The sequence below is a fragment of the Mauremys reevesii genome, linkage group 3 (genome assembly GCF_016161935.1).
Source record: "Mauremys reevesii isolate NIE-2019 linkage group 3, ASM1616193v1, whole genome shotgun sequence".
NCBI lineage: Eukaryota > Metazoa > Chordata > Testudines > Geoemydidae > Mauremys > Mauremys reevesii.
In genome coordinates this window covers 164,076,341-164,350,006 of record NC_052625.1, presented here as the reverse complement: position 1 = coordinate 164,350,006, position 273,666 = coordinate 164,076,341, and the positions used below count along the sequence as shown (strand labels likewise).

At 42.0% G+C, this 273,666-nt stretch overlaps 2 protein-coding genes across 14 annotated transcripts; both read left to right on the top strand.

Moving 5' to 3' along the window:
• Positions 1 to 7,178: 7,178 nt before the first annotated feature.
• On the top strand, positions 7,179 to 47,450 carry LOC120401172. Its single transcript, XM_039530829.1, has 7 exons — positions 7,179 to 7,259; positions 17,806 to 18,012; positions 20,810 to 21,061; positions 24,416 to 24,505; positions 25,194 to 25,271; positions 27,758 to 27,853; positions 47,255 to 47,450. Exons 1-7 carry the CDS (start codon positions 7,179 to 7,181, stop codon positions 47,405 to 47,407), a joined length of 957 nt encoding a protein of 318 aa, XP_039386763.1. The 3' UTR covers positions 47,408 to 47,450.
• A 13,599-nt stretch (positions 47,451 to 61,049) lies between these two features.
• On the top strand, positions 61,050 to 221,411 carry LOC120402303 (muscular LMNA interacting protein). 13 transcript variants are annotated; one of them, XR_005597125.1, is made up of 17 exons: positions 61,050 to 61,246; positions 105,976 to 106,056; positions 122,628 to 122,783; positions 125,576 to 125,962; positions 131,867 to 133,504; positions 145,175 to 145,246; positions 155,535 to 155,600; positions 155,690 to 155,773; positions 155,871 to 155,930; positions 159,720 to 159,764; positions 164,157 to 164,201; positions 179,865 to 179,990; positions 192,233 to 192,421; positions 210,490 to 210,543; positions 215,255 to 215,403; positions 220,083 to 220,117; positions 221,134 to 221,411. XR_005597125.1 is itself a non-coding variant. In XM_039532831.1 (17 exons), the coding sequence occupies exons 1-15, from the start codon at positions 61,184 to 61,186 to the stop codon at positions 215,398 to 215,400; spliced, it is 3,225 nt and encodes a 1,074-aa protein (XP_039388765.1). In that variant the 5' UTR covers positions 61,050 to 61,183; the 3' UTR covers positions 215,401 to 215,403; positions 220,083 to 220,117; positions 221,134 to 221,411. The 13 variants fall into 13 exon arrangements, 9 of the variants coding, with proteins under 9 accessions (XP_039388765.1, XP_039388768.1, XP_039388772.1 ...); XM_039532831.1 differs by having other exon boundaries at positions 215,242 to 215,403; XM_039532832.1 differs by lacking the exon at positions 61,050 to 61,246 and adding an exon at positions 70,199 to 70,387 and having other exon boundaries at positions 215,242 to 215,403.
• Positions 221,412 to 273,666: the final 52,255 nt, after the last annotated feature.

The window sequence follows — 273,666 nt, the reverse complement described above, 5'->3', positions numbered from 1 at the left end:
TGGTACCACTGGTGCCAATCCCCCCATTCCTCTTCAGCACCAATGCTGCCCCATATTGGGCATCAGAAGAGTCTGACCATTTGTTTGCTCCATTGGGGCGGACTCCCTCATTGGCAGCAGAGAGAAACTTTGGCTCACCATTGGTACTGAGATTTGGCATCTGTCTCACAGTCAGGGCATGGGCTTTTGGCCTGGTGCCTATTGGCCACCAATGGCTTATCTGTATGCCCAGTGGCCTTCTTGGAATCTTTGGGACATTGCTTGGTCTATGAGGTCCTACTCCTTGACTTGCTCCAAAATGAGATCACTGATGGTGGCTCCTGCTCCCAAACCATGTCAGCTGCAAGTGACTGCTGAGCCCTTTCACCCTTGACTTGTGGGGCTCTTCCCACTGGATCCTGTGGTGCAAGAATAGGATGCAAGAATAGGATCCATCACCAAACCATCTCCTCATCCTACCTGGACAACTCTACTGTGCCAGAATTTTCCTCTTCCTTTGTGCTAGAGGACTTTAAGCCATATTGGGACCTCCAGAGGTGTATGGCTAATACCTTGGGTATCCAGGAAGATTCCTTCAGGAGAATTACTCATAAGCTGCTGAATAGCCTCTAATCATCCGCTCCAGGGAGAGTAACCCTCTCAATAAATGAGGCTCCTTTGGAGTCTGCAAAGGCCTTCTGGAATTATCCAGCTTCATTGCCTCCTGCACTAAAGCATTTGGAGAAGCGATACTTTTTCCCCCATAAAGGGTTTTGAGGGTTTCTACTCCCACCTGGCCCCTAACTCTCTGGTGCTAACTGCAGCCAATGGCAGGGCACAATATAGTCCACGCCTAAGGTATGAGTCCATGCCTAAGGATGAAGAACCAAAAAGGATGGACTTGATGGAAAGGAAGATTTATCCCTCCTGTTCTCTTCAAATGCACATCACAGACTAGCAGGCGTTGCTCTCTAAATATGATTTTGTCAATTGGGTGGTCATGTTTAAGATCACAGACAAGTTGCCAGAACCTTCCACAGAAGAGTTTAATGTCTTAGCCAGAATTATGGCTATGATGGGTTGGATCACAGAAACCCCCTGTGAGCTGCCACCTGATATGCCAAGACTACCTCTGCTCCTGTTTTCCCTGCCAGCTCAGGACTTCAGCACCCTGTCTTGCTGAGCCAGACACTCCTGTCTGCTCCAACAAAGACCCAGAGTCTGAATTACCTGCCCCAACGCTGCAGGTTTACCTGAAAACAGCTTTACAGGGTAAACTCATAAATTGTTCACCCTCCATAACACTGATAGAGAGAGATACACAGTTGTTTGCTCCCCCAGGTATTAATATATACTCTGAGGTAATAAGTAAAAAGTGATTTTATTAAATACACAAAGTAGGATTTAAGTGGTTCCAAGTAGTAACAGACAGAACAAAGTAAGTCACCAAGCAAAATAAAATAAAATGTGCAAATCTGTCTAATCAAACTGAATACAGATAACATCCTCACCAGTTCCAGAATGCTCCTTTTTACAGACTAATCTTTTAGCCTGGGTCCAGCAATCACTCACACCCTCTGTAGTTACTGTCCTTTGTTCCAGTTTCCTTCAAATATCCTGGGGGGGCTGGAGAAGCTCCTTCTTTAGCCAGCTGAAGACAAAATGGAGGGGTCTCTCTTGGGTTTAAATAGACTTTCTCTTCTAGGTGGAGACCCGCCTCCTCACTCCTATGCAAATCCAGCTCGGAGATGAAATTCTGAAGTCACCTGGGCAAGTCACATGTCCATACATGACTCAGTCTTTACAGGCAGAAGACTATGTCCACATGGTATCTTATGTCTCCAGGAAGACTACTTATGTGGATTGGAGCATTCCTAGATGCATTGTCCCCCAAGTGCTTTCTGATCAGGTACTTAACCTTGCAAATTCCTTCCTAAAGAAGCTGACCAAATGCCTCACAAAGCTTACTTAGAAATCAAGCAAGTATACAGCCAATATTCTTAACCTCAAGTACAAAATGATGTGTACAAATAGGATGAATAAATATAGTAGACCATAACCTTTACAGAGATATGTTACATTGCACCGGCAGCACAAAACCTATTCCAGTTATGTCATACTCCCATAAAGCCTTATGGGAGCTACCGTCACAATGGCATTGACTGTGACCATGAGGAGGACCTCATGGCTGCAGAATTTGGTAATTTACACCCAGTGTTCAGCAGACCCTGGGGGGGATTTACCGTTTGATGCCTGGGTTTTGTTTTTAGAGAAAACTGACAAAATCTTGCAGTCTTGAAAAACTACTTTGTTCTTTAGGAGCGTATACTCCAGCTTTGGAGAGACGCCACTATAGCAGTCAGCAACAGCAGCAATACCACCTGCGGATTTTTTATTTTATTTATTTATTTAGGGACAGTCCTACCTTCCTGTAAGGCAGCAGAACTATTCCTGGAAGGGCCACAGATCGCAGAGGAGAAGAAGATCTTCTGGTTCTGGGCTAACCAACCAGCTCTCCCTGTCCCTCCATCCCCCGGCATCCTGCAACTGCCCATTTTGACTTGTGTGTCCAGGACTGAGCCATTGGACTGAACCATTCCTCTCCATCCCCTCTGTTCAGGGACATGTTGCCTTGTTTTTATGGTGTTTGGGAACTGATTACCATGGACAACTGGGTCCTAAGCACTGTCATATCCGGTTATTCCAGATAGTTCCTCTCCATCCCTCCTCCCCACCCCATCCATCTTCAGGGATCTGTCTTACATGAAACTGTTCCTTTAGCAGGTTCAGTCTCTACTGGCTCTGAGGTCTGTGAAGGAGGTTCCCCTGCAGCACTGGGGGCAGGTTCTAAGCATTGGTATTTCCTGGTCCGCACGACCAACGAAGGGATGAGACCTGTCCTGGACCTCCACAGTTTCAATATGTATGGCTAACTTAACAACTATCCTCCCTAGTTTAAATCACAACTAGTTAGCTGCCCTGAACCTGCAGGACACTTATTTTCTTGTTAGTAATCCTTCCAAGCCATAGGAGGTTCCTCAGGTTTGTCATAGGTGGCCAGCACTACCAGTATACCATGCTGACTTTCAGACTGTCTTTTGGTCCCTGGGTTTTTACCAAATGCCACGACTGTGGTAACATCGTACCTCAGGAAAAGGGGAATTCATATCTTCCTGTATCAGGACTATTGGTTACTGAGCGGCAAGTCCAGAGAGGAAGTCCTCCGGCATGTCCATTTCACATTACTACTCAGTCATTCAGGTCTCATCCTAAACAGCAAGAAGTCAACATTGGTTCCAACTCCAAGAATCAAGTCCATTGGGGCCCTGAGAGCATTTGAGAGCTGTAGTGAGGTGCACTCACCAGCACAGCGACTCCGCTGGTTGCCCTGGGAATTAGCTTGATTCCATCTCGGAGCGACCTCTGCTGGCTGGGAGCTCACCTGTCTCAGGCCCCCATGTCCCTTCTGGACCCCAGTACCCCTTACCCTGGAGTTCTGCCCCAGCAGTGCCCCCACTCTCTGGGTCTCTCCTCCCAGGGAAACCTCCAATCCTCTAAGCCCACCTCGCCTCAGTGGCTGCTGCCAGTCGTCATCTAGCCCCTGTTCACTGGGGCAGACTGCAGTGTAATGACCACTCATCATTAGCAACGGGGGGTTTGGACCTGCTGCCTTTTCCTATTCCCCAGCAGTATCTCTGCAGCCCCAGTACCTCTTCGTAGGCCTTCACTAAGGCCTGTGGCCTGGGGGTTTACCAGGCTGGAGTTCCCCAGTTCCCTTTGCCCTTCCCAGCACTGCTCTGCTTCAGGTACCTTGCTCCCAGGCAGCCAACCCTTCCCACTCCAGGGCTAGAGTGAGACTCCTCCAGTTCCTGGCCCCCAGCCTTCTTATCAGGGCCAGCTGGGCCCTGATTGAGCTGGCCACAGCTATGGCTGCTTCCCCAATCAGCCTAGATTGGCTGTTTTTAACCTCTGTTCTCCAGAAGTGGGGCAGCTGCTCCGCTACAAGGGCATTTCTGTTGACTAAGTAATTCCACCTATGTCTGGAGAGGCACTCTCAATTCTCAACCACAGTCCAAGTATCTCTGAGGTTGCTAGGACATATAGCTGCATTCACACAGCTAGACCAATATGCCAGGCTGCACCTGCATCCTCTTCAGATGTGGCTGAAGTTGGTCTATCACAGGGATCGGCAACCTTTGGCACACGTACCACCAGGGTAAGCACCCTGGCAGGCTGGGCAGGTTTGGCTGATCGCAGTTCCCACTGGCCGCGGTTCACCACTCCAGGCCAATGGGGGCTGCGGGAAGCAGCAGCTGGTACATCCCTTGGCCTGCGCTGCTTCACACAGCCCCCATTGTCCCAGAGCAGCGAACCGCAGCCAGTGGGAGCCATGATCAGCTGAACATGTGGATGCGGCAGGTAAACAAACTGGCCCGCCAGGGTACTTGCTCTGGTGGGGGGAGGGATAGCTCAGTGGTTTGAGCATTGGCCTGCTAAACCCAGGGTTGTGAGCTCAATCCTTGAGGAGGCCACTTAGGGATCTGGGGCAAAAATTGGTCCTGCTAGTGAAGGCAGGGGGCTGGACTCAATGACCTTTCAAGGTCCCTTCCAGTTCTAGGAGATTGGTATATCTCCAATTATTATTATTATTTTATTTATTATGTTGCCGATCCCTGGTCTATCATCTGAATTCTCAACCTTTTGGACAAAGTGGTCCAACTTCCTCAGCCAATCCTGGGCTGGACTGGACAGGTTGGGGAGTGCATTTGGGGTCACTGAAAGTTCAAGGCCTATGGTCTGAACAGGAAGCTTCTCTGCATATCAATATCCTGGAGCCTCCTGCCATCTACGTTGCCTATCAGGCCCTTTGAAATCATATCAGAGACTTGGCAGTGCACATCCTTATGGCGTATATTTATGTGAACAGACAGGAGAGCATGCTCCAGCATGTTGTGTTAGGAGGTGATCAGGCTCTGGCAGTTTTGCATTGGGGAAGATGGTACTCTCATGGCTGATCACTTACCTTGGATCCAGAATCACCTGGCAGATTACCTCAACATAAATTTCTCCCTGAATCACAAAAGGTTGCTAAAGCCCAGTCTCCTGCAGTCCATTTTCGCAATTTGGGGCATCCCAACAATCAACCTGTTCATCACAAGAGACAACAAGACATGTCAGCAGTTTTGCACCCGAAGGGCTCCATGAACAGTGCTTTTCACTTGAGGTGGGAATCGGCACTCCTATATGTATTTGCTCCAATTCCAATCATCCTGCAGGTCATTCTAAAGCTGAAATTGGCCCATGTCAAGCTCATTCTCATTACTCCAGCATGGGTGGGACAATGTTGGTTCTCCAACCTCCTCACATTATTGGTTCAGCCTCTCATATCCCTTCCTCCTCATCCTGATCTCCTGACTCTCTATCTTGGTGTGTTCAGTTCCCTGCATCTCACACCATAGTTGCTGCATAGTTAGATGAGGAGGAGGAGCAATTTTGGAGGTGGTCCGGCAATAGAAGAGAGCCCTCCACCAGAGCAACCTATTTGGCCAAGTGGAAGCAGTTCTCAATATGGTCATTAGCCTAGCAAGTTCATTCATGACATCTTGGGTATGTGTGACATCTTGGAGTATGTGATACACCTTCAGTCTTCTGGTCTTGCGCTTAGTTCATTGAGAGCCCACCTGGTGGCAGTTTCAGCCTTTCATCTGCCCATCCACGGGAAGTTGGTATTTTCAAACCCCATGGCAGTGAGGTTCTTGAAAAGAGTCACTTGTTTCCACTTCCCAGTTAAAGAAACAATTCCTTTGCGTGACCTTTATGCTGTCCTAGAGGCTCCTATAGGACCTCTGAGCCTCTGCAACTTCTTCTTTCTCCCTTCTGTGTTTAGAAAACTGCCTTCCTTGTGGCAATAACATGTGCAAGGAGGGTGGGTGAGTTGCAGGCTTTGACAGTGGAACCCCCCGTATGCAGTTTTCTAAAGACAAAGCAATTCTGCATCTACACCATGTTTTTATCCAAAGTGGTTTCCCATTTGCACTTGGTTCAAGTGCCACATTCAACCCCAAAGGAACAATGTCTTCACACATTGGATGTCTGACGATGTTTAGCTTTTTATCTAGATATGACCAAACTTTTCCACTCCTCATCTTGTTTGTTTATATGAAAACCAAATGAAGGGTCAGGGGATCTCTTCACAGATTATCTCCAGGCATATAACTTCCTGTATCATGCATACAGCATGTGAAATAGCCCAGGCTATGTCTCCTCAAAGGGTGTGAGCTCATTCCAACAGATCCCAGGCAATGTTAATGGTGTTTGAGTGACATTCCTATATTGGATGCGTGCAGGGCTGCCACTTGGTCCTCAGTTCATAGTTTTACAAACCACTATGCTGCATCAAGATTATACTCCTCCCTAGTCATCTGTCCAAGTTTCCACTTCTTGTAAACTTCCTTTCTGTGTTTAAGCTCACCGAAGATTTCTCTGTTAAGCCAAGCTGATCGCCTGTCATATTTGCTATTCTTTCTGCACATCGGGATGGTTTGTTCCTGCACCCTCAATAAAGCTTCTTTAAAATACAGTCAGCTTTCCTGGTCTCCTTTCCCCCTCATATTAGCCTCCCAGGGGATCCTGCCCATCAGTTCCCATAGAGAGTCAAAGCCTGCTTTTCTGAAGTCCAGCGTCTGTATTCTGCTGCTCTCCTTTCTTCCTTTTGTCAGGATCCTGAACTCGACCATCTCATGCCCAGGTTGCCACCCACTTCTACTTCCCCAACTGATTCGCCCCTGTTTGTGAGCAGCAAGTCCAGAGGAGCACGGACCCTTGTTGGTTCCTCCAGCACTTGCACCAGGAAGTTGTCCCCAGCACTCTCCAAAACCTTCCTGGATTGTCTGTGCACTGCTGCATTGCTTTCCAAGCAGGGTAAAAGAAAATGGTCTGGAAGTTGGGTCTTGCCCAACACATCTTCGAAGATTCAGGCTCAATCGACTCCTAGGAAACAGAAGCAACCTTAGTGATTCAAGTACAGCTGCTTGATGCTTAACCCTTCCATTTTATTCTGACCACTGAACTACAAACAGAATGAACCATCTCCTGCATTAGCTATCGCCACAAACAAGAAGTCCTTTGCCAAGCATGCTGCTACCTGAGCATGGGACCACAGTCGGGTTCTGATAAATCTCTGGTATGAGGCAAGCAAGATGTTTAACGTCAGTAAGCATACCAAAAATTACCATGTGTATCGAGAAATAGTGGATAAACTTGCAGCATTGGGGACCAGAGTAAGTGGCTCAAGAGTGGCTATTAGAAAGCCAGGGATGAGAACTGCACTTCTAGCTTTATCCATTATTTTAATAAAGATACCTAAGGTTTTACTTTGCCCTCTGTGTAAGTCTCTGTCATCCACCCCAAAACTCCCCACAAAATATTGAACTCCATAGTGTGTGTTCTGTGTAGCCCAATTCTGGAGGAAGAACCTTATCACAGTCAGATCAACTGGCCATTAAGTCAAACATTATAAACCTTAAAAAGGGTTGGGCAACATATTCTGTAAGTGGAATACTGTGGATGTACATGTTCAGTTAAGGCTCCTCTTGCCTACAACATGAGAATACAACAGCTGTTATTTTGAATCTGTCCTTCAAATACTCACCACAGTATTTGAACAGTCACGGGAAGTGTTCTCTACTAGTAAAGCAGAAGACTAGGTATCTGCACTTTCCTGTTCTGTTCCCATCTCTACCATTAACTTGTTTTGTCCCTAAGGGCAAAGCATTGAACTTCTGTGCCTCCATTCTTCCATCTCAAAAAGGGGGGTATTAATGCTTATCAGAGTTCAGTGAATCATTTTTAACTAATTATTTATTCAACCAACTTCACCTCTTGCTGCTCACAGATCCTGTGTGTGGGGGGAAATTGCTGAATTTTTGAATGAAAAATTCAAGGTCATATATAGATTTTTTCAGTGAATAAATAGTTCTTAGACTGCAGCTTGTTCAGACATTTGATTATAAATATTTGAAATGTGTTTCTGGTGTTGCTTAGTTAATTTCTATGTTATGGTTTCTAGTCCCTTATTGTGTGATGAGTAACCAACAACAGTGAAAATTTCAAACAGCATATTTTAGTGGAAAATTAATTTTCAGTGAACATTTGGGTATTTAAGCTTAAAAATTTACTTAACCTTTGTTAATGGCAAATACAGATATTTCCTATATTCTTTGAAAACACACCAAAAAGGCATGTGTGCACACTGTTGAAACAAGATTATTCTTTAAAATGTGAAGGATTATTTTGGGAATTTTTTCTTTTTACAGTATTTGCCCAGCTTTAGTACTTACGGTACTTGCTTCACAGAAATAATGTGGGAGGCCTGATAGGTTAAGATCACGCCACTTTCAGAACTTTAGATGTAAGAGATGTAAGCGCTGGTTATCAAAGTATTATTAATTCATTTGGCTGCTAAGAACTACTCTGTGCAAAGACAGCATACATTAATGTCAATGGGAGAAAACCAAACAAAATCAGCACTGTTGTCTGGAAGTTTGAAAAGATTGAATCCCTCCTCACCATGAGAATATAGTGAAATGTATTTGAAAATAAAGACTAAGATTTTTAGTGCCTCACCTTAACGTGTCTTGAATTGAGCACCCATAAAACCTCCTAGTATTCAGAAAGCTCTGAGCACCCATCCTTTATAAATCAGATTTGTTAATGGTGTCAAGTTAGAGACCCAGAAAACATTTTACACTCTTGAAAATCTTGGCCAAAGATCTTAGGCTCAAGCACTTCAGTTGTAATTAACCGTGAGAGTGTCAACTGGCCACATGAAGGGAAGCCCCTACATTGGTTTATTTTTTAAAAAATTCAGAATTCCAAAATTGATGAGAGAATCAACCTTTTACTGGTAGTTTTAGAATGGTATTAAAGTATCTGTTTGTATATATGTACTCTGATATGCCTCCCTGAATATGGCAATGTTTCAAAACAGAATTGCTTCAGACATTAGCATAGTGGTGCGGTACCAAAGTTTATCTTGCTGGTTCATATTACTTGTCACTAAAATGCAAGCATTCAGTATTTATAAACATTGTGCTAAATGTCTAGACAATTAGGGGGATTGTTACTAAATTCCATTCTTGTGATTGTTAAAATGCTACCATGTCTTACAAGATATTTAAACACTTGACATGTCTACAGCATCAGAGCAGACTGTCTAGCTTATGATAGCTTTCATCCTATATTATTCTGTCTCTTGAGTCATCTGGTCCATCCCTCTGCATAAAGGCAAGATTTATGTAACTATTTCTAAATCAATCCTGATCTGTTGCTAAGATATTCTTCACTCGGCCAATTTTTTTGTTCCATTGTCTAACCATTTTCATACATATAAAGTTTTCTTCATATTTAACAAATTTGTCCTGCTGCAGCTTAAGCTTCGTACTGCTTGTTCTGTCTTTGACTAGAACTGCTAATCGATCTAGGTCCTTTCTGTAACATTTCTTCACGTGTTTTACAGAGAGTCTATTCTAGTCTTGTATTGTGCAGTTTGGGCCAAAAAAGGCTTGTTTGGGCCAAGTTTTCTAAATCTTTCCTCAAAGTTCTTACTTTCTAAAAGCCCTTTGACTTTGAGGGCACTCGGCATCTTCATGGATTGAAGTCCGTATCATTTCATCGTTTTTCAGTTGAAGCCTCTGATCTCTTGCTAGTGTTTGTATTATTTTTAAAAAATGTGTTAGGCCTCAGTGTAGCATTCTGCATTCCGTTTAACGTGTACAATGTAGAGTGGAATAATTGCCTCTTGTTTTAGCCATAAAACGTATTATTAGATGCAACATTTGCTGGTTTTTCCCCCCAACTGCCATTGTTGATTCATTTCAGTTTCTTACTAACTGTAACCTTGAGACTCTTCTCTGTGATACTGTCTAAAAAACAGACACCTGTTCTTGGGCCAAATTCTGAGAGGGACTCCATGCTTGCCCTTTGTGTTGACTCAAATAGGAGTGTCCAGTGCTCACCACCTTTCTGGATTTGGCATGATTTGTGCAATGGATCATTCTTTCTTGTGTGGACCACTTTACATTTGTCTCTTACTCATTTTCTGGATTTCAGACCATTGCCTCCAGTTTGTCAAACCTGCACTGCATTCTATTCCCATCTGTTGTCACAGTTTCAGAGTAACTGCCCCTGTATCCTCACCCTGTGTGATCCACTCTGAGTTCCAGTCAGGTCACCAGTTTTCACTTGTCTCTGGGTAGGAACCCTTGTTCCACTCCTTTCTGACAGAGGGTTTTAAGGGTGCACAGCTCTCTGCCTTACACTGTGTTAACCCCAGCAAGCCAGTCTGCCTAAAACAGCCAACAGCTGCACTTCATTTTCTTTCCAAGGGCTATGAGCAGCGTATTGCCAGCAGCTATAAGTTACCAAACAGCTCTTTCTAAACAAGCACCTTTATTCTTAAGGTAAGAGGATTACAGAGAAAACATATTAAAAACAAGAAGTTCCTGTACGCATGTTAACAGATTGCCACAGGTCACCCACCAGTCTTATGGGGCCTCAGTAGGCCAAAGCCTTTCCAACCCTTCTGCTGGGTCCCCTGTTGGGCAGAAGATCCTGTCTGTTTGCTGGATCACAAAGAAGACCCTGAGTCAGTTTAAACTCAGGGTATTTAACCAAAAGTCCTTTCTTTGTCTATTGGTCTCTGGAGAATCCAGTTTGAATTAGTACATGGGAGCCTGTCAGGGGCTCTCTAGAGGTGTTACAGCCTGAGTGAATTTGCCTAATCACCCCTCGCAGTTCTTAATTCTTGGAGGAGCTGTGGTCACCCTTCCGCATGGAATTACATACAATCCCTGGCCCATAAATGATGCACAAACTTAATACAGTAATGATGTTGCAGGAAATTGCCATATCTGTCACACATGATGCATGTGTATTGGTGGAGATAGTTTTTAAGTTGCAATTTTATGAGTTTTATTTTTGTTATGGACAATGCTATTGTGGCAGGTTATTCTTTTATTTATTTAATTCATTCATTCATTTCAGTGTGTTTGGGATCAGCACACTTCCTGCAGTTCTTAGTGTGACTGGTTGATGTGAATCAATCCAATAAACATACCATCTTGTGCTATGATTCTTTCACATCTCACAACCTAGGTCTGATTAGGCTGCATTGCCACTTGGATAGGAGGGCACTGAGAGAACCCTATGGGCTTGAGTAATCACAGAACTCTGTTCCAGCCTTTTTTGCATTCCAGCTTCTGGTACTTTCGGTTCTGTTGCCTATGAGTAACTACTGGAAGTGTGTTCCAGCACTTTTTATTTTTTAGGATCTGATCCCTGGTTTACATATAGCTTTTGCACCGATTTAACTAAATCAGGGCAACTCTAGTCTTGAATGTGGACTCAATTAGACTGGTATAAACGTCTTTAGGATAAACACCACCTTTATGCTGTATAACTGCATCCACAATAGGAGATTTTCAGTTCATCTATTCGTTTACTTAAATAGGTGCAATAACGGAGTCAATAAGCTCTAAGGTACTGGTAGAATTGGTGTGACTGTCGCCTTAATCAGAACTGAAGGTTGTTCTGATGCTGGGAGTTGAGCCATGGGGTAGAGAGCAGTACACGGTTGATGTTTGCCAACCTGGATGTCCTGATCATCTGTGGTGATTAGTGATCCTGTGGCCATTTTTGGTGGGGGTGTGTGTGTGTGTAACTGTAGGAGCATTAACTCTGTGAGCCTAACCAAAATTCCAGTTTGAGTGATTACATTCTGCCCACCTCCCAGAAACTTCAGTATCTGTTGGAAATAGTATCTTCCTGTTCCCGAGAATATTGGTGGATTTAGTAATGTTGGTGTGTGTGCTGTTCAGACTAAGTGATTTGTACACTTGTAAAAAATATCTGTTTGATTGTAAAGCACTTTGAAATCTTTCTCTCGTTAAAAGAGCTACAGTATATAAATGTACAATCCTTTTTGGTTCGTAGAATGCTACATGCACTGTATACATAAAAGGGCAAGGGAGTCTACTCTAGGAAAACACCATGCAAAATTAAAACCAGTACCATATTTTCACAATTTTTAACTATTTTAAAATATAAATAAACTTATTTTAAAAATAGGAAACAAGCAGTTTGGAATGTGAAATTTGGGTTTTATGAGATAAGTTATGGATAACAATGTGCTTCATTCCGCATGTACTACGCATCTGAAAATTCTGCCATGTTAACATTCCTTCTGCAAGTCAAAATACAATGTAATCAGCCTACTGCTATGAAGATTTTCTCTTTTAATCTTAAAATGTAAATGAGTCGATCAGCCATTCATTTCTTTTGAGTAATGGATTAGGATTTTTTGTTGGTTTGCACAGATGATTTATAGCAATATGTAGAACTTGCAAATCTTTTTGCTTGTGGAAAACTCATTCCTATAGAGGATTTATTAGAGAGGTTTTTTTTTTAATATCTGCATTTTATTTGTGCCTTGTGAGGATAGCTTGTCCTCTTAACACACAAGGGTTTGACAAAAAAGACTGTTCCATATGGATTGCTAAGGTTAAGATTTTGACAGTTATTTTTAGTAAAAGTCAAGGATAGGTCATGGGCAATAAATAAAAATTCACAAAAGCCAGTGATCTGTCTGTGACTTTTACTAAAACTGGGGTGTGGGGGCTGATGGAGGATGACTGAAGCCCATGCGGGGGCCACGGGGGAGGACAGCACCCACTACCCACAGTGGCTCAGAACTCCGGGGCTGCTAGCTGGGAGTGCCAGGTCCCACCCCCCGATGCCCACGGCAGCTCGGTGCTCTGGGACCCCCCCACACCGCCCGCAGCGACAGAGGCAAAAAATGTCATGGAAATCTCTGGAAGTCACGGAATCTGTGATTTCTGTGACCCCAGTGACATCCTATCCTTAGGTATTGCATCTGAAGACAGCACAGGGTAGGAGGCAGAGATGAAAAGCCTCTGCAGGGGAAAGGAGGATCACCAACCTGTTTCTTGTTCATTAAGTAGAACAGCAGTTTTGTAAGTCAATGTAGTGTGCACCTGCTGATGGAGGGCATGCAATGGAAACTGTATTTATGTGCATCATAATGAAATAAACTATGATGGATATGAGAAAAATGTTTGTTTCAATAATTTATTTTAAATTTCCTGAATGGAACTATATTCCATAAGCAAAATATCTTTGCTATTTTTTAAAAAAGATTTCATTGGCTATGTTTTTCTTTGTGGCTTGGTAGATGTGCTCTTTGCTAAGCATTCTGGTTCTATATAGTGGAGGAACATTGCACACTCCTAATAGAATGGTGAGCTCTTCTTGTCTGGAATTACCTGTGTATCTCTACCTCATCGATCCTAAATGTGAGTAGATAGATAATAACTGCTTAAGGTGGAATTAAATTATTTATGCATATTTTGCATATGCAGAAGATCCCCAGTGATGAAAAAGCTTATGGATGTGAAAAAGATCCTGGATTGCTAATGTGCTCTTGCCCCCAATTCCCTTATTTATCAGCTATTTAAGGCCTGAGCATAAAGTCCAACCTAAAAAACTGATGCTGTGAAACTTATTCTACCAAAGAAGAAAATACCAATAGGGAATGCAGACTACGCTGCAGTTGCACCCTCCAGGCTTATCTTCCCTTCCAAGTTAAAGATTGAAATTTAAACTGTACCGAGGACAAACCTACTCGCTCTCCATGTGTGTGTGACAGGAGCACCACCAGCAGTGAGGGATACTATGAAATGAAGCTCTCTTTTTGTAACTGACTGAGACCTATCCACATTCAGTCATAATATTCTCCGTTTACATCTTTCAACTTGCAGTCATTTGGGAAAGTGAACTTTTTCTGGTCCTACTGGAAAAGTGTTTGCAACATTGTGTGTGTGTTTAAGGAGCTGTCGTTCAGCTTTTAAATGGGGTCAGAGACACTACACCTTTGTTTATTTTTACTATCAACACTGTCGGCTTGCTTTCTAAGGGTCTCAGATGCAAAGCAGACAGAGGTCCAGTCCCTATGTCCTAACACCCTAACTGTTGGGGAAGTTCAAATCTGTAATTAAACTGTGGCTGAGTCCCATCTCTAATGTTTTTAAAAATAATCTCTCTCTAATCTCCTCTACTAGTGGTACCCTACCTGCAGCTCTAGAATCTCATGGTGGCTCTGTCATGTAATCCATTTGTCTAATCAGAGTTCTGATCTTCCTACCCAATCTCAAAAAGAATGAGCAGAGTGGTGATCACAGGAGCACTCTCCATGCTGTCTGGCATCCAAGGAGAGTGATGGATAAATGCAACAGAGAGTCCTTTCTGCTACCTGCCAACCTGTCAGGAATGGGAGCCACTAATGCAAACATGATTGTTTGTGGCTCTTTCAAACTCCATTCATTGGTGAACTGGCTCGACAGCTCTGCAAAGCAGAATGCTCTGACCTTACATAATTTAGAATATCCAGAAATCCTCGCTCTTTTACTAGTAAAGGGTCGGGGTGGGGGAGTTTCTAAGCATAAAATTATTTTGAGTGCACCCTTTAACAGCTAATTTCTTTTAGAGGCAAAGTGACCATACTGGAGTATAGTAATGGAAAATGTATGTTTAAGTTTTATTGTACTATGATCTATTAGAAAAGTCTGTGAATGAGTTCTGTAACTTTGTCATACACCTTGCACTGAACAACTGTTGTTGCATGGTACCTAGAAACAACAAGCAGACAAAATCCCAAGAGGACTACAAACATATTGCATGATCTTCCAGCATGGTAATCCTTGTCTTCCTATGTTCCCTCCCTAGGCCTTTTATTGTCATCAGTTGCTTTATTATGTATAATACAGATTGTAATATCTGTTGTGCTGACACCAGTAATGTGTGTATGTGCAAAGCCTCATGTACTAATGATGTTGAATTAAAAAACAAAAAAGCAATATGAAGAAAACCATTTGTTAAACCAACATCCAGTTAAACAGCGTGAGTGCAACCATGTGTTGATGGACTGTTCTTGAGGTAGCCTTTCCTGAAGCTTCCCTTGTCTAGAACTGTCCTCCATCTCTTTGCCTCATTGGCGTGTATATATGTGTGAGCATCTTCAAGTTGGCAGGACCTGACAAAATTCCTATGAGGATACTTTCAGAGCTTGTGGAGGATGGGAGAGATCCCAGAGGCCTGGAAAAAGGCAAATATATTACTTATCTATAACAGGGGAATAAGGACAACACAGGGAATTACAGATCAGTCAGCTTAATTTCAGTACCCAGAAAGATAATGACGCAAATAATCAAACAATCAGTTTGTAGATAACAAGATGATAAGTAACAGTCAACATGGATTTGTCAAGAATAAATCACGTCAAACCAACCTAATATCCTTTTTTGACAGGTTAACAAGCTTTGTGGATGGGGGAAGAAATAGATGTGCTATATCTCGACTTTAGTAAGGCTTTTGATACTGTCGCTCATGATCTTCTCATAAGCAAATTAGGAAAATATAGCCTAGAGGAACCTAGTGAATGGTGGATACTCAACTGGTTGAAAAACCGTACACAGAGAGCAGTTATCAATGGTTCACAGTCAAGCTTGAAGGCCATGTCAAGTGGGGTTCTGCATTTATCTGTCCTGGGTCCAGTTTTATTGAGTATCTTCATAAATGATTTAGATAATGGCATAGAGAGTATACTTATAAAGTTTGTGGACAATACCAAGCTGGGAGGGGTTGCAAGCACTTTGGAAGATGTGATTAGAATTCCAGTTCTGGGCACCACTCTTTGGGAAAGATGTGGACAAATTGGAGAAGGTTCAAAGGAGAGCAACAAAAATGATTAAAAGTCTAGAAAACATGACCTATGAGGAAAAATTGAAAAAAATTGTGTGTGTGGTTTTTTTTTTCAGCCTGGAGAAGAGAAGACGGGGTGGGAAGGTGGGAGAGGAGATGGGGGCATAAGTTTTCAAGTATGTAAAAGGTTGTTATAAAGAGGACAGTGATAAATTGTTCTCCTTAACCACTGAGGACAAGACAAAAAATAACAGGAGATTTAGGTTAGCCATTCAAAAAAATTTCCTAACTGTAAGGGTAGTTAAGTTCTGGAACAACTTACCTAGGGAGGTTGTGGAATCTCTGTCACTGGAGATATTTGAGAACAGGTTAGACATACAGCTGTCAAGGATGGTCTAGATAATACTTAGTTCTGTCTCAGTGCAGGGGACTGGTCTAGATGACCTATCAAGGTCCTTTCCAACCCTACATTTCTATGATTCTATGTGAGGCATCTACCTGTGTGCCTCAGTTTCTCCATCTGTAAAATGGGAATAATACCTACCAATTATAGAAATGTTGTTAGCCTTTAAAATGCCTTTGAGATCCTAAGATGGAAGCTGTTGTAGAAGTGCAATGTAAAAGAACTGATGCTTTCCAAACACCAACCTCCCAAGCTGCTGCCTCATTTCCAGGGCCAATACTGTAACTTTAAGGAGTTTGTTCAAAGAGAACATATGCACATTTTATGATGTGTGGCCACTACCACTCATCTTTACATGCAGCTTTTCTAGGTCCACACATTGTGTAACTGCAAAGCTCTCTGAAATGTGTACGTTTGCATGGGGAAATAGATGACTATTTTTGTATAGCTTTAAAGAGAGGCCCCGATGTTGTGAAAACTGGACTAAATTACCACAAAGTAAATTATAATAGCATGCTATGTGGCTCTCAAAGTTCCCCCTTTCCTTTGCTCCTTGGTTTTTTCACAGTGCTTTAGATATCTGAACTTTAAAAAAAAATACTAATGTAACGTCGTCTTATCTTTTGTTGGCAATGTTTTCAAAATAAAACACTTTATTCCCATGGCAGTGAAAGCGAACATTTAACTATTGCTGGGATTCTAAGTCAAGAGATGGGGAGAAACAGCAGGTGAAGCTCTAGCTGCTCTGTCATACCATTTGTTTTAACAGAGCAGTATAGAAGCCACTACATCGTGCTATCACAGACAATATTGCAAATTGTGTTTATCTGTGGCCTGGTCTACACTAGCCAGAGGGAATCGATCTAAGTTACACAACTTCAGCTATGTGAATAACGTAGCTGAAGTCGACGTACTTAAATCTACTTACCGTGGAGTCTTCACTGCGGTAAGTCAACGGCTGATGCTCTCCCGTCGAATCCACCTGCATCTCTCGCCCTGGTGGAGTACTGGAGTTGATGGGAGAGTGCTCAGCAGTCGATTTATCGTATCTAGACTAGATGCGATAAATCAACCCCTTCTGGATTGATCGCTGCTCATCGATCCAGCGGGTAATGTAGACAAGCCCTGGGTGCATGAGCAGTGAGCTCCTCCTTTAAGATGCTGAATGTGGGCTTGATTCAATTCCGGCTGATTTCAACAGACTTCAGATCATGCCACATGCCACCATTAAAGCCTGTTTACTCCTTAAGGGTACATCTACGCTGCAATTGAAGGTATGAGTTGTAGCTCAGGTATGTGTGTTCGTGCTAGCTCTAATCTAGATAGCACAGATAAAAACAGCGTGTAGATGGGCGTAATCTTTTAGTGTATTAGTGAGATTAAAAGTAGTGTGTTAGCTAGATTAAAGCTAATGCAAATCATACCTTCAGTTGCAGCTTAGGCAAACCTTAAGTGTCTCTGTTGGATTAAATTCACTTTCCTAGGTGCAGTGCTCACTTCCATGTAAGCCAACAAAGAATTATGTGATGTTGAAACACTCGACCATACTTGCCAGGCCATCTCCTTGCTAGGTAGCTATTGACTGTTACACAGTCACATTTTTTAAATCTATTCATTGCCTTTTGTCTTGTTTTATTCTTCTTCACCAGGACTCTGTTAAGTGGCTTCCCAAGTCTCCTAAACTCTACAGTGGCCATAACTGGAGCTCGCAGAGCTCTCGCTGGTCCTCATTAAAGGGAAGAGAGAGTTTTCATGATGGCAATGTGTATAAATTCAGCTCCGGCAATGACAAATGGAAGGAAGGGAGAGTCAGTCCTGAGCAAGAAGCAGAGGAACTGGAGGATCCTGATGAGGATGTGAGTAGCTTCCTTTACAATCTCAAAGAGACAATCTAGTAGATTAAAAATATATTCAACCCATTCAATTTTTGATTCAATGAACATCTGATACTCCTGGTTAGAAAGGAGCTATAGCTTCCTGAACTGGCCTGGTCGCTGTTCTAATCCATAGTTTCAATGTTCCTGTTTGTGTTTTGTGGCGGAGGAGATAGAATCACCTTCAGTCCTTTATTTATTTTGATTGAAATACATTTAAGCAGATGCCTCTCCCAGATTCTAGGAGACTTAACAGTTGTCTAAAACAAAACCACTTGGGGCAGAGCCCCAAACCCACACTTAATAAATAAATAAATCTGTCCAGCAATGGAAAATAGAAATATCCTCTCTTTCCCTAGAAATCCCTAACCTTCCATGTTGACATCCCTCCCCCAGCTCTAGTGAAGTGGGCTATTCAGCATACCTTGATGATCAGTGGGTTCGGACTATTGGGGAATAAGGAGGGGAATGGAGAGAATTCCAGAGACACAGGGCCTCATGTTAATTAATTATATCTTTACAAATGCTAGTGTGGAGAAGTTATAGAAGTCTGAATGTTCTGAATTAAGTAAATGCAAGTTATTTGGATAACACTGGCTTCAGTACAGTCCTTACAGAGATCAGTATATAAACCCTTGATCAGTGCTGTCTAAAAGCTAGGTTGGGACTTGGTGTACTCACTCATGTAAGAGCTCCCCTTATGTCCCACATGGTGCCCAAGCTACTCCTACCCCTGCAGCATGTAGACAGAGTCTTGGTTCTTCCTCCCCTTAAATCACTGACCAGCAGAGCTGAGCTGGCCTGAGGTGGTTGTAAATTGCTTGTGGTACAAGCCAGCAGCAAATTTATACCCCTTGGATCACGGGGGGAGGAAGTAGTGAGGAAATTGTTTCTCAGAGCCAGAGTCCGTGACCTGTTCTGCCCCAAGCTGGTGCCACTACTCAGTACCCCATGCATAGGGTTTGTAGCAAAGCCACAATCTAACCTGAAAAATCAATGGCCTGATAAGGACCAGGAGTTTTACTCTAGGAAGGCTGGCAGGATTAGGCCTATTGTCTTTCTTTGTATTAAGCATTGCAACTTTAGAAAGAGAGGCTGAAATCCTGGCCCAGTCATTCATGCACGTGTGTATGTTAAATAATTTTATTTCCAACTAGGGCTGTCAATTAAATGCAGTTAACTCAAGTGATTAACAAAAAACATATTATCTAGGTTAAAAAAATAGTTGAAATTAATCACAGTTTTAAACACACAGTTAATAATAGAATACCAATTTAAATGTATTATAAGTATTTTTGGATGTTTTTCTACATTTTAAAATATATTGATTTCAATTACAATACAGAATGCAAAGTATACAGTGCTCACTTTATATAATCTTTTACTGCAAATATTTGCACTGTAAAAAGATGAAAAAAGAAATAGAATTTTTCAGTTCACCTCATACAAGTACTGTGGTGCAATCTCTTTATCGTGAAAGTGCAATTTACAAATTTAGAATTATTTTTTATGTAACAGTGCTCAAAAACAACACAACATAAAACAAAACATCAGTTCTACTTCTTGTTCAGCCAATTGCTAAGGCACATAGATTTATTTACATCTATGGAGATAATTCTGTCCGCTTCTTATTTACAATGTCACCTGAAAGCGAGAACAGGCATTCTCATGGCATTGCTGTAGCTGGTGTTGCAAGGTATTTACGTGCCAGATATGCTAAACATTCATATGCCCCTTTGTGCCTCGACTTGTAGCTTCCACTTGTTTTATCTTTTAATCGTTTGACAGCCCTACTTCCAACTAAAGGAGTAAAGGATAAGGTAGTCAAAAGATTTGGTCCAAACCTTTAGCTGCCAAGTTAGAAAGAAAAAAACAGCCATATACAAATATGGAAACCCTGTACCCATGAAGCCAATTTAGAAGAGAGGGGCTGAGACTTGTTTAGCCAGCTTGCTAACTCCTCTCTAATACAAATAGCATCAAGAAACACAAAATTGCATATGGAAAACCTACTGTGTTTTTTGAAACCAGAGTTGTTGTCTGAAGGAACTGCCCAGCCTGAATTAATTATTGGGGGTGTTTTATGTGGATGGTTCATACGTACATTCTGCTTCACTACCTCTTGAAGCCTGAGCTAAAAGCAGTGGGTTGGATCACCACCTTCTCATGGATGCTGGGGTTACTGCACGGATCTCTGGGGATCCACAGAAGACATAAGGTCATCTGAAAGGAGGACCTATGCTGCCTCTGCACCATGTATGTGCCTCCATTGGCCCATTCACACTTCCTGGCAGCATGGTTCCAATGTAGCTGTTGTACTAGAGATTCCAGCTGGCCCCCGACTCCCTTAATGGAGGATTCCCACTGCAGAGGAGCTCCCGCATATTAGGTAATCCAGTCCCAGGCTGCATTACCTTATCTCCATGGGTTCGGAGGAGGCGGAGGCCTCAACCCTGCTAAGGAGAGGCCACCCACTGTCCACGTTCACCATTACCCAGTCCCCTACCATTGCTTGTGAATCCCAAACCTGCGTCACATGCTCCACAGGGCGCTGAGAAGTGGGAGGTGGTGCCACAGAGGCAGCTGCATGGAGGATCCCTTCTGCACATGAATTTTGGGGGCACAGTTAGGTCTAGTGTCTTCAGTGGTGTTACCCCAATCTACACTCATGTGATAGAGAAAAACACTAATTTACTGAATATAATGTCCAGACTCCTAAACAGTAATTAGGCATTGACATTTCTGTTGTTCTGTCTTTCTCTCTTTCTCTAACAAACAGGAGCCGATATCCAAGTTTTCTGGCAGTCTTTTTGATACTGATGACAACATTAAAGATCAAAGAAACCCTAGAGCAGCTCTTCAGGAAAAGCACAGGGCAGCGGTGAAAGTGAAGCCTTTTCCAGAGGCTAACAACAAGCCTCAGGCTCCTGCCTCCACAGCAGGCAGCTTTCCAGCAGAGAGCAACAGGTTTCCAGAGGAAACGAAAGAGCAAGTTTCAAGAGCTGCAGAGGTGACACAGCCACCATTAAAGGTAATGCAACATCTCCCTGAAGAGCCTTTCACTTCCAGCCAGTTCTGTGACTTTTGGTTTATCTGAGAAACTTTGAATTTAAAGGAGACAGTTTTAAGTGTGATTACATAAAGACAAGAAGTACAATATAGTCATATAATGCTCTCCGGGATCCATTCCTGTTCCCATTGGCTTTAGTGGAAATAGGGGTTGGCCCATATTCTTAGTTATTTGCAGCCAAACTTTTGAAAATAAGCCCCTGTTTTTGGGTACCTACGTTTTTGAATGCCTAGCTTCAGACACTTCGGGATTATTTCTCAGAAGGGCTGAACATTCACAAGTCCAAGTCCATGGGAGTTGTGGATGCGCCACATCTATGGAGATCCCTCCCAAGGTGTCTCTAGTTGGGCACTCAAAACCAGTGGATACTTGTGGATATTTGGGCCTTAGTGACTCACAATTAAAGACACAGCCTTACAGACCCTTACCTGTTTGTACAGACCTTGCTTACTTGAATATCTCTTTGCAGTTGGTGGGAATGCTCAGATGAGCATGGACTACTGTTATGAGTGGGAATTGCAAAACTGGGCCTTGGATTTATGGCAAAAACACGTGTGTGTGTGTGTGTGTGCGCGTGTGTGTGTGTGTGCGCGCGCGTGTGTGAGAGAGAGAGAGAGAGAAGTAGGAGGAAGGGGAGACTAGATCATGGTTTGACCATAGGCATGGCATGGCCTAGGTGCACCTCCGCTGGAGCAGCACAGAGAAGGAACTGCATGCCTCAGGGCCTTGCTCTAGAACAGTGGTTCCCAAACTTTTCGGTATCACTCCCCCATCTTAATTTTCGAGAAACCCTCACACTCCCCCACCTCTCTTTTACCATCATCCAGCTCCCCTGATCCTAGTCCCCTGACTGCCTCCTCCTAGGACCCCCCACCCCTAACCGCCCCCCAGGGACTCCACCCCCTATCCAACCCCCCCTGCTCCTTGTCTCCTGACCACCCCCTCCCGGGACCCCATCCCCTGTCCAACCGCCCCTGCTCCCTGACTGCCCTGACCCCCATCCACACTCTCACCCCGACAGGCCCCTGGGGCTCCATGCCTATCCAACCCCTATCCCCGCTCCCTGACCGCCCCCCCGAATCACCTCCTCCCCATCCAACCACTCTCTGTCCCCTGACTGCCCCCGGGGACCTCCTGCCCCTTATCCAACCTGCCCTCCCCCCCCCCGGTCAGTTTAGGGCCAATAGCAGCTACACGGTGCACGCTTACAGCACTGGGGTCTGGGGAGGCTGCACAGGAATGTAAGGGACAGTCTTACTCCCCTACGTGGATGCACAGGCCAGGCTATAGTCTAGCCTGACAAGATCAATGAAGCATTGTGGAAAATGATGGTCTTGTGAACTTTGGTGCATGTGACTAACTTTACTCTCATGAATGGTCCTATTGAATTCAGTGGGACTACTCAGGCTGAGAATAAATAGTGGTTGGACTCCATGGTAAATGGAGCATAATCTAAGTGTTGTAGGTGTTTTAATCAGTATAATAAGGTATTTTCTTGCACATTTAAAAATAATTAGTTAGAAATCAACACACCATGTTAGAATTGTAATATTAACTAAATACACTGTCTGAGTGGTTTAAAACCCCAGATGTATTGAAAAGCCCTGAATGTAAAATTTTAACAAATCCATGTTCTTATCACTTTAGAGGCGTGAGCTAAAGCAGCAAAAGTAAGAGCATCTCAGCTACACACAAGACTGATGGATGAAACCCTATTTATTTTCCATCTCAATTTCAATTTTAAATGGTTTTCCTTAACTCTAATACAGTGAATATTAGGTATGTTTGCAAGCTATTTCTGCTTTTCAATATCAATGACATTATTTATTAAAAAGAACAGGAGCACTTGTGGCACCTTAAAGACTGACACATTTATTTGAGCATAAGCTTTCGTGGCTACAGCCCACTTCATCGGATGCATGTAGTAAAATCCACTGCATGCATCCGATGAAGTGGGCTGTAGCCCATGAAAGCTTATGCTCAAATAAATTTGTTAGTCTCTAAGGTGCCACAAGTGCTCCTGTTCTTTTTGCAGATGCAGACTAACATGGCTGCTACTCTGAAATCTATTTATTAAACGCATCAAATAGAACTTGCACAAGTAATTGTTAATTTAAGTTGCCACTGTGACCTAAACTAATTCCATTCGGCCTGTGTTGTAGGGACTAGAGATGCAGAATATAGTACAAAGGTGTCGCCCAGATGTACTAAAATTTCTGGGCATGTGAGAATGCAATAAGAGTCCAGTGGTAGCTTTAACTCTGAATTCCCTTGCTTTTTTAAAATCAAAAGGCCTTTACCATTTAATGAGCTAGTAGTCTGAAAAATGTTGATTTAAAAAAACAAATACAGTGAATATTACATTACAGTAGCACTAAAAAGAGCAGTCTAAATCTAATTTAATGCTGATCAACTTTAATTACCTGGTCCAGAAAATAAATATGTATGGGATGGGAACTTGTGTGAAATTTCAACCCGAAGTGAGTATAAAAACTTTTCCAAAAAAGAGGTTTACAGTTAACTGTGATACATGCATAGAAATAATGTTGTTGCCAAGGCAAATGCTCAATAAATCATTGATTTATGTGAAAGAAATAATTTTATCACCCCACCTGTTCTCTGAAATGGATACCTGATGATCAGAATACAATAGCACTAGCTATTTCACATGGGGTGAAATCCTCTCCTCATTGAAGTCAATGGGAGTTTTGCCATAGCTTTCAATAGGGCTAGGATTTCATCCATTCAGCAGTACCCCTCTACCTCGATATAACGCGACACGATATAACACGAATTCGGATATAACACGGTAAAGCAGTGCTCCGGGGTGGGGTGGAGGGGCAGGGCTGCGCACTCCGGTGGATCAAAACAAGTTCAATATAATGCTGTTTCACCTATAACACAGTAAGATTTTTGGGCTCCTGAGGACAGCGTTGTATCGAGGTGGAGGTGTACCTGACTCCATAATTAGTCCTCTTAAAAGCAATGGGACTCTAACCACTAATATACTGCTCAGTATATAAGGGTGACAAAATCAGGCCCATGATGAGAAAATGTAAGCTTCCAAAATTGTCTCTTTAAAACCTAGATCTGGAAATACTGTGTTTCTTTGTGCTTCTGGGAAAGGTAAAGGCTATACTTCTACATGGTAGTACGTGCAAAGAGGATATTACTACAGCATAAACACTATTTTTCTGTGTGTTGAATTAGATAGATTGTTTACAGAATGGAAGCTACAGTATTGTTGCCTGTGTAATGTACGGGGTGCTGTTTCATTCATCAGGCCACTTGTTATTAACTATAATTCTCTTGCAGATAACCATTACTGTGTGCAGTCAAATGGGGAGTCTTGGTATTAGCATTGCTGGTGGAAAGGGCTCATCTCCATATAAAGAAAATGATGAGGTGCATTTCATTACTCCAACATTTACCAAGTAATCATTCAGAAAGAGATGGGAAAATGCAGTTTTTGAAAGCTAGCCTATTTAGCTGTTTTCTTTTTGAAGTCATCTTCAGTGTAATGCTGTAATCTTAGTAATACAGTTGACATGGAGAACAAAAGGGTATTCTTAGATTTGTCCCCAAGATAGATGTTGAAGATGGTGGTAGCTTTTTAACTGTGATGCCTCCTTGAGGAATGATCTTTGCAAGGAAGCATCATGTGAACGATTAGTTCCTGAAGAAGGCCTTACAGCTGAAATCCCATTGGTTATTTTCCACCTGAATTCAAGGTAACTCCATTTGCAGCCCACACACTAATGCAACTTCAATCCCACTTGTTTGTTCACACTAACCCCTTTTTGAACTAGTACTTGTCTTTTCTCAGTTTCATTCAAATCCTTATTCTCAAATATGTCCCTCATGGCACTGGGTAAACTGTTAATGACTTTTGTTTATTGCTGTTTGTATCAGTCAGCGATGGGTGGTTTTATTTTTCTGTTAATGTGTTAATTAAGACATTTATCTTGTATTCATTTAGAGGCAGCTGAGCAATAGGCTTTGAAAATCAGTTTGCTGCGCATGCACTTTTTAACATCCAAGAGCAATGGGATAAACTCTGTTGGATCTGAAATTTTGTGTTTGATGTTACCAGGCAATCTTAATTGCACGGGTGGCCAAAGAAGGCCCAGCGGACTTGACTGGGGTACAAGGAGGAGACAAAGTGCTGGAGGTAGAAAGCTTTATTTGTTAACGGAGCCCTGTATTTTCTTATGTGAGCAATGGAATTCCCTCCTCCTCCCCCACTGGGTCATATAAACACATGCTTAATCTGATTTTCTATGCACCTGAATCAAAATCCTTAATCTGAATATCCAGATTTTGGAATTTTGGATCCAGATTTGGACTTTGCAGCTTTGGAACCATTTTTAGTTTCAATATTCAAATTATTCATGAAATGACATCCTTGACTTCTGATCTTATTCCCATTATTTACCATATATTTTTCAGATCTTATACTTTCTAAGCGTTTAACAAAATATCTTGATCTTTAATGGCTAATTCATTAAAAAAAAAGAATGCCCTTATTATAAACCTGAAAATTCTGTGCCTTTATTAGTTCAATGACTAATTCTGAGATGGTTTCTTATTTACGTCAGTTAGATTTATTACTCCAGATTCACCAAAGCTTGGTGCAGGAAGTACAAACTACACTTCCTTATGCCCTCAAGAGGATGCTCACACTGGGGAGGTCAGCCCATAATTACTCCACTGATACAGGCTTCAAATGAGATGTGCTAAATAATAAGTGTCGGAGAAAAACTCAGTTCTCGCTTTTTTGTTTGGGTGCAGCAAAATCAAATACTTTATTATTTCTCCAGTAATTACAGTGGAGGGAGAGAGTGCCATAGGACAGGGGTCGCCCCAGTCCCGGACAGGTCTCTCAACTGGTAAACAATTACATCAAGCCTTTATACCTTTGTTACAGACAATTTCTAGCAATCATGGAGACAGTAAAGAGAAAACAATTGCATTTGTTTATACATAAGCCTTTCTGCTATCTTATTTATCTCACTACTAAGAAAAGCAAGCCTGCATATTTGGTTAGACTGTTGCAAGGTCGTAATAACTTTTCACACAGTTCACTCTGTCTCACATTATCTTGCTTCTACAAATCTCACGTCATTAGGGTCACAGCTAGCCTAACTCATGCTAAGTAACTAACATGCATTAAGATCCCTTCAAATCCTTGTTAATTATTTACTGGCTTCCACATAAGTGTGTACATCTGGTTGCTCTACCTTTGGGACCTTTTCTCCACTAGTGCCACCTGTTCTTTTGAATCTTGTAGGTCCCTCAAGTGTCCCCCAGTGAGGAGATTGCAGATGTTTTGTGCCAGGATTTTCCTCTGAACAGCCTTTGCCAGGGCTGTCCTGGGATGAATCCGACCCAGTGGTGCTACTATTCCCAGCTATAGTTTTCAAACTAGTAACCTTTTATTATTGTTGCTAGCACTCTATTATTATTTTTTTCCTAGAGTTAATACTATTTATTCTAACATGTTTCTTGTTGAATCAAGGTAGATACATAATATATATTGTTAGCTGCATTGGAGATATAATACATGATCTACAAAGTCTACTTCTGTAGAAAAGTCCTATAGAATTTATAGGGATAAAAAAACATAAGCATGTATAGAAATTAAACAGGATTCTATAGAAATTACTACAAGAAATTATAGAATTTAACAGAATGATATCCTTTCTCTTGAATGTTTAAAACTACCCTACAGCATTTAATAGAGGATTATATTCCTGTGGTTGAATTCTACAGGTTGGCTGAAAAATTCTTTGGAAAGGTTATAATTCTCTGTTAAACGTTAAAGGACTTTTCCATGGGGGTAAATACAAACTTTTTCTTTGAATAAAGGACTATTATTAGCTGAAAACAGTTGGATTTTGGCAAACTGAAAATTTGAAGGAAACATTGTTATCTGTATGTATTTCATATCAGAAGATTATCTGCAAAAAATAAATCCACTTTTCTACTTATTATTGGCCCTACTGTGCCCTCAGTTTTGAAGTAGAATTCCTGATTGAAATAAGTAGACAGTTCTGCTTAAAAATCAATGGTGCAGTATGGCCTCATGCAGTAATAATCTCTTAGAACCCACAGAGTTATTCAACATGTGTTAGCTATTAAACATTGTTCAGTTGGTAAGCATGTAAAATCAAGAACCAAAAAGGGAAGACATTCCTTCTCAAATATGCGGCTGATTCAACAAGTATCTGCATTTTCTGTGCATGCCACAAGATGGCACTATTAGCAGAACAATTCAGATATTTTAAAATGTAGGGAAAAATTTCACTTTTTTTGTGAGATGAAAAGGAATGAATGCATTCAAATATGTTTAAAAAGGGAGTTTTAATGTTTTGACAACAGGACCAATCTCAGTTCAAGAAACTAAAATTGTCACTTGGCTTTACGTTTTACAAGTTTTTAGTGTTCTGACCTTTTCAACAACTCAGTGAATTCAGGAACAGTGAAAGAGGAATTAGCACACACTGTTTGAATTCACCCTGGTGAAATCCTACATGACAATGGGTCTAGTCACTGTTTAAGCTGATCTGAGTGCAGGGGAGTTAGTTATCCTTTATTTTAGCAGTACCCAGAAAATAAAGATGGTCATTTTATGCTTTTTTTCCCCCCCCTCTCAAGGGATCCATCCTTTTAGAACCAAACACACCTGACTCAGGTCCTGTTGAAGCATCAGCTAAAAGCAGCCCATTCCAGACAGTAAACCACATCATAACAGTAAGTGAAGATGGTGAATTCAGTGAACAAACTAATGCTTACACAAATACTTTCTGAGCTGTGTGTTACCAATGCTGCCCCAGCATTCAGACAGACAGCATTATCCACAATTTTGAATTAATAAAAAGTTGGATAATAAAAGAAACACTGCATTGTGGGCCAGATTATCAAGTACTCAGCAGCCACAATCAGGACCAAATTTCCAAAAGAGCTCAACTCCCATTGAGAAATCAAACTAAGAAATCAGATTTTCACTGTTTTAGGTCTCTTGAAAAATCTGTCCTTAAGCGTCACACTGGGAGATGCTGGGTGCTGAATATTGTTGTAAATCTGACCCTTCCTTAGGTGCTTAAATGGAAACTGAGCTCTTTTGAAAATCTGGGCCCAGCTGGGGATGCTGCTGAGCACTTGAAAGTCTGTCCCATTATCTATTAGGAACATACTGTATAATCCAGGGATACTCAAAGCAAAGAGGCAAGACCATATTGTCTCAAATAGTCTCTCAAATTTTAACTCATTTCAGTCTGAGCCTTCATACTGGAATGCCTGCCTGCCTCCCCTAGAGCTGGTACCAGGTGGCTCCACCTATCAGTAGAATACTTCCTTTCAATTCCCTTTCCTCCAGCCTCTCTCTCAAACCACACCTGCCTGTGACACAGCTAATGTCACTAATTTATATGTATGAACATATGATTCAGTTTTGATTAAACCTCTGGAATTTTTTAAGCAATTTGATTGCAAGTTGGTCACATGAACAAAAATAGATCAGAGCTAGACCAAGCTGGAGGACAGGAAATGATTTTGAATTTGGCTTTGCTTTGAATCGGAAACTTTGAAATTCGCCACAAAGGAAAATTCTCTAAATTGTTTAGTTTTGGAGCAATTGAAATGTTTCATTTCAACAAAATCAAAATATTATGTTAGAATAGAAATGGAATGTCATTTCAAAACAAAACATCAAAACAGAACAGGTCAATGTTGTAGGAACTTTGTTTTTTCATTTTTTGGCCAAAACAAAATGTTGGCAAAATCAACACGATTTCCGGAAGCATTTTGATTTAGAATGAACTGGTTTAAGTTTTTCCGAGCATCTCTAGGCAGAGCTAATAGCCTCTTTAGCAGATATTGGAGGCTAATAGTCTGTTGAACATCATCACTGCGATTCAATGGGAAGATGCTTGAAAAGGCTGGTTAATATGGTGGTTGGCTGATCAAATCTTTTGTAGAAGGAGCTGGCTGGTTTCTGCCTTTGATTTCTGCTGAGGAGAGAAACTGACCACTTCCCATGCTATCTCCTGATGGTAACATAACCCAGCTGGGTTATATATTTCCTTACAGATATGGCCAGCTAGCCAAGAGGAGGGGACAGGTCAGACAATGCTGGCCCCTTTAGAATAGGAGGTCCTTAAGGAGCCAGCTAGCTAGAGCCGTTTCAGGTGATGAGTTGCTTCAGCACATATTTTCTGCAGAAAATTTTTGCATTGAAATCTTTGTAAATGTGTCTCTGCAAGAGACTTACTCACAGACGTCTTTATGCTGACTTGTGCATACTACTGTGCCTTGGCTGAGGGGAATATAAAACACTCTCTGGGACTGTCATCTCTTTGGGAATATTATCCTATTGACTCTAGATTTAGTCAATGCCTCATCTTATATTCTTACTCCATCTTTACTCAGGCACAGCTCCTATTGACTCTCAGTGGGAGTTTTTCCTGAGAAAGGATTGCAACATTGGGTCCAGACATCTGGAGAAAAGACCTATAATATTCAGAGGGATGGACTAGATGGTGCAGAAGGTTCTTACTAAAGCTCTGGTGGGATAGAATCTTCCTCTTATTAAAGATCTAGGACATAACATTATAATGCTCTCTCTGTCCTTGGCAGAGTGTTCTTCTCTCCCTGTATCTCTGATCATGCCTCAAAAACCGACAGGAACATCTTTCTCTACATTTATTAAGTTATATATTCAGAAATAAAACACTTCTTTGTGTGTTTTAATCAGGAAAAACTCTCCCTTTTATTATTAATTATACCTCTGATCTTTCAACAACCTGCATGGCCTCTTTTATCTCCTATCCTTAATGATGTCTCCATAGATGGTATCACTGCTATGACAAAAGATGCTGTCTCCAACAGATTCAATTTCTCCTCTCTGGTCTTCCATTCTTCAAAGAGCTGGTTGCTCCAGATTATTTTGAAAGGCTCATTTGAATTTTAACTAGTCCAAAATCCAAATGCTTAAATGCCAGACTTCAGCTTTAATGCCACTTTGAATTATTAGTAATTAGTTGGACAAACAAGAAAAGCTCTTTCATGCCGCATCACTGTTTTTTTCAAAGTGAAAATTAGGCCAGGTCTACACTACCACTTACTTCGGTATAACTTGCCTTGCTCAGGGATGTGAATATGCTATCCCCTTGAGTGACATAAGTTACACTGACCTACACACCAGTGTGGAGAGCTTCTCCCACCAACATAGCTACTGCCTCTCACAGAGGCGGATTTATTATGCTGATGGAAGAGCTTTCTCCTGTCGGCATAGAGCATCTTCACCAGATGCACTACAATGGCACAGCTGCACCAATGCAGCTGCGCAAATGTAGCACTTCTAGTGTAGATTAGCTCTTAGAAACAAACTAGCTTTTTTAAAATTTGTGATTGACCAGTTTCACTTTTGAAATTTACAATCTCAAAAACTAAAATTACAATGAAATATAGTTTTCATTGACAAACTTTACAAACTTGCCATAGCTATGCAAAAAAATTACTGACACTCACACAGCAAAATAACTGCATCAGTGTTAATTCACATCTTTTGTTATTTGGGGCAACTCTGTGTGGACATTCTTGTTTCAGAATAGAAGTGTCTAGTGAGTTAGCTTAAGTTGATTCCTTTATTCATTTAAACTAATCAAAGTAAGGGTGTGTCTACACTATGGGATTACTCTGATTTTACAGAATTCGATTTTTGGTAACAGATTGTATAAAGTTGAGTGCATGCGACCACACTAAGCACATTAATTTGGCGGTGTGCATCCATAGTACTGAGGCTAGCGTCGACTTCTGGAGTGTTGCACTGTGGGTAGCTATCCCATAGCTATCCCATAGTTCCCACAGTCTCCCCCGCCCATTGGAATTCTGAGTTGAGATCCCAATGCCTGATGGGGCAAAAAACATTGTCACGGTGGTTCTGGGTACATGTCGTCAGGCCCCCCTCGCCCTCCCTCCCTCCCTCCGGGAAAGCAACGGCAGACAACCGTTTCATGCCTTTTTTCCTCGGTTACCTGTGCAGACAGCATACCACGGCAAGCATGGAGCCCACACAGCTCACCATCACTGTACGTCTCCTGGGTGCTAGCAGATGTGGGACTGCATTGCTACACAGCAGCAGCTCATTGCCTTTTGGCAGCAGATGGTGCATTAGGACTGAAAGCCATCATCATCATACAGAGATGGGAGTGACTCAGCCAGGTCATTTCCCATTTTCTGCCGAGCACTCAGGAGATGTTGAGGGCTAGCAGTCATAATGCAGCATCTTCTGGCGAGCAGTCAGGAGATGACGATTGCTTGCAGTCTTAATGCAGCATCTTCTGCTAAGCACCCAGGAGATGACAATGGCTAGCAGTCATACTGCACTGTCTGCTGCCAGCCTAAGATGTAAAAGATAGATGGAGTGGATCAAACAAGAAATAGACCAGATTTGTTTTATATTCATTTGTTCCCTGCTCCCTCCGTGAAATCAACAGCCTGCTAAACCCAGGCTTTTGAGTTCAATCCTTGAGGGGGTCATTCTGTGTGACAGTTGTTTGTGTTTCTCCTTGACGCAAAGCCTCTGCCTTTGTGGATTTTAATTCCCTGTAAGCCATGTCGTCAGTCGCCCCTCCCTCCGTCAGAGCAATGGCAGACAATTGTTTCGCGCCTTTTTTCAATGCAAACACCATACCACGGCAAGCATGGAGCCCGCTCAGCTCAATGCAGCAGTCATGAACATTGTAAACACCTTGTGCATTATCGTGCAGTTTATGCTGAACCAGAACCTGGAAAACCAGGTGAGGAGGAGGCGATGGCAGCGCGGCAGGTTCATGCCTTGGAACGCCGATTCTGGGCCTGGGAAACGAGCATAGATTGGTGGGACCTCATAGTGTTGCAGGTGTGGGACGATTCCCAGTGGCTGCGAAACTTTCACATGCGTAAGGGCACTGTAGCGGGGTGGTTACCCACTCCTGCCCTTCAGGGCTTAAAACAGTCCAGGAGAGGGCTGTAGCTGGGGCAAAAAGCCTGGGCTGATTGGGAGAAAGCAGGCTCAGCTGTGGCCAGGTCCCAATCTGGCCCCTATAAGAGGCAGTGAGCCAGGAGCCCAGTCAGTCTCCCTCTTCCTGTAGAGGGAGAAGGGCCTGGCTGCAGGGAGTTAGAGAAGGTACCTAGAGTGGAGCAGGGCTGGGGAAAGGCAGAGGAGCTGGGGAGCTCCTGCCTGGAAAGCCCCAGGCTGTGGCCTAGCATAAGGCCAAGAGGTACTGGGGGTTGCAAAGGGCAGCCCATGGGTAGGCAAAGGCAGCAGGTCCAAACCCCTTTGCCTATGATGAGTGGCAGATACTGCACTCTGCCCCAGTGAATGGGGGCTAGATGGAGACTAGGCAGTAGCCAATACTGAGGCAAAGTGGGGATAGTGGGTTGGGGGTTCCCCAGGGAGGGGAGACCCAGTAAAAAGAGGCATCGGGGTCCAGGGAGAGACTTGGGGCTAGAGGACAGGCGGATCACTGGCCTGCAGAGGGCGCTCTGGGCTGGAAATTGAGCTAATCAGAAGTCACCAGCAGGAGGTGCCGCAGGGGTGAGTCCAGCCCATCTACAGCACTTTCATGGAACTTTGTGACCTGCTTTCCCGTGCCCTGAAGCGCCAGAATACCAAGCTGAGAGCAGCCCTCACAGTTGAGAAGCGAGTGGTGATAGCCCTGTTGAAGCTTGCAACGACAGACAGACAGACAGTAGGGAATCAATTTGAAGTGGGCAAATCTGCTGTGGGGGCTGCTGTGATGCAAGTAGCCAAAGCAATCGCTGAGCTACTGCTACCAAAGGTAGTGACTCTGGGAAATGTGCAGGTCATAGTAAATGGCTTTGCTGCAATGGGATTCCCGAACTGTGGGGGTGCAATAGACGGAACCCATATCCCTTTCTTGGCACCGGACCACCAGGGCAGCCAGTACATAAACTGCAAGGGGTACTTTTCAATGGTGCTGCAAGCACTGGTGGATCACAAGGGACGTTTCACCAACATCAACGTAGGATGGGCGGGAAGGTTTCATGATGTTTGCGTCTTCAGGAACACTAGTCCGTTTAAATGGCTGCATCTGTTTGCTTCTTTGGTTCTCTGGTATGCTTGTCTGAGCTCCTTAACTTTCAACTTTCAACTGTAGTGAATCCCTATTGTGGCTTCTCTCCATCATGCCCTTGGAGATTTTTTCAAATGTTTTGGCATTTCGTCTTTGGAACGTAGTTCTGCTAGCACGGAATCATCTCCCCATACAGCGATCAGATCCAGTACCTCCCATACGGTCCATGCTGGAGCTCTTTTTCGATTCTCAGACTGCATGGTTACCTGTGCTGATGAGCTCTGCGTGGTCACCTGTGCTGATCAGCTCTCTACGCTGGGCAAACAGGAAATGAAATTCAAGAGTTCGCGGGGCTTTTCCTGTCTACCTGGCCAGTGCATCCGAGTTCAGATTGCTGTCTAGAGTGGTCACAATGGTGCAATGTGGGATATTTCCCGGAGGCCAATATCATTGAATTGCGTCCACACTAACCCTAATTCGAACTGGCAATGTCAATTTCAGCGCTACTCCCCTCGTCAGGGAGGAGTACAGAAATCGATTTTAAGAGCCCTTTATGTCGAAGTAAATGGCTTCGTTGTGTGCGGGGTTAATTCGATTTAATGCTGCTAAATTTGACCTAAACTCGTAGTGTAGACCAGGCCTAAGACATTTTGAATCCACAACAGAGTGTCCACACACAGACTTGCAAAAAGGTTTGAATTAAAACTGATGTAGTTGTGTGTACAAAAGTCCTGAGAAGCCAAAGGATCAAAGGCTGAAAAAATAACCTAATGCCATGGGACTCAAATCACTGCCTGTGGAGCTCTGTGCTTTCAGAGCAAGTCCTGACTTTACCTATTTCCAAAAGGACCGCATCACTCAGGCTTGCCCCCATACTATGCTGTCTTGGATTCTGCCTGCTTTTTATCTGATTCTGTTTCTTTATCTTCCCTGCCTTCCTCTTTTTCCTCCTGGAGTAACAGTTGCTGCTTTGGCATTGATCCTGACCCACCTGCACTGCCTGGTTTTCTCCAAGAACATGATTTTCTATTGTTCTATTCCTCTGTCTTCAGTATCTGCTGCTGTTTCTGGAGACTAGACATCTGATCCTCTGTTTAAAGGAAATCAAACCTTATTCTCCAACTCTGAGTTTGCACTGCCAATGGACTCTCTCCAATACAAATGTTATCAGCATCACCTATCCTTCTCTTCTCTTAGTGTGTCATCATGTCATGCTTCTTTTCTGGTCCATCTTTGTTGCAACTTATGACCTAATGATTCCTTAATATTACCAGACTGTTTGGACTTAGTATCATTTCCAAATCCTGATATTTCACTAGTGTCCATTAAAATTCATTTTCCTTATCTTTCTGCCTTAAACCTGCAAATTTCCCATGCTTCCTCTGTTGTAGTGTTGTATGTCATTTATCAATACAGTCAGCCCTCATTACTAATTATTGCTGATTTTTCAAAGAAGCCTACAAGTATTTCAAGGCGAGTTGGGCATCCATTCTCATAGGTGGCCTTCAGTTTAAAGAAAATCTCCCCTCCCCAAATCATTGAAATAATCAATCACACCTTATTGTTTATGCAAAGCTGGATGAGAATCGTTTTTCCCATCTTGTGAAACTTTTGGAAATTAATTTTTTTCCCCATTCCTCATCCCGATAAAACAGAGACCTGATTCAGACCAGGGACTTGAACCTAGGTCACCTGCATCTCAGGTGAGTGCCTTACCTACTGGACTAGAGAATCAGTCTCTCACTCAATGAATATTTAATTATTTATACAAAGTGGAACAGCTCCAACAGGAGAAACTGTGTAAGACCCACCCTAGAGAACCACATAGTCTGGTGATCAGGACACACCTGAGGTGTAGAAGATGCAGGTTTAAGTTCATGGTCTGAATCAAGCATAACAGGGGCTTGAGCTTGAGTCTCCCACAGCCATGAAAAATGCCCTACCTACCAGGCTATTCTAGAAACTGGCTCATTCTCTCTCAACCTGAAGAAGAATTGTGGTGGTAAAGAATGTTCATAACCACTGCTACACTGGAGGTCCTTGAGTTGGTCAGCACAGCCCTCAAAGTGGGTGGCACTGGCCAATGAGTTTGCAGAGTAAAGCTCTCCTTCTGAAGAGGCAATGCAAAAAAACCCTCTGCTGTGAAAAGCCTTGGCTGTGATAATCTCAATTAGTGTGTCTGCCCCTCAGTTTGCAAGCCCTCCGCTACTTGGGCTGAACCATCTGGGCACTCATCACTTTGCCTTTCATTCACATTACTCAGATATGATCCAAGAAAATCTTTACATCAATCAGAATCAAAATGGACAGATCTTTTTCATCTACAGTCAATCCAGGCCTTGCAAGAAAATGTCCTCCTGACGCAGGACTGATTAAATACTCAGATGTAAGCATCAATAATTTTTATTTCTAGTAGTTTTTGCTATCTCAGGAAAATGTAAACTTTTCACTGAAATGTGATAAACTTTCCTTCTCCATACGTCAGACATCACCTCATCTTTGTCATTTTATTGAAGCAAAAGTAATTGAATGTTCAGCTCAAAGAAAGCAGAAATCAGAAGAGACAATTTAGATGGAATACAGAATGCTTTAATCATCTTCAGTGATAGTCAGACTTTTGTTCCAAAATTGTTTCAAACAACAAACGAAGCTTCTCAGAGTGATTATCTTGACATTACGTGATTTGATATTATTTTCAGACCCCCTAAAGTTTTCTATGAAGAATTGCATTATCATTGATCAAAAACACCTACATGGGCCTTAGTGTTGTCAGATCAGTTTTTTTACCATTCCCTTCTAATTAGTTAGTTTTAGCGATTATAAGATCTGCTTGGCAACAGGCTTGCCTCTTGTCTAGGCATTTACTCCTCTGCAAGTGGGTGCAAGTTGCAAGCATTTTGATTAAATTGCATTTTACATCCACTTTGTATGGACCCATTCCTACGTAGCACTTAGGCACAAATATAGTTTGCTCATGTGAGTAGTCCCCACGAAGTCAGTTGGACAATTCAAGTGAGAGAGCCATGCATGTTCTTAATTGTTTTGAAGGATCATGCCGTAAATGACTACACAAGATGAAAGAGGAGAATCAAGTCCTTCTGTATCTAATTTAGGGCGCAATCACTCAGTATGATTTTTGTCTGATATTTCAACACCGTATCTTGGGGACTTTGATTCTAAGGCTTGTCTATGCGGGAAGTTAGTGAGCAGCAAGTTAGAGTGCCTTAAATTCACACTCTAACTACTATGCACTAATTCCCTATGTGGACAAATATACTGCACACTAAAAGTACACTTTTTAAAGCATATCGAGCTGAGCCACTCAAGGGCATTTCTAGTGTGGACTAAGAATGTCCACATGGGGAATCAGTAGGGCGTAGCTAGTGCACTGTAATTTCACACCCTGTCTTACTGTGCACTAACCTTTGATTCTCAGTGATAAAGTGGGCTTGTCTCCACTTACCGGGGGATTGACGTGTGGTGATCGAACCACTGGGGGTCGATTTAGCAGGTGTAGTAAAGACCTGCTAAATCGACCGCCGATCACTCTCCCGTCAACTCCAGTACTCCACTGGAATGAGAAACATAAGGTAAGTCGATGAGAGAGTTTCTCCCATTGACCTAGCGCGGTATAGACACTGCAATAAGTCGACCTAATGTACAGTAACTCCTCACTTAACATTGTAGTTATGGTTCTGAAAAATGTGACTTTAAGCGAAACAATGTTAAGCAAATCCAATTTCCCCATAAGAATTAATGTAAATGTGGGGGTTAGGTTCCAGGGAAATTTTTTTCACCAGACAAAAAACTATATTTTACACACACACACACACACACACACACACACACACACACACACACACACACACACACACACACACACACACACACACACACACACACACAGTTTTAAACAAACAATTTAATCTGTACACAGCAATGATGATTGTGAAGCTTCATTGAGGTGGTGAAGTTAGAGGGTGGAAGAGGGAGGAATATTTCCCAGGGAATGCCTTGCTGCTAAATAATGAACTAGCACTCGGCTGAGCCCTCAAGGGTTAACACATTGTTGTTAATGTAGCCTCACTCTACAAGGCAGCACAAATGGAGGGAGGGGAGACAGCATGGCAGACAAAGACACACACCCTGTGTGTGTGTTGGGGGAGAGAGAGAGATGCGCATTGCTCCTTTAAGTACGCTGATTCCACTCTAAGTACGTTGCCTTTAAAAAGATCAGGAAGTTGAGATAGCAGGTGCGGCCAGCAAGCTCTCTCCATCCGGAGCCCTGTCCTGTCCCCACTCTGCTCTATATGGAGAAGTGGTAAGTGGGGGGGAGGGGGACACCTTGACATTAGTCCCTCTCTTTCCCCCTTCCCTGCACAGCAAGCAGGAGGCTTCTGGGAGCAGCTCCAAGGCAGAGGGCAGGAGCCACACATGGCAGTGGAGAGAGGGACAGCTGAACTGCCAGCAATTGATAGCCTTCTGGGCAGCTACTGCACAGGGAACTTAGGGGAGTGGGGAGCTGATAAGGGAGCTGATAGAGGGGCTGCCAGTCCACCCTGGTTCCAAGCCTCCACCAGCTAGCTGCATTGGGCTGCTCTTTCTGCAAGCAGTGGACAAAGCAGGCAGCTGCCAAACAATGTTATACCAGAGCATTGGGCAACTTTAAATGAGCATATTCCCTAATTGATCAGCAATGAAACAACGTTAACCAGGGTGACTTTAAGTGAGGAGTTACTGTACATCGACTCCAGCTACAGTATTCACGTAGCTGGAGGTTGACTTAGCTCTGTAGTGTAGATCTGCCCTCAGACCAAACCATATTGAATGATGCATTAGAAGACGAGGGAGATGGAGTGAAGTGTGCTCATCAGCTACTTAAACAACATCTAAACCTGCTGTGGCCGAAGGGGGTTGTGAATGAGGGAACACATTTGTCTTTCTCCATCCTTTTTGCCTTTTGCTAATTCTGAGCCTGTGCATTTTTCTCTAATTTCAGCTTCCTTGTTTTTTCCTTGTTTCTTGGGGGAGCATTATACTAGTACCAACTAAGGAGAAGAATGGGGAGAAAACACAATTCTCTTTTTAGTTTGACTCCTCTGCCCCAACAACACAGGAAATACACAATTTAAAAAAAAGTACAACACAATTGGGAAATATTTAAATGAGATCCATCTCCTCTTACATACCTCATGATTTATTTAAAAAATAACCAAGAGAAACACCAGATCCTTAACCTTGTCTCCAAAAACTCAACACTAGTAGACTCACAGCACAATAGAGAACGAGTCTGCAAGGTTGTTCCCAAGGGCATTGGAAGGGTTTATGCCTCGATCTCCCGGACAACTATGTTTGGAGCTGGGCAATGGACAGACAGCAGCAGATTCCAAAGGACAGAGGAAGGATTTTATAAACTTGCTATCACTGATGTCTGTATTTTGGAGTTGGGTGGCCCCAGCTGCCATGTTAGTGTTTGCTTCTCTTTCATATCTCTTTGGCAGTAATGAAGTCACACTTTTATTTGCATGTCTTGTGGGCTGTCTATTGAAGTTTGATATAATGCCTCAACACACAATCAGTTCATTAAAGCTAAGGCTCTTTCTTTTAATGGAAAAACCAACTGTTACACATGGTGATAAAGTTAAGGCATTTAGGGCTTCTCTGTTTCATTCAACTGGAACATTTTAACTAACGTTTTAAAATTCTAATATAGAGAAAGAAGTCATATTGCATGCATAATTTTAGCAAGGCAGTTTAATATGCATGTTTGTATGCAGTTGTTTGCCTTAGATGTTGTAGATGTCTACCTATTTTATCTTTCTAATCTACTCTGCCAGCCCCTTAGGTGCTCAGGTAACATAGTTATTACCTTTATCCTGATAGGCAAAGCTTCTTTTGAATTATGCAGGTCATGGCAAATGATGCCTCTGCAATTTATCACATGGACATTATGTGTATGTATGAATAATGCACGTGGGTTGCTACATTAAATGTCATCTAAGTTTGTGAAACTTGTTTAGATCATTCTTGTAGCTTTAACTTTCTTTAAGTTTTCTTTGCGAGAAGGTTGTGCCATCTGTCTTGTCTTTATTTAACCATCACCTTATTGCATTAATTTAAAAGCCAGCAGATGTCAGTATTATCTAAGTCTTGGGAAAGTTGACTACTGCAATTCTCAGGCACATTTTTAGACTCTTCCAATAAAAATTATTATTTAAAAAAAGCTATATATAATTAATTTTATCAGGAATGAGTAGAAATGACCTCCTTCACTCAGAGTAAAGAAATTTAACTTAGACAAGATCTGTTATATATATATATAGATAGATAGATAGATAGATACATTATCAAATCCAAACTTTTGCTGGTATTAACACAGTAAAAAATCTGCTTTCATTCTCTGATGAGGAGTCAGGTGTGTAACTCTTTTACTTTTGTTAGTCTAACCATTATTGCCTTTATCAGTGCACATAAAAAAAACATTAATTTAGATTTGAACTTATAAAGTGGTGGTTACATTTCACATGCAACCTGAACGTTCTCATCTAGGGAGGTGTGTCCTGTTTTTAAAACAAATTTCTCAAAAATATATTCCTGTCCAAGGGCAATAGATGATAGCACCACCATTGCACCAGTAGAAAGAAAAGTGGGAAACTGTCCCCCTCTTTGAACAAAACTTTCTTTAAGAAAGTTTTCTTCAAGTAAATTCATCTGAACTAGTTCACGTTTTCCTAAGCATATTAAAAATTAGTTTGTCTGAAGAGGGGATTAACAATTCCCACCTTTCCAACTTCATCTACAACAGGCCAGTCCAAATGCCCCTTTCCCATCCTGTTTACCTGCCATGGCTCTTCCCATCTTCTTTTGGTTACTGATTGCCAGCCTGGCTTTCCTATCACCCACTCAGCCAGTCATGGCTGGCCTGGTTCTCTACCTTCCTTCTTTGACCTTTTGCTTCTGTCTGAGTGTGTCATGGTGCTGGTAGTACTCTCCCAATGCTTCTAGCATGATAATATCAGGAGGTGTGCTCAGCACTGTCATGCAACCTAATCAGCTCTGTTAAGAGACAGGGGAAGGTACTTAAGACCCTATCCAAAGCCCATTGAAATCAATGCAAGTCTTTCCATTGGCTTTAATGGACTTTGGATCAGGCCTCTAGCCAAGTGCTGCAGGGACTGGGGTTAGGTTCAGTCTCATTTAACATCTTCTATGACTTGGAAGAGTAATCAAAGAGCCTATTAATTAAATCTATGGAAGATACTAAATTGGAAAGGGCTTTAATTATGAAAAAGGGCGGAGGTCTATTACAAAGGCTGGGGTGGAGGGTGGCTAAGATGGAACCATGAGCAGGAAATAAAATGAGATTAAAATGGGAAAACTGTGGTACAAAAAGGTCAATGGAATTTTGGGTTATATACACAATGACATCATCAGTCATGATGCCAGGCAAACTGATAACTATTGTTTTCTGTACAGTTCTGATGAGACCAGCACTGGAAAACAGTACTGTATTTAGTTCTGGGTAGCACATCCAAAGGTGATACTGATAAAGAGGAGGCTATTTCCTTTAGGCTCTGTCTGAATCAAATGTATGGACATAGATTTTAGATAGCCTTCATCTCCATATACAAGCCAAGAGCAACATATAAATAGTAGTAAAATGGAACCAGCTGAATATAAGATCTACCTCCCCACAATGTCAAAACTATTTCCAGACTCTTAGCAAAGTTTTGTCCCTCAAATTCAGATCCCCATAGTGAAAAGTATTTGAATATTGTGTCTTGCTTGTGCAATGGATGAACCTCAGAACATACCAATTTTTCTTTAAAAAAAAAAATGTTCCAAACAGAGAGAAATTTAATTTGGTATATGTGGGATCAATGAGTGGATTCTGTTCTCAGTTACACCAGAGTCAATCAGGATCAGCACATTGTCAATAGAGAGACACTTCTGTAAAACGCCTGGTGAGATCAGAATCAGACTTGTGTGGCTTTTCTGGGCTCAGGCCTGGTCTACACGGGGGGGGGGGGGGGTGCGGGATCGACTTCAGCTACGCTATTCTTGTAGCTGAAGTTGCGTATCTTAGATCAAATTTAAATTACTTACTTTGCATCCTCGCGGTGCTGGATCAATGGCCACGGCTCCCCCATTGACTTTGCTTCCGCCTCTCGCACTACTGGAGTGCAGCAGTCAATGGGAGAGCGATCAGGGATCAATTTACCATGTCTACACTAAACGTGATAAATCGATCCCTGATAGATCGATTGCTACCTGCCGATCTGGTGGGTAGTGTAGATGTACTCTCACTTCCATTATCACGCTAAGTTTCTTGTCTATTTTGAGTGCCTGAGGGTACGTCTGCCCTATTTAGTGTTCAGCAGCTTTCACTATAATCTGAGTTCCTTCTGAGTTCTCTGGTTTTGATAAAAGCCGCAGTGCAAGTAGGGTGGTACTCTCCAGTATGCAGTACGGACAAGAGATTTTTAGGGGATACGGGGTACTGAAAAGACTTGGGGCTAGCCCCCCACCTCTGGGGGGTGGGGTACAGGGGGCTGCGCTCTGCTCCTTAAAGGAGCAGAACAGGGCTAGGGAGGGCATTCATTCTTTATATGGCTTTACAACACAATGCATATGTCAACAAACTTAAACAAAAGCTTTGTTTAAGTTTGTTAGCATATGTATTGTGCTGTTAAATTGTTCAGGAGCCCTCAAAAGGGGGATGCGGGGGACAGGACGTGTTTAAACAGTGTTTTTGATTCTGTTTCTGCCCATTGGTCTGAATTATCCATGACATACTACTGCATCACATCAAGTCCAAATCATTAGAGGAATGCCTCTGCTTGCACTGACCAGAGGATGTTTGGATTCTTATGTCAGCCCAGTTCTGCAGCCTGACAGGTATCAGGTGTTGTCCCCAGTGTACAGCGAATTCTTCTTTGCCTCCACACTAGTCTAACAAACTCCTGAAACTCTTACTATTTGCATGTCTATGGACCACTTTTGTGGTAAGAGTTTCTGGAATCTGTTCTGTTCCTATAAAGGAAGTTGAATCTCCCATTGAAATATAATGTTTAGGATACAATTCTACTTAAAATTTGTCTTTTAATAAGTCATATGCTGAAATGGCTCCTCACCCAACTCCTATATTCCATATAAATAGAGAGCTAAATACGACATATTCTGGGGGGAAATGAGTAGTTAAGCTTGTTGATGTTTGTATATACAAACACCCATTTCATCACTGTATTGGAAAATACAGCTGAACTTAATTTTCTATGAAATTTGAAGAAAGTTTAACAGCCTCAATTGTTTTCTGTGTTAATGATAGGCGCCAACTTCTCTTGGAGCCGGTGGGTGCTCGCAACCCCCCCAGCCCCACCCTGACCCCACCCCTGCCCCGCCCCATCCTACCCATGCCCTGCCCCCATTCCAACTCCTTCCCCAAAGTCCCCATCCCAACTCTGCCTCCTCCCTGCCCCTGTTGGACTCCTTCCCCAAAACCCCGCCCCGGTCCTGCCTCTTCCCCGCCTCCTCCCCTGAGCACACTGTGTTCCCACTCCTCTCCCCTCCCTTCCACAGCTTGTTATGCCACAAAACAGCTGGTTCGCAGTGGCAAGCACTGGGAGGAGAAGCGGGGATGGCGCACTCAGGGGAGGAGGTGGAGGTGAGCTGGGGCAGGGCGGGGGGGGGAGAGCTTGGCTGCCGGTGGGTGCAGAGCACCCCCCAATTTTTCCCTGTGGGTTCTCCAGCCCTGGAGCACCCACGGAGTCGGTGCCTATGGTGTTAATCAGTGTGAACCTGAAAAAATTACATGCCTTCTAAGAGAAAAGAATCGATCCACACTTTCTGAAATTTTTTTTCCTTCCAACTGGTATTTAGACGAGTGCTACGAGACACATACATAACCTTGTGAGCAGAGGGCAGAGAGGATACCCTCCCACATTATGACCAGCAGAAAAATAATAATAATAATTAATAATAAAATCTCAAAGAAGCAGAGGTTCACAGATTTGCAAACCTAAAAACCTGTGTTATGCTTTAAACCATCTCAGCACACACCAGGTTTATGAACATTAAAAAGTTAACTGCAAAGGAACACTGAAGCCCATTAAGCTGAATGTGTGCCAGCCAGTGTGCCCTCACTGACGAAAGGTGCAGTCACACCTGAACAGCTAAAAATTTACCTTGCCCTTTTAAGCTAAACGGAGTCATGTCACTGGCTCCACCTCTGTTGTTACATAACAGATGATAAAACTCTAGTGGGGCATGGTGCTGGCACATAGGGTCTCAGGTACGTGGTGTGATTTTTCAGAATCTCTTTTGGGAGTAGTCATGTAGGTGAAATAGCTGGTACTTATGATTATGCTATTTCTATGCATGTATATTCATCTTGGAATCTGAAGTTATGAATATTAGCTCTGTTTACTACATGTTTGCTCCTGTGGTAAAGCCCACAAGGTATTTAGCCGGCACATGAAGGGACAAGTCAAGTTGAATGGCCAATTAAGGAGCACGTAGCTCACAATGGACCCTGGAAAAGGCCTGTCTACACTTCATGGACTTTTTGTGAATGTTCTAACTAGAATATGGGTGGGGGTGATGGACATGTAACTTGCCCATGTGACTCCAAACACCATCTTTCACAATAAGAACAGATTTCCTTTTACTTGGCACTTGGTAGAAGCTAAAAGGCCCTGGCCTGGAAACATCTCCATTTTGCCCCTTTCCTGCTCTGGCCTCTTTCCTGCTCCAGCCTCTGTCTATGAACATATACTAATGGGAGCACTCTAACCAAGGAACTGAGGACTTTAAGGTAATCTGGAGTCTTCATATTTCCTTGATTCTTTGCAGATGAACTTATGAGTTGGATATGGTAGATTGTTCTAGCCTCATTGATTGCTGATTTCTCCCTTGCAATGGACAAAGATCAGATGCCTGCTGACTTTCTCATATGAGTCAGCAGCTTTTGATACCTGTGGTATAAGCAACATAGCCCTTGTTTGGTCTGCAAAGTGATTTCATATAGTCTGTAGAAAGCTGGCTGATCACATCGTGTTGGCTCCTCCTCCTTGTTTCCAGCTGCAAAACTTCATGAAAAGACAGCTAAAAACCACATGAAATAACTTCCTAATGCTACTTTTTCATGGAAGTAATTGTTGTAGTTGCCACAGTGATGAAGTGGAGTCAAGAATGAGAGGCAAGGTGGCCGGTGTAGCAATGAATGTGATGGAAGGGATCTGAGAAATATCTTTCTATTAATAAGTGTGGTACCTGCGTTTTCTCAAAACTGTAGAGGGCTGTGTTTTTCGAACTAAAAGCTCAGTGATCCAACCTCAGCACTGCAGGTGGTTTGTGTTGTTTTATTATGGAGAGGCCATAGTCCTTCCCGAGTTAGAATTGCAACCCCTGTCCACGTCCTTACCTCTCAGCTTGCCAAATCCCAAATGTGTGATGCACTGTGTGACATAGGGTATGCCTAGTTCAAGCTTTGAGCTGGAGGTATAGTTTCCAGCTGGAGGAGACATACCTGTCGTATTTCTGATCAAGCTAGTGCACTAAAAATAATGTACAGCTGCAGCAGCTCAAGCTGTGGGAAGGGTTAGCAGACCTGAGTACATACCCATCCAAGATGCTAGATATGTACTCAGGATGGCTAGTCCCTCCCACTACTTGCACCAACACATCTACGGTCTATTTTCAGTGCTGCACTAGCTCAATCAGAACTAGGGTGGGTATGTCTCCTTGGGCTGCAGTTTACACCTTCCATCTTGAAGTGTACTCATATCTATAGACCTACAAGGAGGGACACAAAAATCTGTTTATGCCAGAAACTTAAAATGCTGTGGTATTCATTCCTCTATTGCAAGTAACTCTTTCTATAACCTCAGTTCCATGATTCTTTCAGATATAAATAATTTTAAAAACAAAAATGAGGGGAAATCAAATTTGTATGGATTGTAGGTAAGTTTAAGACTCTTGAATTGAGGGATGTTTAAGAGTAACTTTTAATTTTTTCATTACATCTCAGTGACAACTAGAATGTTTTGACATTTTTGATTAAATTAAGTAAGTACTTTTTGTGATTGAAAGACCTAAAAATGGCTCCTTCTAGAATTTTTTTCAAAATATTTAATTATTTTTGTTTCTCAACCTGTCCAATGAAATCAAATAACATCGTAATATTTGAAACATAGTTATATTTGACATTGGCTTATGCAAAATACATATTTCAAAAGAAGGGCTACTTAAATGTTTAAGAAATTGCTTTATTTGAAAGTTAGAGATGATTCTGACATCTCCTCCTAGATGTCTAGCCATCAGCTCAAAATCAATGTGGCTAAACAGTTCTTAATCCCCACTCACCCCATCTGTAAGCCTGCCCAGTATTTCTTTTCTTAGTCCCTGGAGACACCACCACCTTCCTGCCTGTCTCTCAGGCATGTAACTTGGGTGTCAGACTTCTCTCGAGATCCTCACATCTAGGCTATGTTTGTCGTACAGAGTCTTTGCATAACGTCTTTAAGATATGGCCTTTCCTATACATCTGCGCAACTAAAACTCAGTCAGGCTCTTATCAACTTGCATCTCAGTTACTCCAACATCTTTCTTTCTGGCCTTGCTAAATGCAGTCTTGTCCTACTCATATTCATTCAGAATGCTGCTGCAAAGATCATTTTTCTAGCCTGTCACTTTTACCATGTCATCCCTCTCCTTGCACCCCTCCACTCGCTCTGTCTTCTCTATTATTATCAACCCTAAGCTACTTGTCTCCACTTTCCAGGCCCTTCACATCCTGTCCCCTCTCTACTTATCCCCTGTCACTCACTATCGAGCTTGCAACTCCTGAATCTGATCAGCCCGTGGTGCCTGCCTCCATTGCTCCTTATTAAAATTTCAGACAAGCACCTTTGTGCTTTCTCCCAGTGCCGCCCCTCATGCCTGACAAGAGCTCCCTGTAAACATCTGCAAACCTAACTCATTATCCTCTTCAAACTTTCCTTTGGTTTGATGAATACAAAAATCTTGCAACAGTTAGGCAGGTGGTAGTTAGTTAGAGAGAGGGGAAAAAACAATGAACCAAAAATTACTTGGGAAATTCCTGAAACTAAAATCTCATTTCAAAAATTAGTTGAAGTTGCTAAGTGACATCTGTGCACTTACCTACCACATTGTTTACAAAAACGAAACCATTAAGAGCAAGGAAATGAATAGTTAAGGATATGATGAATTGCATGCTGCCAACCTAATAAACAAGCATGTCATTCTTATCAAGCATAAAGAAATGCACATTTCAACACAATAGAGCAACCTTAAATCTTATCCGCAATAACTACTACTTTTACCAGTAGTCTCAACATTTAAACATAATGCACACCTTTCTCAAAAAGAAATACAATCCATATATATGCATTAATAATACATTAATCAGCCTCAAATTAAAGCCCATATACCTTCATAATTTTGCCATCAATCTCAGTGTCATGTACTTTATCATCAAAAATTGCTAAATTACTAAATAGAATTAAATCACTCACAATTCTCAAAGCACATCAGTTTTAAGTACTTTACCAAAAATGTCTACAGTCATGAGACTAATATATTAATTGTTATATTGATTAGGTTGCCAATTGTTTCCTTTTTAATGTATTCCTTTAAAGAAAATACAAAGACTTGAAAATCAAAATAATACATTTTTCAAACATCAATAATTAATGTATCAGAGTTAAGTGTTTGTGTTATGATGAAGTGTGCAGTTCTTGATACTTAAATAAGAATATTGCTTTGTTTGGTATGTGGGGAGTGAAAGATTTGAGGTCCTTAGTAACTCATTTCCTTACTTCCAGTGCATGGATTTTGTAAAAGGTGTGATAGGTAAGTACATTGTTCATACTCTTTCATCTGTCACAGATCTCTGCTGTGTTGCTTGCATCTGTTGCACATTTTAATTGCACTAGTTATTTAATTCATCAGCTCTGTTCTCTCTTTTCATTCAATATAATTTTGTTTTCTTGTGCTTTCTTGCTTTTGAACTCTCTCATCCCTTTTCTCTGAAATCCTTTCTATTTTACTCAAGATACCTCGAATCATCCTAACACGCCCTTCCACTTCAGATGAGGACACCGACCAATTAACCCAAGATCCAGATGACTTTGAGCTTGAAGAGATGGATAGTGCAGAAAGCCAGGGCTATTCAGAGTGTTTGAACAATGCTTTTTACCCTCCCTAATAAAGTACTTTGATAGAAGAACTTCATGGTATTCTTTTTTCGCTGTTGTTCTGTTTCTGTTAAGGTAGTACTTGAACCACTATGCCTTATTCATAGTTGAAACCAGTACACGGGCTGAATTTGAATTGAAGAAAAAAAAAACAACAACCTTACATTTATATTTATTTGCCTTGAATTTTACTTCAGTTGGAATTAATACACTTGAAATGGAATGTTTTGTATAAAGTTATATGAATGTCACTAGTCAAGCGTTTCAAATTTCCACTTTAAGTGCATTCTGCAAAAACTCAATGTGATGATAAAGATTTTTATTCATCGGGGGTACTACACCACAACCCATTTGGAAACATAGTAAAAGCAAATGTATATATTTATTTTTTAAACCAAGATATGTATTCCATCTATGTGGCCAACCCCCTGTTTTATCTGCAGGTTCCTTTGGATTGTCCTCTTTTATGTTGTTTTCTATTTGAATAAAATATTACTCTGCAATCTAATGAATGGTTCTCTTTTTTGTAGATGAATGTAATTCACCCTGGAAATGTGCAAGTCATGTCAAAGAATTAAAGAAGAGGCTTCTCTGAGTGCATATTTTATGTGATCCACATGTGAGATTTTTATAAGGGCTTGGAAGTATGGATCCCATCAGATAAAAACTTAGAGAGGCCTCTTCTTCAGCCAGGAGTCAGGGGATGGGTTGAGAAGGAGCTTCTTAACAGAGAGTGGTTTCCATGGTTTGTCTCTTCCTCCCCTTGATTTGCATGTAAACAGAACCCCCCAAAAGTTGCCTTGAAATTTTGGCATATGTTTTTCAGAGTAAACAGAAGCATGTATGATAAACAACATGTTCTTGTGCCTGAGCATTCAACCCTCTTTCTCTTCATCAGAATCGAATGCCTTCCATACTGTTCAGGCCCCTAGCACATTTTTAGGTACTGTGACAGACCCAGGCCAGTGGGGTACAGGAGTCTGGTAGAGGGCAAATATACTGGTCACTGGATGAGTAGTTTTCTGTTCCCTGAGTGACCAGAGCAGGGGCTGCACTAGAGTAATCAAGAACCTGCTAGAACCAATCAAGGCAGACAGGCTGATTAGAACACCTGCAGCCAATCAAGGCAGGCGAATCAGGGCACCTGGGTTTAAAAAGGAGCTCACTCCAGTCAAGGAGGGGGGAGCCAGAGAAGAGGAAGTGCGTGTGAGGAGCTGGGAGCAAGAGGCAAGGAGCTGAGAGTGAGAGGGTGTGCTGCTGGAGGACTAAGGAGTACAAGTGTTATCAGACACCAGGAGGAAGGTCCTGTGGTGAGGATAAAGAAGGTGTTTGGAGGAGGCCATGGGGAAGTAGCCCAGGGAGTTGTAGCTGTCATGCAGCTGTTACAGGAGGCACTATAGACAGCTGCAATCCACAGGGCCCTGGGCTGGAACTTGGAGTAGAGGGCGGGCCCGGGTTCCCCCCAAACCTCCCAACTCTTGATCAGACACAGGAGAAGTTGACCCAGACTGTGGGGAATATCACTGAGGTGAGCAAATCTGCCAAATAAGCACAGGACCCACCAAGGTAGAGGAGGAACTTTGTCACAGTACTCAAAAAAAAAATAATAACCTACCGTTGAAACTGAGTAGAACACATGGTATTGGCTAGTGTGCATATGTACATTGTCCTGTACTTTGTTGGAATCAGATGGCTCAGGTGTCTGATTGTCACCTTCTAGTGGTTGGCCTACAAAGAGGATGGTAAATACCAACTAGTAAGGAAGGTCTCCCTTAGTTAAAGTGGTAAAGACTTCTCCTACTGGAGAAAGATGCACTGAGTTCTATTCCGCATTTACATTAAGCCTGTTTTGCTGGGAACCACCATATCTGTGTATATGTAAATATGGATTCTTTACAATATGTGAATGCAATACAGCCCTCTGACCTGGTGGAGCCTCATTTTCTATTCAAATGGACGATCAGCTGATAAATCTCTCAGAATGACATCATAGTAATTAGCAGGACTTACAACAGGATTGATATCATATTGTTAGCAAATCACCCCTAATAAGTGTGAAGGAAATTTTAATTTGAAATTTAGGATCATAACACTGATAATTTATGATATGGGGATTTCTCTTGCATCGCTTGCTGTTTCCACCATCATTTTCTTGTTATTTTGCACTTAGTTGAAATGAAGATAATTTACCAGTGATATGAGTATTAAACTAATTTTCATTAATTCTGGGATATGAGCATTACTACACAATCTGCTAGTGCTGTAAAATGCCTATATCAGTTCCATAATCTTTCTAGTTTGACTCAGAATAGATAGACATCAGTTGATGAAATTAAATTTAAAAAGTAACATTTGTTCTCTTCCCCTCCTGTGCCACATAGCTTGTTTTGCCACAGAAAGTCATTGTTTCTCCACAGTGACACAGTCATTACTGAATGCACAAAGGAGAAATATTATTAAAGCTGGCTCTCTGAACTAATAAATGGCTTTGCAATCCAGTGTGTGATATGCAATTTTTATTAGTCTTGAATTATGTCTTCCTGGACTGGAGGAATAGGAAAATAAAGATATTACACTATTATAAACCAATAACTGGAGGCAGTGAATGAGCCTCAGCTAATCAAGGGAATCAAGTGCAATGAAGTGGGATGAAATAGAGAACTATATATTTTCACTATCTTGCTCTACTCCAGCCAGTCATACATTTTAGGTTCTTCATTAGATGCAAAACTTTGTTATTGCTTTCCAAAATATTCAAAAAAGGCAGGATAATTGTATGCTAGTGTATATTGTGCACTTCAGCCTATGTTTTCAAAAGTGGCTTCTAATTTTGAGTGCCAGATTTTTAGAGTGTTCCTGTTGTGATCTCTTGAGCCTACACCATCTTCAGCTGGTGTTCTGGGTCTCTGAGAATAAGACTCTTGGTGTTCAAGTTGTTCCCCACAAAACAGAAGCACCCAAATTAGTAGACGTTTTTGAAAATGTAGGCCTTTTATGTTTCTTTTTAATTGAACTTGCAAAATTCAGATTGCAGTGTGGAGACTTTTGCTCCAGATATGAACACAGACATAATTCTCATTCCAACGGATGTACCGATCACAAGTTAACAGGTGGTGTTTTTATGGACTTTGTTGAATAACACCACTATAAAATTACACAACTCTAATGTATTATGAGTTAGACAGCACCATAAATGTGCATGCCCCTTTACAAAACATGAAAGGCCAAACCTTGAAGCCCTTACTCAGTTTTTGCTCAGGCTTTACTCATGCAAAATTTCCAATCACTTCAATGAGCGGTTTGCTTGTATAGGGACTAAATAAAAAGTTAAGAGTCAAATTCTGCCACTCTGGCTCATGCTGTGTTGTGCTCACTCACTTGAACCACTATGGAGAAAGAGTGGGGAGAAATAGCCCTGAATAAAGCCTTCAGTCAATACTGATACAACCATTGCCCAGTTCTTATTAGTTAATGACTGCATAGACCCGTTAGTCTCAAACTGGCTCTCTGTGGAGCACTTGCTAGTTGCCTGTGGACAGCTGACTCCTTGTTTCCAGCTGCAAAATTGCATTAAAAGATAATTAAGAAATACCTCTTTAATGTTATTTTTTCCTTCTAAGCAATTGTTATAGTTGCCACAGGGATGTGATGGTGAGTGAGAGGAGCGATTGCTCAGTACCATTGATGCATGGAAGCGATTTGGGGCAAGGGGACAATCTCCATTTAAATGTGGTTCACACTGTTCAGTAGCTTGAGAACACCTGTTTATGAAAACAGTTACTTCATTAAAGCAACAGATGTCAAATGAAAAAGGGCTTGTTTCTTTCTTAGATGTTCTTTCCCTTTGTCATAGCATATAATGTACACTATGCTGTCATTGACACCACTGTTTGTAGTCGATAAGTCAATAAGCTAACAGTAATCAGAGTGGAGTGCTCTCAATTTCTAATGTCTTCAGTGGAGCAAGAGCAATCTCTAAAGGGACTCTTTAATGTAGTGCAATAAAAAACTTTTGCAACATTCTTCCTAGAATCAATGTATTCAAAAAGGTTCTCTTCTGAGGAAACTTATGGTATGTAATGCTTTTATGTCTATGGTGATGTGCAAAGGGTGAAGATCTTATTTAATCAGAAGGAGAATGCCTTGGTTCCCCTGTACATGAGGTGGGGGTTTATACTGCATGTAATAATTTCCCTCTTTCGTCATGCCTGTTCTCTCTCCCTCCCTGAGTATTTACAGAATAAGCACGTTGCCCAAAGAGTGACAGCAGCAGTTGTTGGTGCTGCTGCAGATATGTGGACTGTGACCTCTCGCAAGGATTAACTTCCCACCCTCAGATTCCATGGCAATTGAAAGGTAAGCCTTCTCAGTACATAACTGCAGGCAACTTCAGCATGCACTTAATTTCTGCTGATATTATGTAAAATACATACCAGAAAAGCATCTGGAATCCTGATGTTTCATACAGGTGCACATGACCTAGCATATGCATACAGATACTTGCTGACTTGTCATAATGCAGGGGAAGAATTGCTGGAGTCAAAAAGAAATTAGAAATCTTAACTTGTAATTTCTTCATGAATTGCAGCCAGATGGGGGTGGATGGATCTATCTGAGTATTTGGGGGGGTTTAACCTTTTGAGTTATTTTAAAAAATAAATGGTCAAAATGTTCCTTCCAAACCTCAAGAAATCTTAAAATGTCAGCCTTAATTTCAGACTACTTAATTGACATAAATGATTTATCATCTGAGTAAGATATGTGTCAGGACTTCATATTGGACCTAATATTCATTAACTTCCAGTAGTGTGTTTCAGCACAATCATAAAGACATTGTCCCTGAAGTTAAGACAAAGACAATACATGTCGGACACACATTCCGCACAGCCTGGGGATCCAGTGTTGCAGCAGCATGGCTGGGTGCATGACAAATGTGAATAATAAAAGAAATATGGGTGTTGTGTGATCAAATAAATATGTGATCCAATGTGATGTGGAAATTGTTACTAACCTATTTTCTTTTCCAAGCATCGCCGACGAACTGAGCACAGAAAATATATCTCATTAAATTGTCAACCTATAAATTGCTGCTATTTGGGGACTACAACAATTTTTGCTTCTCATCCCTCCCCCCCCCCCCCCCGAATATGGATCTCTCTGTTGCCTCCTGCTGTGTTGCTCGCATTTTGGTGCCATGTTCTGAAAAGAAAAGTGACTGTCAGAAGTTCAGTGTTTATAGTTTGTAGAAAGTACTGGAAATAACACAGTAATTTATGGAGAAAAAGCCCATAAAATATATATCACTCAACACCCCAGGAGGAGTATTGTTCTTTGTAAAGAAAAAATAGGAAATATGAAAGTTGCTGACACAGTATATTAGAAAACTCTTAGAATAATGCCTTTACATCATAAGGACCAAGCGCTCCCTTCACCCCCGGATAACCCAGGGAAGAAAGAAAAGTGCTTCTAGACCAGCTCATAGGATCACTGCCACAGTCATAAAATTACAGAGCCATAGAGTTAGAAGGGACCACAAAAGTAAGCCAGTGAAAGTCTAACCTCCTGTCAAAATGCAGGATTTGTTGTGTCTAAACCATCCAGCCTCCTTTTGAAAACCTCCAGTGAAGAAGCTTCCACAACTTCCCTAGGCAGTCTGTTCCGTTGTCCTATTGTTCTTACAGCTAAGAAGTTTTTACTGAGATTTAATCTAAATCCACGATGACGTAGTTTGAGCCCATTGCCTCTTGTCCTGCCCTCTTTGGCAAGAGAGAACAACTTTTCTCCATCTTTTTTATGGCAGCCTTTCAAGTATTTGAAGACCGCTGTCATGTCCCCGCTTAATCTCTTTTCCAAACTAAACATACACAGTTCCTTCAGCATTTGCTTACTTGATCATCTTTGTCACTCACCTCTGGATCCTTTCTAGTTTCTCTACATCCTTTCTATATATTGGTGACTAAAATTGGACACAGAACTCCAGCTGATACCTAACCAGTGCCGAGTGGAGCAGTACTATCACCTCCTGTGACTTGCACACTATGCCTCTGTTAATGCAACCCAAAATTGCATTTGCTGTTTTTTTGCAACAGCATCACATCGCTGACTTGTGTTTGAAGTTGTGATCTACAATAACTCCCAGATCCTCTCATGCCAATTTCCCCCCTTTCTGTATTTGTGCATTTGGTTTTCTTCCCTGAGTGTAGCACCTTACATTTGTCTTTGTTGAATTTCATTTTGTTGTCTACAACCCAGTTCTATAATTTATCAAGATCCCTTTGAATTTTAGCTTTATCCTCCAAAGTGTTTGCAACTCCTCCCCCGCCCCCATCTTTGTGTCATCTGCAAATTTGATATGCGCTCTCTTCCTACATTCAGGTCATTAATAAAGATCTTAGATAACACTAGACCCAGAACAGATCTCTGTGGAAACCCGCTTGAGACCTCCTTCCAATCTGACATCATTCCATTAATAGTTACTCTTTGTTTGTGGTTGTTTAACCAATTATGTATCCACTTACTGGTAGTTCTGCTAAGCCCATGTTGCTCCAGCTTACTTATCAGAATGTCATGTGGGACTCTGTCAAAAGCTCCTTGCTAAAGTCCCGGTATATTATGTCCACTGCATTCCCCCATCCCCCAAACCAGTTACCCTGTCAAAGAAGGAAATCTAAGCCAGTTTGGGCACAGGTGTCCCCATGTGTTTGTCCTCCAAATCACAAGAAACCTGAGGTTCCCTAGGGCATTTTGCTTCCAATCCAGCAGATTTCAGGGTGTGGGAGTCTCTCTGCATTATTTCCTGACACAGTTGCTAACTTTCATGCAGTAAATAAGCACCCCGACTTTCACAATAAGCCCCAAATCAAGCTAATTCCATTTCAAAACAAGGCCAAAACAAGCCAGTCCCTAGGAACCCCAACACTCTATGTGGCTAGATCCGCCCCACCCCGCGTGCAGTCTGGGACTGTGGTGGGCCCACTGTGCATCACTGACTCTCTTGCCCTCCCCCCCTTGCTCCTGCTTGCCAGGAGCAGATCGGAAAAAAGAAGCATCAAGCTGCAATGAGCAGTAAGCTACAAGCCAAACAAGCAACAACCCTCAAGCCAAAAACTAGTCAACAAGCAGCTCACAAGCCAATTACATCAAAACCAAGCCCACTTTCTGCATTTTTTTTTCATGGGTTTGGCATGTCTGTTTCCTGAGTTTCTCTCCCCTACAGGCAGCAGAATCACTCAGGAACCATGATGCTGTTGGTCCTGATGCTGCACCGATGCCCTACTCATCACTTCCAATGTGGGGGTTAGAAGATTGGTGTCAGCTTCTACTGACTTTCCCAGTGTTTTATCCAGCAGATCACCAGGGGAGTTGCTGTTCTCTGGTTCCATCCCTACCTCCAATACAACCTGCTCCCATTCTGTAGCCCATGGAGAGCCAGTTGAATGCAATACATGGGGATGTGATTCTGCATTTTTATAGGGAGTGGGGTAATAACTGCAGCTCCCCATTTTTGCTATTTTTACCCTTTTCAGGGTTTTTGTCACACTTTTTTTTGTATTCCTCTATTCAAGGCATAGTAGATGAACAGTGTGATGAAGACACTTGGACCAATTTTTTTATTGTAAGTGACTTGATGGATAGATCTAATAGGCAACACTATAAGGGTGTTGATGGGAAATCGTTATTGAAATATGAATTGTGTGTAGCCTCTATGTAAGCAGGGTCTGAATGAATGCTTTCCTGACAGCTAGCTGGGAGGCGGAGAGACTTCGGATGTGTTTATGTAAATACAGTTTGCTCCTGCTCTGTTTACATATTCAGCAGATACTGCAGTGTCAAAGTGATCGACTTTGGCAGATGTTGTGTACAAATCACCTTAGTACTGAATGCAGGGGTAGTGAAATACAGTTACCAATGTTGTAATTATTGTAGGAATACAGGAAATCAGGACTGTGCTTAATCTGTCCCAAATGAGGGGGCCACCCTCAGTTGAAAGAACCTCATTAAGCCAGGAGCTCTGTCAGAGCCCCGTGAAAGTAAGAGTGGTGAGTATAGGTATCCACAGCCAGGAGGTTGTACACCCTCACAAAGGATCTTCCCTAGACTGATTTAACCTGTTCCCTCCCTCTCCCACAGTTCAAAGAATAGAGCTAAATAGGCTTCATTAGGAACCTCTTCGTTATTTTAATTGCCCAATCATAGCTGAAACCAGTTGTGATAGGACTGTGCTTCTGCCCTGTGTGCCCTGAGCTGGAAATCAGTGAAAGCTGAAATCACTTGTGGCAGGACTGTGTTTCTGCCCAGCCAGCACAGAGCTAAAATTACTAAGAGATTGACTGGCAGTGGTCATGCTGGGTGCAGCGAGCCGGCGGGGGCAAAGATGGTGGCATTTGCCCCTCCCCCCACTTATGGTGGGAGGAGAATTCACACAGATGTACCTATGAACTCTGGGTCTGCTCTGACTAGGGACAACAGCTGTGAGTGGGGTGTTAACGGGGGGGGGAGCGCACTACAAGAACTTGGGTGTTGGACTCAAGAACCTGAAGCAAAGGACACTGCCCAGCGTACTCTGAGGAGGGTGTCTTGCTCATGCTTTTATGTTTATTAATTGTCTTTGTGCTGTTTTCTCAGATTAATACTAGGTTACATTTATTAAAGAAACTCTTTCTACCTCAGACTCTGTGCTTGTAAGAGGGGAAGAATTGCCTCTTAGATGTGCCCAGAGGGTAGAGTGAAATTTCCCCAGGTTACTGAGTGAGAGCTGGGTTTGGTTGTATTGTTGAAAAGGAACCCCCTAGATATTGAACCTAGCCCTTCTTGCTGCTCACTCCAACTTGCAGATGGGTTACATCTATTTTAAATTGAATTGATAGTTCTGTGTTAAATTATAGTGTCCCTCGGGTGTCAGCTCAGCTCCTGTGGTGCTACATATTTCAGAACAATAGACTGAATGTTATTCTTTACAATTTTCTTAGATTGGGAGGCTCTAGAAACATAAGAAGAATGAAGACAATGATTACAAACACAGTCACAAGTCTGGAACCTTGTCTGTATTGTACATTGTAAGCAAATGATTAAGGTTACAATCACATAGATGCATACAAAACTTGAGAGAGCCCATGCAATAGCTACAGTTGAATTTATATGCGTATGACCAAAGGTGTTACAGAGGCTGGTGGGTCTCTGAAGAATGTGGTCATCGTTAGAGGGGTGATTCCTGCTGAGGTCTTCCCTCCCTATCCATACCATTGAACCTTTGTTATCTTTTTAGTATGATCACACTTAACACCTTATGCATATGCATGAGAATTTCCTTTTCCTTATCTATACTTCCACACACCATATATTTGGGGGTGCCCTATTTCTCATAGGTTGTTCTTGTAGTTCTCCTTATTTTTATTAGCATCTTATTAACATTTATGTAAACATGTTCCCATGGTCACTTGCAGTAAGAGAACTTTTCATGATGTTACAGACATCTAGCCTTGTGGTCTAGATGGGTTCATGGAAGTATGTTTTCCCAGAATATCACTATTGGCACATTCTTTACCGTAATCTTGTAATTTTACTAGCATAGGGTTATTCCTGGGTCACCTACTTATGTCAAACATCCTTAAGCCTGGGGCATAGTAAGGCTAAGCTGAAATCTTACAGGCCTTAGCCTGTAGGCCTTGCATTATGGCCTTATTTTACCTATATACCTAATACACATTCCTTTCTTCAAAAGCTTGTCAATTTTATACTCCTATAATTCTATCCTACTTGTATCTATACCTATATCTACAGCTTAAATCTATTCATCACACATTGATTAGATATGAAATAACACGAGTCTGCCATGATAACTCAATTAATGAACTAATTGGGTACATGTGTCATAAGGATCTTCTCAATCCCTCCCCCTATTGTGGGGGGACCTCTTGATATTAAGGGTGTGGTTGTTACTCAGTAACTTTTCTGCGTGATTCAGAAGCAGCATTGAAAGGTGCTGGGGAGATCCACATCCAGCTCCCCTTGGGTGAGACAAAAGTGGCAACAATATAAGACACTGAAAGTGAATAAAAACTGGGTGGGTTCTTAGAGTCCAAATAAAGATTCAAAGAAGTATCCACCACCACTTAACAGGTGTAAACCATATGCTAGTCTGCCAGTCCGCCCTCTATTGAGCCCTATTCTCCAATAGTCTGAATTTGTGGTCATCAGCATGACCACAGATTAGCCTTTTTTCTCAATGTGCTGTGCCGCTCAGTTGTAATTTTGCACCTCTTCTAAAGTTGATTAAGGTCAATTGAAAGCCTCCCACTGGCCATTCATAATGATTCTGTATTGGGACAGACCACAAGACTCTCAAATACAGGGGACCGAGCTTTCTCAGATGCTGGTTCATGACTATTGCATTTGTTTTCTGCAGAGATTAGGATGATCACAAACCTTGATGCCTGCAGAGCAAGATTCAGACTGACTTTTTACCTTTAGCTTTCCTCTGATAAGTAATATATTAAAATGTACAATTATATCAGTGAGGGAGGGATTGAAAAGAACAATCTCTTTTCAGGTAGAGAAAGTGCTCATATATCATGGTGCAGGTAGATTTGATTAATCATGGGAGTTATGATCATGTGCTAATGCTCAGAAGGAAGCATGTGCTCTTCTTAGTTGTATTTGACAGGGTGCAGCAGACATCCTGACATTGTCTGCAACTGAATTAGATCCCCCTCAGTAATATATAATATTGGCTACATGTATTACTTGTATGTCCTGTGTGAGCAAGTCCTAACTTTTCTAGCATAGGCTGAAGGTCTGTCCTGTAACACACAGCTTAGACCCCTAATAAAGTACATCAGCCTCTAGTCTATGGGCTTGATCTAGAGCCCATCATAGTCAACAGGAAACTTTCCATGAACTTCAATAGGCTTTGGATCAAGGGTAGTCCAGTAATTTATTGTCTCTCTATTTAAACAGCCTGGGCCTTATTCTCCTTTCCCTTTCAGCAAAGGAAATCAGGAGTAACACCACTAAAATCAATGGACTTATACTGGTGTAAAACTAGTGTACGAAATAGGAGACAGAGGCCACCTATATTAAAAATGCAGAGAATAAACACTTAAGAGCCAGATCCTCAGTTTGTGTCAACTGGTGTAGCTCCACTGAAATCTGGCTCCCCCTTTAACCAATGCTATGCAGGTAACTTTCTATTCTGTGCGTCACCACTACCTCATATTGTTTTTTCTTCCACTTTGGCAACTGAAGCAGATTTTCTGTGAATTTTGAGTATTTGACTCCCATCCATCTATGTATAGTGAAAACAATAACTAAGTGACTACGATACCAAGGATGCAGTGATATCAAACTATGGCCCCAAGGTAGAGTTTATATTACATTGCTGCACATTTATTTTCTTTCCAACACAAGGGCAGAATATTTTGACTTGGGACCATTTTTTACTTTCTCTAATCTGAAATTACTTTAAAATGCCACATTAATAGTAATAGAGATTTCAGGTTTTCGTATGTGCTATGGGAATTTTCAGAAAGCAGATGGTACAATTTTCTAATCCACTTGGCTCTGGCATACTCAAATTAGAAAATGCCTGGAAGAGAACAAGGAACATCGTTGTGCTTCTGTGGCATTGCTCCATAGAAGGATTAATGACTTTGGGTGACATTCACCCCTGTGCAACAATGTAATATAAGCTGCTGTTTAAATCCCACTTAAGCACTATTTTGATGGCATAAGTGGTGCATAGGCCTTGTGCTAGTCCCTCGGCCCAGGGAGGAATTTCATCCTCACAGAAGAGAGGTGAGTTGTTTTAGTACTTTTCTCATTCCTGACCAAGAGAGGGGTGATGCTATTTTCCCCCTGTGTTTATGCCACTTCTTTGTGTTTTTTCTGCCCCATCTTTTTCAGAAGGATCAATGAGGGTATTTTTTTTTTTAGCTTCCCAATTTTAAGTAAAATTATATATTTTTTCTACTAGTCCCACCTTGTAAACGTGAGTGGTTCTTTACATTTCCCTTCCTTCACTCCTTCACTCTTCCACCCATGGTCTTGCACTTCTATAAAGCAAAGATAAAAGAGAGAATAAAAGATAACTATAGAAAAAACTTCTTCTTTATTATGAACAAAGAAGGAAAAATGAGTTTTGTCAACTTTCTTTTTTTTTTGCCAGTTTTATTTAATTATCCTCTCATGATTTTTCTCTGCTCTTTCCTTCCCATCTGAAGCTCTGAAGATCATGTGGGTACAGTTTACAACAAAATAACCCCTGGTTTACCCTGTGGGGGGGATCAATCTAAGATATGCAACTTCAGCTACGAGAATAGCGTAGCTGAAGTTGACTTATCTTAGATCGAATTAAAATTACTTATTTTGCATCCTCGTGGCACTGGATCGATGGCTGCGGCTCCCCCGTCACATTTGCTTCCCTCTTTTGCACTGCTGGAGTTCAGCAGTTGATGGGAGAGCGATCAAGGATCGATTTATTGCGTCTACACTACACGCAATATATCGATCCCCAATAGATCGATCGCTACCTGCTGATCCACTTCTACAGTGGCAAACAAGTTAACAATTCCATGAAGCCAAAACTAGGTTTTTACTAGATAAGAACCAGAAGCAGGTTTCAGAGTGCTTCAGGCAAAAGAGGATGGTCCTCTAGTAGTAATTGAAATTCTCTTAATATAATCCCAGCATATGACACCTACAGTGCCAATTTCATGAAGAAAAGTTTAATTTTTCTGATATGTCTCTGAACCATCAAAGAATCTATTCTGATTTGGTAGCAATTTTTTTTTTTTTTTTACACAACTGTGTTTGCAATTGGACTTTTCCCTATTAGTTACTAGGAACTGCAGAACAAACTGTGCATGCGAATCACTCAGAAGATATCAGCATTGGCCTAGTTGATGTAGCAACCAGTGGTTGTGTTGTAAACCTTGGAATCTACAGCACAGCCAAGGAGAGAACCTCCTCCCACCACAGTTTCTAATATTGGACTCCTGACTTTATCATCGTGAATCCAAGCCAGGTTATTCTTCTATAGTTAACTCACTTTAAAAGCCCATCTCCCTTGATATGTAATGGGCTTTAAATACAATGATATTTTATATCTACACTGACCAGTTCTTGAGTGTATTAACCCTTGTAGCACAGATACAATGTTCTGATTTTGTTTTTGCATTTCAGAAGATCAAGACGACATTTAATATAGCATGTCCTATTATTAGAAGGACATGAGGAGAATACATCTCTACATTAAATTCTAGTGGGACTGCTCAACAGCAGACTCTGGTAACTGAGAAAGATCCATAGACAAACGTATGTATCCTTTTTCAAATGTTGCTCTGGTTACTCTGTGTCTATGTAACATCATATCATACAAGCTAATCATATTTGTCATTTTAGTTGGCTAATAAACTGTGCATTCAAGAATAAGTTCTACTGCGATGTAGCTATTGCTTTCCAGGTCCTTTTCAGGGAGTCTTTAAACACAAGCTTATTTTGGGGGGAGGGGTGCAGGTAACAAAAAACCTGCTACAACAGTACTCACATTAAACAGTTTGCTTTGATGCCAAAATAACATTTATTGTTATCTGAGGCCAGCTGCCTGCCTTCTCTCTAGGATTCTATTTGTGAAGTTTCTACGTCTATAAATGGAAGCACTGGCTAACCAGAAATTATCACCAGCACTGCCTGATAGAGCTCTGTCTCACAACTTGAAAAGTACAGTGATATCTAATATGTAGTCAGATTAAATCACTTCTACCCAGGATCTGAGCCTCTTTTTCTGGGACATGGAGTTAGAAAAGCACAGAAAAGAAATCTCAGCAAAACAGACCTTAAAGGAGAAGCTGACGGTAAGACGTGTTGAGGTTTACTCTACAAACATTTTAAACTTAATGGTGAGGAGGAAAGGCAAAGCAACTGTTGAACCTTAGAAAGGTTCCAATAATGTTTCTACGCTTCCTCTAGCCAGTGACCTTGAAGATTAGCAGGCTTAGTGGTGCATGTTGAAATGAATTATGATGATATCTTTCAGTGGAAATGATGGAATTTCATTAGTGACATTTGTGTAGTTGCAGAGTGCAAAACTAAGTCAGTACAATTATATAACCCAAACCCAGGCCTATTACTCAGTTTTCTTCCAGGATTTCTGTATCAGAGTGTTTTTGTGCTCTTGCAGGTTATTTTACATAAATATACTTCAATAAAGGGAAGGTTGATTAGGAAATCTTGTCAGCTCCTTCGCTGGAAACTTGAAAATGAATTTAAACCGAAATAGGTGACCACAAGAAAAAAGAATGGTCAAAAATGCAATTTTATATTTGAGTAACATAGTATTTAAATACATCTCTACATTGCAAAATAGAACTTGTTAATACTAAAGGTCATTTCCCAGACATCACCATAGTGTCATATTATTCTTGACTTTATAAAGTGATACGGTGTAATTAGTGCAAGTGATTGCTGATTTGTTTCTTAAAGAGAGATGACAATGTACTGTGATCCTGAGAGCAAGGTAATGCTATTATTTCATTATCGTCTATTATTTCACTTCACAGTGGGCCAGAGTTTACTCAGGTTTGGCAGTAACTTATTCCTCAAGTAACCCCATTTAAATGAGACTATTTGTGGGGTGATGTGTTACTCAGTGAGAATATGGGTATCAGAATCTGATCCTAAACTGGTAATTACACACAGAGCCTGATTGAGACAGAGGTAGATTGGCTAGTGAGTCTAGGAGATCTTGAAACAAAATGTTAACTAATTTCTCTGTCTCAACTACTATGAATTTTTCAGGTAGAAAATTGTTTTTTTAAACAGTATTACCTGAAGGAGTTTTCAGATAATATTGTTAGTATTTTGTAAGAAAGCTAGTCAATCCTTATTAACACATCAGACTATGCAAGAAATACTGCATCTTTCTCATCTTTATGGCAAGATCCATAAAACGTAAAGAAAAAATATCAAAGGTTAAATCACTTAGATAATTCATACAAGCTGCAGGAAAAAAATATCCCTCGAAGTTTTCATTTTGTATAGATCCTGTGGGAAAAAATAATATAAACATGTAATTAAAGAGTATATCATAATGCATACACACAAGGAGGCCCAATTAAGTTTGCCCAGGCAACTTTAATTCTGGCATTTCCTCACTTTTAAGACTTGATTTTGCAACCTTAATGTTCTTCTAATGTAGTTTTTAAAAAATCTTACTGAGAAAAACAAATTCCCTTATGTGGAATCATGTTGACATCCACATGGGTCAGCCACAGGGTTGGATCCACAATACAGACCTCTGACATTTGAGCTAACAAAGTAACTGATAGAGGACAGCAACCTACTATTTCGATGTGGACCAGACACTAGAGAAGGATGTGAGTGTGGGAGAGATTTTCCCAGTGAGTTTCACAAATATTTGGTGACAGCAGAAGAATGGTGAGACTCAGGAATCTTGGACTCTATTTGAGTTCTGGAGGGAATTGTATTGAAGTTGTCACAGACCCTTCTGCCTATTCCCTCTAAAACTGACTCTTTCTGCTCCTGTCTTCTCATGCCTGTCCCTTCTCTCATCCTCCACCTCTTCATTCATAGGTGCCAACTCCATGGGTGCTGCGGGGCTGGAGCACCCATGGGGAGAAATTAGTGGGTGCTCTTCACCCACCGGCAGCCAAGCTCCCGCCACCTGCACGCCCTCCTTGCCTCTTCCTCCCCTGAGTGTGCTGCATCCCTACTCTTCACTCTCCCAGTACTTCCTACCCACTGTCTAACAGCTGTTTGGCAACGTTTGGGACTTTCTGGGATGGAGGGGGAGGAGTGGGGATGCGGTGTGCTCCAGGGAGGAGGCAGTAAAGTGATGAGTCAGGGACGGGGCCTTGGCGGAAGGGAATGGAATTGGGGTGGGGCGAGGGTGGGGCAGGGCCAGGGCCGGGGGGGGGGGTGAGCACCCACTGGACAGAGGGAAAGTTGGCACCTACGTCTTCATTCCAGTCCCAATCTCCTTGCCCACCCAGTTCCCATCTCCCAGACAGGACACCCCACCTGAGTCCCATTTTTCCCCACACGATGGTTCCCAGTCCAAATCCCCACCTCTCGTAATCCACCCTGGGCTTCTCATCTGATCTGAGTCTCTCCTCTTTGAAACAAGCAGATCAGCTCAATGTTCAAACATAAAAACTGACAGATTCTTAAATTAATCCAGATATCCTGTATAAACATTACTGTTGGTGTTTCCGCGTATTTGTATTCAGTGTTTGTGAATGTGTGAACTAAGATAAATGCTGTATGAGATAACAATCCTATATTTTAAACCCTATGAATTAGATTACACTGCAATATTTTAAATTCTGGTTTAAATTCTGGTATTTGCTGATTGTTCCAAATATTTCCACCCTTTTGTTCATTAGAACAAAGATCTGATCACAGGTTTCTACAGTTCTCAGAAATGTTCAGTGACTACCCAGAGACTAGTTCATACTCAAGATACTGTACGTCTCTGAAGTGGGACAGCCTCACTTTACATAAAGGAGTCATTGCCTTCTGACTCTTTGATAAACAGAAAAAATTGTCCCCCTAAATTTCTGCAATCTGGCTTTGTAGCTCATTCAAACCATACTGTGGACCAGATCCTCAGCTAATGTAAATCAGTTTTTATTGAAAGTGTGGATGATTTACTCTGACCAGTGAGGATCTGGTCCTACATATCCCCACACACCCTGAAAAGTTCTCTTTGTACCAGGGCCGCCCAGAGGTGGGGGGGGGGGGAAGAGGGGCAATTTGCCCCAGGCCCCGAGCCCCACAGGGGCCCCCACCAGAGTTTTTCGGGGCCCCTGGAATGGGGTTCTTCACTTGCTCCGGGGGGCCCGGAAAACTCTTGCGGGGCCGGGCGCAGGAGCTTCTTCTGCTCCCGGTCTTTGCCGGTGGGGGGTCCTTCTGCTCCGGGGCGGAAGGACCCCCCGCTGGTGAATTACCACCGAAGACGGAGCGGGACCCGCCGCCGAAGTTCAGCTCGGTCTTCGGCGGTAATTCGGTGGAGGGGGGCCCTTCCATTCTGGGACCCACCGCCGAAGTGCCCCGAAGACCCACGGCGGGGGCCCCCCTCCGCCGAATTACCGCCGAAGACCGGGCTGCACTTTGGCGGCGGGTCCGGCCGGCGGCGTCGGTCTTGGGGCACTTCGGCGGTCCCGAATTCGAAGTGCCCGCGGGCCCCCTCTGCGCGAAGACCAGGCTGCACTTCGGCGGCGGGTCCCGGAACGGAAGGGCCCCCCGCCACCGAAGACCCTGGGCCCCCGGAATCCTCTGGGCGGCCCTGGAGGGGGGGGGCAAGTGGAGCAATTTGCCCCAGGCCCTGGGCCCTGCAGGGGCCCCCACGAGAGTTTTTCAGAGCCCCTGGAGCGGGGTCCTTCACTCGCTCCGGGGGCCCCGGAAAACTCTCGTGGGGCCCAGGCCCCCAGAGTTGCTTCTGCTACGGGTCTTCGGTGGCGGGGGGTCCTTCCACTCTGGGGCGGAAGGACCCCCTGCTGCCAAATTACAGTCGAAGCGGGACCCGCCGCCGAAGTGTCGGGTCCCGCTTTGGCAGTAATTTGGCGGCGGGGGGGCCCTGCCGCGGGTCTTCAGGGCACTTCGGTGGCGGGTCCTGGAGCGGAAGGACCCCCCCAACCACTGAATTACCGCCGAAGTGGGGGCCCCCCTCCGCCGAAGACCCCAGGCCCCCTGAATCCTCTGGGCGGCCCTGCTTTGTACACACCTCATAAATATACGGCACTCTCTACCATCTCACTTAATAATGTCCAGACTTGACTTTAAAGAGCTTCCCTTATCTTGGCTTGTGGAAGCAAGTATTTCTGTTGTCAGGGTCTCTGGGAGAATTTTTTAAAAGTGACTGTGGAAATGGAAGGTTATACTGGATCTATTTTGTGAACAGTAAAGTCAAATGAGATGGATACAGATATTCTAAAAACCCCTCTATCTCTGTTAATCTTCAATAGATCAGCCTAACCTGACTCATGGAGCTATCCTTTTACACTTGTGACTTTGTTATACACACACAAGGCAGAGGCATTTCTGGAACAGCCCTATTGATATGAAGGTAGATGCTGAGTTCAAAATAATCTTCCTGATTCTATTCCTGATTTCTCACCCACTGATAGAGGAAGAATTCTCCTCCCAGCCACAGGGCCACCCAGAGGATTGAGGGGGTCTGGGGCAAAGCAGGGGAGCTGCGGCACTTGTACTCACCTGGCAGCTGTCCGGGTCTTCGGCGGCATTTCGGCGGCGCGGGGCCCTTCAGTCGCTCCATGTCTTCGGCAGCACTGAAGGCCCCCCCCACCCCGCCGCCGAAATGCTGCCGAAGACCCAGAGTAACTGAAGGGCCCCCGGCCACCGAAATGCCGCCGAAGACCCGGACCGCCGCCGGGCTAGGACTCGTGGGGCATTTTGGTGGTGGGGGGACCTTCGGTTGCTCTGCATCTTCGGCAGCACTGAAGGGCCCCCCGCCGCCAAAGACCTGGACCGCCACCAGGCCAGGGCTCACAGGGCCCCTGCGGGGCCCGGGGCAAATTGCCCCACTTGCCCCCCCCGGGTGGCCCTGCCCAGCCATTTGAAAGGCTTTTATTATATGTCACATTTTATCTATTTCCTATTTGAACAATTGTAGCAAATTGACACTGGCATCCTTAACAGAGAACATTCAATCTTTGCACTACCATTTTTCAGGTTTATAAAACACAATTGACTTTTAGGGTAAATTAAATAATGGTAAAGAAAAGAAAAAAGCCACAGAGGGACAACAAATTAAGCCAAACCAATAAGTAGAGTGGAAAAAAATAGCATGTGTTGCTTGAAGAGGCATTAGGATTATGCTTTGAATGATGACGTGTGCTCTGTATAAGAAAGGACTGAAGGCTTTAGAGTAGAGAATCATTATTTGCTTTTCACAAGTCATATCTGGATCCAGCTAGTCCTGAACCAAATGGTTTAAATCAAATCCCTCAAAGTCAGAAGTTGTTATTCTGTGATGGTGTGAAGTGGAGCTTGTCACAACTCTCTTGTACAGATTTCTACAATTGTCTAAAAGACCATTACATTGCCTGTGCATCTGCCTGAAAAACCAACAGAGTTCCCTGAACTGATAGCTGTGTATGCACCCCCCTATTAGCAAAATGATTTCTCCCACCTGGATGTCTCGGACAGTGGGGATCAGGAAGGTCTGGCTAAGTGTGTGGGAGTGAGAAAACTGGGATATTTTCTTGATAGTCTAATGTGCTGTGGCCTTATTGATGAATCTTTTTATTTCTTCCCTCCAAACAAATTTCATTCACTCCTACTCTTCAAATTGCTTCACTGACTCCTTAGAGCACTGAGCTATCTATTCTGTAAATTGTAATTGAAAATTGACAGGTGAGTACCTAGTGCATAAATCCTCATGAAAACTTGAGGCAAAATGCAAATAAAATAAAATAAAAAGCCGCCATTATTGAATGACCCCGATCCTATTGCCAGTGAACAGAGGACAATCTCCCTATGGAGTGGACCAAAGAAGAGCCAGGGGCCCTCATACATAAAAGCAAGTGCCACACCTACAGGAATAGTGGTTGCAATTCTGTAGCATTTGTCCATTGTTTGCCTCACCCTTCTTCCCTCTCAATACCAAACTCAATCTTCCTGCACTCCCCACTGGTCCCTTCTTCTTCCCTTCAAAATGCCTCTTACCCTCCCTATTCTCTTACACATTCATACTCCCACTGCTGCCATTCCTTTTAACCTTCCTCTACCCCCAGTCAAAACAAACAGCAAAGTAAGTTGAAACTTGTACGAGTAATCATCTGTATATTATATCCCCTCCATCCTCCACTCCTCATCTGTTACTGGGTCCTTGAGACTTCAAAAGCTTCAGGCTGTGGTCTGTCTCTTCCTATGTATTTGTACAGTGCTTAGCACATGAGGCCCTGATTCTGATGGGTCTTTCTTTTGCGGCTACCATCACATAACCAGTAAATGATAAATAATCCTAACCTATGCTACAGGCCTTAGGCTGTGTACTCCATCAGTGCAAGTCCCATCACCTGAACTTCTCTTCCAACGTATCTAAATGTAAATAGTGTAACCGAGTTGCTGTGCTGGCTGGGGCAGTGTGTGTGGCACATCCACAGGCAGCCCCTAAAAGATGTGGTGCTCCTCCCAGATGGGAAGGACTCCTTACTCAGAGAATAACCCTGGGAAGAAGTTCAGGGTGGCGCATGGTTTCTGCCCAGGGAAAGAAGTGTTTTGGAGTCAGGAACAGGAGGGGAGCTGCCTCTGTCCCCTCTTCCAGGATTAAATAGATTCTGTTCTTACTGAGCTCTTGTCTGTGTCTTCATTCTGGGAACTGCCTGTTTATGTTAATCCACCAAGAGGGAGATTGAGGTCATGCAGCAGGGCAGACCTCACCCCAATGGGATATCCTTGTGTCTTTTGGCTGACACAGTTTCCATCTACTAGAATGCTACTGCATCAGTGAGCTGGTACAGCAGGCCAGGGCCGCCCAGAGGGGGAGGCAGGGGCATTCCCCCAGCCCCCCCGCGCGGGCCCCAGGCCCCAGTAGGGCCCTGGAGGGCCCCTGAGGGCAGGGAGGGGGCAAGAGGGGCAATTTTCCCCCAGGCCCGTCCCGCCCAGGGCCCCCCCGGGCCTGGGCAGCCCGGGCCTGAGGCTCTGCGCGGGCGTGGGGCGGGCGGCAGGTCGGCCGGAGCGAGGGACGAGTGGATCTGCCGCAGGCATGACGGGAGGGGTGCTCGTCCGCCTGGTGGACCTCCCGCAGGCATCACTGCCGCGGAGGGTCCCCACACCCCGCGGCACCACCACGGCTGCCTGCTGCCCCAGTCTGCGGGTCCGCTCCCTCGCTCGGTCCCGGCCGGAGGCCGCCGGCCCAGCCAGGGTGGGGTCCCCCAGCCCCCCCCCCGGGCCCCCCCACCGGGACCCCGGCCCCCGGCCCTGCAGCAGGCAGCTTGGGTGGAGGGAATCGTGCTGTGGAATCCTTGTCCTCTGCATTTGTTCTTCTCTCTCCTGCCTGCAGAGGGAGATCACTTTGGTTCAGGAGTGGTGGTGGTGGTGAACTGACAGCTCTGCCAAAAACTCTTATTTGTTCTGTTTTCTGAGCGGGTCTCTCCTTTGACTTTTCTCTCACTCTGTTTTAGTCGGGTGAGACCTAAGCAGGAATTTGTAGAAATATGATGTGTCCCCCCCACACTTTCCAGTCTCTGCTTATCTTTACTAGATTCCCTACTGAGAAGGATACATTGTTTTCAGAGCTGCTAGTGAACGCCCTTCCACAACGAGAACTGCAGCACTCTACTGTCAAAGCACAATGCATATAATGTATTTCCCATTCAGTACCAGGGCATCATTATATTTTTCACCCTTCTTTTAAGGGGCTGCCAAATCAGTATCGAATCAGTTCAGTTCTCCAAACACTCCTTAAGTTTTTATCCAACAAAAATGCACTTGGATTTTGAACTAGACACTTTTGTTGAGGATCATGTTTCCACAACTATTGCAAGTCCCACATGCCTTGAAAGGAGTCCCATTGAAGTCTGTGGAGCTGCTCTGAGGACTAAAGTGAGCAGTGTTTGACCCTTAGAAAATTAGGTTAAACTTCCTATATATCAACTCTCCAGGGTCAAAGTGTGACACTAAGTTACTGTTGCATAACAAAGCATGAGCTCATAAAGGAAATTATGATGCAGAAGAATTTAAACTAAAATAATTTTGGATTTTTTTGGTAACAGTTACGTCTATTGGATTCAACCTAATCCATGGTCAGATACAAAATTGCAAAGAGTATAAAATGCACAATCAATTTTATCGTCAATTTGACAGCTACACTATATAACAAAAGTTGACAGTACCAGTAAGCAAATATGCTCTGGAAAACTGGAGAAAATACAGGTGTCAATTAAGTAGAACATTACATTTAAAGGAGCTTGAAAAAAGATTTTATTTCTATTATAGTTCAAGTCTCTTTGTTCCCCTGACTTTCATTGTCTAGTGGGATAAGAATGGAGTTATTCTCAGCAGTGTATATCAAACACAGTACATCCCAGATGCAGTTAGTGAAGCGTTGTGTGTGTGAATAGATCATCCCAGTTTATCAGAGAGGAATGAGTTACAGCCTGCTCTAACCCTGGTCAGACTCCACCTCAGTCTGACTTCATCCGGGAGCTTGTCAGAGCTGAGTCCCCCTCATTCGGGGATGTGTTATCTGCAGTTCCTATGCACTTTGGGATGTTCTGAGATGCCTCGTCTCAAAGAAGTGCAATTGTCCTGGTGGATCATAAAGGGAGACAGGGTCACTGCAATACCTGGTCCATACCTCTGAATGGCTTTGAAGATCAGGACCAAAGGCTTGACCTGGCAATGGGAGTGGATGGAGAGTCCAGGAGGGAGCTGAGCCACCCAGGTGGCATGTTTTAAATGTCCTGTCTGGCCAGCGGGGTGGGCTGCTGCACTGCATAAACTGGAGCTTCTTCATTGCTGCCCCTTCGAGCCCCAGATATAGTGCGATACAATAATCCTGCCTTGAGGTGTTGAATCTGTGGGTCATCTGAGAGTGAACTTTCCTAGCAAGCTGCAGGTGCCAGAATGCTTGTCACCACTGATACTGATTGCCTAGGATCAGTGATGAATCAAACTGGACCAGCGCTGTGCACCATTTTGACAAATGAGGGGGAGATTCCTTTGATGAAAGGGGAAGGACAGAGTCCTGGCAAGTCCTTGAAGTGTTTCCCCTTTCTAATCAGCATCACTTACTCTTACCTGAGTTGGGTTAAAGCCAGCTGCTCTTCATCCAGGTGCTAGTCACCTGCAGGCATTGTGAAATCCTTTTGGTTGCATCAGTGGGAAAGGAGAGCTAAGGATGGTATCACCAGCACAGTCTTGGCAGCAGGTTCCTTGAATTGTCACCCAGTGGTCTCATGGAGATGTTGAAGAGGAGTGGGAGAGGCCATATCCTAAGGACCCTGCAGGTGAGGCATTTCAGGGATGATCTGCAGTTGTATATTTGTATATTTACTCTCTGGATCTTGGTGAGGAATGACTGGAACCTTTGTAATTCTGCACCATCTACTGTAGCAAAGTCATGCAAGTGGATCAGGGACACATTGTGAGCCACTGTAGTGAAGGCTGCAGAGACCTTGAGTATCATTAGCACTGAAACATAGTCTGGGCTGTGTGCTTGTCTGAAGCCTGATTGTGAAGCATGCAGCATGTTGGCAACTGTCACGTGTTTCCAAAAGATTTCCCCTAGGAATGTGAAATTGGAGATAGGGTGATGTTTTCTGTATGCAGTGCTGGCTTTTTGAGGGTTTGTCCAACAAACAGTTGCATTTTTTTTAAATGGTAGTTTTCATAGATTAATAGATTCCCAGGCTGGAAGAGACTGCTGTGAACATCTAGCCTGGCCTTCTGTATAGCACAGGCCTTAGAACTTCCCCAAAATAATTCCCCGGCAGATCTTTTAGAAAAACATCCAGTCTTGATTTTTAAAATGGCCAGTGTTGAAGTATCTACCATGACGCTTAGTAAGTTGTTCCAGTGGTTAATTACCTTCTTCTGTTCCCAAGCCCTCTTTAGCCATAGCTAATAAAACTGCACCTGTCATAAAGACAACCCCTCAGTATAGCTCCTGCATAAACTGATTTTAAAAGCAATCTACGTTACAGCGGCAGTTGCTGCAAGTCTGTCAGTGATACATGTTGCTGAAATGAACTTTTGGAAATAGCCCTTATGATAGTAAATGACAGAAGAGAGATGATTAATGAGAATGGAAGATGCAATGGGAACTGTCAGAGTACTGTGCTTTCACCATAACATTTATTACATACAGTACATGTGGTAAAAATATTTTCCATATTCTCTTTGCAGCAATTGTCAGATACCTAAATATCGAGTCATTTTGCCAATATTATCCCCACTGGGAGAGGTTTTAAATAGACTGGTATTTAGGATAAAGTTAGTTTTAAAGGTTTTAAACAACTAGCTTTAAAGGTTCTAAACTACTTTAGAAACTTTACAGAACTGTATAGCTATTTTTCACATTTCACTGCCTGTCTCTTGATGTTTGTCCCAAGGTAATATTTAGATAGCAGTGCTCCCAAACTTCCTCCCTAGAAATGGATTGAAACTGACTCAGAAAGATAGGACAGAGATGGACAGAAATGAAGGCATTTTTATTTTTATTTTTGTCAAGATCAATTTTTCCCTCCTCCACATCGGTAACTTTCTTTATCCTCTCTGGATTAGAAAGTATAGCACTGACTGCTGAGGTAAGTACCCTGCTGCCACTCTTGTCTCTCTGGGGGCCCCCGTACCACCAATCCAAGTGGGGAGCAGGACAAAATTAGGAGTAGCATGATGGGCATGGAGCCAACAAGGGTCCCCATGGCTTGGTGTAATCAGGGTCTCAGATTGCCTTAATCCATCTTTGCAAACATCATCACACTGTAACACAACGGCACCCAAACAAATCTGATGACCCTGTGTTTGTTCATCAGACTCAAGCAGGGTTTGTTTGGATCAGAATGAATTTCCACCAGAAGCATTTGTCCAAACTGAATTTTTTATTGTGCTTTATCGTGGTACAACTCAAACTGACATGCTTGTTGTCTGATAACAAGCACTGAAGTATTGGATTTATTATAAACACAGCTGGTTGTGTCAACTCTAAGGATGCCGAAGACTTTCTATGATAAGATCCAGTTTTCAGTTGCTTATAACTTTGCCAAACTTTAACTGTTTGGACTAAAATGTTGCATGCTGATTGTCTGCCTCAGGTTTTTTTTGTTTTTTTTTTTAAAGTTTCAGCCAAAATAATTAAGCCATTTCAGAGAATAAAGTTTAGGGGAAAATACATTGTTTTGGACATGCTATAAAATCCAAAATACTCTGAAAAATGAGTCTTTAGAGCCTGGAATCAAAAGATGCTTAGAAGCCTCTCTGCCTCTTGTGCCTTAGCCTACCATTTAGGCACCACTGTCATTCTCAAAGCCTCTGCTCAGCTGCTGCCTAACCCCCGATGGTGCCTAAGTCTCTATGGTGACTAAGTTTCTGCTGGTCGGCATTTGCAAAGCCACCTAAGCTCTGATGCCACCCCACAGCTAACAAGCGGCTCAGAGCACTAGCTCAAACCAAAGCCCAGAGGCCAGGGGCATCATTTCAGAAAAATTCTATGGGTAGGTGGGGGGGGGGGATGGACACATAGAACATTCTGTATGATTATATTATATCCTGCAGAGTCTGGGGGAAGAGGAGGCAAAAAGTGGAAGACATAATGAAGCATATAGACCTAAGAAAAGTCAGTGGGGGCAACTGCCCTCTGTCCCATAGCAAATGATGCCTCTGCCGGAGGCCTTAAAGCAGGATCCTCAAAGTAGGTGAGGGAATACTATCTTGGCTGTGAGGCCTGTTCCTGTTGGTGTGCTCTTGAGGTACCTTCCAGTTCTATGATTCTATCTTCTTCTGAAGTGGATCAAATCTTTTTGAAGTGATCAAAGCAAATAGTCCTATGAAGCAGTTACATGCAATGAATATTAATAGATTAGTGGGCTGCACACAACATGTCAGCAGCCAGGGGTTGTTTAGTCTTCTAATGAGAGCATAGGTGAAGCAATGGATACAGAATGGAGATACACACCCCCACAATTAAAAAAAACACATGCTAATGTAAAAACATTGGAAGGGGAAAAGAGTGGGAGAGAGATACAGGGATCTAAAAACAACCTAGAGAAAACCAACTCAGAATTATTTTGGGGAAGTTCTATCACCTATAGGCATGTGAGACTATGATTATAGTGGTCCCTTCTGGCCTGGGAATCTCTGAATCTATTAGGAAAGAGATGAAAAGCTTGGCAATACTGAAAACTATAAATGCAATCCTTCAATAAGCCGGAGATTTCAGAAAGATATTGAAGAACAGGGAGGGAAAAGAAAGAACAAAAAGGAAGGGACACGATGGGTTGGACTTTCCATCTTGCACCTTGTGTAGCCATTTATATCTGTGCAAAGTGCTTAGTAAGGTTTTTTGATTGATCTAGTACAGTCACACTTTATTCCATTTATAAATAGTTTACATAGAGTTAATAAATAATTACTAGATTTTTTTTAAAAATGGGAAATCAATTAGACCAATAGATTGCTTATAAATGTGGCGTATACCCATCTATAGCACCTTTTACTGATGTGTTTACATTTACTGATGTATCTGACACACACAGATCATGTCAGTAACATGCATTAACATCTATTAATCATTAACTATTTATAAACCAATCACAAATCCTTATTGTAAAATGCGACCTCCCGCATTGTGTCCTATATTGCATGGGTAGGATGTTTAGATATATGGAGTGAAATCCTGGCCTTATTGGAGTCAATGGAAGTTTTGTCATTGACTTCCTTAGGGCCAGGAGTTGCCTCATCATTGGGAGTGATTCTGGAGAGTTACTCTTTACTTACCATTAACAAGCTTGCTCTTGAGTTCCCACATCACCACTCTGCTCCAAACTGAGTTTTACACAGGACTTACCTCTCTGGCATACCAAACATGGAACTTGGCTGCATTATTTACTCGTCTTTCAGACTCTCTTCAGGTATTAATATATATTTTTCAAAAATGGCACCTCTGTTTGCAGAGATTCTAAGGGTAGCTATGTATCTAGCAATAAAACTGTCCCTCATGCCCTCGAATAACTGTCTGAGTACAACCTTGCTCTGTGTGAAGGAAAAATGTCAGCATAAGAAAGGAGCAAGAGATGTGCTGCAGTAAAGAATCCATTCCAGAAAGGCACTTTGCTCGATTTACTTTACTATTATTATTTCCATGGTTAGTTTCTCTTTAATTTCAGGTTATGTCCATCCTAGGCTACTGTTACTTCAGTGTTGAAGTAGCCTTCTTACACATCAGCACATTGTCCCAAAACAATACATCACATTTTCGTGTGATCTCTCAACCTTCCGTTTCTTCTGAAGTGTTTATAGAAGTTTGTAGCACCATGGTTCACCGCACACCTCCAGAGATGTGAGACAACCGATACATTCCAGCCTGACTTTAGTCTTGGGCATAGGAATGAGATTGCCTTTTGCAGCATGCTGATTCAGGGGTATGTTCTATACTAGTAACCGGTCATTTCAGCATAAATGACCATGGAGAAATACTGGATGATCTAAATATAATGGTGGGGTTGTCTTTGTTTGCAACACGTTGAATTACATCATTGCCAGTTTATTTCCATACTCATTCTGATAAATGTTCGATTGGTTCTCCAGGAGCTAGGCAACTAAGCCAAGTTAATTTCCCCCTCTGCCTGATGAGGAGCAGGGACACAAATTTGGGTCTCTCACCTCTTATGAGAGTGTCCTAACCATTGGACTATGGGGCATTGTGGGGGAGGGCTTTCTCAGCCTCTCTTGTTGAAGCTGTTCCACTGTGTATAAATAACACTGCTCTACAGCCAAAATGCTTCTGAAATAAATGTAGTCTAATTTTACTAATTCTGGGTCACTGAGAACGAAAATGATGCTTAAAATTGTTGATTGGCTCTAGTTTTCAAGTTATGCTATTGGGTCAGTATATACGGCCCTTGACTTGGGAATAGCGGAGGATAAGTGAGTTATAAAAGGAAGGGATCTCAATTTAAACCAGAAATGACTAAAATACATCTTTGACTGGATCTATGAATAAATCTATGACTGGGTTTGGACAGTACTTGCTTTTTAGGCAAAACAATGAATGATGCAATCTGAAGCTGGTATTGCGTCATACATGATATGAATTGCATCATGTTATTCCTAGAAGTCATGGATGATGCAATCATAACGAAGCTTACATCACTCTGCTGAACAAATTGCCCTATATCAGCTCTAGAAATCATACAGTGTCGTGCTCTCTTATTTGTCAGTGTTTGATTTTGCAAAGGGACACATTTCTGTTTAGCCAAAGTGAGCAGAGATGCCTCGTACTTGTGTGAACAGTGCAGATAACTTCTGCTATGTTTGTGGTGAAGTGACTTTTGCATCACAAAAGCACAGTATAACCACTATGGTTAAGAAAGCCTATCACCTTTATTTTGGCTGCAAAATTGGAGCTCAGGATAAGAGGTGGGCCCCACACATATGCTGCAACACTTGTGCAACAAATCTTCGCCAGTGGCTGAACAGGAAAAGGAAATCTATGCCTTTTGCAGCGCCAATGATTTGGAGAGAGCCAACAGATCATACCAGCAATTGTTACTTCTGCATGGTGCCTCCAGTTGGGAAAGGTGTGTCAAAGAAGAAAAAGTGGACTGTGCATTATCCAAACATTCCATCAGCAATACGCCCAGTACCCCACGGAGAAGGACTGCCGGTTCCTGATGCACCAGAATCATTCTCATTTGAGTCAGACGAGGAAGAGGATGAAACTTCTTGTCCTGAACCATCAATGTCACAGGACCCACATTTTCTCCCATCCTCCTCCTCTGAACCACCTCATAACACAAGGTGAACTGAATGACCTTGTCAGGGATTTGGAACTACCCAAGAGTAAGGCAGAGTTGTTGGGCTCCAGACTACAGCAGTGGAATCTCCTGGCAGGTGATGTTAGGGTTTCCATGTTCTGTGACCGTCAAAAGGATCTTGTCCCATTCTTCTTCATGGAAGGTGATCTTGTAGCCTGCAACAACATCGATGGTGTGATGGCAGCCCTCAACATCGTTCACGATCCAGATGAGTGGAGACTGTTCATTGATTCATCGAAGACGAGTCTTAAAGCTGTTTTACTGCATAATGGCAATGTTTTGCCATCAATTCCAGTTGGTCATGCAGTCCATATGAAGGAAACCTATGACAACATGAAACAACTTTTGAGGTGCATAAACTATGACCAACATCAGTGGCAGCTTTGTGGCGATTTGAAGGTTGTTGCTCTCTTGCTTGGTCTGCAGACTGGATACACAAAGTACTGCTGTTTTCTCTGCGAATGGGATAGTCGTGCAAGAGATTCCCACTACATCAAGAAAGATTGGCCACTCTGACAGTCTTTGGAGCCTGGGAGGAAAAGTGTTCGGCATCCACCACTTGTTGAATCAAGGAAGATTTTGTTACCACCCTTACACATCAAGCTGGGTCTGATGAAGAACTTTGTCAAGGCCATTGACAAAACACAAACAGCTTTCAAGTACCTCCGTGGAAAATTTCCAAGGTTAAGTGAAGCTAAGATAAAGGAAGGTGCAGGGACGGCTCTAGCAGTCATGCGTGTGGGAGGTGCACCGGAGCCGGGGGACCAGCGGACCTCCCGCAGGCATGACTGCAGAGGATCCGCTGGTCCCGCGGCTCCAGTGGACCTCCCGCAGCTGCGGAGGGTTCGCTGGTCCGGCGGCTCCGGTGGAGTATCCGCAGGCATGTCTGCGGGAGGTCCACCCGAGCCGCAGGACCAGCACACCCTCCACAGCCATGCCTGCAGGAGGTCCGCTGTCCCGCGGCTCCGGTGGACCTCCCGCAGGCATGACTGCGGAAGGCCCACCGGACCCGCCTGCCGCCCTCCAGGGAAAATGCTGCCCCACGCGCGCGCTTGGCACGCTGGGGTCTGGAGCCAGCCCTGGGAAGGTGTCTTTGTTGGTCCTCAGATTCGTGAACTTCTTCGAGATGATGCATTTGACCATGCACTGCGGGGCAAGGAAAAGACGGCATGGAAAGCCTTCCAGTTAGTGGCAATACATTTTCTCGGAAACAACAAGGCAGACAACTACAGGTTGTTGGTGGAAAACCTCCTCAAGGCATACAAAAGCCTTGGTTGCAACATGTCACTAAGGATACATTTTTTGCACTCTCATCTAGATTTTTTCCCACCGAACTGTGGAGCAGTGAGCGGCGAGTGATTTCACTAGTACATTGCAACAATGGAGAAACGCTATCAGGGCAAATGGAGCCTATCAAGGCTTGCAGACTATTGCTGGACAGTGACAAGAGATGCTCCATTTAATGAATACAAGAGACAAGCCAAGAAGCGCCGAGTAGACACTGAATAGGACTAAACTATGTACATAATAGTTTTTTGTCTTTTGTTTCATAATAAATTTTAGTTATATAACCCTTTTGCTGATTTTTAAAGTGTTACATAAACAGGACAGGTGAAATATTATCATGTAAAGCAACCATAAACACATGAAAAGACCTAGGTTTACAATTTATGATTAAAACTCTACTATCTACACAATATACATAGACATAAAATGTAAAAACTTAAATAACTTAGAAACAGTAGCCAATCAGTTGTTTTAATTGTCATATTTGAATTCAGCACATCAAAATACATAATAAATAGCACATTTTATCTCTGAAGCAGACGACTTCTCCAAAATTGTAGATCAGTGTAATTAAATGTTCTCTGGGTCAGAGAGACTGTTGTAGAATGCCTCTTTAACCTAGTGGTTAGAGCAGTGAGCTAGGAGGTAGAATACCAAAGTTCAAACTCCTGTTTCCCCTCAAGCAGATGGTGTAATTGGACCATGGTCTTTCATGTCCTGTGTGAGTGCTGGTAACCACTGGGCTAAAGGTTGTAAGGGGGGTGGCACCACCTTTTCTTCCTCCTCTTGCCATTTTGTGTTGGTTAAGATGTGCTCAGAGCACGTCTACTGGATCAGACTCCAAAAGCAAGATAGATGGGGAATGTCTAGCTTTGTGAATCCCACTGGGGCTTAGGCGTAAGTTGGGGCCAAAGTACGGCATTAGATGCCTTGGGGACTTTAAAGGTGCATACTTAGGCACCAGCTAAGAAGAGGGTTTGTGAATGCCAGTGACTCCTAAATGTTGAACTTAAAAACCTAAAGTGCCATCACTGAATCCCACCCCTAGTTTTCCCTGCTGCTTTTGTTTTTCAGTCATTAATAGAGCCTCTGTAAGGCTTGGTAAGGTGGAGAGTGAGCAAAAGGGTCCATTTTCAGTCTGTCATAAGAATTCACTCTTATTATACATCTCATGTAACAGATGTTGTAATACAATGGTTCAACTTATGGCTGACATTGTAAATAAGGAGGCTGAGCAAGACATGAAATACTTTTTGACACAAACGGCTCTGAGATGTCCTTCCAAGCTCGAGTGCTGCTTTGGTTGTGCTTAAAGCTGATCTCTGAGCTTCGGTTTAGAAAAAAGATGCTTATACCTATGTTTTAGTGCATGAAAGCAATTAATTCTGATGGAAGCTGCATGGCTAACTGACATCACTGCTTTGAAATGGAGGTGATAGGGCAGGTTTCTAGCACATATTAAAACACTTTAAAGAGCACTTCTTCCCTTACTGTCCCCCTCTTTTCTTAATAGTAGGGCTGCAGCAATTCAGTCACCAGAGTGAGTCACACAAGATTTTAATACACCCCAGCAAAATAGTCAAGTTCTGCCGCTATTCTTAGCAGTTCCACGCCCTGTGCCCAAAAAGAGGAAAGATGAGCCTGTTGATGACAAACAGACTGGATAGTATCAAGTAGATGTTTGGCTTCTACACCAACTACCCTTATGAGTAAACAGCTCGACTGAAATAACGTACAGGGAGCAGAGAACCAGACCAGTGTAAGGGAACACTAAGCCAGATCATGGCTCTTTCTGTGACTACTTTTGTGTCATTCCATCAGACTGCAAAACTGGCTTAGTTTAATCCAGTGATGCCCAACCTTATTACACAGGAGGGCCACATAAACCTAAGCACAACCTTTTGTGGGTCAAACACATTCTACATATTTTACTAAGATTTAAAGTTACCTGTATTGATCTATATTTTAGGTTCAGCTTGTTTTGGTTGTATTTAGATAGGTTGTTTCTATGTACAGTACTGTTTATTTACACATTTGTGTAAACTAAAATGATGTAAACATGATGACAAAATGCTAATGAATCGGCCATTAGTATATTGTGTTGAAGCAGGTCTCGGGCCTTATGAAATGCTCTTGTGGTCTCCAGGTTGGGCTCCCCTGGTTTAATTGATTACCTGAGGATTAACTCAGAATAGGGGAATCCCTGGGTGGACTAGGGCAGACATAGCAGGCTTTATGCTGCTCCATCCTGGACTAATCCCATGTAACCATGTTGTGGGGCTCCTGTGGGACAGCCATCTTTGTTCTCCCTGGGTCCTACACCAAGCCTGTTTTGGACAGATCTGAGTGTTGAGCCCAGTCTCTTTAATGCCGCTGTGTTTTGCATGAGTGTTGCAGCAGGTATAGCCCTGTTTTGGGGAGTTTTGACTCAGACCACTGTGGAATCTTACACACTATGGTCCAAGTTGTGGCGTGTAACCACTGGCCCTCTTTGGGAACTGCATTGCTCCAGGAAGCAATTATGCCTCAGGAAGTCACCCCCTCACCAGGCAGCCTAGAGAGCAGATGGTGCAGCCCACATGAGGAGAAGCCCATTTTATGAAAAAAAGCTTTGGTGTGGCCTGTTCTTCCTTGTTGGTCTCATTTGCAGGTTTCTTGAGCGTGTGGAACTGGTGCTATATATTCTCTCAAAGGCTTAGTCCTCCCATGCAGCAGAGAGAGAGAACTCACAGTGAAAACTCATCCATCTTAAAACAATGCATATGGAACTAGATGGGTTTTACTCCCTGCTTAAAAATATTGTTGCACTTTTTGACCTGAGCAACGGACAGGACCTTCTGTCCCAGAGGAAGACCTCAATCTTTAGGGAAGGGTTGGAAGGACTGATACTGACCAGATCCCTTGTTAGGGACGGGAGAGTGTGATCTTCGGTAAGTGTGCGTATAGATTTTTTTGTTTTTAATATGTTTTCTCTGTAATGCTTTCACTTGAGAATAAATGTGCTTGCTTAGAAAGAGTGGCGTGGTAACTTAAAACCATGGGCAATTACAACTGTTCATAACTTTTGAAGAGAAAGCAAAGCAGAGTTTGGCCTTTTGGTTGGCCTTACTGATAGGAGAATTCACAGTGCAGGCAGGGAACTGTGAAGTCGGGAAATATCATGGCCAGGAGGAAGAGACATGCAGGTTTCCACCCAAGAGGGTGGACATATGAGGAGCCAGAATCATAAAAGCTGGTGTCCCTGTTGGACCATAAAGGGGGAATATAGGTGCAGTTGCCCTGAATTGTGACACCAAGAACAAAAGGAGCAGTTTCTTAGCTTATAGTCCCAAGTCTTTTTTGCTAACAGACCCAAAAGCACATGCTCTAGCTTTTTCCAGGGTCAGATGGTGTATACAGTGCGTGGCTGTCTTCCTGCTTCTTAGACGCCCCTAGTTTCCAGCTTGTCTTTCTCACCCCTCTTCCCCCCACCCCCAGCCTGCTCACAATACCCAGCTGAATGAACATGCACACACAAGCAACTTCTCCCCCATCCCCTACCTGGTCACAATACCCAGTCAAAGGCTATGCCTACACTACGGACCTTACAGCAGCACAGCTCTACTGCTATACCTATAAGGTCTCCCATGTAGCTGCTCTTTGCCAGCGGGAGAGATCTCTCCTGCTGGTGTGTGCTGTCCACAGCAGCACTTGTGTTGGTGAAATTTATGTTGGAAATTTAGTGGTTTTTTTCACACCCCTTACCGACAAAAGTGCTAGAGTAGACAAAGACAAACCCTTGGCCCGCATGGTGCTAGTTTATGGGCAGATGTTATTAGGCCTGGTTTTAGGTGTGGCTCCGTAAATGTTCCTTTCAACTACCTTGAGTGAAGGGTTAACATCCATCTCAACAAAGTTTTCAACTCAACCCATAAGAAGGTTTCACCCAACTCATAACAATACTTTTCAAATGACTGTAAGTTTTTTCCACTAATCACAGACAGCCCATTTTTGGAAAGATTTAAATGTTTAATTAGGAATTTAAAGAAGGTTCTAAGTACAGCTGCTTTAAAGATCACACAGAACTTTTTTGATTAATGCTTCCTCCTTTGTGTGTGTTCTCCCTCCTTCCTTTTAATTTTTCTATTTTTGTCCCTATTGTTGGCAGCTATTCTGCCCCTTATTCTTCAGTGAGATGGCAGGTGAACATTATCCACAGAGGCAGATGCTGCTGATGGATCAGTGAGGAACGGTTACTGTGAGAATAAAAATAAGGCCAGTCTCTGCCTCTGAGAGTGTGAACATTAGCTTGTAAAACCCATAGTGGCATGCTGTTGGCTCTGAGCTTGACAACGCAAATCCATTCCAAAACTTCTCTCTCTAATGGCAGAGGAATTAATTGCTGCAGCGATGGGTTGGCAGAAAGTGCTACTTACTGCTTTGCAAATGAATTTACACTTTGATGTCAAGTCTTTACCGAGCCTGAGCTATTTGATTTATTCTAAGTTATTAGGAATGATATTTTCACTTTAATTAGTTCAAAGTGCAGAATCGGTAGAGGAAAAAAATGATTTAAGTACATAACAAGTCATCCCATGTTCAGCAGAGTCAGTCAGCAAAAGCATCCAAGAATCTCCAGCATTAGAAGCATTCCTGTTTTGCGGAGTGTCATTTTGTGCAGCTATTAGGGCAGGGGTGGGAAAACTTTTTGGCCTGAGGGCCACATCAGGTTTCGGAAATTGTATGGAGGGCTGGGTAGTGGAGACTGTGCCTCCCCAAACAGCCAGGTGTGGCCGAGCCTCCCCCCATCCGACCCCCCCACTTCCTGTCCCCTGACATTCCCCCAGAACCCCTGACCCTGACTGCCCTCTGCCCCACATCTAACCTCTTCTTCCTGAATGCCCCCCTGGGACCCCTGCCCCCATTCAACCCCTGTTCCCCACACTCTGACTGCCCTGACCCCTATCCACACCCCCGCCTCCTGACCACCAACCCAAACTCCCCTAGCCCCTTACCGTGCTGCCTGGAGCACCGGTGGTTGGTGGCGCTACCGCCGCACTGCCCGGCTGGAGCCAGCCACGCCACCATGCAGCACGGAGCACTGAGTCAGGCCAGGCTCTGAAGCTGGGCTGCCCCAGGACCTCACAGCCCCACCACCCAGAGCATTGTGCCGGTGGCGTGATGAGCTGAGGCTGCGGGGAAGGGTTGTGGGCTAGCCCCCTGGGCCAGGAGCTCAGGGGCCAGGCAGGAGGGTCTCACGGGCAGTAGTTTGCCCACTTCTATACTAGGGTGTTGGCAGCCTCTTGAGCAGCTAATGAGGACGTCAGTTTTACTTCTGGTAGAATATTCTGGTGTCCCAAGGATGTCCCTCCTCCAAAAAGAGGAGAGAGAAATTATTTATTCATACTCATTTCTATACAATGAATGTGTCAGAGCATTCACTGCCACAGTAAAGTAGGGTCTGAGTTATGAAGTTCAGATCTAAAACTGTATCCAAACTACCAGAGTTCCTGTTTGGCTCCATCATATAGAGATGGGTCTGTACCATGAAGTCCAGATCTAGATCACAAGTTGAAGATAATTTAGATCTACTGTTCTGGTTTCGAGGCCTTATCTAACTTTTAATAAATCATCATGATACAAGTGTTCTGTGCTTGTTGTCTCAATTATACCACTAATGAGAAGATAATATCTTAAATATACATAGTGCCTTTCCTCTCCAAGGATTCCAAAGTACTTTTCAATTTGTGCTATTTAATGGTCTAGAGCAGTGTTTCCCAAACTGGGGTGGACATTGATCCATAAGAGTTAAAGATAATTTTCGTCAGATTACCAGTTTCAGAGTTGCTGACAAATGTCATTTAGGAAATGGAGTGCCACTCCCCATCTCCTTTTGTCCTCTTGATTTTTTCTAAATAGGTTATAACTGTTGTTTTTACGTTCCTATCACATAAATCTTCCCACCAAGTTTCAGTAATACCAACTGGATCAAATTTGTGCTCATAACTGATCAATTACAGATCCTCTTATTACCCAGGCTCCTAGCATTGGTGCACATGCAACTGAAGAATTTCTTCTCTTCACGTCCTTTAGTGTTGCAATAAAGTTAGTTAACTTTTTGTTTTTTTGCTAAATGAACGTTCATTTCACCCTCCCCTTTTATTATTAGTTTTAATGCTCTCTACCCAGCCTGTCCCCTGGCTTCTCTTTTGCTGAGGTGAAGGCCACCCAAACTATAGAAGGTGGACCAGTGTTTCACAAAACCAAAACCCTGCACCACTTACTTAGCCAGTGGCTCACTTCCAGAATCTTCTGCCCCTTTTCCTTTGCTCATGCGACAAGTAGGATCTCTGAGAAGATCATCTGGACATTTTTCTTCTTCAGAACACTTCTGAGTTCCCTGATGTAATCTGTTATATGTGAGTATCCCGTGGCACTGACGTGCCAAGATGTATCCCATGACAATTTCATCAGTGCCGATATGCACCACTGCCAGCGGATCTTTGCCCACTGACTTCAGAAGCTTGTCCAGTTTTAGACTGATGTCTCATGCCTTGGCTCCAGGAAGACAGCACATCGTCCTGTTGTCTGCCTGTCCCTTGCAGAAGTTTTTTTTTTAAATTCTTCTCAGCAGTGAATCCCCAGCAAGGATTGTGTTCCTTGGAGAATTGTAGATCTTTATGGACACACTTGATTTTCTTGCAGGTTGGGCCAAACAGTCATCCACAGGTGTGTCCCACACACTTCTCCATTTAATTTGGCCAGCTAGATCTTCAGGTGTCTTCCTCATATTCCATTGTGAAGACCTGGTAAGGATTGGAGATTCATCCTGGTGAGAAATTCATCTTTCTGTCTGGTAGTCACAGCCTGTCCATTATCATCTGTCTCCAGCTGTGCAGAATGCAGCCTCATCTTCAGGGGTGGCTCTAGACATTTTGCCGCCCCAAGCACGGAGGGTCGGCTGGTCCTGCGGCTTCGGCGGACCTCTTGCAGGCGTGCCGACGGGAGGTCCACTGAAGCCGTGGGACCAGCGGACCCTCTGCAGGCACGCCGCCGAAGGTACCCTGCCTGCTGCCCTAGCGGCGACCGGCAGAGCGCCCCCCATGGCTTGCCGCCCCAGGCACGCACTTGGAGCACTGGTGCCTGGAGCCGCCTCTACTCATCTTCTTGCCTCTGGTGGCTAGGAATTGCCAAACCTCCTTTCTGATTTCCTCTGATTCCTTCAAGGCCAGTACCTTTCTCTCTGGAATCTGGTGTAGTAGTGCTTCTTAAATCTAGTTGTCTAAGAATTCCTCAGCTTCTATGCAATGCTGTAGAGTCTGTACTTGTCCTTCCAATTTAGAACCTTTTCCTTCAGCTCAGCCACCAGCTTACACTTTAGACACAGGAAGTCTCTCCTAGCTTCAGGCAGGAAAGAAAACATGGCATGTTTGTTGTAGGTCACAACCACTGATCTACCGCTGGCTATCACACTATTGAGGGTATCACTGAACCTAGGAGGAGAGCGTCTCACATGCTGTCCAAAACTTCCAGTTTGCCGCATGAGTTCACCAGGCAAATGACTTATATAGTAAGCTCAGCTCCATTCCCTTGCTAATGGAGAGCAGTTAAGCATGCAGACTTCAAACAGCAGGTATGATCAAAGAGTCATGGTCCTACAGCCCTTACCAAGACACAAAAAGACTGAAAGGGCTGTATCACATGTACTGGTATATCTGACAAATGCACAAGATCCTATTTCTATTCCTCATTAGCATGATAAGGGATACAATGGCCGAGAAGAAGAATAATGTAGGGGTATATATACTGCAGTTTGCAGAGGTAAGCCCTGTGGTCTGAAGTCCTAGAGAGTAGGGAGCTTGTTTTTGGCACTTGTTGGTGAACAGGGAGAAAAACAGCCCAGAGCTGCATCACAACTGCATGCAAAGAGATGTTCCAAGGGAAAGAGCTCACTGATGCCATCTGTTGGTGAGCAAGGGGAAATGACTGAATGGGCCAGTCCTCATTTGCATTTCAGTTATGTGACAGTTTTGGGCATTTCGGTAAAAATTCAGTTCAATTTTAAGCTTGGGCATAATAAAACATTACGATCCCGGTTGGAAAATCAAAGTACAAGAGAACTGCACCAAATATGCCTGGGGTGAGGGTGACTCTACCCGAAAGCACAGTCTGGCATGGTTGGGTACTGCAGTCTGGACATAGTTAAAGAGGGGACTTCATGTAGTGCCCCTCTTCCCAGAAATCAATAAAAGCCGTTATCATTACAGCTGGGATATTTGGTAGAGCACCAGAGCAGACTAGGCAGCACTTCCCTGAGGAGCTGGAGCTGGTCGTGTCCAAACTCTGGAATTTCCAGCCCTGGACAATAAACCGTGAGTGTGGTTGCATGACAGGCAGGGGAGGAAGGAAGTAGCTACTGCAGGAACACATGGCTTTGTTGGTTGCTTATAACCATTATGGAGGACTGAGTTTAAAGCTATTGCGGAGGCACCCTGGGAGTGAGAGGAGCCTCACTTAATAGCTATATACAGACATTGCTGATTAATTATTACTGATTTTTCTCAAGTTTATTCTGGGCCCCTTCCTCTCACTCCAAATTTTTTTTTTCTGTACAACAGACTCAGTACTTGAGCAGGAGAAGTGTAACCTATCAAGGTTTCCAGGGGAGGGTTTATTTTTCCCAGGTTTCTGGGTGGGGACTTGAGCTGCTGTTTAAGTTTGTAGAAGGAACACCTGAATAATTGAACCCAGTTTTTTACTGCTGACAACATCTGGCAGAAGGGTTACACCATGTAATAATTTCCTTCTTCAGAGGCAATTTAGTCATCAGTGTGTCAATCCTGCAAAGGGGTCCATTTGTGCAGTCCCTCCCACCCATATTGTTGTCCCACTGAAGTAAACTAGCTCATCCCTTTGCAAGGCCTAGGCCACGGAATGGTCACTTATGCTAAAATGTTTTGGGTATTCAGGATGTCGAGCACAACTAAATACCAACCTGACAGCAAAGAGAGGAAAAAATTGTGCAGCGAAGAGCTGTACTTTTGAGATTATGCAATCACTTTTTCAACTCTTTTTCCTAAACTTTTCTGTTATGTGGCCAAGGGAGCTATCTGCTGCCTGCTTGGTAGTTGGGAATTACATTCTGTTTTCAGAAGATGGAAAGAGAGATGTAGAGAAGAAATCCTCATGCTCATGACAAGTGTTTCATACAGTTTATATACAATTCTTTCTCAGTAATATTTTTTCATAGGGAATATGTAAGTAGTTAACTACTTATCAAAGTAGTTAACTAAAGTACGGTCCTGTCCTGGATTAGATCAATTACTCTGTTTTCCTTGGAAGTAGACTGTGCATACCAAATACTCCATCAAATATTTCATGTGGGCTACTCTGAAGAATCCAATAGTATCATTCATAAACACGGGGAGCAGAAAGATGTGGTATTTAGAGGCTTCTGGCTCTTAATACTAAATTAAATAATAACTTTATATCTCAAGCCCAACAGTGAAATGAAAAACCCAGGCCCTGGAAGCCAAATTTCAGCTGGAGTCAATGCAATTAAACTAGAAGAAAATCTGGTTTATTATTCTTGGCTTATTTTCCATGTCTGTTATACAAACGGAATGCAGAACAATTCAACAGTTATAGAAAGAAACGTGAAAACAGAAAACATTCTGGTACACAGGATACCTTTGATAAAAACTGTTTTTGTTGCACACAGGGTACTTGGTTTACAAATAATATACAAGAGAGGGAGGGCACCTGGGGCAAATGAGTGGATGTGTTGAATATCTCCTGATGCAGTAATCCAGGATCTCATAAAAGCACCTAGCTAAACAGTGCTGTGCATACACAGCACCTTTCAATATTTCTCAGTGCCATACAAATATTAATTAATTCTCCAAGCACACACACATTATTAAACACATTTTCCTAAGGGATAAATGTGGGTATTGAGTGGGTATGATTTGCCTAAGGTTATACCATGAGTCAGTGACAAAAGCAGGAATAAAATCCAGGAATCTTGACTCCTCGTCTCTTGCTCCAGGATCTGAACCACACACCTTCATATGTTACCAAAGCAGATGAATCCATTTAGCAACAACATAACATACCTACCTCATTCTCTGCATCAGTTCATCTGTCCTAGAACTTGTCTGTTTTGCTCTACAGTTAATTCTGATGTGGGAAAAATCAAGAATCGTTGGTTGTATTCTCTTGGATACTGAGTTTATATATACCCAACTAAACATTGGTTAGTTGGAATTTGCCACTTTTAGTATTTGTGAAATTGAAGCAATTTTTATCTGGTGCTGTTGTGGAGGCATAAGGTCTCTACACTGATGGTCTTATGTCTTCAGTGGATCCACAAGGTCTGCAGGGATCTTGGTAGACCTGTGGGACTCAGATGCTGGACCCCCGGCTTCTTTTGTGGGGAAAGAAGGAGCCCCATTTACCCAATGCAAGAATTTGAAGGGAGCTTCTCCAGAGGAATTGGAGTTTTCTCTTCTCCTCCACTCCCTCCCCAGAGGAGGGCACAATCTGGCCCATTTTTTATTTGGCATATGCAATCCACTCAAGCCAAGACACAGCGTTCTTATCAACAATGTTCAAATCATGAAGACCTCCAGGAAGTTGTCATTTTGCAGTCTTCAATATTGTGTGTTGTGGTTTGTGGCTGCCCACACTGATATAGTGGACTGTCTTTGGCCGTTCAGCCCAGTCTTATAGTCCAAATCTCTCACTGGTTTCATTATGTAATAATGCTCCTGGTTGAAGCTCATCTGCAGGGCTGAACCCCTGACAGCGGCGGCTCCAGGCACCAGTGCTCCAAGGATATGCCTGAGGCGGCAAGCCGGGGCGGGGGCACTCTGCTGGTCCCTGCGAGGGTGGCAGTCAGGCAGCGTTTGGCTGCTTGCCTGCGGGAGGTCCGCTGGTCCCGCGGATTTGGTGGCAATTTGGCGGTGGGTACACTGAAGCGTGGGACCGGCGGACCTCCTGCAGGCATGCCGCTGTAGGCAGCCTGCCTGCCATGCTTGGGGCGGCAAAAAAGCTAGAGCCGCCCCTGACCCCCCCGAGTCCAAAAGCATCAGCCCCTACTGCTCAAGCTAATGCTTCCTTGGCTTGCAGATAGTAACAGACTCAGACTGCTGTATATGTGGTCTAAGCATTTGGAAGAGACAAAGAACCACAATGTGTTAGCATGAATTATAATGAGTTTTATCTGGGTGAGGACAGAGGCCACAGCTGTACAAAAACAAACCAAACCAAATTATAGAAGGAAAGGAACTAAATCACATATAGATCCTGCCCCTTTAGTCTTTATTCAGTGGGCTATGTATCCACACTCTCATCCCATGGGCGTCAATAGGGCTGTTTGTGAGAGTAACTTCTCACCAGTGTGAGTAAGGTGCTCACAGCCTGGCTCTGTGTGAGTAAGGATGACATGATCAGAGCCTTACTAAGTGAAACTTCTCTCATTAAATTCAACACAGATTTCAGAAGTAGAAACAAAATACTCACATGTAAAAGGCAAAGAAAGGGCAGGATATAAAACATGCTGTAGATGGCCACCAGGAACAGTGAGCTCTGCCATCTTTTGTGATGGGAGGCTCATAGGATTGTGATCTGGTCACTGCAGGAGGAAAGTCTCCTGTCGACGTTTTAATGCATCTCCAATGCCATTCATTAGCCTATTTTTTACTACACTATTTCACAGCCTTTATACAGTCTAGTGAGACTAATTAGGTATCAGACAGGGACCTATTATCATTATCTGAATGTGTTTTCCAAAACAATGGGCCCAAGGTTAGAGCTGCTGAAGGCCTTCAATTCCCATTGTTTATTAGCAGATGGGGGTACTCAGTGCCTCTCTCCTCATGCCATATGTTCATAGACTGATTTGCTTAAGGGGATCATGTTAGTTTCCATTTTTTCTATTATGAAACAAGAAGTCCCTGAGAAGATCCCACAAATTATAGGATAAAGTATCAGCAATATATCAAAACATCACACGTAGCATCATGATACACAGAATATTTATTCTAAAATAAATCTAGTTTCTTCCTGTTTATTTTCAAGGTTTATATTACCTTTCTTTAGTTGCAGTGGCAAAATGGCCAGGGACAACAAATAAAACAGCTATAACACATACACAGTAGCAAGCTAGGACTCTGAACAAGGTAACGCCCACTTTAGTCCTAGTGTTAATGGTAGCCATACACAATATACACTGGCTACAAAAAATCTTGCATTTACTCTGCCTTTGCACAGTGTGTAAAACATTACCAAATTGGAATGCTCTATTCACATGAGTGGGACCTATTATCACCCTGCTTTAAAATCACCCTACACAAGGCGATACATGGTGTAAAACAGTGAGAAGTCAAAGTCTAGTCTGAGAATCAAATCCAGGAAGTTGGCATTTCTGCTGTCATGTTCTAGGCAACAGGCTTGCATGTGTGTAATTGTACAGGACTGGCTGTGACGGGTTGCATCGCCTTTGGGGTGCCACCTGATGTACCGGGGATCCCACTGAGCCTGCCTGTTCCACCAGCCTGGGCTCCGTTACACTGTCCTGCTGAGCCAGGCCCTTAAGCCTCCTCCAGCACACACACAGACACACAGGTAGGGACACATCCAGCTGCAGAAAGACACAGGCATTGAAATCAGCACTGTGTGGGAAGACTCAGCTTGGGAATAGCCCAGCACTCAAGTGCACACCCCCTCTGGAGTGTAAACCCAAAATTGTACTGTCTTGCACTGCACAGAAATCTATACAGTATAAGCTCATGAAAATCGCCCCCTCCCTCAATGTGGTGGAAGATATGCACAGCTTTTTGCCCCCCCAATTATGAGTTGGACAATTTGGTTTAAAGAAAACAAAACAAAGTTTATTAACTCTAAGGATAGATTTGAAGTGATTCTAAGGGATAGCACACAGAGCAAAGCAGATTACTGAACAAATAAAACAAACACGCAAACTAAACTTAATACCCTAAAGAAACTGGCTACAAGTAGTAATTTCTTACTCTAAATGTTGTTTTAAGCAGGTCACAGAGATTCTTGAAGACAAACTGCTCTTGCATGCAGCTTAGAACTCCAGATATTCCTTTCAAAGGCCAGACCCCTTCTACCCTGGATTCAGTCCTTTCTTCCCCAGTTCAGTCTTAGGTGTTTTCAGCTGTCATCTTGGGTGGGGATTCAGTGAAGAACCGACCCTGATTAATGCCATTCTCTGCCTTAAATAGGATTTACACATAGCAAGAATCCTTTATTTCCCAGTTTGATCCCCAACCTCTTTGTGGAAAAATACTAGCAGCCCAAGATGAAGTCCAGTACCAGATGACATGATCACATGACCCTGCAGTGTCAAAGCAGCATCCCAGGAAGCTTCTCAGGAAGGTGGGAGATTAGCATCTTCAAAGTCTTATTGTTCTCCTGAATGACCCATTGACTAACCAGCCAGACTGACTGCATTTTGTCTGGTGGGTATTCCCCAGGTGCAAACCCACTTGTAATTGTTACATCAGATACAGAAATGACATATGCATACAAATAGGATAATCACATTCAGTAAATCATGACCTTTCAAGTGATACCTCATATGACCCATCTTGCATAAAATACAACTTAGTTATGCCATATTCCTATCACAGCAATATATCTATGAAGAATATGGGGCATAGTATCACACTGGCCATATAACTTTAATTCAGTGTTGTCAGATGCAAAGTCATTCAGAAATACTGCAAATAAAACAACACTCTGCATTAAACTCCAGCCACACAAAGCAAGAAAATACCAGCTGTATCTGTTGAGCTATGTTATCTTTACCTACCTTTGTACTGAAAACCTCACCACTTGTGGGGCAGAAAGAGTAATTCAGCTCTACAAATGCCTGTAGAATCAAGCCATAAATATTATGCATACTACAATAATGAAATGTGATGGCAAAATCTTAGATACCAGCAGTGTTTAGAAAGGGAATTTTCCTTTAAAAATGTTTAAAGAAAGAAATATAAGCCACAGCTATAGATTTATGGTAATTAGAGATGGAAAAATATCTATTAGGTCCTTATCTACTTTCCTCTGCCACTGAAGGATTGCTCTTGCCTCTGGATTATTGAGTACTCCCTCCAGTTTTAAATGACTCTAGCATAAAGCTTTCATCATGCTCCTTGGCATCTAATAGATTCCACTGTTTGGAAATGTTTCCTGATAGCTAGCATGTAAACACATACTCTCCTCCCCACATTCATTCAGTCATACGGTAAAGTTTTAGTTCTATTAAGCTTCCCCCATAAATTAAGCCCATCAAAGTTAACAATGTTCATTGTTCTCCTCTGAATTCCCTCTAATTGGAACAATTTCAGGTTTATTTTAAGATTGATTGATATAACTTGAGACCATAAAAAAGAAGACAGTATTATGGCATAAATAGTAAATGAGCCCAGCATTGCACCACGGTATTCCTGTAACAGCTGGTTTAAGAGTCATAAAATATGGTGGTTGTAGAAGCAGTGATCTTCAACCCAGTATATCACCGTAGCCTGGGGGACAGCAAACAGCTAAACCCTGATGCTGGTATTCAGCTGCTGTTGTGACTTGTTTAACACTACTCAATGATTTGTGCTAATGAAAGCAGTGTGGGTTTACCTATCCCAAAGGGTTTAACTATTGGGATCATGTCTCAGCTAGACATTCCAAAGCAGGGTTAATGGCTTATCTTGTTAGCTGCATCAAATGTTTGACATATAATTTAGAAGGCAAAGAATACTTACAAATCAGGGTGAATAGGGCAGAGCATTGGGTGTTGTTTTCTTTTCCTTTCTTTCCTTTCTTTATACAGCAATTTGTATAGTGGGGGGTGCTGAGAGCCATTGAACCAAACTGTGTATCTATATATGGTGGAAACCACTTCAAGACAGGGGGTGTGGCCATCATCCCTAGTTCCAGCACCTATGCAGTTACATAGATTAATCTATCAGTTCTGATGCAATTAGGTTTATTTTTTAGACCAGTTTCCACAAAATGGTTATTTAATGGAGCAAATACATTTTCTGGGATATATTTTGAAGTCTGTTACAAAATATAGTTCAACTAAGTAGGTTAATTTTTTTGCACGGTTTTTAGTGTGAGATTGGTTATGTTTGGAGATAATGAACTAAATGCATCTCTGAGGCTACTCCCCTGATGTCAGTGTAGGTAAAACCAGGAATGAATCTCTACTGGAATGATGGAAAGGTAAGTGGCTTTGTAGTACAGCAGAACATTCTGCATGGGGACTGCAAATATGTTTTGCTACTGCTTACAGATAATTGCCTGGGATGACCTTATAATAACGATCACCATAAACCTGAAGCCTCATTTTTAGAGGTAAATAAAGATGGCAAAGGTCACACTTTACATTAAGGTTAATTAGTTTAGTTTATAATGGGTTAATAAATGATTGATGTTTTAGTGGTTAATAAAATGGTTATGGAGTCTTACAGGTCATAACTTATCCCCATCTATTACACTCTCTGTAGCGCTGTGCTTATAACTATCTATAGCATATATTATTCCCATCTGTAACATGCTCATAGCATCTATTAATTATTAATCTTATAAACTATTTATGAAGGTACCTTTATATAAAAATGTGAACAAAGTCCCTAGAAGTATTTATAACTTATTACCTTTCCCTTAGAGTTCTGCATATGGTTATAAAAACATACCACCTTTCTCTGCTCTGCTCCTGTGGCACTCATCTTAGCTGTAGGGAAAGTCCTCACCCCTACCTAGGATAGGATGGGGGGAGAGATGCATAAATAAAGGAACAAAATATAAGGAAAATAAATAAAATAAGGGGAAACAGGGAACAGGATCACAAGAAGGCAGAAAACTGAAGAAGTAACGCAGAGATGGTTGCAACTGTGCCAGGTGCTTCACCGAAGCAAATCATATATAAGGTCCAAAACAACTTGACAAAGTAAGCAAAGCAGATTTCACAGGTGCAAGTGCTTTGGAGGGTAGGATTAAAATTCAAAATGATCTGGACAAACTGGAGAAATGGTCGGAAGTAAACTGGCTGCAGTTCAATAAGAACAATGCAAAGTACTCCATTTAAGAAGTAACAATCAATTGCACACATGCAAAATGGGAACTGACAGCCTACGAAGGGATCTGGAGGTCATAGCGGATCACAAGCTAAATATGAGTCAACTGTGTAACACTTGCAAAACAAGTAAAGATCATTCTGGGATGTATTAGCAGGAATATTGTAAGCAAGACCGAAGAAGTAATTCTTCGCTCTACTCTATGCTGATTAAGCCTCAACTGGAGTATTGTGTCTGGTTCTGGGCACCACATTTCAGGAAAGATGTGGACAAATTGGAGAAAGTCCAGAGAAGAGCAACAAAAATGATGAAAGGTCTAAAAAACCATGACCTTATGAGGGAAGATTGAAAAAAAAATGGGATTGTTTAGTCTGGAGAAGAGAAGACTGAAAGGGAACAAAATGGTTTTCAAGAACATAAAAGGTTGTTACAAGGAGGAGAGAGAAAAATTGTTCTCCTAAAACTCTGAGGCTAGGACAAGAAGCAATGGGTTTAAATTGCAGCAAGGGCGGTTTAGGTTGGGCATTAGAAAAAACTTCCTAACTGCCAGGGTGGTTAAGCACTGGAATAAATTGCCTAGGGAGGTTTTAGAATCTCCATCGTTAGATATTATTAAGAGAAGTTTAGACAAACACCTGTTGGGAATGGTCTAGATAATATTTAGTCCTGTCTTGCGTGCACAGGGCTGGACTAGATGACCTCTGGAGGTCTCTTCCAATCCTAAGATTCTCCGATTAAGAGGTGTTATGGTCCCTCCTTGTCCAGTCCCCCGAGTGCACCCCTTCTAAATGGCAAGCCCATGGCTTCACTTTTCTTTGGGATGGAATCCCACAACCTAACCACACTCTGGTTGGGTTTCCACATTAGACCTGCTTGCCTGCCAACTGTGTTATCTCACAGGTCCAACGGGGCTTGGACCCTGCCAAAGTTCTCTTTGTGGGCAATCACTAATAGCATGCAATGACACAGAAGCAGTTTCTCTAGAACAGGGTATGATTTATTTGCCCAAACTGTACACAGAGCTTACAGAGGGGAATTAAAAACATCAAAGAGACCTATACGTCTATTGTTTTACCTATGTTTGGCATTCCCTACAAGCCTCTAGGTTGACATGACTTTAGCCTCGGTGTTCCCTTTCTCTCTGGGCACAGTTTCAGCTAACATGGCTTCAGATCCTGGCTCCAAAATCAGTCAGTCAGTCTGTGTGTCAGCCTCACTGCATGCTCACTGTGGCCCTGTCAGCGTCCAGCTGAGCTGACTGCTTCTCCCCTCCCTTTCTGCCAAGGGTACCTATTAATTCCATATGGTCTTCTGATCTCAGTCTGAGGAAGAGAGAAACATCCTAATCTGGATGGTGCGAGCCAGGTAGGTAGCCACAATCCTTGGCTCAGTGCTTGCAGTCTTAACTCTTTTGAAGCAGCTGTCTGAGAGGCTTATCTGGGTCATTGTTCTACCCTTCCTGGATTCCTTAACAACCCCCCACGTACAACCTCTTTTGATTTGACTACATGCATTCAGTCAGGCAGCAATATAAAATTGAGCAGGGAAACCAGCCATACATAATATTCCTAAAACATAATTCAGACATTTTCCCAGTTTGTCGCAAGAGGTGTAAAGTTAGCTGTTAAAACCAAACCAAAATCAAAAACCATCATTCAGAATGTCACTCGTTAGTGTTGTAGCCTTTCAGTGGCAATTTCTCTGAATTCCTTTAATATAATTCTCTGAATATAATGCAGTATTTTACCTTTAACAAAAAGATATAATGATAATCTCAAAGAGAAGAAAATATTTTTTAATGTGTTAATGGAATTTTGTGTTGCCCTTCTCCAGATAGGAATGGTGCTTTCTGTGCATTTCAATATAAAAATACAATTGGTACTCAAATAAACCCATGTAGCTATTACAAAGCAGGTCTTGGGTAATTTTGGCAAAGATTTTGCAACTGGCTGCATTTGCTTTTTTAAAAGCATCAAATTCTCTAGGTAACAGTGCAATTAGCACCTGTTACCAATGATACTGTACCTCAAATCTTGAGACACCTATCCTCTTACCTTTTGTCATAAAGCTATATAGTTGGAAGCACTCATGAAAACAAGAAATACATAACCAAAACCCACTTGTTACCACCCTGGTGTCTTCAGTGATTTTTCCTGTGTCTTTGTATGATCAGTGTCAAATGTCAAATAGTACAAATGTGGAGCATTACTTGGACTTTACATTAGCTCCCAGCAATGTGATCTTCTGTTTCATAATCCATACAAATCCTGCTCTGGAAGAGAGCTGTTAAGGTTTTCTGGATGCTTCTAGTGGTGATTTTATACTTCAAAGTGAGAAAACAAAATATACATGTGGATATAAATGATTCCCAGTACACACAACCCAAATCCAACCTATGGGGTTTTTCTCACTATAGAAAGCATTATCCCTACCTCATTTAATAGAAATACTTTCATGAAAACACTTAGGGTAAAATTCTAGGGTAAAGTCTTTTTCTCACTGAAATCTCTTACTGACTTCAATGGGCTACAATTTCTATCCTTACTCTCCATTACATCCATATAAATTCACAACACCATTGGTTTCATCTAATTTTTTTACCATCCATGTATCTGAGATCAGAATACAGGCCTTAGTTGTATTACACTTCAAAGCTTCTAGGACCTAAGCACCCTCATCTTACACTGAAGTCAACTCTTGCTGAAGTTTGCTTCAGTGAGGATTAAGAGTGCTCAATACCTTGCAGGATCAGATCCTTAATCTGGAGATTATGCCTCTTAACAGCCAAGGTACCTTTCTTTAATTCGTGTGACTTTTGTATGCAGAAGAGCTGTCATTGCTCAAAGTGGTTCTCATTTAGAAGGCTGCATTATTTGAAGCACCATATAAAATACATAATTTAAAAAGCTGATATTACAGACATTTCAGTCTATTCTTACATCTTTTTATGGCCATCTCCTGTAGAAAGCAATAACATTAGCTAGAAAGATAGCACAATGCATAGTGTCTCCTTTATTTATCATACATTCAGGGAAGTGTGCAGAAAGTGGTGTAACAGAGTATAAAAATGAAATATGTCCATCTGCATGTCCCTTTCTGAATGCTTCTGCTCTTATGAATCCCATATTGGGACCAACACTCACTTTGAAACTTGTGTAATATATTTTCAGAGTTCTTGTATAGATAGTCAAACATTCTAACACTCGGCAGTTTGAATTTTACAGTACAATTGGATGATATAGTGCAGACCTGAGATATTTTTCCAAACAGCAGAAGTTTTTTATGTATCATCCATTCTTTGCTAGTATTTTATGGTCATACATATTTGGGGGAATCTCAGTGCATTTGTAATACTTGAAGATTTAGGCAAGCGAACCTTTTTTCTCATTTACTGATGATGTGCATAGCCTTGATTCCTTCACTTTCTATTAAGAAAGCATAGTGACAGCTATTATGATCCAGAAGAGATTGACATAAATTATGTTTTTCTAATCACTGGTTTGATACTTGCAGAGAAAAGTGTGTCATGTACACAGTACATTATTACTAGTGAATCTTAACTGTTGATGTTCACACACAGGCAAATTGCCATTAATGCTTCTTGATAATTGACACTGTTATTATAAATACCACTTTTGACACCAACTAGTCAAAACTTTGCCCTAGGACTCTTGATTTTAATGTGTATTCATGTACATATCACATTGACATCCTCATGGCATATCCCTTATTACTGTGATTATTATAGACTGCTTTTGCTGCTGCTCATTTGCTGATATTGACCTGTCTATCTGTTTCAGAGGAAAAGGCTCTTCTTCATAATGGTGGCAGGTAGCGCATGTTGATTTAAACATAGAATCATAGGACTGGAAGGGACCTTGACTAAGTATTATCTAGACCATTCGTGACAGGTATTTGTCTAACCTGCTCTTAAAAATCTCCACTGATGGAGATTCCACAACCTCCCTAGGCAACATGGGCTGTCTCAGGGCTGACTCATTAGTTATTATACTAAGAAAGGTTGTCATACAACTTCACCACCTCATTATAAGCAGCTCAAGATATTACATACAGGATTTGGCGTCAGTGTGTGGCTATTTTTTTTGCCAAGGACCACTGAAACAATTTTGAACATTTCCATCAACATAAGCTCTAAATGTGTGGAAAAGTATATATTTACAATTGAATGTGAAATCCTGATACTATTAATAGAATAATATATTTTGTAATGCATCTTAAAACATCTTAGTCACCCAGTATCAGTTTGAAGTTACTTTGGAATACTAACTTCGGCAATCTGATCCATCCATTCAGAATCAAAATGTTAAGTTGATTTGATGTTGATATATGGGAAAAATACCTTGCAAATTGCTTGAAGCCACAGTGTCAGTAGAGAAATTTCTCACAAATGGAGTTGGCACATAATCTGAAGGTGGTATTGAGAAGTAGAGTACTTTTGTATGCACAGTTCCCTCGGGTGATCGCGGCTCTCACTGGCCGTGGTTCGCTGCTCCAAGCCAATGGGAGCTGCTGGAAGCGGCGGCCAGTATGTCCCTTGGCCCGTGCCACTTCCAGCAGCTCCCATTGTCCTGAAACAGCCAGTGGGAGCTGCGATCGGCCGGACCTGCGGGTGCAGCAGGTACACAAATCGGCCCGGCCTGCCGGGGCTTTCCCTACACAAGCAGCGTCCCAAGTTTGGGAAACACTGGGTTAAAGGAATCAAATACATACAAATAATTGCAAAGTTCTTGGTTCAAGCTTGGTTCAAGAAGAATTTGGCATTCTCAGCTGTGTCCCCCAAAGGCATGGTTACAGACCGCTACAGGTTTGGCCAGCAGCTAAACAGGGGTTTACAGGATTTAAAGTTTGGATTTAGGCACGTAAAGTGGGAGTGAGGCATTTAAAAGACCATTAATGTGAACTTATTTCAGAATGTATCCCTCCTTGCTTCCTCAGTAAGTGTTCTTAATTTGAGTTCTCTTACTCTAGAGGCTTATTACTCATCAGAATGCTCTACTTTTAATGGTCTTCAGGTTGTTAAGATATTAAATATTTTTAACAGAAATAGGCACTGTACAAACTCCTTTGAAATAAATGAATGATAGGTGATGGAAAGAACAAATATTGATTGCTACGTTGACTAGCTCTGTTTCCCTTCCCTATCCCTCACTCTGTTCAGATAGATTGTAACATTTACTCTCACATGAAATGCTTGGCCTACTATTGGATGCTCCTCGGAGCCATTCTGAATCTTTATACTCTCTTTTTTAGAGTCACATACCATTAGTCACTAGGGGTGAAATTCACTCCTGTGCAGAAAACAAGCATGAGAAGCCAAATAAGTCCTTGAAACTCTGCTTTTGCAGATGTAAGTGTTTCACAGACCTCATGCTGACCCTCTGCATAAGGATGAATTTCAGCTTGAAAGAATTAAGCAAGGTGAGGAGTCTGATCAGAGAGTTGAAAGCGTCTGTCTGTGCCTATATATCAAATACAACACAAAAGACTATTCGCAAAAATAAACTTTTTAAGTGTGCCCCTGTGTGGCAGGTATTCTAACATGGACCTCAAAAGGATAGAGATTTAAAGTTTATGCAGCTACTTGATGCTGAATCAAAGCCACTGCAGCATATTGCTGAATGACATAGTTACCTTTGATTTTCTTTGCTTTTGTTATTTTACACTGAAACCTTTGTTCTAGACTTGCAACATGTAGTGTGTGGGTGGACTGCTGTGCCCAGACAGAGCCCCATTGAAGTCACGGGGCAAGGGCAGTACTGGGGCTCTTCTGGTTATAATAATAAACACAATTAACTAAGTTCCCGTGTTTATAATGTTCATTCTCTAGTATACCATTAATACACATTTATTTATTTTGATTTTTTTAAAATGAATTCATCCAGAAACTGCATAACAAGTTGAACCACAGTCTAAAATTCTCTACAGAAACTAAATTGCAGCTTCTGCATGAACCAACCTCTACTGGTTTTAAGGGGAGTCCATATGAAAGCAGGGGTCTGCTCACACCCAGAGATTTTGCAGGATCGGGGCCTAAAACTCCCCCCCCCATCTATGAAGCTCTTCCCTGTCTCTCAGTTGGTTTGAGCATTAGCCTGCTAAACCCAGGGTTGTGAGGGGGGCCACCTAGGGATCTGGGGCAAAAATCAGTACTTGGTCCTGCTAGTGGAGGCAGGGGGCTAGACTTGATGACCTTTCAAGGTCCCTTCCAGTTCTAGGAGATAGGATAGGATAGGATATCTCCCCTCTTTCACCCCCCTGCATGCACGCCTTCCAGGAAGCCTGGAGTAGAGAGAGGGATCTGGAGGGCAGCATATTCAGGCTCTAATGAACCAATGGCGAAAGTCCATACCAAACTGTAGGAAGTGAGTAATTTGGGAGCCCAATAGTGGGATTCCTTCTCCTACGCTGAAGAGACCACCCAAGCCCTGCCAGAGCAGCAGTGTGTATATATGTTGCTAAACCTTGAATGTTTGTGATAAATATAGGTGATAAAACCAGTTTTTGAAATCCAGCTGTGCCTGAATGGGTTCCTCATATGCTTAACGGCATGTGAAGAGCAGAGGTCCCAGACAAAGACAAGGAACCCTCCCAGTAAGCACTCCACCTCCAGCCCCTCATTTGTAAACTAGTGGCTTGTTCATTTGGGCCCTTCTGCTGATCTCAATCACTGTATCCTACATTCAGGAACCTGTCACCTGGGCGAACAGAGTGAAAGGTGCCCTTTTACAGTTCTTCACAATCAATGGGTTGTCCATTGGAGATCCTCCCTATCTTCTCTGTGGACTGACATTCTGATGTTGCTACCCTGCCCCCCTCCCAAGGTCTGTGGAGGTAACAATTCCATGGGTAGTGCTCAGTGACCAAGTAGTTGCTATGTATATTGCAGAGGCATGAGATTCCCTGATGACACGGGCAGCGCAGAGTCAGTCAAGGCAGTACTCCTCCAACAGGCTCTATGCTCCCACTGTCCCATTTAAATTAAAAGCAACTCTTCATTTATTTTAAAATGTTGTCAGCTACCTGAATGTCAGCAGAGTTCCAGGGATTTTTAATTGGGAAACAGAGGGAAGACAAATACTCAGTACAGTAGGGCTTATCTGTCGTTTCCAAAAATATCCTGCTTCATCCCCATTGCTTTCAAACATGTTTTTTTTTCAGTGCTAACTTCTGAAGGATCCTTAGCAGAGGGCATTTGATCACTTGCAGGGAAACCGAGAAAGCGGTGGCTAAGGTGTTAAGACTGGCTGACATGAGGTTAGACTGCAACTGCGCCAAGGGAGCCTGAATGAGCTTGTCATTTGATTAAATGCCCTTTGAAAATAAGAGAAAAGGCTTTGCAGAAAGGTTAATGGTTTGATCCTGCAAACATTTGTGCATGTGCTTAACTTTATTCAGTTGAGCAGTCCCAGTATGCTGTTACAAACTTGAGCTCTAAAATCCTAATTGCAGGCCTTTTTTTTGAGGAAACAGATGTAATCAGAAGGAATGTAAAAAACATTACCATGGAAATAGAATTTAACTGCATCAATGTAAACCATAAACCCATACCCTTTTGTTTAAAAAAAAAAAAGCTAGGATTTTTTTAGTGACATGCACAAAACATAAATGAGTAAAATCAGGTTTTATCAAAAATAAATTACAGTTAGTGAGTTCTGACAGGGATGACTCATACACCTTTCTTAGCCCATATTTATTTATAGTTTTAGCCTAGGTTCACTTTTTTCTGTAAATCTTTTAAAGCTGTTTCACAACACACTCACAGCTCACATGGTGCTTTGTCCCTACAGATGTAAAAACTTTATTAAAAACACTTGGGATTCCTTAACAATCATCATTAAACTTATACAGTCTTTGGGATGAAGAATCTTAGAAAAAGTTATTTACTGAACCGTAATAGGAAAGAGAGTTTATTGTAGCCCAAATCTGTTTCTCATCCTCAAATCTTCTCACTTGTCAAAACATTGAGTGAGGGAGTAACACAGGAGTTATCTAGACTGTCTCGTGGAATTCAAATTGTTCGTGCTGTAATGCTTTAAGTAAGGGCTTGTCTACACTACGCAAATTGTTTGTGCTGTAATGCTTTAAGTGAGGGCTTGTCTACATAGCCTTGTCACTAAAAGTCAGCATGTGTGAATGCTCTCGGTTGGTATTTTGTCTGCACTTTTGAGCGGTGTTAGCTTTGTCAGGAGGAGAGCGCTTCTGCCGACAAAGCTGTGTACACACTGCCACTTGTGTTGGCAAAACTTTTGTCTTTTGCGCGGGGGGGGGGGGGGGTTTTTTAATAACCTGTGAAAGACAAAAGTTTTGTCGACATATCACAGTGTAGACAAGCCCTAAATGGAAATTAAAATAGTGTCATACTAAAAATAACAAATGGAAATACAAGGCATTACATTTTCCTTTTTTCTACCAGTGTATTTCCCGCCTACTTCCTACTAATATTTGAATCACATAATCTCTCAATTTTTCCTCAAAACAATATTTTTAGCAACAGAAAGGAAGGAAAAATGGAAACCTCTGAAAATCCATTTGATGCCCCATAATGTACAATGATTTGAACTTTTTCCCAGTGCTTTTTGAAGTTGGACCTGACAACTCATATTTAAAATTTAATCAGAAAGCATTTTTAAAATGCATGTATTATAAACTCCTGAGTTTATAAAGCACTCTATAATGAAAGAGTGGTGATTCTGAGTGCCTTGATATAGCAATACCTTCCCCAGTCAGAAGTATTGCTATAGGCTAATAACAATCATGATTTGCTGATAATTGTTACCTCTCTGGGTAATAATGACAATAGGCAGATAATAATAATAGGAGATATACCTATTTAGGTAGAAAATAATTTCCATGTGCTATCTCAGACTTGTTTCTTTCCTTTCTTCTTACAAATCTGGGATCATTTTCTGTAGTCCTCACTGAGAAGTTTTTTTCTCCCCTAACAAGAAATGATTAAAAACTCCCCAACGGGTAAATAAACCAGTTTCTTTTCAGTTTTTTCATTAGGTGACATTCTTTGCCCTCTTGCAGAAGGGGCCCAAATGTTTTACCTCTTAACCCATACATCTTGGAAGATTACAGGGAGCAAGGAACATTTTCCCCAAGCTTGACAAATCTGCTTCTTAGGGTATGTATTGCAGCACATGTAGAGATACGTGATCTAGCTTTAATCTAGCTAGCTGGTATACCAATAGCAGTGAAGCCACGGCAGCATGGGGTCCTGGTCAGGCTGTACAAGCCTGCCTGGATCGCTGGGTAGTTACTTGGGCTGCTAGCCTCACAGAAGTACATGCTGCCATGGCATCAACTCCTGTGGTACACCGAGCTAGCTAGATTAAAGCTAGCTTAGGTATGTCTACACATGGTATAATTGCATCCCCTAGTTGCAATGTAGTCATATCCTTAGGCCCAATGGAGCTGCCGGCTGGTAGGGTAACGGAAACAGTGCTTTCACTGATGTCAGTCCAAGGCTGTGTAACAAACGCCCATAAAATGTAAGAATCATGACAAACCTTACCACCTTTCACTCCTAGTGCAAGGTGTACTTCTTTGACCTTTGTTAATTCACAGCAAGCTGTATCTATAATTTAAAACAAAGAAAGAGTCCCCCAAGCCCCCCCCAATCAAATAAAAACACTCCCCTGCACACACACGGTTTTCTCCTTGGGGGAGAGGATGAGAGAAAGAATGAACCACGCTTCACAGATGTTTTTCATTTCTTAATGCACTACTGGAAGGCATTGAGATACATGGGGATGAGGACACTATAAGAACCAGAATAGAATAGATAGCTGCTGTCAGAAACACCTTTAATAGTACAGGATGGATTTCTGTACAGTGTGGGAAATTTGGGAGTCAAAAGTTTTTTTTTTTAAATTGATGCCAATGTTTATTAAAGAAAAAAAAATCCCCTAGAGTGGCAGTTCTGACAATAAATTGTCTAAATGATTTCTTATCTAGTGCTACCAGATAGAGCTGCCCATAATTTGCATCTATCGCTAGTTTTAAAACTCTCAAATTAAAGCTCAAATACACAGGAAGTAAATGCTGTGTTAATATTTGTGTTATTTTTGCCACTTACACAATCATTTTTCTCTGAATTGTTTATATCCTTAAACTGCAAAATACAGCTACCACTCTGAATATGAAATCATATGACAGTGATAGATTATTGATCATTTCAAAGGGGGATTCTGTCACTCTTTTAAAACAGTCATCATTTTGATTAGCTTATGTTAACATCCTGTTTGGGTAATATTATTTACAGGTGTGCTAGCCCAAAGCCTAAAATAAGTAAAGAAACTTTGATTCTCTGACCAATAACACTGAATTTTGATCCAGTCAGGGAAACAACAATCATACTACTTGAATTGTTATCTAGATGAGTTTGATTCCAGATGCACAATGTTGTTCTTGTATTTACAACATTCTACTTGACCCACAAAGTAGCTGCTTTTCAGAACTGGATAAGAACATTGGGTGATTGGAGACAACTACGTATGAAATGCTAAGTTTCACAACTTCCTTTTCTGGTGCCTTTGTAAAGACTCATATTTGTCTCTTATGCACTGCTTAAAATAAAAGGAAGTCTCCTATCAATAGACTACTACACAACATCAAGACATAAAGGCATGTAGTATATTATCATTTTTGAAAATAATTTCTGAACTTCAAAACTATTTAAACTTCTTTGTGCTTACTTTTGGAAAAATCTACAGTAGAAGCAGCAAAGAATCCTGTGGCACCTTATAGACTAACAGACGTTTTGCAGCATGAGCTTTTGTGGGTGAATACCCACTTCGTCCGACGAAGTGGGTATTCACCCACGAAAGTTCATGCTGCAAAACGTCTGTTAGTCTATAAGGTGCCACAGGATTCTTTGCTGCTTTTACAGAACCAGACTAACACGGCTACCTCTCTGATACAGTAGAAGAACGCCACTCGTGGTGTACCAAAACTAAACTTCAATGTGTTATCCTTTCTCAGACTTCCTTTCATCAAATGGGCCACATTCTACAGACTGCTTCATGTGCTGCAAAATCTAGGTGGCAAAACTCATATCGTTTGCAAACTGGGTAGGATCCATTTAGGGGTCATATGTATTTGACATAATGGAAGGAGGTATTACTAGACTTGGAGAGATCTGTGGACAAAAATACGACAAAAAAGAGAAGACAGATGTAGATGAGGGACAGAAGAGACACAGAGAGTAGTAAGGGTTGTATAAAAAGGAGGGGGGAAGGAGAGAGAGGTTGGCCAGGTGACAAACTATCTGACTTGGGAATATGAGGCCAACCAATCAGGAGAGGACAGAAAGGAGGAAAACCTGACTGCTAAGATAAGTAAAATAATTCATATTTCAGTCTTGGCAGGGACATGCCTTAAGGAGCATTCCCTGGCAGAGGGGCACAGATGGAGCTTAACATGGATTGCCCAATGGAAAAGTGGCAACCTTAAATTGGATCCTTTCTAATTCTCAGAACCTCTCCATTTTGTTCAAATGGGAGTTCTGCCTAAGTAAACTATTGTAGTTAAGAGTTAGGAATGCAGAGAGGTTTGAGTTCTTCCGATCCTTTTAGATAAAACTGAAGCTATTCGCCAACACTTTTATCTGATTTCCTAGGGAGAACTAATAGCACTATTGCAGCTGTTATGCTAGCACTTGACTGCACAGTCACTGGGATATATGACATGCTGTCATCTTCAGAGCAAGTGCAGTCACTACAACAGTGTGAATACTTGTGTACCATTGCAAACAATTTTGCTGGTGGATACCTAGTGAATTATATGCCTGCTAGAGAGTTACAATTATACCTGCATTGACAAAATACTCTAGGGTAGATATGGGTCCAGTGACTTGCCCAAGGTCACATAGGAAGTCTATGGCGGAGCTGGGAATAGAATCCCACTTGCCTGGTGTCCAGTTTTGTAGCAACACAGCCTTCCACTACTAATTATATTGTTTTTCTCAGTACAAAATGTACAAACAACTTCTTGAAACTCTATTTCTGTTCTCTCCCACACTCTAAAACATTTGGGGAATGGAGCATGACTATGTTTAGTGGACTGATTAAAGCAGTTTGCAAAACAGAAAATATATCTTTTCCAATGAGGCAAAGTGAAGTTTGGAATAAACAACTGAAAATTTCAAACATGATCACTTTCATATTAAAGGAACATTTAGTAGAATGATGTCATCACAACATGTACAGCTGTTCCTGTAAATAAGTAAATCCATAACCCAAATGAATCCATTCAGGATGTATTACTTCTGTGGTGGCACTGATACACATAGAGTATATTTGGCATGTAGGGACATTAACTTTACAATTCAAGTGAAATATCAAATGTTTAAAAACCAACTACTTTTAATGACTAGCCCAATCAAAGAAGAAATGGATATTATATGCTAACACCCTCAACTCCCTGTAATGTATTAAAGAAGCAAACAATAATTTCATATTTACCATGTTACATTTTAGTAGTTGGGTGCTTGAACAATGTCTCTTTGTATCCAAAATTCTTTTAGGCCCACACACACCTATTCAGAAAATATCTTACTAGAAGTCTCTCTAGAAATCATTGCTGAACAGTGGAAAAATATCATCTCTCCTTCAATTGATCATACATATCCATATTGTTTTTTAAAACCTGTCCTTTTTTCCCCACCTCAAGCTGCATCCTACACATGGACAGCAATTTGGAAAAAGAGACATACAAGTCACCAGTCCACTGAGTTTCCTTAGCACAGAACGGGTAAGAAGATTTTTTTTTAGATCGTGCTACTTTGCATCTTTGTAAAATACCTTGTAGAGACAACTGAAGGATTGATATTGGGTTTTGTTATGCGGTAAATATTTTGAGATTATTGTTTCTAATGTAAAAAATCTGGCTTTAAATCTATTGTTAATTACATCTGGCTGCAGTCCTTAATAGAACAAAATCCCAATTTACTTCATTTGTGCTCAGTTAAGGACCAAAAAATTTCTCTGGTATCTTACAAAATGTTTCATTGGTCTGAAATAGTGTTAATGAGAACACGTTTAGGGCTCAGTTGTACTTTGTAATACATGGATTTCTGTTTTGTAAGACCAAGCACTTGTGGTAGATGGTTGTGTCAGACACTCATAGCTGCCTGGTTATGCGGTAGAAGGCTGGGCAGACCCTTAGACTCTGGTCATACAACTGATGCTTTGCCTAATCCACTGAATTAAGATAATTGGAATAAATTACTCTTATTCTGGACGAATCATGGGTTTAATCATGAATAACTCACCCTGTAGACAAGCCTTGAGACTCCTTTGAAAATCCAAGCCATAGTGCTGTAAATGTATACAGCTCTTTATACCCATTGGTTCCCTGCCCCATGAATTTGCAATCTTAAAAAGATGCCCAAATATAAGGCATGGCACAGGTCTGCAGTTCAGAAGAAAAGAGGAGATATCTGTTGAAAAGCTGATGTTTTAAGGAGGGATTGAAAGAAGTTTGTAGATGAGGAGAGGGAGAAAGTCTGAAGCATAGGAGGGGCAGAACGCTGAATATTTTAATCTGTTTTTTGGGGGGCAAAAAGTTACTTTTTGAGGAAACAGAAACTTGTCCACATTTTTCAAGTTTTCATCAAAGTCCCAAATCCTCAAACCATTTTTTTTGTTTTTGAAAACTTTTTAACCAAAATATGAAAAATTCCACATAAATAAATAATTTTACCTTATTTTATCAGCTGTACTGAAAGTAAATTTAAAAAAAACAAATGGGAGCAGTGGCAGACAGAATTAGGGATGTTTATAGGGAAGACTAAAATGAGAGCAGAGGTGCAGGTTGGGGGACAAATGAAAGTAGTGCCTACGATATAGACAGTTAAACCCAACTTGTGTGTGATCGTACCCTTTCTCTTTTATGTACAATGATGGAATTTGCCTTTTAACTTCAGCAAAACAGTATAGGTGAGCATGAATTTGGGGCCTGAGTCAGCAGTTCTTAACGAGGGGCAAAACTGCCTTTGTTTTGATGGGAATTTTGCCTGAGTAAGAAATACAGGACAAGGCAACCTGTGATGTCATCCTTCTCACCAACCAGGCATGGGCAGTCATGCCTAATGGTTGGAGCAGGATTCAAGCCAAGGATTGGAGCAAGACTCACCAGAACAGGAAGACTGGGGCAGGACAGGAATACAGCTGAAGCAAGGCTGGAACAAGGCAGGCACAGAGGCAATCACAGCTGCAGGCATTAGTATGGAGCAGCCACTGGGCTTAAGCACAGGCCTAGTGACACCTCCCAGCCTGATCAGGATGTTCCACTGCAGGTCAGCTAACTGGTCCCAGGGCCATCTGCAGGCCCGAAGTCCTGACAATCCTACCCTTCCTTTGTTGGCACAATTCAACATGATCATTAACGTCATCCTGACAAGCGGCTGAGGCCTGGACATTCAGGACGTTTTAAGTCAGTACTGAGGTGTCTTGGATAGAGTTATATTTTAGGGAGTTTGCAGTACCTGCCCACCCTGTGTCATACTTTCAACAATACTATTAGTGCTTCACTTTCAGCAACAAGTTCACTCAAATATAAGAAGAGGAAAAAATATTGTCTACTCAGGGCAGGTCTACACTACCAGTTAATTCGATCTAACTTACCTCACTCAGAGGTGTGAAAAAGTCCTCTCGCCCGAGCAACACAAGATCTGTGCTGTCCACACTGGCGCTACATAGGTGGGAGACACTATCCTGCCGACATAGCTTATGCTTCTAGCTGAGATGGAGTAACTGTGCCAATGGAAGAGCGCTCTCTCATTGTCATAGCGTGGCTTCACCAGATGTGCTACAGCAGTGCAGCTGCATCAGTGCAGCTGCATCAGTGCAGTTGTGCCGATGTAGAGCAGTGGTATAGTCTTGCCCTCAGACTAATATTTCTACCCCCCTTGGACACTGACAATCATTTGACACAATTCATTGCCTTGGTTTCATTAGCAGACTCTAGATTGTGGGGCCTGAGTAGTGGAAAGTCCAAAAGGAGCAGGATAGAGTAGTGCAAAGCACCTATGGCCCCACTCCAAGCTGGTCAACCCACAGAGTGGGCAGAGCTGGACAGGACCAGGAGGGAGTTGGGAACTGGGAGGTGCACATCACAGCCCCAGATGTTATTTAAACCTCCCCCAGTGAAATTCCTAGTGCAGTGAAATTGCTGTCTGCCCTCCCCCAGGGATGACTCCTCTTCTGCTGCAGATGTCTCCACAGGTGGAGGAAGAATTCACTCTGGACTTCCTGGGGCTGAGGGATGATTTTGGCCCAATACTTATAGCAAACATTCTAATCCCAAATAAAGGACAGCGCTAGTTAGCTAGAGTTTCCTGTGCCTCACACGTCTACTGAGATTACTTTTAATTTTTAAATGTAACAGTTCACACAGTATTTCCTGTCAAATGGAAAACTGAAAAGATGTTACATGAGACCACTATTGGGAATGCCTGGCGTGGCTAGTGCCTAGCATTGTTGTTACAGTGACCTGACCCCATCTTCTCCACACATGCACCTGTGCACTTACCAAAGCCAGTGTTGGGCTTCACACAGAGCGTGGGGAGTTGGATCCAGTTGGAGCTGGCTTCTTAAAAAATGGGGCCCTTTCCCATTTTTAAAAAAAATACCACTGTGTTTTTAATAATATCACCAATTATCAATAGAAAAGTAATCCCTGAAAAATAAATTCAAAAATGTGCCTCAGCTGGGTATCAAACCGCATAACCTCCCGCAGAAGAAGTGCTCCTCCCTACTGGAAGCATCATGATGGTATCTCTAATGCTGATCCTCCAGAGGACCTAGTATTGAAGCACAGGAAACATCATGATTTTAATTCTGAGGGGAGTTGAATGTGTATGGAGGCTGTGGCACATTAGGTAACCACTGTGAAATGACTGGCAGTGAGAATATCACAGTAGGCCATGTTGGAAGACCAGTGCTAAGATGCATGCAGATGTGGTACTGACTTTGCTGAGAGGAGAAGCAATTATGGTGAACTCCCTCTGGCACCCAACCATCTAGACATGTTTAGAAACTAAAGTGCAAATGACTGATGCATGCTGACGTAAAATTAAATTAAAGTTCCTCATTAACATCATCCCGGAGGACTGATCTCTCAACCATGACAGATATAAGCAGAGATTTATTTCTGTTCTCTATGCTTGACTTGATAATTATGTTTCCTTAAGAGATAGTAGGTGTAGCTTTTAGAATAGGAAAATAAGAAAAATTATGTGATGGAAAATCATGAGAGAGCACTCCTAGAACATTGTGTGACTTACCCTGGGAGAGGACAGGTGGAACTACAGCTCTACATTGTAGGAGTGTAATGCAGTTTTGTCACAGGCAAACATCCATTTGAAATTAATTTTGAAACTCTTACTGCTATAGCACTAAGTATCAGAGAGGTAGCCGTGTTAGTCTGTATCTACAAAAACAATGAGGAGTCCAGTGGCACCTTACCCGTCATTGGTTTTGCTCTAGCACTGTTAGCAGAATGAAGGCCAGTTCAAAACCCTCGGGGTTCCTGCTTGCAGCACAACACAATATTATATATATAAGTCTCCACACTGCAACTGAAACAAGAGGCTTTGGATTATCTAGTGCAGAGGTTTTCAAACTTTTTTTGCTGGGAACTCTTTGGAAAGTATTTCAGGCTGTGATGACCCCTGCCTCCCAAATAGTGACAACTCCCCCATATCATGATACCCTTATTTCTGTTCTGCTGCTAGCGGTGACGCTGCCTTCAGAGCTGGGCACCTGGCCAGCAGCCACTACTCTCGTGACTCCCCTACAATAGTCTTTTGACACCCTTTTGGGACTCCCAGTTTGAGAAATGCTGATCTAATGGATGCAAAAATAATACTTCACACCTATAGAGCATCTTACAGCGAAGGATCTCAGTGCCTGATGAACACTGAGTTAAACATCACAGTCCCACTGTTTATCCCCATTTTACAAGAAGGAAAGGGAATCACAGAAGTAAGTGACTTGCCCAAGGTCGCACAGCAAGTCTTAGGCAGAGACAGGAGAAGAGCCGTATTGGTTTTTTATGTATCCTGTTCTTTAGCCATAAAACTATCTTTACCCTTTGAGTGCATTGCTTGCTTCAACCCATGTTGACAAGTCTGAAACAACAGCTACAGTTGTATGAAATGCACTAGCAAAATTAATTTAAATATTTTATTGTTGAAAGGAACTATTTCACCTGCATGTCAAATAACAGATTCTAGAACACCTTTTATCCAACTATTTTCTAGTTCTTTAGAGACATAAATTTTCACAACACTTTTGTACTTAGGTAAGTTTTATTATATCCCTCTTGTTAATTACATCCATCTGGCAGCAAAGCTGGGGCACAGAGCTAAAAGGAATGTTTTTCATCCCTCCCTGTCATTGGCTGCTGCTTCTTTCTGCTCTATGCTGTTGAGATTGACTGTTTTGCCCTGCCTGCTAAGGGTTCTTCCTAAGGTTTCTCTTGACCATCCTTGTTTCCTCACACAGTTGATTTCCATTTGACAGCTTCATGAGTGAGTCTGCATGTTGGAATCTGGAGTACATGCCCCAAACCTGTCCAACACTACCTTCTATTCTTGTGGAGATGAGCTGCTGGTCTGTAATTTCTAGAATCTCTTCATTGGCAATAGTGTCTCCATTCAATGCTCAGAATCTTTTGTAGGCACTTATTTACAAAGGCATCTAGTTTCTATCTAACATTTAAATAGATTTCCAGCTCTCACAGCTGTATGTTAGCACTGAGATTACGTTTGAGTTGCAAAATCTCAGTTTTGTTTTGGTACTGAGTATATCTTTGATTTCCATACATTGCTGAATTTAGTGAATGTTGTGGATACCTTTCCTATCCTTGATGTCATTTCTTTCTTGAGGTCTCTGTTGGCTAGTATGGTGCTGCCCAGGTAAACCAACTGTTCTGCTTTCTTGAAGTTTTTGCCTTCTAATATGACATCACTGCCTGATGTTTGTGTTTGCTTTGGTGTAACTGATTTGAGCCCGGCTTGGCCTGCTATTTTCGCCAAGGTGATTAATAGATACCCATTAATGGCTATTAGCCAGGAGGGGTAAGGAATGGTGTCCCTAGCCTCTGTTTGTCAGAGGGTGGAGATGGATGGCAGGAGAGAGATCACTTGATCATTACCTGTTAGGTTCATTTCCTCTGGGGCACCTGGCATTGGCCACTGTCGGTAGACAGAATACTGGGCTGGATGAACCTTTGGTCTGACCCAGTACCGCCATTCTTATGTTCTTAATATTGCTGTAGATTTCTTCTCTCTCACTTTACCCAGTAAAAGCTAACAATCTGGAAGATGAGGCATAAGTGTTTGCATCTGTAATAATAGGTGGGCTTAGTGTTTTGTCTACAAAAGGTACAAGATTGATTCTGAGGTATGCCCTGGACTAAAATAACGACTGCTTCCCCCCTGTACTCTAGGCCAGTAGTGCTGTCAGAGAAAGAAATTAGGTTGATTTGGCATGATTTGTTCTTGACAAATCTACATTGGCTATTACTTATTACCCTATTATCTGCTAGGTACTTAACTGATTGTTTACTAATCGGTTCCAGTAGCTTTCAAGGTATTGAAGTTAGGCTGACTAGTCCTCTTTGTTTCCCTTTTTGAAGATAGGCGCTATGTTTGCCCTTCTCCAGTCCTCTGAGATCTCAGCCATCTTCCCTGAGTTCTTAAAGATAATTGCTAATGGTTCTGAGATTGCTTCAGCTAGTCCCTTAAGTATCCTAGTATGAATTTCATCAGGTTGTGCCAACTTGAATACATCTACCTTATTTAAATTTACTTTAACCTGTTCTTTCCCTATTCTGGCTTGTGTTCCTTCCCTCTTTTTCTTAATATTAATTGTGTTACATGTTTGGTCACGGTTAACCTTTCCAGTGAAGACTGAAGCAAAATAAGCATTAAACATCTCCTCCCTTTTTTCCCTACCTGTTCTTCTGAACAAGTTATACTCCTTTATACCAATATCCTAATCATGAGGATGATACCACCAAATCTCAGTGATGTCATTTGTCATAATTTAACGTGCATACTATTGTAACGAGCGCTATGCCCTTTGAGTGTACATTGCCACTTCTTGTTTATTCCCCATACACCTTGCATTTATGTAGAGACATAAAAATGATCAGATTCCCCTACAGTTTCCCTCTAGTTGCTTCCCATCCCTCCCCCAACATCTAACCCTCTGTTAAGGTCATATTTTTTATACCTTCCTGTCATCTTTTGTCATCTTTTGTCACCTGCCCCCTTGGAACATAGTTTAAAGCCCTCCTCACTAGGTTGGTGAGTCAGTGTCTAAAGATGCTTTTTCCCTTCTTTGTCAAGTGGACCCCATCTCTTCCCAGCAGTCCTCTTTCCTGAAACAGCATGCCATGGTTGAGGAAGCCAAAGCACTCCTGTCAAAACCATCTGTGCAGCCATGCATTCAACTCCAGGATGCGTCTGTCCCTGCCTGCGCCCTTACCCCCAACTGGGAGGATGGATGAGAATACCACTTGTGCCCTGACTCCTGCACCTTTGCTCCCAGGGCCATACCTGACAGTATCATTAGTGCCCACAGTGATGAGCACTATGGGATGGTCATCTGAGGGATTGACAAGCCTCAGCAACCTTTTCCTGATGTCACAGATGAAGGCTTCAGGAAGGCAGATCACATCCTGTAACAGATGTCAGATCAGCAGATGGATGCCTTTGTCTCCCTTAGAAGAGGGTCCCTGAACACCACCACCATATGGGTGTAGTGCCCTAAGCCTCTCATCCGTGGAGGGATGTCCAAGTTTCCACTAAGCTGTGCAACCATGCAGCAGGCTATCAAGGGCCACTCAGGTGGGGAGAGGTGCCTCTCCCCTGGTCCCAGCCCTGGAGCTGCTGTGGCTGGGGAGAGGCACATCTGCCCTGGTCTCAGGGTGCTGCAGTGAGGAAGGCTGGGGGGAGTCCTCTCTCTTCAGCGCAGCCCCAGCGCAGCTTACACCCCAAACCGCCTCATCCCTGGCCCCACCCCAGAACCCGCACCACCCCCCTGCACCCCAGGCCTCTTCCCCAGCCCTGAGACCCCTCCTGCACCCTGAATCCCTCATCCCCAGCCCCACCCCAGAGCCCTCACTCCCAGCTGGAGACCTCACTCCCCACATCCCAGTGCTCTGCCCCAGCCCTGAGCACCCTCCCACACCCCAACCCCCTCATCCCTAGCCCCACACCAAAGCCCACACCCCCAGCCAGAGCCCTCACACCGCCACCCCAATGCTATACCCCAGCCTTGAGACCTCTCCCACACTCTGAACCCCTCAGCCCCACCACACATCACCTCTATATTGGTGCACATAACAAAATTCATGCTGCACATGGATGTAAAAGATTAGAGGGAACATTGGGGGGATGTGCCTCCTCTTCCTCAGCCTTTGAGGTCTGGTCCTCACTTGAGGACCGGGGTGAGTGGGTTCAGCACTGTCTACTGCTTGAGGGGGCCAGAAGCCAGTCTCCTCCCTGCAGAGCAGCCAGTTCTCCTTCATCCTCTGGTCTCACTGCAGTCATCTGTAGCTGGCTAGCATCCTCTATCTTGGATGTCTCCATATACATCTGGCTGGTGAAGTGCTTATGCTACTGGATGCTATGCAGATGTCCTGAGGGACTCCACCAATAGACACCTTTCACCCTGGGTGGTTCCCTGTGCCTGGCTTTCATCAGCAGGGACATGCAGACTTCATTCCCAGCAAGTTAGGACCAGGGTCTGAGTAGAAGCTTCCAGGGTCAGGATAGCTTTCTGGTCAGGGCCCCTCACAGATGCAAGCAGAAGAAGAGCTAACTGTGGTGTGGACAGCATACCATTTTCTTTCCATTGCAGGTACTTCATTATAACTCCCTGCTTTCCTTCACTGGTGAACTCAGCTGGCTAATTCTCTTCATTTTACCAGCCACTGAGAGCCTGTGTGCTTTTTGTAACCTGGCCCCCACCACAGCTGGAAAAGTGACTCATCCTGTCTCATTCAGCTGCCTCTAATCGCTGCCCTATTCAAAAAGCCCTGAAATGCTCTCATATTAACAATGAAGAGACCGATGGCACCTTAAAGACTAACAGATTTATTTGGGCATAAGCTTTCGTGGGTAAAAAACCCACTTCTTCAGATGCAGGGAGTGAAAATTACAGATACAGGCATTATTATACTGACACATGAAGAGAAGGGAGTTACCTCACAAGTGGAGAACCAGTGTTAACAAAGCCAATTCAATCAGGTTGGATGTGGTCCACTCCCAATAATTGATGAGGAGGTGTCAATACCAAGAGAGGTAAAGTTGCTTTTGTAGTGAGCCATGCCCAAATAAATGGTGTTAAATTTGCAAATGAATTTTAGTTCTGTAGTTTCTCTTTGAAGTCTGTTTTTGAAGTTTTTTTTGTTGAAGGATGGCTACTTTTAAGTCTGTTATAGAATGTCCAGGGAGACTGAAGTGTTCTCCTACTAGTTTTGTCTGTTACCATTCCTGGTGTCTGATTTGTGTCCATTTATTCTTTTACATAGAGACTGTCTGGTTTGGCCAATGTATGTGGCAGAGGGGCACTACTGGCACATGATGGCATATATCACATTAGTAGATGTGCAAGTCAATGAGCCCCTGATGGTGTGGCTCCTTTGGTTGGGTCCTCTGATGGTGTCGCTAGAGTAGATATGGGGACAGAGTAGGCAACGAGGTTTGTTACAGGGATTGGTTCCTGGGTTAGTGTTTCTATGGCGTGGTGTGTAGTTGCTGGTGAGTATTTGCTTCAGGTTGGGGGGCTGTCTGTAAGCAAGCACTGGCCTGCCTTCCAAGGTCTGTGAGAGTGAGGGATCATTTTCCAGGATAGGTTGTAGATCGTTGATGATATAAAGATCATATTAAAGATCCCTGAAAGGAAGCAGGCATTAACCCACCTAATTGCAGGGCAACTTAGCACTGATAGTTGGCAACAAAGCCTATGTTTCAAACACAGCAAACCAGTAAACCAGCCCAGAGTGCTGTCAAATTTGATGGCAAATTCCCAGCACAGAAAAGTGCTCTGTTTTTGTCCCCCAACATTAATCAATAGCAATAAGACAGAAGCGCTCCAGAAATACTCACCAGTTGGGTAACTTGTTACTTTCCCCATCAGGATAATAAATTAATCTCTGTGTTATCTCTCTCTGTGCTGTCAAATTTGATGGCAAATTCCCAGCACAGAAAAGTGCTCTGTTTTTGTCCCCCAACATTAATCAATAGCAATAAGACAGAAGCGCTCCAGAAATACTCACCAGTTGGGTAACTTTTACTTTCCCCATCAGGATAATAAATTAATTTCTGTGTTATCTCTCTCTCTCGCTCCTTAATTTCTTCAAATTGCATTGTTGTGAATTAAATGTAGTCTGTGATTTCCTTCATGACTGAAGATAGTTAAAATGAAATTCATTACTGTTGTTAATGTAACCATCTTTTCCAGCTATTTGCTAAAGTTATCAATTTTCAATATTAGCAGAATGGCAGTTCACTGCTACTGTGTTGGGAAATGTTAATAGCTAACATTTCCTCTTATGGGTTTTAACGTATATCTCTAATAACATATCTGTACATATGAATGTATCTAATAACATATCTTTGATAGTTGTTACTTTGTTATTAGACATTGAGGTATTTCTGTCTCTTTCCTTTAGTTAAATAAATTAAAACTCATGAAAGGAAATATTTGCCATTAAAGTCGTTAGACTTGCTGACGGTGGCAGTGAACTGCCATTCTGCTAATTTTGAACTTGATTACTTTAACAAATAGCTGGAAAAGATTGTTACTTCAGCTACAGTGGTCAATTTCATACTAACAGTCTTCAGTCATGAAGGAAATCTAAAGGAACTAGTCACTGAGATTAAATTTAATTCACAACAATGCAATTTGAAGAAATTATAAAGGAGAGAGGGACATTTAATGCAGAGATTCATTTATTATCCTCAGGCTCATGGGAAACAGAATATGTTAATTCTGCATTACTACGGGCAAAGAAAGGAAACCCTGGAAATCATTTACCATAAATTTCTTGTATAACTCCTAAGCACTCTGTTATGTTGCAGCCTGGATCCTTCCAGCAGAAATACTACATTGAAAAAAATATTCAGATTATGCTAAATGTTGATATTCTTCAAAGGGCTAAATCAGATAAAAAGGCACAATTAAAGCTAGGCAATTATCTCATTGTGAATAGAGCGGGACAGATAAATACAAAAAGTGATTATTTAATGTTTTCTTGAATAAACATTGTGGGCCAAATTCTTTGCTGCCATAACTCCTGGGTTCCAATGGAGTTAGGCCAGCTGGATGTGTGGGCCATTGAATTCATTCTGCGGTTATTTTTGGGCTCCGGAGTCTAGACCTCAGGCTGCTGCAGGTTTTTGTATGTACTCTGCTGAATTCTAGCCTATTTTCTCAGATTAGTAACCTATAGAATTCAGAGAAGCTAGTAACAGAAATATTATGTAAGTGCCAACAATAGCCATCCTATCCATTTCCTTCAAATTTTCAGAGATCTGGAATGTCTGCTAGGAAAGTACAGCAAAGTAAGGAAGTATAAATAAGTTAATTAAAGTCACTTGCCTAAAAGTGATGTGCCTTATTTTATGTATGCCCTGCTCACATTTCTTCACCCACTTTCCCCTCTCCTTCCATGTCTTACCATTCTATCCATCCCATTATTTTCTTTCTGTATTATTTCTTGATTTTTACTCTTTTTCTTTCTATTACTCTGAAAAGCAACATCTGATTTCCTCTCATTATTGCTTTTTTTTTGTAATCACCCCCATTATTTTAAATGAACAATGAAAATAGAAAAATAAAGTTAGACAACATTAGATTTTCCTTTTCCAGGATCAGTTTGAAGTATGAACCTTGATTCAGGAAAACACTCAAGCACCTACTTATCTTGAGGGACCTGTTTAAGTCTCATCAGCTTCAATTAAACTGAAGCACAAGTGCCTAAAGTTAAGCAGGTGATTATGTTCTTTCCTGAATGGAGATGCTTTCCTGATTTATGGTTTTAGATTTATGGTAATAAAAAAGGTAATAATTGGAGATATACCAATCTCCTAGAACTGGAAGGGATCTCAAAAGGTCATTGAGTCCAGCCCACTGCCTTCACTAGCAGGACCAATTTTTGCCCCAGATCCCTAAGTGGCCTCCTCAAGGATTGAACTCACAACCCTGGGTTTAACATTTGTCTCCTGTCTAGCCTTCCTATCTGGCACTTCACTCTTTTTTTTAAGACAACTTTTGATTGACTTATTCAGCTGGAAAAAATGCAAAACAGAAAAATTTGTTAAAAATTTATTGAAAAAACAGTAAAAAAAAAAGTGTACGAAGTGGGTTACTTTTCATTTCCACTTTTTTACCTTCTTATTTTTTTTTGGTTGAGGTGGGATGGGGGTGGAGGGTGAGTAAAAAACCAAAGAGAGCAAGAATAGGAGGGGAAACCTGCTGAAAATCTAGAAACCAAAAATGGAAAGTGGAAATCTTTCAGTTTCCAAAATCTAAACTGAAGCCACATTTGAACTCAAATAGAAATGAAAATATTCATTTTAAAATGTGTTTTGAAAAACAAATGAAATGACATTTTTCACTATGTTTCGAAAGTTCCCATGGAAAACCCATTTTTCAGTTGAAAAGGGGATTTTTCCAATGAAAAATATTGGATTTCTGACCAGCTCTGTTTATCATGTATCTTCTAATTCTGTTGCTAGTATAACTTAGCCTGATTTGCATGATCATGGTTGTATTCACTACAAGTTCCTATGTCTGTTTGCAAGTCTGAGTGAATCAACAGGAAGTGTGGCACAGCATACTGTCCTATGCAATATGTGACTACTTGAAACTTCCTGTATTAGCCTGAGGCTATACAACATAAGAAAAAATTCTAATTGGAGGTCAACACAATCTAATTTTTAACAAAATTAAAATATGTTGAATTCAAACAAGCATCAATTTAATGCCATCCTCCAAAGAAGAAAACTGTGGTGAATGGACATCATGGAGTAGTTGGTGGATGATGCTGTCTAGTCTATAATGCAAACATCTTGCACAAACCTCTTAAATTTAATTTTTCAAATATAATTTTATCTTTCTATTAATTGTGATGGTTAATTCCATCATATATTTAAGTTAAACAGGCTTTCGCCAGTGTTTTAGTCCAGTTTTGCACCAAAACAATGGAGATATACCGGTGGTATACCAGTGGCAGATCAGGCCCAGGGAATCTGAGCTGGGCTATATTCAATATCAGAAGGATGCCACAGTATAATGCACTAGTCCTTATATTCCGACTTCTTGTTTGCATTCCCACTCTGGAAGTATGCACATAAATGATTGTGAGCTTAGTTGTACAAAATGTTTTTTAAATTTTTTAAAATATGTCTATAAATGCTGGCTCTTTGTGTACGTGGTATTCTCTCTCTGCTTCGTTGAGCCTTTAAAAATTATGAGTCTGAAAACTAACTAATAGCCCCTATTACATATTAATGTTACCTCCATGTCTGATCATACAATATATCCGATATCAAGTGTCAAACAACTGCATTACAAGTGGGAGGTAACAAGGGAAAGCATTAGCAACTGTGTCAGGTAGCAAGGGTGCTGCAGTACCTTCACTTCTTAACTAGAGTTGGAAAGGTAAAGAACAATCACAGATCCATACAAAATCCATATGTGTTTTAAAAGAGGATTTGAAAGGCTGCCTGCAGCAGATTGCAGTGAAGAGCCAGGTGCTCTAAAGACTGTGATGGATGGCGTCAGTTTTACAAAGCTCACTCAACAGCTAGCTAATATGATTGATGCCCCAGCTTGAGCGAAGGTGATCGCAAATACCATCATAAATATTTGCTCAGGAAAGTCCCTGGTGATAACAGTCTTTCTGTAAGTTTCTATAAATCATTTTACACATTTATCCTTCCACTTCTTGAAATGTTACTCACGGAGATTATGGAACAAAGAAGAGCTAAGGAAATGCAATATGCATGGATGATAGTGCTCGTTCTGAAAAGTACCAGCGGTCTTGGTGTGGTGATTACAGACCAGACTGCATTCTAGTCACCGGATCCTGAAAACAAATATGTGCATGCTTAACTTTATGCAGATGTGTCAGGGTTTCCTCTCCACTCTGAATGCTGGGGTACAGATGTGGGGACCCACATGAAAGACCCCCCCCAAAGCTTATTTCTACCACCTTAGGTTAAAAACTTCCCCAAGGCACAAATTCCTTCCTTGCCCTTGGTATCGCTGCCATCACTGAGTGATTTAAAAAAACATTCAGAGAGGGCCACTTGGAGCCCTACCTCCCCCCAAATATCCCCCCAAGCCCCTACACCCCCTTTCCTGGGGAGGCTTGAGAATAATATCCTCACTAATTGGTTACAAAGTGAGCACAGATCAACCCCCCTGAGTCTTTAGGACACTGAAAAACAATCAGATTCTTAAAAGAAGTTTATTTAAAAAAAAGATAAAAGAATCACCTCTGTAAAATCAGGAAGGAAGATAACTTTACAGGGTAACAAAAAGATTCAAAACACAGAGGATTCCCCTCTAGGCAAAACTTTAAAGTTAAAAAAAACCAGGAATAAACCTCCCTCTTAACCTAGGGAAAATTCACAAGCTAAAACAAAAGATAATCTAATGTATTTCCTTGCTATTACTTACTATTTCTGTAATATTATATGTATCATTTCAGTAGGAGCTGGATTACTTGTTTGGTCTCTCTCTTTGTCTCAGAGAGAACAACAACACAGAGCACAAAGCAAAAACCTTCCCCCACAGATTTGAAAGTATCTTCTCCTCTTATTGGTCCTTTTGGTCTGGTGCCAACCAGGTTATTTGAGCTTCTTAACCCATTACAGGTAAAGGAGGGATTTTATGCTACCCTTAGCTGTATGTTTATGACAACATGAGTAGTCCCAAAATCAACAGGATAGTTTGCATGTGTCCCTGTTTGCAGGAGCAAGAACTAAGTATTCTATTGCATGCAAACTAATTGCCAAGCTGCCTAGCTGATAATTGCATCTCTGATTCATGAAGACCAAGGTCCAGATTGAAACACAGGCCCCTCACTGGGGAAACGCAGAGCTGCCTTGTTGCAGGGCAAACTGTAAGAAGTGTTTGTGGCTCCTTGAAGAAAAATACCACCCAGAGCTCCCCATGAAAATACTATCTAGCATTCACTCCCCTCTGCAGGAGCCTATAGGTCATGTACCTTGTTCTTCCATGCATTCCCAGTCAGCCCTGCTTGCTGATGCTGGGGCTCAGGCTCTCTCTTTCCCCCATCCCTTTGTAACCTGCATCTGGAAGCAATAAGCAATTCTAGAATGTATAGCACATTCACATGAATTTGTGAACAAAAGGGTCCAGTTTGACTTGTGAGGTCATATTGTTCATAAGCATTGAGATGACTGCCATGTGTTCAGTGCCTTTACCTTATGAAGGTCTTAAAACATTGATCATATTTCATCAGATCATTAGATCTGATGAAATATAAAACTGTTCTTGACTGTGTCTTGGAGAATAAGGCTCTTATCGTAAACTGCAAAACGAACTCCAGTGGGCCATGGCTGTGTAAATAATCTGATTGCTTTGTGTAGGTCATATAGGAGGCAGTTTTCTGATAATGAAATCAACATCTACTTAAATTTTTAGCTGAAAATCTGTGTTTATAATTTTTAACATCCTGGCAGCTACAAGGCTAGTCTTGCTTTGAGTTATATTAGTGTTTTTCGTCTCTATGTCCCAAAAATTGCTATTTGCTTACAGATGCAAATTACAAAGGCGTATAATGAGTAGCATGTTGCTCAAATTTGTGTTTCATTGTAAATGAGAAAACCACAGGGGGAAAAACCTCACAGATTGCTGCTATTATGCTACAGCATAATTCAATTCAGTTTAGATTTGTATTATTATTTTGTCTGAAAATTAGATTAACTGCTACAATTCTGAAGTCAGATTTTAGAGATAAATTCCATGAATTCTTTCCATATTCTTCCATCAGGAGGATGGGCTTGCACCCTTTACCCACTCATGGAAGAATCAATGGAATCTGATCCATAGTTGTCCCCAGATCTGCTATGAGGTCCTGTTGAGGCTTCACATTAGAGGGGCTGTTTGCAGCTCCTCTCACCAGTCTCTGCTGGCAAGACAGCTTTATTCCAGCTTCATTACACAGGCTTCTTCTGCCAGCACTTGCCTCCCAGGACCTCCTGTGAAGGGGGATTTCACTGATTGTGGGGACTGTGGAAAGTTTTGTGCTGTCTGTCTTTTAGGTGGAATCCCTGTTAGGTGCTGAGGCGAAAACTGTACAGCCCCACCCTCTTGACCCCAGCCTGCACTCTTCCTTCCCAGACTTTTTGTGGTACCCCAAATGGGCAGGAAAGGATAAGAAGGAGGTGGGGCCATGGCTTACCCTGACACCTTCCCATATACCTAGACAATTGGCCTGTGGGACTGGATGGCCCTGATGTGGAGGTGAGGGAGGAAGTATACTGTAACCTCCATTTGCCTGGGACTCTCCTGGAAACAGAATTCATCCCCAAACTCATCCATGGTTGGCATTGGCTCCATGTCAACTTTTGCTCTAGGAAGTGTGGCATTTGCACATACTAGTGGTGTGGCAAAAACAATGAAGCAAGTTTGGGTTTTCTTCTGTTTCCCAAATTATTTTCACAGGTAAACCACTTGTGTGCATTGATTTTAGTTAGGACGTAATTGTTTTAAGAGAAAGCCGTGATAAATGATTGTGGTTCCATTAAGCTGCCAGCTCTATTCCTATGTCATTTGCTACAGTTAAAGGTGTCTTGTTTCTAAAACAACTGTTTCCGTTTGTGGTCCATTCATAAGCAAAAGGCTTTTTGGCCATAGCCTGTGTTCAGGCTGGTGTAAATTTGCTGAATGCAGTGGAGTTATGCAGTGGAGTTACACAGTGGCACAGGCAGACTAGTGGAGTGCTGATGCAGGAGAATTATGGAACATCAAACTGTGGGCCAAACTTACCGCGGAGATACCCACAATGCAACTGTACCAATTCAATATGATGGCATTGGTTTGAGCCAGGACAAAATTTTGTCCTTTATGAAAATAATGTTTCAGATTCGATTAGAAAATACTTATATTGCTAGGACACAAAACCCATCCATCAGTAAAGCCAGTGAAATAAGCATAAGGCATGAGGATGTATATTGGATCATTCATAAGAATTAATCAGACTCTTTCTTCTTTGATAAAAATAATCTCCATCAAGATTAAAAGCTGCATTCGTTATGTATTTTGTAGGTCCCCTCTGGAGAATCCGGAACTAGACCTTTGACCTTCACATTTGTTCCATCTATCGGACAACTTCCAACTCACTTTCAGGTTGTAGATGTCTGTGAACTGGTGAGAACTTCAGAGGAGCCAAACAATGAAAGCAGTCAAGAAATTATAAATAGGGTAGGATTTTATATTGACAGTTTTACATTTACTTGAAAGGTATGGAAAAGTCTTCCTGACCATCACTGAACTGGCATTGTTCCTCCTTAACCTTTTACCTGTTGGAGTTTGATTGTAAATTCCAGGACCATCAGAGAAGCAGCCATGCAATATACATAGAAACATGGGAGTTGCTATAATGGAGCAGACTGATGGTCTGCCTAATAAGGTATTTTACCTTTGGCAGAGTTTATACCTAAAGTAAACCACTCCCCATCTCCATAATGTGTTCTGCCAATTATGAAATGATATATCATGATGATGTGATGAGGGTGGAAGGGGGACATGAATAGGTACATTCGAATTATCATAGTGGAATACACCAATAGTAAGTCACAGAATCCTGACTTCAGCAATGGTCACCATTGGATGCTCCATATGAAGATGCCAGTTCCCATAATTATTCTAATTCTGCAAAAATACTGCATAAGAACATAACATAAGAACGGCTGTATCAGGTCAGACCAAAGGTCCATCTAGCCCAGTATCTGTCTACCGACAGTGGCCAATGCCAGGTGCCCCAGAGGGAGTGAACCTAACAGGCAATGATCAAGTGATCTCTCTCCTGCCATCCATCTCCATCCTCTGATGAACAGAGGCTAGGGACACCATTCTTACCCATCCTGGCTAATAGCCATTTATGGACTTAGCCACCATGATAAGAAATGCAGTAAAATTTGTTTCTTCTGTTTTGAAACTTCCTATGAGTTTGAGATGGGTGCCCTACACTTGAAATGGGGAGTAGCACAGGAAGCAGGTATCCTTTGCTAACTGGGACAGTCTTTGAAGTGCAACTGCTGAACAGCATAGAGGACATGTCTTACTGACTTCAGCTGGTGATCATCTTATCTCCTGCAGACCAATATCCTGTGTAACTTTTGAATTTAGCTAGTAAAACTACAAATGTTCCTCTTGATCATATATAAATAATTTAAAAAAATGCTGCTAAACCATTTGCCTCAGTGATTTCCCATGCTAGTGAATTCCCTAGGCTCACATTACACTGCACAGGGACATATTTCCTTTGCTTTTCATTTATTCTTGTGTTATTTGAAAGAATAAATATGATCCTTTGATTAATTTCCACACTCCTTTTGGTCTTGGCCCTTCAAGTCCTTGTATGCTACATAGTCGGGAATGCAATTTGGTGGCACTCCAGTTTAAGTAAACATAAGTTACACATGGGGGCAAGTAGTGCGCAGCACTAGGAATAGTTCCTGAACAGAATGGAAGGCTCAAGCGCTTTGAACATCCTCTCCCCAGGGCACAACATTAAAAAAACAGTGGAATGTGGGCAGAGAATGGGCATGTCTGAGGAGGTTGAGTTTAAATGTAATCCTCATCTTGCAAATAGTCACTTAGTTACTTCCTCCTTCCTTTGACCGTGTAGCTGCTACTAGCAGCAGGAGTGACAAAAACTCCCTAGAAGTGTGTGTGTAGGGGCACCGGCACCCGAACCATGCCCCCCCCACATGCTCCGCCCCTTCTCCCGAGGCCCCACCTTCACCCCACCTGTTCACCCCAGGCCCTGACCTTGCTCCACCCCTTTCTCCCAAGGGCCCTTGCTCTGCCTCTTCCCCTGAGGCTCCCACATTTAAAAGTGATGGGACTATGGCCCCATGACCTCCCCCCTCCCATTTCAGCACCCCTGACTAGCAGGGCTCTCAGTATGCAGAATCGGGTTTCCCTGAGTTCTGTGTCCATCCATCACGTTCTAATACAGGCAGCACTCACGTATGCTGAGCAGCATTAGGACCTTCATACCTCCTTTTATTCTCTTTTCAAAACTGAGCATGGCCAAGTCACCCAAGCTCGTATTTAGATATCTAAATAAATGGTCTGATTTTCGAAAGAACTTATTTCCCTGTAACTCCCATTGCAACCAATGGGAATCTAATTCTGTAGCATGCCCCTTACAGAGCATGCATATTTAAGCCGTACTGGTGATTTATCTCATAAATCCATTCATCTGCCTGATCCCTTCTTCTAGAGAAACAAAATATATCAATAGTTTCAAATACTGGGTGACTCAGCAATGCCTAAGACATATGCAAAGGATAATACTACTGCTGCACTTGCCGGGTTAAATACTAGAAACTGAAAAAGCAGAATATTATTCGCTGTAAAAAGAACAATTGTGCTTTGTGCTAAAATGCTTACCCTTAAATGTACAATAAAGCTCCCTGACCTCAGATTCTTTGTTTCCTCTTTCCAAAGAATGCCCTGGATTCAGGTCCTTTGTTCCTTTGTTGCTATGTCTGGGTTTTGCCCCAGATTTCTCTGTCAGATAGTTGTGAGCGGTATTGTCTGCTCTTGTTGATCCCACAGTCAGAATTCCATCCCCATGTCTGCTTTAGGCTGGCCTCACAGCTCATTCTGATTGACTGCACCTCATCTTCCCTCCAAATTGCAATGTTATTCCCAACATCATTTTGACTTGAGTCTCCCATTTCTATGTTATGTAGCTAGAAAGGCGACAAGTGTCTCCCATTATAACAGACTTAATGTATGGGCCAGTGTGCTGGTGGGAGAGAAGGTGCTGGGAGTGGGAAAGCATGCTAGTGGAACAATAGAACAACCAACTTCTGCCTCTCGGACACACCCAGCCTAGGCTGGAGCCTGAGATCTTGACTTATCTTCTGGGAGATTGGTAGCATAGTGCCAGTAGTGCTGCAGACTAAAGGTTCCTTCTGTTTTTATGGAGAACAAATAATATTCAGCTAAATTAGAATTTATTTTAATGTGTTTTGCAGTCTACCGTAGGCTCTGATAACCTGGCCTTAAAAAGTGGAATCAGGCAAGACAGTGAATCCACCTATCACACAGGCACCAGCCAAAAGATTTTCTGGCCAAAAGGATACAAGACGAGCAAAGGAGAAATGCAGGAGAGTGACCTTTTCAAGGCTGAGTTTGTCTTTATTACGGACTCTGATGAAGGAGAAGAAGAGACCGTTTCCAGAAACGATGTTCAGCAGCCTTCTGTAGGTCATGGCACTGGGCATGCGAGATGCCAGTTATTGGCTACCTCCCGTATTTCTTCTGGTGGTGAGTCAAGCAAACCTCATGGTGACCTGAATGTTCCTGAGACACAATGTGCTGTACTGTCGCACAGTGCTACCCGTTCCCCAAAACAACACCAGGTATGTTATTATTTTAACTCTCCTGTGTGGGTGGGAATGTGCATGTCAACTTTTACTTGCTATCTCTTTTGGGATGTGGTCATCCAATTCAGCTCGTGATGGATGTCAATTACTGGCTGCTTTTTGTGGATTATTAGTAATGTCTCTCTTTTGCCACAGTCAATAGTTCTACATTTCTAGCTAAAAGTGGGTATGAGTCTCACAGCAGAGAGAATGTATAAAGGGAGCTGTTAGTAGGGGTGGAGGTGAGTAGCCGGTGCAGATCTGTTAATCTTTTTCTTCTTGCCTCTCTGATCTACTCATCACAACACAATCTAAAGATGTAGGGCTGGATTCTCAGCTTGTGAAAACTGGCATAGCTTCATTGAAATCAATGGATCTTGGAGCTAAACTGATTTACTGCTAAGGATCTGGTTTGTGAATTTTCCCTTCTTTGAATCTTATGCAGTCATTTACATCTGTGCAAAGATCTGTAAAATGCTTCTGTTTTATTTTAGTGTCATTTTTCATTGTCTTTGCACAGTTGTAAATGTCAACTCAAGGTGCAAGGCCCATTCTGTGGGCTTGTCTTCACTGCAACAATTAGTACACTTGAGTTACTGCGCTTAACTGACTAGTTAAGGGTAACCCTTGAGTTATCATTCAAGCTAACTGTGCTGTGAAGACACACCCTCTGTTATCCTATACATGGCACATGATTTTATATCAGGCAAAATTTAGGACTTTAAAGAAAATATTAACAAATTGTGCTCAGAGTTTAGTTTATTTGGAGATGGATGAATTTAAACCAGAGGGTAAATAAATTGTGAATATATTCAGAAACTCAACTTCTGATGTTTCTGAAAGGAGCAGATATAGTCTTCAGGGAACTGTAGATGGGGAAATAATTTTCTCCTTTCTTAACATAATTGGCCAGATCCTCAATTGGTGCAAATTGATGTAAATCCCTTCACTTCAATAGAGCTATGCTAGTCCGAAAATCCAGTCCTTCAGCGTTTTTAAAGAGAAAATACGACCTGTTGCTTTCTCTGTCTAACAAAATGAACAATTCTTGATGTCCAAGGCTCAACTCCTGATGTCCTTATTCAGTTTTTATTCAAGTTCCCAGTGATCTCAATGTTCTCATGTGACTTTGTGACAGTAAAACCGAACAAGAAAGGACCCTAGGATATGACCTCCTAACACGAGGAATTATTCATTTGGATGTGCTCAGTCCCAGTGAAGTCAATGGAAGTATGATGGGATATACAGACCCCACACTGGGCAGCACAGGGCTGAGGAGCTAACGTGGGCTTCGGCAGCTCTGCCCCACCACATCTATGAGGGATGTCAGTATTGGAGAGAGGAGCTTAAAAGGGAGAAGCCCAGCTCAGCTGGTGGCACATCAGTCAGGAGAGCAGGTCTCCAGTCCTCAGGTCCTGGAGCAAAGACTGGCTAAAGGCAAGAAGTCCTCAGCTGAGCACTGCCTGGAGACCCCTCTCTGAAAGAAGGAAGGAAGCACAGATCTGTTGTGGCTCCACCAGGGATGCGACTATTGTTTTATACTACTGGTGACCTTAGTTTGGCCCACAGCTTTGCAGAAGCATTCTGGATGAGAGCTTTACCACATCTAGGTGTGGGTTTGTTGACAACCACCAGGAGGATGGACTATCTGGGGCTCAGTCTGAGGACAGAGCCTTGTGAGACAGGACTGGCATACAGGAACCACCTGGACTCTGCAGAGCAGAGGCCTCGGTGAGTGCTGGGGCCTGGTCCAGGGCCTAGGGGGTGCCCTGGGATAGGAACCCTGGTGACAGGGAGTTTTGCCTGAGTAAGAAACAAAAGATTTGGTCCTTGATGAGGCAGCTTACAAGAAATGAAAGATCTAGAAAATGAACATTTACTTGTGATACTTTGAGTCCACACAGATCATGGAAGGGTTAGTTAGGAATTTTCTCCAATAGCTGCTATCAAAGCTTTTATAAAGGAAACAGAGAGTAATATACATGCCATAGTTTCTTAATGAGTTTTTGATGGTCTGACAAGCAATAGGAGACTTGATTGGCAGTGCATGAAAAAAAATGTAGCCTCTGGCCTTCTATGCAGAGTTTGGAAGAATTCAAATAAAGTCTGTTCAACTGTATGAATCCTATACCTGAGTTTATATAGGGTAAATGTGTATTATGCCTGATATGTATGCCTCAAGTGTATACCTTCCTAGGTCATTGTTCTAAAGACACATGGCTGACAGGTCAACAACTTTATGTACTCTTCCCATCTTTATTTTCTAAATAATATCTGTTACTCTGCATGTGGAAAATAGAATACATTTTGACTAAGCTGCTTTTTTCTGGTGTTCAAACTCCATCTCTACTGAGCCCCTCTCAATATTTCCATGGTAACTCTCTTACTCTTAGTAGTTTAATATTTAGTGTAGTGGTCAACCCTAAAATGAAAGGAAATTATGAAAATTTAAAATGGCTACATTACTTATACCGGGTGTGGTGGCACGCAACTGTAATTCCGCTACTTGGGAGACTAAGGCTGGCAGATCACTTGAGCTCAGGGGTTCTGGGCTACAGTGTGCTATGCCGATCAGGTGTCTGGTCCACTGACAGCCTGGCCAGTCGGTGGCTGAAAGACTGGCTAACAACATGAATGATGCGCTGTGATCAGTGCTCTCTTTGGGAGGACTGATCGGACAAGGTGATATTACTTATCTGCTAGTGAATTTACTGGTATTATTCACAGAGGCTTCTCTTATATAGGAGTCTACATTGTAAAAGGATCTTGGTTACCAAATCATGGTCAACTTTGGTGATTGTACATATACTACAACATTTGTTTAAAAGAATCACTAAACTCTTCATTTCTTGTTGGTGGGGGAAGGAGAACAATGACTGACACTGAAGTAAATAGATGTTCCAACCACCCTTGGGGGCTTAACTTGCTTGACCATTGCTGCGAAAAAAATTAATGTCATATTCAAAGTATGAAAAGCAGTTCAGTATTACAAATTTACTAACTTATTAGTTATCACTTCTTCTGCTCCCCTCACTTCTTGTAAGGCAGCAGTGGTTGTTGAAGTAGCCGGCAATCATGTAGCAGGCAGTGATCATAAAGCAGCCAGTTCTCTCCCTTTTCTCTTCCGTAATGCTCATGCTCCACCCACATGGCATAATGGAGCACCAGTTGCTCCAGAAGAGAGAAGCCACTAGATTAACTCGTGTTAATGAATTACTAATAGATCAAATGTTTAGTGAATAGGGAGGAACAAACAATGTTCCATGTTAAAACATAGCAGATATGAGTTTAGATTCAGCTGATAAATGATGACAGATGCACATAAGGCCACGGGGTATCCCATCCTTTTTAGTTGTGTAGGAGGGCATGGAGAGGACATTCCTTCATTTCCCCCCTTGTGCCCCTATGCAAACCAAGACACCTTGTGACTGGAGGGTATAGGTTCTCCCCAACTCCTTCTGCATCTGCCAGTGAAGCTGGTCATCCATAGATGGGAGTGAATGGTGCACTCTCTCTTTGTACAGGCTCTCGCTTTAGGCCATAATCTAGCCCTTATTAGACAAAATAAACTACAGCTTATTGTAGTTTATCAGCATTCTGGATTCTGCTCTCATGTATCTTTGAGAGTCTGCTTTTCATATTGGCTCCCACTTCACAGACACAATGAAATTTACAAGAACACTCACTTTTTAAAGGAAATGTAAGAATTTCAATATCAGATCTCTGTGTTTATCTTTGGGTAACCTACATGGAAATCCCAGGTTATAAAGCAGGATGTCCCAGATGTTCTTTTTCTGACCCTATTATGACTGGAGATTCCATAAAATAGCTAATAGGAAAGCTATCCATTAAAACTTTAAAAACGTATTAACCTTTTGATGAATCCAGCCCAGTGTTTCATGTCCTTACTGATCATAAGCGGAAGTAGTAGAAGAAATACAGTATGTTTACATACCTCTTACATGCCCCACACTGTATGGGCACCTCAAAGAAACAAACACCTAAAATAAAAGACTAACTCTTATTATGGCATTGGTTTTCAGGTTTGGTAGTCTCGCCAATAGTTTTGCAAGGTCATAGTTTGTCTGGTGCAATCTTTCTTTAAAGGTGTGTGTGTGTGTGTGTGTGTGTGTGTGTGTGTGTGTGTATATATATATATATATATACACACACATGTATATACCATATATACGTGTAGGTGTGTGTATTTAAAACCCAGTTATAAACATAATTATGAGAAACCTAAAAAACAAGGTGCCCATCAAAGAGTTCAGTGTTGCTTCAGCTAGACTGTAAGACCCTTGAAGTAGGGGACATTCTGTTTTATGTTTGTAAACTGCCAACTCCATTGCTCAATAGATAAAAATAGTAAGAAGCAAACAGAATGCCAGATGACATTCTTCCCTCTAAACTGCCACTGAACTAATTCCTTATCCTGGTGATAGCACAGTGCTGCAGGAGGTGCTGGTTTTAGCATGAGACATTAAAAATTAGGACCTAACCACTTCTAGCACCTGATTCTCATTTATACAAAGGCACTTTCTACAGCTCTGGCACTGTAGAGAGGCACTGAGGTGGGAGCAAATTACATCTACCCCCACTTTCAGGCCAGTGGTGTAAAGAGGGTATAATGAAATGGGAATCAGGCTCCTAATCTTTAAACGTCCAAATATACTTTCTGTAAGACAGCAGTTCTTCACCAGGGGTCCAGGGCTGCACGCAGGATTCAGGGGGTTTGCAAGCAGGGCTAGTGTTAGACTTGCTGGGGCCAAGGGCAGAAAGCCAAAGCCGGGAGGTGTGGTGCTAAATCCTGGGAGCCCAAGCTCTGCCACCTGGGGGTGAAGCCAAAGCCTGAGCAACTTAGCTTAATGGGGACCCCTGTGGCATGAGACCCCAAGTAATTTCCCTGTTTGCGACACCCTCCCCCACAATGCTGGCCCTGGCTTTTATATGCATTAAAATAGTTGTTGTGGCACAGCTGGGCTGTGGAATTTTTATAATATGGTGGGGAGGGAGCTCAGAAAGAAAAAGCTTGAGAACCCCTGCTGTAAGAAATAGGGTCTTAGCTCTAGTGTCCTGAACAAATTCCATTTTCCTGTAGGTACTTGTATTCTCTCTTTCTATGTTTCCTCGACAGATTCTGCTCTTCCTTGCAATCCTTGTGTGTTGGTTGGCAGCTGATGCAGTCAACCTGAGATGAAGCTGCATTGCAGCAGAGTGTGACTTGATCTATATACACATTCAGTGGTCACCTTTTAAAAGTGAACAATCGTTACCACTCAGAGTCAGTTTCTCCCTGTACTTAACACAGGAAATACAATAACTGTTAGAAATTGCTGACTTGGTTTTAACCATTATGTTTTCATTTAATTCCTTTCTGCAGGAACAGAATTGGACACTAAATATATTATAGATATTTGGGGCCACATTCTTCTCTCACATCAATTTAACTGTTATTGTGATCACTGATCACAATATGTGTGTGTGTGTGTGTGTGTGTGTGTGTGTGTGTGTGTGTGTGTGTAAAATAAAATGTACACTGTTGGGATACCACAACTTCTAGTTGCATCATATACTTACTGACAGCATAATTACTTCAGTTCTTGCTTAAATGGGAAATACAATAGCCTTGAACCTAGAGAAATGGTAACTTGTTTATATAAGCAAAACAAAATCTCCATCAAAATAATTCATGTGCACTAGTTGTTTGTTCTAAATCATGTCTCATTAGAAAGGAGCCCATCAGGCTGTATCACTGACAGTTAAGATATCCCTGTGCCGTTAGCCCACAATATAGTACTAATATAATACTTTATGCATGATCATGCAACTGATATGTAAGATTTTAACAGTTTCCCTCATCTCACCCTATTTTAACACTTCTCTTTCTTTTTTCCCCAGTTAATTTCTCCTTCTACTTTTGATCATCTTTTTCATAAACCACCTGCTGCCTGCTTAATTTCTCCAACTAAACTGAAAGTAGAATGTGACATTGTTAATCCGAAACAAGTCTCTTCTCTGGAAGAATCCTATAACAAGTGGCAATCTGCAGCTAGGTCTTCTAAACAAGATTCAGCTACGTGTTTTCAGGCTACTGCTCACAGTTCACCTCTTTACATGCCCCAGAGATCACCATCTGTATTAAACAGCCCTTCTTCCAGTACTCAATTCTCCAATAACCTTCAAATGCCAAATATTGTTACGCCTAACTATGTTTACAAAATGTCTGAATTCACAGCATCATCCGTTCCCAGCAAGAATCCAACTCCAGTTTCATATTTTCCCAATTCAGCAGGAACGCCAGGTTCTCCAGATCAGCCTGTATCTCCCTGTTCTTCTAAGCAATTTAACACATTTTTTGCCACTCCTGTCCATATCACAGCACATTCATTATCACCTAGTCCTAAACCACTCTCCTCCCCATTTTTTGGTTCCTCCTCAACCATATGCAGTGTAAATGAGCCTTGTAGCAGGATGTCCTCTAGTGGAAATCTGCTGAAGTCAGGAATTAGATCCCCTCTGCCAACCAGACTCTCTCTTTTAACTGCTATTCTGAAGTCAGGCCCGTCTCAGCAAAGACCACTCTCCCCTGCATCCTGTCCCCCTACCTTTTCTCCTAACTCCCTTTGCTCCTCAACACTCATAATAGATCAAAAGTTTAAAACAAGTCCTCCTACTCCTAAGAAATCTGCCTCAAGCTTTTCTATTAGGTCAACCTCTCCAAGCCAAGAGGAACATTGGCCTTTACTATTTTCTCACTCGCCCATTCATGTGCCTTTGTCCTCAAAGCCTGTTTCTACTCCTCGGGCTAGATCCCTTTCCCCTAAAAAGCACCTTCATGCCAGAACACTTTCTCCTGATTCATTATATCCTCTATCATCCACCATTTCTTCCTATAAGAAAACAGTTGTATCCCCCCTGTTACAACCTAAATCATCTTCAGTGCTGCCCCCTGTCCCAAGACACTCTTCTTCCCTGAATCCTGCAATTTCTCCTACAAAACTGTTGCCTTACCCTGTCCACAAAACTCAAAGGCCTGAAAAGTCTAGGAGAGTCCACACCTACTCACCCACTTTCACTTGTAAATCATACCCTTTGTCCTCTCCTGCCAATGAAAAAGGCACATTCTCCCCTATCCTAGAAAAATGTTCCTCCTCTTCTCCAAATCTTTTGCACCCAACCTATAAATCAAAAGCAGATTCATCCCAGCTGTCTGCTCAGGAACTGAATCCTGTCTCCCCTACCCCTTCAAATGTCTCAACCCATTGGTCTTCCTCACCTGCTAATTCTATATCGCCTATTTGCCCACCCTATAATATTCATTCCTACTCACCACAAGTTAATTCCTCCTTACTGCACCCAAAACATAGAGTTTATTCCTCAGCTGCAAGACCTAAGCAGTTGCCCACTATATCAGTAACACCATGTAGATCTCCTGTCCCAGGCCAGTCACCTTGTACACCATTGTCAAGATCCAGGGAGCTGAGTTCACCAAAGTCTTTATCCCGGCCTCCTGATCATGAAAGCCTGAAACCCAAGGTACTTGTCTTGCATGCTTATTTTCTAATAGACCTTTTTCTTCATACAAAAATTACGTCCATTTTGAATGGTGATAGTAAAATTAAGCAACTGAGTAAATTTTTTTAAAAGAGAAAAACTTACTGTATTAATGGTGTAAATGCAAAATCATAACATCACATGTTGCTAACACCATGTTTTACATTATGGAAGCAGCCATGTCAAGAGTTTGTGTGTTAAAAAATATTGTCAATGGGTTGGAGGAGGAGTTGGTGGAGATTGACTTGTTGGTCGTTGTTTGGCAATAGATTTGATTATCTTTAATTTTTATAAAACTCAGGTAAAACAGTGCTGGATATAATATTAATAACTAAACATATTCTGTGCAAGTTAAGAGAGCAGATCCTCAACAGATGTAAGTCAGCACAGTTCCCCATTGAAAACAATGGAAGTGCACTGATTTATATCAGCTTAGGAGAGGCAGAGAAAGAATCTGTCTGTTCTCTCAGTTTTCACTCTTGATCTCTGCTGCTGTTATGCCCAGTCCTGGCAGCCTGCTACAGTTCTGGCTAAAATCCCAGCTCTTCTGCAGCTCTGTCCTTATCCTTGTGCCTCATTCTGCTGTGTCCACATGCTGAAGAAGAGCACCATGTAGCTGAAAGCTTGTCTCTCTCACCAACAGAAGTTGGTCCAATAAAGGATATTCCCTCACTCCACTTGTCTCCCTGCTACACTGTAGACATGTCATCTCCACTAACTTGGTTGGTAAAGTGCTGGCTAGATTCTTGTGCTTCTGTGTCCTTGTTGTAAATTCTGTGTTATGAAAAAAGAAACCTCACGACTGCATTTGCTGCTTCAGATAGTCTGCCCTGCACTCTGCTGAATCAGCTGTGTCTCCCGCTGTTTATCACTCAGAAGAAGAGGGGGAGAGTCCCAGCAGAGGGAGGACAAGCAGTAAAGGCAATTGCTGTAAGAGGATTTGAACATCAGTGACTTTTAAAATGCTTAATGTGGAGTGTGGAGTAAGAAAGAAGGAATGGGGGAGGGGGGAAGAAAGGGAAAGTGGGTGGGCCAAAAAGGATGCAACAGATGTGTACATGTGAGAACAAAGGGAGCTAGAAAACAGAAGAGAAAAGATGATGACAGAAGCAAATAGAGTTCATGGTTTTCTGTCCTCCTTAGTCCGGATTCTACACTCTCCATTTTTCTTTATTCCTTTTCTTTCTTACCCCTCAGCTTTCCTCTTACAGCTGAAGTACAGTTACGATCTTAGGAGCGATGTCCTACTTTATTGAATTATTCACAATCCAGCTACAATATGGTTTCCTGGATCAAGTTGCATCAGGCAGAAGCTCCTAACAGCCTTTAGCGTGTCCAAGAAGTTGTGACAATTATAACTAGCTCAAGCTAGTCAAATTCAGACTAGAAATACAGCACAATTTTATTAGTAATATTTACCAATAATTAACCATTTCATCAGATATGGTGGATTCTCCATCACTTGAACTCTTTAAATCAAGATTGAAGGTTTTTCCAAAAGAAATGATCTTATGCAGCCATAAGTTACAGGCCTGATGCAGGAATCGCTGAGTGAAATTCTATGGCCTGTCGTTATACAGCAGGTCATCACAGATGAGCATAAGGTTCTCTTCTGGCTTTAACATCTATGAATTCATTAACGGTTGATAACAGTATCCATTCAACATCTCCCTCCCCTGTTTTCATGGAGTTGGTCCAAGAGCTCCACAAACTCACTGGTTTGGTAGGCCTTTGCTCATTTGTTGATGCTGGTTACCACTCTGTCTGAAATCTTCCCTTTTTTTGGAAGGCTTGAGGTGAGACAACTCCAGCAATATGTGGAGTCCACAGGTCTCTTTGGCCCCAATCAGTTTGATTTTAGCACTAAGCACTGCATAGAGACTGTAGTGGCTGATTATTACGGCACGGTGTAACAAACTGTATATTTGAGTATGTACGATGTGGCTAAGCTAACACTGAAGGAAAAACCTTAACTTTTGGAATGTGTTGACTTTTCAGTGCTGATTTTGCAGCCTTATTGCTGCATCATCACTAGTTTTGCATTTATTAAAATGACTCTTTACTAGCTGATGTGCTTTCCGCAATCCCATCCAAACTGTTTTGGTAACACAAAATCAAAGTAATAATGCTTTCTCATCAGCAGAGTGTGGTTTACAGAAAAAGTGTCTTAACGTAACATGACAGGTTTGGGTGATGAGCCATTTGTGCTGCTATTAATTCAACAAAGATTTGCTACAAAGAGGACAGGAATTATACAGAACATATTGACCAGATTTAATTTTTACTGAGGGGAAATGTCAACTTTAATGTAAAATATTGATTAAAACATTCAGCTGCCAGCTCTGCTTTTCTTTTCTTTTCTTTCTGATTGTAAGGAATGTGCTATGCTAGTTTTATATATATACATCCCCTTTGTACCCATGGAGGAGAGGGCAGGGTTTGCCATGCAGAGTTTAACTGAGGGGCCTCTTGCTCAATCACAGATACAGTGGAGTATAATTATGAGGATCATGTTGAAAACATATATTTTAATGTCAAAATATAAATGAGAATGTACAGAAAAAATATTTTTAGCTACCAGGCAATGACAAATTAAAAAAAAATGCTGTCTATTTTTAAATAAGTTTGAGAAAAGTGAGTAGCAACTTTGTGGCCTCTCACTCCTATTGATTGACAAAAATTAGGTCAGACCCAGCTTTGCAGCGGGTTTAACATTCTCTGTCTTAATTCTCTCCTTGCTTAGAAAACACTTCTTTCCCAAGATCTCTAAAGCCTGGAAAGCTCACAGAGTAGCAGCTTTCTCAAATTTAGGGATGGCTGAGCTTGTCTAGTCAAATTTAAATCACAATCAAATAGCCTGAGTTTGAAAGTTTGACTTGAACATTAAAGAGATCATATTCTGCTGACAAGAGAATGTGAATTAAAGAAGAGCTCTATGTAAGCTCACCAAGTTGGTCCAAGGAAAGTTATTACCTCGCCCACCTGGTCTCTGTGAGGAAAAAGGGCAGAGAAAGGGAGAGAGAATATCTCAGATGGAAAAATTAAAATAATATCTAAACCATGTTACACCATGATGTTATATGTGTTGTGAAGTGTGCAGCTCATTTGGGGGCACCGTGTAATAATAAATATAATGAATTAATGTTTGAATCAAAAGGAAAATGACTCCCTCTATAGCAGTTCAGCCCTTCTCTGGATATCTTTAAATCATCCCTGCCAGTGGCACTTCTGTCCTCGTCTCTTAGAAGATATGATTCAGCAAAACACTTACACATCTATATGACTTAAGCATGTGAGTGGTCCCATTGATTTGTGGGTCTCATATCCTTTACCTGAGTGCTTGACTTCAACAGAACTACTGTGCTTAAAATTACATATATGTTTAAGTGTGTTGCTTGATGTGGCCACAGATTCTCCTGAAGCCCATATATTTTTTACCTATGGTACAGATCATCCTTCATGTATTTCCCACAAAATTTCTTGGGGGGATAATAATCCCAATCCTGTATATCCCCATTCTGGAAATAATACTAGTCTTTCACCTCTAAAGACCTAGGGTGAAACCTTGGACCCTGGACCCACCGAGTAGCCCCACTGAAGTCAGTAGAAGTATTCATGGAAAGGCTGCAGAATTATACCCTCAATGTGTTGGGCTCAGCTGAATTGCCAGTTGTCTATATTACAAAGAACAGCACGTAATTTAGTAGTTGGCAGGCTCTACTTATGCACAGCTGAGGACTGGGATAGGAGAGGGATGTAAATCAAGATTTACTGCAGGTGCATTGACACAGCAATGTAGGGCTGCACACAGTGCGCCTGTCTGCACTGTGGACCTGATCCGAAGTTAATTGATGTCCCTGGAAAGACACTGGTTGACACCAGTGGGCTTTGGATCAGGCCCTATACCTGCATGAAGTCAATCCTGTTAGTTTAATGGATATCATATTCATCCATTAAAAGAACAAAAAACATATATTTTAAATTTCACAAGCACCTGCTACCTGTAAAATACCCCAGTTCTTTCTATTGTCTGTTTTTTTATAGTGACCCTCACTGTACAATCTAAACACTTTTGTCAGGTTTTAATAACTGTGGAATGGAAAGTAATAATTGAACCTGCAACTTGCAGGCACTAACTGGATTATTTTCTTTCAACCCTCTAATACATGTGTTCCTAATTTTAATCACTTGCAGATTAACACATTTTCTCATCACATGCAAGTTAAACATTTTCTCGTGTTTATATCTTGGCAGTATATGACCTGTTCTTGAACCGTGCTTTCACAGGTGATTGATCATTCTATTTCAGAAACAGGTCTCAGTAGCACTGTTTGCATCTGGCCCTCTTCTTGTTTTGTGATCACAGCCTGTGAGAATAAGATCTTGCAAAAACACATGGCCTCATCCTGAGCAGTGCTGAGCATTTGCAGCTCCCACTGAAGTCACAGGTGTTCAGGTCCTCTCAGCATCAGCCCTGCAGAAGGAAAAGTGCCTCAGTGGGTCGCAGCTGAGGATACCAAATTCAGGACAAACTGCTGAGAAATAGGGCAAGATGACCCCAAACTGGTGACATTACTCATTATGTTATACCAAGCCAGTAACAAAAGTAAACATCTGCCTCACCACAGTGGTTAACAAGAAGTCAAAAATGCAGTCTCCATAGGCATTCCTGCCCTGGTTTTACCACCCAGACACTGGATTATATGATAAGTGTTAGCTGAAACCATTTTCATCAACTATAGGGTCCTTCTAATCCCAAGAGATCAGCCACTTAGCCAGGTCAACATATAACTCAGATTTACCCAATAATCACACTGACGCCAATCCTTTAGTAACTAAAGCTAAAGGTTTAATAATAAAAGAAAAGAAGAAGACAGTTAATAATGATGAATAGATCATATACATACAAGTGATTGCAAAATCCTTATATCAGGCTTGTAGCAGTGATGCAATAGACTTCTGGTTTGTAAAGTCTCTCTGGTGACTTCCAAAAGATTGGAAGCTCCTCAGTCCATAGTTCAAAAATGCTCCTTTTAGTTGTAAATCCACCACTGAGAGAATCAGGGCAGGAAACATGCACAATGGAGATGTCTCAGGGGTCTTTTGTATTTTCTGCCATGTGCCTGGAAATTTACTGTCTCAAACAAAGCTCATAGCTCAGTGCATGGAAAGTTACTGGCCCAAGATGGAGTCCAGGGTCACATGAGCATATCACATGTCCTTACATGCTTTGATGACTCAGAGGGGCAGCCATTGCCCATATTCTGGCTGAGGCATCTCCAGGAAAGGTTTACTGGGCAGGAGAGTTTCTTCTATGACCTATTGCTAGGGTGAAGTGCCCTTAATGGGCCATCAACACATAGATTTCTGGGTCTAATGTAAATTCTAGCCAGGAATAGAACACATGTATAAGATATCAATGCATAGCCAATATTCATAACTTTAGCTACAAAGGTGCATATAAACAGGATAATCATACTTAGAAAATCATAACTTTTCCATTAACACCTTACATGACTACTTGTTACAAGATTTGTTGTAATTGTATAACAGTGGTACTATCAATGATATAAATGGTCATATTTAATTACACAGCATCACAGCAACTACTTGCGCTTAAATTTAAATACATATGTAAGTACTTTGCTGGACAGAGGCTTGTATTATTGGAAATTACACCTGTGACATTACTCGGGGTACAATCTGGACTGTTGAACAGCTGTGTCCCCTCAATTCTTCATCCTGGGGGCCTTTTACACTGCTTCACTGTGAGAGCAACCACTCCGGTCTGCTCACACACAGCGTCCAGCATGTAAATTACTCCTGGCTATACTGTATGAGTGCTATGGCCAGCCACTCTTGAATTACAGTGCAGAGCAACACCAGCAAATTCCCAGTCCCAGACTTTCCCCAGAAATGCCTTTTATACTGTCCAGCCCTCTCCAGGACAACTCAAGCTCATATAAAGGCTGTCATTTTATTAATAGAAAATGATATGCACAAAACCTGTTATTTCAAATGGAGTTTCCCCAAACACTTCAATCCAAGCACACTGGCCTAGATAAAACAATAAAACACGTTTATTAATGACAGAAAAAAATGAAGTGATTACAAGGCATAAAAGTTCAAAGTTGGTTACAAGAAAATAAAGATAAAACACAACTAACTTAACAAATTAAGTGAATTCAAAGCAAAAGTCTCTCTTAACAAGTGCTTCAGCAGTCTTACTGGCTGAATTCCTTTCAGACAGGATCCTTCCCTCAGTCCAAATCTGTTTCTTTGTTCCTCCGGTGTTGTGGCTGCCATGGGTAGAGAGAAAGGGAGGAATAATTTGGGTGTCTGTTCTCCATTCTTATACTTTTCCCTCTTCTTTGAGAATCATCTCTAGCAGGGGTTCAGGAGACAGAAAGTCTGTGGGGCTGGGAACAGCCAGTTGTTTCTTTTCCAAGATGTAAATTTCTCACTCGCCTCTTTTTTTCCTGCCAAAGAATGGCTGATTAACCAGGTGATGGTTGATTTCATTTTGTTGACCCCTGGCTGAGGTATCAGTTGGCCTTTTGTCTCCGAGGCACTGGTTTGTGGCTCCTTCCCCAGGTTTGGAATATGTCTTAGTAACATTGTACATAGAATCTTATAACTTTACATACAATGTTGCCACACATATTTTACCAGGACAGTAATGATAAACAAATTATGGATTTTCAAATGGTACCTCACAAGGCATACTTTGTACTGTACAAAATTTATCATAGTTTTGTAAAATGACTAAACCTGGGTACAGACTGGCACCACACCAACTTTTAGTTATCACCTGGGCTAGTCCAAATTGTCCATAATTTTTTTCCATGGAAAATTGGGTTTTCAATTACATGATTTTTGTGTGTGTGGCACTTGTCTGCTTCCTTTTAAGTTTTGATTTTTCATTTGAAAACAAAAACAAAAAACAAACAACCCTATTAGCATTTTTGGCCAAAAATTCAAGTTTAACAAAACGACAAAACTTTCCATAGGAAACAAATCCATTTTCCAATGAACTCTAGTTATCACCCTTGCCAGTGAAAAATTGTTACACATCCCGCAAGTAAGAATATTGTTAACACAATACTAGTTACAATTCAACATTAGGAGATTAGGAAACTTTGCTTCTTCTGTTGCTCATTTGCATTCAGAAACTATTGAGCTTTCTTGTCTCCCTTTTTATTTCTCTCTTTTCCTTGCTCTTGCTTGTTTTGCTGTAGTGTTGAAAACACTGTACTCAATGCCTCAATTACAGGGTAAGAGAAGCATTCAATACCAGTACATTGTCTTAAACATGTCCTTTTTATTTCTATGCCTCCTACATGTTTGGCTTGCAGTGTAATGTCCCCAGCATGTGTTCTGATGGAGACGTCACTCCGCCATTGAAAGGCAGTCAGGCATGTAGGCTTGTAAAGAATGTCATGAATTTTTCTGTACTTCATAAAGTTTCCAATTTTCCTGTCTGATAATCTTGATGTCGGTTCCTTGTTCCCCATATCAACTAAGTAGATAAAACCCCTCCCATATTTTCCTTTTCTCCATTCTCCATGTTGCTCCCCATCACTCTTTTCTTTCCCACATGCCCTAGCCTCCTCATTTGTCTTAATCTTCTCCTTATTAGGGTGGAGAACTTGTCTTCTGGCTGTGTAATGTCTTTCCACAGGCTGTGTTCCTGGGAAAATGTCCCAGACAACAGACACTTCTTTCAGCCTTTCTAAAGTTGTACTTCTGGAGTGAAATCCTGGCAAAACTCTCACTGATTTCAACGGGGCCAGAATTTCACCCCTGAAGTGTTGAATTTTCTGCCTTGGACAACTTGTTCCTGCAGTGAAAATTCTCAGAGACATTGTGTCCAGGGGTGGCTCTAGCTTTTTTGCTGCCCCAAGCACGGCAGGCAGGCTGCCTTCGGCGGCTTGCCTGTGGAAGGTCCGTTGGTCCCCCGGCTTCAGCGTACCTGCCGCTGAATTGCCGCTGAATCTACGGGACCGGCAGACCTCCTGCAGGCAAGCCACTGAAGGCTGCCTGTCTGCCTCCCTCGCAGGGACCGGCATGGTGCCCTCCATGGCTTGCCACCCCAGGCACGCGCTTGGAGCGCTGGTGCCTGGAGCTGCTGCTGGTTGTGTCTCCCCTGAAATGTGGGAGGGGATGACCTCCCTATGCATAAATCTGTATATGCTTAAGACTTGCACATTTTTGCTTTTATGTAGAACAATTCAAAGATTGCATGGGCTTTGAAGAAGCCATTATGATCTCAGGGGAATATCCATAATAATTTTAATGAAAAAGCAGTTGGTCAAAAAGGAATGATACAATTTCTAGGAACAGTGTCTGCACAACTTTTACCAGAGCTTTTAAGCTTTAGTCATTTTGTGTGTGTGTGTGTGTGTGTGTATGTAGATTATCTATATAAAATATTAAACACAACAAAAATACTGTGCTTTATAATAACATTAAAGGCCGAAATTTCATGGAATGAAATAAGCTTGCCCACAAAATCCACATATGTTTACACACAACCTATGCTTATGTGAGAATATCAAATTAATTGAACATTCAAATAGGCATGCAATTATTCCATTTGCTCCTGGATTTTTACAGTTCTAATCAGTATGTCCACTCTTGAAATCTGCCCCCTCCCTCCAGTGTTATAAGATCTAAACCCAGTAATTTAAAATTAAGATCTCTCACTCTGCCTTTCATTTACTTTACTGTGCCCAAGTATTGTAGAAAGCTGAGAACAATGTGTGAGTGTCAGGAATAATAAGATAAAGGTGAATGAAGAATATTTAACTCTGAGTATCTTCTCTTTGGCAGTTTGTCACAATACATTACATGATTATTACATATACTTAATTATAGATTTTCCCTTTACAAATCTATTTTCCTTATTTTACATATTTTTTCAATCTGAATCTGTTTCCATTGCTTCAATAGACGGAGGACTGCAGCCTTTTTTAATGTGTTTGTGCTTCGTTGTATATTATGACACTGACTGATATGGCCTCATATCAACTTTCAGTATTGTGCATACAATTGTGCACATGCAATTAAATGTGAGCACAATTAGACCTTTAGATGCCCCTATCAGACTTGCAAGTGCATTCAGATCATGAGGCACCAAAACATGTGCAATTGCTGGTGCAAAAAGATGTGCCTATAATACTGAAGGATTTTTGTTTTGTTTTGAATATTTAGCTTCGTATATATTTATATACCAATATGTATATGTGTAAATTTGTTCCACCCCCATCCCTGGAAACCGTGACTGGTAAGCTCTCCTGGTGATTCAACAGCACACACATTCCACGAGGTACCTTCACCAAGTGTCTTTATTATTATTTCTTGGCCGGTGCTTTAGATACAGCACAACGCAGCTCTGCCTTTTATACTGCTTGCTTTCTTTTCTAAGCTATCCAATGGGTGATTACTCCAGTAGCTTGTCAGATTCCCTACAGGTGCAAGTGATTCCCGTAAACTACCTAACTCCCTCCTACTCTAACTACCCAGTGCCCTGCATGTCCTAAGTGATGAGGGTGCTGGCTGCCCAAAGGGGCTCTATTTATTGCTGCTAACAGCCCCCGTCACAGTATATGGTTTGTATTTTTAAAAGCGCTATACAGACATTGGAGAAAATCTACAAAACCACTCAAATGATGCAGGAGCCTAACTCCCATTTTCAAAAGTGACTTAGATGCATAGGAATTTCAATGGGGGTTAGGAATGTAGGAGCTTTTGAAAATCCCACTAGGTGCCTATCTCGATCCTTAGGTACCTAAATACCTTTACAAATCTGGTCCATAGCTGTCTAAAGTTAATTGAAAATCAATGAGTTAGGCTCATAAGTCTCTTTTGAAAATGGGAAGTAGGCTCCTAAGTCACTTAAATGTTTTTTAAAATTTTACCATTAACTAATACACCTCTACCTCAATATAATGCTGTCCTCAGGAGCCAAAAAATCTTACCGCGTTATAGGTGAAACTGCATTATGTTGAACTTGCTTTGATCACCGGAGTGTGCAGCCCCGCCCCCCGGAGCACTGTTTTACCGTGTTATATCCGAATTTGTATTATATCAGGTTGTGTTATATCGGGGTAGAGGTGTATCTTGATCTTGCAATTTCCCACATGTAGATGTAGCAAACTGCAGGATCAAGGCCATATATAACTGCTGTGACAAACCTAAGCAAAGATCATGACAAAAGAGAGGAATTTTTTCTTCCAGTTTTTTTTCTTCCATCAGTCTGTTTAAAAAAAAAAATTCCCAGTTAGGGAGCAAATGTTACAACATTTGTGTACAATAGTATTCTTGTTGGAAGAGGTGGATTAAGAAAAAACGTATTACTAGAAATAAATTATGTAGAAATTAGATACTCATGAGGGCAGGAAAAAGTATTAACTGAAGAACCCAATAGTAAAGCTTATTATACAATCTTTAATCTAATAATTGACTTGCCTCCAGTACAAGACAGTGAAAAAAGCAAAGTAGATAATTTTGTTACTTTATTTCTAAAACTGAATGAACACGGCAGAAAAGTATTCATTAACATTTGTTCACATGAAAACCGACCGTTCACTTTGGTGGTATTTGTGACAATTTTTTACTTACTTTTTTTTATTGACGATTCATGTGAGTGAAAGTTTGTTCATCAGAATATTTGTGTGAGGAAAAATGTCACAAATAATCATACACAGAAATAATTATATGAACAGTGGTGCCACCCCTCACAATATGGTATTTTTGCTAAAAGCCCCAGGTCTTGAAATCATGTAATTATATGAGAATCTGAGCTTTCATTTTTTTTAAGAAGTAAGTTTCAAGCTCTCATAGTTGCAGAGCAAAGCTTGAAAGTATGAACCCTAAAGGCTCATAAACCAAAAGGTAAATTTAAAAAAAAATCTAAAATGTATTATTTAAAAAAACCTCATGATTTTAAACCCAATCTCATGATTTTGGTGGGCCTGATTTATGATTTTTTGGAGGCGTGAGGTTGGCAAAACTGTGAATATTGAATGACTATTTACAATGGAAGGGTCCACAGAGACATCTTGAAAGATCTTCTTGGGTTTGGAGTTACCCGGACAGGGGTCAAAACAATACCACATGTTAGTTGACCAATCCACACAGCACAAATAGCAAATATCTAGGCAATAGGGGCCTGAGTCTGCTCATTAAAATCAATGACAAAACTTCCATTAGCTTCCATGTGGGCCACTGAGGAAGCCACAGTTGAAGTGAACAGTTCATGAGAAATAGCTAGGTTTGCACAGTCTTTCCACTAAGTCATTGCAAATAAAAAGAAAACGTAAAAAAAACCAGAAAAACCCCAACAGCTTTCTTTATGAATACTTTTCCAAGTTAATTGAAGAAATTGTGTGCTGCTAACAGTTCCCCAGCTCTACTTATGTCTTATATACAAAATATTCATGTGATTGTTTTTAATAACATTTATAAAACCATGAAAATGGCACCATGAAGTGAAGCCCATGTAGTTCTTTTGTAAGAAAAAGCTTTTTCAAACCAAATGTAATCACTTTATCATTGATAACTTGTCAATGAGATTGGTAGAATTAGCTTTAATTCTATCATACCCTTTTTTTTCATTCCTATTCCTGCTTTCTGGCTTACCCCTTCTAGCAATACAAGATCAAGACAAGCTACAAGGCTTTTGCAGCAATCCCTACAAACACCTTGCTTATGGAGCAGAAGGTTAGTGTTTGCTCAAGAGCATGAAAATTGCCTCATGTATTCAAGCACATTCTACTTAAGAACTTTTCATAATTAATATTTTCCTGACATTAATGCTGGGAATATTTCAAAACATAAATACTGTGGGCTGACTATTCAGGATTATATATGCTACTATTCTTCAGGGCCAGTAGTGTTTTATAAGATTTTCCTATTCTGAGTTTCTACAAAAATTCCCTGCAGAAAATATTTCTTTCCATGGGAGTTGCAGTTTATATCACACTGTCTAAAATGTTCTTTAGCAAGCTTTAAAGGGCTAGATTTTCACAGTTCGAAGACAGTGACAAATGTCTGGTGTTAAATTTTGATAATACAGTGAAGGCCAAATTGTGCTGTCCTTACTTGTACAAAACTACCATTGAAGACAATGGTGCAATTGACAACTTTAATTTTGAATGAAGGGTTAAATTTTCAAATCACCCGTGACTTAGAAGCCTAAGTACCATTGAAAATTTGGTCCAGCATCAGTCTTGCTTGTATTAAAATCACTAGAAAGATTCCCATTGATTTCAGTGGGAGTTAGCATCTAACCTGCTTAGACATTTTTGTAAATCTCACCCTGAGGCACTTAAATACCTTTGAAAAATTGGCTCGCAGGATCCTAAGTCCCATTAACTTTCAATAAGACTTGGGGTCCTAAGGGCCTAAGTCGCCTTTGAAAATGGGATTTAGGCTTATATGCCACTTAAGATAAGTCTACGCTGCACTGTAAACCTGGGCTTGTGGACTCACTGGTTCCAAGACCGTATTTGAGCATCCACACTACATTGTAAATCATTGGACCAGAGGGTCTCACAGCCATGTTGACGTCTTCATATTGCACTGACTGGACCTTCTCTCTTGGGTCTGAGGCTTGAACAACATCCACACTGCAAAATGACAGTGCTCGGAAACAAGTCATAGCAGGAATTGGGCTCTGACCCACGTCAACAAGCAAGGTCCTAGGACCCAGGTCCTGAGTTCTTGCTGACCTGTGTTAGACTGATTTGTGTGTGGATGGAAGCAGGGTTTGGTCTCAACCTGATTCTGAGCATGGGCTTAGTATGCAGTGTAGACATATACCCATAGGTCCTTTTTAGAGTTTTACTTCTGGTCAAGTATTATTAATTGTAGGCTAGCTGATAATAGTTGGCATATTTGAATGTCACACCACGTTTAACAGATACAAACTGGATTTTTTTCTTCAAACCATTTAATACATTTGTTTTTTAAACTCTTTAATGCTCGATTGAAGTTTTTCATTTATTGCAGGTTATATGTTCTTTTACTGAAGACTTGCATGCCCAGCTCTTTCTTGAACATTGATTTCATATATTAAAAGAGAGAAAGCAAGTTCATATAGTATCAGTAGAAATTAGATTTTCTAAGGCAGGATTTGGGTCTTGTGTTCAGATAACTTAGACTACAATGTTCTAGATTATGCCTTAAGGCACAGCCTGACCAAGTGTTGTCTGTAAGTTGTTCCCCAAATAGGCATGATAAGTATTATGACTCAAGCACCACTCTAAGGTACAGCTCCCACTCTGGTTCTCCCTCATTTTGGGGAGAGGAAGAGAGTAATTTGCTACTGGCCTTTACCAACTAACTACAACATCCTCCTGTACCAGCTCAACTGGGTTGGCTGACATACATTTTCCACCTACCAGCTCCAGGAGGGAGTAAGTAGGCACACAGCACCTACAAAGCCCAGGGCACCCAGTCCTGGTAGCCCACACAAAGGAAACCTTCATGTGAAGGTTTGTGGATCAAGTCACAGTCTAGCCCAAAGATATTTATTGCTATTGCCAATAATTTTATTCCAGCTATCATTATTTAAATTTTTGAAGCTAATGTTTTTATAAGGAGAGGTGCAAGAGAACTAGGTTTTAGTTATATAAATCACTTTTTTTTAGCATATAATTCTTGACAAGATCAGGCTAGTTTAAGTGAAAAGTCTTGGGGCATGTCTGCCCATTGAGCTGGAGGTATGATTTCCAGCTTGAGGAGAAATAGTTGACCTAGCTGTGATTGAGCTGACACCCTAAAAACAAAGTGTTTCTGTGGTGGTGCACATGGTGGGACGGGCTAGCTGTCTTTAGTACAAGCCCATTGGGGACATACGATGGGTTGGTGCGCCATCGTGGCTACACTTCTATTTTTAGCATATTAGCCTGATCAGAACTAGTGCAGGGATGTCTCCTTGACCTGGAAATTGCACCTCCAGTTTGAAGTTTAGACATACCCTTACAGCTACGCTTCTTGCACCAAGAAATGCTGTTCTGCAATATCCAACACAGACATTCATTTGTCATGATAGTCACTACTGAACACAAGCTGAGCAAGTCTCATCTGCTTATAATTATAATAACTGCTTAGGAGGTGAAACAAGGTGACTTTTCTGAAAGGCATTTTTAGAAAAATAAGACAATCCTTGTTTCACTTCTTAAGCAGTGACATTTAATTGTTCGAGGGGTCAAGAGAAATGTGCTTGCCCAGACCCTTGAAGTCTATTATCCAGTCACAGTTCATACCATGTACCAGATCACATGATAAAAAGGTGGTGGTGATTTTGTTTCTGTTGCTGATATGTTTCTCTCCCAGTATCTACCTTTTATTTGTCTAATCAATCCATCTCTATCTCTAATCTCTTTCTCTCTCTGTACATATAACATTTGGGAGGGTATCCTTTTTAAACTTCCTTTTATGGATTCCCAATGTACTATTGTCATTTTAACACCAAAAGGCCAAGAAAGACAGTAATTATAATGCTTTTTTCCTCTTCCAAGTGTGCTGGCTGAAGTGAGGTCTTTAACTTTTCCCCTCTTGCTCGAAAAGTGGCTCATTGGTTTTTTCATCTGGTGGTCAGACACTCCAAGTGGTCAATTAATGGAGCTCCTTACTCCATGGGATTTATTTAAATTGGGGCACTCTTGGGCCAGATGCAGAAGCTCTGCAAGGTGAGCTAAAGGGAAGACCCTTTGTGATCTGGACAATAAAAGGAACTCAATTTCTTTTCACATGGACAATGCATCATGCTACATTATATGCTCTTTCCTTCCCTTAGCAATGCAAACATGTACAATCCTACTCTCATTCCCAACTGTTATGTTGCTATCTGTTGTCAAGCCAGCCCAAGCAAGGTGTATCTAACTGGTGGAATACTCCATTCAGTGACTGAACTTTGCTTGTGAAGCTGAAATTCCAAACCAGGACCTCTGTAATCCAAAGGTGTTAGGTCTACTGGGAAGTGAGCCAAAAGAAAATGTGCCATTTTTCCCCCACCCCTGAAAGTTACTTTCACAAGCTTAGCTTATTTCCTTAGTCCTTCAGGAAGCTAGTTTATATTATTGCCTCCTCCCTTCTGCTCTACACTTACCCCTATGCAGTCAGAAATCAGTTTGTTTCAAAATTCCACCTAGATCAGTGGAATTCAATCCACCTCTTTATCTCCACCATGTTCCAGGGGCAGTGTAACTCTAGTTGGCTACCTACCAATCTGCTAATGGCAGTCATCAAAGCGATTCTAGCGATGTGTGACAGTAAAAATAAGAACATTAGAACGGCCGTACCGGGTCAGACCAAAGGTCCATCTAGCCCAGTATCTGTCTACCATCAATGGCCAATGCCAGGTGCCCCAGAGGGAGTGAACCTAACAGGCAATGATCAAGTGCTCTCTTTCCTGCCATCCATCTCCATCCTCTGACGAACAGAGGCTAGGGACACCATTCTTACCCATCCTGGTTAATAGCCATTTATGGACTTAGCCACCATGAATTTATCCAGTTCCCTTTTAAACATTGTTATAGTCCTAGCCTTCACAACCTCCTCAGGTAAGGAGTTCCACAAGTTGACTGTGCGCTGCGTGAAGAAGAACTTCCTTTTATTTGTTTTAAACCTGCTGCCTATTACTTTCATTTGGTGACCCCTAGTTCTTGTATTATGGGAATAAGTAAATAACTTTTCCTTATCCGCTTTCTCAACTCAAATCACTCATGATTTTATATACCTCTATCATATCCCCCCTTAGTCTTCTCTTTTCCAAGCTGAAGAGTCCTAGCTTGTGTATTTTAAAATGTTAAAGGGTTGTGTCTTCATAAACTCACTACATTATAATATTTGGCACAATTAATTCTCAGAATCTTTTTTGGAACACGTGTTTCCTTACTACTTATGTGCTGTGCTGAACATATACCCCACACTGGTATCTTTTTCATTACTGAGGCATTTCCTTTTCCCTGTATCACAGCATACAGTGTCATATAATGACAGGACCAACCCTTCAATCACTGTGCAGAAGGGATGGGACCTGATAACACCGAATAACATATTACCTTTGTTCAGCAAGTATAAGAAAAGATAGGTCACCTACTGTATTCTAAATTATCTCACGAGCCTTGATTCTTATCCTCCATTATTTAAATATTATGAGGTTAGATTCTAATTCAAAAAATACAGCTCCGGGACAGATTATTTCTTTTTCAGACATAACATATCAATTATTTAGAGATTTCATTTATCAAATGTGCCGTAAAGGTGTCTTTCACTCAAAATGGATCATGAGAGAGGGCTTTATTTCAAAGAATACTGAGCAAACTGACTCAAAGCTACCTATAGTAGAAGTCTTGTTAAAGCTACTCTCAGGACTGTATTAATACAATGTTTCCCCTGAATAGAAGGAATTTTTAAAATAGAGCCTTGAGTAGATAATCCTTTAAATAAAACCTTCTTCAGACTCAGCAACAATTGTTTGGTTTTCAAATATTCTAGAATCAAAATGGATAAGTCATTAATGGAAAACCTCGAGTTATACCTTTCTTAACTCTGGAGTCCCAAGCCAAAAAAGTCCTGCCCTACACTATGCAGCTGATCTTCAGCTCTCAAGAGGGAATCTTTATCATATCTACTGTACTGTTACATATAACTGTTTCTTACAAGTTAAAGTGCTGTTTGTTTCTGTGACTTCCTATTCTGATCTTCACAAACAGCATACAAACATAGTATCATATTTTTGTTTGAAATACTGAGCATGATTTTACATTATTTGGATTTAGCATTCAGGGGTATGCTTTGCTATCCCCATTAAAACCATATCATTTGACTAACATCATATGGGTCTAAAACAACATTTCAAGAGGATTTAAACACCTAGGAAAAACACCAGGAAAGCCACCTAATCACACATTTCCAAGATGAAAATCTTGCATCAAAGAGTCATGCTAAAAAAACATTTACTTCTAGCTAGAGACCCATTGCTAGTTGTAAAATGGGAAATAAATGATTTATCAGTTTGTGTGATTATTAAAATGGCACAGCCCATCTGTCAACATACAATTTTGCAAAGCAGGCTCTGGAGCTCCCTCTTTCTTTTTAAAAGCCATCACAGACTTTTGAGTTCTAACTGTATCAAAGTTTCATGGTAGTCAATCCTTTCAGTGTCCTTTCCCGGGATCTTTAAGAAATAATATAATTATACGAGGAGCTGATGATAGTTGAAGCTCCCTCATGTGGAAAGGATTTTTTGTACATTCATGTCTACACTACGGGATTATTCCAAATTTACATAAACCGGTTTAGTAAAACAGATTGTATAAAATCGAGTGCACGCGGCCACACTAAGCACATTAATTCGGTGGTGTGCGTCCACGGTCCGAGGCTAGCGTCGATTTCTGGAGCATTGCACTGTGGGTAGCTATTCCGTAGCTATCCCATAGTTCCCGCAGTCTCCCCCGCCCCTTGGAATTCTGGGTTGAGATCCCAGTGCCTGATGGGGCAAAAATCATTGTCGCGGGTGGTTCTGGGTAAATGTCGTCAGTCATTCCTTCCTCCGGGAAAGCAACGATAGACAATCATTTCGCACCCTTTTTCCCTGGATTGCCCTGGCAGATGCCATAGCGTGGCAACCATGGAGCCTGTTTTGCCTTTTGTCACTGTCACCGTATGTGTACTAGATGCCGCGGACAGAAGCGATTCAGCAGCGCTACACAGCAGCATTCATTTGCTTTTGCATGACAGCAGAGATGGTTAGCAGCCGTTCTGTACCATCTACCATGCCATTGTAAATTGGCAATGAGATGACGGTTACCAGTCCTATTGCACTATACCTTCTGCTGCTGGCATAGGTGCCCCTGGCTGAGATCAGCCGGGGGCGCAAAAGACAAAAATGTGAATGACTCCCCGAGTCAATCCCTCCTTTATGGTATCTAAAAATAGAATTAGTCCTGCCTAGAATATGGGGCAAGTGTACTAGAGATCCAGTGTATCAGAGAACTAGAGAGCACAGCTGCTCCGTGTCAGATCATGCAGGAATGATGAGCCGCATGCCATTCACAGGGGGTGCTCCTGCAACAACCCCACCTGTTGCTTCCTTCCTCCCCCAGCCTTCCTGGGCTACCGTTGCAGTGTCCCCCCATTTGTGTGCTGAAGTAATAAAGAATGCAGGAATAAGAAACAGTGACTTGTTAGTGAAATGAAATGAGGGGAAGGCAGCCTCCAGCTGCTATGATAGTCCAGACAGGACATTAAGCAGTGTGGGGGAGAGGAGCCCAGCATCCTGCTGCTATGATAGTCCAGACAGGACATTAAGCAGTGTGGGGGAGAGGAGCCCAGCGTTCTGCTGCTATGATAGTCCAGGCAGTACAGAATCTTTTCTTTACACATGAAGGGCAGGGGCTGATGGAGCTCAGCCCCCTGTTGCTATGATGAAGACGGTTACCAGCCGTTCTGTACCGTCTACTGGGAATGACTGGGAGGCCAGTCAGGAGCACTCATGGGCTGATGATGAGGACGGATAGCAGTCCTATTGCACTACACCATCTGCCACAAGGCTGATGATGACAACAGATATCAGCCATATTGTACCATCAGCCACCAAGGAAGGGGGGTGAGGATGCTACAGTACAGTGCCGCAGCATCGCGTCTACCAGCAGCATTCAGTACACATAGGGTGACATTTAAAAGAGTCAAGAGATGATTTTTTTCCCTTTTCCTTCTGGGGGTGGGGGATGGGGGTACATTGGTGAGCTATGCCCTGAACCACCGCGGACAATGTGTTTGACCCTACAGGTATTGGGAGCTCAGCCAAGAATTCAAATGCTTTTTGGAGACTGCAGGAACTGTGGGATAGCTTGCGTCCTCAGCCCTCCTCCCTCCCTCCATGAGCATCCATTTGATTCTTTGGCTTTCCATTACGCTTGTCACGCAGCAGCGTGCTGAGTCTCTGCTATGGCGTCTGTCTGGAGATTTTTTTAAAAATACTTTGGATTTTCGTCTTCTGTAACGGAGCTCTGATAGAACAGATTTGCCTGCCCATACAGCGATCACACCCGTACGGTCCATGCTGGAGCTCTTTTTGGATTTTGTTTTCGGACTGCATCGCCAGCCGTGCTGATCAGAGCTCCACGCTGGGCAAACAGGAAATGATATTCAAAAGTTTGCGGGGCTTTTCCTGTCTACCTGGCCAGTGCATCCGAGTTCAGATTGCTGTCCAGAGCGGTCAGTGGTGCACTGTGGGATACCGCCCGGAGGCCAATACCGTCGATTTGCGGCCACACTAACCCTAATCCGATATGGCAATACTGATATTAGCGCTACTCCTCTCATTGGGGAGGAGTACAGAAACTGGTTTAAAGAGCCCTTTATATTGATATAAAGGGCCTCTTAGTGTGGACGGGTGTGGCGTTGAATCGGTTTAACACTCCTAAAACCGGTTTAAACGCGTAGTGTAGACCAGGCCTAAGGCTTTAGAAATGTATTGATAAGGAAAAATGTGCTAGAAAATGAAGCAACCCCCCCGCCCCCAAACAAACAAACAAAACCAAAACCCCTTCAGTTGCTTTGCTCAACACAGGATTCTGAAAATTCATATGGCAAGAAGACAATTTTTACGGAGTGTGGCTGGTACCGAACAGAGTATAGGCCTTCAGCCATTTGAAAAATAATTACACTAGTGGGGAAGTGATTATAGTTTAGATTGTACAGAAATCAAAGTGCCTTGATTCTTCTAATAAAATATCCAGGGTCAGAATTAGATTGTTCATCCATTTCCTTTCTGCTTTACTAGTTTAGCAATCACAGGAATTTTGAAGGGCCATACTGTCAACACTGATCTCAATGAGATGCATACATTACACCCGCACAAATCTTACATGTATAAGGACAAATGAGCAGTTAAATATGTAATTATCTGATTTACACACTCAAATGCACTTAGCACCTAATTTACACTCTCTGTTACACTTCACCTTGACGATATTGTTCCTTCTGTTTAATATTTGAACGGAAGGTGAAGGATTTAAGCAGGAATGCTGTTTTTCATACTGTTAAACCAGCAAACCAGGATGACAAGCTTGGCTTGTTCTCTCCATATTGCTGATAGCAATAATGCTGCAAAGTAAGATTATTATATGACATGACCAGTGGTTGGTTGAGAAGTGCTAGTTTTAATTTTAAAAAATTGTACTTTTCAAATAATTTACAGCACTTGCATGCTATTTTTTTCAGCCATGTGAAAATTCAAAATATTGCACTGAACAAAAAGAGATTCAACTTTTTTTTTCTTAGTGATTTCCTGTGCTCAGTATCCTAATAGAGGTGGAATTCTTTGAGAAGCTTAGCAGAGTCTCCATTCTGAGGGTTTGTTTGATTTATGTATCTAAATAAAACAGGTTGTTTTTCCAATTTATATGCAGGCACTTTACCAGTTACTCTATTTCCATTTTTGTGAAGGATTTTGAGATCTCAGAATTTGTTTTCAGTTTGACTTGGAATGAAACCCCAATATTTAAACATTTTCAATGAAAGTTCTGTTTTAAAAAATCACTTCAGATTGATGGAAGCCTTTCATTTTGATTTAAAATTTTAAATGATATGTTATTATATATATTACAGCAGACAATAATTGAAAGAGCAGCAAAAGTAAAATACCAGTAACTTTACAATTCTGTGTTGAATGTCCTCAATAGCTGGGCAAAGAGGGGTATTCTGTGCCTCACTGCATAAACACATGCTTATTTTGCAACCACACTGTCTTGTGTTGTGAGGAGCCCTGACATGTATAATGCTGAGATGTCACTGTTCCCACAGAACCTCACTGAAGCAGGGAGCATGCAGAGGGCAGAGTGACTAACTTTAAATAAATATATTTTGCTCTTTTCATATTTTTTTAAATTAAATAATAAAACGGAAACCAAAAAAGCACAATGTATTTAAAAATCCACAGATCCTGACCCCTGCAGTCTAGCATCATTCTCCAGCAGATTCCAGGGTAATTATGGTATCTCAGCATGGCATCTCCTTGGAAGTCACTTCAAAGCAGGAGCAGGGTAACAGCAACTAGACTGTAGGTCAGAACCTAGAAGAAGAAAGAAAAAGAGGAATGATGTTCTGAATTCTCCTCTAAGCCTGGCTTTTGTGATTATTCAGCACTCACTGGTAGGATTAGAGATGGGCAAATTCATTTTCACCAATTTCAAGCCGATACCAACTTTGTGGGTTTGAAAGTTCGACCTGTACTTAAAGCATATTGGGTTTGTGTTCTGCTTTGGAGAGATTGTGATGAGAGGAAGAGAGAAAAAAATTGAATGGAAATCTAAACAGATACTTATAAATAAGGCACTTCAGCCATTAAGGCTTTCGAGAGTTTTCCTTTATCTATACATTTTTTTGTTTAGAACACTCCTCCCCCCCCCACAAAAAAAACCCCAACAGCAACCCCAAAGAACACCCAACCTTACTGCATCCTTTGTCAAGTTATATGGAATCTCAGTGCTTCTTAAACAGGAGTCATTTATTAAAGAAAGCAGCCACAGACACAAACCAAGAGGCTTCCACAGCAATTGGGTACCAGTCCTATTCTCTTGTTTACCAGGGACCACACCTTGTCTGGAATGCTATACAGCACACAGAGACATCTAGTGCCTAAATAACAGACTGAAGGAAATAGTGGTGGGGAGACAATGGGTTTAAATTACATGCAGAAAAATTTTCATCTTAGCTACTGTTCTGAACTCCAAGAATAATCAGGCTCCAAATAACGACATTCACCTGGAGGTTCACCCCTCTCTAATATCACTGGAATTTGGTGCTCTGTCTGTGCAGAACATCTTTAATGTTTCAAGATATGGTCACTTTCATTTGACGAAGCTTAGTACACAGAGCTATCTTCTTTCCCAGCTGATAACAGGGAAGTACCAAGTAAGGAAACTTTCACACTGAAAAGCAAGTTTTTATTTTCAGCCAATCTAACATCAGAACAATTTTTATTTATCTCTAGGCATTAGAAGAGCCAATTAAAACAGAAAAAGTGATTGAAGACACTACTTTGGACACACATTCAGAGGTAGGTAATCACACTAAATCTCTCCAGCCAGTGTTTCATTTGGACTCGCAAAGCCAAAGCTAGTTCAGCTGTTGCTTTTACTTTTCCAGATGTGCTCCCCTGCCCAGCTCAGGCAAAAAACTGAAGAACTCTGTGCTGCCATCGACCAAGTCCTACAGGATCCCTTGCCTATGGTAATACAGCACTAATGTGGAATTTAAATGTTTTATCTCTTTTCCATCTTCTCTTGTTATTAACAAAGTCTGTGCCCTTTCAAATCCCATTTTTCAGCGCCGGTGTGAATCTTCTCCATCTTCCCTGCACACATCAACGGATTCAGACATAGGCAAAGTAAGTGAGTAAGCATGGCCACATACCATAGATACAAAACCTGTAACATTAGAAAGCTACATATAATCTTAAAAGATGCAAGATCAATACAGATCCTCCCTAGTGTCCAAAAAGACACAGAAAAGAGAGGGAGGATAGAGCAGCTACAGCTCTCGAGCCACTTCCTCTCCACTGCAACATATCTACGTGGAGGAAGGAGTAGTTGCAGTGTATGAAGAAAGGGAATTTGTCCTTTGAAGGTCCAGTAGTCAGGGAAGAATCCAGCGATGCGTGGCCTTCCAGAAACCAGGACGTCTGAGTGAATGGCCAAGCAGCCGGTCACTGAACTCAGCTGTAGGTGCTGAGTACCCCACTCCTCTAGCCACTTACTGCTGAGCCTCAGCAAGCTTTCTACACTCCCTCAACCCAGACAATATAGAGATGGCACGTAGATGGGCAATGAGGAAAAACTAGAGACATGGACAGACTTGTTAGGAGAAGTCATAAAGATTGTAACTGTTCAGTTCAGAGGGGAGAGACTGAACCTTTAGGTCCACTTGAACCAAATTATTTGTATGTAGGGGAAAGCTGGCAGTACAGGTATTCCTTCTGTAGGGTTGCTGGAGCCTCCTCAGGCAGTCCCTGCTGCTCCATCTCTTTCTGTCCCTTTGATGTAGCAGTGTACCTGGCAAAGGGGAGGGAAATTATTGGGTTATTACAACAATCTGTAACCAACTAACGCCCCTTTTTGCCCTATGACTGCAGAGGTGTTAACAGGCCACTTCAGTCTGAATGGTCCCATAGAATATGTATAACTACTTTTGCTAAACAATCTGTTCAATCATGTATTTAGCTGTGACACTCTCAGTACCTTTCCCAGACCTGAAGGAGAGCTCTGTGGAGCTCAAAAGCTTGTCTCTCACCAATAGAAACTGGTCCAATTACCTCACCCCACTTGTATCTCTAACATCCTGGGACTGACATGGCTACAACAATGCTGCATATAATTATTGGCCTTGGTCAAGGCAATTTTGGTGGAGTGGAGAGAGCAAAAGCAGACTGGAGGATGGAGAAGAGGACATCTTGGCAGTGGGTCCAAAGCCCATTGGTGCCAATGGGTCCACTATGAATGGACAGTACTCGCTGGTGCTCTGCACATTGTCTGGTCATTTACATTAGTGCAAAGTGGGGGTAAAACATTACCTTACTGGAATGGAAGTATTCTATACCCACTCCGTATAGACTTTTCACTGGTGTAAGTGATTTCACAAGTAGCAGGGCAATGGTGAAGTGAGTCATAGGTCTCATAAGAGAAAGAGGAGGAGGAGAGGAATGGGACGGTAGTTAGAGAAGCAGGTGGGATTGAAGGAAGGTTTTTTTCCCCATTTTTTTTATACAGGGATACTTGTACATGCCTGTAGCCTGATTCCTCGGTGCCTGCTCCTTGTGTAGTTATTTACACTGAGTAAAGTGGCTGTAAAATGTTACTACAGGTGAGTGAGATTTCTGCTGTGATAGTTATTTATACCACTTTATACAGGTGTATATAATTACACCAGGTGCAAGACAGTGGAGAATTGGACCCCAAAGGAAAGAAGCCAGAATAAAGAGTAATGATGAGGGAAATAGAAGGAGTGGGAGGAGAGATACAACAGATATCTTAGTTTAAGTGCCTTAGAAATGTCATGGATTAGATAGACAGCAGAAGACAATTAGATGAAAGAAGACAGTTCTTGCTGGATAATAGCACAGAACCGAAGATAATTCCAATACATTTCCTATGCAAATAGAAATGAAATCCTGTTTGGGGATTGGATATGTCCCCTTCTGTCTGTTAACAGATTCATTCTGAGAGTTCCCAGAGGTTATATTAGGGAGACCAGATAGCAAGTGTGAAAAATTGGGATGTGGTGTGGGGTGGTGTAATAGGTGCATATATAAGAAAAAGCCCCAAATATTGGGACTGTCCCTATAAAATTGGGACCTCTGGTTGTTACCCGGGGTTCTTTCAACCCAAAGCTCTTGGTAACTTTTACTCTGTGCGAGGAGGTGTCAGGAAATAAATCAGGGGAGACATGGCTGTCCGACCGATAGATGGCTGGCACAAACAGGACGGCACAAGAGTGCTTTCACATAAAGCTACACTTTACTTAGTCTCAAGCACTTACACATGTCCACAACAAGATTAGTAAAACACCCCCAACCCTTGATAATTACCAAAGCTGAGTGTGGCTTTCAAGTGACACAGCGGCAGGCTTCTGGTGGCCAAATCTTCCGTCTGCCAGTGGTGACCGCAAGATGCATCCAGAGAGAGACCAGTCCCGAAGAGTCCCCCCTACCTCAAACTTTCCCCCCTTATTTATACATTAGTAATAGAATGACATGTCCCTTAAAGAAACCTTGTTAAGTAAGCAGTTTCAATGATCAAGCAAGAGGCTCCTTCTGATTATTGATTAACCAGGTGTGGGTTTTTCCAGAGTTTGCAGCCTTGAGACCCCAATAGACATTCCTGGGGCACATCCTGTTCTTCTAAAATGTATCAGCAACTTCAACACAATTCTTATCAGGAAGGATGCAGGGTCAAGCTGCCCTTTCTGTGGCACCCAAAACCCCCTCCCCTCCAGCCTTCGTCAAGCTGAGACTGCTGAATGGCCAATTTACAGCTTGCTGACTAGGCTGCCTTTAACAATAAGTCATATTGGTTTCAAGCACTTTACTGGTTTGCCAAAGTCTCTCCATACATGGTCACCCTAGATTACATGGTCACAATAGCAAGGGCAACTATAACACTATGAGGTCAGATACTGGAGTCGCATCTTTGACACATAATAATATAATACAGTAACTCCTCATTTAACTTTGTCCCACTTAACGTTGTTTCAGTGTTATGTCCCTGCTCAATTAGGAAACATGCTCGTTTAAAGTTGTGCAATGCTTCCTTATAACATCGTTTGGCTGCCCGCTTGTAAGATTTTGTGGAAGAGCAGTGACTTTTCAAGGGAGCATTGCACAAGTTCCACTTCTCTGCCTCCTCCCCCTCCCTCCCAGCGCTTCCCCCACCACCAAACAGCTGTTTGGCGGCGCTTAGGACTTTCTGGGAGGGAGGGACAGGAGCAGGGAAGCACCCTGTCTCCACTCCTCCCACTCCCTCCCAGAAAATCCTAAGCGCCTAAACAGCTGTTTGGTGGTGCTTAGGACTTTGGGGTGGGGAGGGATGTGGCTGCTCCGGAGAGGAGGGAGTGGGGGTGGGAAGAGGCGGGCCTGGAGTGGAGCAGGGACAGGAAGAGGTGGGCCTGAAGCATTCCTGGCAAAATCCGAGCCTGTTCTCTGGGAAAACTGCCGCTGCTGCAGCAAAGGTGCTTCCTAGCGTCCTTGCCTGCAGTGGACTGTGCCTGTGTGGGGTAAGCCAGGGGCACTTCCCAACCACAGTACAGTACAGTACTGTACAGTATACAGTATAATGCCTTTTGTCTGCCCCCCAAAAATTTCCTTGGAACTTAACCCACCACATTTACATTAAATCTTATGGGACAATTGGATTTGTTTAACATTGTTTCACATAAAGTTGCATTTTTCAGGAACATAACTACAGCGTTAAGTAAGGAGTTACTGTAAGTCAAACAATTACTCAACACTGAGAGCTAAACATTAATGAATCACATCTCACCTCTCTGATGAATGCTTCATAATGGTTGCAGAGTGATGGTTTCTTAGACTTTTAGCAGTTAATATCTTGTTACAAAGTTAAAAGTTCATGGAATTGTCAGATTACTGTTGGTTGCATGTTATATCAATTTATCTTGTGTACAGATATCTGCAACACTGCAGAGAGCAGCTGGACGGGAAACCAGATATGTAAGTCCCTGTATAATTACTCTGTGTTTTAGCTACAGAAATGTCTTATTTTGTAGGATTAAGCATCCTTCTTGCAATAATAGCTGGGTCCTGCCTGAGGGAAGGGAGTAAATCCATCTAGGACATGAAAAGTTCTTTACAGCGGTAGGGGAAGTGAATAGTTCAAGGCTTTGGAAATGAGACTTGGCACCTCTCACCACTATTTCAATTCCACCTCAAGCCTTACCGTCCAGTGGCTCTTCAGTGTGGTGTAAGCTGGTTATCTCAGTCTAATTCCTTTGTAAACAACGGTCCGTATCACCCAAATACATCCTTACAATTGTGCCTTGGTTGCCATCTACAGTTGCACAGATTAGGGTGAAAAGATGCCCAAACCTCTCCTTCCTCATGCACCTCTGTACAGGAATGGTTCCCAAAGTCTGCTTGAAGTTAAGCCTGCAGAGGGGCAGGTCACCCCAAGGAGGGGTATGGAGGACCAAAGAAAGTGTGAAACCTGGCTGCATACAAAGGGTTAACATGTGTGATGTTTTTTAAAAGATGAAGCAAAGGCCATCTGGCTTGCGCCCCTCCAGAACTCCCAACCGTGATGTGCCAACCTGACGCAAAATGTCTCACCAGGAGCACTTGCTTGGCATGACATTCCTATTCTCTCATATTGAAAAACCTCAATTTAGTCCTGAATGGGCATCAAATATCCTGTCACCTCTAGAACTGGTCCCCACAGAATGGGGCTAAGAAGCATTTTTTTTGAAGAAAATAGGACATTTGTAAGAGAGGCTGGGGAAACGGAGGGAAGGAGTTTTGGTTTTTCTGTTAAGTTAGGGGATACACAGCATGCTTGCAGGCAGGCCTAATTCTCCTCTGATGATAATTGCACTTCCACTGCCTCATGCTGTTCTTGTCTTACATGTACTGTGACTGGAAAAGTTGACTCTTTGCTATCCTCCCTCTGGCACCTTAAATACACACACGTGTGCACTCACACACATAATTGGTTATCTTAAGTCATTTGTTTTATTCATTATTCAACATATTAAACTCAATTAACATGTTTATTCTCCTTAGGATAAGCAGTTAAGGAAGGTACCTTTTTTTACTTATGACCCATTTTTTCATATGCTGACATATGTCTGCTCATTATTCACCAATCTATCTTTCTACTCAATCACAGATCAGGTGCAGTACAGGCAAAAACAATAGAGATTTTCCAGCTTGTTCCCAGCACACTGCTTGATCAATGCAATTTTGTTTCCTGTGAGCAAGTAGCTACAGAAGTGATTTTTTTCCCATTGCATGCAGTTATGTATTTTTTATTGCATACTATGGAATGTGAATTTTGCATGACACAGTGTGCTAGTTTGTTCTAAATAGAAAGGTGATTTTCATTTTTAGTGACATGCAAAAACAAGCTGACATGTTGCATCTTGAAGATGATAATGCATATTGCTCACCATTCCAGTGGAATTCTTATAATCTCTAAACTGTGCCTGAAACATTTCTTTAAGTAGAATTATCCTTACAAGACATACAGTGACTAGAATTTCTGGCTGAGATACTATCTTTGGAGCTTACCCCTGTGTGACTCTTAACAGGATAGGGTTACAGTCAGGTTCATTGTCTTTGATCTTTACAAATGCACTGACATTTTAAAGTCTCACATCAACTCAGATATATATGTCTTCTTGCCCGTGTTTAATTTTTTATATTTTGTTTCCAAATGTGAAATTGTTGGAGTTGTTTATTTGTGGGGTTTGGGGAGCAAGTGAATACCCTAGGCTAATGCACATGAAAGTCCTCAGATGGCTGCTCCTCAAGAGCGCAGAAGGCCAAGACTGCTGCCACCTGCAGGGCTTCCCCAGAAGACAGAAGAACTGCTGCCTCAAGGGAATCTATCAGGGGTTGAGGAGGCTTTAGGCCTGGAGAAATACCAACAAAATCCTGTGTGTCTTGAGCAGGGATCAGCAACCTTTGGCATGCGGCCTGCTAGGGTGAGCACCCTGGCGGGCCGGGCCGATTTGTTTACCTGCGATGTCCGCAGGTTCAGCTGATCGCGGCTCCCACTGGCTGCGGTTCACCGCTCCAGGCCAATGGGGGCTGCAGGAAGCGGTGCTGGCTGAGGGATGTGCTGGCTGCTGCTTCCCGCCGCCCCCATTGGCCTGGAGCAGCGAACTGCGGCCAGTGTGAGCCACGATCGGCCGAACCTGCAGACGCGACAGGTAAACAAACCGGCCTGGCCCACCAGGGTGCTTACCGTGGCAAGCCACGTGCCAAAGGTTGCCGATCCCTGATCTAGAGGCTTAGTTTCCTGTATGTTCAGCCCCCAAATATTGTGTGTCCAGGGAAGTCCCCAAATTCCTTTTTGTCCGGACCTCCCTATGATCACTTATCCTGAAGGCTGCTCTAACTTACACTCTGAGGCCATGGCCTCCAAGGAACCACGGGGGCAGCTGGGAATAACCAGGTCACACTACTCTCAGTACACCACCAATAACAGGGTTTGTGGAAAGAGCCAGTTCTGAACCATTAACACAGCTCTATACCACCCAAGGAATCACCATTTATTGAGGTTATTCTCTGGTAGCTTGCTTTGGCTGTTTTGTGCCACATAAAGGGGCTAAAAAACAACATACAATTAGGTCCAAGGCTTTTATTTTGCACTAGTAAGAAAGCCGTGTCTCTTCTTAATGAATTCAAAAGCTAGGATCTTCTGTGATGCACCTGCTGAGACTGAATTTGCCACCCATTGTAAAGACATATATTGTATTAATATCAAACTGTGAGCTCATCCAGTATGCTCACTACCTCATGACTAGTGATCTTGCTTGGAGCAATGATTTTTTAATTTAATTTTTTTTTTACAAGGAAGTTGCACTATGTTTCTTTTATCTGAAATAGCTATTAATTTGTTCAACTGAAATTCAATTTACTTTGAAAAATTAGCATGGTATTTTGACAATATAATTATCATTATTTATATGCATCATTTCTGTTATTGGCTGCTTGTTGAGAAGCTGTCTTAAATGTGCCATTGTTTACAGAAGAAAAATAGATGATTTTTGCATACTAATTTGTTTGTTAGTTAATCAGACACAGCAAAAGCTGTCATCCTGCTAAGCCACTTTACATATTTTCTTTACATTATATTAGTGTATGTATACACTGATTAGTTAGAACTATTGTAATCTACCTCTTGGGAACAGTCTGTACAGATTGTTTGGGTCATAGCTTGATATTTTCTCAAGGGTGTTTTAAAAATGAAAGTGCTGAATTCTCAACTACCAGCATTCCTCCTTGTGTAGCATTTGATACACATTTTGCACTCACTTTCCACAGATGTAAATGACTTCACAAAGTACATGGCAGTGGAAAGTCAGGCCTGAAAGTGCTGTGGCTGGCCCCATGCAGGCATAAGAAGGTGGGAGAGGGAACTAGGAGCGTTCCTTCGTTGTGCCAAGTGCAGGAACTAGCAACAATGTACCGGGGAGCTCTGTGCTGGAGTATGACCAGTGGTGGCACTATTCACCCCACTGGGTTAGTGAAGGTGGGTCCCTGGTCCCACCCCCAGACAACACCAGCCTGTGGAATTTGGTAGGAGCAGGGGGTATGCATGTTCTACTCTCTTTCAGGGTGATAGAGCTACTCTGCTACTGGAAACAACTAGGGGGAATTGTGGTTGAGTCAGTCAGTATCCCTCCTTTGGGATGCTGCTGTAATACCATCCAGTGCAGGCTGTAGGCGTATGCCACAATCTGGCCCTTAATATGCTGCAGCTGTAACATCAAAGCCCAACTATTATAGACGAAGAGTTTTTAATTAACCAAAGAATGCTCTAAGTTTAGTGACCCGGGGCCTTCAAATTGAACATGTCCTGCAGGAAAGGAAGTGTCTTTTTATACAGAAACCTAGTGATGTTCAATGAAATTCACTTGTAGGAGAGGATATTCCCTAAAAGATAGGTAGAATTTTAATGCTCTAGAAACGTCCATCCAATAACAAGTCCTGTGAGACTTTAGTAAGGGCTTAATTTCACGGGGGGGGGGGGGGGGGGGGCTAAAAATAGGAATACATGTTCATGACTGTTGTTTGAATTGTCCACTCTGCAGAGGCAAACTTTTACATCTCATATAAAGACTTCTTCAGGGGAATATACTGTTGCTCAAATGCCTTTTTTCCATTAGGAACACAAAAATACCTACAAGTGACATGATAAAATGTAAATGTTGTACTCCTTCCATCATCCAGGAACCACTGATAATCTATGGAAATATTCCTCTTCCTGGTTTCCCCTCTGTTTTTCTGTTCCCCTGGTTTTCCTTCTCATCCCAGATTGTTTGACTGTTATAATGGATTATGCTAGCTTATGTAACACTGTATATATTTACTCTTTTGCAGGCTAACCTTTACTTACCAACGCCTTCAGTGACAGAGAGTCAACTGGTATGTATCATGTGTCTGAACTATGCAGGTTTTCAAATTACAAACATAAAATCTGAAGAAATTATTGGGTCTCTCCTTAGTCTTTGGAAGGAAGCTGCGGTCCCTCTTTCTAGATGAAAGTAATAAGCAATATATTACTCCTTCCATACTGAACATGAATTTGAACACAAAAGTGAGCCAATACCTACAAGTGAGGTGGAATCATAGGACAAACTGCAGGTCTTTGACTGAGGCCTAAGAGACTGGGTAACTTGGTGGCCCACTGCCTCCTAGTGGCCATTTAAAAATCTTTCAGTTTTGTTTGAAAACTTGTTTAAATAGAGGCAAAATTCTGGAGCCCTATTCTTCTTGCTTCTACCTGTTTAAATCAAGAACAACTAAACTGGTGAAAAGTGAGATGAAAACCAGGCCTTAGGAAGCATTTTAAGACAAAAACACAACTTTCATGTAGAGCAACTTCATTTTGTCCTCACAGCAGCCTAGTGAGTAAGGGAAATCTTATTATTCCCCGTTACAGATAAGGAACTGTGCCATATAGTCAGGGCCAGACTGTCAGTATAGCTCGAATCCCATTCAGGCACCTAGGACCAGATTTTCAAAAGTGCCCAGCACCCAGAACTTCCCATTTTAGCACTTATTGCTGCACTCCTCTGAAAATCTGGCATAAGTGACTAGGTCATGATGACACAGGAAGTTAGTGATTATGCCAACGTTCTCCATATCTCTGGAACACTAGTCCAGTGCCTTAACCACAAGACCAGCATTGCACATGTGTGTGCAAGGGCAGAATATGACAGATAGATATTCAGAGTCACCAAACAATAGAAGAGCAGTCAGTGTTTATAACCATAGGCACCAACTCCTTGGGTGCTCCGGGGCTGGAGCGCCCACAGAAAAAGAATAGTGGGTGCTCAGCACCCACCAGTGGCCCTGCCAATCAGCTCCTTCCCCTTTCCCACAGTGCCTCCCACCTGCCAATGATCAGCTGTTCTACGGTGTGCAGGAGGTGCTGGGGGGGGGGAAGGGGGAGTGGGGGCAGGAAGAGGCAGAAGAAGAGAGGGCGGGACGCGCTCAGGGGAAGGATTGGAACAGGGTGGGAAGAGGAGGGGTGAGGACGGAGCGGGGCAGCAAGAGGTGGGGCAGGGGTAGGGCCTTGGGGGAAGGGGCGGAGTGGGAGAGGAGCTTGTGGTGGAGTAGGGGTTAAGTACCCTCAGGGAAACCAGAAAGTCGGCACCTCTTTCTAACCATCTAAAACAGAGAGCATTGAACTCAGGCCTTGCAGGTTAGTGATATTATCAGGAATTCTAGATGTGGGCTGAAGAGAAGGCTAAATATATTTCAAACATGTTTTAAAAAGTGAGCGAAACCTAGATAATGCACAGCTCATGTGGAAGGGTGTAGCTTAACTCCTAGGTATATGCGTAGTGGTTCTGAGGCATACTTCCAGGTGATTTAACAGCTTGAAGTGATTTTTCTATAATTCATTCATTAGGAGAAATATATATATCATGCAACTTACTGACTTTCCTAAATTTAAAGCTGCTTAGCACAAAGTCTGTGAAGTAAATTAAACTGTGACTGAGCAGAGTAGCAGTTAAACCTTGAGAATTATGGCATTATAACTCCCTTTGGTATAAAGCAATCTGAACTTAATTCAGCAATCACTTCCCACCAAGTCCTGATCAGGGCAGCATCCAGCATGGAACACTTAGCAGTTCCAGGGTACACCCAGGGTGTGCTGCTACAGATTCTTCTTCTGGGCCATTAATTTGCCCAGTTTGACCGCATGGCATTTGGGCACTGGGGAATGACATCTGAGGAAGCAGAACTTACCTCTATAGAAGATTGCTTTCCATCACTGAATTGTACCCATCTCTAGGGTGAAATGCAGCCATTACTTTTAAGAACACTATACAATAGTTCAGGAAAGACAATAAAGAAAGCTCTAGAGTGTTGAAACTGCTGCAGGAAATGTAGGTAGGCAGAATAAAAATGCCTTAAGTGGAATAACACAAAGGTTTCTATTATATGCTGGAGTCCCTTGCTGTGTACTAAGTAATGTACCCTAGAGTCCTCTCTCTGAATTCTGTATGGAGGCTAAGTGGCTTCAGGTCTTGTATATTCCTTTAGCGCAGAGTTAGCTGAAAGTGTTATTTGCACTTCATACATTTCTGGACATTCAAATATTTGTATGTAAATAGAAGTAACCTGCATTACAAAGAGATGCCTATCCAGCTCTAGGAGCTCTGGGATATGTCCTGCTGCTCTGTCAGCACAGCAGCATGCAAAATAATTGTCTTTCCTCCAGCTGTCCTTCCCCCTTACAGAGATCTGTGAATAATTAGTCAGAGGGGCATATATCATTTTTTTGCCCCAGGCATTTGCCTTCAGACTTCAAGTGCACCTGGGAAGAACTCTGTTAGACCCTCATTCATATCATGGAATGTTTTATTGCATTTATAAACTTGAAATTTGGATAACAAATATAAATAAAGGAATAGTTTTAATTACATATCTTATCCCCATGAAAAATAGTTCATGGCAAAAAGCAATGGCAAGCGAAAATATTTTAAAATAATTTAAAACTCAACTAAGCAAAGCACCTGAGATTGTACTTGTAGTGATCAAAACACATCATTTTGGTATATGCAGAACTGAAGTATCATTAGAGGGAGCTCAGCCCAACCAATGCCTAGGGCGCCAGTACCCACAAAATTGGTGTGTGTGTGTGTGTGTCTTCATTCTTTTCAGTGAGATGTACAAAGTGACCTAAGGTCTCTTCCCTCCCTAGGGCTCAATGCTCAACTATGCCTAACAATAGCTGAGCATAAAACAGCCATTTGTGGCTCCCTTATCTTGGGGCCATTTTCTTTACCAAATCCATCAGCCGTGTTGTTTAGAGCAGCCTCAGGGCTTCTTTAACCTGCTCTGGATTATAGAGGCCCCCGGTTGATCATTGCAGCAGCTGGGGATTCCCCAAGCATGCTGTGCTCCATGAGAAACAGAAACTAACTCTCTTCTTTTGTTAAATATCATTGCATCTGATGACGTGGGAGTGTTGGTTAAGGAGACAAATTGACAAAAAGCAACAATGAACAGAAAGCGTTCAAAATGCAATCCTCTGTGAAGCATCAGGAAACAAAATTCTTGCTTACAGGAAGACTGCTGTAAAATAAAGGGGTTTAATAACTGTGATGAGCAGTGCACACCCTTTGGAACCATAGAAAAGCCCAACATAAGCCCAATTCCTAACATCCCAAAATAAAGGGAAGAAGCAGTGATCTAGATAGTGGAACAAGAGCACTCCAGAGGAAGGTGGGACCTGAGAAAGCTCATCCCTCAGCTCAAGAGAATTGAGAGAGGACAACTAGATCCCTCTGGAGCCTGCTTCACTAATGGTAGCCCCACTTTGTTACTAATGAATTGGCAACCTCTAAGAAAACAAGGCAACTGGGGGAACTGCTCTGCATTTCACCAGGAGCTAGGGGTTTCTGCCTGGGTGGTTCCTGGCAACCAAGCTCCAGACCTCATTTGCTTTTGGTTTATTTGGGTGTTTAGCCATCAGACATTGAGGGATCTCCCAGGCCTCATCTACTCTAATCTTTCAGCTTATTAGCAAGTGTTCCTGTGTATATTCTAAACAGACAAATTGAGCAGTAGGTTTCTTTGGGGGAACATGTGAGAGGCAGAGTGGGGCTGAGAGGCTGGTTTTTGGGAAAAGAATGTTTCAACAAAATTTATCATTGAATACATCAATTTTTGTCAAAAATAATGTGCAGTGACAGCCTAGCACCTCTGCATTTGTTCAGAGCCACCCAGGTTTGGACTCAAGGATAAAACTGCAAAGAGTCCTGTGGCACCTTATAGACTAACAGACGTATTGGAGCATGAGCTTTCGTGGGTGCATAAAACTGATACCTCTTAGTGAGTGGGGCCCTGTCTACACTCAGTCAAAATTCTGACAGGTGGTTGTTCTGATTCTGTTGTCTAAATTAATAAATGAAGTGTCTCTAGGAAGGGTTTTCTATTTGTTGTCCTTTAGAGGAGTGGCTGTGAGCTCCAGTAGGCTGCGTGGTTATATCAGGCATTGTGTACATGATGATGAACTGTACAGGCCAAATCCTGACCAGTTCTGAGTACCAGCTGAGTGTGTGCAGCCCCGTTGTGATTATGGGAGTGGTGTGTGCTCAGTGGCTATTCAGAACCTCTCTGGAATTGGCCCAGGTTGAGAACATACCGTAATGGCCAGACACCAGGCAGTTTAAAATATAGCAATAATCGCACTTGATATTTGTTAGTAATGACAGAAAGTTTTATAGGGAGATGACTGCGTAAGACTAATTCATACATAATTCAGTCCTTTCTTGATGTTTTTTTAAAGAGAGGAGAATATAGAGATAGACAAAGACAGAGTGCATACAGACAAGAGAAAAGATTAGGTAGAACTCAAGAGTCTCAGGGAGAGAGAGGTTTTAAAAAGGACCTAGACTTAATCAAAGGTTTAGGGAGTTAGTAGGGAAGTAGGAAGTAAATAAAATCTGAAAATCTACCCAGCCTTTGGGCAAGTAAGGAGGGTGGCCCAGATAGGGCTGGCCTTACCATGAGGTGAACTGAGGCGGCAACCTCAGGTGCCAGACTCTGTGTGTGTGTGTGTGTGTGTGTGTGTGTGTGTGTGGCACCACTAGGACCCAGAGTGTAAAAAATTGTCTGCTGCTGGTGCATATGTATTCACTCTGTTCTAGATGCACAGAGATAGTGGAGTGCTGTGTGGGAGGAAGGAAGGAGGGCACAAGAGACATAACAGGCAGGCAGGAGAAATGGTGAGAGGGAATAACAGAAAGCAGCAGGAGCTACAGGGAGAGAGAGGAGGAGGAGCCTCTTATGTACCTCTCTAGCACTCCCAGGACTGATTAATACCAGCTTCTCAGGGAGCTTCCTGTTTCCTGCTGCTTCCCTGAACCCACTTGAGGAGAACAGGCAGTCAACTGAAGTAGTAGGAGCCAGTTAGGCCCGTAAGACACTGATATCTTCCCTCACTCAGGCCTTGTACCATCCTGCTTATTTGTCCCCTTCAACTGAGTGTTGAGAACCACTATAGCTGGCACAGAACAGCAGTCATGAGTGAAAGAAGAAAACACCCTCTGGGGCAGCATTCAGAAAAAGAAAGAAAGCAAAGGAAGCTTTTCTGTCTAAGCAGGAAGGAGCTCTCCTGTGATACATAGACACAAATGTTCACGGTGAGCCTTCTGGCCCCAGTGAGGATGTGAGTAGTGAGGAGATGCCTGATCTTCCAGTTAGTCAGAGTGCAGGTGACCTGGCAGCTACTGCAGCATCCACATCTCCATCTCAAATGGATGTAACCATGCACATTCCTGAAGAAAAGTGTGGTTATTTAAACAATGTAACATCTATAAAATGAGGATAATGATGCTGCCCTCCATTGTAAAGTGCTTTGAGATTTATTGGTGAAAAGGACTATATCAGAGCTAGGTATTATTATTTATTAATAATAATAGAAAAAGCAAGAGGTGAATATGTGCCTGCATCCACTCCTTTTAGAGTACATCAGTCACGTATAATGTCTGTCCATTACTGTAACCTTTAAAATTTTGGGTTGATGGTATTGTGACTCAGCCCTGCATGGCAAAGGAAAATCTCAGCTTGCTTATGGGCTCTCTACCTATTGTCAGTTGTGCTGTCTGCTAGCAAAGGAAGAGCTCAGGCTTCTGTTTTTGAACCAATGATTTTGTTAGAACTTGGTAGGTAGCTAATGATGTATTTCAAATTCTGATTGCTGGTTGATGTGTGTCAGACTGTTGGCAATGTATGACTCATCTCACTGTGGGCACTTGACATCAATGTTCTTTAGAAAATACAGCCCTAAAAGCATTTTCTACAATATGCTTTTGAAGGCAATGCTTCATCTGTAACGACAGCTTATTCTTGACAATTTCAGGTAGCTCAAAAAACTTTTAATTACATAGTTGTGTAAGACCATTAGGAGGCCAAAGGTACTTCTGTCAGCACAGTAATTTGATAATAACTATGCCATTCCAATCCTGAATTTTAATTTATTTTTTATATATAACTTTTTGTTGGAAAGTAGAGAAAAACACTCCTTGGCAATCTTCCACAGCCATTTTGAGTGGGGAGAAAACCATGGAGTGCTAAATTCCCTCTTGACCCTTCCCTCTTTACCCTTGGGAGTAAATGGACATTTACTCCCAAGCATAAACTAACTAATCAGCTAAACAGGCATTGGATCAGGCACTAACTTGTTAAATTCCATAATCAAAACATCTTATTTGAAATGCAATTTGGCTATTCATCACTCTTCCAGTAAAACTAATGTCACCTGAAATTCTTTTTTTTATAGTCCATCTCAACTGAAACAAGAGATGGATCTGAAAGGGGTATGAAGCTAGGAGTGGGGTAGACATGAGTAGTATTAGTTCAAGACCATCCATAACTTAAATTTATATCCCTCAAAACAATAATCTCAAAAACCACATTTAATTTAAAAACCCTTCTCTATTTTAAACACTTCAGTCATATTACTTTTTGATGGAAGATGATTTAGATTAAATCAGTTCAGTTTTGTCAAGCTCTGCTCATATGTGAAATCTCTGGATTTTATTTATCAGCTTTGTGGCCCTACCTTCTACTTTCTCTAACTTAGTTGTATCTTTTTTTTTTCAGATAAGTAGCCTACCAATCATTTATAATGTTCTTTATAAAGTGATACTTTAGAAAGTACTACTTCACACGATGGCCAGTCAACCTGGGGAACTAGATGTCAGTACTTTCCCCAGGAATTTAAATTAGAGGTGGTGTTTGAATTTGGTGTGTGGGGGGATGGGGGTGGGGGTGGGGGCGGGGGAGAATAAACTGGTGACTAAACTGGCAACACTGTGGTAACTAATTGACTACTGGGGGGGAGGGTATGGGAGGTATAGAAGAGTTCACGGTTCATCGTACCTATTGCTCAAAAAGACTGCATGAACCTTTAGGTGTTTGAATAACTTTATAGTGCCCCATTTACTGTATGGTGAGCTAATATGATCTAGTGAGGTTATTTTAACAATGTAGCATCTGTAAAATGTAGGGAAATGTTGTGAAGGCTAAAAGCATAAATGGGTTAAAAAAAGAATTAGATAAATTCATGGAGAATAAATCCATCAATGGCTATTAGCCAAGACGGTCAGGGATAACACTCCATGCTCCATGTGTCCCTAAGCCTCTGACTGTCAAAAGCTGGGACTGGATGACAGAGGTGGGTCACTCAATAATTGCCCAGTTCTGTTCATTCCCTCTGAAGCATCTGGTGCCAACCACTGTCGGAAAACAATATACTGGGTTAGATGGACCATTGGTCTGAACCAGTTTGGCCATTTTTATGTTCTTATGATAGCACAATGTCCTTAAGCATATACCTTGTAAGCCTCTTGAGTAAATCAACTGTAATATTGGCTTTCTGTACTGCATTTGCACAGGCTGCTAGCCAGGACATAAGGTATTGAGAGCCATAGCCCCACCCACTTCTAGCTCCCATTTTGGTAAGTTATTCCCATGTAGAGCTGGATGAATTTTTTTATTTAAGCAGTACATTCTCCAAAAAATGCAGTTTTAGGGGAACCAAAACTACGTGTGTATTTGGGTTGAATTTGGAGCATAATTTTGGCTGGATAAAAAATTAGGTTTTTTTTTATGTTGAAAAGATTTGGTTCAACATTTTCAAAGTGAATTGCTTTGACATTTTGGTTTGAATTATCATATCATGGCAACACTTAGCTTCCAAACGAGCCATTTTATTTTGAAATGTTGTTTGGTTTTGGTATGCCATTTGATACATTTTGTTCAAGCTGAATGACATTTTTTTAGTTTTTTTTTTGTTTCGGCAAGAAAGTTTGAAAAAAAATCAGTTTTGATTTGAAATGAACGATTTTATTTTTTATTGTTTTGGTTTGGCCACCAAACCAAAAAATCAATTCTTTACTTAGTTCTGCTCCCATGGGCTGTACCTATGACAGAGGTGGTGTGTTAGAAGCATAGAATATTTAAAGACTATTATGTTGAGATGTGACAGATGCTGTGGACACATGAATTATGTAAAGACTATATTGTATCAACCTTCTAAATCTTATATATGGTTTTGCTGCAGGAACTATAGTCACTGGGGTGGGGGTAATTAATGAAAATTCCTAATGCTGAAACAATGCAAGTAACCAGCCTTTTGAAGTGCGGACTGTCTGGGGAAATAACATATATTGGTTTGACATTATTCAAGGGGCCTGGCAGACAAATAATGTGAAACTGTGTAAAGTGATTTCCCTGCACTGAAAGAGAACTTGTTCACACCCAATCCAAGAACTGACCTTAGACAATGACCATAAGAGACAAGCTCTACAGACATGGCCCAAAGTATTTTAGTCCTTTCAGAGTCTTCATGTGGCAGATGGGTGACCACCTGGTAATCTAGATCTAGTTTACTGTTTTTATGATATGTTTTCTTGGTAATGTTTTTGTTCTTAATAAATAAAACTTTGCTTTTAGAAAGCAGGCTGGTCCCTGGTCAATGCTGTCATTGCCCTGAGAGAACAGAACTGCAGGTGCTGAGCTAAAGTCAGATCTACTGAGATAATCACAGTGAATTACAGGAGTCTGCAGTCTAAAGTCCCTGGTCTAGAGGGAGGGGATCAGAGGTTCCTACCCTCAGAAAGGTGATGGTTAGAGGCCAGAGATCTAAGTGGGATGCCCTCAAGGAGGCCACTAAGGGGTCAGAGATGCAGTTACCTTGGGAACTGATAGAACCCAATGAAGCAACTCAGTAGCAGCCTTGCAGTTATTTATGCAGAATGTGCCAAATATTCCTTACTCTCTACCATGTGGCCATGTTAGAGAGGCCTACTGCCTAGTTATTTAAGAGTTTGTCTCAGCACAGAGCCTCACAGAACTCCAGTGCTCATAGTTTCCATCAAAAATACACATTTACCTCCTCTTTTGTTTTCTGCCTACAGATCAGTTCTTTGTCTGTCTTAACAAATTATTCCTTAGCTCATGCTTAGAGTTTATACAACAACCTGTCATGTCGAACTCTATAACAAGAATTCTGAAAATCTAGATATTAAATTTACAATGTGCCACTATCTAGACCAGTAGTTTTTTAAATTGAAAAGTAAATAGATTTATCTGACATGATATATATTTTGCAAATCCATGATAACTCACAACTATTAAATTGTACCTGTCCAAATGTGTCAAAATCTTTTACTAATACAGATGCTAGATTTATAGGTTCGACATTTCCAACTTTATTTCTCGAACCTCTCTTTTTAAATAATGGAACCAATTTCACTATTTTTCAGTCACCGGGTACTTTTCTATACCACATAAAATAATCGTCTTATTCAAATACTTGTTTTTCCCATGGCTTTGGTAATTGACAGATGTATGAAGTTGTGGTTAAGGGACTTGCCTGGGACTTAAGCAATGGCTTAAATTGATATCGTAGCCACATACACCTTGGGAAAGTATTCAGACTCTCTGTGATGCCTCAGTTCCCTATCTGACAAATGGATCTCTGGTCTCCCACCCTTTGTCTGGCTTGTCTATTTAGATTGTATGGTATTCAGGACAGAATGTCCCTTAAATTTCTGATCAAAAGGGGCGGGGGGGAGGAGATGACATGAAAAACACCAATATTCACATAACATTACATCACAAATATTTAAAAATGTTTTGTATTACAATATAGACACTAAAAGATATGAATAAAATAAAGCAAACACATTGTAAGCAAACATTAAACATAGACCACTAAAGCACCATCATCACGAACTTCACTCAAAATATTATCATCACCCCAAGTCAAATGAAAAGTGTCCAGATTACAAGTCAAGTTATGAAAGGTGTAATCAGTTATTCTGTTCTGGTGAGATTTCAAAATGGCTAGTTTTGCCTAACCCAGCAAAATGTGTGCCAGTCAGGAAACTGTCTGAATGTGAGCCCTATAACTCATGCCGAGAACAAACAGGGGGTTGGTGAAAACCAATCCCAAACTGCTGAAAAGCTGCTGCAAAAATAACCCAAAAGAGGAATCAAATGGGGGCAATGTAGGAAAAAATGAAACACCGTGTTTGAAGCCAAACAGAAGGGGCCTTCTGCAGACACCATAGGAGTAATATGGTATACAAAATGATTGGTTGCTACGATGCTATGCTGGGCCCTCTGCTGTAAGTCGCTGGAGTGCTTAGGAAGAAGAGGTTTGAACAATGTGTTCCAAGCCAGGGACATAGTCACCCAGGGACAGGGACATCCTCCAGGATGTATCAGAGAGGGTGGCATAATGTCTCACCTTGACACTCATACCATAGCACAGCTGCTTGCTGATGGTTGCAAAAGGAAGATTCACCAAACCCTTCCAGGACAATGCTCTGACTGGTTGCACAAGGATCTCATCCATAGGAGGGGAGACAGCTTGTGAGGGGAACATTCCCCCTGGAAGAATAATCCCTGCAAAAACTCTCTGCAAATACCAAGCAGCCCACTGAGCGAGTGCCACCTGGAATTCAGAAAGGGCTTACAGACTGGATTCTGGTCTGAACAGCAAGAGCTGACCTGACTTCCAGCTTGACCAACTAGGAACAAGTATGTGGAACATCTAGGTCAACCCAGCCTGTTTAATGGCAGAAAACAGGCTCCTGGAGGAGAGTGGGGAAAAGTGGGTTAAAATACAGTGACTGTTCCAAAAGCCATAAACTGGAAAACAGCTGGTCCGGCTGTGCACTTTGCAGAAGTCGCCAGGCTTTAAAAAGACCTTTATAAAATAGAGGCAAATCTAGATTCTGTAATCGACCAGGTGCCAATAAAAATAGGTGAGACTCAAAGCCCATCTTCCCAGCATGACAGAGGAGAGAAACAGCAAGGGATTTGTAGGCCCATGGGCAGTCAGAGTAAAGTAACCATTGAGAAGACTGGCGATGAAAGGCCACCACCCTGCTGGTTAAATCGGTGAATCCCTGGCTCCCTTTATCCAATAGCAGGAACAGCAAAGCAGGGTACAGTCAGTGGTAATTATTAAAAAAAAAAATCATATACCATTGAATCTAGTCCAAAAGGCCCAGGGGAAGGTGCAGAGACACAGTCTGGTGCCGTAAGATTAAGGCAACAAGATTTTGGCAATCAAAACCTGTCCCTAAAAAGAGAATCCAGGAAAGAGCCAGGCCATTTCTGCAGGTGGCCTTGCACCTTCTCCTCAGCTCCGTCCCAGTTCCTTAGCATATAGCATTCACATCCAACAAAAACTTGCAACATCTTAATCTCAAGGGTGCCCCATTGGAAATGCTGGGGCCACAAAGGGGGACTGCTACACTGCCAAGGACCCAGTAAGATGGAAATGCTCTGAGCCCTGTTAATGCAGGTAGAAGGTGCTTGTACATACGCTTGTAAACAAGTGCAAAATGCCTGCTTGTCACAATGATAAAAACTGAGATATCAGCAGCTTAGGCTGACAGACAAACTGGGAAAGCATTTGGCACCCCAGCATGGAAAGGCCTGTCAGACAGCTTCTGCAGAGGTGCAGGAATGGCCCCAAACTAAGAGCATACAGCATCCCAGACAGAGGACACCCCTGATGAATGCCTCTGTGAACTAGAAAGTGTCTAAGACCCCCATTAATCTTAAAAACACTAAAAACTTTATGGTACAATAAAGAAACATATGAAGAGTACACTGGCCCAATCTCAAAAGCTTCTAATGTTTTAAAAAGCTAACTATGGTTAACTAAAGCCTTCTTCTGGTCCATTGAAATAAGCCCCACATCTAGACTACGTTTGCTCACATTAAAAATATAATGAATTAAAAACAAATGATCCAAAATACAGTGTTTAGGAATACAATATGTTTGATCAGCATGTATCAGAGTCCAGACAGTCCTACAGTCAGTTGGCTTAAGGCCCTGGATAAAATCTTATAATCAGAAGAGAAAAAAGAAATAGGTGTCCAGTTCCATAAGTCAAAGTCAGAAAGGTCCCCTTTTTTGTGCAGCAGGTTGATTGCTACCCTGTGGCAACTGAGGGGCAGTGCGATCTCCTGGGCACACTCCAGCACTACTGGAAAAAAGTCAGGACCAATAAAATGCCAGAAATGCTTGTAAAATTAAGATGGCAGCCAATTGATGCCTGCAGCCTTGGCTATAGGGAGCTGCTGGACTGCACCAGAGAGCTCCTGTAGCCACAGCGAGGTGTCCAGGCACTGCTTTTCCTCACCAGTCAGATGGGGCAACCCCTGGTGCAGCTCTGCCATTGCCAGGACATCACAGGCTTCAGGCGAGTACAGAATACTGTAAAAAGCAAAAGCTGCTTTCCAGATCTCAGCAGGCTCAGCTGTCAGATGACCATTTGGCAGCCAGAGGCAAAAATCCTGCCCATGGTTTGTAGACTTTTTCTCTAACCTGAAAAAGAAGCTTGAAGGGAGCATCATTTTCATGAAACTGAGTAAAACGGACCTTAACCAGAGTTCCTTGCTCCTTCCAAGCTCCTCAGGAGCTGGTACTTCTCAGTTAAGGTTTGGGGAATCTGCACTGGGTTTCCCATATCAACATTCCCAAAAAGGCGCAAGATGTCTCATTCCAGGGCACACATGATACAAGGACCACAGGGCAGGCTGGGTATACTGCTGGCAGAACATTTGGATCTGGACCTTTCCGACATTCCACTACTGTCTCAAGGACTCAGACAGAGGCTTGTGCTGCTGCCAATGCTTCCAAAACACAGCAAATAACTGGGTGAAATCCAGGTCCTGTAACAATTTGGTATTAAAGCACCAGTGGGAAGCACAGGCAGGATGAGGGAGAGAAATACTGAGAGGCATCATGATGACCAGACAAGTGAGTGGGAGACATGGAAGACTGAACAACCATATTCATGCTGGCCTTCATCCAGTCTAGCCCCTAGCAGCACCATGGAGACTAGAAGGAGAGAGTCAAGCAGCAGAGCGACAATGGAAAGTGTGATGGAAAGTATTTTGAACAAAACAAGCCATGGGTAGACTGATATATCTTGAACAATCCCTGCATGCTTCCTCACCTTTCTCAACAACTTCTTAAAATGGGAGTGTGGCCTATCATCAACCAGGATATCTCTCAAGACCAGGGCAGCTGAGTGAACAAAGTGTGGTAAATCAGGGAAATAGGCCTCAACCTCAACTCCCTGCTTCCCTTTGGTGCTATCCAAAACATCACTAATCTCCTCCACACAGTGCCCACCTTTCATATCTAGCTGATGGACTGGAACATCAGAAACAAATAAGGAGTCGCAGAGATCATCATCATCCTCTTCTGCTTCCTCAGACTCCACCAGCTCAGAAGAACATTGAGCTGTCATTGCAATACTCTCATCATTTATGAAGGAGAAAGACTCAGTGTGGGCAGCTGGTATATCTATTTTCCCAAGAGGGGTAGGCTGCCCCACCCGAGGCTGGACCCAGCATCATCACTGCAGCATGCAGGATTCGGGGCTTGAGGACTCACCATACCACGGGAAGACAGTAGTGCACTGGGAGCTCCAGGCACAGAGCTACCACCAAACACAATGTTATCCTCCTTCTCAGGGCACACTGCTCCATCCTCAGACACTGCCAGCAGCTCAGGGGCCTTCAAAGTCTTAGCCCTTTTAAACACAGTCCCACATAAATCCATATTATCCATCTGTTCTTCACCCCCATCTCTAGAACCCCTCTACTTGCTCTGCAGGGAGGTGCTGCTCAACCTCCAGGACTTGCTTCTGTACAAGCACAGGTTATGGAGTCACAGCAGAGGGTTTTTCTAGGGAAGGGGGGGGGTCTGCTTTCTGGACAACACAGACCCCATATGGCAAGAGAGGGGAAGATAGAATCTGGCAGTGCAGATGCAGGCGGTCCCTTGAAGTCCCAGCCCTCTCCCCACTATCCTGGGGTCCCACATTCTTACCAGTGACCCCCAAGCCAGCAATGTGTGGGCAGGAACCCCTCAAATGACAGGAAACTTTTAATGTTTTTAGAGGTAGCAAACACTCTATAATCCATCCCATCCATGTGGTGCTTTAAAATGAAGTTCAGGGGCTGTTCAGGGTAATTTAACATCATAAAATGTCTCACATCTGGGTTATTCCAGGCTAGCGGAATCATCCCACCAGCAGAAACTACCCTTCCCAGAATGGGGGAAATCAGACACTCACTTCTCATTGTGAAGGAAGGGGATGACATTGAAAAAAACTCCTTTATTAGCAGGAGTAAACAAGGGAAATATTTGAACAAAAGACTCCTTGACCCAGAGTCCCTCTTGTACCAAACAATTCACAAACTGCTCCTTGGCCAGGAAAATCACTATGGATTTGCTCATTCAAGAGGCAGATTTTAAATAACCTTACCTACACTCAGCAACACGTCCTCCACAGTGCAGGAGGCAGCAGGCACACACCAAACCCCATGCTTGCAGATCAAACCACTAAATCCATCTGAAGTGGACTCTATGGAGAAAACCTCCTCAGCCCCAAGGAAAAAGGGGAGGGAACCAATAACACCTGTAAAAGAAAGGAAACGGCAAGTAACAAAAGAAAAAAACAAACATAGACTAACAGAAACCCAGCTTGTGCACACAGCACCCAAAAACAGCCTCACTTGAGGCAGGGGAAAGAGAAGGAAGAGACAGACAGATTCCACAATAGCCCACAATAGGTAACTCCTCTGGAACGTGGCCAACCCAGGTTTAAAGCCTTGTTCTGAATCAGACAGATCAGGGACTTAAACCTGGGTCCCCTACATCCAGGGTGAATGCTCTTCATGGAGAGAGTGAATCTTTTTCTCCCAACCGCTGACATAGAACAAATTTTGAAAATTTTCACAAACTGGAATTATTGTTTTTCAGCCAGCTTTGTAGAGTAAACAATTATTCTTTTCCATTCATTTCTTCCTTTATTGGTCTCCAGTGACTGAAGGATGAATAAATTGAGATGTTAGTACTGTAAAGCCTAATTGCATTTGTGCAAATGGTTGTTTGCTGACGCTGTTCATAGTGTGTTTCAAGTTCTTGGTTAGTATGCTGGGAAAGCTCATATGATATTTGGCCAGAGTTTAAGTCTGGCCTTTATAAAAAGTGCTTTCTTACCATGCATTGGTGAAAGTTATTAGTTAATATACTTGCATCATCTGTTACCCTTCTTTATTGTGTGGGTTTTCTTTTCATTTTGCGGTGTCTTTTTGAAAAGTTCATGCTGGAATTTGCTGTCTGTAAACAGATGTGGTTATACATAATCCATGACTTGATGAAGTTATTAGGATGCAGTTGAGCAGCAGCAAGAGGTGGCAGAAACAATAGTTTGATAGGCAGGCTAGTTTCTATCCTTTGGGTTGATAACAAATATATCTTAATTAAGAGCTTCCTGTGACTGCAAAATCACAACTGGTGTCACCTTTCTCCATATTCTGAAACAAAAACAGGCCAGTCAATGAGGAATTGAATGATTTTGGTCCTTGTATATTTTTTTAAATGTCATCTTTTGAAATATGGTAACTTCAATAAAACTGGAATTAGAATGTCCAAAAATAAATATCATTTTCTATAATCTGTTACTACTTCAGGTTTTTAAATTTCTATTATTTTTTCCCCCACGCTCGCTATGGATCTAGACAAAGCCTGGTGTTATTCGTCCAGGGCCAATGAAAACAAAAATCTTATTAAAAACGGAGGAGCCCTATCAACCAAACCCTTTCAAAAAATACCTTGAAGAAACCAGAGATCCAGATATTGAGCAGGTGAGTGCTTTATTGAAACATCACCCCCACCCCCCTGAATTTGTAGTGGTTGTCAGTTTCCTAAGAAGCTGATGAAGTTGAATCTTGGATTCTTGTTTTTATATATATATATATAGATATATATATATATATATATATATATATATATATATATATATATATATATATATAATAGCAGCAATTTAGACACCACCCTCCCATTTTATATTTAAAAACTTTACTATTAAAATTGTATCAGCCCAGATGATGTTCCATTTCATATTATCCAGTGGCTTAGCTCCTTCTCTCTGGCTTTTAAAAGAGGGGGAAATAGCCTGTATATGAATATCCAGCCTGTATATTAATGAATTATGATCATGGTCATTTTGTAGCATCTCTATGAAAATTTTTAAGACATGGACTCATTAGGACTAGAAGGCTTTGTAACCTTATACAGAACCATCTACTGGCAAGTTATTGTGTCCTGATACAAAGCATAACATAAACAAGACCTGCATGATTAGATAACCAGCCCCTATTTTTGATAATTTGTGACCCATATCAATTTAAAATCAAACTTTGCTTCCAGTATCAAACATGCCACTTTGTGTAATGTCTTTAAGAACATCTTGTAGGGTCATTAAGAGAACTTGTAGTGATAATACAGTATTTTTCATTGCTGAGCTATTTACTGAGTTGGGACGGCCATTGTCTCAAAGCAACTATATGTGTGCGAATCTATCAATCTATATAGGTAAATATGTGTTTGTATGTATTACTTTGAATTAAAACCTTTACCACAATATGTAATTAAATTCCTGGAGAAGCTTCCAATTAACTTACACAGTATGCTGTGAATCATCCATCTGGTAGGTTGTAGAGGATCACAATGCTGAGCAGTTCTCTTGGCAGACGAAATGTGAACAAGGCACCTTTATAATTAAATTCTTCCTAGCTCTGGGGCCTTCTAATCACATTTTAATCACTTTAGCAACAAAAAAGTAATAATTAAAAAGCTTTGTTGTTAAAAACACTTAAAAAAGAAAGAATTTTATTTTAACTGTCTCCCTCCCCACAATTCTACTCTGATTTGCACTAGGTTGGCTCCATTGACTTTCCCAATAGAGTTGCACTGGTGTAAATCAGAGCTAAGTCTGGCCTATTGTCTGTAATATACCAATGGGATCCAACATCCTCTGCATGTGTTATCATAAATGCATCTTTATAAAATATAGGGTTTGTCTCTAGAGCTGTTTGACCATGGGAAATAACACTTGGAACTTGAATCAACAATGTGATGCTGTTGCAAAAAAAGCAAATGTAGTTTTGCATTGCTTTAACAGAGGCATAGCATGCAAGTCATGGCAATGATAGCACACTGCAGTAGTCAGCACTGCTTAGAACTCAGCTGGAGTACTGTGTTCAATTTTGGTCACCGCTATATAGAAAGGATGTAGAGAAACTGGAAAGGATCCAGAAGCAAGCAACAAAGATGATCAAATGAATGAAATGCAAGCCATATGAGCAAAGGCTGAAGGAACTGGGTATGTTTAGTATGGAAAAGAGGAGATTACGGGGGGGACATGATAGTGGTCTTCAAATACTTGAAAGACTGCCATAAAAAAGATGGAGAAAAATTGTTCTCTTTTGCCACAGAGGGCAGGACAAGAGGCAATAGGTTCAAACTATAGCATAGCAGATTTAAATTAAATTTCAGGAAAAACTTCCTAACTGTAAGAACAGTAGGACAATAGAGCAGACTGCCTAGGGAAGTTTGGATAGCCATTCATCTTGGATGGTTTAGATACAACAAATCCTGCCTCTTGACAGAGGGTTAGACTAGATGACCCTTGCAGTCCTTTCTAAGCCCATGTTTCTATGAGTCTAGATCTGAGTAAGAAACGGTTTTCCTTATCTACAAACATTTTTGAGATTTAAATTTTTTTCCTGTTCCACAACAGGATGAAATTGAGTCCTTTGAAAAAGTTTAATAGAAAATGAGAGAAAGTGGGAGAGGCAGACTAGAATAGTGGTTGCTAACCAGACTAGAATAGTCAGGTGGTTAGCGACTCACATGGGATGTGGGAGATCCAATTTCAAATAGCTGTCTAACCACACACAAGGTTAGTGCCCTAATCACAGGGCTATAGAGTCAAGTTTCTTTCATTGGCCCATTGAATATTTAAAAATGTATATGTAGTAGAACAGGTCCTACAAGAGAGACTGAGAGAGATCCATCTGTGATGCTCTGTACCTTGGGGGAACACCCTACACCCCCATGTTCATCTTTATAAAATGATTGTGTGGTATCCAATGCAAAGTTTGTCATGTTAGGTGTCTTCAGAAGGCTCATAAGGTACTGAGCATGGCTGTTATACTGATGTTATAGTAATTTTACAGTAATATTATAGTAAGGTTATAGGTTACAATTTCATGTATATAGTTATGAGGCTGAAACTGTATCCTCATGGCTTAAAGCAAGCCCATGCAAAACCTCTCCAAGAACAGAGAGTCAGTTCACACCTCATCAGGGCATGGATGGGACAAACCCAGCCCAGCCTCACAGGAACAATGGACATTGGTTTAGGCAGCAGCAAAAGAATCTGTTAGACCCTCATGGGAGTCACCCCCTTCCTTTGGTCAGTGTGGGACTGTGATGAGGTAATGCTCACCTGACTTTGAAAGGGGGGGCAAAGTCAAGGGGAAAGAAAGGACATGATAAAAGGGAGAGACATTTTGCCATACTCTCTCTCTCTCTCTCCCACCTACATCTACAGACACCACCACCACCAAGCAACTGAAACGCTGGCCAGAGGGGGGAGCCTGACTGAAAAGTAACCAGCCAGCCTGTGGTGAGAAGCATCCAAGTTTTTAAGGACATTGAAAGTGTTAAGATCAGCTTAGAATGCGTTTTGCTTTTATTTCAGTTGACCAAATCTGACTTGTTGTGCTTTGACTTATAATCACTTAAAATCTATCTTTATAGTTAATAAATTTGTTTGTTTATTCTACCTGAAGCAGTGCGTTTGATTTGAAGTGTGTCATAGGTTCCCCTTGGGATAACAAGCCTGGTGCATATCAATTTCTTTGTTAAATTGACGAACTCATATAAGCTTGCAGCATCCAGCGGGTATAACTGGACACTGCAAGATGGAGGTTCCTAGGGTTGTGTCTGGGACCAGAGATATTGGCTAGTCATTTGCTTGCAAGTAGCTGGGAGAAGCTTACATGTCAGAGGTTATGGGTGAACAGCCCAGGAGTGGGGGTTCTCACAGCAGAGCAGGGTAAGGCTGGCTTCCAGAATTGGGATTGGAGAGGCCTAGTAGGTCACCAGTCCAGATAACATCAGAGGGGAACATCACAAGGGTGCAGCAAGCCAGGTGTATGTACGGCTTGTTACTCCAAGTGAAGGTCACAGTTTAAGCACTGATATTTGTGATTTTAAGTGAGTCTTAAGTGCAGTGGCTAAGAACAGTCAGGAGGAGGTCACAGTTTTGTTATTTTCTGTTTGCTTATTTCGGGAAAGGGAAGTAGGAACAGAAAAGCAGGAAAATGAGTGAAAGCAGTGAAGTGATTGCAAAGTTGGAGCAGGAAAGGAGCAGGAGCACCAGAGATTACTGCAACTGAAAGAACTGGAGATAAAAGAAAAAGAAAGAGTCAGCCAGAGAAGAAACTGCACACAGAAGGGCTATGGAAGAGAAAGAGAAAGAGAGAGAAGAAAGAGTAAGGGCAGGTCTACACTAAGGGCGGGGGTCGAACTAGGGTACGCAAGTTCAGCTACGTGAATAGCGTAGCTGAATTCGAAGTACCCTAGTTCGAACTACTCACCCGTCCAGACGCCGCGGAATCGAAGTCTGCGGCTCCAAGGTCGACTCCGCCACCGCCGTTTGCAGTGGTGGAGTACCGGAGTCGACCGCGGCGCTTCCGGAGTTCGAACTATCACGTCCAGATTAGACGCGATAGTTCGAACTCCGAGAAGTCGAACTCACCGCGTCGACCCGGCTGGTAAGTGTAGACTAGCCCTAAGAGAGCAGGAAAAAAGAGAAAGAGAGAGAGAATGAAAACACCAACTGGACCTGCTAGAGAAGAGAGCCAGACCCCCCAACCCCAGCGACTCCCATCAAGTAACTGGGAGCAGTTTACATGCCAGAGGCTTTGCGTGTACAGCTCAGAAGTGGGGGTTCTCACAGCAGAGCAGGGTAAGGCTGGCTCCCAGAGTCAAGGATTGGAGAGGCCTAGTAGATCACCAGTCCAGATAACACCAGAGGAGGGGAACGTCACACCATCCCGGAATAGTCTGATGGTAAGGGCACTCACCTGGAATATGAGAGAATCAGGCGAGGTGTGACATGAACTTGGTTCTCCCACGAGTGCCCTAATCACCTCGTTACTCTGGGATGAGTCTCTCTCTCTCCCCCTCCCTATCCGCCATCCCATCTCCATTCCTCCCCTCCACTCATGCTGGTTTTGACCAGAAATTTCATCTTGGACCTGAAAAGGTGTCAATTAAACTTTCATATTTCTGCAAAAAGCTTATTTTGATGAATTAGTGTTTTCTGACAAAAAACTGTTGTTTTATAAAATTTCCAGCAAGCTCTTCTCAGCATGATATCTTTTGCAGTGATTAGCTGAATATTCCTGACTGCTTTATTACTATTTATTTAAAAGGCTGAGTGCCCTTATGTATAGGAGTAAGTCTGTAGGGTCCGAATCTGCCTACTTTCTCTGTGGGCATCAATTGATGTCAATGGCAAAACTCTCAATTTACATTTATTACTCTGTAGCTTATCCTTTAATCTACTTTCTTTACTCTAGATTAAACCTCAGCCAATCATTTTGATCTTAATATTGGAATTATTTTATATATGTACATAAGCTCTATTGTGCTTATAGGCACAGGACCATTGGATGCTGAGATGGTTAGTTGCAGAGAGGAACACAAGCTTCCCTTTATGGTTGACTTTAGGGTTGACCACAACCAACTACCACAATTTTAAACACCACAATCTCTGCCATCCCTTGGTGCTAAGTGGTGTTTTAAACATCTTAATGAACATATGTTGGCAAACATGTTTGCAAACCACACTTCATTTTCCTAGCCTGGACAGGGCCTTAGTATCACCATGAGATGTGATGGCTTTGTCAGACTAGGAGGAGTGGGGAGGATTAACTAACCTAACCTTCACTACTTTTCCTAGTCTAAGTCAGCGTCTCTCAACATTTTCAGGTTGGCTACTCCTTATTTAAAGTCAAAAATTTTCCTGGTCCCCTTACATTTTCTATCAAAGTAAGAGTAAAAATGTACCAATGATAACAATAAGCACATATAATTTATTTGTGTGTGTTTTGAGAGTTTGACAGAGAATATTTGACCTTGAATAAAAAGGGTGTGTGAGGAGTCAGTTTACTTTAGATTGTACTAAAATATTCAGCACCCCATGTCTCCCTTGATTGCCTTTGTTACCCCTCAGCAAGCCACTGATTGAGAAATACCGCTCTAAACAAAGCGAAAGGGACCTTGCTGAATAAGAGGTGTAATTTACCCCTCCCCTCAGCTGATTAATTAATTTGATCCAGTGCAGTGGGCGTTTTGTTGATGAAGTAACAATGCAGTTTCCGAGCTCTGTAACTTGAAATAAAGACATGTTGGACTTTATATCTCTGTTCAGCAGTCTTTCTTATATTTGAGGTTTATTTTATGTCATTTAGGGGAATTATATATGGACCTAAGTCCTATTTGTGATGTATACTTTGGTGTGTACTAGGGCTGTCAAGCGATTAAAAAAATTAATTACAATTAATCACAATGTTAAACAATAATAGAATGCCATTTATTTTAAATATTTGTGGATGTTTTCTACATTTTCAAATATATTGATTTTAATTATAACAGAATACAAAGTGTACAGTGCTCACTTTATATTTATTTTTTATTACAAATATTTGCACTGAAAAAACCCAAAAGATATAGTATTTTTCAACTCACTAATAAAACTACTGTAGTGCAATCTCTTTATTGTGAAAGTTGAACTTTCAAAATGCGTCCATACTGATGATGGGTTCTGCTCGATAACAGTGCAAAGCAGTGAGGACCGATGCATGTTCATTTTCATCATCTGAGTCTGATGCCATCAGGAGAAGGTTGATTTTCTTTTTTGATGGTTCGGGTTCTGTAGTTTCTGCATTGGAGTATTGCTCTTTTAAGAATTCTGAAAGCATGCTCCACACCTTGTCCCTCTGAGATTTTGGAAGGCACTTCAGATTCTTAAACCTTGGGTCGAGTGCTATCTTTAGAAATCTAACATTGGTACCATCTTTGTGTTTTGTCAAATCTGCAGTGAAAGTGTTCTTAAAATGAACATGTGCTGAGTCATCATCCAACATGAAATATATGGCAGAATGCAGGTAAAACAGTCGGAGACATACAATTCTCCCCCAAGGAGTTCAGTCACAAATGTAATGAACACATTATTTTTTAACAAACATCATCTGCATGGAAGCATGTCCACTGGAATGGTGGCCAAAGCATGAAGGGACGTATGAATGTTTAGCTCATCTGGCATGTAAATACCTCGAAATGCTGGCTACAAAAGTCCCATGTGAATGCTTGCTCTCACTTTATGGTGACATTGTAAATAAGAAGTGGGCAGCATTATCCCCCATAAATGTAAACAAACTTGTTTGTTTTAGCAATTGGCTGAATGAGAAGTAGGACTGAGTGGACTTGTAGGCGCTAAAGTTTTGCATTGTTTTGTTTTTGCGTGCAGTTATGTAACAAAAAAAAATCTACATTTGTAAGTTGTACTTTCATGATAAAGAGATTGCACTACAGTACTTGTATGAGATGAATTGAAAAATACTCTTTCTTTTGTTTATCATTTTTAAGTGCAAATATTTATAATCAAAATAATAATATAAAGTGAGCCATGTACACTTTGTACTCTGTGTTGTAATTTAAATCAATATATTTGAAAATGTAGAAAAACATCCAAAATATGCAATAAATTTCAATTGGTATTCTATTTAAAAAATGTGATTAAAACTGCGATTAATTGTGATTAATGTTTTTAATTGTGATTACTTTTTTTTAGTTAATCGCGTGAGTTAACTGCAATTAAATCAACAGCCCTAGTGTGTACATATGCTTGTTGTTGTGTATAGGCATATCTTAAATAAAAATAAGTTTGTTTAAAATATAGAATCATTTTTATTTAATTTTTGTTTTATTTACAAAATTATTAACAGTTACCTACATGAGTAAAATGTTCATAAGCTTTCAGCTTTCGCCTAACTTTCAATAGGAGTTTTACTGTTGCCTTCAATAGGAGCAAAGATAGGCTAATGCTTAGCATATTTGAAAATCCTGCCCTTTATATAAAATATATTTGTAGGCCTTCTGAGTCATCAATTTATGTGATAGCTGGCTGCATCTGGTTCCAAAAGTTATTTTGCACTATGTAGAGTCGTACAATATCATTAATGCATCTGTTATATCACTAAGTTGGGAAATTTTTAGCTGTTTAAAAAAAATAAACAGAATTTTAGAGATACATTTAAGTAATATATGTTTTCAGTAATATTACAACAGTTTGGGGAAACTAACAAAACTGTTTAGAAATATGGTTGTTTGACAAAAACTAAAGGAAAACCAAATGATCAACTTCTAACAAATATCAGAGGGGTAGCTGTGTTAGTCTGGTTCTGTAGAAGCAGCAAAGAATCCTGTGGCACCTTATAGACTAACAGACGTTTTGCAGCATGAGCTTTCGTGGGTGAATACCCACTTCTTGCATCCAAAGAAGTGGGTATTCACCCATGAAAGCTCATGCTGCAAAACGTCTGTTAGTCTATAAGGTGCCACAGGATTCTTTGCTGCTTCTAACAAATGGACTACTGAATTCACCAGAAGGAAAAGGCTATATTTCATGATGAATGTTAAATTCTGCTTTCTCTATATAAAAGAAAATTTCAGTTTATTTTAGTGGGTGATAAAATGAACATATTAATCATGGCATATGGAATTCCATAAGTCTACTGTAAAAGACTTGTAATTTTACAGGGATTTTTAATTGTGAAGTGTTTATCACCTGAAATGGAGAAGGAGTTGGTAGTGGTATGTGTAAAGGAAACATAATTCAGGGATGTCATAGTATAGTGAATGAGTATCTGATCCTCAGTTGGTGTCAATTGGCATATCTCTACTGGAGTCCATGAATGAATCAGGAGAACACCTCTTATCCAGTATGAATTTTCAGACAAATAGTCACTTGAGCCAAAATTTGTAATTTTGGGGAGATTTACAGATATTTTCATGAAAATCTAGAGTTGTCTGAATACATATGAATAACATTCATCTCTGAAACATAGTGAACTCAACTTAGTACATTTATTCAATAAAGTATTTGAGATTTTATTTTTAATATTCAAGCACTGCTACTTGTACAGACTCACTGGATTACTCTTTGATGTAAGCAGCTCATCTAGCTATAAAACTTGACCATCTCACCTTTTTATTTCCCTATGGCTGCTAAAATATGATTTCCTCACATTTTTTCATGCATGGTACTTCCCTTAATGTCCTTACCAGTGGAGCCTTTGATTCATTTCACTTTTTTACTTGCTGTCACAATAGTTAAATAGCTTTTTACACAGTGATGTTGACAATCATTTTTGCTTGCTCAAATCTTTGACTCACTATAGAATTTCTTAGATAAGACAGACAGAATACTGCAACATTATGTCTGATGTAATTGAAAACGAAGATTTTTTTTATTGTCTCCATCTTTCCCCCTTTTCCACAGAAATTGGGGCTTTGGAAATCTTTAACTTCCTTTTAAAAAAGTTAATCTTTCTGTTCTTTCTCTTTTTGTATTCCTTCCCTGTCCTTACAATATCACAGTCTCCCCACATTTCCCTTTCCAAGTCATGTTGCTAACATTCTCCTTCGCATACATGAGACAGAGAGAGGAATTCCTTGACATGATAGAACTTAGGAGGAGATAGAGTAGGTGATGTTCTAAATAGTGTCAACTGTATTTACTCTTCTCTTCTGATTTTTCTTAGACATCTGCACTACCTCCTTCCCTTTCCTGTCACGCCTCCCCATTTGACAATGAGCACTGGTGATCATGTGGGTGACATTCAGTTTGAGACCTAGTGATGCAGCCAGCTGTATTTGGTGATCTTCAGCTCCACCACTTCCTGTGTGGATCTCATAATTTGTATGGCAGAGAGTAGTTTTTTCACTTATAATGGGACAGGCAAAACTGCTCCATATGGAAAATATCTTTGTCCTTACAACAAAAATATTAAATTTTGCTTTTAAGTTCAGCATTTTTCATGCAGTTCTTCACATAAGTGTTTTTGCATTATTCATCTTCTACCTTTACCCGAGAGTCTTCATTTGTAGGATCATATTATGTAAAGTAGGAAAATAATATTTTGTTGTGCTTTGAATGAACTTGCATTTTGGCAATGTTGAAATGGTGTGCTGATCATTTTTTGAGGCTAAATTAAATGGAGTTCCTTAATTTGTTAAAATTCCCCTGGAAAAGATGTAGAATTATACAAATGGGTGGTGCTCTTTTTATCAATGTTTTGGTCCTGCCTGTAAGCCCATGTGCCAGTAACATGTATGTATTCAGGGAAAACATTGATTTTATTTTGGCTTTTTCTTGTAATGGCTCATACTGATTTGCTGTTTTTCAGAAGAGAACTGTAGCTTTTAGCGGTGACCATTCACTGAGGTTACTATCACCATTTACCTATTTAATCAATTAATGTACCATGAAGTTACCTTTCCCTTCTGAAAACACAGTTATATTTTCAGCAATAAAGATAGATTTTAATATTTTTATGGGGCTGGTTAATTATGGAAACATTGAGGTTCAGTGCCTACATTTTCTGAGCCTTTAATCATTTAAGAATTCTATATGCCCATTAAATGGATGAGTAAGTTTTTGATGGTTCAATAGAATATCATATTTTTTAGCATTTTCCTCATCATGGGAATAGACTTTGTTCTTTGGCTGGTACATTTTAATGATGATTCTGCAAGGCTGCTTTAAAAGATATATTTGCTAGTGGAGAGTGTGCATTATTTACAAATGCTAATGAATGACTGACAGACTCAATTTTCATGAAAGTATCAAAATGATAGATTTTGTGTCTTGTGGATGCTAAGACCTTTATGGGCATAACAAGTTGGTTAACACCATGTCTTATGCAGCTGTTCAAGGACTCTCTGTATTTTTTTCATCTGTGGATATGTATTATACACTTGCATGATTTAGAAATAGGGCTGTCGATTAATCACAGTTAACTCATGTTAATTAATCACAATTAATTGCAGCTTTAATTGAACTGTTAAACAATAGAATACCAATTGAAATGTATTAAATATTTGTGGATGTTTTTCTACATTTTCAAATATATTGATTTCAGTTACAGCACAGAATACAAAGTGCACAGTGCTTCCTTTATATTATTTTTATTACAAATATTTGCACTGTAAAAATGATAAAAGAAATAGTATTTTTCAATTCCCCCCATTACAACTGTAGTACAATCTCTTTTGAACTTACAAACCTAGAATTATGTACAAAAATAACTGCATTCAAACACAAAACAATGTAAAACTTATATATATATATGTGAGCAGTGTACACTTTGTATTGTCTTATAATTGAAATCAATATATTTGAAAATTTAGAAAACATCCAAAAAAATAAATAAATGGTATTCTATTATTGTTTAACAGCACGATTAATTGCAATTAATTTTTTTAATCATGCGATTATTTTTTTTAATGGCTCGACAGCCCTATTTAGAATGAAAATAGGATAGAGCGGTTTTCTTTTCTTTCTTTCTTTTTTTTTTCTTCTTCCATACAGCAGCTATGAAATAGAGCATGATCTCATAATAACACATTAATCTGTGGACATCCCCCATTGAAAAGAACACCATAAAATAAAAATAAATTATTTTAATTTAGGTTGAAAATTTGAATAAATAATATAATTTTTGTACTACTCCTAACATGCTGGCTTCACCATAGGCTCCATTGGAGGATTGAATTCTGATGGTTTTTCTTTTGAAAATATAATGTACCAACAACAACTAATAATAGGGTCCTAGAGAACTGCGCGCATTTACAGCTCTTTATAAATAAGAATATTAAGAATAAGAGCAGTCGTATTCTTTATCTTTAAAAGAAAACCCATTTGGAACCATGCTGAACCAGAGAGGAATGAAACTTAATTTGAAACAAAGCCAAAAGGAACTTTGTCCAAATTTTGTGTCACTGATGGAATAGGGATTATTCTGAAGAACGGCAGCATGCAGTGTTGGTGGACACTGATATCTGTCAGGTGTCTATTTCCTTCTACCTTTCTGACTGGGTTTTTTTTTCTATCGGGTCCAACAGCCACTTGTTTTCTATACTCACTATATCTATGGTCTTACATTATGTATGTGAATAGTATATTATCTCACCCTGGAGCTGATTGCTACAATTACAAAGAATCCTGTTATATGGCATCTCCAGGCACTATAAATGGGAGGGCTTCGATGACCAAATCAAACTCCCACCTCATAATTAGACTGGAAGTGGAGGAGAGCAGATGAAGAGATTTTGATTTATCAAAGCAATGGCAAAACATGATTAAGATTTTGCCAGAAAAGAATAGCCCCCTGCATCCATTTCTAACTTTTTTATTAAAAATGTTTTGAGAATCATTTCAAGTGATCTTAAATGTGTCAGCTGAAAAGAGCTTGTAAAATCCATTTTCTGTCTTATTGATTACTCTAAAAAGCTGAAAGTATTTAGGAGGGAAGTTTCATGTGCGTGTACCTTCCCTAATGTAATTACACTAAACATTCAGAATAAAATGGATGGAAAGTTTTTGTGTATGCTTTAAATTTATATTACCTAATATAAATTTGGTTAACTCTAACTTTTCTCTTGTATAATAAATCAGTCCAGCGGTGGGCAACGAAAATGATTAGAAATAAAAACATCACAGTATTTGTCAAATATTGTTTGTTTTCTGAGCACTTCTGCTACCAAGGCATCCCACCTCAAAAAGTCTCCAGACTATTTAGGCTTTTATTCTGGCCCAACTCCCACCTTGGTTACACTGGTGCAATCATATTAACATCAGTGGAGCTGCAGTGAAGTAACCAAGAAGACAATTTGCTTTTCTGCACAAGGCTTCTTTTTTTGTTTACTAATCAAACTCTTTATATGCTTTTCTTCTCTCTAGGACAACGCTCCCCTCCATCCTCTATATCCGACTAAATTGATCCCTCCAACTAAGTCCCAATTACATCCACAGTCTATCTGCCATGCTGACTGTCTAACCCCCGGGCCCTTCAGTCATTTGTCTTCCATCTTATGTGATGTTCATGAGAGTTCTTATAGGCCTTACAGTCACAACGCTTTGTATAATAAGGTGAGCCTTCGGTGCTGCTATTGTCTTGTGTTATGTCTGATGTAATTCAGCATTCTTCTGCTGCACTGGAAAATAAATTTTACAAGTGGATGGAGTTCAGCTGTGGCTTTAGACCACACCCCTATGTTGGGAGAGGTGAGCTGCCCAGGAGATGCTTAACCCTCATTGAAATCAATGGCTGTTAAGTGTCTAAATACTTCTGAATATCTAAACTGAAGCTTCTTACTCCCTCTCACCTTTTCATTTACCCTGATGGAATTAGACAAAAACTGGCCAAAAGGCTTAACCCAATATGACATAAAAGTTAATCCTATCCTTGCCCTGAGACATACAGTCTGCATTTCTTTAAAAGTGATTTGATGAAAAGAGCATGTGGGGGCTGTTTCTTTATGCTGTATCACAGTTTCTTCTTCAGGGGAAACTAAAATCTTGAGATTCCCATAAGGATTATTGGTGATTGTTTGTTCACTTAGTTAGATTTATACAGGCTTTAAAAAAACACAAGTATGAAAATGTGCTGATCTAAGTTTTGCTAAACTTTCCAGACATTTTTACTTACTCAGGGTATGTCTACACTATGAAATTAGGTCAATTTTATAGAAGTCAATTTTTAGAAATCGATTTTATACAGTGTATGTCCACACTAAGTGCGTTAAGTTGGCGGAGTGCGTCCTCACTACCATGCCTAGCATTGACTTACGGAGCAGTGCACTGTGGGTAGCTATCCCACAGTTCCTGCAGTCTCCACTGCCCATTGGAATTTGGGTTAAGCTCCCAGTGCCCATTGTTGCGGGTGGTTTGGGGTACATTCCATCAGTCGCCTCTCCCTCCGTGAAAGCAACGGCAGACAATCGTTTTGCGCCAGACGCCAGGGCGATTAGAAGAGCACAGCAAGGCGCGCTGTGCATCAGAGAGGCTTTCAAAACCAGTTTCATGACTGGCCAGGCTTTGGTGTGACAGTTATGTGTGTTTCTCGTTGATACAAACCCACCCCCTTTGTTGATTTTAATTCCCAGTAAGCCAACCACCCTCCCCCCTTCAAAATAAAATAACTATTATTTTGAAATCATGCATTCTTTATTAATTAAAAAAATGAGATAATGGACAAGGTAGCCCAGGTGGGGTGAGGGGGGGGGGGGAGGGAAGGACAAGGCCACATTGCTTATTGTAGCCACACTAAAAATCAAATTGTTTGAATGACAGCCTTCTGTTGCTTTGGCCATCCTCTGCAGTGGAGTGGCTGGGTGCTTAGAGCCTCCCCCTCCCCTCACATTCTTGGGCGTCTGGGTGAGGCAGTTATGGAACATAGGGATGAGGGTAGGCGGTTATACAGTGGATGCAGCGGGGGTCTGTGCTATTGTTGGCTTTCCTGCAGCTCCAACAGACACTTCATCATCATGTCTGTTTGCTCCCCCAACAGATGCTTCATCATGTCCTTTCCTGGCCTCTGCCATGGAATGCCTCCATGCATTAAGCTGTGCCCTATCAATGCAGGAGGACTGCATTAGCTCGGAAAACATGTCATCACGAGTGCATTTTTTTCACCTTCTAATCTGTGATAACCTCAGAGACACAGATGATAGGGGGAGCGTAGAAACAGTCTACGCTCTATGATTCTGTGGGGACTGCATGGTCATCTGTGCTTCTGAATTTGCCACGCTGACCAAACAGGAAATGAAATTCAAAAGTTCTTGGAGCTTTTCCTGTGTACCTGGCTAGTGCATTGGAATTCAAAGTGCTGTCCAGAGTGGTCACAATGGAGCACTCTGGGATAGCTCCTGGAGGCCAATACCGTTGATTTGTGTCCTCACTACCCCAAATTTGACCCAGCAAAGTCGATTTTAGTGCTACTCCCCTCGCTGGGGAGGAGTACAGAAGTCAATTTTAAGAGCCCTTTAGGTCGACGGAATGGGGTTGGTTGTGTGGATGCATTCATTTTTAAATCGACCTAATGCAGTTAAATTCGACCTAACCCCATAGTGTAGACCAGGCCTCAGTAATTTACAGTGAGATATTTTCGAGGTTGCTGCTTCATAAGGGAACAATTTTAATGACCAGTTCATACAGCCAAAAGGATTTTGGAGGATTGGGCCAAAAGAAATCTGATGAGGTTCAACAGGGTCAAGTGCAGAGTCCTGCACTTAGGACAGAAGAATCCCATGCACTGCTACCGGCTGGGGACCGACTGGCTAAGCAGCAGTTTTGCAGAAAAGGACCTGGGGATTACAGTGAATGAGAAGCTGGATATGAGTCAACAATGTGCCTTGTTGCCAAGAAAGCTAACGACATATTGGACTGCATTAGTAGGAGCATTGCTAGCAGATCGAGGGAAGTGATTATTCACCTATATTCAGCACTGGTGAGGCCACATCTGGAGTATTGCATTCAGTTTTGGGACACCCACTACAGAAAGGATGGGGACAAATTGGAAAGAGTCCAGCGGAGGGCAACGAAAATGATTAAGTGGCTGGGGCACATGACTTATGAGGAGAGGCTAAGGGAACTGGGCTTATTTAGTCTTTAGAAGAGAAGAGTGAGGGGGGATTTGATAGCAGCCTTCAACTACCTGAAGGGGGGTTCCAAAGAGGATAGAGCTAGGCTGTTCTCATTGGTGGCAGATGGCAGAACAAGGAGCAATGGTCTCAAGTTGCAGTGGGGGAGGTCTAGGTTGGATATTAGGAAAAACTATTTCACTAGGAGGATGGTGAAGCACTGGAATGGGTTACTTAAGGAGGTGGTGGAATCTCCATCCTTAGAGGTTTTTAAGGCCTGTCTTGACAAAGCCCTGGCTGGGATGATTTAGTTGGTGTTGGTCCTGCTTTTGAGAAGGGGGTTGGACTAGATGACCTCCTGAGATCTCTTCCAACCCTAATCGTCTATGATTCTATGATACGGCCATAGCAGAAGAATGAATCTTTTGTTCTAAAATGGGAATTTGCCACCACTAATCAACACCAAAGGCATTTCTAGAGAGTGTAAGACACCCTGTGCTTGAAAAGAAAGAGGGATGTTCCTGAGACATAGGTAATCAACTCAAAATCCTTATTAATATTGTGATACAGCAGGGTCGGGGGCAGTGGAAGAGGGGAGATATATAAGCCCTAGGCTAATTAAGGCATGGTTCCCTATAGACTAGGGAAGGTTACTACAGGTTAATTGGAGCATCTGTAGCCAAATAAGGCCCTGTCAGGAACCTAATAAAGTTGAGGAAGGAGAGAGGACTGGAGCATGGAGGTGTGTTGCTGAGAATTGAAAGACAAGAGAACTGGAGGAAGGGAGATCCTGCCACAGCAGAGCAGGGAGACTTCCTCCCCCAGCATCAAGGACCGAGGGTAACACTACTCAAGGGGGAAGAGAGTAAGAAACCTGCAGTGGTTGAGAGGGGTTGGGGCTCAGAATGAGGAGCAAACCCAGACCCTTTCCCCGCTTCCCTTCTCTACCACCTTCCCGGGCCACTAGCAGGGCCCTTGGCGCTCCAAGACCAGGAGCAAGGGGTGGTGTCCTAGCCCCCCTGCCAAGAAAAGCTCAACCCACCATACCAACATTGGCCATTTTGTCACAATATAAAGAACAAGCAGCTTCACTGAGCACATCCATTCTTGTTGGATACTTGCTATTATAGACTTCCTTGTTTTTCATTATTTCCTTTAGTTAAGAACATAGTACAGAGTCTATTATTATAAAGTTGAAAATTTATGCTCCATGGGACTATATCCTGTAGTATTGTCTCAGGCAAAACTCCTGTCAATTTAAAGATTTGTCACCAGCATAATTTTTCTTAATCATTGTATTCTTTTCATTCATCGATTCATTCATTCATTCATTCATCATGAAACCTTTCATTCAACAGTTATTTTTATTTTAAATCTCTAGAAATCCATCAAAAGAGCTAACAATACCTGCAGTGGTTCGTTTGAATATTTTAACTACCGTACTACAGCTACTATATGGATAAGCATCCTTGTTAGGCCCTCATCCTGCAAACGCTTATATATGTTTTTAACACCTGAGTAATTGCATTGATGTCAGAGATTACTCACCTGCCTAAAGTTAAACATGTTCGTTACTGTTTGTAGGATTGGGGCCTAAATTTCTACATTGCTTGGTTGCAGTGATGATGTGAAATATTGCTGCTGCTCTATGTGCTATCTGCCTACCAAAGGCATTTCAGCAATGCCCGTCATTGCAATAGCAAAATGCTGAACACAGTAAATTAGAACTACACGTCATTGTTCATGGACAGTTTTGTTGTGGGTTATGCTATTTCTCTGTGCCCAGGCTCCAGAGGCCTGACCTAACTCCCACTGAAGTCAACAGTACTTTGTCCATTGAATTTAACAGCTTTTGGATGAGACTGTACTTGCTTGCCTTTGTTGTAAAGTATTTTGTGTCTGTGAATAACAGAGCGTGAGATTTTTGTTGCATCAATAAAATTCTGGCAAAAAGCTGGCTCTTGCAGCATATTCTAAAGATAGTCAGACTCTAGCTCAGTTAATCTCTTCTACTGCAATCCAGCTCCATTTAAATTAACTTGGCCACTGAATATTGAAGAGCAGGTCAGTATCCAAAGGAAGAATTTCTAGACTCATATATAGTGAGCATAAGCTTTCATGGGCTAAAACCCAATTGATCGGATGCGTGCAGTGGAAAATACAGGAGGAAGATATATATACACAGAGGACATGAAAAAATGGGTGTTGCCATACTAACTATAATGAGAGTAATCAGTTAAGGTGGGCTATTATCAGCAGGAGAAAAAAAACTTTTGTAGTGATAATCAGGATGGCCCATTTCCAGCAGTTGACAAGAAGGTGTGAGTAACAGTAGGGGAAAATTAGCATGGGGAAATAGGTTTTACTTGTGTAATGATCCATCCACTTCCAGTCTTTATTCAAGCCTAACTTTATGGTGTCCAGTTTGCAAATTAATTCCAATTCTGCAGTTTCTTGTTGGAGTCTGTTTTTGAAGTTTTTTTTGTTGGAGTGTTGCGACTTTGAGGTCTGTAATCAAGTGACCAGGGAGGTTGAAGTGTTCTCCGACTGGTTTTTTAATGTTATAATTCTTGACGTCTGATTTGTGTCCACAAGTACTCCTCATTCTTTTTGCTGATACAGACTAACATGACTACCACTCTGAAACTAGACTCGTATATGTTGCACTTTGTTTCAGCAGGTTCTCCATTAGAGAGACTCACTGCCAGAAGCTCCTGGAAACATTTAGAAATATATACCTCTACCTCGATATAACACTGTCCTTGGGAGCCAAAAAATCTTACCACATTATAGGTGAAACTGCGTTATATTGAACTTGCTTTGATCCACTGGAGTGTGCAGCCCCGCCCCGCCGGAGCACTGCTTTACTGCGTTATATCCAAATTCGTATTATATCGGGTCGCATTATATCGTGGTAGAGGTGTACTTTGAACACACAATTGAAAGTATGCAGCATATTTCAGTGAATGCCATTCTTCACTCTGAACATTTATTTAAAAATTATTTTAAAGGAATTTCCTTTTAAGTTAGCTTTATGAAAAACAGGATGATCACTTTCTGTGGATTAGTATCTGCCTGCTAGGTTTTTGTGATCTTTAGAGTGTTTATCACTTCCTTTGGAGACTCAGGGCACCTGCAGACAGCAGGTGTTTTTATCTGAAATACATTAGCAAAAAAGATACAGGGATTAATAATATGTTGATTAGACAGGCAGGAGGCCATGTTAATTCTGTTTTAGGCTCTGATCCTCTAACTGGATTTTCAGAGGCAAATATATCTCTGCGCCCATGTGGATCCAGCAGCAGGACTGGGGCTTAGTTGATAGTCAGACACACAGGCAATACAGATTTAGTTATTATTCGTACAATATAATAATAGATTATGAGTTTTTAGGCTGATAAATTCATAACAGATTTTACAGGGTTTTTTGGCTCTAATGCCAGGAAATTGCAGGGGCTGTATTTGTCACAGACTGGTGCAAGTGGTGGAAAGAGTCTTTGCTCCTTCATTCCATCCCTGTGCAGCTAGTCCTAAATAAAGATGGGTTTCCCACGTTAGATAAATTGATTCTGATCTGGCTGCCCTCCAGCATTGTTGTTCTTATCACTGCTCCTGTATCTTAAAAGACCACAAGTAAGATAAGGTTATTGCTATCCCTACTTGTAATATCTGCTTCTCTTTTCTTCTTCTTTCCCTCCTAAGTGATATCAGGGCTGGATTAAGGCACCAGCACTTTAGGCATGTGCATAAGTCTTCAAATCTAGGAGTCATGTGATTACATCAGAATTTCAGCTTTCATTTACCCCCCCTCCCACCACCACATTTCTGATCCTTGTGATTGTGGGGAAAAAAGTTCATATGTGTGACCTGAGTGTAACCAATGCAGTGATGCCTGGAGAGAGCCGGAAACAGCTCTGAGAGGTGTGAGCTGTCCTTGCTCACTGCTCTTGTTACCCAGGGTTCTTTTAACCCAAAGCTCTTGGTAACTTTTACTCTGTGCGAGGAGGTGTCAGGAAATAAATCAGGGGAGACACGGCCGGCCGACCGATAGATGGCTGGCACAAACAGGACAACACAAGAGTGCTTTCACTTAAAGCTAAACTTTACTTAGTCTCAAGCGCTTACACACGTCCGCAACAAGTTAGTAAAACGCCCTTGATTATTACCAAAGCTGAGTGTGGCTCTCGAGTGACACAGCGGCAGGCTTCCAGTGGCCAAATCTTCCGTCTGCTGGTGGGGACCGCAAGATGTGTCCAGAGGGAGAGTCCAAAAAGAGTCCAAAAGAGTCCCCAAACGAGTCCAACTATCTCAAGCTTTTCCCCCTTATTTGTACATTAGTAATAGACTGACATGTCCCTTAAAGAGAACTTGTTAAGCAAGCAGTTTCAATGGTCAAGCAAGAGGTTCCTTCTGGTTACTGATTAACCAGGTGAGGGTTTTTCCAGAGTTTGCAGCCTTGAGACCCCAATAGACATTCTTGGGGCACATCCTGCTCTTTTAAAATGCACATATCAGTAACTTCAACACAATTCTTATCAGGAAGGACGCGGGGTCAAGTTGCCCTTTCTGTGGCATCCCAAAACCCCGCCCTCCTGCCTTCATCAAGCTGAGACTGCTTAATAGGTTGCTTTTAACAATAAGCCATAGTCATTTCAGGCACTTTACTGGTTTGCCAAAATCTCCCCGTACACTCTGGGGGTCCCCACCGCCCAAGAGAGGACTGTGTGCATGGCTGGAGAAGAATAGTGAGCTGGCTTAGCCCACCCATATAAGCAGATGCAATCCAGTTACTAGACAAAGTAATGGAGAATCCCCTACTGTCACCCAGGCCTCTCTGGGTGGCAGTGGAACATCTGCTCTATTGCTTCTGGAATGGAAAAGGGGGTCCATTCTGCTGCCCCTGTACCTCTAGAGAAGGCTGTGGGAGTAGAGTCATCGGTGACTGCATGTCCTGGTGAGCCTAGGACATTGGATTGCCTTTATTCAGTTTGGGGTGACACCCCTTTTTTAATACAAGAGAGGTAATCCTCTGCTATGCAAAGTAACTGGTGAGTCAAGAAGCCAAGGGGAGGTGCTATGAGATCAGCATTTTGCTGCTGATCCTTCTGTTAGTGAAAACCCTCCTCCTGTGGATCCTCCCTTGGGTTCCACTGTGATTTTACATCCTCTAAAATTTTTTCTATTCTTGATATAGTATACACGAATCAATCCACTACTTCCCAGGTCCCAGGTTAAAAGGGGGATTCCACTAGTAGTTCTGTCAACAGACTCATTTTGCTCCTTTTCATATGGAGACAATATTGGATTAAATATTGGAGGAGAAAGCGATGAAATAGCAATTGGAGTGTGTGTCTGGCAGGGGAGATTTTCACAGGCACGAACGTGACATAGGTGCCCAGCTCTCACTGACTCTCAAACTCCCATTTGAATTTTTGTCCATGTGAGTTGAGCGTCTAACTCCCATTTGTACCGGTGAAAATCTCCCTTTCAATTAATATCTTTACTAGCAAAATCCCAACATTTGATTTGGGATAATGTTGCTCTTCAAAGACATGTAGAGAATTTGAAAAAGGGTTTGCCCCAATCCTGAAAACCCTTTTCAGACAAATGGCCTTTACACAGATATTATTTATGTGAGTGAAGGTTGCAGGGTCAACATATAATACAAACCTTTAGACTGTGATTATAGTCACATGGCATGTGTGAGACTTCAATCCTGCAACTTGCTTCGCACACCCTGAACCTGACTAGAGCCCCTTCAAAATCATTGAGTGTCTGCATGGACACAGGGATCTGTCTGCCATAACTAATTGCAGGATTGAGACCTTAGTTTGTATGGAGACTATTTAAAGGAATCTGTAAGTGTTTTTCACACTGCACCACTGTGATAATGTAATGAACTCAGCAGTGTTTACCCACTAGAGCTTAAATTCTGATTCACGGCATCATAACAGGAATTGACATCCTATTTGCTAACATCACCTTTGCTATGAATGGAAACTGCATTTCAAGGTTGCCATGGAAAAGTATTTCTTTTTTCCTGACATCATACAAGTTATTTGTTGTTATAGGTGAGAGTGTCTCTCTTTTGAACTTTGATATTTAAATGTTGAAGTTTAACTTCCGGACCCTGGTAGGCATGTGTTTTTATCAATATTATATTTTCTGTAATCCAGCAAAATTACTTTGGAGGTGACAAAGAAACTAAGTCTATGTCTATACTGTCAGAGTTTGGTCGCTGATAAAAAAGCGTGTAAAGAAAATTGCTGTTGTGCGTTCAGTTGTCTTCCACTGGTGGCGTAACGTATTCACACTTGCGGCACTTGCATCGGCAATGAGAACAGTGCACTGTGGGTAGCTATCCCACAGTGCAGCTCTCCCCCTTCTGCCGCTAGGTCTTGTGTGAAGGTGCAGGGGATCATGGAGCATCATGGGTCCGGGCTCAATGCCCCATGATGCACTGCTTTCCGTCCCAGCATTCCATGTGCTTTTGTCTTCAGTTCGCGGCATTTTTCAACATCCCTTGTTTTCTGTTTGCCTTGCCACATCTATCTGCAGGAATGGATCCCACACTGATCTCCTCTGCTCTGCTAGCTATAACTAGCACATTGTGAATAGCAGTGGAGTTAATCTTGAAGTTATGAAGGCAACGGCAGTCACAGTTGCCTGACGCAGGGTCCAACATGGAAAGCAGCAACATTAAATTACTTTTGGCATTCACAGAACAGCTGAACACAGTGGAACGTCACTTTTGGGTTTGGAAAACTAGCACAGAGTGGTGGGATTACGTAATTATGCAGGTCTGGGATGATGAGCAGTGGCTACAGAACTTTCAGATGCAGAAAGCCACCTTCCTGGAACTGTGTGCTGATCTTGTCCCAGCCCTGCAGCACAAGGACACCCAAATGAGAGCTACCCTCTTAGTGGAGAAGCATGTGGCAATCGCAGTGTGGAAGCTGGTGATTCAAGACTGCTACCGGTTAGTTGCGAACCAGTTTGGAGTGGGGAAGTTGACTCTTGGGGCTATGTTAACACAAGTGTGCAAGGCCATTAATCACATCCTGCTGTGAAAGACCATGACTCTTGACAACGTGTGTGAAATTGTGGGTGGCTTTGCAGAAATGGATTTCCCTAACTGCAGCGGGGTGATAGATGGCACGCATATTCCAATCTGGCACTGGACTACCTTGCAATGGAGTACATCAATCGGAAGGGGTACTTCTCCATGATTTTGCAGGCGCTTATGGATCACCATGGGCATTTCACTGACGTCAGTGTGGGGTGGTCTGGAAAAGTGCATGATGCCAATATCTTTAGGACACTGGCCTGTACAGAAAGCTGCAACCAGGGACTTTCTTTCCAGACCAGAGGATCACCACAGGGGAAGTCAAAATGCCCATAGTGATCCTGGGAGACCCAGTGTACCCCTTAATGCCATGGCTCATGAAGTCGTACATGGCTGAACAGTAAGGAGCAGTTCAACAATTGTGGATAGCTTTGCAGAAAGGGATAGCAGTAAAGAGCAGTTCAAAAACAGGCTGAGTAGGGGCAGAATGACCATTCAGTGTGTGTTTGGCTGATTAAAGGCACGCTGGCGATACCTGTATGGCAGGTTAGACTTTAATGGGGAAAATGTTCCCATGGTTATAACCGCGTGTTGCACGCTGCGTGATATTGTGAAGGGAAGGGCGAAAAATTTACTTGGGGTGGACTGCTGAAGCAGAACATCTGGCTGCTGATTTTGAGCAACCAGATACCAAGGCTATTAGAGGGGCCCAACGTGGAGCAATAAGAATCAGGGATGCCTTGAGGTAACACTTCAAAGATGAAAACTAGTAATGTTTGTTGCTATGCTTGGGACTGCAATGGTTAATTAAATTTGGTATGCTAGGAAGCAGTTGTGATTGTTAAGACCTAGGATTCAATGTAAGGAATGGATAAAAGTGCGTGTTGATTTGCAGGTGCCATCTGCTATCATAATTTGCATGGAAACAAATAGAGTGCCTATGAGTCAAAAAACTTTGCTTTTATTGCCAAATAAACCAAAACACCAAATGCACACACATAGACACACACAGATTCTTGGTGTGGGAGAAGGTACTGGAGGAGTGGGGGGGCTGACTTTCAGAGCTGAGCATAAGTCCAGCTTTCGTCTGAAAAGCTGTCTGCTGGGGTGAAGTGTAGAGGAAAGCACAAAGTGCCAGAAAGCAGAAAGGAATGTGTGTGGGGAGTTTGTGGAGAGCATGGGAAAGAGTTCTGAATGTGCTGAAGGGGAGGGGGGTGGGCATGCATCTGCTCAGTCTGGTCCATTACGAGAGGCTGGACAATGTTTGACGCTTCAAAACTTTTATCAGCCTCTCCATGGCGTCCCTATTGTACACATAATTTTCTTTTCTTTCCTGGAACATATATTCCTTGCTTCCTCTCTGGCACAGATGCTCTGCTGCTGTTGGGGAGCAGGGAGTGTTCCTCAAGGTCATGTCTGGAGAGGCATAACTAACAATAAACAGAAGCACTATTGTCAACTACACACAGAGCATTGAAATACTACATTAAAATACACAGCTGGTAACATACCTATCACTTTCTCAGTGACCCTAGGCAAGCACACATGCGAGAGAACACCCCAAGCATCATGAGTGAACCCAGGGGCAGGAGCATTGCTAATTTCAGAAAAGCAATGTGAAAAGGTCGTGTGGCACTTATGGAAGTGGGGGCAACACTCTAAACTTTCCCACAGTTTGCCACCTAAGGATAAGCAAGGAAGCAGGGGTGCATCTGCTACATGCTTGCAGCTTCTGCCCTGGTCCCCATGCTGCTTGCCTGTGTTCAGCTTTGGTCCCCTGCCCAAGTGTGACGTTATTGATATAAATTGGGACCATATAGAACATGGGTTGCAACCAAGGTCCTGTAGTGGCACCAAATCTTAGGTAAAGGGGATCATATAAGGTGTCTAAGACCAGGTTATGGGTTGCTGGTTATGATTATGCTGTCTGTGTGCATGTATCATTTTTAGTTGAAGTTATGTATATTGGCTCTATACTGTCTGTATTTCAAGTTGGTGATGTGCTTCTGGGTGATATCCCAGACAAGTTGGTGTTAGCTCTGCTTAGCCTGCTTGATGGCCCATTAAGGACCATCAGCTACACAATTGACCCATGGAGAGAAGGCAGACACGCCTTGTGACTCAGCGAAGTATGCAGGGACTGGCCCATGTGACTCCAGACTCCATTTTGCTGCAATTTTCCACAGTAAGGACAAAGAGGTTCTTACACCTGGAAAAGCCTATATAAGGCTGATGCATCATCTCCATCTGGTCTTCAATCCTGCTTCTTACCTCTGGAGGGACTTTGCTGCAAGCTGAAGCTCTACACAAGGGACTGAATGACCCATCCCAGCGGGGGATGTACTCCAGAGACTTGATTTGAACCTGCAATTTACTCCATCACTGTTGCAAGCCTGAACTAAGAACTTTGCCATTACTGTATGTAATTGATTCCATTTAACCAATTCTACCTCTCATCTCTACCTTTTTCCCTTTGTAAATAAACCTTTAGATTTTAGATTCTAAAGGACTGGCAACAGCGTGATTTGTGGGTAAGATCTGATATGTATATTGACCTGGGTCTGGGGCTTGGTCCTTTGGGATCGAGAGAACCTTTTTCTTTTACTGGGGTGTTGGTTTTCATAACCATTCATCCCCAGGACGAGTGCACTGGTAGTGATACTGGGAGACTGGAGTGTCTAAGGAAATTGCTTATGTGACTTGTGCTTAGCCAGTGGGGTAAGACCGAAGTCCTCTTTGTCTGGCTGGTTTGGTTTGCCTTAGAGGTGGAAAAACCCCAGCCTAGGGCTGTGACTGCCCTGTTTGAGCAATTGGTCCTGATTTGGCACTCTCAGTTGGGTCCCGCCAGAACCGCCCCGTCACACCAAGTAATTGCAGAGTGATGTGGGAAAGTGTCTCTCAATGGGGGAAGGAACAAAGCAGCTCTGCCAAGGAACCTCTGGCAGAGAATTGCTGAGTACCTCTAGGAAAACCACTTACTAAGGGTGTCCTCTCCTGCTTCTGGCTTACCAGTAGGATGACCAGATGAAAGGAAGAAAATATTGGGACACATCGGGGGTGGGAACGCTGGTGGAGCAAAAAAAAAAAAATACTGCTGATTTGAATCTATTCCTCACTCCCTTCCTAAAATTTCAAGGCATTTGAGGTCCCAGGAGCATTTGTGATCTAGCAGATAGAGCACAGGCCTGGGAGTCAGGAGATTTAGATTATAGTCCAGACAGTCTCTTTGTGTATGTTGGTCAATGTCAATAAGAATAGTGTACATGTGATTTCTGTTGCTATAGTTGCAACACTCTTATTTTTTAAAGTACATCATCTCCCATTGGTTGTGGGAAGTCATACACCTCTGTCTCAATTAGCAAAGGTTACAGCAGCCTTCTAGACAGTGAATTAGGGCTTCTCTACATGATGCATTAGTCTGCCTCAGGGGAAGTAAATTCTAGTGTGCACTAGTGTGTTGTGCAGTAACTGCCCCATTTGGACCCTGCTGGTGTGCAGTAAAAGTTCCCTAAAGCATGTTTAATGTAGTACTGTTTTAAAGAGAACTACATTAATGTGCACTAGGGGACTTTTAGTGCACACTAGCAGGGTCCATATGGACCAGTTAATGCACACTAGAATTTACACCCATCTGGTATGCACTGTGTAGACAAGCCTTTGGTTTATGAAACGGCCACATACTGCTAAGACTTTAGACAGCTTTGTATTAGTTCAGTGGCAGTTGTGAATTACAGTGCAATCATGATAAACGGCCCTTTTTAAGGCAAGCCTAGCTAGTTGATTATATAGCAAAGGTCTAATTAAGCTATTTTATAATCTTCTCTATTCTGAGCCTCGGTCAAGGCTATATGAAGTCTTTTTAGCATTTTTTCCCTTTGAACTTATGTGACTGTGCATTCTGTAATTGTCAGAATAGTTTGCAGTCATAAATAGTACTTATTTTCCATTTTGCTCTTCTGTCATCCTTAGAAAAAGGCAAAACCCCATCTTGTTTACAAGATTGCTGTGCAAGCCTAGGAAATTCCAAGGTCGTCATTGTAGTAACCTAATTAAATTAACCTAGTTAAAGACAATGGAGAATTTTATGGTCAGCAAAGCAAACAAGGACAGAAATGAGGAGTGATTACCTCCTCCCTGCTCCCCTGTCTTCTCCTGCAGACATAAGAATAATCTGTCTAAATCACTGTAAAAGAGAGAGAGTTTTACTGCCAGCCATGTGGACATGGGGATGCAGGTATGCCAAGAACAGAACTAGATGGTGACTCTAATAAGACTACACCTATTAACAAGAGCTGTGGAGCCAGAAGGGATAGCTCAGTGGTTTGAGCATTGGCCTGCTAAACCCAGGGTTGTGAGGTCAATTCCTGAGGGGGCCATTTAGGGGTCTGGGGCAAAAATCTGTCTGGGTATTGGTCCTGCTTTGAGCCGGGGTTGGACTAGATGACCTCCTGAGATCCCTTCCAATTTTGATATTCTATGATTTACTTGCACTCCAGCATCAGAGCTAACAGACATAAGTCAGAGTTCAGAATGTCCAGTGATAAATTGTCCAGCAAGGGAAAGCTGGGTTTCTTATCTTTCCAGAGAAATCACCCCCCGACCCCTACTGTTCATTTAGAATGATGAGGGGGACCTGGAAAGTGTAGGAAAAACAGGGCGGCATGTTCATTTGATCAGGCTTATTTGTTCTCAAAATGAAATAGATAAATCTCATCTCCCTCCCCTTATATTTGTCATTATGGAAGGAGCAGGTCAGGGCTGATTTATATTTTGGTTTTCAAATATTTTTATTTATATTGTCGTAGCACCTAAAAGCCTCACCTGAGATTGGAGCCCCATTGTACTAGGTGCTGTCATGACACACAGTTAAGCAACCCCTTCCCAAATGACTTGCAGTCTAAATAGGCAAGACACACAAAGGAAGCATTTTACAGATGGGGAACTGAGGTACAGAGGCAGATTGGGTATGTCTCCACTTGATGCAAAATCCAGGGTCTGGCTCTGGTTTGAGCCCAAGCCACCCACCCATCCACACACAAATCAGTCTGACTTGGGTCAGCAAGCAATCAGGACCCAGGTCCTAGGACCCTGCAGGGAGGGGGTTCTAGGAGGGGTCAGAGCCTGGGTCCCGCTATAACTCAGGTCCAAGCCCTATCATTCTATACTGTGGACTCAGCTCAATCCACAGACCCGAATCAGAAGGTCTGTGCAGTGCAGTATGGAGACTTGAGCACAGCTGTGAGACCTGAGTCCAGCAACTATAAGCCCAGGTTTACAATGCCATGTGAATGCTCAAGCATGAGCTTGGAAACACCAAGTCCACAAGACCAGGTCCCACAGACCTGGATTTACAATGCAGTGTAAACATACCCTTAAGTGACTTGCCCAAAGTCAGTGAATCTCTGACAACAAGGAGTTGAACTTAGATCTCCTAAATCCTGGTCCAGCACCTTAAACACAAGTATCTGATCCCTGATGGGACCCATTGTGTTTGAAAAAGATAAGGCAGAATATTATTCTAATAATTAACTATTGATCTGCCATGGTGCCTGGAGTCCCCACTCAGGATCAGGACCCCTTGTCCTAGGTGCTATACAAATGCATAAGAAGACACAGTCACTTCCCCAAAGAGCTTGCAATCTGACCACCGTGCAACAAGTGTAACAAATACCAGGAAGGATAGCAGTGATAAGGCAGTTACATAGGTTAGCTACATGCCCACCTTGATGGTTCCGAATATTTTAAAGTGCTCTAGTATGTTACATTCCCTTTTGCCATACTTAATTGGTTGGTTTCTTAGGGGCATCACAACAGAAGTGGGTACTGAAGAGGGATTTGAAAGAAGAGAAAGTGAGACCAAGAGGCTTACATGAGTCCACAGTGAGACACAATCCGTGCCCCTGCTCTGAAGTTTACAGTTTAAATGCACAAGACAGATAAAGGGTAGGAGGGCAAAGAGAGACCTAGACAAGGGACGTGACTCCCCACGGTCAGACAGCACATTAGTGGCCAAGTCAGGTTGCTGGATTTCAAATCTAATGTCATAGCCGCTAGACCACATGGTGTCTCCAGTGACAGCGCTTAAGGCTTTTTATACTTCAGAAGTTGGAAATAGGGCACTATTATTGGATACACAATCCACTGAAGACTCAATACCATATTATCATTATTTCCTTTATTCTTTCACTGAAATATTAATTAAGCAGTTAAGTCTTTGTTCATTCCCACTTTTCCTCACCTGCTTCCTTTAAATTAAAGCCAGGGGTAGAGAATATGCACTGGTAATACGTATAGAAAGCTCAGGGATAAGTGCTGGAGTGTATTCCTTCCCTGTTGAGTCCCTCATGCACTGTGGCTTTTCACTGTTACAAGAAGGCACATGAATGGGAGTAAGAGAAGGAGACAAAGATGGGTGTGGGTGAAGAGAGACTGGGATTATTGTGGGGGCAAAGAGGGACATAGGGGATGAGATTTACAGAGTAGAACAGGGCAGATTTGTGCCTGGGCTTGGAGAAGAAACTTAAAGACGGGTGGGCAATAAGTAATGAGAAGAGAAGGAGGACAAGGAAATAGTAATAAAAGCACATTTTTCATAGGTTAGCTATGTGCACAGTTGGTACATAGTGTTTTTTTTTCTTAATGGAGACAAATGATAGCCACAGTCTCAGCTCTCCACCTTCCCAGTCAACTGCTGTTTTTGCACAAGCTGTAGGCGTTTCATACCTACCGGAGTACTTAATTGCTGTCTGGTAGGTAAATAGAAAGCAATCCATCTACAGCAACCACCCACATTGATTGCATATTCCTTGCAAAATAACATATGATTTTGTGTTAGGGCAAATAATGAATTTGCAGCATCCCAATAACTCATAAGCAGCATGTTAGTGGCCAAATTGGTACAACTGTACTAGTGCACCAACTGTGGAGCTAACTAACTGTAACTCACACCACCTGCTTATTTCCTTGGAACAGAATAGGAGCGTGGAATGGATGAGTCTGCAGTGTGTATATCTTCCTGGTGCCAGCCTGTATTGCCAGCAATGAATTCTCAGCTGTGAGAGTTAAAGTATTCTCTCCCGTCTTTATTTAAGTCTCTCCCTGTTGAAACAATACTTGATCTACCCTCATTATTGGAACAGTTTACAAAACTAGGCTTATGCTTCTATGAGTAATGATTCAACACCCTTTTTTTTTAAGAGCAGGACCAGGGCATTCTGATGTGATTTATAAATTCAATTAATGATTTGTGGACACAGAGCAGTGATTTTGACACACTGAAAACTAGGTTTCTGTAAAGCTAAATCCACAAAATCAATCCATTCAGAGAACTTTATTAACCAAATTAAAAGTATGAGAGCTGTATTTCCCCTGATTATTAAAACATTGCAGGCCTATGAACCTACTATTATCTCTGTATGGTTTGGTTTATGTATTCACTTTGGGCCTGCTCCAAAGCCCAGTGAAGTCACTGGGAGTCTTTACATTGATTTAAATGGAGTTTGGATCAGGTCTTCAGTACTCAGATACAAATCACAAAGTGGTAAAGAATCACCGTGATGCAAAACCTCCCTCTGAATGTACTAGTAATTGTTCAATGGCATTTTTAGTTAAAGAATTATAAGACTGGTGTCTTTGAAAGCCAAGGTTAAGGAGAGCTCTCTTGGGAGCTGTTCAGGAAGGTATAAATACTAAGTGTTGGAAATACGATTAGAGTTCTAAGTACTTGTATGTGCATTGTCTCATACTAAACCTTCCCTTTACATAGGCATTTGTCCTTGCTAGGATTCTGACTGAGTCATTTCAGGGTGACAAGTGCTTTTTTAAATTATATGTCAATGTGATTAGATGGAAACTAGCCTATATCTTGGGCCAGAGATTTTCAGTGGAACACAGGGTACCTCTGCACAGAGAGTGAAGGTGTGATTGTAGCACAGATAGGCATACCCAGGCTAGCTGTAATGTGGTTAGCATGGATAACAGTAGTGATACAGACACATGGCACGAGCTAGCTAGCAACCTGAGCACATATCTAGTGTCCCCGCTCCCCCCATGGCTTATACTCGGGTAGCTAGCCCATGCTGAAACCTGTGCTGCCATTTTAGTCTACTACTAGAACCTATGCTTTAATCTAGCTAGTATGGGTATGGTAGGGTGACCAGATGTCCCAATTTCATAGGGACAGTCCAGATATTTGGGGAATTTTCTTATATAGGCGCATATTACCCCCCACCCCCGTCCTGATTTTTCACACTTACTATCTGGTCACCTTATGGTACACCCATCCATGCTACAATCACACCTTCACTTGCAGTGTAGACATACCCTAAGAGCAGCTAGGTGCCCAGCTCCCACTGAAAGTCAATGGGAACTGCGTGCTTAGCTGCCCTGTGCATGTTAGTTGATGAGGTGCTTTGATCATGTTGTTCTGATGGCTACTAAAATTTAACTCATAACTGCATATTTTTTCACTTTCTCTCTCATGTGACATCCTTGGCATCTCGGCTCTGCAGCCCAGTCATCCCATAGTGTCTATTCCAGAAAACGAAGCTCTCAGCTCCAAGGAGGTAACTGAATGACATTTGCATTTTATAACTACAGGCATGCTATCTATGAGCACCAGCTCAGAATGGCTTTTGCAGTTAAACATAACGTATGGTGGCCTCAGAGGTACAGAAAGTGTACCTGCAGAAAGGATTTTGGCCCAACCTATGGACTGTGTAAATGGTTGTGTTTCACTGCTATTAACAAACAAATCTAGTGTGGTTTTGGATCCTGTGTTCTTCAAGAAGCTCAGGTAGCATTGTGTTCCATGTTTCTGATTTGTGCTTGTGGAAGGTTAAATGACTCGGAATGGGAACTAGTAAAACATATACAGTGAGCTCCATCTGAAAAACCCAGCATTTCACACTCTGCAGTGACTGTGGTAAAGTAGTGGCTCCTGTTCTAAATACCAGAAGATACTGCTTTTCCAGCTCCTTGGGAGTGTGAACATGTTGAAAATGGGAGAACACCTACCATACCCTCTTTTAAAATACAGGGGACAACAGACAGCTCACTATAGCATGTGTTGCCCAGCATCATTTCCTTAGCTAAGGTAAAATTCAGTAACAGTGTATTATAAGTATTGGGTGGACTAGGCCTTGCATTTGCTGGGGAATGGATTTAATGAACTAATATAGGCCTCTTCCCTCTGTAAAATGTATGAACCTAATGCCTACCATCCCAGATTATACACACTTCATATGAAAGCTGATGCTATCTTCTACATGATGGTCTTGGGACAGAGCATAATAATAATACCTAGCTCTTATATAGTGCATTTCATCAGTAGATCTCAAAGCACTTTAAAAAAGGAGATCAAGATCATTATTCCCATTTTATAGATAGAGAAACAGAGGCACGGAGAGGGGAAGTAACTGACCCAAGGGGCCAGTGGCTGAGCTGGAAATAGAAACCAGGTATCCTGAGACCTAGTCTAGGGCTCTATCCACTAGGCCATACTGCCCAAAGTGAGCAGCTTGTTTGTAACAGGGTTGTCAACGTGAATTTAAAATCACAGTCTTGATGTTGAAATAAATCTGTATAATCTAATTAAATACCAGATGTAAGCTGTAAGCTTTGAAAGGAAACTGAATACCAGATGTAATATAAACTTTGAAATGAAACTGAACATTCTTAATTAAGAAGGAAAGTTGGAGGTCTTAGTGTTGTTTTAGAAATTCACATAAAGCATAGCTAACTTGGAGGAATAGCTAAACATTCATTGCAGTATGAAGTCAATGACAGTAGATGAATGGATATTGACTACTGAGGTCTCATTATATTATCCACACAATTTTGGTAATTATACCAAACCCTTTTAGATAAGTCTTATAACAGAAATAGGTTTCAGAATAGCAGCCGTGTTAGTCTGTATCAGCAAAAATAACAGGAGTACTTGTGGCACCTTAGAGACTAACAAATTTATTTGAGCATAAGCTTTCGTGGGCTACAGCCCACTTCATCGGATGCATAGAATGGAACATACAGTAAGAAGATATTTATACATACAGAGAACATGAAAAGCTGGCAGTACCCATACCAACTGTAAGAGGCTAATTAATTAAGAGAAGCTATTATCAGCAGGGGAGAAAAACTTCTGAAGTGATAATCAAGATGGCCCATTTCAGACAGTTGACATGAAGGTATGAGGATACTTTCACATGGGGAAATAGATTCAATTAGGGAAATGACCGAGCCATTCCCGTCTCTGTTCAAACCTAAGTTAATGGTATCTAGTTTGCATATTAATTCAAGTTCAGCAGCTTCTTCTTGGAGTCTGGTTTTGAAGCTTTTCTGTTGCAAAATTGCCACCTTAATGTCAGTTATTGAGTGATTAGAGAGGTTGACGTGTTCCCCTACTGGTTTTTGAATGTTATGATTCCTGATGTCAGATTTGTGTCCGTTTATTCTTTTGCGTAGAGTCTGTCCAGTTTGCCCAATGTACATGGCAGAGGGGCATTGCTGGCACATGATGGCATATATCATACATCACTAATTGAATCTATTTCCTCATGTGAAAGTATCCTCACACCTTTGTGTCAACTGTCCAAAATGGGCCATCTTGATTATCATGTCAAAACTTTTTCCCCCCTGCTGATAATAGCTTCTCTTAATTAATTAGTCTCTTACAGTTGGTATGGGTACTGCCACCTTTTCATGTTCTCTGTATGTATAAATATCTTCTTACTGTATGTTCCATTCTGTGCATCTGATGAAGTGGGCTGTAGCCCACGAAAGTTTATGCTCAAATAAATTTGTTAGTCTCTAAGTTGCCACAAGTACTCCTGTTCTTTTAACAGAAATAGGATCATACCTGGCTGTTCTTTGTATATCGGTTAACCCAGCTCATTTCATTTATCAGCGAAGAAAGAAAATTCTAGTCTATTAGAAAGTGTTAAAGACAAGATAGGAATAAAATGAATGAGATGGCACTTGCCTATAGTTACCACCAAATACCTTCCTTACTGGTTTGAAACATATTGGATGGCTGATGGAGGTGAAACATTGATGTATTGGAGGTATCACCTGAGGGCTTGTATGATCACTTGTTTTGTTAACAGAACCTAGTTTTGGAGCATATGATGGAGCATCTTAGTTTCCATTTAATCCCTGGACTCTACTTCTGCTCCAGGAGGTTGGGAAATGTAAAGACCCCTCCCTCTCACTTGTACTCACGCTTTTATGGAAAATGAGTCAGTGACGTTTGGGAGTGTGTATGACAAATGTCGTCTTGCTAGTTCTCACCCAGATTGTCAAACAAGCTGTGTGCAGAGAGATGTGATAATGGTGGACAGCAACCTTACGGCTTGGGAGGAGAGAGGGTGCACAAAATATTGTTTCTCAGGCCAGCTCAAAAATACAAAGGCCGGCTCTGCTTAGGTTATATCTACACAGTCCACAGTATGGATGGGTGAATTGCAGCACGCGCTAGCCTGATGTGCTGTAATTCCCCCATGTGGATGCTGCAGGTAGCTAGTTTGTGTTAATGTAGTCCTCTTTAAACAGGATGTAGGTACCATTTAGTTCATGCAGGCGAGCACATGCAGCATGCCAGTGCACACTGCAGTTCACACCCTGAAATCTGAACTGTAGAATTTTGTAGACAAGCCCTTACTAAAATTTTCAACCTTCGCTAAGGCTGCTACTGAGCCATTCTTGCTACTGCAAGACTGGGTCCTTTATTCCCCACCTACCTGCCCTAACAATGCCACTAGGAGCACAACATAACCTGCAAATTCCCTTCTCCCTCTGCCATACTCTTCAGCAGTGTAAGAGGAAGAGGAGAGCAGGGAGGGCTAAAATGCTGCTGCACTGAGTCCTGCAAGCTGAATTTCTTCCCACCAGTGCTGTCTGTCCAGCCCCAGACTGGAGTTTGAGCAGCCAGTACTAGGAGGGAGCAAAGGGCCCCCTGACTCTCAGCTCTTCCAGGGTCAACCCACTCAGCACCCCAGTCCCAATTTGATTTTCTCTCACTTGTTAATAAATCTTATTTTTAATACAATTATGTGACTTGTGGACGGTGGGCTGGCTAACTTCACAAAGACCCTCCTGGGAGAGAGCAAAGGATTTCAATGCCTAGGAAGGAGTAGAAAGAGTACAAGGTGTGCCTAGTATCAGAGGGGTAGCTGTGTTAGTCTGGATCTGTAAAAGCAGCAAAGAGTCCTGTGGCACCTTATAGACTAACAGATGTATTGGATCATGAGCTTTCATGGGTGAATACCCACTTCATGCATCCGACAAAGTGGGTATTCACCCATGAAAGCTCATGCTCCAATACGTCTGTTAGTCTATAAGGTGTCACAGGACTCTTTGCTGCTTTTAACGTGTGCCTAGAGTCCCCCCAATTCAGCCTCAGTCAGAAGGATATGGACAGAGGTGTCCTCTTCCATCAAGGTGCCTTGCCAGGGACCCAGAAAGTGATAGAAGTTGTTGGTGGTGCAGGAGATAGTCCCTTTATCCCACCTTTAGGACCCCAATCCTGTAGCTGGCCAGGACCTGGTCCTGGTGCAACTTAGAGCAACCTAAGCACTCTTTTAAGTTGCACTGACTGGTAATAGCTCCCTTCGGACATTCTGCTGGATGGCATCTTGCTGGAATGCATCAGCACTGTGGCCTTGCCTCCTATTATCTGGAGACCCGCCCTACCCTGGGAAAATCCCCATCTGGAGTGTTATGTGGCTTTCTGCCTCCTTTTCACTGCAGTGAGGAGGAGGAGCCAGGACCTGGCCCAGCATGTTTAAAGTTGCAGGAATTAAGCATCCTTTTTACTACTACTTTTTTAGAAAGTTAGAAATACACCACCAACCTTTCCTCATAATATAGACTAATTATGGGTGTCAGTCAGTCAACTGACAAGGCCAACATTGCTCTTTCTGCTGTAATGAGCACCCCAGACCCTGCTGTCTCCCGTCTCTGCTCTCAGCAATATGGTTCTCTAGATCTAAAATCATCTATAACTACATACTTAAAAAAAGACACATGATATCATGAGAAGAAATCAATTATATCAACAGGAGAATAAGGAAGTTTGAAAAGCCTGGTGCTGTAGGGAATACCAACATCTTTGTCTTTTTTTTTTTTAAAGGGCCAGAGTGTGCATGGTTGCCAGCCCCTTGTTTTGTAACGCATTTTATATTTTCCCCAAAGAGAAGTATTAATTTTAAAAAAGGTTCCAAGCTCGATTCAGAATAACTGTGTTCTATTTTTCATGCAACTTTTAGTTTCATTCTGTAGCAGCACCAAGTAAATTGGATCTGCCTCCCACCTGTGAAAGCAAAAAGACAAGCAAAGGAAAACTTCCAGCCAGCGAAAGCCCTCTCTGCAGTGAGCGCTTTTCACTCAGAGTGGACATGACGGATACTCCTGCAAAAACCAGCTAAGAGGTACACCAGTAACGCTAATTAGTTATCATCATTTGTTACTGTGACCCAATGTATAGTGTGCCAGGGTTATGATCCACATATTATATTATAGTTAGTCTAATAATGCCTTGAACTGAGTCTGGCTATTGAGTCTCTGAAAACCATATCCACATGGAATTATAAAGCTTCTGCAGGAATTGAGCACATGTGCTTATTATCATCATATTAAAACATATAAGGCCTTGTAATTCTGTTATAATTAAGTCCTTTAACCAATTTCCATCATAAAGACACATTAGGTACATATGATCTTTCCTAAGTTAATGCATTTGTTATTCTGTCGGTGATCTCAATGGATATGTCTACACTGCGATTAGACAACTGTGGCTGGCCTGGGTCAGCTGACTCAGGCTCTCAGGGCTTGGATTGTGGGGTTGTATCACTGTTGTGTAGACTTCTGGGCTTGGTCTGGAGCCTGGATTCTAGGACTCTATTGGGTGGGAGGGTCCCAGACTTTGGGCCTGAGCCCAGATGTCTATACAACAATGAAACAGCCCCACAGACTGAGCGTCATGAGCCCGAGTTGGCTGGTATAAGCCAACTGCAGGTTTTTCTTTGCTGCATAGACAGACTCCATGAGGTCCTGGGACCATGAATCTGAGCTGTGGGTTAGCTGTGGGTGATTTGTGTGTAGATGGGAAGGGGGTAAGGTTTGAGCCTGAGTTTGAACCTTGGGCTTACATTGCACTGTAGACATACTCCAAAGCATCTACAGTAATTATTGGACATCTGGCATCCTGTTAGATGAGGTCTCAATACACACACACACACACACACACAGAAGAGGGGCAAATCCTGGCTCCATTGACTTCTCTGGAGCCAGGATCTAACCCAGCATGTCAGTCATTCATGAGGCTTTAAACAAGGAGGCCCACTGACAACATTTCATGACTGAATTTAATGGGAAAAGCTGTGTAATGTATAAAACCTATGAAAGTGTGAATACAGGCCACAGTGCATTACTCTTAGGACATGCCTACAGAGTACTTTACTGGTACAGGAATACCAGTATACTATACCAGTAAAGCGCTTCTAGTGCAGATGTAACTATACTGGTAAAACTGCACTATGTATCAGTATAACTTATTTCAACCCCACATGAGCAAAACACGCTATAAGTGGTAAAAGCGCAGCTTTGATGGTGCAGCTGCATCTTCACTACAGACTTCTGCCAGCACATCTATTTCGGTCAGGGATGTGAGAGGTGTGATTGACATCTAACCAACATAATGGTACTACCGGAAGTATGTAATGTTGACATAGCCTCAATCTTTATTTACCTAAGGGATGTTCCACGTCAAAGACTAGCAATAATTATTCATAATAATCAATAGGTTCTATATATATGTGGGATTTTACAAAGGGTAAGATGTGCCCATCATATAATAGGCATAATATGGACCGAGTTTTTAAAATTTTCAAATTTTTAACCCAAACTCCAGTTTTAGAGGTGTAGTGCTTTCTAACAATTAATGGTGGTACAAATGATAGCAGTTACACCCCTAATTGCTTACATTGCCAGAAAAATCCCAGAGTTAGGCAAAAACTATCACTCTAGAGTGCCTAATTTCAGTGCCAAAGTATAGATTTAAGAGACCATTTTTTTTTTGGCTCCAGGTTACCTCTCTTGCACTTGAGGCTAGGCTGGAATAGCTACTACTCCTACATCCTGTACAAGCCTAGGTTTGTGGTGAAATGAGTAGCCAGGGTGCAGACAAGATGAGTGAGCACTGGACCTGCAGTATCAACAAACTGGGGTTCCATGATGCAGGCCAGCTCAGATGCCCTTTTTGTGTTGATAAAGGCTACTGCAGAAGTCTCTATAGAGCTGTGTGCTGGGGCCTCCCCTCTTCACCAGGTTGTTCCGAACTCTTAAAATGTCTAGCGAGGCAGGAATTCACCCAGGCATCGCTCCAACACCATGATTTATGCCAGCATCTCTCTTAGCATGTAGAAACCCTCAGTGTCATTGCAGAGAGGCAATGGGAGTATAGCATACATTTCAAATGCCTAAAAGGAACTCTGCTTCCACCAGTCACAATCTTGGCTGCCTCTTCCACCTCAGCTCTTTAGTTCTGGGTAAGTTTGCTTTGGACTCTGGCTGATTCTTATATGCAAAGCAGGCTCATAGGGCCCACACATTCAAACAGGTTCCCTGGGCCTGTCCCCAGCCCCAAGCTCAGCCCCACAGCCTCCTGTGTGCAGCACAGCACATGCCACAGAGGAGAGTTGGCAGCAGGAATTAGGGGTGGGATTTTCTGCCTGCTCTATAGCCAGCCAGGGTTCCTGGAGGGCACGTGAGGTCAGCATCTCCTACTGGGGATCTGGGGGTAGGGAAGCCTTCACAGCACTGCTGCTGCTGATTTGTGGAGTTTGGGCTCCACAGCTGTATATAAGGGGCTAGTAAGCAGAAAGGTGTTCATAGATAGTATTGTGGAGACCACAATAATGGATTTAGGCAATATGTGGTAGCAGATAGTGGGACAAAGAGTAGTTGTAATACACACCCACAAAACACAACCCAATGCAACAAACAAACCTGCCCTCAACCCCGTGAGATACTTTTTAAAGTACAGAGACCCCTGAGCACAGTGGTCTCCGGAATGTGAACTGTACTTTTTTACTCCTTATTTTGGTAAAATATTGTTATGAACGGGGTGAAACCTTGTTATGGGTTGAGTTAAAACCTCATTTAGAATAATGGGTGGGTGAACGCATCCTTCAATTAACATAAGAACGTAAGAACGGCCGTACCGAGTCAGACCAAAGGTCCATCTAGTCCAGTATCAGTCTACCGACAGTGGCCAATGCCAGGTACCCGAGAGGGAGTGAACCTAACAGGCAATGATCAAGTGATCTCTCTCCTGCCATCCATCTCCATCCTCTGACGAACAGAGGCTAGGGACACCATTCTTTACCCATCCTGGCTAATAGCCATTTATGGACTTAACCACCATGAATTTATCCATTTCTCTTTTAAACACTGTTATAGTCCTAGCCTTCACAACCTCCTCAGGTAAGGAGTTCCACAAGTTGACACTCTGCTGCGTGAAGAAGAACTTCCTTTTATTTGTTTTAAACCTGCTGCCTATTAAACCGAAGTGTGAGGATAAATTAATCCCAATCCCCCACCTAAAACAAAGGGGTTATGTGCACCTGCCCATGAGTTTTGGACTGTGTGGATAGAGGAGCTTTGGCTGAGTAATGGGATTTTCTGTGGCTGAGTGGCGGGGGAGGAAACCAGAGAGAGACAGAGACAGCCTGAGGAAATCCAAGCAGAAGCCTTTAAGCAGATGCAACCCTGACAGAAACCTAGAGAGAGGTTCTAGGTCCGGGATGCTGGCTGAAAAGAAGCATGGGCCTGTAAGCTAAGAAACTGTTCCTTTTGCCTTTGGTTCCTCCTGCATTCTCAGAAGCAGGATTTTGTACATTCCTTGTAAAGAAACAAGATTGTATCCAAGTAAATTCTAGGCTCCATGATCAATTTCTATTCCCAACTGGAACATTCCAAGGCCCTGAACTTTTGCTCGGGTCAAAAAGGGGTAACGCTATTTTGGGTCAAACTGTATCATCCCTCCCTGAAGCAAAACTTCCATTGACACCAGTGAGTTCTGACTGAGCAACGCCTGCAGCACTAGGTCTACTTAACATTTCTGTAACAATTTAGCTAAATGAAAACATAATGAACCTTTAAATGAACACTAAAAGTATGAGCCTCCACCACTTAACCTAAAGGACTAAGACCCCCGAGTGTTAACTGTAGCAGGCTCGTTATCTTTTTTAATGGACCAGCCTCTAGAGTGGGACAATGACCTACATTCTCCTAGTGTGCATTAAAAAACCAAGTAGGAACAAATTATGTTAATTTGCATCCATGTAAATCTCAAATAAATCCACTGAGATCAATGGAATTACTCTGTATCTACAAGCATGTAATAGAGCAGAATTGGGTCAATACTCTTTGCCAGCTTCAATGATATTTGTACATGCTTTAGGGAAGCAGAAAATTAGTTATCGTTATTAGTACATTGTGATGCAAAGCTATTATTAGGACATCATAATATTAGAGGAAAAAATAAGTATTGCTTTAGACTTCTGTATTTTTATATTTTGTATTCCTAAAATATTTTCTAGATTAAAAATTACAGGGAAGACGTTACTTAGCCACTTTCCACAGTCAGTTCAAATGCAAAATCTCTGAGAAGATAGTAATGCATATACCATGTAAATTTGACATCGATTAAGTGTGAAACACCAGCATGTTATTTTAACTGCCATACCCCTGAATTCTGTCTGTTTCTCATAGATGGGTTTTGTACTGTTTGATTTACATAATAGTAGGAGTATTTATACTGCCTTCAGAAGAAGGAAACTGCTCTGAAACAGGTATTTTAAATGATAGTATAAAACCTTCACCAAAGAAAGTGAATACTATACTGCTGTATAACTAATTAGACTTCACACTAATTTGTATATGCCCATGTGTTCTCTGAGTTCATAATCACTGTATCTATTGAAATTGATTTCTATTCTAAAAGGCACGATCCTGCAAACACACAGCAAGTAACTATATACCATACTGCAGCTTCTGTTCTTTTCTGCACATCATTTTCTCTCTTCCCCTTTTTTGTCTCCCACAGACTGCCAATGAGAGAGAGTCTGTCTAGCTGCCAGGGCAAGTATTACATTTTTTCTTAAACTGTCTTGGTTACAATCTGACCACTAAAATGTACCCACAACTAAAGCTATGCAAAATGTTTCAGCTGAATCTTTTTTCCAGAAAGAAAAATGAAGATATTCAGATTGACTGAAACATTTTGCAAATTTGTGTCAATTTCATTGAATAATTCCTATTCTTATTCTTATTATTTGATTAGCCACATGCTGAAAAACTTTTGTGTGGTGTTGAATCCAGATTTTTTTCCAGGTTTTTGGAATTGTCAGTGTCCTGAAAAATGAGTTATACTAACAGCTCTACTACCCACAACTTCAACTTCACTTTAAGAAAGTTTTTCTGTGCTCACATAATATAATAAAATGTTTTAGCTGTATATTTTTGTATTAATCTTAATTAGTTCAATTTGGGTATGTTCCATCTATGACTGACCTTTCCAACATTAACATATAATTCTATTTAGTGGCACTATACAGTTAAATTTATATTCTAAAGTGACTATTTTTAAAGGTAACTTGGTAAATCAGTTGCATAATTAAAACAGATGCTTTTTGAATTATTACTTATTTTTACAGCTTTTATTTAAAATTTTACAGCTAAAAGTGAGCTAGGCACTAGTATGTATTCAAAGACATGGTCCCTTCCCCAAAGAGCTTACAATATACTTTTAACTGTGACACGAGTAGGAGGAAGCAATAGGGAAGATGAGGTGAAGAATGACAAAGGTTATAGTATTTACTCTGTTATGGTTATGCACACATCAGGATAGTTCCATTAAAGTTAATGATTTATTATGGTAAATTAACATAGTTCTTGCAGACAGTACATTATGCTTGTGTGTAGATGCAGAACATTGTGTATTTATCAGCCAGAATCTCAGGTGGTATATATTGGGGTGGCTCTGTTGTCATCAGAGGAGCTATACATATTTATACCACCTGAGGATCTGGTCCTATATGTTTTTTGTGTTCTAGTTACTAGTATATACATGTGAAAATTCTTCTTTTCTTTTGCAGCTGTAAATTAGGATCAGAAGCTAAAACTGTAGAGTATTTTGAAGCCTGTGGCAATGCTGAAATGAAATCAGTGCCTCAAGTGGATTTAAATGTTGTTGTTTTTTTAAATGTTGCTTCCTTTTGTATTAATTGCAATGCAGCAGTAGCACTCAGAGATATTTTTAAGAGATAATCTAGACGGTACCAGCAAAAAGAGCCCCACAGATACTGAAATGAATGTGGCAAATCTACATGCAGTGTCTTGAAATGTTTGCTGTAGTTTTAATGTATGCCAAAAAGCACACATCACATTTTCTTTAGAACACAAGTTATATTTTGAAATTAAATAAACTTGGAGTGTGTGAAAAGTGTTTGTTGTGATTCATTTTCTGCATAAATCCATTTCCAAACTTTAACTGATGAAGACTTACCAGCTCTCCAGGAAATTCAGCTCCCTCATCCTGAAACCTTTTCCCCCAATTGATCTGTAATATTTTACACTAAAGTCTAAACATCAGGAAATTTGGAGCAAAAAGGACACCAGTAGTTAGGCGAAAGGGGTGCCACAGTTCAGGGTAACTGCACCTGTATTCCCCTTCTGTGGTCTGTCAAAGGCACCCACTTATCAGCTCTCACCTCCTCAGCCATCACCTCTCTTGAGCAGAGACCAGCAGGGTTCCCTGCCTAGACTATGAGTTCCCCCCACTGCCTTAGCAGGCCTGCCTTGTTTTCTCCCCAGGGGATATAAACAACATAATTGGCCAAAGTTAGACGTTACCATACAGTCTTTCTAAGCAAGTATATTATTTTTAAGGTGAAAGCATTACAGAAAAAAACATTAAACATAGTAAAAACCTACACGCATGCTAGTAAGCTTATCAGAGATCACCCCAATTCCCTCCAGGGCTCTGGCAGGTGATCACACAGGGGGGGTTCTGTGGTTACAAGTTCATAACAGCTTTTGCTCACAATAAAAATCCTCATGAATCTGTGAGTCACTCCTTTTTATACAGTTTTCCCTTTGATCTTGGGACCCTGTGAACAGGCAATCAGCAGACAGTGGATTTCTCCTCAATACATAGCTTCAAAAGGTTGGATTTACATTCCCTTCCTCCCAAGTATTTCCTAGGAAACCCACTTACCTAAAAGTTCATTCTTGTCTGGCACCATTGTTTAAAAAACCCTCTGATGCACCAGGATTTACATTAGTCATGTCTCTTTTCTTGAGACGTTACATACAATCCCACAAAAATACATACGTTTTGCATTTATAACACCCTGGACTCCAAAGCTAATTAAAGTTGATTCAATGAAGTTTGTCCAGAAAATTGCCATATCTGTCACAGGGATTGGTGGAGATAACAGGAGCTATTACACTGAATTCTTTTCTCAAGAGACTAATGGTAATAAGAGCATATCTCTTGAGAAAAGTACAGCCATCAAATAGATGGCAAAAATGACTGAGGAAAGCACTTCAGTGAGTTCAAGAAGCTGTTTCAGACTATAGATTAAGAAATAGGTATAGGAGTGAATATATTGACAAAAAGAAGCAAGAAATGCAAAAATAAGTGGGTATAATGGGTCGATCTTGTTCTAAAGAGTTCTTAGGTTTGTTTTCATTCAGCCACTGAACGAAAACAAATGAGATCATACAGATTTTTATATTTATTTTTAAAATAATGCTTACTGTTAACTTCAATGCAAAAGATCAAATAGCCTCTATGCTCCATTTCTGAGAACAATGGCCTCTATGACGCTTAAGTTTCTGGACTTTTAGTAAGTCTTCTTTCCCATTCTCCTAAGGCTTCACTTTTCTTGTGAGATTCTTCAGACACTGATTTCTTTTTTGTGCTTGGATTTTATCTTTGTAAATCCCAAATGCCCCTGCTCTGATCTGCATATCTAGCAGAGATTATTATTCTATCAGCATGTTTTAAATTTTAAATAAGTGAATCTTTGTGGACTGAAGTTCATAAGTGGAGGGAATGCAAAGAAGATAAAAAGCTCTTGGAGGCACAGTAAGTTACAAGAGTCAAATTTTTTCACTATCTCCTTGTTTTGTGAGTTTCTTTTTCCATGTATATTTTGAAAAAACATTTTCTATGGCTGTAGAAATGGCTTCTTTCAACCAATGAAAAGGGAGAGTATATTGGCAATTACAGTCTAATGATCCTATCCCTAATAAAAGAATAGAAAAAATATTTATTTTAAGGAAAGATTATGAATAGCAACTCCCATCAGAAGAAACTGGATTGCTTTTTCAATAGAACTATAAAATTAATGGGTGGAGAGTATAACATATTTGGTCCATGTTTTGTGGTCTTTGCACAGTGTTTATTCAGTCTTTGCTCAGGTAAACACCCATTGATCTAGTGAGGATACTTTCTTTCACTGTCACAAACACACAGTAAATGCAATTTCTGTATTGTGCTGAAGCAACCACAACTTAAACACACTTCTGCTGCCCTGTGGTTGCTTTGAGTCACACCACTGGCACAAACCAGCCTTAAAGGTGGTCAAAGTGGCCAGCTGCGGACTTTACAAGCTCAAAGAAATCCCTTGGTGCTATAGAGCTGTCTTAGGGGAGACTAGGGATGTTTTGAAAGGTGTAGTTAGGGGTCTGGTCAGAGTTCTGTGTTCTAGCAATTCCTGGCTGCTGCATCAGACTGAAGTCTCGAACCAACACGTACGAGGTAATGGGTGGCACCCAAATACATCAGAGGGTGGCACCTAGATACGTCGGGGTAATATGTAATTTTCTTGTATCTGTGTATAAAGATGTATCTTAAAGGAAGTGTCTTTGTCTGGCCTAGGAGATAGTGGAAAGTCCCACCAGTAACTGAGCTAGTCCATTGTAAGAGGCATACATGTGTTTGTGTACCTGTGACGATTGACCCAGGGCATTAGGACCGTGCTTTGTTGACAATAAACTTGACCACATTCTTTTGCTATGAACTGAGTCTATGGATTTATTGGGTCGTTCGATTGGAGCCTGCTATCTCCACTATTTGCGCAGAGCTGGGACAGCATGCTGAAAGAATACACACACAGCCAAACAGGGCTAGCCCCTATCATGGGAGAATTTAAGTATACTATGAGCAAATATGGGGGGTAGGGAGGAGGAGAGGGGAGGTCTCTACCTGATACACTGAAAGATCTTATGTAAGTCAGCAGTGTGTAATGGCTAAGGTGCTGGACTGGGAGCCATAGACCTGGATTCTATTCTTGGCTTCTGACTTGTGATGTTAGACAGGTCACTTCACCTCCCTGGACTTCTATTTTTCTTTTCACTCTTTGACTGCCTTGCCTAACTGCATTGTCAGTTCTTCAGGGCAGGGACTGCCTCACATTGTATGTTTGTACGGTGCCCAGCACAATGAAGCCCTGAGATGAGTTGGGGCCTCTAGGTACTACTGTGCAAATAAATTTAACAATAGCAGCCACTCAGCCACATCAGAACTTGGGCTAAGATCAGGTAGAAAATGAATAGCTTCCTGAAAAATTAACCCTGCTAATGACACTCTTCTCAAGCACCGCTGACAGCTGCCTGGTGGAACCTTGGTGGCAGTTCAGCTTATGTGCCTGTGATAATGGGATGAATTTTCAAAGCGCCTGCAATGTCTATTTTCCGCTCTGAAAATTCTCCCAAATATGAGAACATCAAAAACTGAGCATGCCCCTTCGGGGCTGTTTCCTAATGGCACTGTCCACAGTGTCTCCTTTAACAACTGTAATTCTTTGCTTCCAATGTGCCTCTTTTGGAATGTGAATTGTAGGCAGGCACTAACCACTCTGTCACTTTCTAGGTGTAATGCCATGATGTAATTCTGAAGGGGTCTGGATAGTGAGGCCTTAATGGAGGTGACCAGGTAATTAGAAATGAGATTTTAAAGACGGCCAGGATGATGGTTCAAATATGTCAAATGCCGTTTTGAAATAATACGCCGTGGAAAATCCCATCAATATAATCATACTTGAGTTTGGTAATTTCAGTGGTCACTCACTGTACATCTCTAAGGAAAATGCTGAGTAATTTGGCAAATACTTAAGTACCCAGTAAATCTGCGCTGCATTTTTAATCTCTAGGGCCTGGTCCAAAGCCCACTGAAATCTTTTCATTGACTTCAGTGCATTTGAATCTGGCTCAACTGCCAAAATATTTGTGCTTAATTAAAAAGGAGGAGAACTGGGTCCTGAATCTTAGCAAGAATTTTCATATTTTCACTATATCAATCTCCAAGGGAAGATTAATATAGGAACTGTATTAAACACTCACTGTAAACATTTACTTACTGTAAGTGAACTTTTTGCCTGTGGGATCTCACAGCATGAGTGTGGGAGTTAGACAGATTTTTACTTACAAAGAAAACAGTTGAACTCTCCCAAAAAGTGTGCTGACTAAAGCACCATAGCCTGTGTTGCAAAACAAAGGTGTTTGGAATGTCTTCATATGTACACTCCTTTAAAAGACATTCTTTTTAATATTTGCAAGCCAGTTCATTTTCATCCCAAATAGTCTTCACCCTTGAACAACTCTGCCAAGTTTCATCCTTGAGCATCCGTCAACAGTTGACTATGGATCTTTAAAAACAGAAGTTTGTAATTGGAAATACAAACAATGTCTTTTCATCTGTCTGTGCTGGCTGGTATCACTATAACTTTGGAAGATTGCTTTTCTTCTCATGCTTATTCAGAGAAAAGTAGTAACTTTGCAAGGTTTTTTCCCCAAGGAAGCACAGAAAAAGATCAAAGACCTGATTCTCGCTAACATCAGTGTAAACCAGGAGTAATTTTTACTGATGTGAGGGAATCAGGACCATTATCTCTAGGGCCTCGGCATCTCTATGAGGCTTTGAAAACCATCTTCAGCAATCAGCCAGAGTAATGTGACACCTATATGTGCTGTTCCTTACCAAACTGTCCCCTCCATTGTATTTTCTCCCCTCTAAACTCCACCTCCACCAACCACCATGTGTTGAATGAATAAAGAACCTTTTCTCCGCAATCCGTTAAGGGACACTGAGACAGCAAAGAAAAGTAAGATAACCTGGGGCAAAATGGCTGATAACACGGGGGTTGGGGGGAGAAACAAGGAAAGCTTGCTTACAGATGCACTGGTCCTTGTACCCTTCCCCTGTGTTGAATTCAAGGGATACCAATCTCCCCCCTCGCCCCCCCCCATTTATAGGATATTTGTGGGAGAAGAATGTAGAACTGGGCAATGATGGCAGCAGGTTCAGCATAGGCTGCAGAGGAACTCTGGCATATGGCTGCCTTTCTTGAACCTCAGCCAGACACCTCAACATGTCTGATTGTCCTTCATAATACACACTATCTCTTCCTGTGTGACGTGCTCTTGTTCCCTGCATGCTCTCCTGTCCTCCCTGTCCATGTCCAGGTTCTCGGATAGTGTAATTCATCATGCTCTGAGCTCTGTCTTGTCACACTCGGAGGCATGCATTAACTCATTGAACATGTTCTCCCGAGTCTTATTTTTCTACCTTCGAATCTGGGGAAGTCTCTGTCCCAATGTGGAGGATGTGCTGATGGACAAAATTTCAGCTGCAAAGAATGCAAAGTACATGGGTAGCATTGAGGTAGCAATGTACATGGGTACATTGTTTCTGGTGCAAGGTTAATTTTTTAATTAAAAAAACACCCCTCAATACACTTCACTACAAGCCACAATATAATCACAACCACTGGCTATTGCAAGAGTCGGTTTGCTGCTACAGCCATGGTGAGTAAGGCCACGAGGCATGGGCAAGAGGTCTTGTGCTGTAACTTTTGTGAAGACATCCTTCGGATCATGGGTTGGAATTTGAGAAAAGGCCCCTTTCCCCTACAACCTGGATGGTGCCTGAGGACAGGCACCAGTGTAAAGTCCCCCAAATACTTTGTTTTTTACAAAAGCAGTACCAGGTTTGGGGGAAGGGAGACAAACAAGAAGCCACCTTTTACAGGCCACTTAGGTCAGCAGAAGGGATTCGGTAGTGTAGACACATTATTAGATCGACTTAATGCAGCTTATGTCAACCTAAGTTTGTAGTGTAGACCAGGCCTAAGATTTATACTCTGGAATACAGGAACACAATGCTGAGTGCTTGCACACTGCTGATTCTGGCCCATTTACTCCCCTCAGGGAATTAGAATGAAGAACAGAATGCAACTAATAAATTTTCTTTATTAGTTTCCTTCTCTCCATGTGCTTTTTTGCACGTACACTAGTAGACATGTAGAGAGGGTCCAGCAAAAGCAAACCTGGCCAGGCAGCCATGGGTATTAATAGATTCTAAGGCCAGAAGGGATCAAAAGTCTAGTCTAATCTCCTGTATAACATTGGCCATAGAATTCCCCCAAAATAATTCCTAGAGAAGATCTTTTAGAAAAAAACACCCAATCTTGATTTAAACACTGTCAGTGATGGAGGATCCACCATGACCCTTGGCAAATTGTTCCAATAGTTAACTACTCTCACCATTAAAAATTTACATCTTGTTTTCAATTAGTCTAGCTTTAATTTCCAGCCATTGGATTATGTTTTAACTCTCTTGCTAAAGTGAAGAGCCCATTCTTGCATATTTGTTCCCCAATAGATTGTAATCAAGTCACCCTCTAATCATATATTTGCTAAACTAAATAGATAAAGCTCCTTGAGTCTATTGCTCTAAGGCATGTTTTCTAATCCTTAATCATTTTTATCGCTTTTCTCTGAAACATCTCCAATTAATCAACATCCCTCTTGAGTTGTGGACACCAGAACTGACGCAGCAGTAGTGGTCACACCAGTGCAAAATACAGAGATAAAATAACCTCTCTACTCCTACTCGAGATTTCCCTATTTATGGATCCCAGGATCACATTAGATCTTTTAGCCAGTGTCACACTGGGAGTTCATGTTCAGTGATTATCCACCATAATCCCCAAATCTTTTTCAGAATCAATGCTTCCCACAATAGAATCCCCCATCATGTACATCTGGCTTACGTTTTTGTTACTAGATGTATACATTTACATTTAGCTGAATTAAACTGCATATTGTTTACTTGACCCAAGCTTACCAAGCCATCTAGATTGCTCAGTATCAGTGACTGACTCCTCTTCATTAGTTAACTGTCCCCCAATTATTGTGTCAGCTGCATATTTTATCTTGATGTTTTTATGTTTTCTTCAAGGTTATTAATAAAAATGTTAATTAGCATAGGGCCAAGAACTGATCCCTGTGAGTACCCACTGGAAACACACCCATTCAATGCTTTTGAGACATATCAGTTAACCAGCTTTTAATCCATTTAATATGTTCCATTTTAATTTTATATACTATGCAGGTACAGTTCATCTGTTCTTTTGAACAAACATCATTCTTTAGCTCTCACATAGTGGTAGTGTTTTGGTTGCTTGGAACAAAACTGAAGAAGGAGCTTAATATTCTAATCAAAATCAATGGTCCAAAGATCTGGATTACATAATGAGAGAGACAGAGCAGAGTACAACCTAAATTTGATGCAATTTCCAATCATAAAGAGAACATATTGGTTAGACATGGAATAGCTGGCAATAAGCGTTGCAGAGATATTAACAGGCAGAACAAATGGTAACTTCACTTGCATCATTTGAGCTCAAGATATTTTAATTTTGGAAGTTAAAAAGTGTAGAATAAAAAATGGTTGGATCATCTATTTCCCCTTTAAGAGTACTTATCTGTACTACAATCCTTCTCAGTTGCTAAAGAATGCATTAAACAGCCAACAATTTAAACAGATGGATATTTATCCTCTGAGGATAAATAGATATGCTCTGTTTCCAACAGACTTTTTTTAAATCTTGGGTAAACAATGCAGTTTATAGCAATTTTGACTAATGGTTAATGCATAAAGATTCTGCACTTCAAAAAAAAATGCTAGTTTGCAAATTTCTGTTCAGCCTTCTTTCTGAATAACAGGAGATTCTTGCACTTATACTAACCCATCAGACATTTAAAGGATTTGAACTCACTGACATATAAAACTCAACGTATAGACTGAAGAATGTAGCACAAAAGCCAGATCTTGATTGCAACAGAAGTTTGGATGGAGAAACAGTTTGCCTTTAGAAGTTATTTGCCATTAGAAGTTTATTCTACTGAAGACCACAATAATTCAGGGTGCAGTAGACCCAACAGGAGTTACAGTAGGATATGAAGCTATTATCCTGGAAGACATGCTGACGGCAAATTACATTACTGTTTGTTATTTTGATGAGTTCTGTACCTTGGATCCTCCTGGTCCTATGGATTGTTGTCCTGATTTCTGGACTGTCTATCATAGACAGCCTTCTTACTCACCCACATCAGAATGTACAAGGACTACTCCCTTGGAACTACCAGGTAGGTACTAAGAATGTGTTCAAATGACATTATTACAGCATAGTGGAAACATAACCAGAAGAAAAGCTACTGATTGAATTTTAGAATGTTATCATTTAAAAGTTGTAGAATCTACATAAGCACTGGAAAAGTTGGTGTTTCACAGATGTAATAAAAGCAGAATCTAGCCCACTATTACTTCTTTTCTTTAGACTTAATTAAATAAAAGTCCTTTTGTTCACCCTTTAGCCTAACCTACTCATATGCAATTTTTTTCTAGAGCTAAAGGGAGAGATCTTCATGTGGTGTGAATTGGATACGCCATCAAGTTACACTGATTAAAACTAGCAGAGGATCTACTCCCAGGTCCTGAGGCCATAAAGCTAGGTTAACTGGCTGGTTGAGGATTCCCTCAGTGTGATGGGGACCTGCGGTGTATAGATCCAGTGCAGCAACACCGTGGCATGCTTCCTTCCAAAACGCAAGACCAACCTAATTATTTCAATGATTGTTTTTAAATTAGATGTTCTCTTGCAACATTGCCAAGATATGCATAGCATAATACTGAAATCTCAGGAGCTCACAAACTCCTCAAGACTCTGTTCTTTATAGAGCCAGACCCATTGTCAATGCTTATTAAATGGTAATAACAGGGACTCAGCAGAATGGATCAACAGTGTAACATACATTTGGTTTATAAAGGTATTCTTAGTAACCTAGAGTTTTAGTATTAACATAATTAAAGACATTTGTTTGTTTATTGTGCAGCTTTGCCTATTGGCCTCATGGAGGTCAGGGTCTAATTGTAGTCAGCTCCTCACAAACATATACAACTGAGAGTCTCTGCTCCTCCGCCCTGATCCTGCAACTAGTTTCACATGGGTAGACTCCTGTATCCATGAGAAGTTTCATTGACTTCAGGTGGACTCTGCTCAGGTGCAAGGGTCTGAAGAAGTGGAACAAATTATTGGATCGAGGTCTAAATGGCAAAATATAACAGGTGGGTGATGCAAGCAGGGAGGAGGGAGAGGACTTTTAACCTCTCCCCCAAATACAATTATTATAAACATTTTCACCCTTCCATAGTTATTGTACAGTATATTCATGTATCATCTGGGGAACAGTTGATCCTGCCTGACTGGCAAAACGGCATTATTGCACCACCGTACAGGCAGCATACGAAATTACTGCAACTATCATGACATTACTGTTTTATCCATCCTGAGGAAAGTTTTTGCTTCTGTCCTGTTGGCCTGAGTAGCTGATATCTAAAGGAGCAAGAGAAGACCACAAGAAGCTGGCTTTATTTCTGGGCATTCCATGACAGAGCAAGTCTTCATAGTGCGCCAGCCCTACATAGAAGGCACAAGAATTCAACCACCCTGTTTACATAGCATGTGTGGATATCAAGGCTGCGATTGATTCTGACAGGGAATCCTTTTGGCTGATCTTGAAATGCACAGGCCTCCTTAACCTCTGTAGCATTCAGTCTCCTAGATGCTGACTTGTCAAGCTGTGTTCTTGTAAACAGGAAAACAACGACCTTCTTCTGAATTAGGCTGGGTGCTCAACAAGGAAGTGTTGCCTCCCCAGAATTCTTCAGTGTCATCATAGACTATGTACTTGACCAGACACTAAATGAATGCTCTTTAGGCATATGCTTTGATGATAAAAACCTCATCAATATCAGATGACATAGTACTAGTTGTGTAATCAATGGATGAGCTAGTTGTGGCACTAAAAGCCCTGGAAATCTCAGTGGCAAAAGTTGGCCTGAAAATTAATTGGGAGTTAAATCAAAATGTTTCCAGTCAGCAATTTTGAGCATGCTGTAGGCTGTAGAACCTTACTGGGTGACCACCAGGTTGAGATTGTTGGTGATTTCACCTATCTCAACTCTGTTGTCCTTAGCATGGGTGGCATCAGGAAGGAACTTGAAGCCCACACTGCAAAAGCATAATCAGCAAGGGGTACCCCATGGAGCACATCATTTGCAATCCAAACCACCTGATAAGTAGAGAGATGATGCTGAAGATATATAATATTTTGGTGCTCTGTATTCTGACATATGGGACTGATACATAGCCCCTCACTGTAAAGATTGAAAAGAAATTGGAAACCTTTTAGATGAAGCATCTCCAAATGATTGAAAACATCAAATGGCATGAATTCATGTAGAATGAGATCAGTTTTCTAACTAAACTGGTCTTGCTTTCTCATACTGTTGCCCAATGCTCTTCGTTCCAAATGCCTACAGAATTATCTGAAAGAATTAACTTGACCCAAAGAAAGCAGTCTGAAAAAGACCCCCAGAAGACCTAAAATATCAACAGAAACCTGTGCCTCATAGGCAACCTACTCTGTAATGTGCCAGATTTGGTTCAGGACAGAACATCATGCATAATACATTTGGTGGCCTCTTCACTGGCTGAATAACAGCATGAGAACTAGACAACTATCAACCAACCAACTACTTGTACGTCCCAAGTAGTGATTTTCAACCTATTCTTCCTGTTCTATTCATCCTATTGATGAGCTTGAAGTTCATCTTCTGACCTCACAATAAGTTCCTGATATTTCTGATTGATAAAATGCTGTACTCATGGAAAGTCAGCAACTTTTAATTTGTCTTTTGTGTGTTTTTGTAGTCATATACAAGTTTAAAATGTAGTGTAGCGGGATGGCCACCCTGCTCCGGCCCTAAAAGGGTTAAAAGCCAGCCCTTGGAGAGGGCTGGGCTGGAGAGCCAATCAGAAAAGTCTGGGAGGCAGCCAATCAGGGCCAGGCTGGGCTCTATAAAAGGGCTGCAGGGCCAGAAGGCAGTAGGTCTCTCTCCAGCTCTGGAGAGATGGACCTGGCTGCCTGAAGGAGAAAATAGTACCGTGGACAGCGCAGTGCTGGGGAAGTGCAGGAGGAGCTGGGGGAGTGCTAGCCTGGAAAATCCCCAGGCCAAGGCCTTGTTATCAGGGCCAGAGGAGGTACTAGGGCTGTGGGGAAGCAGCAAGGGGAGGAAGAGGCCACAGGTCCAACCCCCTTGCCGATGATGAGTGATCACTTCAGATTACAGTTTGCCCCTGAGGGAAGGGGCTAGATGAAGACTGGCAGTGGGTCACTGAGGTGAGGTGGGTTTAGGGGATTGGGGTTCCCCAGGGAGGGGAGGACGATGAGTGTGGGGGTACTACTGTGGCGCGGTACACAGGAGAAGGGGCACTGTGGGCCAGGAGGGACTTGGGGCCTGAAGTATAGTGGTGGAGATTGATAATGAAAGACAAGTAGTGACAGTAGAAGAGATACTGGACAGTGGAAAGTGCTCTGAGGCTGGAATTAGCTAATTCCTGGACTAATCAGCAGGAGGTGCCGCAGCAGTGAGTGTGCACCATGCTACATGTAGAAAGAGAATAATAAAACAACAAAAACACGATGGGGAAAATGTAAACATATTCAAAAGGAACTTGTGAAATTGAAAAGACTTCAGAACAAAAAAAAGAATTAAAGTAGGGAAAAAAAATAAATGAATGACTGGAACAGCTTTTAAAAACAATAATACAGCTAACATAGCATAAAGTCTGGCAAGTAAAGTGTAAAAGCATAATTAGGCAGGCAAAAAATAAATAGAATTTGAAGAGCAATGAGCAAAAGACACAACAATTTACAGCATTTTTGAAGCACATAAGAAGCAGGAAGACTGCCAAACAATTAGTGGGGCCACTGCATGACACAGGTGCTAAAGGAACACTCAATGAAGACAAAATCATTGCAAAGATGCTAAATGAATTATTTCCATTGGTCTTCACTGCAGAGGATGTCAGGGAGAGGTCTACATCTGACACATTCTTTTAGAACTGTCCCAGATAGAAAAGGTTTTGGAAAAAAATGATAAATTAAGTAGTAATAAGTCACGAGGATCAGATGGTATTCACCCAAGAGTTCTGAAAAAATAATTTTAAATTTAAATTGCTGTTACTAAGACTCCATACCGGATAGTTAATGTAATGTTGATTTAAAAAAAAAAGGCTCTACTGGTGATCCTGGTGATCCACACTGATGAGTCTAACTTCCAGACAAATTGGTTGAAACTATAGTAAAGAATGTAATTATCAGACACCTAGATGAACACAATATGTTGGGTGGAGAATCAACACAGCTTTTGTAAAGAGAAATCATGCCTCACCAATCTACTAGAATTTCTTGAAGAGGTCAAAAACATATGTGTGGTGGGTGGTCCCAGTAACTTTTTTTACTTTGGACTTTTTTCAAAAGAACAAGGTCCTCACCAAAGATTCTTAAACAACATAACATATCATGGGTGGGGAAGGAAAGGGAACTGGTGGGGAAGTAAAAGGTTAAAAAAAAAAAAAAAGAAAAAAATATAAACAGTTCACAGAGAGAAGAGACACAAATGGTTCTCAATCTTCTCTCTGGTGGGACTGGGGACTGGTGCTGTATTAATATATGATCTAAAAAAGGGAAGTGGGGTGAAAAAGGTGTGATACAAACAAAAATTAAAAAACTCAAGAGAGTGACTGAAGAGAAAAAAAGGGTCAAAGGGTCACAAAACTGGGGACACAACACAAACTGAATGAAAAATTGGTCTATTGGTCAGACCCAATATGGCCATTCGTACGTTCTTATGCTTCACTAAATGACATCATCTCTAAATAGCTTAGCATTAGTCAAGTACTAGCTGAACTGCTTTTTTGGTAGTCTACTTTTGATCTCTTGGGTGGGCTGCTATTCAAATCAATAACCAAACTGAAATATTTTAGATGACATGATAATATGAAGGAAAAAAAAAACAAAATGTTTTTTTTTTTTTAAAACTGACTATTCAATAATGTAGGGTGTGGCAATAATAGGTACTGCTTCATTCTTTTTTCTGTTAGCATTCAGCATTCTCAGGGCCAAATTCACTCCTATTTAAGTAGGTTCAGCTTCACTGACTTCATCAGTACATAATTTATCCCAGAGTCTCTGTGTATAGGACAGTTTTCCCAGTGATAATGGAAGTGATGGGTTTTATACTGCCATAAAGGAGGAAGTTGGCAGTTAAGTTTATACTGTAGGCCAGCTTTAGATCTCAATTAGATGTGTGTAAATCTGGTGTACTTCCACTGACCACAAATCATTGTGGATTTATATTGGAGCAATTGAGATAAGAATTCATTTCAATTATTGTCCAGTTTTGATTTGGTGGCAGACTGTCACATACTGTGGGTAGGTCTATACTTACCGCGCGGGTCGACACGGAGAGTTCGACTTCTCGGAGTTCGAACTATCGTGTCTAATCAAGACGCGATAGTTCGAACTCCCCACGCGTTCCGGTCGACTCCGGAACTCCACCACCGCGAACGGTGGTGGCGGAGTCGACCTTGGAGCTGCGGACTTTGATCCTGCGGCGTCTGGACGGGTGAGTAGCCCGAACTAAGGTACTTCGACTTCAGCTACGCTATTCGCGTAGCTGAAGTCGCGTACCTTAGTTCGACACCCCCCCCCCCCCTTAGTGTAGACCAGGCCTAAGTCGCTGTTCTGAAGTGTCTCTCACAGATCTGAAAACCAAGCCCTGGAGTGATTAAATAAGTTTCTTGGGTGTATTGCGGATTAGGTGTCAGGCTATCTGGATTCTTCTAATCCTGGCTGTTACACTAAAGTGATCAATTTAAACCTCAGTTCCTGTCTTTAAAATGAGGGGCAACAATCATAACGGTGTTTAAAGGCCAAGGAAATAATGTTAGTACAGTGCTGTAAGCAAGTATAAATACAGGATATTGTTAAAGTTAGTTGAAGGTAGAGGTGGAAATAGAACTTGAGAGTTCTTGGACTTGAGCACTGTATTGACTCCTGGAGATCTTTAAGAAGATTCCTCCTTACTTTTAAGTGATTGAGAAAGCCTGCATCTTCAGGCTGCAAGTTGTCCTAAGTCAGTGGGAAAAGCATTAGCAAAAGTTAAAAACAATGCTCTGTGGTATGTTGTGAGCAGAATTAATAGTATTATGTGCCTGATTCAATGCAAGTCTTTCCATAAACTGTAATGGGCTTGGGACAGGCTCTCTATTAACCACTTTCCTGACATTTTGAAGGCAATGTGTTGTTGCGGACTCATTTTATGTAGGACACTTAATACTCTGAGGAAGGACTATGTGTTGGCCTCAGAGAATTGGTCAGGACAATTTTCAGTCCTAATGAACTGGAGTAAAGTAGAAAGTATTTTGGGAGAAGCTTATGTGTTGGAAGCACAATGTTTGGTATCTCTTTTCTACTGAGTCTTGGAAAGCTCATGAAACCTGCATTCACATCACATCATAACTTCAGTATATTTAGTGCTGTGAGAATTAAATCATTGTCTATGGAAAACTTCCCCTGTAAGTAATAAATTACAACTGATTTTGAATAGCTGTTAGAACTCCTTAAAAAGAAAAATCTGAATGATATTCCATTTTATTAATCATCTATCAGAAAATATGAATTATTTTGTTTGAAGGAGAATGATTCACAATTAGCCCATATGATGGTCTTTTTTCAGCATGAAGTATGAAATCCATTCCCAATCTTATTCATTAAAAATAATAATGCTTTTAATAGAGAAAATTGAAGTTCATCATATGGTCTTTGTTATTTGGCACAAACTGGATATAGATGTTGACATCTTTGATTAAAATAATTTATGCATATGACGTACAAGCAATTAATTGTCTAATAGCAAGAAGTTTGAGCTAATTCACTTCAACAAATTATTCCCATTTTCACACACCCTATTTATTATGCTGGCAGGTTGTTACAAAGATGGTCAACAATATGGGGAAGCAGCAATCATTAAAGACAACTGCAATTACTAGTAGTGTCTGTGAGAACAGCAAACTGCATTTATTTTACCATATTTTAAGAAACCAAAGTTTGATCCTGTGAGGTAGTGAGTATCCTTACCTCACATTAAATATGCAACTCCCACTGAAGTCAAAGTGACTAGAAGATCTATCTCCATGTTATCATGCTCAAAGGGCCAGACTAAACACTGAAGTGAATTGAAAGACAGACATCAATGGGCTTTTGATCAAAGCCTAAAGGATGGAATTTTCAAAAGTCCTCCATGCTGCTTTATCTCTGCTTCCACTGAAGTTAATTCCATTGGCTTTGGCTTCAATGGAAAAGACTTCAGTGAGAGCAGAATTAAGACAATGCTGAGTGCTTTTGAAACTCTCATTCTAAGAAATTAGAGGCTCAATCCTGCAAGGTGGTTTGCAACACATGGAAGTATCAGCAAAGAATCCTGTGGCACCTTATAGACTAACAGACGTTTTGCGGCATGAGCTTTCGTGGGTGAATACCCACTTCTTCGGATGCAAGTAGTGGAAATTTCCAGGGACAGGTATATATAAGCAAGCAAGAAGCAAGCTAGAGATAATGAGGTTAGATCAATCAGGGAGGATGAGGCCCTGTTCTAGCAGTTGAGGTGTGAAAACCAAGGGAGGAGAAATTGGTTCTGTAATTGGCAAGCCATTCACAGTCTTTGTTTAGTCCTGAGCTGATGGTGTCAAATTTGCAGATGAACTGGAGCTCAGCAGTTTCTCTTTGAAGTCTGGTCCTAAAGCTTTTTTGCTGCAGGATGGCCACCTTAAGATCTGCTATTGTGTGGCCAGGGAGGTTGAAGTGTTCTCCTACAGGTTTTTGTATATTGCCATTCCTAATGTCTGATTTGTGTCCATGTATCCTTTTCCTTAGAGACTGTCCAGTTTGGCCGACGTACATAGCAGAGGGGCATTGCTGGCATATGATGGCATATATTACATTGGTGGATGTGCAGGTGAATGAACCGGTGATGGTGTGGCTGATCTGGTTAGGTCCTGTGATGGTGTTGCTGGTGTAGATATGTGGGCAGAGTTGGCATCGAGGTTTGTTGCATGGATTGGTTCCTGAGCTAGAGTTACTATGGTGCGGTGTGCAGTTGCTGGTGAGAATATGCTTCAGGTTGGCAGGTTGTCTGTGGGCGAGGACTGGCCTGCCACCCAAGGCCTGTGAAAGTGTGGGATCATTATCCAGGATGGGTTGTAGATCCCTGATGATGTGTTGGAGGGGTTTGAACTGGGGACTGTATGTGATGGCCAGTGGAGTCCTGTTGGTTTCTTTCTTGGGTTTGTCTTGCAGTAGGAGGCTTCTGGGTACACATCTGGCTCTGCTGATCTGTTTCCTTATTTCCTCATGTGGGTACTGTAGTCTTAAGAATGCTTGGTGGAGATTTTCTAGGTGTTGGTCTCTGTCTGCGGGGTTAGAGCAGATACGGTTGTACCTCAGTGCTTGGCTGTAGACAATGGATCTTGTGGTGTGTCCGGGATGGAAGCTGGAAGCATGAAGGTAGGCATAGCGGTTGGTAGGTTTTCGGTATAGGGTGGTGTTAATGTGACCATCACTTATTTGCACCGTGGTGTCTAGGAAGTGGACCTCCCATGTAGATTGGTCCAGGCTGAGGTTGATGGAGGGGTGGAAGCTGTTGAAATTGTGGTGGAATTTTTCCAGAGTCTCCTTCCCATGGGTCCAGATAATGAAGATGTCATCAATGTAGCATAAGTAGAGAAGGGGCGTGAGTGGACGGGAGCCGAGGAAGCGTTTTTCCAGGTCGGCCATAAAAATATTGGCATATTGTGGGGCCATGCGGGTTCCCATAGCGGTGCCACTGATCTGGAGATATATATTGTCATTAAATTTGAAATAGTTGTGTGTGAGGATAAAGGCACAGAGCTCAGCAACCAGTTGTGCTGTGGCATCATCAGGGATACTGTTCCTGACAGCTTGTATTCCATCAGTGTGTGGAAGTATTGCACTTGTATGATTGTACCTCTATAGATTTGAACATAAAAAGACAGAATAAAAATCCCTAAAGATTTAAAAGAGATCTTATAATTTCCTCCTTCTGTCCCTTAGGCCAGTGTCCCCAACGCGATGCCTGTGGGTGCCATGGCGCCCGCCAGGGCATTTATGTGTGCCCCCCTAGTGCTCAGCAGGGGAGAGAAGCCACAGCCCCATGCTTGCCAGGGACAGAGAACTCTGGGGCTGCAGGTTGCAGGTACCAGTGTTCTCTGTCCCTGGCAGGTGTGGGGCTGTGGCTTCTCTCTGGCTTCTTTGGGGCTGCAGGCGCCAGTGCTCTCTGTCTCTGGCAGGCGCGGGGCTGCGGCTTCTCTCCAGCAGAAGTCGCAGCCCTGCGCCTGCCAGGGACAGAGAACTCCAGGGATGCAGAGACGCTGTGGCCCCACGCCTGCCGGGGACCGAGAACTCCGGGGCTGCAGAGAAGCCGCAGCCCCGCGCCTGCCAGGGACAGAGAACTCCAGGGCTGCAGAGAAGCCACGGCCCCGCGCCTGCCGGGGACAGAGAACTCCAGGGCTGCAGAGAAGCCACGGCCCTGTGCCTGCCGGGCACAGAGAACTCCAGGGCTGCAGGCGCCGGTGTTCTCTGTCCCTGGCAGGCACAGGGACCACCTAGTGCCCAGCAGGGGAGAGAAGTCAGGGCCCCCCACCTGCTGGGGACAGAGAACTCTGGGGCTGCAGGCGCCGGTGTTCTCTGTCCTCACGGCTTCTCCCAGGCTTCTCTCTGCGCTGCCCAGAACTGCCGCGCAAAAAAAAAAAAATGCTCCGCCTCTGCAGAATGGATCAAATGCCGCCCAGTAGCATGTGCTGCCCCAGGCACGTGCTTGCTCCACTGGTGCCTAGAGCTGGCCCTGTATGTGAGTATTCTTCCTGCACTGATACTCCTGTTTTCTTGTGCTTTGCAATTTATTTATTTTTTTAACTCAGTTAAAGGATGACTTGGAAATATGTGACTGGTTTTCACTGCAATTTGATGAGTCGACAGATATATCGGATACAGTGCAGTTGGCAATTATGGTGAGGATGGTATTTAGTGATTTCACCGTAAAAGAAGAGTTACTAAAAGTATTGGCTATGAAAAGGTAAACAAAGGGTGAGGACATCTTAATTTATTCAAGTCATACGCAACATCAATTAGTATGCCACTACACAAGCTGTCTGTGATCACCACTGATGGGGCACCAGTAATGATGGGTAGCGCCAATGGACTCATTGCACTCTGTAAGAAGAATGAATCCTTTCCGAACTTTGTCTTATCATTGCATTATCCACCAAGAAGCTTTGTGCATTAAAGTTCTTTCTTTTCAACACGTCATGAATGTCATTATTAAAATAATGAACTCTATTCAAGCGAAACCTTTGCAACTCCGACTTTTTAAGGCCCTGTTGGAAGATGTTGATGATAAACAATCTGATCTTATCTTGAACACAGAAGTACGATGGCTGAGCAAAGGTAACGTTCTTGTATGTTTTTTAAGCCTAATTGAAGAGATCAAAGAATTTCTGAAGTCCACAAATCAGAACTTTGAGCAACTAGAAGACTCCAGCTGGTTAATGGACTTGGCTTTTCTTGCCAACATCACTGACAAATTGAACATTTTAAATCTTGAGCTCCAGGGAAAAGACAAACATGTGGCTCAAATGATAGGTTCTGTAAAATCATTCAAAGCAAAACTGATTTTGTGGATGTCACATATGAAGACGAACTCTCTCGAACATTTCCCAAGTATGAAGAAAATGGTATGTGACCTTGATTTTAACCCATCACCATTTGTTAGCCACATTCAAACACTTCTGGAACAATTTGAAAAGAGATTTCAACAGTTCACCATCATTGAGCCTGTAGTTGCCTTTCTTGTGAATTCTTTTACTTGCCAAATAGAGGTAACAGAAATGGCTACATCAATTGCAAGTCTCATTCAAGTAAGAAGAGAAGACGTGGAACTGGAGATTTTGGACCTTCAAAATGATATTGTTCTAAAATCCTGCGCAACAGCTGAAAACTTTTGGAATCTGGTTGACCGAAAAAAGTTTCCTACCTTAAAAAATGTAGCATACAAAATAAAATCTTATTTTGGTTCCACTTATCTATACAAAGTTCTGTTTTCAACAATGAACATCATAAAATCAAAATACAGATCTTGGCTTACAGATGCCCATCTTGGTGATTGCTTACAAACGGGAATATCATCCTACTCTCCCAACTATGAAAAATTGGCTGAAGAAATACAGTGCCAAAAATCACACTGACATTATTAGAAAAACCACGTGATTAATGATACCTATTTTCCATTAAGTCCTGATGAGGGCGTATGATTAACTTGTGTTTAACTTTTTTCATACTTGTTTGTTTGTTTATTGAAATACAGATACAAGTAACAATACAAAGAATATATTTAATTAACCACAAATGGCTATCTGTGTTAAAGTAAGAATAATAAATATATTTGGACCAGCAGTTCAACAATGTTTTACATTTTTTAAATAAATAAGATGAAAACTGTTTATGAGATTTATTTTGTAAAAACTCCTTAATTTTTCTTACGGGTAGATAAAAAAGAGCAAATTCACATGGTAAGGTGAAAGAGTAATTGCCGAATAATTTAATTAATACCTTTTACAGGTAAAATTACCTTTTTTATCTTATGGATTCATATATTATGTTATATTAAATATGATGTTTTTCATATTATTTAATATACAAATACAAAATAAGCCTTGAATAATTGTTGGCGCCCGCCACACTCTTCTGAAAACATGAATGTGCTACTGGTCACAAAAAGGTTGGGGACCACTGCCTTAGGCACTAATGAAGCATCCAGGGTTTTAGATCTTTACACAGGCAAAAAATTCACAAAACCTGCAGAAGTCGAACATAATATAGTGTTAGGCAAAAAGATTCATACAGATATCTGGAGGGCTGTGAAGGGAGGATTTGTTCTGTTCTAAGAGCTAAGTTACTGGGTGGGCATTGACCATATAAGTCTATTAATTGTTTACAGTTGTCAGTGTCCTTGGGCTACTGAAGCATTCCTGCTTGATCTACAGTTTCTGTCATAGCTGTTAGCTAAATTTTAACTCTTGCCTGACAATAGCATATTGAATAAATAACAGTTTTAAAAGGTCATTCCTCCACTTTAAAAGCCTGATGCTTTGTTGCAGGGGGAAAAAAATGGAAATTTCTTCTTGGAGAGAGTAAAACTTCATTCATTCATGAGGTCTAAGAAGCCAACAGCCATTATAACTCTTATTAAAATCTATTTACACAATGGTGGAAGTGTGTACTCTGCCCTGTAAGTGCATCAGGTCAGATCCTGCCCTCCTTGCCCTCCCAAGCTCCCACTGAATTCAGTGGGAGTTCTGTGTATGCAGGGAATATAGGGTCTGTACACAGAAAACAAGGGACTTACGGTCTTTGGGCCTGACACTGAGTATTGCTGAATGCTCATGTTTCCCGTGGACATCAGTGCATGTTGCAGTGGTCAACTGTCTCAGCTCAGGAACATGGTATACACCAAATAAAGGACACCCTTTGGTTTGGAAATGTTAGCCAGGGAGGTAGCATTAAAGAGGAAAATTTTCTCATTAATAATGTACTATTTTTTTTACATATTTTGTTTTAAAATATCTTTTGTTATTTGTCTGAATATTTATCTTTTGTCAATGCATTCTGTGCTCACTAATTGTCTCATCCTTTCAGCACATGCACCAACAGTGAGCGGAAATGCTCAGCAGACACATGTCTTGTTCGCCCAGCTTTAGTTCAGCACATCAATATTGGAGATTATGGGTGAGAATGCTCCTTTTTTAAGGGCCTCTTCAAGGTAATCATCTTTCTCAGAGTACATATGTGCAAGTTACAAATTATGCTTTTTTTCCCCTCTTGAAATCCCATAAAGAGAAGAGCTTAATAGATTCTAAGGCCAGAAGGGACCATTGTGATCCTCAAGTCTGACCACTTGTATAACACAGACCATAGAGCAGGGGGGTAAAACTTTTTGACCCGAGGGCCCCATCGGGGTTGCAAAACTATGTGGAGGACCAGGTAGAGAAGGCTGTGCCTCCCCAAACAGCCTGGCCCCTGCCCCCTATCCACCTCCTCCCACTTCCTGCCCCCTGACTGCCCCCCTCAGAACCTCTGACCCATCCAACCCCCTCGATCCTTGTCCCCTGATTGCCCCCTCCAGGGACCCCTGCCCCTAACTGCCCTCTGGGACCCCACCCCCATCCAACCCCCCCTGCTCCTTGTCCCCTGACTGCCCCGACCCCTAGCCACACCCCTGCCCCCTGACAGGCCCCCCTGGGTCTCCCATGCTTATCCAATCCCCCTTTTCCCTATCCCCTGACCCCCCCCAGAACCTCCACCCCATCCAACCTCCCACTCCCTCTCCCGACTGCCCCGACCCCTATCCATACTCCTCCCCCCAGATAGGTCCCCCGGGACTCCCATGCCTATCCAACTCCGCCGCTCCCCATCCCCATACCAGCAGCCCAGAACCTCCGCCTCATCCAACCCCCCTTGCTCCCTGTCCCCTGACTGCCTCTGGGACCCCCTACCCCTTATCCAACCCCCTCAATCCTTGCCCCCTTACCACGCTGCTCAGAGCAGCAGGAGCTCGCCACCCGGCTGGAGCCAGCCACACTGCCGATGGCAGCAGGCCAGAGTGCTGCCTGTGGGGAAGGGGGGACAGTGTGGGAAGGGATAACCTCCCCAGCCGGGAGCTCAGGGGCTGGGCAGGACGGTCCCGTGGGCCGGAGTTTGCCCACCTCTGCCATAGAACTTCCCCCAAATAATTCCTAGAACAGATCTTTTAGAAAAACATCCAATCTTGATTTAAAAATTGCCACTGACAGAGAATCCACCTTGACCCTTGGTAAATTTGCATAAGATTTACAATTTACCAATAGTCATGGTGGCGTCTGAAGGGTATGCTTGTGTTCATTTTGGAAGGAATGTGGTTTGCAGGGTGCTTGTGGATAGGGAAGCATGCTGTGGCTCACCAGCCTAGGAACATTCTAGAGAAGGCCGGGGGGAGGAGGGTGAGCTCAGCACGTGAAATGGAGAACTATGACCATGTGATAAACAAATCCATATATGGAAAGGTTAAATCTGATTGGTTAGAGGTTTGTGTTATGTAACTTGTTATGTAAGTGCCATGTGCTATAAAATAGCAAGGGGAGGGGCTCCTTGCTGGAGGGACTCTGCCTGATTTTGGTACCAGGGGCTCTCCCTTTGTGCACATTGAATAAAGCCTTATTGAACTGAATTGAATCGCATCAAATCGAATCGCATCGAATCGAAGTCCCTTGATTTCTGCCCAGCATCTGACTCATTGGGAGCCACAAAATCCCAACCCTTCTCCATCACAGACAATCTTTCAATCAGGATTGGATGTTTTATTAAAATATACACTCTAGGAGTTATTTTGGGGAAGTTCTATAGCCTGTTTCATACAGGAGGTCAGACTAGATGATCATAATGCTCCCTTCTGGCCTTCGGATCTATGAAGTTATTAAAATTGTTTCAGTGGGTAATTACTCTCACCATTAAAAATTTATACCTTATTTCCAGACTGAACTTATCTAGCTTAAGGTTCCGGGCATTGTATCCTATTATATCTTTCTCTGCTAGACTGAAGAACCCATTATTAAATATTTATTCCCCATGTAGATACTTATAGATTGTAATCAAGTCACCCTGTAACCATTCTTTGTTAAGCTAAATAGATAGCTCCTGGAGCCTATCACTATAAGGCATATTTTTTATTCCTTTAATCATTCCTGTGGCTCTTTTCTGAACAAGACAGTAGAACAAGATACAATCATGTTTGGAGGAAATTTAAAGCGGCAGAAATGTTTCCCCAGGGTATGGCAGCTTGCATTTACAGCTCTAAATAAAGAAGATGCTGAACAATGAAAATTTGTTACCTTTGTGTTGTCCGAAATAGATTGGGGTTCGATAAGCTTTGTATTGGGTGAGGAAAAACAGGCAGGACCAGAATAAGGTGCAAAGCCAAGTGGCTGCGTTTATTTGGGGGAAAGTTACAACTTGGGCCAAGGGAGAGAGGCAATTTTTAGCTGGGATGTTGTTAGGCAATATAAACAACCCAAAAATCATTAACAGTACTGTTGCCAGCCCAAAAGGCCTGAGGCAGCAAACAGTGGTTCGTTGCCCGGTGTGCTTCGTTCCAAATAACACACTAAGGTGGAGAATGCAGAAAAAGTTTATTTGAGCCCAAATAAAGGTGCAAGGGAGATATTACAATCTCAAATCCTGCACACAGATGCAAGCTGTGTGTCTCTTCTTATACATGACTTCAACTAGGCATCCTCATTACCCCCCACTAGTCTCCTCCCCCCTCCTATATAGTAGACACGTTGTATAACTAGTGATTACATTAACAGGTTAAATCATTCTTGACAGCAAACAATTCATCTGTTAGTAACTTTTCAAGGCTGTTAGGTTGGTTTACTTCTGAATTTATTACTTTGCCTCCCCTCCCCTCTTTCTAAACTAAACACAAGTAGTAAAAAGGGGCCCTATCTTCTGTCAGTGTTACACTGATAAGAAGCTGTTACACATTCCATTCTCAATTCTGACCTGTGAGTTTAATCAGAGTTTAGACATGGAGGCACTCTGGACAAGCATAAAATAACTTTGGTCCATTCAGGCCTGGTACAGAAAAGCTTCATTAATACTGTGGTTTTCTACCCTCCTGAGTTATCTAGGGCTATGCCTAATGGCACCAACAGTACAATTCTATACTGCTCACTGCACCACACTGAATAGGCAGACACACCAATCACACAAGATGGGAATCGGGTTCGTCAGAGTGGTGCCCGGTGCAACACAGAAAAAGAGACCCACAGGCCACTGCCTCAACCGCCCTTGCTTTCACACTAAGGGTAAACCCAGAGTGTGGTGCGGCTGCAGTTGGGCAGATTCCACTCACACAGACTGCGGGGACAGGAACCCCTTGGTCAGCTAATCCCCAGGTGGAGACAGCTCCCAGACACAAACACTCCGGACAAAGACAGAGCAGTGACTCACACACTTAAAACAGTTTACAATAAACAATTTATTAAAACCTTAGAACAACTATACACCTAGGCAATTGTGCAATTATGAGCTCAATACTTTAATCCTTAACACTGTGCACACACTTGGTACTGGGTTAGGGAGGGGAAAAATAGGAGGCTAGATAAGCAAACTGCCAGAAATTAGAAAACAAATACCGCACTCCAGGCGCAGCTGACCAGCAGAGCAGACACCAGAAGCATGATGAGGTCCCAGGAACAGGTCCAAGGCGACAACGAAGACGACACGACACGAGCTAGCTATACCGGGAGGAGACCCTGGCCGAAAGGTTGATCAGGTCCTTCAGCTGACACGCGGACACTCCACACTACGAGCTAGCTATACCGGGAGGAGACCCTGGCCAAAAGGTTGATCAGGCCCTTCAGCTGACACGCGGACACTCCACACTGATTTTGGGGGGAAACCTAGTTTTATAGAAAGGGTCTCACTCACTCGTGTCAACATCTGATTGGTCCCTGGTTCCCCCTCCCTCCAGGCTTCGAGCTGTTGCCCCCCACGCCGGCAGGATTTGCACACGGCACACTGGGGTATCTGGGCAGAATTAGGTCTCTGTATACAGTACTCTGGAGTTGCTGGGCAGAACTAGCCTGACCTCCAGACGACAGGGCCCAAAAAGAGCGGGAAAATGCACACTACGGAGTTGCTGGGCAGAATCAGGTCTTTGCACACTGCACTAGCCTGACCTTTAGACGGCCCAACAGAAAAAAAAGCAGGAAAGTACACACAGCACTTTAGTGTTGCTGGGCAGGATTAGGTCTCTGCCCTTTCCTATGCAACAAGAACCTGGTCCAAGATGGAGGCTGCCTTGTCCTTTTAACAGGACAAGATGGCCGTGGACCGACAATTGGCCATACAGAGCCATAACTGCGCATCAGGTTGCGACATATGTCTTTTTGTCCCCTTATACTACACATTCTAGACACTTCTGAGTGCTTTTCCCCATTGTTTCTATTGCTCATAAATCTGCTACATATGTCATCTTCCCTCCCACCCCCAGTTTTATTAGCATACATACCTAAATTGTGCCCACAAAACTTGCACCTGCACTCACTATATATTCCAGATGTATACTGCATAAGCAAACTGAGATTTGGGCATGTAAATACTTGATTTGGGGCATGCAAATCCTCCTCTGCAGCGACTGACTGCAGAACAGATGCCTGCACACATTTTGCGAGTGAAATTTAGGTGTCACAGCTTAACACATGGACAGAGTGCTATACCATTATGCACCTTGTAATCATATCTATGATTTCTAACACTTCTGTAGGCAAAGAATTCAGTATAATACAGAGAATTCTGATCAATCCTCTCCCTTTTTAAAGGAATAACTCTCTGATTTAAATGTGTTTCAAGTCTTTATTTGTGAAGTTTAAATGTTTTTATTTGTGAAGTTTTATGTTTCAGACACTATATACTGATTTTGTGCTAAATTCTGGCTAGTCCTACTTCGGTGTTTGAGGGACAGAGTGGATAAAGAGCATGCAGGGAACCTTTTCTCTCACCCTTGTTACTCGCACAGAACTCAGGCAGAATGTAGCCATGGTGCTTTCTGAAAGGTGCAGGAGTGTCACACCCAGTGGTGTGCCACAGCCTCAAGGCAATATGGCCCATGGTATGTGGCCCTTACTTCTCTGTTGGCATCTGGTTTGAAGCATAGTTTAAGCATAACTTCAAGGTAACAGTAATTGCTACAGCTGGACATCTGTCTCCAGAACCCCTCTATGGCATTGTGCCTGCAATCTGCCCAGTGCAAACAGAATGACGCCCCCTGGGCTCTTCCATTCTTCCACTGCCATGCTGCTCCACCCTAGTGTAACCCCTTTGGGATTTAGAGAGCATGGCCCCTTTAAATATTTTTCCTAGTGGGGAGGAGGAGAGTGAGAAAAAAGAAGGGAAACTCCAGGGGGTGGCTCTGGAGCTCAGAGGGAGAGAGAGGCAGCAGCCCGCAGGCCCTCACAAAGGTAGCAGCAAAGAACCTGCCTGGAGCCTGGGAGGACAGGACAGGAGCCAGGAGGAGCTCTGTGCCAGGGAAGAATCGCTCGAGAAGGACAGGCCGGAGTTGGACGCAGTATCACGGCTGCCCAGAGCTGCATGGGCTGTGAGTACTGGGGCTTGTGACTCTGCATTGGGAACAAGGAGGGAGGTTGCTAGATAGCTAAGTGGGGAGGTGGTTGCTCTGTGGGGCTTTGCAGAGAGCGGCAGAAGAGGGCACTGGAGGGGTTTGTTGGGGAAAGTTCACTGGCGCCGAAGACAACCAGGAGCACCCAAGACTCACCACTGGACTGGAACTTCGCTCAGGACTCCTGAACTCTGTGTGCAGACACATTACTCAGTGTCTGCCCTTCCAGACTGTGCTACCACTGGGCCCACGGGGCCTTGGTTTGGATGCAGCCCTGTTTTACTGCTCCCCCTATATTTCTCCTTGTTGTATTTCTCCTCTCATCCCTCTGTAAATAAATATTTCCCTTTCTTATATCCATTGTACTTTTCGTGTGTGTGTGTGTGTGTGTGTGTGTGTGTGTGTTTGTGTTCACTCTGGGCGGTTTGGAACAGGTGCCCTGGGGTGGAAGGGATTTCTCCTGCTGCATTTCTGCGCATGCCTTCTCTTGGCCAAAGCTGCCTGCAGAGGAGACTCCATCTTGGCCACAAGGGCGCTAAAGTTACACTAGTGCTGCTCGCGGTGCAAAAGCCAGAATTCGGCCCGTACTGTATATATTATTTCAGTATTTAATAAAATGTGTTAAAACAGTTTTCAAACAAAACAAACTAAATTTGAACCAAAATCTTTGCAGCTGAATTTGTTGTTAGTGGTGGAATAATAAAAAAAAGCAATATGTTTATAAAAGCAGTACCTTAATCATGCACTCAAGTTTTTTTGTTTTTTGAGGCAGATGGAAAGCTAACAACTAAAGGCAGTTCTGGGGAATGACGTTGGAAGAAGGTTTCAATTATCGCCTTGGCACATTACCTCCATCACCTACCCTGCTGGGCATGAGTGAAACTGCAGTACTATATGTCCAGTACAATTGTTTCATTTTGTTTATTGGTCACAGGACAAAAATATGAATTTTTACAATTATAGGGATATGCCTTAGGGATTTAACAGTCTCTTTCCCAAACTGTATATGACATTGAAACAATGGGTCACTTAGAAATGGACAGTTTGCTGGTATTGGTGGATACAATCAAGTGAAAATTAGCGTGAAAAAGGAAGAGCTTTTCCATGAGATGGATGTTGCATACCAGTGACGGCTAGGAATTATTGATATTTAGGAATCATTGATCATTTAAGACTTTTAAAATATCTCTTTCTGTTCTGTACACATATTCTTGGCTGTAGCTTGTATAGAGATTAATTGACTTAAAATACCACATAGGGGTGTTATGAGCAGGGGCGGCTCTAGGCACCAGCGGGCCAAGCGCCCGCTTGGGGCGGCATCCTGGGGAGGGCGGCATTTGGCTCCGGTGGAGCTCCCGCGGGCATGCCTGCGGCAGGTCCACCGGAGCCCGGGACGAGCGGACCTGCCGCAGTCATGCCTGCGGGAGCTCAACCGGAGCCGCGGGAAGACGGTACCCGCCGCAGGCATGACTGCGGCAGGTCCGCTCGTCCCGGGCTCCGGTGGACCTGCCGCAGGCATGCCGGCGGGAGCTCCACCGGAGCCAAATGCCGCCCTCCCGAGGAAGCCGGAGCCGCGGGAAGAGGGGACCCGCCGCGGGACTGGGGAAGGGCGGCGCAGCGCTCCGCGCTGCTTGGGGCAGCCTACTTTGTAGAGCCGCCCCTGGTTATGAGTATAACTGCAATAAAGACTATAAAATGCTTTGAGATCTACTGATAAAAAGTGCTACATAAGAGTTAGGTATTAATTATTATTATAATTATTTATTATTAAATACTACCTAAGGCCCCAATTCAGCACATTTGAATGCTTTCCTGAATAGGGTTGTTTCCCTGAATCAGGGATTTAAATTGTTTTGATAAATGTATTTTGCACCAATATGAACTCTAAAAATTCTTGCCATATTGCATTATGCTTCCCCTGAAAAAGCTCTTTCAAAGCAGTCTGACATTCCTGAAGAATAAACTGAGATGCCTGGCTTACAAAGACTGGAAACAGGGAGGAATCTTGGGGCCCAACAAAAGGAAAAGATCTGGAGAGTAAGCGGAAATGAGAGCATGATTCCATGTTTTTAACTCTATAAGCTTCTTGGAGGGACAGGGACAGTTCTGAAACATTGGCTGGCAAGTTAAGTTGTCTATTGCACATGGGCATGCTCAACTCCACTCTGACACAAAGTAAAGTACATTTTAAATTATGGGGACACGACCAAACATTTTAGTAGAGAAATGCAGTTATTGGAACTAAATTAATGACAGGGACAGTAGCCTGAAAAGAAGAAACTGAAAAGGAGTTAGCAAAATGGTTTTCAAAAGGGACTGGATAGTTCTGTGGATAGGCAACAGGACACTGGGCATATCACTTCGAGATCTTTAGCTTCAGTACACTTCAGACCGGCAATAACCCAGGGTTTCATACCACTTGCAGGCTGTTCAGTAGCCTATTTAAATTGATTTGTTGATGCTGGTGATATATATCATGGTGGATGGGTTTCCTCATTGTGGAAGCCCATAAAGGAGTTCATTGGCTCCAATAAATCTGAAGCAGCACATTTTGTTTTTTTCTTTCTTTTTTTTTTAACTGAAGCAAAAATAACTTTATGCTGAAATTCCAGGCTTTATGATGTTAGATTGACACTGTTTACAAATAATGTATAAGACATTGAATCCTCATCAATAGCACAATTTATTTATTTACTATGTATTGCAGTAGCATGTAGGAGCCCCAGTCATGGATCAGGACCCCATTGTGCTAGGTGCTGTACAAATATAGAACACAAAAGGTGGTCTCTGCCCCAAAAAGTAACACTAGTTGTAAAAACAAGAGACAAAAGATGGGTACACACAGATGGGGATTGATAAGAAAACAATGAGACCATACTAGTTAGCACTCACCTAACTGTTGTCAGGTTTCTGTAGGCATCACAGCAAAGGAGAGTTTGAAAGAAGGATTTGAAGGGGGCAGCTTTGCAGATATTTATGGGAGCACCTTCAAAGTGTGAGAGGCAGCACAGGAGAAAGCCCAAAGGTGCTTATTTGAAAATGTAAAAAGTAGGCAATAGAGGCTAGCACCAGGAGTGGATCAAAGGTAGGCACTGACATCTCAGATGATAGCTAGGGTCAGGACAGGCTGTGAAGAGCCTTGCAAGTGAAAACAAGAAACGTATGTTTGATGAGCGGGAGAAAAAAAGGAGCTAGTAGAGGGATGCGAAGAGAGGGGTGACATGGTTAAAGTGACATGCTAGGAAAACAGCCTTTGAAGTATCATTCTGAATGGATATGAGCAGGGCAAAATTGTGTTTGTGAAGAGGATGTTGCAGTAGAGTCGAGATGATGAGAGCCTGGAAGAGAGTTTTAGCTGTGTGTGGATAGATAAGAAAGTCCGTATCTTCGAGATGTTATAGAAGAAGAATTGGCAAGATTTTTAGACAACCTTGATGTGAAGATCCAAAGAAAGGTCTGAGTAGAATATGACACCTAGGTTAGGGGCCTGAATGGCAGGCAGCATGGTGGCATAGTTTAAAGTGATTGTGGAAGGAGGGAAAAGTTTGTGGGAAAATATTAGGAGTTTGGTGATGGCCATATTGAGTTTAAGCAACCCACTCTACTCTGCTACACTATAAAATTACTTACCTTGGTGTATAATAGTTAATAATACTGTCATTTATCAGTGTATAACTATAAATGTTTGACTTCGAAATTTGACAATAAATATTCTACAACAAAGGAGAGACCAGGATCTGTGCCTCTCTTTCCTTCTGTTCCCCCTCCTGACCCCCCATTTTCTCCTCACATTATTTTGAAGTGCCTATACCTTTTTCTAGGTGTGTTTGTACTGTACTGTGCTCCTGAGCATTAGTGTTACTGTGACAAAGTGCTCTTTTTAAAAGTTTGATCTCGCTAAAGTTTTCTAATACAACCTAAGGGTCCAAAATAAATGATAAAATTGTCAGACACATAGAACATAAATTATTGGGCAAAAGTCAACATGGTTTCTGTAAAGGGAAAACATGTCTTACTAATCTATTGGAATTCTTTGAAGGGGTTAGCAAACATGTGGATAAGGGGGAATCCAGTGGACATATGTACTTAGATTTCCAGAAAGCCTTTGACAAGGTCCTTCACCAAAGGCTCTTACGTAAATTAAGTTGTCGTGAGATAAGAGGGAAGATCCTTTCATGGATTGAGAACTGGTTAAAAGACAGGGAACAAAGGGTAGGAATTAATGGTAAATTCTCAGAATGGAGAGGGGTAACTAGTGGTGTTCCGCTCAGGACCAATCCTATTCAACTTATTCATAAATGATCTGGAGAAAGGGGTAAACAGTGAGGTGGCAAAGTTTGCAGATGATACTAAACTGCTCAAGATAGGCAAGACCAAAGCAGACTGTGAAGGACTTCAAAAAGATCTCACAAAACTAAGTGATTGGACAACAAAATGGCAAATGAAATTTAATGTGAATAAATGTAAAGTAATGCACATTGGAAAAAATAACCCCAACTATACATACAATATGATGGGGGCCTAATTTAGCTATAACTGATTGGGAAAGAGACCTTGGAGTCATCGTGGATAGATCTCTGAAGACGTCCATTTAGTGTGCAGCGGCAGTCAAAAAAGCAAACAGGATGTTAGGAATCATTAAAAAAGGGATAGAGACAGAGACATAAGACAGATAATATAAATCCATGGTACGCCCACATCTTGAATACTGCATACAGATGTGGTCTCCTCACCTCAAAAAAGATATACTGGCATTAGAAAAGGTTCAGAGAAGGACAACTAAAATGATTAGGGTTTGGAATGGGTCTCATATGAAGAGAGATTGAAGAGGCTAGGACTTTTCATCTTGGAAAAGAGGAGACTAAGGCGGGATATGATAGAGGTATATAAAATCATGAGTGGTGTGGAGAAAGTGAATAAGGAAAAGTTATTTACTTGTTCCCATAATATAAGAACTAGGGGCTACCAAATGAAATTAATGGGCAGCAGGCTTAAAACAAATAAAAAGAAGTTCTTCTTCACAAGCGCACAGTCAACCTGTGGAACTCCTTGCCTGAGGAGGTTGTGAAGGCTGGGACTATAACAGGGTTTAAAAGAGAACTAGATAAATTCATGGAGGTTAAGACCATTAATGGCTATTAGCTAGGATGGGTAAGGGATGGTGTCCCTAGCCTCTGTTTGTCAGAGGGTGGAGATGGATGGCAGGAGAGAGATCACTTACCTGTTAGGTTCACTCCCTCTGGGGCACCTGGCATTGACCACTGTCAGCAGACAGGATACTGGGCTGGATGGACCGTTGGTCTGATCCAGTATGGTCGTTCTTATGTTCTTATATTCTTAATATGTTCTAAATGGGAGTTTTGCCACTGAGCTCCTTGGGAGCAGCAGTAGGCTCAGAGTGACAAGAAAGCTCAGGACACTAGATTTTATCTACAATACTTTCTATCTGTAGCTAACTTTCAGCAGCTTTTTCAAATAAGTAGATTTTCAACTTTCCACAGAAAACTGCCTTTTTGCCTGCCTCCCTGAGAATAATTTTCAGCTTCCCTTATATTTTGTGAGAATACAAAATCGTTTCCCAAAGAACTGGTAAAAGAAAATCATATGAATTTTCATGTAATTATTTTCACCAGCTTCACCCATCTCTAGCATACATCCCAGAAGGAAAATACACACTATAAGGGAACTTCAAATACAACAGAGGGAAAGAGTTTTGTACAAGAGACTAAGAACTATGACTGAAAGAGACAAATGATATTTAGTACTTTTAAGGCATTCTACTTTTTTCAAAGCACTGTACGAACATTATGAATGACTTGATTCTCCCACCATTTTGTTGACAAGTACCGGAACAGCAGGCCAAGGCATAACTCCTCATCAGCAAACGTGGTAGAACTGGCCCTATCTAGATATTCATACATTCCTTGTGACATAAATGGGGATGACTATGCTTATCCCTTTTGTAGATGAGGAAACTGTGTGTGACTTGGTTAAAGCTATAGAGCAGGTGAGCAGGTGGATGGAAGGGTTGGGATTAGAACGCAGGAGTTCCTTGCTCTTTTCTATATACAAAAAAAAAATTGCACCTTTCTCCTGCTGGAAAATACCACTTCATCAAAACTGAATTTTTTTTGGGGGGGGGGGGAAACATATCCATTTAGCCAAAGAAATTCTCAGGCCCAGAATGGAATTTCTGGTCAAAACAAGGCAGAGTAAGATCCCTTACCTTGGAATAGCCAATGGCCCACTTGTTAGGCAGCCCACTTGGGATGTAGAACACCCAAGTTCAAATTACTGCTCTGCCTGAGTCAGTCTTTCTTCTGAATGTGAGCACCCTACTTTAGGCTAGGCTATTAGCTATTCAGGGGTGGGGCTCTCTAGCTCATAGATTTATTCATAAGAAAAGTCTTGGGTTCATTCTGAAAATCATTCTGATATTCTTGTTTTCTGCTCAGCTTTAATACCCATACATTAGTTAAATAAGAAATCATTTGTCTAACAGGCAGTTGGTCTGCTCTTCTGTGTATAAATGTAGAATTTTGCTTCCAGAGTGTGCAACTCTGAGCAAAGCCTCACATTTTTGATTGTGGTTCAAGAATGCTTGAGAAAAATTTGTGTGTCAGTGTGCGTGTGTGTGTGTGTGTGTGAGAGAGAGAGGTTTCCAATTCAGTAATTATGTAAAAAAGCAACTCCAAAAAAAAAAAAGGAAGAAAATGCAGTCTAACATTAGTTAATTTTCAAATACAACAGAGCCTGTGTTCAAAGTAATGTTGAAATATTTTATTTGAAGTAAAGCCTTTTTAGCTGTTTCTTTGACTAATATATCCAATGACAAATCAAGCTCCACCACATTAATCATGTCAAATTAAATTACTTGATAAAGTTATGTCTGAGCCTCGGGAACTCATTGAAAAATACAGACTTCTGGAAGTTGTTTTTATAATTTTCAAAAAGTTTTGCTACCAATGAAAGATTCACGCTGGCTATTTGTGAGAACGATGTGGTCCTCTAGGGATATTCAATGAACAGAACAGCTGCAAAAATATCAGGTATCTCCTCATGAGTAAACATTAGAGAGATAGGAGTCAGCAACAAAATTGGGATGTAAGTCCAAACTTCCCCCAACCTGGGGTACCTCTAGTTTTATTTGGATCGATCACCTTTAAAAGGTTAGCTGATGTTTAAATCTGACCAAGGAATAGAACATTATGATATATTAGTATTTTCCAGAAGAGCTAACAGGAGGTTGTAATACAGTCACAGCAGGAACTCAGGGCTAAATCTTGGCTCTAGAGCAGTGATTCTCAACCCATGACCCACAGGCTGCTTGCAGCCCAATCAGCACACAGCTGTGGCCCATGTGACATCCTCAGGGCCATACAGGCAGTATATATATTGTGGGGATGCAGCCCACATAACACATAAAGAGCTCCATATGTGGCCTACAATGGAAAATAGGTTGAGAACCACTGCTCTAGAGCCTTTACTGAAAAGCCTGGCTGGACATGATTGTAAATTGACAACTACATATGTAGACAAAAAATTTCTATCTCCTAACAAAGTTGAAAATACCCAAGCATGATCACTGCATTTTATTGAAGAATGTGTTTCTAAACTGTGTATTCACTGTAAGGGTAGGTGTACTGGTTCTTGATTTACTGCATATCAGCACAAAAATACCTCTATTAAAAAGTGAAGTGTTAAAATGACTTCTGTGTTACAATGCAGTGTGATACATACATCTCGGTGTTATGTTAGTTCATCTTATGTCAAGAGATATGATTTAATTGTGAGGTTTGTGCATTATTGCAAACAATTTACTTGCCTCCCACACTATATACAAACAATAGAGCAGATATGTAGGTTAATATGGCTCTATTTTGAAAACTGCTAAATATCAAGAAAATCTTAAAGATTATGTTAGCAATCTACAGGTTAAATTTCATGTGGTAGAATCCAGAGAGTTGGCTTATTAAAGATATGATTATTTTGTTTTTGTGTGTGTTCAAGAATTTTCATATTTCCTCTCAGTGTGGAAGCTATTCCCACAACAATTTGCTATAGTCCAGGCATGGCCAAACCGTGGGTCATGAACCTCGTGTGGCTCTTTTACAGTTAAAGTGCAGCTCACGGAGCTCCCCATGCACATACCTCCCCCGCATTCTCCACCTACCAGACTGGGCATGGGGAGCTCGGGACTTTTGCCCTCCAGCAGGGTGTGGGACTAGGGGCTTTTGCCATGCAGCAGAGTGGTGGGACTAGGGGCTTTAGCCCTATGGGGGCATTGGGGCAGAAGCCCCATGCCCTGGTAGGTGCTGCCCTGTGGGATAGGTTGTGCATGTCTTGCATCTCTCGAACTTCTGAAGATTATTGTATGTGGTTTGACTTTAAAAAGCATGGTGTCTAGACAGCAAGGTGTATATTATCCTTTAAATCTGTAAGTAACAGATTTGGCTACTGCTTTCCCTTGGGAAAAAAATTTGTCTACACTTGTCTAGATCTCTTGTTTCCCATATGGTGGCAGTATTCCTGAATATCAGAGCAACTTCTCAACTGGCAAAGTTTAGGTCAGTGGTTCTCAAAGCCGGTCCGCCGCTTGTTCAGGGAAAGTCCCTGGTGGGCCGGGCCAGTTTGTTTACCTGCTGCGTCCACAGGTCTGGCTGATCGTGGCTCCCACTGGCCGCAGTTCGCCACTCCAGGCCAATGGGGGCTGTAGGAAGCGTCGCAGGCCAAGGGATATGCTGGCCGCCCTTCCTGCATCCCCCATTGGCCTGGATTGGTGAACCGCGGCCAGTGGGAGCCTCAATAGGTCGAACCTGTGGACACGGCAGGTAAACAAACCGGCCTGGCCCACCAGGGGCTTTCCCTGAATAGGCGGTGGACTGGCTTTGAGAACTACTGGTTTAGGTTTCTTCTGGCTCTTAGTCAGTGCTATATTTTTCAATTGATAAGAGCTGAGTGTTAGTGAGGGGGTCTTTGCTGTGACTTGAGGCTATTAGAGACATTGGCAGCAGTTTAGGAACATGGAAATTGCCTACTGAATCAGACCACTGGTCCATTAAGTTCTTTATCCTGTCTTCAGCTAGATAATCTGCAGTTCTGTGCATGGTCATTATCTATGCAGGCATGTTAAATAAGACTTGCCAAATTTTACTTAACCATTTGTCCACAGTGAACAAGCAATATCAATACTATTTTTTATTTTTCAGTATCATATTTTATCAAGCAAATACAATGCTATTTTTTATTTTTCAGTATCATGATGAAACTGCATGCTTGGGCTGGTTAATTGGTCGGGCTCAACGAGTAGTGATCAATGGTTCCATGTCTAGTTGGCAGCCGGTATCAAGTGGAGTGCCAGGACGATCAGTCAGTTATCCTACATGCCTATACACAAATGCAAGAAGCCTGGGGAACAAGCAGGGAGAACTAGAAGTCCTGGCACAGTCAAGGAATTATGATGTAATTGGAATAACAGAGACTTGGTGGGATAACTCACATGATTGGAGTACTGTCATGGATGGATATAAACTGTTCAGGAAGGATAGGCAGGGCAGAAAAGGTGGGGGAGTTGCGTTGTATGTAAGAGAGCAGTATGACTGCTCAGAGCTCCAGTATGAAACTGCAGAAAAACCTGAGAGTCTCTGGATTAAATTTAGAAGTATGAACAACAAGGGTGATGTCGTGGTGGGAGTCTGCTACAGACCACCAGACCAGGGGGATGAGGTGGACGAGGCTTTCTTCCAGCAACTAACAGAAGTTGCTAGATCACAGGCCCTGGTTCTCATGGGTGACTTTAATCACCCTGATATCTGCTGGGAGAGCAATACAGCAGTGCACAGACAATCCAGGAAGTTTCTGGAAAGTGTAGGGGACAAGTGCTGGAGGAACAAACTAGGGGAAAAGCTCTTCTTGACCTGCTGCTCACAAACAGGGAAGAAATAGTAGAGGAAGCAATAGTGGATGGGAACCTGGGAGGCAGTGACCATGAGATGGTCGAGTTCAGGATCCTGATACAAGGAAGAAAGGAGAGCAGTAGAACAGAGCCCCTGGACTTCAGAAAAGCAGACTTCGACTCCCTCAGGGAACTGATGGGCAAGGTCCCCTGGGAGAATAACATGACGGGGAAAGGAGTTGAGGAAAGCTGGCTGTATTTTAAAGAATCCTTATTGAGGTTGCAGGAACAAACCATCCCGATGTGTAGGAAGAAAAGTAAATATGGCAGGCGACCAGCTTGGCTTAACAGTGAAATCCTTGCTCATCTTAAACACAAAAAAACCGCTTACAAGAAGTGGAAGATTGGATAAATAACCAGGGAGGAGTATAAAAGTATTGCTCAGGCATGCAGGAGTGAAATTAGGAAGGCCAAATCACACTTGGAGTTGCAGCTAGCCAGAGATGTTAGGAGTAACAAGAAGGGTTTCTTCAGGTATATTAGCAACAAGAAGAAAGTCAAGGAAAGTGTGGGCCCCTTGCTGAATGAGGGGGGAACCTAGTGACGGAGGATGTGGAGAAAGCTAGTGTACTCAATGCTTTTTTTACCTCTGTCTTCACAGACAAGGTCAGCTCCCAGACAGCTGCACTCTGCAGCACGGTATGGGGAGGAGGTGACCAGCTCTCTGTGGAGAAAGAAGTAGTTTGGGACTATTTAGAAAAGCTGGACGAGCACAAGTCCATGGGGCCAGATGCACTGCATCCGAGGGTGCTAAAGGAGTTGGCCGATGAGATTGCAGAGCCATTGGCCATTATCTTTGAAAAATCATGGCGATCGGGGGAGGTCCCGGATGACTGGAAAAAAGCCAATGTAGTGCCCATCTTTAAAAAAGGGAAGAACGAAGATCCAGGGAACTACAGGCCAGTCAGTCTCACCTCAGTCCCTGGAAAAATCATGGAACAGGTCCTCAAGGAATCAATTCTGAACCACTTAAAGGAGGGGAAAGTGATCAGGAACAGTCAGCATGGATTCACCAAGGGCAAGTCATGCCTGAGTAACCTAATTGCCTTCTATGATGAGATAACCGGCTCTGTGGATAAGGGGAAAGCAGTGGATGTGCTATTTCTGGACTTTAGCAAAGCTTTTGATACAGTCTCCCACAGTATTCTTGCCAGCAAGTTAAAGAAGTATGGGCTGGATGAATGGACGGTAAGGTGGATAGAAAACTGGCTAGATGGTCGGGCTCAACAGGTAGTGATCAACGGCTCCATGTCTAGTTGGCAGCCGGTATCAAGTGGAATGCCCCAACGGTCGGTGCTGGGGCAGGTTTTGTTCAATATCTTCATTAACGATCTGGAGGATGGTGTGGACTGCACCCTTAGCAAGTTTGCAGATGACACTAAACTGGGAGGAGTGGTTGATATGCTGGAGGGTAGGGATACGATACAGAGGGACCTAGACAAATTAGAGGATTGGGCCAAAAGAAATATGATGAGGTTCAACAAGGACAAGTGCAGAGTCCTGCATTTAGGACGGAAGAATCCCATGCACTGCTATAGACTAGGGACCGAATGGCTGGGCAGCAGTTCTGCAGAAAGGGACCTAGGGGTTACAGTGGACGAAAAGCTGAATATGAGTCAACAGTGTACCCTTGTTGCCAAGAAGGCTAATGGCATTTTGGGTTGTATAAGTAGGGGCATTTCCAGCAGATCGAGGGATGTGATCATTCCCCTCTATTCAGCACTGGTGAGGCCTCATTTCGAGTACTGTGTCCAGTTTTGGGCCCCACACTACAAGAAGGATGTGGATAAATTGGAGAGAGTCCAGCGGAGGGCAACAAAAATTATTAGGGGGCTGGAGCACATGACTTATGAGGAGAGGCTGAGGGAACTGGGATTGTTTAGTCTGCAGAAGAGAAGAATGAGGGGGGATTTGATAGCTGCTTTCAACTACTTGAAAGGGGGTTCCAAAGAGGATGGATCTAGACTGTTCTCAGTGGTGGCAGATGACAGAACAAGGAGTAATGGTCTCAAGTTGCAGAGGGGGAGGTTTAGGTTGGACATTAGGAAAAACTTTTTCACTAATCGGGTGGCAAAGCACTGGAATGGGTTACCTAGGGAGGTGGTGGAATCTCCTTTCTTAGAGGTTTTTAAGGTCCGGCTTGACAAAGCCCTGGCTGGGATGATTTAGTTGGGTTTGGTCCTGCTTTGAGCAGGGGGTTGGACTAGATGACCTCCTGAGGTCCCTTCCAACCCTGAGATTCTATGATTCTATGAATTTTAATGATAATTTTGCAAGACAGTGTTCAAATCCAACAGTTGATTTGTTTGTGCCATTGGGAGTTGTCAACCAGACATTTCTGACAGATCGTTGAGGAAATTAGCGTTTGTGACTAATAGATATGATTGGGATTAATGGCTTATCTGGAGTCAAAAGAGATTTGGACTATTATGGATAGGGATATAGCTTTCATTATCAAAAGTGACATAGGCATTTAGACCTTAAATCACAGGTGCCGAAGGCCCTGATTCACTGATTTCAATAGGAGTTAGGAACCTAAATACTTTTGAGAATCTGGACCTGAGTCACTTTTGAAAATGTGGCTTAGGTGCTTTTAAAAATTTACCAACCAAGAATATCCAGAATGGTAAGAGTAAGGATTTAAAAAACCCTAAGTTTTGGAATGGATAGAAACCCTTATGCTTCAGGGCATAAGTCAACTTGTGGCTAAGGGTATGTCTACACTGCACTCTCCTTATGCCAGCATATAGTGTATATGCATTGCATGCCCCCCCCCACAGGTATAAATAGCAGTGTAGACGGTGAGATTCTGCTTAGACGAGCAAAGATGCCAGAACCCTGTAGGTATGTGTAACGTCAACAGACTCCGGTCATCATCAGCCGGGATCAAACCTGGGACCTCTGGAGCTTGGTGCATGAGCTAAAAGGTGCCTGTCTCTTAGCCAAGGCGGTAGCAGGCTCATTGATGTCTAGCTGCCACGAGAGGGGAACAGAGCGCCACAGCAAGCAGGCATGGATCATATATGTACCCTACATGGCTGTCTACACACCTAAGCAGTGCCTCTCTACTCTACACTGCTATTTTAAGTAGTGTAGTGTCCCACTGCTTCCCCACTGCCAGTATCTTTCCCTATTGCAGGAAAAGGCTCTGGCAGAGGAAAAGCTCTGGCAGCAGGAAAAGGCTCCAATGGCTCTCTGTTGCTGGAGCCTTTCCCCGCTGCCTTCCCACTGCCAGAGCCTTTCACTGACACATCTAGCTGCACACTGCAGTGTGGACAGTGCCTGCTTTTCACTGCAGTGTGTAACTACACGTGGTGTGCAGTGTAGACGCCCTAAAGGGAGCTAGAAAAATACTTTTCTTGGAGGGAGTGGGGAGAGTAGGTTATCCCATAAGTGCCTACTTCAGGCTTTCTTGTACTTTCCTCTTAAGCAGCTGCTCCTGACTACAGTTTAAGACAGAATACAAGACTGATCTGATTCTGTATGGCAATTCCTATGTTCCTACACAAAATTGTTACATACATGTCAACATAAAAGTGAAATGGATCAATAGCTTAGATATTTCAAACATAGCTATCCAGAGTGGATTACAAACAGCTGTACCAGATGTATTGCATACGTGAATATTTAAACAAACCTCAGAGGAAGCAAATTGAGACATTACTCAAGATGCCATCCGAGGTGAGCCAAACAGGCATCATGAAGGCATTGAATTCTTATCAGCTTAGCATCACATCATGAAGCAGGAGAAAAATACCAGATTCCATTCAGAAACAGGTTGAAAAATCTTAGTGAAGGATGAATGAATAATCATAGAATCATAGGACTGGAAGGGACATTGAAAGGCCTTGTAGTCCAGTTCTCCCTTCTTCTAGTAACAGCCTTTTATGTACTTGAAAACTGTTATCATGTCCCCTCTCACTCTTCTCTTTTCAAGACTAAACAAACCCAGTTTTTTCAATCTTCCCTTATAGGTCATGTTTTCTAGAGCTTTAATCATTTTTGTTGCTCTTCTCTGGACTTTCTCCAGTTTATCCACATCTTTCCTGAAATGTGGCACCTAGAATTGGACACAGTACTCCATTTGAGACCTAATCAGCGCAGAGTAGAGCAGAAGAATTCTTGCTTCTTGCTTACAACACTTAAGCTAATACAGCCCAGAATGATGTTTGGGTTTTTTTTGCAACAGTGTTACATAGTTGACTCATATTTAGGTTGTGGTCCACTATGACCCCCAAATCCCTTTCTGCAGTACTCCTTCCTAGGTAATCGTTTCCCATTTTGTATGTGTGCAACTGATCGTTCCTTCTGAGTGGAATACTTTGCATTTGTCCTTATTGAATTTCATTCTATTTACTTCAGACCATTTTTCCATTTTTTTTCAGATCATTTTGAATTTTAATCCTATCCTCCAAAGCACTTGCAACCCCTCCCAGCTTGGTATCATCTGTAAACTTTATAAGTGTACTGTGCATGCCATTATTTAAATCATTGATGAAGGTATTGAACAGAATTGAACCCACGACCGACCCCTGAGGGACCCCACTCAATATGCCTGTCCATCTTGACTGTGAACCATTGATAACTACTTTCTGGGAATGGTTTTCCAACCAGTTACATATCCACCTTACAGTAGCTCCATCTAGTTTGTTTATGAGAAGGTCATGTGAGACAGTATCACAAGCCTTGCTAAAGGCAAGATATACCATATCTAGTACTTCCCCCCCATCCAGAAGGCTTATTGCCAAAGCTATTACGTTGGTTTGACACAATTTGTTCTTGACCAATCCATGACTGTTACTTATCCCCTTTTTATCTTCTAGGTGTTTGCAAATTGATTGCTTAATTATTTGCTGCATTATCTTTCTGGGTACTAAAGTTAGGATGACTGGTCTTTAATTCCCTGGATTGTCCTCTTTTTATAGATTGGCAAATATAGTGCCATTTTTCAGTCCTTTGGAATCTCTCAGGTCTTTCATGACTTTTTGAAGATAGTTGCTGATGGCTCAGATATCTCCTCAGTCAGCTCCTTGAGTATACTAGGATGTATTTCATCAGGCCCCAGTGACTTGAAAATATTTTACTTAAGTAATTTTAACTTGTTCTTTCCCTATTTTAGCCTCTGATCCTACCTCATTTTCACTGGCATTCATTAAGTTAGATGTCCAATTGCTACTAAACTTTTTGGTGAAAATTGAAACAAAAAAGTCATTTACCGCTTCTGCCAGTTCCACATTTTCGGTTATAGTTTCCTTCATTCATTGAATAATGGTTCTACCCTGTCCTTAGTCTTCCTCTTGCTTCTAATGTAGTTGTAGAAAGTTTTCTTGTTACCCTTTATATTGTACTGATATTGTGTTAACTTTTGCATATAGTAACTAGTAAGTATACACATCTGTGGCCATATGGAAAGACATGTATTTCATACCAAAAGTGTCATACACAACACCATAACATATGCCCAACAGTAGAGCTGGTTGGAAATTTTCTTACAGAATGTTTTTCCTTTGGAAAATACCAATTCAAAAAATCAAAACATTCCAAGGGAACCTGTTGGATTTGATTAAATTTTGATGGACACTGGGTAGGTTTCCAATGCAACCCTGCCTGCCAGGCAGGTGTTGAAACAATCCTGGCTTTTTGCCAGCTCACCCCCTCCCTGTGCTTATTTGCAGCCTGCCAGATAGACTGCTGGGAATGTTGGCTTCCAGGCTCCCATCTCCTTGGTAGCTATGCCCGCAAGCTGTTGGGGAGCTAGGTACCTGGAAGCCATGGCCCCCAGTTCTGCAGCAGCTCAGGCTTCCTGGCTCCTCAGCAACTCAAGCTCCCATGTCTCTCAGTGTTTCTAGGGTCCCTGGGTCTGGGGCAGCCCACAAGAGGAATTTTCCATCAACAGGGGCTCTCAGAGCCTCCAGACTCCCAGCTTCATAGCTGCCCAGAGCCCTGAGTACTTAGACTCCAAGGTTCCCCATCTTGTGGACTGCTGGGGCTTCAGGCAATTCTGAGAGACTTGAAAATGAAATATTTTAAAAAGTCATTTTGAATATTTATTTATTTATTGGAATTCCTGTTCTGCAGGGAACTTTAAAACATTTTATATTCCTTTTTGGACTTACTATTATTTTAATTAAAAAAATTCCCATAGACTGGGAATTTCAATGCCCACCATCTCTACCCAACCGTGTGAGGCCTATCATACATGAAAGGGACTATATACACATTATTAGGTCATATATTACTCCAGTAATATAAAATACATACTGCTTATATGCTATGAAGCTACATATCTTTTTGTTCCATGTAGCTGACTTCAAGATGACAGGAGGATTAGGTTTGCTGCAATTGAATCAAGGCTGTATCACATATATAGCAAAGTAAGTATTAGCACAGGAAACCGTCTCAATACATTTCCTCAGTATGGAAATAAGTCAGACACTTGTCTATGTGCTTTGTTTAGGTGAACACACTTTCAGAACAAGACTTTTCTGAGTTTTTTGCAGTCATTTATGAGTGGCCTGGATGGATTCATGACCCTTTGGATCAGAGACTCTGTGATGCATCCTGGGCATTTTCAACTGCAAGTAATGTTATTTTTATTCTCCTTCTTGTAACACTGCTGCACTGTACAAACACAGCAGAAACTGACTGTGCTTGTACTGCAGCAGTTTCAGCTAGCTGTTTGCTTTTTTAACAGCAAATGATATTTTTTCTACAAAGACTACACCTTGTCCTGTAAGAGGTCCCAAAGGACTTTTAGACGAATTTGTATTCCAGAGCTTTTTCTTTGCCCTTTGTAGCCTATATAAGGAGAGGAAAGAGACTTTGTGGTGAAAGAGGTAAGATGAAGTGAAAGGCAATGAAATGGCTATGGCACCTTACAGAAATTGGTACAACATATTAAAAAACTGCTCTTCATGCTTGAACATTGCAACGGCTGGCATTGTGTTCTCATATATTTGGTCACTCAGCATTATCTGACCCCCTTTATTGAAGTAGGTTACAAATATTTACAGGCATTTTATTAGGAAATATATCTGATATTACTGAAATTACATGAACAAAGGGGAGTTAGAGGTTTAAATTAAAATTGGTCTAATCTTCTACACAGTTCCAGTGACAAACTCCCTTTGAAGAAAATAAAAATGATCTGGAATTACCATTTAAATATATGTTCTTTTGTTTATGCTGCTATAAATCACACCAGGTGTTAGGATCAGGGCAGGCTCCAGGCACCAGTATTCCAAGCTGGTGCTTGGGGCGGCATTCTGCAAGGGGTGGCAGTCCCTGTTGTTTTGCCCCCAAGCAGCGCGCCGAATTGCCGCCCTGGGCATGGGGGGGGGCAGTCCGTGCGCCCTTAGGGCGGGGGGTGCGTTTCCGCAGCAATTCGGCAGCAGCTTCTAAGTTTAGCTGTCCGGGGTGGCTTCAGCTAAACATAGAAGCTGCCGCCAAATTGCCGCCACCACGGAAACGCGCCTGCCGCCCCCACCGCCAGCGGCGGGAATTCGGCGCGCTGCTTGGGGCGGCAAAAACTGTAGAGCCGGCCCTGGTTAGGATACATAGAGACTAAAGGAAAACAAGGCATGATCTGCCATTGTACTTTAAATCACAGAATGAAGAGAAGAATGCTTTGATCAGCCAGTCCATCTCTCTGCCAGTGCAGGATTGCTCCCTCTATGGTTTCCTCAGTGTTTTGCCCAGTCTTGTTTTAAATGGCACAGATGATGGAGCTTTTATTACTTCTCTTGGGACCATCTTCTGGATGGTAATGGAACTTGCAGTGAGGAAGATTTCAGACTATTTCAGATTTCAGATATTCAGCCTAACTTCTCCTTTTCTTACTTTGGTCCCTTTACTTCTACGTCTACCCTTATTCATTATGCTAAGTAATAGTTCTCCCTTTTAGGTATTTATATGCTTTAAATATCTTTCATCTGAATTCTTAAATCCTTCTATCTACATAACTAATAATAATAAAATAGGATTCTCATTCCAGTGCTACACCAGGATATGCTACACTCTTGTCTTCCTCTTATGTGTCATTAATATTAGAAAATTCCAAGCCCTCTGATATAAGCATCCATGGCCATGAAAAGTGTTTTGGTATTATGTAACACCACGTGGCTACATAATACACAAATGTTGTTGTTGCCAGCTTCTTACATGTATATGGACTTGAACTCAGCCTTACTCTCCAAAAGCCTTGTCCAAAGTCCATTGAAGTCGACATTGACATCAGTGGGCCTTATGATCAAGCCTCAGAAAACGAGTGTTATACTAAAGCTAAAGGAGAGCATCATTTATGTTAGTCATTTAGCTAATGATGATAATAGACAGTATGACATATAACATCATTTCAATCTTGCAACTAGAGAGACCAGACCAAAGTGATAAATAGGTGAGCAAATCTAACCTATTCCACCCTGTAGAGAGCAGATACATAAAAGCCAATGCATACTTTCAACCTTGAGCTTCAGCTCTTTAAGTTACATTTTTTTTGCCAAAGAAGGCATGTGGGGAGGGTGGTGATGCTGTCTATCTGAGCGCCTGCTCAGGTCTGAGTCATAAACCAGTTCACTTGTGCATGAATATCAAAGAATTGTTAATATGTGTTCAGATTAATTCACTTATATGCTAATTAGCGTCTCTTTTGATCTCTGTGTTATTGTATTAACTTATCTGGTTGTCTGTTACTGCGTTACATTTGCATTGCATGTACCCTATAATTATATTTACATTATGTATACCCCAATAATTAAATAACCCTAGATCAAAGGTGTATTTAGATAAGAATGGACTTGATGTGGAAACGTCATGAAAACTAATTAAATTATATGTGTATTGTTCTCACTTATCTATTCCTATGTAATGGCACGTATTTGCATTATGTATATCTCTGTAGCTAAATTACTCATCAAAGACGAGTATTAACTTCAAAGCAAGGGCGATTGAGTTCACAATGGGAATTCACAGACTCAATTTGCATTCCTTACAAGCAGCCAACAAAAGAAGGCCCAGGTGGGTACAGAAGTTGTCAGCTAGCGATGTGAAGACTATATAAAAGATGGATTTAGGGAAAGATCCTTCATCTCTGAACTTTTTGGACATGCACAGGGAAGCAGTCCAGATGCAAGACAGAGATCCCCAAAGTTATTTTGGGTAACCCTGAAAGGCTTATGGAAAACAAGCAGATTACTATATCTTTGCTATCATTTTTGATTTACAAACTTCGACTCACCTGTTAATATATTTTAACTGCTTTAATCTCTCAATAACTGTTGTTTCCTTTTCTTTTAGGTAGTTTACTAGAGACATTGACTGCCAGAGTTGTCTTTGGTATAAGATCAAGAGTTTCCATTGACCTGGGGTAAGTGATTGACCCTTTGGGGTGAGAGTAACCTAATGTGATGGAATATTTGGTATCATATCCATATTTGGTACCAGTATCATAAAGTCCAGTTTTCTGGGTGGCAGTGTAGGCTGGAAAGTCTAAAGAAACTGTCTGTGACTCCATGGTAAAACTAATACAGTAATCCAGGAATGCACATTTGTTACTGGCTTGGTGAAATCTAATTATAGAATATACCACCAATTTAGGTTGTCTGCCCTATTTTCTGACAAGCTGGCATTCACAATTGGGAGCCACTCCGGGCAGCATGACAGGGAAAAGAAAGGAATGTTGAAGATAAAAGGAACATATAGACCCAAATCCAAAGAGGTAGTGAGCATGTGTGTCTTCTGTTAAATTCATATGGAGAGGAAGGTGCTGAGCCTCTTTCCTGACCTAACGCAAACATGGGAGCTCAGACTACATGACCAAAATAGTCTCTTTTGACCTGAAGCTCTATAATAAACAAGAGTTATAGTAGACCCATCCATGGTTTTCTGTGCTTGTACAATACTGAAAATTTCTTCCAAAACCCAATAAATTCCTTCAAGATGTTTTAAAAAAGCCTAAGCTGTCAGAAAAATTCTGTGATTGTGTTTTGGTGCATTTGTAACAATAATCAGAGATGGGTTATAAGACTAAACATAGATTTATTTTTATAAACAAATTATTTCTTTCCAGACAGGTGTTGCAGCTGATAGAATAGCAATTCAGTCCAATGATCAGTTCACTGACAACCTTTCACCACAGAATTTGATCTCTTGCAATACCAGGCATCATTATGGATGCAAAGGGGTTAGCATTGAGGGGTTAGCATTCAGGTTGGTGGTACCTGAAAAAAATGGCTAAATATTTTAAGCTATATGTTTAGATTTAAAAAAATGCTCCTAACAATTTACTTGAAGTGCATGTACAGGAAATCCAATTTCATACCCTTCAAAATAGATCAATGAAAAAATTTAACTCTGCTTTACGCAAATTAATTCATCAAGGCTATCAACACCCCCCCCAATGGCCTCAGATGTCTAAGAAATACTTGCAGCATGGCATGAAGGTTAACGTACTAGGACTAACTCTCCTCTGAGAGGAAATTCCAGAACTAAGAGCTGTTGCTGAGAATGCCATGCCAACACTTCTTTCCTATTTAAACTGGAAACTAGGTGACCAGAGCTGCCAGGACACTATGTGAGGAGAGAGGTGGTGTCTCAGATAGCTGGGACCTAAACCAATACGAATTTTGGAGGTCAAGGACAGCACCTTAAGTGTCACCCAGAGATGGACTTCAACCCCTTTTAGAACTTGGAACACAGGTGTAGTTTGCTCTTTGTGTTAAGCACCACTGTATAAGCAGCTAGTTGAATCGTGCTGTATCCAAATATCTGTCTTTAGGTGTAACCATTAGGTAAAGCACATTATTGCAATCCAATCTGAAGGTGACAGGGAACATTGTAACAAGGAACATGTCCAAGGCGAGACTGACATGAATAGTAGGGTCCCCAACTGCTAATACCTTGCAATCCTGAGAAAGAAAATGTTCAGATAAAGCCAGTAGAAATGATCTAGCAGATGCCCAATAAAGAATTTCTTACTTCCTAGCTTTTCCCTGCCTACTATAATAAGGAAAAGAACAAAGGAATTGCCATACTGGATCAGATCCAAGGTCCATCTAGTTCAGTGTCCTTTCTCTGACCAGGGGCAGCTCCAGGCCCCAGCACGCCAAGTGCGTGCTTCGGGCGGCATGCCGCGGGGGGCGCTCTGCTGGTCGCCGGGAGGGCGGCAGACAGCTCTGGTGGACCTCCCGCAGGCGTGCCTGCGGAGGGTCCGCTGGTCCCGCGGCTTCGGTGGAGCATCTGCAGGGACGCCTGCGGGAGGTCCACCGGAGCTGCGGGACCGGCAACTGGCAGAGCGCCCCCCACGGCGTGCCGCCGTGCTTGGGGCGGCGAAATGGCTAGAGCCATCCCTGTCTCTGACCAGTGGCCTGTATCATATATTTCAGAGAAAGGAGAACCCAAGATCAGGCAGATATGGGATAATCTGCTCCCCACATTAAGCCTTATCCTGATCTCTAATAGTAAGGCCCTGTCTAAACTAAAAAGTTGTACTACTTTATCTATACTGGAATAATGAAAGTGGTACAATTGCCTAGTGTGGATACAGTTACGTTATTATGAAGATGCTTATACTGGTAAGAAAATAAGCTATAACAGTATAAGGCACCTTTGTACCAGTATAAGCATATCCACACTAGGGCATATAGCAGTATAATTATTTCAATTAAAAAAATCATGCCCCCCTAAGTGAAATAGTTATACCAGCACAAATCTCTGTGTGTCTAGACCAGGTCTTTAAACCAGCTTAAACCCTGAAGCATGAAGGACTGAAGGGCCCAAATCAATACAGCTAATCCTCAACTTTTTCTTGTCTTCTATTTAAGTAGTATTGCTCAATCATCCAGGATGGCCATCAAAGGGGTGCGGCTGAATGCTCAAGTAAGGGCCTGCTCCATGGCAGGCCCTAAAGCCCATTGTAAAGACAACACTTTCCAGACTGCCAATACCATCCACAAGAACTCATTCAGTCATCCAATCATCCAGCTGTCACTGGCCTCTCACCCACATGGGTCCATATATTTAAATTCCTTACCATGACCTACTCCCTTTATCTCCCAGAGGTACAACACTACCCCTACATTCACATACTTCTTACCTTCATTGATTGTAGTAATTACCATCCTTCCCTATCCCACCAAATGACCAGGCACCCACCTATTGATCAAACATCAGATCACCACTACATGTCTACATTAAAATATCTTTCCAGCCCTGTAACCAATTCAGCACCCTCTTCTATAACTAAATCTCATAAATCCTGTCCTCTTCTCCCCCACACAGTGATCATTCTTTCACCCATACCATTTCCCTTCCAACCACAAATAAAGCAACACCACCCCAACAAGGACACCAGAAAGAGCTGTCCTAGCTACATTTTCAGGCTTATTATGAGACATATTGAATATCAGGATGATGGATTCCACATTAACCTTAAAAAACCCAAACATATTTACTTGTATAATTCACTCAGACTGTTAGCAGAGCTATCATGGTACTATGAAGAATGAACAGCCTGGGGGAGGGGAGTGTATCTGGAGTATCTTTTAAACGAGCCTTGCAAAAATTTACTTTCCTGCTCATCCAGTGGGAGTAACTTCTACCATTAGTTTTTGCAGTATCCATGGTAAAGGGGGCAAGCAAGCAGATTTCCTGCTTGGGCTTGTGCTTTTTCATGACAGTTTTGCAAGGCTATTTTAAAGATTGTGCTATTGATTTTCAAAAGTAGTCTCTAATTTGGGGTGGCTCGGTTTTTGATGGTGAAGTTTTCAGGAGCATTCAGAGCTGCCCTAACTCTGCTCCTGTTGAAGTGAATGGTAGAACTCCCATTGACCTTAATGGGAACAGAGATAGGCCAATGCTGCATGCTCTGGAAACTCCCACCCCAACTTGAGATGCTATGGCCCTGATTTTTCAGAAGTGCGGAGCCCCCATTTTTCCTACTGACTTTGCTTGAAGGGACTCTGTTGTAGGCAGAGATGATAGATTAGATTCAATCATGTACATTTTTTAAAAAACCTCACTCTACACCATGTGTCTGTTGAGGTAGAGATTAATACTTCACTAAATATTCAGCCAGAAAAAGCTTACATGTAGTTTTGTACATTTATTTTTTTTATAGCTGTTTTCTGGACCATGAGAAGTTTTGCCAATCAGCACCAAGTTAATAACAAAAATATAATATTAACCATTACAAAATTGAACTTACCTCTTTTTTTAATGAGAAATATTATGCAACAATAGTTTCTATTTGACCAGGTGAAGCACATTTCAGGATCATCCCCTCTAACATAGGAGAAGCAAACCATTTCAGTCATAGTCTTTAGTATGAGTGACAAAAGTATGTATTCTTAAATGTAAATTCTATATGCCACCATGCCCCCAAATGCTAGCAACAGCCTTCAGCAGGTGCATGGAAATACAAAGCATATGTTCTGTTATGTTATTAATGTAGGGTGGCTTGTTATTAATGTAGACTAAGAGTATGAAACTCGGGTGTTAGGCCCCAAACTCTATATTCAGACACCTAAATAAAAGGCTTTCAGATGGCTGAGCTCCAGAAAAGGATTACAGTTGAGTACCACAAGGGCAACAGGGATATCACAAAGACTTGGCTGAATAGCAAAGTCCATCCCTCTGCATAAGATCTGCTTCTGGATATCTCTCTGTATGTAACTGTGCATGTCTGCCTATTCTCTCCTGTCTGCGTCTCTGCCTGTGAGTCCTCTTCCTCTGCCAGCCTGGAAGTGGTTCTGGTGCTTACTGTCATTCTGAGGCTTCTGAACATAAGCACAATGAACGGGTATCAGCCAAATGCTGATAACATCATTTAACATAAAGGTAGTGGTTCTTCCAGTGATACTTCCTCACCTGATGCATTTTAAAAATACACATTCACTCAGAGTACCAGGAGCTATTCAGGATCTAGACTGAAGCATATTCAGTGTTCCAAAACCAAACTTTACATTAGTTGATGTAAGGATTAAAAAAAAAAAAAACCTCCCCCTACCCACCCCACAGACAACCTCTCCATCAAACACAGGAGTTCAGTGCCATGGTTAGTGGCCAGCAGCACCTCTCTCTCCTCTCAGGTCTCTGAGTGCACTCCCTAGTCAGGTGGCAGGCCTCGTGCCTTTACCTCTCCTTGGGTGAAATCATGCAATTCTCCCACTTTTAGATCAGTATCCTCCATATCAACAGTGGTTACCCCAGCAAGTCTGACTGTACTCAATACCTAAGGGTCTTCCCCTTTGGCAGTCTGTGAGCAGCGGTGAATAGGGTGACCAGACAACCTTCATAAAACAAAGTACTGATTCATCTTAAGAGTAGGAATAATACAGCATAACTTAAGAGGAAAGGCTTACCTAAAGGCTTACCATCCACTGATAGAACTCTAGGAAGCCTAGCAGGTGTCTGCATGTGTCAAGGTTCCTTCCCCACTCTGAACTTTAGGGTACAGCTGTGGGGACCTGCATGGACACTTCTAAGCTTAATTACCAGCTTAGATCTGGTATCGCTGCCACCACCCCCAAGCACTACTTTTCTTCCCTGGGTAGCCTTGAGAGACTTCACCAATTTCCTGGTGAACACAGATCCAAACCCCTTGGATCTTAAAACAAGGAGAAATTAACCATCCCCCCTCCTTTCTCCCACCAACTCCTGGTGGATCCAGATCCAACCCCCTTGGATCTAAAAACAAGGAAAAAAATCAATCAGGTATTTAAAAAGAAGGCTTTTAATTAAAGAAAAGAAAGGTAAAAGAAAATCCTCTGGGAGAGATTAGCATACCAGCTACTCTCACAGACAACAGAGTCAAAACACAGAGGATGTTCCCCGGGCAAAAATCTTAATACACACAAGAATACCCACATTTGATAATTCTCTTAATGGTACCAAGACAAGTTACAAAGAAAATAAACATAAACTTATTTATCCCTTTCTAAAACGTACTACTCTGATAAGAGGCTGGTTCCTTGATCTTTTTCACTCCGGCTGAAACTGAAACTGACTAAACAAAGGAAACTTCCCTCCTTCCTTTTGAAACATCTTGTTCCCCCATTGGTTCCTCTGGTCAGGTGTCAGCTAGGCTAGGTGAACTTCTTAACCTTTTACAGGTAAAAGAGGCATTAACTCTTAACTATCTGTTTATGACAGCATGTCAGTCTGAATGGCTTTTTAGCGATAACTGCCCCTGCTGTAAAACTGCCTTTCTCCTCTAGAGAATCACTTTTCAGCCAGCCAGATTTCTTTGTTCTCTCAGTTCCTGGGCTGTGTGGTCTGGTTAGTCCAAAACCGGTTTGATGGGGATATGGGGGGTCAAGCCATTCTCTTCAGTCTCAGTTGCTCTACTATTGATTGTCCCTGTTGGTTTAACCAGCCTGTTGTTAACCAGGTATAGACAATGGCCAAGCTTGCAAAGGCCTTACACTCAAATCTATGGTCTGTATTGAATGTGATACCTTTTGAATGCCGCATCCACTCAATTTTAAACAGTGTTCTAGTCATCAATGGCCATTACATTGTTCCCTCTAATTTTTCCCACCCATGTGTGGAATGAATTTTGTTATGTGCACCAATATGGAGGTGATGTGTGATGCATCACCTCCATATTGGTGCACATAACAAAATTCATGTGGTGGGGGTGGGGCTGAGGGATTCAGAGTGCGGAAGGGGGCTCAGGGCTGGGGCAGAGGGTTGGTGCGCAGGGGGAGGGTGTGAAGGCTCTGGCTGGGGGTGCAACTCTGGGGTGGGCCAGAATGAGGGGTTTGGGATGTGGGAGGGGGCTTAGAGCTAGGGCAGAGGACTGGGCTTGGAGTGCAGGGGGGTGAGGGCTTTGGCTAGGGGGCAGACTCTGGGGTGGGGCCGGGATGAGGGGTTTGGGGTGTGAGAAGGGGCAGAGGGTTGGGGAGTCAAGGGATGAGTGCTCTGGCTAGGGTTGTGGGCTCTGGGATGGGGCCGAGGATGAGGGGTTTGGGGTGTGAGAAGGGGCAGAGGGTTGGGGAGTCAAGGGATGAGTGCTCTGGCTAGGGTCATGGGCTCTGGGGTGGGGCCGGGGATGAGGGGTTTGGGGTGTGAGAAGGGGCAGAGGGTTGGGGAGTGGAGGGATGAGTGCTCCGGCTAGGGTTGTGGGCTCTGGGGTGGGATTGGGAATGAGGGTCTCAAGGCTGGGGCAGAGGGTTGGGGTGGGGG

What these genes read in the sequence shown, in the direction of transcription:
- LOC120402303 (XM_039532831.1), top strand. Translation starts at nt 61,184, where the DNA reads ATGGAGTTAGAAAAGCACAGAAAAGAAATCTCAGCAAAACAGACCTTA. An exon ending in GTCAAGAAATTATAAATAGG is followed by an intron (nt 122,784 to 125,575) that starts GTAGGATTTTAT and finishes TGTGTTTTGCAG; the next exon opens with TCTACCGTAGGCTCTGATAA. An exon ending in ACAACGCTTTGTATAATAAG is followed by an intron (nt 192,422 to 210,489) that starts GTGAGCCTTCGG and finishes TCGGCTCTGCAG; the next exon opens with CCCAGTCATCCCATAGTGTC.
- LOC120401172 (XM_039530829.1), top strand. Translation starts at nt 7,179, where the DNA reads ATGTTTAACGTCAGTAAGCATACCAAAAATTACCATGTGTATCGAGAA. An exon ending in TGACACAGCCACCATTAAAG is followed by an intron (nt 21,062 to 24,415) that starts GTAATGCAACAT and finishes ATTCTCTTGCAG; the next exon opens with ATAACCATTACTGTGTGCAG. An exon ending in CAGTAAACCACATCATAACA is followed by an intron (nt 27,854 to 47,254) that starts GTAAGTGAAGAT and finishes ATTTTACTCAAG; the next exon opens with ATACCTCGAATCATCCTAAC.